General features: G+C 48.5%; 66 protein-coding genes and 4 non-coding genes across 70 annotated transcripts in view; 35 read left to right on the forward strand and 35 right to left on the reverse strand.

Moving 5' to 3' along the window:
• Positions 1 to 19,854: 19,854 nt before the first annotated feature.
• B0T23DRAFT_t348 lies at positions 19,855 to 19,950 on the reverse strand. Its single transcript has one exon. It is a non-coding gene; the product is annotated as a tRNA-Gln (tRNA).
• Positions 19,951 to 20,556: 606 nt separating this feature from the next.
• On the reverse strand, positions 20,557 to 23,468 carry B0T23DRAFT_324708 (protein transport protein sec-24; the record flags this gene model as incomplete). The annotated part of the gene is made up of 2 exons (XM_062835450.1): positions 20,557 to 22,782; positions 22,842 to 23,468. The coding sequence occupies 2 exons, from the start codon at positions 23,466 to 23,468 to the stop codon at positions 20,557 to 20,559; spliced, it is 2,853 nt and encodes a 950-aa protein (XP_062689058.1).
• Positions 23,469 to 25,403: 1,935 nt separating this feature from the next.
• Positions 25,404 to 25,814, forward strand: B0T23DRAFT_431909 (uncharacterized protein; the record flags this gene model as incomplete). The annotated part of the gene is made up of 2 exons (XM_062840345.1): positions 25,404 to 25,426; positions 25,523 to 25,814. 2 exons carry the CDS (start codon positions 25,404 to 25,406, stop codon positions 25,812 to 25,814), a joined length of 315 nt encoding a protein of 104 aa, XP_062689059.1.
• A 719-nt stretch (positions 25,815 to 26,533) lies between these two features.
• B0T23DRAFT_324681 (DUF1917-domain-containing protein) lies at positions 26,534 to 27,416 on the reverse strand (the record flags this gene model as incomplete). The annotated part of the gene is made up of 2 exons (XM_062835446.1): positions 26,534 to 27,312; positions 27,383 to 27,416. The coding sequence occupies 2 exons, from the start codon at positions 27,414 to 27,416 to the stop codon at positions 26,534 to 26,536; spliced, it is 813 nt and encodes a 270-aa protein (XP_062689060.1).
• Positions 27,417 to 27,795: 379 nt separating this feature from the next.
• B0T23DRAFT_387788 (uncharacterized protein) lies at positions 27,796 to 29,837 on the forward strand. The gene is made up of 2 exons (XM_062837704.1): positions 27,796 to 28,336; positions 28,398 to 29,837. Exons 1-2 carry the CDS (start codon positions 28,041 to 28,043, stop codon positions 29,422 to 29,424), a joined length of 1,323 nt encoding a protein of 440 aa, XP_062689061.1. The 5' UTR covers positions 27,796 to 28,040; the 3' UTR covers positions 29,425 to 29,837.
• A 949-nt stretch (positions 29,838 to 30,786) lies between these two features.
• Positions 30,787 to 35,562, forward strand: B0T23DRAFT_227214 (armadillo-type protein). Its single transcript, XM_062833816.1, has 10 exons — positions 30,787 to 31,837; positions 31,939 to 32,127; positions 32,202 to 32,667; positions 32,722 to 32,843; positions 32,902 to 32,973; positions 33,040 to 33,264; positions 33,335 to 33,438; positions 33,540 to 33,798; positions 33,859 to 34,606; positions 34,662 to 35,562. The coding sequence occupies exons 1-10, from the start codon at positions 30,986 to 30,988 to the stop codon at positions 35,453 to 35,455; spliced, it is 3,831 nt and encodes a 1,276-aa protein (XP_062689062.1). The 5' UTR covers positions 30,787 to 30,985; the 3' UTR covers positions 35,456 to 35,562.
• A 106-nt stretch (positions 35,563 to 35,668) lies between these two features.
• On the forward strand, positions 35,669 to 35,860 carry B0T23DRAFT_407451 (uncharacterized protein; the record flags this gene model as incomplete). The annotated part of the gene is made up of 1 exon (XM_062839189.1): positions 35,669 to 35,860. One exon carries the CDS (start codon positions 35,669 to 35,671, stop codon positions 35,858 to 35,860), a length of 192 nt encoding a protein of 63 aa, XP_062689063.1.
• A 1,725-nt stretch (positions 35,861 to 37,585) lies between these two features.
• B0T23DRAFT_324880 (uncharacterized protein) lies at positions 37,586 to 39,998 on the forward strand (the record flags this gene model as incomplete). The annotated part of the gene is made up of 5 exons (XM_062835465.1): positions 37,586 to 37,620; positions 37,743 to 38,354; positions 38,441 to 38,543; positions 38,683 to 39,531; positions 39,645 to 39,998. 5 exons carry the CDS (start codon positions 37,586 to 37,588, stop codon positions 39,996 to 39,998), a joined length of 1,953 nt encoding a protein of 650 aa, XP_062689064.1.
• A 322-nt stretch (positions 39,999 to 40,320) lies between these two features.
• On the forward strand, positions 40,321 to 42,494 carry B0T23DRAFT_387798 (uncharacterized protein). Its single transcript, XM_062837705.1, has 4 exons — positions 40,321 to 40,408; positions 40,538 to 40,677; positions 40,993 to 41,790; positions 41,942 to 42,494. Exons 2-4 carry the CDS (start codon positions 40,606 to 40,608, stop codon positions 42,140 to 42,142), a joined length of 1,071 nt encoding a protein of 356 aa, XP_062689065.1. The 5' UTR covers positions 40,321 to 40,408; positions 40,538 to 40,605; the 3' UTR covers positions 42,143 to 42,494.
• A 1,779-nt stretch (positions 42,495 to 44,273) lies between these two features.
• B0T23DRAFT_325137 (uncharacterized protein) lies at positions 44,274 to 44,803 on the reverse strand (the record flags this gene model as incomplete). Its single annotated transcript, XM_062835483.1, has 2 exons — positions 44,274 to 44,467; positions 44,740 to 44,803. The coding sequence occupies 2 exons, from the start codon at positions 44,801 to 44,803 to the stop codon at positions 44,274 to 44,276; spliced, it is 258 nt and encodes an 85-aa protein (XP_062689066.1).
• Positions 44,804 to 44,893: 90 nt separating this feature from the next.
• B0T23DRAFT_227317 (uncharacterized protein) lies at positions 44,894 to 46,835 on the forward strand. The gene has a single exon (XM_062833818.1). It carries the CDS (start codon positions 45,126 to 45,128, stop codon positions 46,827 to 46,829), a length of 1,704 nt encoding a protein of 567 aa, XP_062689067.1. The 5' UTR covers positions 44,894 to 45,125; the 3' UTR covers positions 46,830 to 46,835.
• Positions 46,836 to 48,037: 1,202 nt separating this feature from the next.
• Positions 48,038 to 52,969, reverse strand: B0T23DRAFT_407456 (uncharacterized protein; the record flags this gene model as incomplete). Its single annotated transcript, XM_062839190.1, has 4 exons — positions 48,038 to 49,191; positions 49,263 to 51,355; positions 51,416 to 52,234; positions 52,908 to 52,969. 4 exons carry the CDS (start codon positions 52,967 to 52,969, stop codon positions 48,038 to 48,040), a joined length of 4,128 nt encoding a protein of 1,375 aa, XP_062689068.1.
• A 244-nt stretch (positions 52,970 to 53,213) lies between these two features.
• On the forward strand, positions 53,214 to 55,365 carry B0T23DRAFT_227351 (cysteine proteinase). Its single transcript, XM_062833819.1, has 5 exons — positions 53,214 to 53,918; positions 53,981 to 54,080; positions 54,147 to 54,328; positions 54,394 to 54,593; positions 54,653 to 55,365. The coding sequence occupies exons 1-5, from the start codon at positions 53,443 to 53,445 to the stop codon at positions 55,261 to 55,263; spliced, it is 1,569 nt and encodes a 522-aa protein (XP_062689069.1). The 5' UTR covers positions 53,214 to 53,442; the 3' UTR covers positions 55,264 to 55,365.
• Positions 55,366 to 56,256: 891 nt separating this feature from the next.
• On the forward strand, positions 56,257 to 57,572 carry B0T23DRAFT_227382 (uncharacterized protein). Its single transcript, XM_062833821.1, has 4 exons — positions 56,257 to 56,439; positions 56,561 to 56,656; positions 56,875 to 57,068; positions 57,168 to 57,572. The coding sequence occupies exons 1-4, from the start codon at positions 56,349 to 56,351 to the stop codon at positions 57,534 to 57,536; spliced, it is 750 nt and encodes a 249-aa protein (XP_062689070.1). The 5' UTR covers positions 56,257 to 56,348; the 3' UTR covers positions 57,537 to 57,572.
• A 505-nt stretch (positions 57,573 to 58,077) lies between these two features.
• On the reverse strand, positions 58,078 to 61,142 carry B0T23DRAFT_227376 (threonyl-tRNA synthetase). The gene is made up of 3 exons (XM_062833820.1): positions 58,698 to 61,142; positions 58,564 to 58,623; positions 58,078 to 58,505 (listed from the first exon to the last, which is right to left on the reverse strand). Exons 1-3 carry the CDS (start codon positions 60,781 to 60,783, stop codon positions 58,285 to 58,287), a joined length of 2,367 nt encoding a protein of 788 aa, XP_062689071.1. The 5' UTR covers positions 60,784 to 61,142; the 3' UTR covers positions 58,078 to 58,284.
• Positions 61,143 to 61,796: 654 nt separating this feature from the next.
• B0T23DRAFT_227413 (uncharacterized protein) lies at positions 61,797 to 64,252 on the forward strand. Its single transcript, XM_062833822.1, has 4 exons — positions 61,797 to 62,423; positions 62,594 to 62,756; positions 62,819 to 63,963; positions 64,062 to 64,252. Exons 1-4 carry the CDS (start codon positions 61,999 to 62,001, stop codon positions 64,240 to 64,242), a joined length of 1,914 nt encoding a protein of 637 aa, XP_062689072.1. The 5' UTR covers positions 61,797 to 61,998; the 3' UTR covers positions 64,243 to 64,252.
• A 1,239-nt stretch (positions 64,253 to 65,491) lies between these two features.
• B0T23DRAFT_227451 (uncharacterized protein) lies at positions 65,492 to 67,883 on the reverse strand. The gene is made up of 4 exons (XM_062833823.1): positions 67,440 to 67,883; positions 66,657 to 67,357; positions 66,452 to 66,565; positions 65,492 to 66,383 (listed from the first exon to the last, which is right to left on the reverse strand). The coding sequence occupies exons 1-4, from the start codon at positions 67,699 to 67,701 to the stop codon at positions 65,640 to 65,642; spliced, it is 1,821 nt and encodes a 606-aa protein (XP_062689073.1). The 5' UTR covers positions 67,702 to 67,883; the 3' UTR covers positions 65,492 to 65,639.
• Positions 67,884 to 68,576: 693 nt separating this feature from the next.
• Positions 68,577 to 69,260, forward strand: B0T23DRAFT_407462 (uncharacterized protein; the record flags this gene model as incomplete). The annotated part of the gene is made up of 4 exons (XM_062839191.1): positions 68,577 to 68,661; positions 68,691 to 68,719; positions 68,825 to 68,910; positions 69,176 to 69,260. The coding sequence occupies 4 exons, from the start codon at positions 68,577 to 68,579 to the stop codon at positions 69,258 to 69,260; spliced, it is 285 nt and encodes a 94-aa protein (XP_062689074.1).
• Positions 69,261 to 71,874: 2,614 nt separating this feature from the next.
• Positions 71,875 to 72,777, reverse strand: B0T23DRAFT_431922 (beta-lactamase-like protein; the record flags this gene model as incomplete). Its single annotated transcript, XM_062840346.1, has 1 exon — positions 71,875 to 72,777. The coding sequence occupies one exon, from the start codon at positions 72,775 to 72,777 to the stop codon at positions 71,875 to 71,877; it is 903 nt and encodes a 300-aa protein (XP_062689075.1).
• Positions 72,778 to 74,551: 1,774 nt separating this feature from the next.
• On the forward strand, positions 74,552 to 76,530 carry B0T23DRAFT_324991 (uncharacterized protein; the record flags this gene model as incomplete). The annotated part of the gene is made up of 6 exons (XM_062835476.1): positions 74,552 to 74,627; positions 74,684 to 74,920; positions 74,987 to 75,100; positions 75,208 to 76,016; positions 76,112 to 76,342; positions 76,429 to 76,530. 6 exons carry the CDS (start codon positions 74,552 to 74,554, stop codon positions 76,528 to 76,530), a joined length of 1,569 nt encoding a protein of 522 aa, XP_062689076.1.
• A 289-nt stretch (positions 76,531 to 76,819) lies between these two features.
• On the reverse strand, positions 76,820 to 78,576 carry B0T23DRAFT_387821 (uncharacterized protein). The gene is made up of 2 exons (XM_062837706.1): positions 77,963 to 78,576; positions 76,820 to 77,878 (listed from the first exon to the last, which is right to left on the reverse strand). Exons 1-2 carry the CDS (start codon positions 78,228 to 78,230, stop codon positions 77,001 to 77,003), a joined length of 1,146 nt encoding a protein of 381 aa, XP_062689077.1. The 5' UTR covers positions 78,231 to 78,576; the 3' UTR covers positions 76,820 to 77,000.
• Positions 78,577 to 78,753: 177 nt separating this feature from the next.
• Positions 78,754 to 80,741, forward strand: B0T23DRAFT_345010 (NADH-ubiquinone oxidoreductase 40 kDa subunit, mitochondrial). The gene is made up of 8 exons (XM_062835950.1): positions 78,754 to 79,011; positions 79,078 to 79,154; positions 79,229 to 79,323; positions 79,414 to 79,505; positions 79,569 to 79,710; positions 79,776 to 79,934; positions 80,000 to 80,335; positions 80,393 to 80,741. Exons 1-8 carry the CDS (start codon positions 78,875 to 78,877, stop codon positions 80,480 to 80,482), a joined length of 1,128 nt encoding a protein of 375 aa, XP_062689078.1. The 5' UTR covers positions 78,754 to 78,874; the 3' UTR covers positions 80,483 to 80,741.
• Positions 80,742 to 80,747: 6 nt separating this feature from the next.
• Positions 80,748 to 82,129, forward strand: B0T23DRAFT_345012 (putative N6-adenine methyltransferase-domain-containing protein). Its single transcript, XM_062835951.1, has 3 exons — positions 80,748 to 80,963; positions 81,035 to 81,203; positions 81,301 to 82,129. The coding sequence occupies exons 1-3, from the start codon at positions 80,920 to 80,922 to the stop codon at positions 81,958 to 81,960; spliced, it is 873 nt and encodes a 290-aa protein (XP_062689079.1). The 5' UTR covers positions 80,748 to 80,919; the 3' UTR covers positions 81,961 to 82,129.
• Positions 82,130 to 82,134: 5 nt separating this feature from the next.
• On the reverse strand, positions 82,135 to 83,801 carry B0T23DRAFT_387825 (rhomboid protein 2). Its single transcript, XM_062837707.1, has 4 exons — positions 83,556 to 83,801; positions 83,165 to 83,302; positions 82,825 to 83,094; positions 82,135 to 82,736 (listed from the first exon to the last, which is right to left on the reverse strand). The coding sequence occupies exons 1-4, from the start codon at positions 83,764 to 83,766 to the stop codon at positions 82,525 to 82,527; spliced, it is 831 nt and encodes a 276-aa protein (XP_062689080.1). The 5' UTR covers positions 83,767 to 83,801; the 3' UTR covers positions 82,135 to 82,524.
• A 1,233-nt stretch (positions 83,802 to 85,034) lies between these two features.
• On the reverse strand, positions 85,035 to 85,133 carry B0T23DRAFT_t347. The gene has a single exon. It is a non-coding gene; the product is annotated as a tRNA-Ser (tRNA).
• Positions 85,134 to 85,529: 396 nt separating this feature from the next.
• B0T23DRAFT_227642 (ribosome-assembly protein 3-domain-containing protein) lies at positions 85,530 to 86,023 on the reverse strand. The gene has a single exon (XM_062833825.1). It carries the CDS (start codon positions 85,914 to 85,916, stop codon positions 85,686 to 85,688), a length of 231 nt encoding a protein of 76 aa, XP_062689081.1. The 5' UTR covers positions 85,917 to 86,023; the 3' UTR covers positions 85,530 to 85,685.
• A 735-nt stretch (positions 86,024 to 86,758) lies between these two features.
• On the forward strand, positions 86,759 to 88,089 carry B0T23DRAFT_324647 (polygalacturonase precursor; the record flags this gene model as incomplete). Its single annotated transcript, XM_062835442.1, has 3 exons — positions 86,759 to 87,436; positions 87,547 to 87,676; positions 87,722 to 88,089. 3 exons carry the CDS (start codon positions 86,759 to 86,761, stop codon positions 88,087 to 88,089), a joined length of 1,176 nt encoding a protein of 391 aa, XP_062689082.1.
• A 172-nt stretch (positions 88,090 to 88,261) lies between these two features.
• Positions 88,262 to 90,374, reverse strand: B0T23DRAFT_407471 (Gaa1-like protein; the record flags this gene model as incomplete). Its single annotated transcript, XM_062839192.1, has 4 exons — positions 88,262 to 88,771; positions 88,836 to 89,913; positions 90,048 to 90,297; positions 90,359 to 90,374. The coding sequence occupies 4 exons, from the start codon at positions 90,372 to 90,374 to the stop codon at positions 88,262 to 88,264; spliced, it is 1,854 nt and encodes a 617-aa protein (XP_062689083.1).
• Positions 90,375 to 90,690: 316 nt separating this feature from the next.
• On the reverse strand, positions 90,691 to 93,304 carry B0T23DRAFT_345023 (uncharacterized protein). The gene is made up of 3 exons (XM_062835952.1): positions 92,926 to 93,304; positions 92,812 to 92,859; positions 90,691 to 92,749 (listed from the first exon to the last, which is right to left on the reverse strand). Exons 1-3 carry the CDS (start codon positions 93,176 to 93,178, stop codon positions 90,957 to 90,959), a joined length of 2,094 nt encoding a protein of 697 aa, XP_062689084.1. The 5' UTR covers positions 93,179 to 93,304; the 3' UTR covers positions 90,691 to 90,956.
• Positions 93,305 to 93,797: 493 nt separating this feature from the next.
• B0T23DRAFT_227690 (uncharacterized protein) lies at positions 93,798 to 94,142 on the reverse strand. Its single transcript, XM_062833826.1, has one exon. It carries the CDS (start codon positions 94,050 to 94,052, stop codon positions 93,840 to 93,842), a length of 213 nt encoding a protein of 70 aa, XP_062689085.1. The 5' UTR covers positions 94,053 to 94,142; the 3' UTR covers positions 93,798 to 93,839.
• Positions 93,847 to 97,479, reverse strand: B0T23DRAFT_423021 (aconitase family-domain-containing protein). Its single transcript, XM_062839817.1, has 6 exons — positions 97,046 to 97,479; positions 96,236 to 96,947; positions 95,890 to 95,924; positions 95,816 to 95,832; positions 95,192 to 95,755; positions 93,847 to 95,132 (listed from the first exon to the last, which is right to left on the reverse strand). Exons 1-6 carry the CDS (start codon positions 97,148 to 97,150, stop codon positions 94,211 to 94,213), a joined length of 2,355 nt encoding a protein of 784 aa, XP_062689086.1. The 5' UTR covers positions 97,151 to 97,479; the 3' UTR covers positions 93,847 to 94,210.
• A 275-nt stretch (positions 97,480 to 97,754) lies between these two features.
• On the forward strand, positions 97,755 to 97,973 carry B0T23DRAFT_407476 (uncharacterized protein; the record flags this gene model as incomplete). The annotated part of the gene is made up of 1 exon (XM_062839193.1): positions 97,755 to 97,973. The coding sequence occupies one exon, from the start codon at positions 97,755 to 97,757 to the stop codon at positions 97,971 to 97,973; it is 219 nt and encodes a 72-aa protein (XP_062689087.1).
• A 2,034-nt stretch (positions 97,974 to 100,007) lies between these two features.
• On the forward strand, positions 100,008 to 100,532 carry B0T23DRAFT_398941 (uncharacterized protein; the record flags this gene model as incomplete). The annotated part of the gene is made up of 3 exons (XM_062838387.1): positions 100,008 to 100,057; positions 100,129 to 100,308; positions 100,418 to 100,532. The coding sequence occupies 3 exons, from the start codon at positions 100,008 to 100,010 to the stop codon at positions 100,530 to 100,532; spliced, it is 345 nt and encodes a 114-aa protein (XP_062689088.1).
• An 839-nt stretch (positions 100,533 to 101,371) lies between these two features.
• On the forward strand, positions 101,372 to 103,323 carry B0T23DRAFT_387840 (uncharacterized protein). The gene is made up of 5 exons (XM_062837708.1): positions 101,372 to 101,716; positions 101,778 to 101,877; positions 101,946 to 102,092; positions 102,153 to 103,220; positions 103,301 to 103,323. Exons 1-4 carry the CDS (start codon positions 101,698 to 101,700, stop codon positions 102,946 to 102,948), a joined length of 1,062 nt encoding a protein of 353 aa, XP_062689089.1. The 5' UTR covers positions 101,372 to 101,697; the 3' UTR covers positions 102,949 to 103,220; positions 103,301 to 103,323.
• Positions 103,324 to 110,148: 6,825 nt separating this feature from the next.
• Positions 110,149 to 111,435, forward strand: B0T23DRAFT_325281 (uncharacterized protein; the record flags this gene model as incomplete). The annotated part of the gene is made up of 4 exons (XM_062835494.1): positions 110,149 to 111,153; positions 111,187 to 111,196; positions 111,277 to 111,372; positions 111,404 to 111,435. 4 exons carry the CDS (start codon positions 110,149 to 110,151, stop codon positions 111,433 to 111,435), a joined length of 1,143 nt encoding a protein of 380 aa, XP_062689090.1.
• Positions 111,436 to 113,167: 1,732 nt separating this feature from the next.
• On the reverse strand, positions 113,168 to 114,763 carry B0T23DRAFT_431934 (Acetamidase/Formamidase; the record flags this gene model as incomplete). Its single annotated transcript, XM_062840347.1, has 4 exons — positions 113,168 to 113,514; positions 113,606 to 114,233; positions 114,317 to 114,592; positions 114,689 to 114,763. 4 exons carry the CDS (start codon positions 114,761 to 114,763, stop codon positions 113,168 to 113,170), a joined length of 1,326 nt encoding a protein of 441 aa, XP_062689091.1.
• Positions 114,764 to 115,589: 826 nt separating this feature from the next.
• Positions 115,590 to 117,366, reverse strand: B0T23DRAFT_227867 (uncharacterized protein). The gene is made up of 5 exons (XM_062833827.1): positions 117,025 to 117,366; positions 116,835 to 116,941; positions 116,588 to 116,760; positions 115,973 to 116,525; positions 115,590 to 115,918 (listed from the first exon to the last, which is right to left on the reverse strand). The coding sequence occupies exons 1-5, from the start codon at positions 117,155 to 117,157 to the stop codon at positions 115,724 to 115,726; spliced, it is 1,161 nt and encodes a 386-aa protein (XP_062689092.1). The 5' UTR covers positions 117,158 to 117,366; the 3' UTR covers positions 115,590 to 115,723.
• Positions 117,367 to 118,216: 850 nt separating this feature from the next.
• On the forward strand, positions 118,217 to 120,483 carry B0T23DRAFT_447622 (inheritance of peroxisomes protein 1-domain-containing protein; the record flags this gene model as incomplete). The annotated part of the gene is made up of 2 exons (XM_062841006.1): positions 118,217 to 118,487; positions 118,546 to 120,483. 2 exons carry the CDS (start codon positions 118,217 to 118,219, stop codon positions 120,363 to 120,365), a joined length of 2,091 nt encoding a protein of 696 aa, XP_062689093.1. The 3' UTR covers positions 120,366 to 120,483.
• Positions 120,484 to 121,184: 701 nt separating this feature from the next.
• Positions 121,185 to 122,953, reverse strand: B0T23DRAFT_325308 (uncharacterized protein; the record flags this gene model as incomplete). Its single annotated transcript, XM_062835499.1, has 3 exons — positions 121,185 to 121,926; positions 121,996 to 122,462; positions 122,534 to 122,953. 3 exons carry the CDS (start codon positions 122,951 to 122,953, stop codon positions 121,185 to 121,187), a joined length of 1,629 nt encoding a protein of 542 aa, XP_062689094.1.
• A 1,541-nt stretch (positions 122,954 to 124,494) lies between these two features.
• Positions 124,495 to 128,999, forward strand: B0T23DRAFT_387854 (armadillo-type protein). Its single transcript, XM_062837709.1, has 5 exons — positions 124,495 to 124,739; positions 124,852 to 125,177; positions 125,270 to 126,103; positions 126,175 to 128,237; positions 128,290 to 128,999. The coding sequence occupies exons 2-5, from the start codon at positions 124,995 to 124,997 to the stop codon at positions 128,498 to 128,500; spliced, it is 3,291 nt and encodes a 1,096-aa protein (XP_062689095.1). The 5' UTR covers positions 124,495 to 124,739; positions 124,852 to 124,994; the 3' UTR covers positions 128,501 to 128,999.
• A 5,076-nt stretch (positions 129,000 to 134,075) lies between these two features.
• B0T23DRAFT_324896 (white collar 1 protein) lies at positions 134,076 to 137,558 on the forward strand (the record flags this gene model as incomplete). Its single annotated transcript, XM_062835467.1, has 2 exons — positions 134,076 to 136,913; positions 136,980 to 137,558. The coding sequence occupies 2 exons, from the start codon at positions 134,076 to 134,078 to the stop codon at positions 137,556 to 137,558; spliced, it is 3,417 nt and encodes a 1,138-aa protein (XP_062689096.1).
• Positions 137,559 to 140,695: 3,137 nt separating this feature from the next.
• On the reverse strand, positions 140,696 to 143,324 carry B0T23DRAFT_228075 (uncharacterized protein). The gene has a single exon (XM_062833830.1). The coding sequence runs from the start codon at positions 143,156 to 143,158 to the stop codon at positions 140,981 to 140,983; it is 2,178 nt and encodes a 725-aa protein (XP_062689097.1). The 5' UTR covers positions 143,159 to 143,324; the 3' UTR covers positions 140,696 to 140,980.
• A 1,851-nt stretch (positions 143,325 to 145,175) lies between these two features.
• On the reverse strand, positions 145,176 to 149,771 carry B0T23DRAFT_407486 (uncharacterized protein; the record flags this gene model as incomplete). Its single annotated transcript, XM_062839194.1, has 5 exons — positions 145,176 to 146,834; positions 147,581 to 148,140; positions 148,222 to 149,065; positions 149,137 to 149,239; positions 149,323 to 149,771. The coding sequence occupies 5 exons, from the start codon at positions 149,769 to 149,771 to the stop codon at positions 145,176 to 145,178; spliced, it is 3,615 nt and encodes a 1,204-aa protein (XP_062689098.1).
• Positions 149,772 to 151,479: 1,708 nt separating this feature from the next.
• On the forward strand, positions 151,480 to 152,976 carry B0T23DRAFT_228133 (uncharacterized protein). The gene is made up of 3 exons (XM_062833832.1): positions 151,480 to 152,023; positions 152,127 to 152,162; positions 152,312 to 152,976. Exons 1-3 carry the CDS (start codon positions 151,675 to 151,677, stop codon positions 152,875 to 152,877), a joined length of 951 nt encoding a protein of 316 aa, XP_062689099.1. The 5' UTR covers positions 151,480 to 151,674; the 3' UTR covers positions 152,878 to 152,976.
• A 407-nt stretch (positions 152,977 to 153,383) lies between these two features.
• On the forward strand, positions 153,384 to 155,424 carry B0T23DRAFT_345062 (mitochondrial carrier domain-containing protein). Its single transcript, XM_062835953.1, has one exon. It carries the CDS (start codon positions 153,852 to 153,854, stop codon positions 155,082 to 155,084), a length of 1,233 nt encoding a protein of 410 aa, XP_062689100.1. The 5' UTR covers positions 153,384 to 153,851; the 3' UTR covers positions 155,085 to 155,424.
• Positions 155,425 to 155,542: 118 nt separating this feature from the next.
• Positions 155,543 to 159,357, reverse strand: B0T23DRAFT_228182 (uncharacterized protein). The gene is made up of 3 exons (XM_062833833.1): positions 158,882 to 159,357; positions 156,085 to 158,659; positions 155,543 to 156,013 (listed from the first exon to the last, which is right to left on the reverse strand). Exons 1-3 carry the CDS (start codon positions 159,031 to 159,033, stop codon positions 156,002 to 156,004), a joined length of 2,739 nt encoding a protein of 912 aa, XP_062689101.1. The 5' UTR covers positions 159,034 to 159,357; the 3' UTR covers positions 155,543 to 156,001.
• Positions 159,358 to 161,356: 1,999 nt separating this feature from the next.
• Positions 161,357 to 162,793, forward strand: B0T23DRAFT_365145 (SAC3/GANP/Nin1/mts3/eIF-3 p25 family-domain-containing protein; the record flags this gene model as incomplete). The annotated part of the gene is made up of 2 exons (XM_062836358.1): positions 161,357 to 162,367; positions 162,512 to 162,793. The coding sequence occupies exons 1-2, from the start codon at positions 161,780 to 161,782 to the stop codon at positions 162,791 to 162,793; spliced, it is 870 nt and encodes a 289-aa protein (XP_062689102.1). The 5' UTR covers positions 161,357 to 161,779.
• Positions 162,794 to 163,062: 269 nt separating this feature from the next.
• Positions 163,063 to 167,586, reverse strand: B0T23DRAFT_228242 (coatomer WD associated region-domain-containing protein). The gene is made up of 7 exons (XM_062833834.1): positions 167,398 to 167,586; positions 167,266 to 167,315; positions 167,023 to 167,149; positions 166,654 to 166,954; positions 166,335 to 166,573; positions 163,591 to 166,272; positions 163,063 to 163,517 (listed from the first exon to the last, which is right to left on the reverse strand). The coding sequence occupies exons 1-7, from the start codon at positions 167,425 to 167,427 to the stop codon at positions 163,275 to 163,277; spliced, it is 3,672 nt and encodes a 1,223-aa protein (XP_062689103.1). The 5' UTR covers positions 167,428 to 167,586; the 3' UTR covers positions 163,063 to 163,274.
• A 639-nt stretch (positions 167,587 to 168,225) lies between these two features.
• Positions 168,226 to 173,386, forward strand: B0T23DRAFT_365152 (UDP-glucose:glycoprotein glucosyltransferase-domain-containing protein). Its single transcript, XM_062836359.1, has 2 exons — positions 168,226 to 168,747; positions 168,807 to 173,386. Exons 1-2 carry the CDS (start codon positions 168,599 to 168,601, stop codon positions 173,161 to 173,163), a joined length of 4,506 nt encoding a protein of 1,501 aa, XP_062689104.1. The 5' UTR covers positions 168,226 to 168,598; the 3' UTR covers positions 173,164 to 173,386.
• A 153-nt stretch (positions 173,387 to 173,539) lies between these two features.
• Positions 173,540 to 176,465, reverse strand: B0T23DRAFT_387883 (P-loop containing nucleoside triphosphate hydrolase protein). Its single transcript, XM_062837710.1, has 2 exons — positions 176,239 to 176,465; positions 173,540 to 176,138 (listed from the first exon to the last, which is right to left on the reverse strand). Coding segments are annotated over exons 1-2 (2,508 nt in total). The 5' UTR covers positions 176,241 to 176,465; the 3' UTR covers positions 173,540 to 173,632.
• A 100-nt stretch (positions 176,466 to 176,565) lies between these two features.
• Positions 176,566 to 182,127, reverse strand: B0T23DRAFT_228289 (uncharacterized protein). Its single transcript, XM_062833835.1, has 2 exons — positions 179,296 to 182,127; positions 176,566 to 179,237 (listed from the first exon to the last, which is right to left on the reverse strand). Exons 1-2 carry the CDS (start codon positions 181,925 to 181,927, stop codon positions 177,058 to 177,060), a joined length of 4,812 nt encoding a protein of 1,603 aa, XP_062689106.1. The 5' UTR covers positions 181,928 to 182,127; the 3' UTR covers positions 176,566 to 177,057.
• Positions 182,128 to 184,121: 1,994 nt separating this feature from the next.
• Positions 184,122 to 184,651, forward strand: B0T23DRAFT_387887 (uncharacterized protein). Its single transcript, XM_062837711.1, has one exon. It carries the CDS (start codon positions 184,370 to 184,372, stop codon positions 184,634 to 184,636), a length of 267 nt encoding a protein of 88 aa, XP_062689107.1. The 5' UTR covers positions 184,122 to 184,369; the 3' UTR covers positions 184,637 to 184,651.
• A 1,104-nt stretch (positions 184,652 to 185,755) lies between these two features.
• B0T23DRAFT_t327 lies at positions 185,756 to 185,850 on the forward strand. The gene has a single exon. It is a non-coding gene; the product is annotated as a tRNA-Ser (tRNA).
• A 926-nt stretch (positions 185,851 to 186,776) lies between these two features.
• B0T23DRAFT_228306 (uncharacterized protein) lies at positions 186,777 to 189,007 on the reverse strand. Its single transcript, XM_062833836.1, has one exon. It carries the CDS (start codon positions 188,747 to 188,749, stop codon positions 186,848 to 186,850), a length of 1,902 nt encoding a protein of 633 aa, XP_062689108.1. The 5' UTR covers positions 188,750 to 189,007; the 3' UTR covers positions 186,777 to 186,847.
• A 1,459-nt stretch (positions 189,008 to 190,466) lies between these two features.
• Positions 190,467 to 191,696, reverse strand: B0T23DRAFT_407496 (uncharacterized protein; the record flags this gene model as incomplete). The annotated part of the gene is made up of 2 exons (XM_062839195.1): positions 190,467 to 191,595; positions 191,683 to 191,696. The coding sequence occupies 2 exons, from the start codon at positions 191,694 to 191,696 to the stop codon at positions 190,467 to 190,469; spliced, it is 1,143 nt and encodes a 380-aa protein (XP_062689109.1).
• A 1,159-nt stretch (positions 191,697 to 192,855) lies between these two features.
• On the reverse strand, positions 192,856 to 193,917 carry B0T23DRAFT_325347 (glycosyl hydrolase family 61-domain-containing protein; the record flags this gene model as incomplete). The annotated part of the gene is made up of 3 exons (XM_062835502.1): positions 192,856 to 193,319; positions 193,427 to 193,786; positions 193,863 to 193,917. The coding sequence occupies 3 exons, from the start codon at positions 193,915 to 193,917 to the stop codon at positions 192,856 to 192,858; spliced, it is 879 nt and encodes a 292-aa protein (XP_062689110.1).
• Positions 193,918 to 195,326: 1,409 nt separating this feature from the next.
• On the reverse strand, positions 195,327 to 198,037 carry B0T23DRAFT_228363 (glycoside hydrolase superfamily). Its single transcript, XM_062833837.1, has 7 exons — positions 197,686 to 198,037; positions 197,143 to 197,616; positions 196,961 to 197,077; positions 196,714 to 196,903; positions 196,215 to 196,655; positions 195,901 to 196,154; positions 195,327 to 195,783 (listed from the first exon to the last, which is right to left on the reverse strand). Exons 1-7 carry the CDS (start codon positions 197,836 to 197,838, stop codon positions 195,400 to 195,402), a joined length of 2,013 nt encoding a protein of 670 aa, XP_062689111.1. The 5' UTR covers positions 197,839 to 198,037; the 3' UTR covers positions 195,327 to 195,399.
• A 1,236-nt stretch (positions 198,038 to 199,273) lies between these two features.
• Positions 199,274 to 199,649, forward strand: B0T23DRAFT_431954 (uncharacterized protein; the record flags this gene model as incomplete). The annotated part of the gene is made up of 2 exons (XM_062840348.1): positions 199,274 to 199,321; positions 199,389 to 199,649. The coding sequence occupies 2 exons, from the start codon at positions 199,274 to 199,276 to the stop codon at positions 199,647 to 199,649; spliced, it is 309 nt and encodes a 102-aa protein (XP_062689112.1).
• Positions 199,650 to 201,718: 2,069 nt separating this feature from the next.
• On the forward strand, positions 201,719 to 203,594 carry B0T23DRAFT_387896 (uncharacterized protein). The gene has a single exon (XM_062837712.1). The coding sequence runs from the start codon at positions 201,798 to 201,800 to the stop codon at positions 203,175 to 203,177; it is 1,380 nt and encodes a 459-aa protein (XP_062689113.1). The 5' UTR covers positions 201,719 to 201,797; the 3' UTR covers positions 203,178 to 203,594.
• A 724-nt stretch (positions 203,595 to 204,318) lies between these two features.
• On the forward strand, positions 204,319 to 205,687 carry B0T23DRAFT_324376 (uncharacterized protein; the record flags this gene model as incomplete). The annotated part of the gene is made up of 5 exons (XM_062835418.1): positions 204,319 to 204,759; positions 204,787 to 204,801; positions 204,862 to 205,064; positions 205,160 to 205,563; positions 205,650 to 205,687. 5 exons carry the CDS (start codon positions 204,319 to 204,321, stop codon positions 205,685 to 205,687), a joined length of 1,101 nt encoding a protein of 366 aa, XP_062689114.1.
• Positions 205,688 to 205,894: 207 nt separating this feature from the next.
• Positions 205,895 to 207,024, reverse strand: B0T23DRAFT_387899 (uncharacterized protein). Its single transcript, XM_062837713.1, has one exon. The coding sequence runs from the start codon at positions 206,775 to 206,777 to the stop codon at positions 205,983 to 205,985; it is 795 nt and encodes a 264-aa protein (XP_062689115.1). The 5' UTR covers positions 206,778 to 207,024; the 3' UTR covers positions 205,895 to 205,982.
• An 824-nt stretch (positions 207,025 to 207,848) lies between these two features.
• B0T23DRAFT_447651 (uncharacterized protein) lies at positions 207,849 to 209,103 on the reverse strand. Its single transcript, XM_062841007.1, has one exon. It carries the CDS (start codon positions 208,950 to 208,952, stop codon positions 207,861 to 207,863), a length of 1,092 nt encoding a protein of 363 aa, XP_062689116.1. The 5' UTR covers positions 208,953 to 209,103; the 3' UTR covers positions 207,849 to 207,860.
• A 1,616-nt stretch (positions 209,104 to 210,719) lies between these two features.
• Positions 210,720 to 211,562, reverse strand: B0T23DRAFT_407504 (necrosis inducing protein-domain-containing protein; the record flags this gene model as incomplete). The annotated part of the gene is made up of 1 exon (XM_062839196.1): positions 210,720 to 211,562. The coding sequence occupies one exon, from the start codon at positions 211,560 to 211,562 to the stop codon at positions 210,720 to 210,722; it is 843 nt and encodes a 280-aa protein (XP_062689117.1).
• A 1,225-nt stretch (positions 211,563 to 212,787) lies between these two features.
• B0T23DRAFT_228423 (mitochondrial carrier domain-containing protein) lies at positions 212,788 to 214,652 on the forward strand. The gene is made up of 2 exons (XM_062833838.1): positions 212,788 to 212,803; positions 212,864 to 214,652. Exon 2 carries the CDS (start codon positions 213,065 to 213,067, stop codon positions 214,559 to 214,561), a length of 1,497 nt encoding a protein of 498 aa, XP_062689118.1. The 5' UTR covers positions 212,788 to 212,803; positions 212,864 to 213,064; the 3' UTR covers positions 214,562 to 214,652.
• A 623-nt stretch (positions 214,653 to 215,275) lies between these two features.
• Positions 215,276 to 215,368, reverse strand: B0T23DRAFT_t346. Its single transcript has one exon. It is a non-coding gene; the product is annotated as a tRNA-Asp (tRNA).
• A 12,313-nt stretch (positions 215,369 to 227,681) lies between these two features.
• On the forward strand, positions 227,682 to 230,152 carry B0T23DRAFT_415197 (uncharacterized protein; the record flags this gene model as incomplete). Its single annotated transcript, XM_062839582.1, has 3 exons — positions 227,682 to 227,781; positions 227,811 to 228,653; positions 228,717 to 230,152. 3 exons carry the CDS (start codon positions 227,682 to 227,684, stop codon positions 229,856 to 229,858), a joined length of 2,085 nt encoding a protein of 694 aa, XP_062689119.1. The 3' UTR covers positions 229,859 to 230,152.
• An 811-nt stretch (positions 230,153 to 230,963) lies between these two features.
• On the forward strand, positions 230,964 to 232,177 carry B0T23DRAFT_228447 (uncharacterized protein). Its single transcript, XM_062833840.1, has one exon. It carries the CDS (start codon positions 231,177 to 231,179, stop codon positions 232,023 to 232,025), a length of 849 nt encoding a protein of 282 aa, XP_062689120.1. The 5' UTR covers positions 230,964 to 231,176; the 3' UTR covers positions 232,026 to 232,177.
• On the reverse strand, positions 232,178 to 233,382 carry B0T23DRAFT_228446 (uncharacterized protein). The gene is made up of 2 exons (XM_062833839.1): positions 232,801 to 233,382; positions 232,178 to 232,714 (listed from the first exon to the last, which is right to left on the reverse strand). The coding sequence occupies exons 1-2, from the start codon at positions 233,016 to 233,018 to the stop codon at positions 232,330 to 232,332; spliced, it is 603 nt and encodes a 200-aa protein (XP_062689121.1). The 5' UTR covers positions 233,019 to 233,382; the 3' UTR covers positions 232,178 to 232,329.
• Positions 233,383 to 234,882: 1,500 nt separating this feature from the next.
• Positions 234,883 to 236,109, reverse strand: B0T23DRAFT_324299 (arginase; the record flags this gene model as incomplete). Its single annotated transcript, XM_062835414.1, has 3 exons — positions 234,883 to 235,195; positions 235,269 to 235,852; positions 235,930 to 236,109. The coding sequence occupies 3 exons, from the start codon at positions 236,107 to 236,109 to the stop codon at positions 234,883 to 234,885; spliced, it is 1,077 nt and encodes a 358-aa protein (XP_062689122.1).
• Positions 236,110 to 239,504: 3,395 nt separating this feature from the next.
• The window catches only part of B0T23DRAFT_228509 (uncharacterized protein), a 5,693-nt gene continuing 4,700 nt past the window's right edge, over positions 239,505 to 240,497 (forward strand). The window contains exon 1 of the mRNA XM_062833841.1: positions 239,505 to 240,497. This exon is cut by the window's right edge and continues 2,851 nt beyond it. Within this exon, the coding sequence (XP_062689123.1) occupies positions 239,677 to 240,497 (821 nt within the window). The 5' untranslated portion in view covers positions 239,505 to 239,676.

The raw sequence follows: 240,497 nt of genomic DNA on the forward strand, positions 1-240,497 counted from the left end.
AATAGTATATTTATTTTAAAGTTATTTGGTATTTATTTAAAGAGTAATTTTATATAGTTACGTATATATAATATTTTAGTTCGGTTCGGTATAATTTCTTTTTATAAAATTATTTTATAAATTATTAATTATTTTATTAATATTTCTATAGTATGTAATTTAATACTTAAATCCTATAGGGGGATTTTGAAGAGTCCCCCTATAGGATTTAAACATTTATATTTTTATTATTATCTTATATATTTATACAATTGTAGGTAAATTTTAAATTGGTTAGCTGTAATCCGAGTATAGTTATTATTTATAATAATTTTAATTTTATTAATTATATATAAAGTTTTGGAATTGGCCGGAAGGATGTGATATAGAACTTTACTATTTGTCTCTTTATTGGTAGTTCCGATATTAATAGGCCGTTTAAATTATTTTAGTAGTATTCTTATATTAAGTTCTAATTGGAATGGCTTTTTACGTATTTGAGTATAATATTATTATCCTTCAATAATATAGCCTATTATTTTATTAAAAGTCGATTAGCTTTTATAGTCGGGCGGAAATTATAATAGTCTATTCCTTACTTCCTAGTTGTTAAGCGATTGAAAATTATTGAAAATTATATTTTATAAACCTCTATTATTATAGAGGATGAAGGTAAAATTTCTAATATTTATTAATTTTACAATAAACTCTTCTTTAATATTTTCGGATTTAGTATAGATAATTTTAGGGATTAATTTATCCTTATTTATAGCGATTAGAAAATAATATTCTTTATTCGCTATATTATTTTCGATTAATTCGAAGTAGGTTATATATATAATTGTAAATAGTAGATCTTTATTGTATTTACGTTCTTTTATATCCTTATAAATTATATTAATATAGTATTTCGGGTTTTTTAGCCTCTTATAGTATAGGATATATAGGGCTTTAAAAGAGGTAAGAGGGTAAAATAGTACGATATTATATTCTATAACGGTCGGTTTTTATTAGAAGATATATTTGCCTCTAGGATTCTAGCCTTTCTTATTACTAAGTTCGTTAATTATAGTTTTATTTTAGAATTTAATTTTATTAAAGTATTTGTATATTAAGCTATATTGAATATTGGAGAAAAATTTATTAATCGGGAATTTCTTTCTATTTATAATAAAATTTTTTCTTTATTTATTTAGTTTGGGTATAAAATATTTTCGGGTATAATAAATATAAGCTATTATAATATTTGTTGTTACTTTTAAATTATTTATATTTTTCTTATATTCGATAAAACTATTTCCTTAGGAGATTATAGTATTTTCTAATAAATAATAAATTTTTTTCCTATCTTATTTTATAGCGGTAAATTAAGTAACTATAAGTTTGAAATACTCTATTTAATATAGTTACTTTACTTTAAAGTTACAGACGAACTATTTATTAATATTATTCTACATTCTAGTATAGTACAGTATTCTATAGCCGGTAGTTAGTAGAAGGCGATTAATATGGTTTTCAAGTATATTAATACTTCCTTTACCTTTAATATTAAGTAGAATAAGAATTCGATTTATAATATAAGGATTTTGTTCGTCCGCCTTTCTGTTATTAACCCTTATATTATAGTTATTTATAAAGTTATTAAAAATGATATACGAATATATTAGGTAGGTAAATATATAAAATTATTTACCGATAAAGATATTATTAATTATATTTATATAGTCTATTAGAATAGGTAAGTACATTAGGAATATACGACTTTTCGACCACCCGATTACTTGGAATTTAATATTCTTAATATTCTATAATTTAGTTTTATTATATTATTGGAATTAAAGTTTGATGTATTTAATGTAAAGGAGGTCCGATTATTGCGGGTAAATAAGTAAATTATAATTTAGGATTTCGAAAGGGGTATTTAATAAATGGAGAGGGATGTGGGAGAGATGGTTATTAGTAATAATAAGGGTGAATAGGTATATTTTAGCGATAGGGTTGAATTTAATAATAAAATAGTATAATATATTCTTAATAAAATATTAAATATTTGTATAAATTAGAGCCGAATTAATTTAGGGCGCTCTGTTTACTTATTAATTCCGTATAATTTTCGCGTTTTTATAGAATTAATTCTAAAATTATATAGTATAGTAAAATTTATATAGGGTTTAGTATAGGAGTATTAATATATTTATAGTTAGTAGAATATATTAATTTAATATATTTAAATCTAATAGGGGGAATTAATTAATTTTTCCCCCGTTGGATTTATATAAATAGTATATCCATATCCTATATTGGAGTTCTATTTATATTAATTTAATATACGTAAATTTAATAGGGGGTTAATTAGTTATTCCCCTATTGGATTTATATGGACCCTAATATAAATAAAGATATAGACCCCCTTTTTAATAAAGTTATAATATTAATAAATTTTAGAGTAGGTATGTTATTAGGAGGTAAATATTTTGCTACTAATAATATTAGTTGGATGTTGAGTAATTAAATGAAGTTTTAGGGTCTTCTAAATATTGATTTACTTTTAAAAATAAATTTTAAAAATAGAATTTCGAGGTATGGAAAGTTAGTTGGGATAGAGAAGCTTTTATTTAGGAGATTGGAGGTTATAGAATATATAGGCGTAAGGGAATAAAAATAGGTTGGAACGGATATTATAATATTAGTTCTTTTTGAGGGGTAGGGGTTGGATTAGATTAGTATTAGTAAAATTAGTATTGTTATTAATAGTTATATTAATTGATAAAAAGGTTATTATTATTTGAATTAGATTTTAAATTAAATAGAAGGAATTTCGAAGTGTAGGAAATTACTTAGGACGGAAATTTTTATTAAAAATATAAAACTTATTAGGGAGGGGGGTACGAGAGTAGAGGCGGATTAGAATAGATATTATAATATTAAGGTTTCCTTTTAAGGGGGGTTAAATTAATAGAGGCTAGTATTAGTTATATTAATTAATAAAGAGAGTAGAGGCGGGTTAGAACGAATATTATAATGTTAGGGCTTCCTTTTAAAGGGGGTTGGATTAGGTTAGTATTAGTAAAGTTATTAATAATTATATTAATTAATATAGAGAATAAAGGCGGGTTGGAATAGATATTGTAATATTAGGGCTTCCTTTTAAGGGGGGTTAAATTAGGCTAGTATTAGTAAAGTTATTAATAATTATATTAGTTAATATAGAGAGTAGAGGCGGGTTAGAACGGATATTGTAATATTAGGGCTTCCTTCTAAAGGGGGTTAGATTGGGCTAATATTAGTAAAGTTATTAATAGTTGCGCTAATTAATATAAAGAGTGAAGGTAGGTTGGGATAGATTTTAAATTAGATAGAAGGAGGTTTAAAGTATAGAAAGTTACTTGGGATAGAGAAGCCTCTACTAGAAATTATAAAATTTATAAGGGGAATAAGAGAATTGAAGCGGGTTAGGATAAATATTATAACGTTAGGGCTTTTAATATTAGTAGGTCGGCGCCCTAGCCCTATTAAATTTATAATTATCATCCAAATTTCCCAATTCCGGTAATAAAATTAATAGGAATTATAAGTATTTTTTTAATATAATTTACTATCTCCGTTTAAAGTTTTAAGGAATTTATAGGGGGGATAACCTATTATAATTAAATTTAAATAGTAGGTTATAATAGGTTATTTAAGTATAGGGAGATTGGATTAAATAGTAAAATATCTAGAATAACTTTATTTAACTACTATTCTTATAAATTGAAAATTAAAGGAAATGTTTCTATTTTTATAATATAATTTTCTATTTTTATTTAAAATTTAAAGGAATTAAGGAAGTATTTAAATAGGTTTCCTATAACTTCCTCCTTATAGGATTTAGGTATTGGGTTATATATTGTAGTGTTTTTGTGTTTTTTTCTATTATTCTCTTTTCGGTTTTAAACTTCTATTTAGGAGATTGGAGGTTATAGAATATATAAGTATAAGGGAATAGAAATAGGTTGGAACGGATATTATAATATTAGTTCTTTTTGAGGGGTGAGGAATTGGATTAGGTTGCCTTTAATATTAGTATTTTGGTTAGTATTATTATTAGTAGTTATACTAATTAATAAAGAGGCTATTATTTTTTAAGTTAAATTTTAAATTTAATAAGAGTTCGATTATTATATTAATAGCCCTCCTTCTGGTAGTAGATAATAAGTTGGTTTTTATATTGGAATTAGGCGTAGATTTTAAATTATTAAGATTAATAGTATTGGTAATAGAATTTCCTGCGGTATTTGTAGCCGGATTGTTATGCTTATAATGCGGTTTATTGGAGGACGAATTTGAGTTCGAATTCGAAGAATTTAAATTCGAATTTGAGTTTTAGAGTGGAGGTGGGTTAGGACGGATATTATAACGGATATTATAATACTAGGGTTACCTTTTAAAAAGTAAGGAATTGGATTAGGTTATCTTTAATATTAGTATTCTAATTAGTATTATTATTAGTAATTATATTAATTAATAAAGAGGTTATTATCCTTTGAATTAAATTCTAAATTCAATAAGAGTTTAATTATTATATTAGTAGCCCTCCTTTTGGTAGTAAATAGTAAATTAATTTTTATATTAGAATTAGGCATAGATTTTAAATTATTAAGATTAATAGTATTAGTAATAGAGTTTCCTATAGTACTTGTAGCCGGACCGCTATGTTTATGATGTGGTTTATTGGAGGACGAATTTAAATTCGAATTCGAAGAATTTGAATTCGAATTTGAATTTTAGAGTGGAGGCAGGTTGGGACGGATATTATAATAGATATTATAATGCTAGGGCTTCCTTCTGAGGGGGGTTGGATTAGGCTAGTATTAGTAAGGTTGTTAATAGTTATATTAATTAATATAAAGAGTGGAGGCGGGTTGGAATAGATTTTAAATTAAATAGAAGGAGGTTTAAAGCGTAGAAAATTATTTAGAATAGAAAAGCCTTTATTAGAAATTATAAAATTTATAGGGGGAATAAGAGAATTGAGGCGGGTTAGGATAGATATTATAATATTAGGGCCTTTAATATTAGTAGGTTAGCGCCCTAGTTTTATTAAGTTTATAATTATCGTCCGAGTTTTTTAATTTTAGTAATAAAATTGATAAGAATTGTAAGCGTTTTTTCAATATAATTTGCTATTTCCGTTTAAAATTTTAAGGAATTTATAGGGGGGATAATTTATTATAATTAAATTTAGATAATAGGTTATAATAGATTATTTAAATATAGGGAGATTAGATTAAATAGTAAAATGTCCGGAATAATTTTATTTAATTACTATTTTTATAAATTGAAAGTTGAAGGAAATATTTTTATTTTTACAATATAATTTTCTATTTTTATTTAAAGTTTAAGGGAATTAAGGAAGTATTTAAGTAGGTTTTTTATAGTTTCCCCCCTATAGGATTTAGGTGTTGGTTATTCTTTTTTCGGCCTTGTTAGGTTTAATAATTAGGTTTAATTGGCTAATAATATACTTACTAATATTAGTTGTATTGAGCTTACTATTGCGGTATCCTTCGTTTAATATTAATACCGGTTGTATTGAACTTTACCCTCCCTATAGGATTTAAACATTTATAGACTATACTTATTAGTAGGTTATTCTTTTTCTCTTTAGGGGGTAGGATATTTTTGAAAATTAGTTAGAAAAATATTATCCGGCTATTGAAACCTATTATTACAGATATAATAAGAGGGTAATACTAAGTATATAGTCCTAATATTAGTTATATTAAGCCTACTATTGTAGTATCCTTCGCCTAATATTAATATTAGTTATATTGAGCCTTACCCCCCCTATAGGATTTAAATATTTATAGATTATACTTATTAGCAGGTTGTTCTTTTTCTTTTTAGGGGGTAGGATATTTTTAAAAATTAGTTAGAAGAATATTATCCGGCTATTGAAACCTACTATTACGGATATAATGAGAGGGTAGTATTAGGTATATAACTTTAATACCGGTTGTATTAAACCTATTATTACATTAATTTTTTAATTGGACTACGGTCCTAAGAAGTATTTCTAAAATAATTCTTTAAAGTATTTATATTATCCCTAGTACTAAGAGTTGATAGCCTTAAGAGTTTGTTGTAAGAAGACGACCTTTTTTCTAAGGGAATTATATAATATTATATTTTGTAGTATTTTTTAATAATAGGGGAATTAACTTTCCCTTTATTAGAATTAAGTAAATAATTAATAAGGTAGTAATATAATTTATATTAATCTTTAATATTAAAAGGCACTCCTTTCTTCGTTAGAAGTACCACTTTTATTATTAATTTCTTTATACTGCCTCTTCATCTCTTTTATATTTACTAGTATCTCCCTTATTCCTATATATATAATTTATAAAATAAGTACTAGTTTGGCGATATTTACCTAATTCTTCTTTACCTTATTCTATATTTATTATAAAATATTCGCTAATTTATTATATTTATTTCGAATATTAATATAAATTTCTTTTATCGATATTTAAAGAGTCTTAATAGTATTTTTAATACTTTCTTCTATATTTGCCGTTCTACTTTAGATTGCTATTTCTATTTTAGCCTTTATACCTTAAATAATTTCTTTATAATTCTATTCGAGTAAATTAATTCGATTTAATATATTAGTAAAGTTGGTGGTTGTTTGTGTCGAGAGCCGGACGTATGTGTTGTAGAAGTCGCGGTTAATAATATTATTATATTTTAGTTATTATACTAAAGTTTCTTTAAATTAGTAATATCTTTCAAAAGTATTTAAAAGATATATTAGGGGTAGTATATACCGGAGGGTAATAGTATTACTTACGATTATATTAATTTGAGTAGAGTTGAGGGGAGTATTAATATAAAGTAATATTTAATTCTATTGCTAGTTTTTTTATTTGTTTTATATTACGATTTTAAGTACTGTAATTGATTTTTAACGAGGTTAATACAAAGTATAGAGGTAGGTTCTATACGAATTGGGTTATTACGCAATAGGAAAAATCTATACGTATGGTAATATAAAGGGTAGGTTGGGGTTTAATTATGTTTTGAGTTTTATTATCCTAATATATTATTAAGAATCCCCCGTTTATAATCCTAAAAGAGATTACTATTATTAATTTCGAATATATTTATACGGTAAGGCTACTTCGGATCCGAGTATAGCGTACGAAATATTATTAACCGATTAGTAAAGTACTAGAGAATATATTTAATAATATAGTTAGTCCGATACTCCCGAAATTTTATTAGAAGGTATAGTATTAACGCCGGTTTAGTATAGTATATATAATTCGTTGTAAATAAATTAAAAATATTCGATTGGAAATATAGTTATAATATATTATATTTAGTACTTTTAATATTATATTCGGGCGGAATAGTAAAAATAATTATTTAAATTAAAGGGTAGTAATATTCTAAAATAATAAATATAAATAGATTATTAATAAATTCTTAATAATCTAATTAATAGGGTTGAAAAATATAGTCCTTATATATTAATTAAATATATTTAAAGTGGAATTAGATACTATAGAAGGATGGGGGAATGTTATTAATTATTATAGTTATAAAGGGGAGGTCGTTGGAATTAATATTCGGAATATATAAATTCTCTTATAAATACCTATATTAGTATATAATAGTTTTAAAAGGATATAATAAGGAGATCTTCTTATTTAGCCCCCCTATAGATTAGTATATGCCGGATTGAATTACCGGCTTCCATTTTATTGTAATTCTATTTACAAAGCCTTTTCGGCCTCCTTCTATTTTTTTTAGGCCTTCTTCCTAAATTTCCTCCTTTTTAAAATACTATTATACCTTTCCTCTAAACAGGGCTTCTTCCGCATTAGCCTTAACATATAATTATTACCTTTACTATTATTATTATTAGGAATATCGCAATCGGTACCAATATAATTAGGCGAATTATATATAAGTATTAATTATTCGTTTTAAATAAATAGGGTTTATAGCGTTTAATCCGAAGTGGTTGGGGTATTTATTAGTTATATAATAGAGTTGGCCGGGGGTTAAATAGAAGTTAATTAAATTTAACCGTATAAATATAGTAATTTGGATTAATTTTACTATATAATAATCTATATTTTTATTAGTATTGGTCGTATTAGTATGTTCGGGGTAATTTCTTTTAAAATTCGGTCTATTTGTAATATTCAATTAATATATAATTATTCTATTAAGTCCGATTTATTTATAATAAGCTTATTTATTACTATTGTAGGGAGGACTGAGCTAAAAGGATATATAGGGAGAATTGGGCTTAATATTTAATATATTTATTTATAGTCTTTAGAAGAATTGTAATATTTATAGGAATTTATAATAATAATACTAGAAGTAAACTTTTAAAATAATTTTATTAATTTTAATTTAAGTCTTTATTTATTGAATTTTAATTTATTTACAATAAATTTACTATTACTATTGTAGAGAGGACTAAATTAAAAGGATATATAGGGAGAGTTGAGTTTGATGTTTAATATGTTTATTTGCAGTCCCTAGAAGAATTGGGAATAGGATAATAAAGGACTTTCCTACGATTTCGGTTAAGTATACGATTTTTCGGTAGTACAGTATTATAAATTGGATAGGTTGTAAATAAAAGAGGCGATATTAGATTAATATTAAGTATAATATAAATAGACGGGATTAATTTTATTTTTAGAAATTCTTTAAAAATTCGGTTAAAGTTAGGGATAGTCGACGTAATTAATATTTAATTAGAAGGGATTTAATTGGAAGGGATTTAATTTATTTTGTAATTAAGGATAATTATTGAAGCGGCTGTGGGTGGGTAGTACGTAGGTAAGTAATATATTCTAATATATAATACTAGTTATTACTTTTATATATTAATATTACAATTTAATATTATATATATGTAAACCCTTTTCAATTTACTAATTAGGAGGGAGCAGGATGTAAAGTTAGTATATAAATATAAATTATAGGTTAGGTCTATTTATTTTATACGCTATTAATTCGTTGAATAGAAAAGAGTAATAATTTCTAGGGATTAGGGCGATAGAGTATAGGTTATTAATATAAATTTTTATTAATTAAAATATTATTAACCTTAATATTATAATCCTATATCCGTTCGTCCGTTATTATTGTATAACTATTAGCTACTATTATAGTTTAATTATACTAAGCGAGATATAGTAGGAATCGGTTTACCGCCGGGTAGTTTTATATAATTAAGTAAATTAATAGGGTAATTATTATAGTAAGTCTATAAATACATTTAAAGTTTAGCTATTACTACTTCGCGTATTTAGATTCAATATTTAAAAATATAAATTAGAAAATACTAGAGTAAAAAAGTAAATGTAATTCGAGTTTTAATTTGAGGATAAAATTAATATTATATGTATAAATATAGGTGTTACTAAGGAGTAAACGAGTTTAATACCCTTTTTATACTATAGATTTATGTAGAATTAGTAATATTAAAAGGAAAATTAGTCCCGGGCTGGAAAATATCTAGTATAAATATTTTTAAATCTTTTCTTTAAAATAGTATTATAAATTTCTTTAATATTAATTCCTTCTATAGCCTTTAATATTCGATATTTATTTCGATTATACCTTTATAGTAATATTAGGTTTTAAACTAATAGTAATTCTTATTAAATCCGATAGGGGGTTGAATTATAGGCGAAGAACCTTATTTATTATATAACCCTTATATTCCCTAGGCTTATAATTAATTAAGTATATTTCCTACTACTAAATCCGATAAGGGGCGCCCCCTTATTAGATTTAAATAATATAATGTATATTTTACTATTTAGGAGGAGGGTTTAATAAATTATTAATAGCGCTAATTGCGATAGTAATATTAGGAGTGGTTGGAGTGGGGCTGTAATCCTCCGAATTACTTATTTCGGTATTATTATTATTTTTAGGATAATTAAATGGAGTTGGGTTATTATTAGACGGAGCTTTTATATTCTTAATATTACTTATTATTATATCCTTATTAAAATTGTTATTGGGGGGTAATAATTGAGGTTATTTACTATTAAAATAAATTTTAATATTTTTAATTTAGTTATTTAATTGTAGTTATCCGCTATTAGTCCGGGGTTATTTAGATAGTAAAGAAATATTATTAATTAGCAACTGTCAGGAGGCTAAGAGCTCGTGCACAGAGGCACCTCAGCGGCTGCTACTCCCCTTCGTCAACGGAAGCGTAGGATCATTTACAACAACGCCCATCTCGGGTCGGACCCGCGGGAAGGATAATCCGGCACCGCGCCGAGGCGCCAGACTAGTATGAGGCTCCATAATGCTCGTTAGCGGAGGAACAGAGTTTGCACAGGTATAAAAGAGGTTCAACGGAGCGTATCTCATTGTAGTCGGTAGCTATCAATACATCTTTGGATTGACCCCTAACTTGCCGTCCCCTATGTGCGGCTACGACCGTAGTCACCTCAACCTACCTTTCGCCTACGTTCCTGACAGCAACTTATACCGCTTTTTAAAGGGTATAAATAAAATATCTACTTTTATTATAGTTATTTGCCTCTAACTATTAATATAGGCGATAATTTCCAATTTGCCGACCTTATACTCCTTTTAATCTATTTTCTCTATAAATACCTTCTATTAGTTAATTTAAATTATTAATTCCGATTACGACAATTTAATTAACATTTAGGTTAAATTCTTTAAATAGTGTATAATTTAAGACTCCGATAGGGATGGCCTTATATTAGTAATGCGAAGGATTTTAATAATTATTATTTTCCTATTTATAATATTGTTGAGGTCTATAATTATAGGCTTAATAATAAGAAGAAGGTATATTAGGTTTTTATACTTAGGGTTATCTTTAAATTTATTTTAGTTTACTACGTAGTAGGTAATAATACGAAAATATATTACACTAATTTAGTAAGTACGGATTAATATAAATCCTGCGATTGTTTAAGGGGGTTCTACAATTTAAATAAATTAATTGAAATTATAGTTTAAGAGGATTTTTATAAATTTGTAAGTTATAATCGATTTAAATATTATCAATTTAATATTTTTTTGGAAGGTAAGGGAAGGTTATAATATGTGGACCTACTAGAGAAAAAGTTAGTATAGCGAATCTAAATCCTATAGGGGGGATAATTAATAATTAACCTTTTAAATAATTCTCTCTTCTTATTAATTAAAAATAGTCCTATTAATTTGTAAAAGGTATTATTTAATTATTTTAATTTACCTAATATAGTATAAGCGACTTATAAATTGTAAAATTGTGGCGATATTCTATATAAATCCTAAGCTAATCCTAATATAATATTGTACGTAGGCGTTGAGATTTACTATATTAATACTAGAATTTAAAATAAGAATGTTAATAATAATATATTAATTATTCTATTTTTTAATAATATTCGTTTGTTCCTAGGTATTTTAGTTTAATATAATTACTTTTATTGTAAAATTTATTTTATAGAAGATTGAGAAAAGTGTTTTGATGAAGTTAGCCGACGAATTCGAGATTAAATCCGATAAGGGTAATAGAATTTACCCCTATAAAAATTAGATATAAAATAAACGAAGTATATATTTATATTTGTATTTAAAGTTAATTAATAATAATAAGGATGCGTTCGTTCTAATAGTATGAGTTGAAATACTTTTTTAAAATCTATATTTAAAATAGTGATTTTCTATATATTTAAATGAATATTTATATATGGTTAATGGGCGGGAGGATGTTAGGATTGTAGTTAAGGGAGTTATATATATACGCTAATCCGCTATTGAAGTTTAATTTTATTAGGGTATTAATTTTATTAATACCGAGATTTATAGTGGTTTTGGCCGGTTTTTTGCCCTGTAACGCGGCGCTAAGGTCTTGTACGAATATTAATTCCCTATTAGATATTACTTTGATTTCCTTACGACCGATTATAGTATTGAATTAAAGTAGGTCCTAAATATATATATTTTAGGCGAAGAATTATAGGCTTCGTACTAAAACGGGGTTAAAGCCTTTTAGCCGGTCTTCCACGCTAAAAGTTATAGTAATTACCTCTTTTAATTGTTTTATAACTAATATTAAATATTTATTAATTAATATTTAAATTTAACTAGTAAACTGTTTATTATACGTTAGGTGTATTTAATATACTTTTATAGGTAGAATTCTTAAAGATAGGAAGACTACTTGCCTATTAGGTAATTAGAGAGGAGTATTTATACTTTTTAATAAAAAGAAGACCTGCGATTCTTTTATAATAGTATTTGTAATACTAGTAGTAATAGTACTTTTATTGGAAATAAACTATTAAAATTTGGGGTAGAGTACTTATTATTTATAGCCCTATTCGAATTAGATAGTATAGAGATCCTCTACAATTTATTTAAAGATATTAGCGTTGAAAATATAAGATTCGGGTTTATCCGCCTTATAAATATTAGCGGTCTCGAATTTCTTAAAATCGAAAAGTTTATTAATAATAATTGGTAATTGTATATTATCCTAAAGTATTGCAATAAAAACTTTTATATTAATAACGTTATTTAATAGTAGTATCGTAGAATAGAATATTATTAATTAGCGGGGGATTTTCCTAATTTACTGCTATACGGTAGTATTTATATTTTTTAGAAATTATGCTTTATTGGTAATAATATATTCGAAGTAGATGTTTTTGTATACGGATATACGTACTTCGTACTACTTGCTAATATAAATGGTAGATTTGGAGTTCTTCTAAGTCGACTTTAAATTACTATTGTAAATTAATATAGGAAAATAAGATAGTACTTATTTAAATCTTATAGGGGGATAACTACCCCTATAGGATTTAGAATAGATTTTGAATTTATTCTTTATATTTATTTAAATTATTTACTTCGCTACTATTTAATTTATTTAAACTTTTATTATTTAATTTATTATTATCGGAATTATATTCGTTATTATCGCCCGTAGTTACGGCCTTACCTTTACCTTTAGGTTTAGTCTTAGTTTTACCCTTACTTTTAATATTCGGTCTCTAAGTAATATAATCTTTAACTTTTAATTTATTTGGGAAATTACTAGTATTATATAATAGTTTATAGGTAGTAACCCAATAGCGGAAATAAGTGGACGTAGTTATTAGAATAATTATTTTAGCGGTATTGGATATGTTATAGTTTTAGATGTACTTGGTTATTAAATTATTAAAATGTTTTTAAATTAATGTCTGTTAATGCTTCGGATTTACTATAGGTATTTAATTGCGGGTACTAAATTATATATAGATATTTAAAGTATTATTAAATATTTTAGTTGTTTTAGTGAACGTTTGAGAAATTAGTATAATTAATATAAGAACTAGGGTTGGGTATATTTATATAGTTTTACTTTTAGCTTCTATACGCCGAAGTTTTGTAATATGTAATATTATTGTATTTAGGTAGGTTATAGTCTTGCCGGTTCCGACTTCGTTGGTTAATATTATATATTTAAGTGGGCTTTTTTTTAAGCGCCGAATTATATATATATTTAAAGAGATAAATTAGTAGTAAACAATTTAAATTCTATAGGGGAAGAGGCGGAATAGGCTGGCCCCCCCTATAGGATTTGGAGAAAGAATTTACAATTTATTAATTAATTAGTAGGGTAAAAGGGATTTCCTTTATTAAATTATAGAAGAATTATTTATATTATTAGTTAAAGACTAATTTGCCTATCCCTTTTTTTTAAAATATTAATATAAAATATTAAATTTATAATATTTAATATCTTTATAATTTTAAGGAGGGGTGGTAATAGTATCTATATTAATAGGTCTAATTCTACCCTATGATTTTATAGCGTAATAGAGAGCTATATAGTTTTGAAGTACCTCTTTAAGAGGATGTTTCTTTTGGATAATACTTATTATATTGTAGCGAGCCCGGAGATTCTTCTCAGCCAATTTTTTAGTTTTACTCTCTTAGGAATTTGCTGGAGGGTTGTTTGAAGGAGTTATTTTAGTACGTTTCTAGGCTTATATATATTTATTTATTATTATTTCAATAAGTTCTATATTAAACTATTCGTATATAACGAAGTTTTTAATGTATTGAATAGTCCCGAAAATCTTGTTTTATATAAATATATTTTTAAGAGGCGTTAGAATCTTCGGAATTTCGAACCGTCTGATTTTTATATTATAGAAGAGGGTAATAGTAGTTATTAGCGAATTACTATTTATTTTAGGGATATCCTACCCCTTAAAGTTTTTATTGAATTTAATAATTTTAATATTAAGGTCTTTGGTAATGTTTTTCTTTTTGTATAATTATTGGAAGGTAAATGAGTAAAATTGAAAGTAGGTTAAATTGGCTATATATTATTCTAAAGTAGGGGTGAATTGTAAGAGTCTAGTAATAGTAGTATTTAATTATTTACTAGAGTTATTGCTATTAATAATAAGAATATTATTAATATTGTATAGGATTTCTTTTATAATTTCGTAGATATTTTTTATTATGTTTTGTACTTAATTATTATTAATTTTAGTATTATTTTTTATTAAGTCCGTTGTATTTTATATATTAAGTATAAAAAGCGGGGCCGGTTTAGTATTATTAGGATTATTAGTACTATTAATAGTAGATTTATAGTTCTATTTGCAATATTTATAAAATTAAATAAAATATACTATAGCCTTAAATTAATCGTCGGTTAAATATTCTAATTAAATATCCTTAGCCAACGGGTTTATAGCCTTTACGAACCGTAGTACGCCGCCGCCTTTAATATTTAATTAAAACGTACGAAAGTATATAAATTAAGTAGTAAAGGTGGTCGCTTTAAAGTGTATTATATTGCACTTCTACGCTAATTTGTCCGCTTTCCCGGCGAAATCGCTATAGCGAATAGTTACGGTGTAAGAAGGAATATTCTTTATTTCCGCGAAGGTTTAAAGGATATATTTATATATTTTATTATCCGTTATATAGGAAATAATATTTCTCTATAATCTCTATAGGTTAATTATAAAGTTATTCTATAAATTCTTTTTAAACTCTTAAAATATTTTTAAATATTTTAATAGACTAAAAATTAAAGAGATTATAATATGGTTAGCGAATGTTTAAAGCGAATTTAAATCCTATGGGGGGTAATATAGTTTTATTCGAATCCTTTTATAGGATTTAAATAAGGATTGTATTTATAATTGTAATTTGAATATTGAATTAGGGCTTTAATATTTACGTACCCTAAGATACTAGTTATATAGTTTCCCGGGGGAAGAGTATTATAATTAATTTATTAAGTAATTATCTACCCTAGTAATACTATACTTTCACCTTTTTCCTCTATTTACGTCTTCCGATATATATTATTTATAAATAGCGTTTCGATTTTAATTCGCTTGAAAATATTATCGCTTTTAATTTATTATATTATATTAAGCCCCTCTATTAATTCCCGTACTTCTCGGATATTATATACCCTTATATGGGGGGGATAATAATATTTAAGTAAAATATTGTTAGTTTATTTTTTTTTGAGGGTTTTTAATTTTGTATTACCTTTTTTATTATTTGCGATTTTATATTATTTTAGTAGTGGATAGTATAATTATTGTAGGGTATTTATATTATATTTATTGAAATAAATATTATTTACTTTAGGATTCGGATTATATGCTAATTTTATAGTACTGGTCTTTTTTAATGTTATTTAAATAAATTAGAAGAATGTTTTTTATTAACCAATAAGGGGGTAGGAGATGTGTTTTACCTTAATTATAATTGGATTTAAATCCGATAGGGGGATAATAAATTATTTCTAATTAAAATTGGATTCGATTTCGGTAAGGATAATCCGGCGAATTGGATCTAAATCCGATAGGGGGGAGTTATAATAAATTGTAAAATTGGATATAAATTTTATAGGAATATAAGAATAATTTGTAAAATTAAATTTAAATTTAATAAGAGTAAAAGAAGGTGTGATTAATTTGTAAAAAGAAGGAAGGATAAATTTATTTTAGAAAAATAGGGGTTTTTATACTCTAAGAGTATATACTTTTAAATTTAGGGTAGGTTTTAAAATTTTTATTTAGGTTTAGAATAGGTTTTAAAATTCTTATTTAATTATATTATCCTTTATTTACCCTTATAGGATTTAGACGAGGGTATAATAAATTTTATTTAAATATTTATTAGGATTCTAAAATATTTAATATTTATAGTTACCTCTTCCTTTTTTATAATATAATACTAATTTTTATCCTTTTAGTAGGTAGGTTTATATTTATGTACGTACCCGCGGGAGGAGCCGTATATAGGGTTGGATTTATAGTATTCGAACTATTACCCGTGCCTCTAGCTATTTTTAAATGTTGTGTTTTTTCCAATTTGGTTAATCTCTTCTTTCCTACGTTCGCCTGATTGTAAGTAATCTATTCTGGATTAATAGTAAATACCTTTAATATAATAGGTGTAATATATATATATTTTATAATTAATATATTATTATAATCCCCTAACTATTTCTATACTTCGAATTTTAGAATAACGGTAAAGAGATTTTATAATATACAAATAGGTATTTATCTATTAAATTTATACGTAAGTACGTATATAAAATTTGAGGATATAAAAGTTTCTTTAGGTAAATTGAAGAGTTTGGAGATATTGGGATAGAGAGTTTTAATTATAATAGTTATAAAGCGGTCTAGTTGAGCTAAAATAAAGCTAGCTTTGGATAATTTTATTAGGTAATTGAAAATAGTTTTAAATTTCTTTCTTAGGATAGGTGGTAGGAGATTTAGGGGGGGGTGGTATTTATTATAGTATTGCGAAGGATAGATTGTAATAGGAGTAGTACTAAAGTATTAAACGTTGAAATTTATTATATAATTATACGATTCCCCTAATGTAGAGGTCGGGTACGGCCTAGGCTTTTATAATAGTTTTTTAATATATAGTTTGAAGTACGGTACGTTGATAAAATTGTATATCTCTTTATACTTCTTTGTGATTTTAATACGCGCTGCTTTTTCTATACTATTTTAAATATAAAGCTGTCGATAATTATTACCTATACCTAGGTCCTATAGGATTTGTTTAGTAATTATAGTATTTTTATCTTTTAATAATTTTTTATTGGATAAGCCTTTTTTATTTGAAGTATTGTTTCTATTTGAAGTAGAAATATCCCTATTTATTAAATTAGGTAATTAAATTAGTTCTTTAATTAAAGTAAAATTTAAAGTAGTATATTATAATATAGTACTAATAAATAGAAGAGGCGGTACGTATTAAACTTTAAGTACTAGAATAGTGGAATAGTAGTGTAACCCGTTGCCGCTAGAATATATATTAATCTCCTCCGTAATAGGTTCGTATAATTAATTAAAATAATTAAATTAATAATAAGGGATAAAATAAATCCCTATATTATACGTAGTAGGATTTGTACGGATAGCGCGTTTAAAGTATTGAATTAGGTTTATAATATTATTTAACTTTACTGTACTATATTGTACTACGTGCTATATATCTAGAATATTTATATTTATACCGAGCGAAATAGCAGTAAGTATTATCCAGTATATAGAATTAGACTATTTAAAATCCTTATATATAGATTTTTAATTTATAAAATAAGTATTAATATTATACCTACGGATTACCTTTATAGTATAAGAGGGTTTATAGTTAGAGGTTATAAAATATTATAAGAGATGCAATTGAGTAGAGAAAAGTAATAATTTACTATTAATATAAATAATAGTTTTTAGAATATAATAGATTTTAGGTTGGGGGTCGCTAAGTGTTATTATATTAAGGATGAATTTAAGCCGCTAATAGTTTTTAAACGCGTTTAGTAGAATTAGTTGGAATACTATTATAATATTAGATTGGTCGATAGAAGTATAAATAATAGAAAATTTATTTAAATTATAACCTTTTAGCCGGAAATCGCCGTATTTATATATATATAATTATACTTTATATATAAGGGTAGCTATATATTCGAACTAAGGAATATTGGATGGGATAGTAGTCCTAATAGTGTGAATATTTATAAATTGCGTCCGAAAGGTGTGTTATTAGAATATAATATATAATTCGTTTATAACAATAAATATAATATATTAGTTAAATAAAACTGTGCGTAATAATTCTATAAACTTTATATATATAGCTTGTTCTGGACTAAGGAGGATATACGTATAGTTTTTAAATTTTAAATTTAATTAGAAGCGAGGGTATTAATATATAATTAGTATATATCTATTTAAATCCAATAGGGGGAATTTTTAAAAAAACTTCCCCTATTAGATTTAAATTAAAAGTAAATAGGTTCTTATTTTTATAATTAATTAATCAATTAAAATAGGTCGGGTATTAGGAAATTTAGTAATAGTATCCCGCTATTCTTTATTAAATCGATTAAATAGTATAATTTAAATAGTAATTTAATTAATTAAAATAATAAATATTATTTAGAAGATAATATTCTTATTATATTCCGTACGAGTAATTAAGATTATATTACTATATTGGTAGATAATATAATAGATAGATTCAATTTGATTAGGTTTTGTACGGTATTAGTCCGAACTTGTAAGTAACCCCTAATTTAGTAAATAAGTAGTAATTATATTAATAAAATAGTATTATATACCTTTATTATTAATAGATACTATATAATACAATCCCTAGGCAATTTAATTTTAGAAAGCTAATTTAGGAGGTAGAGACGTATTAGGTTACCGAAAGCTAGTAATACAATAAAATAACTCTATTATTTCGTTAGTATTAGATTTATAACTTTTTATTATATATATGAAGTTTCGTATATATACGATGTAAGGTTGTGGAAAAATAGTATATAATCCTTCGGAATATAATTCTATATATAATAAAAGTTACCCCTATAGTATTAATAAATAATAAAGGTATTATAGAAATACAATTTAAAGTTTAAAGAAATTAATATACTATTCGTCCTATCTTTAAATAATTTATTTAGTCGAGATTGTAGTTTTTGTGGTAGTGTAATTATCGAGTGTTGGTGTTGAGATAGGATATTTCTTATATATATTGAATACTTTCGTCCAAGCTATATATAGATGTGATCCTAATATTATACTATTTGGCCCTGTGGGTCTAAAATGACTGCGCCACGGGGTGGCGGGGAAGTGGATGGGGGCTGACTAAGGTTGAACGTCTGTCATGAGAGACTAGCTCTCGGCGTGCCTGTGTCTCAGGTCCCAGCTGCCCCTCCATCATAGTGCAAGCAGGCGCCAGGGACCCGGACCTGGGGAGAGCTTTCCCCGCCGTTCGTTTCAAAAAAGAGGCCTGGGCGGTTACAGGCCCCAATCTTGAAGCCAAGCGAGTGCACCGGTTCGGGAATTCTGACCAAGTCGTTACCTAGTTAGTATTATGGTAGGTGCTAGATAGTGGTATTTAGAGATACATATCGTGGGACAAGACCAAATAAGACAGACAGACACCGAGGTAGCTGCATTCAATCTATCAGCTTTACAACCAGTGAAACAACTTAAGCATTATGGGGGAGGGAAAGAAGTGGGCGCAGGTTCAAGGCGACGGGACCTATGTAACGTAGTAAAACAATCATACTTACTCCATTGCCAGACATGCAGTTGCAACTTCAAGCCAGCAAAAGACAATGCTATTGGTGAGCGGAACTAGAAAAGAAGCATATAATAATCTATAAAAAGGGGAAGAAAGAGGAAAAAAAAAAAAAAAAAAATAAAAAAATACAAAAATAAAAAAAAAAAAAAAACCTTCGACAATGAACCAAGCCTCGACAGATCACAAAAATGTCACTGAGAGATTAGAAGAAAAACCTCCAAAAAGAGGTCGTACCCGGAATCGAACCGGGGTTGCCGGAATGTTCTGATGGGTTGAGACTCAACTCAGAATCCGGAGTGATAACCGCTACACTATACAACCATCTGATATGCATTAGCGCCTGGATGGGAATCCAAGTACTCCAAATCGTATGCGCAACAAGCTGTGGAGGAGGCACTAAGAGGCGTGTCAAGCCACTGGTGAATTGTCCATTTTTTTTTTTCCTTTTTGAAACAATGGATGACACAATGAGACTTTCGCTTGACATATGTAGTTTGCAAGCCTCAGCAAACCATCCTGGGATTCTCCCGTGTTTCAGATGGTCCAGACTAAGGGAAGGTTGCTCGTTCACTGGCCACGATGGGATTTATTCCGGATAGATTTTATAAAAAAAAAACCATTCTTAAAATATTACAGTGTCTTATGCGAGTCCGCTTCTGCGTCTCTCCGCCACTTGCACCCTTGTCTCTCTTTTCTTTACACCCGCTCAAGGCCTCAAGATAAGCATTGACTAACCGAATCCTGCCATCGCCATCCTTCACTTGTCGTCACACACAACTATCAAAGACCCATTTTCGCCCGCTAGGATGGTGTGAATGCGATTACTGCACAACCTGTTTGCAAGTCTGTTAGCGCCCCAGATCCGCTTTCCAACCATTGGCAGTGAAACAGACGAGCAGCAGCAACAAGAACAATGCCAACCAAGCTTTAGTTACTCACCTTCTCCCTCAGCATTCCCATCCACTGTTGGAAGCTCATCCCCTGATCCGCCCGGTCTTCCACCAAGAGAGTCTGAGCCCACAGCTTAAGGCTTGGTTCACCATCCTCCCTGACAATGTACAGATGGGGCAATGTGATGCTGCCAACGCCCTTGCTCTTGTGGTCTCTGCTCTTGGCAATCACGTTTCTCACACGCTCGTTAAAGTCATTGTCCAACTCAGGCAGAGTGCCCTTTCCAACAGCGACCTGAGTGCGTTCCTGCACCCCGAAAACATCGAGGATGAGCTGAGGCACAGCGTCACGACCAACCCAGAGGAATTGCGTTTGGCCGTCGTCGATAAGGTACAAGCCGAATGGAACGAACCGCTCCGAGGAGAGGTTCATGGGTGGTGGGAGAACAATCTGGCTCGTCTCCGGGTCAGGAATACCGGCATTGTCAGGCATGTCGTGCAGTGAGTATAGCCTGGGATAGATGTACTGCATAAGTAGTGGCAAAGGAAGGGTAGAGAGCTGGCAGAGGGCAGCAGAGCGAATATCCGAAGGAATAAGCGCCGACTTCCTCAAACCAACATGCTTGGTCAAGCCCAGGCAAAGGGCAGGGAGGCCACGGAGGTTGGACGGGAACTGAAGGCCGCCACCCATGCTGCCTCCGCCCAGCTCCTTCCTGAAGGTCTGCAGAAGTTCGGTGAGCTTCTGCTGAGGGAGATCCCTTGCCGCATCCAGGGAGTTTCCAAGGGCCTTTTCAACCGCCTTGTGGCTGAAGTAGGTAGCGATAGCGCACTGATCGGCCGAGGCGTACACATCGGCAAGATTGGTGGTAGTCGGCAAAGCCAGAGTCATGACGCGAATGCGACGTTCACCATTGCAGGTGGTATGTAGTACCGCTGTCTGCAAGCAAACGAAATTCTTGGTAAGGTTCTCATCAATAGCAACCTCGACGACATAGCACTGATCACGGGGGAAAGCCGGGAAAGCGCACAAGTCGGAACTTCTGTTAAAGAAGTTGCCGTAGAATGTGCTCATCCGCAGTCCAGTAGTAGCGCGAACACGGAGGACGGCCTCGAGGCCAATTTCAGACGACAGGTAGTCACTGAATTCGGACGCAAACTTGACGGCGTCTTCGGCCCTAGCGGCGTTCCATCCCGGGTAGAACCATGTTTGACCACCAGTGTACCGCGGGAGGTTGCTCAAAGAGGCCACATCCTGATACTGGGAAGAAAAGAGGAACATGTCGATAGACACTTGGTTCTTGGAGCATTCCACGGCAAAGCTCTTGTAAAACGAATTGGCGGTTTGCAGCAACCCGCTTTCCTTGGACGTGCCGAGAAGTTTCTTGTCTTCCCTCATCTCGAGCTTTCCGTAACCCACGTTAGGCAGAGATGAGCTCAGCACCACGATCTTGCCGCCGAGAGGGGCAATAAGCTTATGACCTGCCCTGAGAGCTGACCCCATGCAGTTTCCATTGCTCTGGTTGTTCGCAAACATCTCGGGCAGCTTGTTGAGGAAGCTTTCGATGTTTTGGCGGCACTCGGTGAGGGGGACCAGCAACTCGCCCGGAACAGGGAGGAATGGCTCATCCAGATCGCTGACCACAAGCATGCTCGTCTCGCCGTTTTCCTCCGTATCTCTCGGGACTGAGAAATAATGCAGGCTTGAGTCCACGGCGATGAATCCAAGACGGGTGCGGCGATCGGCATTCGGTATCCTGTCGAGGCTATCCAGAATTGTCCTTGCACTGGTGGCCAAGAGACCTGTGGAGACAGCCGCGTAGCTGACATCAAACAAGAAAAGATAGACCAGAGGCTGGGGAGGCCTGACCATATACTCCTGCGGCGCAACGAACTCAACCACCGCATGGTTAAGCTCATGTCTTTGCCATCTATCCACGCTCTTCTGGGCCGCCGCATCCCAATCAAAGGCCTGGGGAACATCGTTGGTTAGGTTGCACATGTTGCAGCGCCATCTGTGACCGTGGTCAAGGAAGGTCACGAATGGGTTGATGTAGGATCGACATCTTCGGCAGCGCGAGATCACTTGGTCTTGCACAACTGGAACCGGATCGTCCAAGTCATGAAGAGCTGCATATGGCTGAATAACGAGCGCAAAGGGCAACTTGCTTTTCTTGAGCAGCGAGTGGGTGGTGGGTACGGCATTTAAGGTCGATCGCACATACTTTGGCGCGCAGTTGGCATCTGGGGAAGGGGTAACGCTAGACTAGCAGCAAAAAGTAAGCAGTGTGCACCTAACACAAGTCGAGAAGCCAGAGAGCTTACATTAGGGGGAAGAATAATAGGGGGAGGCGGCAGCTCGAGTTCGGCAACATTAAAGGGCTGGTTGAGTAGATCGGTGGGATAAAGCTGGTTCACATGACCCCTCGTCTGGGCAGGAAGTTGCTGCGGCTGCTGCGGCTGTCCTCCGAAGCCCATAGACTGGATACCGGCGGTAATACCGGCAACACCTCCGGGGGCAGGCCCAACGGCGGCCGGAGGAACACCTTGGGAGTAGTAGGGATCAGGGGCCTGATAGCCTCCGACTCCGGGTACGGCAGGCTGAGGCGCGCCGTACGGTGTTGTCGGAGCGCCGTACGCCACTTGTTGGGCATCTTGCGCCGGATATCCACCAAATCCCGGTGCTGCTGGCTGAGGGATCCCGTATTGTGCTGCTGCTGGCTGTCCGCCTACTACGGCATTGCCTCCTGTGGCAACCTCGAAGGCCTGGGCGGCGTATGCTCTCTTCTTCTTCTTGCCATGCTCGGCGCCGTGCTGGGAGGCGGCCGCCGGCGGAGGAGAGGCCGGGCTACCATATGCTTGTTGGGCGGGATCGACAGGGTATTGGGGTTGCTCGCCGTACTGCTGAGGGGGATACTGGCCGTAGCCATCGTTGGGAGGAGGAGCCGCCATGGTGTTTGTCGCCCGCTGCTTGGGTCTCTGACGAGGCGGGAGAGATTAATGGCCGGGACCTGTTGGTGGATATATCGATGACGCTTCTGGCACGCGAGAGGAACGGCGAAAGGAGTCAGGGGACGAGTCGTGGGTGTTGCGTAGCGGCGGACGGTGGAGTTGTTGGTGATGGGGAGCTTTTGAGGCGCGCTTGGGAGTGGAAGTTGACAGCTCTCGACTTACGACAACAGCATCAGGCGCCGGGCGGCGAGGGGCTGCCTCTCCACCTATCAGACTTATCAATCAGGAGGACAGGAGCTAGGTACTAGTAGGAAGCCAGACTGGCCTTAGCTGCCTCGCTTTGGGCGGAGTAGTATAGGTACCAACGGGAGTGTCCACACAGGCTGGGGCTAGGCAGCCAGGGTGACGGTTCGTACCTATCAAGTATTGCCGCACCTTTGAAGAGTGACAGCGGGATTGAAGGTGTTGGACAATGCGCTGCTGTACGATAAACACATAGAGCTCGAGAGGTACACACCACTGCCCCATAGAACGGAATGAGGGTTACGGTAAGGTCAAGAAACTGTAACTTACATACTTTCATCTCCACTTGTGTGCAGCACGTGACGCTCAGGCCTCGACTGCGTACATAGGTAGTAGTAGTACACTTATACCGACCTAATCAAACTAGGTACCTCTGACAACTTCATACACCAATGCATTCCCTACACTCCAAGTTCCGATAGAGGCCATGATGTGTTTCACCTAGCGCCTTGGACAAGTACCAACCAAGAAGGTTCTCAAATTCGCACACTTTCATTTGTTGTTTGTTCCTGTATCTGTAGCTGGAAACAGACAAATTTCACCAACGCGAGGTTGAGCTTATGACGGACGGCTGGGGACCTCGAGGGAGCTTCAGCGGGACAGTGCGTGGGACCAAGACTTCAACCAAGTCGCACGTCCCCAAACATCACTGGTCACCCACTCAAGGCGCCCAGCAACGTGCCGAACATTTCTATAAGGATGGAGGAACCTAACGGGCGAGACGGGGACATACATAGTACGTATGAACATCGCAATCCAGTGAATCTCGGCATTACTGGCACAGTGGATATCCGGGAGAAGTATGTTCCTTCCTGACGATATATATGGTGATTGCATTCCGCATCCGATGTACTTAGGTTTTTACCGTTTGCACTGCCTACAAAGCCCCCTCCGTGCCACTAGGAGATGCCCGAACACTAAAACAAGCAGGACTCACTTCAAAGCCCAGTGCCCGGTCGGGTAAGTGTCCTTAGAGGTAGTTTGCTACTACCAAGGTTTGACCCCTGCAAGTGCAAATCCGGGGCCAGTCTTCGCAGTGGGCAATAGTTGTATGCGGAGATAATTCCGGCGGCCATGACGGATTATTTGCACTTTGGGGGGGTTTTACACTTGGGGGTGGTTACACTTTTCAGGGGCTGATACTATATCTATGATTCAGTAATTTGTGACCTGAACCCTTTCTGTGCTTGCTTCTCACTCACCACTTCGTCATCTTCATCCCACCTAGCTTTTGTGCCACGGATACCTCTTCACCGAGTACCACTGCTCTGATTCTGCCTATGTCAAAACATCACATCTTACTCGCAGCCTACCTACTATCAGCTTGGTAACTCTACTCGGATCATCAACATATCGAGATATCTTCCCTCCTTCCTTCGAGCGAGACCTCAGGATCTTGGGACCCAGCCACCACGGATAAGTCAGACGATTTTCCCAGTTGGCAACTACACACTCACACTACGTGCTCCACTACTCTGTGTTCGACGAGAAACACCCAAAAGCGAAGTATATGCAGTAGCGAACGGCACCCAGTTTGCCGGGATATTCCCTTCATTTGCCTTCGTAGAGCTTGACAACACTCGCCATAAATCAAACTCACGCCGCAACTTTGAAAATCGCAGGAGTCCGAAAATGGCACCTTCATCTGCCTGGAGGTATGACACCATATCTCACTTCGCGTTTGCGCGGGTTCCGCCATCAAGACAACGTCAAGCAATAAAACCAGACAACAAAGGCTAACAAAAACCCAGCCAGATCCTTCCCCTCATACTCACATTAGTCGTAGTGGCCGGCATCAGTTTCGTTGTCTATCAAGTTTACCTCTCAGCCCTCCAGTTCCGCGACTACACGGCCCAGCGCATGGAACGCAAGAACCTTGCTTTTTCCAAAGACGGCGGTCTGCGCCTAAATGTCAAGGACGTCAGCGACGAAACCTACCTGGATCAGACGCAAAGCTGGTTTGTAAAGGCGTGGGAGCTGGGCGTGGAGGAGGAGAACGCGAACAAAAAGAGAAAGAAGGGAACGTTCAGAAAGGCGGCTTAGAATGTCGCCGAGGGATGGGTAGCTGGGGTGTTTAGTGGGGTGGATGTGAAGATCAACGAGAAAGGAGACAAGAAAGAGATGTAATGGGCAAAGAGTGCCAGTATGTGAGAGAGCAGACAAGCAGTGCTATGATCAGGCTGGATGACTCGAAGAAGCATGCCACTGGTCCCGAGGGTAATTTGGTGCTTGTCGAATCTACGCTCGAGTCTGCTTCTGGATGGGCTATTATGTTACCTTGGTAGCTATTCTCAAGCACCTGAACGTGCAACAAACAAATGCATCATGCACTACCCATCAGATTGTCAGATATTCATGTCCACTGCCATCGAAGAGTTAGGCCCCTTGACACTGTTGTCTCTCTCAATAACGCTTGTTCAGCCTTGATACCTCCAGTTATCGTTGCCTCTCCAGTCATCAGTCCAACAGGTACTTCGAGAGCTACCTATTATACCGGCACATCCTGTTCTCTTTTCATAGCTTCTAGTAGCTCCCAGCACTCAGTCGAGGTGTACTGTGAGCACAACAGTTCTGTTAGTACTTCCGCTATAGCAACAAAGCACAACAAGATTAGACAGAATGCCCCGGAAGAAGGCATGTAACACTATTCCATAGATATCGAATACTCACCAGTGAAGTTTTCAGACCCCATTGATTATGGGCATAAAGATTCAGATGCGACAAGGCATCTACGTGGTGTGATTTTTCGGTCAGCCCCTCTCCTACGTAGTAGTCCGCAAATGATGTTGGGGATAAGATGTCATGTAGCGGAACGAACCAGACTTGTAATAATACTCTTTATTCGGATCGAGGGCCCCGAGCTTCTCAAGCTTCTCCAGCAGTCTCGCAGCCTCCGCCTTGTCTCGGAAGTCTCTGGAGTAGACCTTCACCAGCTCGCCTTCCAATTGTGGCCTACTTTTCATGCCACCGCGCCTCATGCACGCTTCCGACCCCAGCTCGTTTTTCACCGTGGCCGTGGCGATCTTCCTCCAGACCTCCTCCACCCGGTCAGGCGGTATGTATAGTAACCACTTACCGGCCCTTAGTTTGCAAGCGTCGGCCAGACGGGTTAGGTTCCTCATAACCTCCGCCCGCTCCGTTATTATGTTGCCCAGATCTCGCTTCCCATCGGCCTCGTTGCCGTAGCCGTAGAACTTGATGAAATCGGTAAACATCCTCAGTCGCTCCTCGCCGGCCTTGCTGTAGGTCTCCCAGGCCGGCCTCCAGCGTGGCGGCGCATAAGGGTTGGCGACCCGGATGAAGCCTTTCTCAACGTTTTTAGTGCGTGCTAGGAAACCTTCAACGGTCTCGCGAATCTGCCAGGAAACCAGACTACCGGTGTAAGGGTTGTAGAGGGAACGGCCCTGCGCATCCTTGCGGAATATGCAAGGTGGCTTGGTCTCTGCTCGTGCGATGGGGTGCCACTTCTCCCACCAGTCGTCTACGTCGTATGTTTCTAAACCAGTCACTGGCCGAGAGACTGTTTTGTTTTGATGTTTTTCTGTACTGGTGTTAGCAGACTCATGGATTCATGGTAATGCATTGACAGCAAGGAGGTGGGGGTCATTGACTTTCAATCGAGGACACTGCGTAACCGTTCCGCATGACTTTATCATATTTATCGCATCTGATTACTGTCTTGCTGGACGGTGACCTTTGTGACTGGTTAGGCCAAGCCGGCGAGTTGTGGAAGCCTCTTCTGAGGCGTTCGTGTGCCGTTGAGGTATGGGATGATGCACCAGCAAACAGACACCGAGCCGCACTAGAAGCGTGGCTCGGATTCGGAGATGGGCGGAGTAGGGAACGTATCATTTGGCTTGATTATATTGGTGTGTACAATTATAACACGACAACTTTTTCCATAAGCTGGATGTTGTCGGGAGCGGACAACAACAACAAGAATAGGATGATGGAAATGTGGGGGTGGTTGCTGCTGCAGTGCGAGTGTGGGTTTCTCAATCATTTTCAAACGACCCCCAAGATAGAAAAAGACGACAAAAACATGAGAAAAGAGCCGAACAATCCAAACAATTAGCACGCACTACCACAACAATCACGTCACGACCAACCGACCAATAGTCTCCTGCACAGAGACCATAGTCACAACTATTTTATTCTCATCATTTCCCCCCCTCATTATACGGCCGTAGCTTCTGCGACCATCTTCTTACGCGCCAAATCGTGCCTGCTGATTTGAAGTCGGCATGGCATTGTGGCTTCACTGAGAAAATGCGTGATCCCAGTGAAAAGTGGCCGGAGCCAGTCTCCTCCCTTCAGTCAATGCAGCTTGATCTTCCGCCCAGTTGCATCGAATTTTGCCCGTCTGCGCCGTCATACTTTCTGATCGGAACGTACAACCTGGAGGGATATGAAGGGCCCGCTGCTGCGCAAACTGCTGAAGCGAAGGAGATGGAGGCGCAGGACGAGAACATCGACAAAGACGAGGCTGCGGTGACAGGAGAGAAGGAGGGGCCACAAAACCGCAATGGCAGCATTCTCACATTTCAGCTCGTGGCTGACCAGCTGTAAGTCTAGCCACTGTCAAGCAAGCAAAGAGCACACCAACGGAAACTGACAAGCCGTCAGAGTCCACGTCCAGACGCTGATGCAGCCATCGGCCATCCTCGACCTTCATTTCAACCCAGCACTAGGCAAGCAAGACATGTGCGCCGCCGTCTCCAGCACGGCCACCCTGGCTCTGTTTCGGTTAAGTCCTGGGGAAACAGAACCCCTGAAGCATCTCAAGACCATGGACATGGCAAGTATGTGCAAAACGGCGGAGGACTGGCTATGTGACAAGGACGAGGTCATCTTCACCCACTTCAGCTGGCATCCTACGAAGCCGGATATGGTTGCCGTAACCACAACTGCCGGCTATGTACACCTAATCTACCTCGGGAGAGACCTTGATGGCAGCGACTGGGTGATGCACCCTGAGCCGATCCTCACTCACACCCTCGAGGCTTGGTATGTATCCATCTCCCCGTCTCTCAGCCCACCTGAAGGGGAAGAAAACGACTCGTTTCTGCTGTTATCAGGAGGTGACGACTCGGCGTTGCGCTACCAAGTATGCAAGCGCACTCGGAGCGCCCATGCAATGGAGGACGACGAATCGGAAAGCCCCTATACCATCGAGGCGCTCCGTCCGCCTGTCAACGTGCGAGGCCATGGTGCTGGAGTGACGGCGATACTGCCCCTGGGGCTGAAGGACGGCGAGTCTGAGCTCGTTGTCACGGGAAGCTACGATGATCACATCCGGCTCTTTTCTATCCCGGCCTACGGCTTTGGGCGGGCTGTCGAGCTAGCAGAACGTAACCTCGGAGGAGGCGTATGGAGGTTGAAGATTGTCAAGAAAGAGATGGGCCTCTTGGATGGGCAGGGCTGGCGCTTGACGATGCTCGTGTCGTGTATGCATGCGGGTACGCGGGTTGTCGAGCTTTCCAAGAGCGGCGCTGGGGAGTGTGAGTTCCTAGTGATTGGGAGGTTTGAGGAGCACAAGAGCATGAACTATGGCAGTGATTGTCAGCTGAGCGCGGAGGGAACCCTCGCGGTCGTGTCGACGAGTTTCTATGACAAGCTGCTGTGTCTTTGGAAGCTTGAGCTTGGGGCTTGAAGAACAAAGGCGAACAATGTGCCTAGACTATCCTGGCCAGGGAGAGGATACGACATGTCTACATAGATAGTGTCGACAGTAAAGTAAACCAGAAGGATTCGAAGGCCGAAAGCACGTCGGGGGGTTTCAGGGACATGTCCCGACCGCGGAAGAACGAAACAGCGTTCAAGTGTTCGTCGTGACGCAGCTATTTTCAAGCGAACAGTTCATTCCGTCAGTGGGGTGCATGCATAATTCTGTACAAGCACACTGTGAGGGACTAGAGGTACCTACTGTACGTGCCTCCCGATAACGAGCGATAAGCTGACCGCCTTCTTTTTTCCATCCCTCGTTGTTTATGGAAGCCAACCTGAGGTCCTGAGGTACCTACTGCGTACCTACCTACCTACCTACCTACCTACCCAGGTGCCCCTCCCGGTGAGGTGGGTGTGTTGTGGAGTTTTGGATCGATGAAGTTGCGGCGATGGATCCGCAGCCCGCTCCGATCCCAGCCTGAAGCGTGTCTGCCCACCTACCTACCCTAATGTACATCCATAGTACACTACACTAATTTCCAGAGGTATATGATGTACAACTGTACCTTACTTCAGTGGAGTTTGACTTGCACTAGTGTGGCTGGGGCAAGCACTAGTACTTGTGCTGTTACAGGTACCTATAGCGCCACCCCTAGGTACCTCCCGTCTAGACTACCTTGCGCGAAACGGCACTGCCTCTGCCAGTGTAAAATATAGGGGAGTTGTAGGGACCGGGCTCCTGGTCGCCTGTGTACATACCTAGTGGACCTACCTGTGGCCCCGGCGGTCAAGCCTCCGTGGATGGACGGACAACGTTCCATAACAGCAACCTAAGTCACGGTGGACTTCCAACCTAAGTGAACTAATTCCGTCATTTCCCCGGCCTGTGGAATTTCGTGCATGCTGCCCGGGCCCCAAAACATCCCCGCCAGGCTCACAACTCCAATTTCCCGTCACCACCTTGTGCCTCTTGGAGGTACTTACCTAACCTTCTCTTCCTGTATAGATCACCGGCGAGGCGAGACTCCTCGACGCGCCTTTGCTTACCTACCTTCTACCTGTCCTCCAATATCTTATTCCAGCCTCTAACGGTGGCTGGCTTGCTTCATTCGCTCACATATTACTCAAGGCACCAGGCTACCCACTAACGGTTGCGGTGTAGACTAGGTCATACCATCAGGCTCACCACTTAGCCCAGCTCTGCTTCCCTCCAGCTTGATCGTCTGTACCATCACGTCGGTTCCCGCCAAACATTATTACCTTGGGCGATCTCGCTGCGGTTGAGGTAAACACAACACACCCTACGGTGCATCTACACTGTACCTACATACGGTTCCCAGTCTAATCGAGCGTGACCCGGTACAGCAATCCCATGTCCACGATCGCCTCTTTTTGAGCACACATCTTTTACACCCTCTCGGTCTCGATTTCCGCCGCGGCCCGTATCGCTGCAAACAGGCTCCATCATCCCGACCTCTGCGTCCTCAAGATACATCTACTTCCACCCTCGAGTATTCCTCTAGCCACTGACTCTTCCTGTTCGCGACATGGACACCAACGGGGCCGCCGGTGCCGGCGCCGATCCTGTCATCGCGAGGATTCACGAAGCGCTCAACATTGTCCACAGCCCCTACTCTCCCAACCAGGCCCGACAGGAAGCTCAGGCATTTCTGGAAGAAGTCAAGACCCGCGGTGACGCGCCCTCGCACGGTTTCAGCCTTGCTTCCGGAGGCTCTCAAGAACCCGTCGTTCGCCACTACGGCCTGTCTCTTCTCGAATATGCGGTCAAGCACAAATGGTCCGAATATGACACCAACCAACGCGAGTTTCTCCGCGGTTGGATCTTGCAACTGGCACAGGGTGTCGCAAAATCAGATCCGCCCTTTCTCAGAACAAAGATGGCCCAGCTCTGGGTCGAGATAGCTAAGCGCTGCTGGGTTGCCGAGTGGATGGATATGGACGAGTTGCTGAACCGCCTATGGCAGGTTCCGGGCTCATCCGTGCACAAGGAGTTCGTGCTCCTGATTCTCGAAATCTTGTCCGAGGAGATTTTCAACGGAGAAGACGCCATCGTTGCTCATAGAGAGGGAGCGCTGAGCAAGGGGTGCGTTGAGATCTTCACCCCTTCTGCAGTGCTCAGCGAAGCCTTCCCAACCCGTCAACACGAACCCCAGGTGCGATTCGGTGACGACGGATGGATCAGTAGAGTAACAGAACTCGTCCGAGACTGTTTGAACGAGAACCTCGACAGTAATGAGGACGTCCGGGCCTGTGTCGTCAAAGCTTTGGCCGTTCTCAACTCCGTGATGCCTTGGGCAATACCAAAAGCCATTCATGCTACCGGTTGCCGTCCTGTTATATGCAATGGCCTTGCCAACTCAAACGTGACCGTGCAAAGGGTAATCTTGCCTTCCCTCTTTGTCCAACCACTTTTCCACTTGTGCGATTGCTCTTGATATCTGCTCGAGTTCCAGCTGTTGACTCTTATCTCTTGAAACAGGCTGCTTTGGAGGCGTTGCATTCTCTCTATTCCCGGTCAGCATTCAGCAGCGAAGAGTTCGTCGATCTGGTTGTTCCCATGTACAGCCCCGAGTCGGTCGACCTCTGCAGACGACTTTTTGAATGGTCGACAGTGGACGCTGAGGACATTGACGACGACAAGTACCAGTTTGCCAAGAAATTCTCCGAGGCAAGTTGCTACATTTACACCGCTGGGGAAACCCGCCCGCATTGTTCCCCTAGGTCTATTACTGACAATCACAGATGATCTCGTGTGTTGGAAACTACCTTGACCGGAAGTACGCTTCCATACCTCCCCAGGTTGACATTCAGGACTTCCTGAAGCTTCTAATAGCAGTGGTGCAGAGTCAGAGCCTCGTTGTCTCCATTCCCGTCCTTGTGACCTGGACGCGCCTTCTTAACCACCGCTCGCTAGGTCCCGCTATAGGGAAAACTGACATGGTTCTCCCCCTACTGGACGTCTGTAGCTCTCGACTGTTGCGCTATGAGAACCTTCCTGAAGATACGGAAGATCCTACGTTTGTTCTTCTCATGGAGGATACCGATACCATCCCGGAGAGACATGCTTTCCTGGGTAACTATAGGCGATACAGTTGTTCTATTATCGAAAGCATCATCCAGCTGAGGCTCACGGATGCTTTCCAGTACATCTTGAGCCAGGCAGAGAATGCTTTGCAAACATTATATGAGGGACAGCCACCCCTAAATCGTAAGTTGCTTAAGCCGTAAAACACACGGGACCGATGACTAACGCGGAACTTAGCGGCAACCTACCTCAAAAATTCCATGCCCGTTTTGAGAGTTGACGCCCATGCCACGGTCATTGAGGCAGCCCTCAAAGGCTACGTTAAGTGGAGGGCAAGACAAGGAGAACTCCCTGGAGGAGTAAGATCATCTTACTGCGCTGTACTACTCATGATGAATAGCTGACAAGTTGCACCAGGACCAGGAAATTTCGAGTATCGAAACACATCTTGAGCAGTGGTGTAGTAGGCTGCTGGAAATGAATATTGAGGTATGCCGTCATCTACGTGTTGGTTGAGTAGTTGGCAATGAAGACGAAAGACTGACAAACTTTTAGGACCCTCTGATCCGTAAACGTATCCTCCAGCTGCTTGTCGCCTTCTCCACTACGGCTCTTGACACCAAAGCCAACTTCATGCTGAGGGTGCTCGAGCATATTCTTATGACATGGCCTGCATTGCAGCCTGAGCACAAGACCTTCAATGATGCCATCAGGGATCTCCAAACTGAAAGCATGGTTGAATTGCAAAGGCTCGCCTCCAAGATGCCTGATCATTTACTGGTAAGTGGTGCTAGCCTGTCATATGTCATGTTCATTAGCCTCCCACTTAACTTACCATGTGTTTGTCTAGGACGTCTACGACCAACTTGAGGTTAAGGTCAAGGAGATGATCGCCTCTGGAACTCTCGATGAGAAGCGCCAGATTGCGTATCGCAGTTTCCTCTTTATCATCATGTAAGACTCCTCGATTAGCCCCCCATGAACTTCCGAGGATGGCTTGCCACCCAAAGCTACAGTTCACCATGTTCAAACCTTACTAAGTGGAGAACCCATAGCCACCGAGCAACTCGCATAGACCAAGAAACGCGGATCAGACGTCTTGCTGAGTTCGTCGAGCCGGTCAAAAACCAGTGGAAGGAAGCCCCGTTGCGACAATCACTCAGCTCATTCGAGGGATTCTGCCAGCTCATCGGTCTAGACAAGGCGCAAAACTACATTGCACAGCGCCATGTTCACCAAGTTGGTGATTGGGGTGCGGTGGAACTTGATGCCGAAGGGTTGGCGCTTCAAGCCGAACTTGAACAGAGACAAACGGTATGTTATCCTGGGAACCATTGCTTCCTACTTGCTTTGTAGTTGCTGACATACCTTCAGTTCCTTCCGTTACGTTCAACTAAGTCATTTTTGACCTACTCTGTCGAGAAACTGGAGAAAAATTCTCCTGCTTACCAAGCATCCTGCGCCCTGTGGCAGGACGGGTTCCCGACCATTTTACCAGAACTGCTCAAGTTTTTGAGCTACGCACATGCGTGCCATGATCCGAAAAACTGGTCTTTGCTCCCAGAAGAGATGCGTCCTGTTGTCAGCCGTCTCCTAACTGACCGCTTTTGGCAAGCCGGTATTTCGGAAGGCAGCAAAGACGACTTCTATGCGCGAGTCCTAGACAAGAAGAACACGCTAGAAGGGCTTGCCTCCACCATTCGTGGAACTGTGCGCTTTGTCCGCGAGGCATGCTACGCCGTTATCTACTGCATGAGCCGACTTGATGTGCAGTTTTATGGGTTCACGGAACTTCCTGGACCTTTGGCAAACGCCTTGTTCGCCGATTCGTTCAGCCTCTCATCTCATCAGCTTATTAATCTGCTGAACTTGGTCAGGTATCTCGTTGATCACTGTCCTGTGGAGCTAAGGGATCATTTCCTACCTCCCATCCTGGCCGCGTGCTTCCAGCAGATGGATGCCAAGATCAGCAGCGAATGGGAGAAGCTGGGCCAAAAGCAAACCGTGCAGGTCGCAGATAATGAGGAACTAACGGAGGAGATGAAGGCGGAAAGCATACTCAGGCAACTGACATATACCGCAGCCATCATGGTGGCTGAATTCCTTGACCCGGCAAGGACCGGTAAGTTTTCATATCACCACTGGTACGTCCTTGACGTTTTACTGACCCTACTTAGGACCACCTAGCAACCTTCCGGCCTCTCCCAACGGCACCACTCCGGAATCTCGGTATCCATCACTTCGGAGATTCTGTCTCATGCAAACGTCAATCGCCGGCCCTCTCCTACTATTCCTTTGCCACGCGATTCACATGCGTGATACCAGGTGCTGTGGCGTCGTCCTGCGCGTTTTCCGATCTATCGTACCGGAGTTCCAGATCCAGACGGGTCAGCCTAGAGAGCAAAAGGAACCCCCTTATCCATTGCTACCTGATGAGAACTACCCTATTCCCGATGCTACCAAAGCGGAAATTCACCAGTTCCTCGGCACCGACGTGATGCGAGCCGCGATCTCCTCGATGAACGATCCTTATTTCGTTGACACCCAGAAGGACCTTGCGACACTGATCGCAACGATCCTTTCTCACTATTGCGTCGGCGATGATTTCTCGGGAGGTAACTCCGCGCCCCGCCAAATTCTCTGCTCACTGCCCGGGATTAAGGAACAGGAAGTGGATAGGACGCTTACTTTCCTGCGACGCCCCGGGACACATTCGCGCCAACAACGCGCTGTTGTGCTCGATTTATTGAGAAATGTCAAGAGTGTGAGCATTAGTGAATTGGGCAAGCTCAAGGACCCTAGAGAAGATCTTGTCAAGAAGGCTCCTAAGAGGAGCAAGATGGCCCAGAAATTCATGACACCTCAGCAGGGCGTCGATACTACCGTGACTGGTACTGAACAAGGAACTGGCAAGAGGCAAGCGACTCCTGATCTAGAAGGAGTCGCCGGTATGTTCGACGAAGGTCACTGAGCGATGTTTAGACCTGCAAGAGTACAGAGTGTCAGCGGCTTGTTACATTTGCTCCTATCGACTTCGGGCTTTCAGCGCTACACAGTTGTATTCAGGCGGCAATGGCACACAAAAGCTCTAGGATTAGGATCTCCTATATGCTCCCCTGGGGGCTCTGGGAGGTTCTTGGCTGCTTCGCCATAACTTTGAACCTTCATACGCACCGTGAGATCGATGGATCCTACCGTGTGGCGCATGAAGTCGCCACGATGCGAGTCGGACGTAACACATTCGCCTGCCGATGCCGCTGTTCTCTGCTTTGAACTCGATAATACTTCACTCCCTTATCTGGGGGTAATGACAGTCGCGAACTCGAAACCTCGGCTCAGGCTTGATCTAGGAGTTTGCATGTATAGCGAAAATTAAAGCTTGGGAAGAGAATGGGTTGAAGGGCAGTTTGATGAAAGCTAACAGCGGAGACCAGGAGAGCTACGGCGATAGCACGGTTGATGATTGGCATGGCCGACTGCCGTTCCCTTGATGTAAACTTCCAGTCGGGATTTGACCCTTAGACGTCGGCGTAGCTGAAAAAAATTTAGGTATATAGAGAAACAAAAGCGACCGTGGGTTCGGGAAACGAGCCTCCGTTGGTTGACTTTAGAATGTAGTGGATTGATGTTAGTTTTAGGGTGCCCGTTCAACTTAGCTCGATGGAAACCTGACCCCTTGATGTCCAACACAATGTCATGGAATCAGTGTTGCCGGTCTTTTGGCACACAACTTCCTTTACAGGTATCACGCAGGAACATGTCGGAATACTTCCGACATTCCGGGGAACGGTACACTACAATGCTGGGTTGTTTGTTAGTTTGGTTGTTGTGATGGGGCAAAACAAGCCAATCTAGAGACCTCAACGGGTTTTGGGAAGAGAACAACTCGTTCCCATTCTATGTTTCGACAATGATTAGGGCTCTCAACGTTACAGAAGCACCTCTCCGTCCCCATCAGAACGTCAAGATACTAATTTACAGCACCTATCCGCGAGAATTTCGGCCGCTTACCAAGTCTGATGAGCGCTGGTTTTTGGTGTACCAAACTAACAAATACATAAACCAGGGCTTGGATTGTACTACACTATACTACGTTTACTAATGGAACAAATAGGGGCGACCTGCAGCGTGATTCCAAACGGGCAAGACTGGGCTAGACCATGGAGATCGTGCTACCAACCCCTGAAGAGCTAATGCCAACCAGCTAACCTATCACCCGCACAACCCTTGTCGGAACAATGACGGTGAGATGATGGTCTTGGTAGTCTGAGAGTTTACGCCTGTGATACCACCCAGGCATCAAACTACGCTCAAACGAGACTGTTTACGCAGTTTCAACAAATCTCAGTTCTTGATAAGGTAAGAGTAAACGGTTTCTTCAGCATCCAGGTGGCATCGAGCGCCGTTGTGTTGCGGACCAACCCGGTTCTGAGGGTCGAGCCAGACTTGGCGTTGTGGCGTGGAATTTACGAATGACACTCAACCCTGAAGTACACTAGAAGGGGGAATTAGACCTTTCCGATCAACATCTTTTGAATACGTAAACGGCACGATACTATTTTCCACCCCTCGGATATTTGTCTGTCCATGTTGTGCATGCTCAAACTGTCGCCATATCTATCTCCGTCTCCCTTTGAAAGTAAAGGCGGCTAATACACACCTAGAGCAGATAAGGTGGCAGTAACGTTGAAGTTACCTCTATAGTTATCCCTTGTCCTTGTCATCTCTCCTGGCGTTCATCACTGTCTCATGTAGTGAGTCAGATTACCTACTACTAGCCCCTCAGAGATACAAAAGACAGCCTTGCTGGAAATCTTGAGGTCTCGAAGAGCGTAATTCTCACTTACGTTATCTGTTTTAAGGGCCAAAGGATCATCGACCACCTTGACCTTGCAACAATCACCAACCATAGCGAGTGTCGTCATTCTATCAAACGCTTACCCACCACCTGATCCGGCACCCAGCCGCACTATATTCGGACTGTTGCCCACACGAAGCAGCGCCCTATTGCTCCTTCCGGCTCTCCATCCTCCAGGCCTCATTAGCGAAGAGCCTGCTCCCACGAATCTTGTGACCATGGTATATCTTGGAAAGCCCTCCAATGGTTGTCAAGTGTGTCGCACACGAAGAATCAAGGTAAGCCGGGATGTATGCGATGAACCTGACTACAGCAATAGCTGACCCCGCGGCACAATCACTTGCTGTTCGTGCGTTATCCAGTGCGATGAAACCAAACCAACATGTAATCAGTGTCTCAGAGCAAGGAAACAATGTCCCGGGTACAAGGATGACTTCGACCTAGTCTTCCGTAATGTCACCAAAGCAACAGAACGAAGGGTCCAGAGAGCCAACAAGAAGGGAAAGCAAAAGATGTCAGCAGGGAGTGGTGGCTCCAGCTCAGGATCAGGCGCCCCAAGGTCATATTCAAGTCCAGGAGCATCATCGTCATCATCTAGCGTCGACGGGAAGCGGCACTTTTCTCTCACATCTACGGCGCGGAAGGCAGTCAGGTCACCTTTCGAGCTTGCGGTCATACCGGCCATTCAAATCCCCACCGAGACGCAGGCATCATGTCACTTTGTATCCAACTTTGTGCTCATTCCCCGCCAGGGAACGACGAGAGGGTTCATGGACTATCTGATCCCACTCATGAAAACCGAGACGATGTCATCGGCACCCCATCTCCAGTTTGCTTTTAATGCTTGTGCACTGGCTTCGCTGGGAAACAGAGTCAAGAGCGACGGGATCGACTTTGTTGCGAGCGCACATGGAGAGTATGCAAAGGCCTTGAGAGCCACTCAGGCCGCATTGGTGGATCGAGTCAAGTGCACATCTGATTCGGTATTGGCGACGGTGTTACTTTTGGGCATGTACGAGAACATTACGGCAAAGAAAATGGGCGAGTTTGCGTGGGGTTCTCATATTGAAGGGGCCATTCAACTTGTCAAGGCCCGAGGAAAGAAACAGCTCGCGACTCAGACCGGGTTACAGCTGTTCATCGCCGTGCGAACACAGCAGGCAAGGACAACAAGTTTGCAGACGGATCATCACATAAGAGTGTACTAACGACGTCTACAGATCATCCACGCTTTGACTTCCGGTTGCCCCCCGATAATGGGCGTCGACTGGTGGCTTGACAACGCAGTCAACGACTCCTACGCCGCCCACTGCTGCCGTCTTAACCTCCAAACCAGTGAGCTCCGCGCCGAAGTAACTCGCATGATGACGCACGGGATTGCCGCGAGCGCCGCCGGTACCTCCCCTTCCTCTCCCTCCTCTCCTCGCTCATCCTCAGCACAATCCTCACCTTCTTCCACCTACGAACAACGAACCGCCCAAATACTCTCCTTAATGCGGCGCTCCCAAGACCTCGACCGCGCCATCGTCGACTGGATGGCCTGCCTTCCGCCGCACTGGCACTACCGCACCCTGTGCTGGCAAAACTACGTCGCCAACACCGACTACGCCCACGCCGAGGTATTCCCGGGCCGCGTGGACGTGTACAATGACGTTTGGATCGCCTCGGTATGGAATATGGCGCGCGTCACGCGGCTGATTCTCGCTAGCATCACGGTTCGCTGCGCGGCATGGGCGTGTAGTCCCGTTGACTACCGGACCACCCCTGAGTACGCGCATAGTGCCAGGGTGTGTGCTGAGGTTATTGGCGATGTGCTAGCGAGCGTGCCGTATCATTTAGGATGGCATTATCGGACGAAGAAGAGGAGGCACCAGGGTCAGGGGCAGGGTCAGGATCGTAGTAATTGGAATCGAAATTGGAATGATCATGATCATGATGATGATGAGGAGGAGGGGGAGGAGGAGGAGGATGGCGAGGTCGATGCACAAAAAGAGGAACAGTTGTCTGGATTTGGATGTGGCGAGGACGAGGATGGGATAAAAGGACTGTCTGGGTACTTTTTAACGTGGCCGTTGGCATGTGTCATGGGGCAGGATTATTTGACGGAGGATCAGAGGACGTGGGTGAGGGGGAGACTGAGGTACATCGGTCAGGAGCTGGGGATCCGGTATGCGAATATTCTGGCGCAGGTGAGTTTGGAATCTTGGGTTCTTGGTTTATTTGATGCCGTCATCCCCGCTTGCTTTTTCTACGCCCATGAAAAACCCGACATTCGTACTGATCCGCTCTCACCCCATCCCAGCTACAAGTACGCATCCCGTCAATGCTCATCCGCCGCGATGGTCTTATGGCCCAACCATACCCCAATGTACAAGATTTTCAATCTATTATCTCCTTGGCGAGGAATTCACCACCGATCCAGCCTGGATACTCGCTCAATCCGATACAGGAAAGAGAGAGGATGCAAATGGAGTTTATGGAATTGAAGAAGAAAGAACTGCTGGCAAAAGCGACCGGTGTAGCAGGGAAGGAGGGACGATACGATGAGACCACGAATAAGTCTGAGCGAATAGGGAACAATGACGCCAACAGCGAGGAGAGACGTGAAGAGGAGGAGAAGGTCATGGTTGTTGCAAGAAAGTGGCTTACTGTTTGAATGAGAGGACTTGGACGGATTTTCCCGGGAATTTGGGGCCTGTGATGTCGAGGCGATGGTTTTACATGCGCCCCGGGAGAGTCCACGGATATAGATCCAATATAATGGAATAACCACAAACCCCTACCACATAAGGAATCTCGCATAGCCAGATGTTTTGCACATCTCTGATATCGAAGACTGGACTTCTTGCGAGTGTTGAGTGATGTGCGAGGACAAAACAAAAGGGGCTGTTTAAGGACCCACGTGACCTGACAGGGATGTATGTACGGGTAAAAAAACGTCCTTACAAAATATTCTTTTCACTTTCATTCAATCGTAATTTTGATGTGAACACGCGCCGCGACGTACCTCTTCCACATGCGACCACCGATCGCCCGTGTCATTTAGTGTTATACTCATAATAACAGGTATTTCCATCAGAATATTCTCATGTATCTCCAGTGCTTGTCAAAAATGCCATTGCAGTCCTCGTCAGCGTACAAAGCAGATACATCCCACTCTCTCTTGTATATCAAAGACTAATGTCCACCGTGGAGAGAGCGCTAGTTCCAGATCTATCGAACTCACCATCAAAATCCCACCAGAGGAGAATTCTGAAGTCAACATGGGAGGTGACAAGGGCAAGAGAAAGAACGCCCCCGGCGGTGATGGAAGCCAGAAACAGAAGAAGAAGAAGGTATTCGCTCCTGGATGATCCGCTGGCCATGAATCTATTTGGAAAGCTTGGATGAGAAAGTATGCTCTTCAAGCTGTTTCCGGGTTGGTTGAACATGCATCAAAAATATTGCACAGTTAAATATCCTCAGACTCTCATGCGGTTGAGGTGCTTTGACAAGTTGTCTCATGGGTGCTTCCGCCCATTCAACTTGGTTATTGGAGTTGTCAGGGACGTGATCAAAGGCCTGGGCAACTTATCACGTCTGCAATTCTCCCCCCTCCTCCTTTTCCTGCACAAGTCGGCTGCATGGTGACTAACACCCAAATCGAACAGACTGGCGGCGCCGGCAAATGGACAACACCTAACCAAGCGAATAAGCTCGCTCTCGAGCGCAATTCCATCCCTCAGATCGGCGACCGCGGCATCTGGGTGACCTGCGCACGCCACCAGGAGAACAAGGCTGCACGGGAAGTCATCAACCTCTTTGAAGAGTACATTGAAACCATGTACGGCATCAAGCCTGCCAGCAAAGAAGCCAAAGTGGGAGATGACGACGATGCGGACCTAGATATTGAGGCCGCCATTGCCAAGGAACTCGGCGCAATGAAGGAGAACAAGACGGCCGAAGTCCAAAAGCAAGAGGAAGACAGGGCCCTGCTCAAGGCCATGAAGCTCAACATTGACTGTCTCCTGTTTGTGCGTACAAAGGACCCCATCGAGCCGGTCGAGTTCGTCAAGAGGATCGTCGTCGACACCAAGGAGTGCACCGACATTAGGAAGATCAAGTGCCGCTATCTGAACCGGTTGACGCCCATGAGCGTCATGGGCAAGGCGACGGAGCAGGGCCTGGCCGAAACGGCTAGGCAGGTCTTGGAGGAGCACTTTGACTTGAGCGGGAAAAAGAGCGAGAAGACAGAAGGAGATGGTGCGGAGGCAGAGACAAACAAGGAGGGTGACAACAAGAAGAGGGAGTACAAGCCCTACACCTACGCCATCCGGCCCACCATTCGTAACCACAGTAACCTGAAGCGCGACGTGGTCATCAACACCATTGCCGGTCTTATCAACGATGAGCGTCACAGGGTTGATTTGACCAACCCGGACAAGGTCATTTTGGTGGACATCTTTCAGGTAAGACAGCCTATAGTCTTGGGGGATTCCCTCCCCTTGACCCACAAACACCTCGCGCGCACTGCTTCACTTCACTCTCGAAGTACTGTACCTTTAAATGGTGGAGAATCCGCTTGCTAATACTGACTTTTTTTTTACGGGGCAACCACAGACGGTCTGTGGGCTGAGTGTTGTGGATGGTGATTGGGATGAGCTGAAGAAGTACAACATGACGGAGCTATACAACCAAGCTGCTGGCATCACGACGGTTGGGCAAAAGAAGAAGAAACAGCAGCAGGATCAGAAGCAAGATGAGAAGACGTCCGAGCCTGTCAAGGACGAGGAGACCAAAGACACCAAGGAGCAGGAATAGGAGCCTGCTTAGTTCTACCGCTGCTTGAGACTTGAGGATTCGGAAGAGAGGGGCCAGTGATGGAGGCATGGACCGGCCCCGGAGACATTTCGGTGGTGGTGGTGGTGGCGGCGGCAGGCAGCAGGAGCGGGGCGGGGACTGGTTTCGTAGGCATGTACCTACCTACTTGCCGTATAAGTAGCGGTCCTTGTTTTTCTGGCGAGATGCATGAGTACTACACTAGTGAAATGCAGCATGGGAGAGGGATGTCTACAATAGGTATGCTTTGCCCGGGAAGGTGAAAACAAGCGAGAGTTGTAGCGATCAAGGTGAAAACCGCGGCCTCTTATCCAGCGCGTCGGTCTGGCTGGTTTTTTTTTTTTTCTTTTTTTTTCTAACCTGAGTGTGAGGTGTGCGACCAAGTATACATGTAGTGCACGGTGCAGTGACATGACCGTGTCTTACAGTAGCATCCGATTAACTTGAAAGGGTGTGCCTAGTAGGTATAGTATGAAAGGCTTGTGTATCGGCAGTTGGACCTTGGAATGGGTTTGGAGCGAGATCTGGGGCCGGATGAAGTCAAATCCCTGCCTGTCAATTCTACGGTCATGTCCACGGGCTGCCATGGAATCAAGCTGTGTACACTACACACAGGGCAACACTTTCCCCGGGGCCCGGCACCTGCATGATAAGTCGATGTCTGGAGGTGTCTGTACAAAGTACTGTGTGTATGCCATCACCAAGTGAGGCTACACTGCAGGATGCCATGATCTTCAGCGCTTGTAGTTGTGTCCGTTGGCAAGTTACAGTGAAATGCAGGCAGGGCCTGGGGTTTGACGGACGCTAAGCCCTATTCCAGATAAAATTGACGAGTGGCCGCAACGCAATGCTTTGTGCGTTACCTACCTACGGGCATTGGGCCTGCCTCCAGCTCATCGCATTTCGTTTCGTTTTCTGACGGCAAACGTGCCCTGGACATGTTGGGGTTCATGTCCGATATCGTTACGATGGATAGTATCTCCAACAAGCTGACATCAAGACATGCTACTGGTACTGTCTGCGACCCAAAGGCGTGGCGGGCTGACTGGAGGCAGCATCATGGGTCGGTGCCCTGGCATGCAATATCCCCCAGATCACACAACCACTTTAGGAAGGTGCTTTTGCTCGTAGCATGAGTCTGATGAGCGAGAGTAGGTAGAGAAAGCCTCCCGCCCGCGCTTGGTGTAACGTGCTTTCGTCCATCCGCCCTTCCCAATCCGGCGTGTTTCGCTTGCTGCTGGCCAATCAGCAATTGCCCGGCTCGTTTCTCGTTCTCCTGTCCGTCCTATCCCCGCCCCCCACTGGGCTAGATATCGACTCACCACTCAGTCACCTCACCGGTCGCTGAATTCTTTGTTCTCCCCCACCACGTTTTTGTCCCGGCCCGACCCTGTGGTTTCGCTTGCTACTCACTCCCTTGGCATCCTCTTAGCCACATGTATCGTGCCGGATCGTCCAGTTGACGACGTCTCATAGCGAGGTGGCGTCGACAACGAATCCGCCGCCTCTCCTGCCCAGCCATCAAGGAATCCCCAAGGGCTTTCAAGGTCGAGGTATACATATTAGCAAGTAGCTGGCCATGGGTTGGGCTTCTAGGGCGTCGTTCAACTTGTCAGCCGCACCCGAGCGGATATGAGTGGACTTTCACCGTCCTCATCTCATCGTGTTATATACGTACCCACGCCATGGTGGTCTAGGCACTCCGGCACTCCGGGTTTTCTTATAACCATTTCCCGTCGATCTTGTGCGCCGAAACTCTTCGCTCTCGCTACTCTCAACGCCTCATTCGTCACTTCAACACTAGTGCTCCACCAGAACTGTGCTTGGCGATGCTCCGTCTATCAAACACCACCTTCCGGCACTCCTCTAAAGTGCTCACTGGCGTTGTGATCGCCCCCCCACCAGTTTACCTAGACTACTTATCACGGCCACCAAACTTTCAAGTTCAAGAGGCCCGGTATGGTCCGTAGAGGTATCCTCAAAGCACGCTCGTATTCATACTGTACAACACATAGACTTACACCACAAGACAGATATGCGGAATGGGATTTCCATCCTCTCTACACACTATGTCTGATACCAGGTATAGGGTCCAGCGAATAATGGACCTCTGCTAGTCAGTCCGGCAGTCCATTCTGGGTCCTTCCTCGTCCGGGCCGCATCCCCTATTCGGAACGGCCTGGTACCTGTAGGACTTCTCCAACCCATCCTGATCCTGGCCTGCTACCGAGCTGACGGGCATATGGGGTACATATGGGTCTTGTCCGTAAAGAGCATGTGTAAACGGATTCTGTCTCAGCTTCACGCCTACCTTTATCTAAGTGGGCAGCTAAAAGCCCACAGAAGCCTGTTTCCTTCCTTCATCCTCCAAGTTCCTATCCTCGCGGTGGTCAATCATACCAAAAGGCAAAGGAGAAGAAAAAGGAAAAAAAGGAAAAAAAAGAGAGATGGCACGCTGACAAGATACTCGTGCCAGAGCACCTGTAACCCAATGGTCTGAAACGGAAAAAAAAAAAGGCTGAACAGACGACGGTTGAACTCCTCTCCCATCTTTAGCAGCATCGGGTATCATCACATACCGTCTCGATCTACAATACCAATTGCCGGCCAGTTGCTGAGTTTTAGTACACAGAGATCCAACATGCTTGGCTAGCTCTGTCGATGCCCATCATCGAACGGAAATTTCCGCCCCCTTTCCCAATTAAAACAAGCCTCAAAGTACCACAGTACCCTCCAGTCTCTATGTACATCTCCACACATCACAGGTAGGGTACAAGTACTCAGGCTCCAAGTAGTCACCCAGCTGCTAGGGTCCTAAAGGGATCCTTTTGGCCGCAATGTTCTTGGATCAAGAGAGATATGACACTGTCTTTTGAAAGTCGTCCCCTCCGTCGACCTTCCAAATCATATCTTTCCTATTCACAACCTCTTACTCCTAGGACATATCCTTCCCTACAGTCTTGCTATGTGTCGACAACCGTCGAAACAATCGGTACAGGCTGCCCTCAGCGCGACCATACCCAGTCACGTAAAGGTCGATGGCTTGCGACCCATCGCTTCCCTTCGACCACAAAGGATATTCGAAGTCAGTCTTTCTGACGGCAAAACACTCCTCCTTTCACTCCCGCCACAAGTACTCTTCAGACGCCTGAGGCACGAACAATTCATAATAGGATTCGAAGCGGCAACAGTTCAATGGATCAGGGATGCTCTTGCCAGAAACCATTTGACTAGCTTTACAAGCCCAACACTTCGGAGATTCCTCCCGACCCTCGTGCATACTTCAAGTCACGGTCCGGTCGAGCTAGGGTCAGCCTACAACGTCTTCGAGAATAATCAACATGGCATTCCTGTTGCCTTGTTGCCTTCTCCCCCCAGCCACTTGGAGCGTAAACGTTTGGATAAGCATCTCGGCCAACTTTACCGATCCCTCTCGTCAATGACCTCACCGTCGGGCAGGTTCGGCCCCGTGGCGGTCGTCGTCCCTAAAATGCCAGGAATAGAGCTTTCGGACAAGGTGGCCAGGCTTGGAGAAGGCGGCTTGGTGGCAGCCGACGGAGCAAGGAATTGGTCAACTGCCTTTCAGTCGTTATTGGAGGGTGTTCTAAGAGACGGCGAAGACATGGCGGTCACAATGGCTTACTCGCAGATACGAAGACATTTCAGGCGGTTTGAGCACTTGCTCAACGAGGTCAAGACGCCGAGATTAGTGGTTATTGACGTGGCTGATGACACAAACACCTTGGTCACCGTGGAGAGCACGACAAGTACAAACGGCTATAACAACTACACGACAGCACCACAACCAGCATCATCCGCGTCAGACAACTACATCGGTACAGAACGACGACTAACGCTTACCGGCCTTCAAGATTGGAGTAACTGCGTCTTTGGCGATCCACTATTAGCTACCATCTTCAGCGACGGCGTCTCGGAATCCTTCATGGAAGGTTTCGAAACCGGTCCTGCCTCTACCCATGCGAACCATCTCGGGTGCAGCAGTAGAAACACAGGTGCCAGCACCCACAGCACCAGCACAGGAGTCATGTCCATCACAGCCATCACCGAACAAACCACCACTACTCGTGCACCTGCACCAACAATATCCAGCCTTCCGCCACCAACAGATGCCAGCAGCAACAGCGACAACGATATAATCTCCTCGCTGATCGAAGACCTCCCCAATGCCGGCATTCGCCTCCTCCTATACCAAGTCTACCACGCAGCGCTCTGCATTGTCAAAGAGTTCTATCGACCTCGATCGTCACCTTCCCCCTCTACTACTACCTGCTCCTCTCCTCCTTCTCCTTCATCCTTCTCCAGCTCTCCAAGTACCAACAGAGAGCTCGAAGCTCGGAGAAAACTCACCGAGGCGCTGAATAGGTTGGAGAGTGCTGTTGTGCCGGTGGTTACACCGATCTCGATCTTGTCTGTACCTGTACCATCTTCCCTCAAGAAGCAAACCCTCCTCGCAAGCAATAGCTGCTCCTCACCGGTAGCCGGTGCTAGGTCGTTATTATTTGGCGTGCAGGAGAGTACTATTGGTAGTAGCAGTAGCAGTAGGAGTAGGGATGATGTGCTGGCGAACAAGAAGCTGCATCATCGACCGAGTGAAGATCTGAGCCCTGCGAAGAGGGCGAAGAGTGCTAGTGATGGGAAGAGGGGGTAGTGACTGGGCTAATCAGGACTTCCGGAATGAAATAAGCTGGGGAGAGGGCGAAGAAGGCACAGACTCCCGGGGATGAATGAATGGATGGATACCAGGAGGAGAAGGAATACGGGACAAAGTTTGAATGGGATAGGCTGGCTTAACTTGCCGCACCGTCCCTGATGTCCTCATGGCTCATGCACCCTATTTTGACTTCGCGCACCCTTTTTTCCCCACATGCCAACCGATGACAGCTGACATGTAAAACTCCCTGCTTTGTATAATAAAGCCCACTTTTAGAATGTCATATAACATCCAATCGTGTGTCAATGAAACTTGACGCTTTCAATATGCGCCGCACAGTTAAGGCTACATTTCTACACAGAAACATCGCTATACAACCACTTTTACACCCCCCATATCGATTATATTTATTTAGACAACCAATAGCGAAGCGCTTATACTTTACAATTAACTATATTCGATTACTTTTATACCCTAATAACTAAGCGCAGTATAATAGCCTGAAACATTGAGAATACAGTAAGTTATACGTAAAAACGACTTGTAATTATAACAGCTGAAAAGGGTGCATGAGGACATTAGGGACGGTGCGGCAAGTCAAGCTCTTTGAAATACTGCAACACTCTTGTTCGTTTTCAAGGAACGGACGCACGGAAACAGAAACCCTGATTCAGCATGATTTCAAGTCCTTTCATTGATCCTTTTCTTTGCCGCCCGCCCTTTCTTCTGCCTTCCTATCATATCCTATTCCGTTCATTTTCGTGAGCTGTGGTAATTGTTCGTTCCCCATAAAGACAGAAAACGCCATGCTATGTTCTTAGTCTACAGAAAAACACATAAGTGGATGTAGAGTAGTGGTAGTGATTCGTTACAAAAAAAAAAAAGAGAAAAACGAAAACACGAAAACCAGACCTCCATCCCTAGAACCCGATCTCTCTCATCTTCTTTTCCATTGTTAATTTTTTTGATTTGTTTCCTTCGGCTGTTCAACAGCCCACTTCATGCCATGCGCGGCCATGGCCAGCCGACCAGAGCATACCGTGCCACCCAGCATGTGTTCACTCTTCATTTCGGTTGTTTCTCTGAGACTCCCTGCATGATTCTCTTTCCTCCGCCTTCCTCCCTTCATGTCCGACCCCTTTTCGCTTCTTGCCATCTTCCATTCCTTACTCCTTCTTGTCTTCTGATTTTCACAAAGAAGGTGATCATTGGTACTTCAGCAACCGCCCATCCTTACCCTCCACATATTCCACCCCAAGCATCTGCGTCGAAAACGCGCAGAACCGATCCTTGATAGCCACGACCTCGTATGCACCTTCCTGGCTGGCCTTGATGACCTTGCTATACTCTTCGCTGATATCGTGCTTGGTCTCCAACACCGTCGCACGCTCACCCTTCTTCTTGGGGTTGGTGCTGCGAGTATACGTGAACTCGAACGGAGGGGTTCCGTAGAACTCGAAAAGAATCTCGACCTCGCCACCCTCGTGGATGTCCGTCTGCACCTGCTTACCCTTGGAAATACGGGCCGCGGGGAGAGGGTGAATGGTCTTGGAGATGTTGACAGGAGCGCGGCACTCGGATGCCCTGTCACTAACCGAGGTAATCGTGAACTCACCGGGGTGCTCGGCGATACGGCGGAAAGTCGTGGTGGGAGATTTGGCCCTCGACTCCTCCCCGTTGAAGGTATACCAAACCTCGAAGGGAGCGGCACCAGCGAGGGAGTACCCGAGACGTTCGCCGACGCAGTAGTCGGTGCGAGTCTCGAGAGGATAAATGGTGGGCGCCTCAAAGAGCTGGATTTGGACCGAGTGGGCCTTGCCATCGGGAGTATCCCTGTGGGCAGATGTGTAATCGGAAATCGAGTGGCAGCCGCTGCCGTCGCGAACGCTGCGAATGCGAATCGTTTGGGTTCCAAGGCGCAGCTGGTGACGCGGGATCTGGATCTCGTACGAGTTGGAGTTGATTGCAGGCGTACGGTACACTTCCGGAATCGGGCTGCTTTGATGTCTGATTTCGAACTCGAGGTTGAAAGGAGGGATGCCGTTGAGAGTGATGGGAATCGACTCGGATTCGCCTTGGTCCGTCTTGCAGTACTTGAAGGTTTGACCGGGCTTGGCGAAGGCGGCAGTGGGTTTTTGATTGACCTTCTGCTTAACAGTTACGGGCTTGAAAGTCCGGTCATTAGTGTAGAGGTTATCCGAAAGTGAGTTGAACGTGTACGTGTACTGGCCCGCCCTGGAGGTGTCTGCAGGGACGGAAGCTTTGCCGAGGGCAGCTTCAAAATCTTTCCTACTGATAGAGGCTGGCCCAGACGCAGGTTGATGGCGAATCTGGTATTCGACATGGAAGGGAGGCGTTCCTATGTAGACATTAGCAGGCTGTGGGGAAACCAAGGAATGTGCCTGATGGGGCGGCTGATAGTAGATCTACCTTTGAGTGCAACTTGAAATCCAGATACGTCACCCTCACAGACATCGCTCACAACAAAGCTGTTGGTGCCATCTGGCTGAACGTGCGCAGACTGTACAACGGCGAGCTCTGGACGAGGGAACCAGTCGACTTCAAAAGACGATGCCTTCGGATCAACAATGCCGTGGCATTGTCGATCCCAGACATCTGTGATCTGGAAGATACCCTTGGTGCGAACATCAAGGAAATCATTGTCGTGCTTGATCGTCTTTTCCAGGACCCGGGGGGCGTTTCTCGAGGTGTCATTGACATTGCTGTAGAAAACCTTCCATGGGCCCTCTCCAGTGAGGCGAAGCGGCAGCTTGACCGTCGAGCCCTCAACTGCCATCGTCCTGCGTTTGGCATCGATAAGACCAAACGCTGCTCTTGGGTTCTGGCGGCGCACTGAGATCTTGACCTCATCCTGCACAAAGTTACGGCACGCTCTCTTGTCTTGGACGCTCGTCAACGCCAGAGTATACTCGCCGCCCTTAGCAAGGGAGCCCGTCTTGATCTGATACTTGTTCGTCTGGATATCCTTGACCTTGTACTGCTTTCTCTTACCGTCATGGATAATCTCCCATTCTAGCGTAAATGGTGCGTCGCCCTGAAGCAGCACATCCACCGAGACATCGTCGTTAAGACAAGCGGCCATGTTACCAGTGCTGTGAATGATGCTGGCAGAAGCTGCTGGCTTGACATCTTGTTCGAGGATATACTCGGGCCCGCTGAGCTTTTGAGGTTCGTAGATGGAGTCGCCGATATGTGTGAACACGTACTTGTGATGTCCGGCAATTCTAGGGATGAATTCTTGCTGGAAACGTAGGCCATTAACCTTGATACGCTCCACCGAACGCTGCCCATTGGAAATGACCTCGTATCTGACGTTGAAGGGTGGAGTACCAATGAGGTCCATGTCGACGCGCAACCCAATGGAATTTCCAGCGCAAGTATCTGGAATCTCCTCTGAGCGCAGCGTGAGCTTGGGCTCGAGAGGGTTCAGCAGCAAGCAAGAAGACGGCTCCTGCACCTCTCCCTCGCATTGTCCGGCAACAACCGACTTGAGTGTATACAAACCAGGGGCAGCGATTCTCGGCCGGTCCCTGGCATTCTTGGCGTCGTAGGTGCCGACAGAAACAACATCCCCATGGTCACCGCTCTTGGTGAGGGTGTCAATCGGCGAGAACAGCCAGCTGATGGTGTACGTAGTGTCATCAGGCACGGGGCCAGGAAGTTCATATCTGATTGGAAGATCTTTGGAACCGCCCCTGGCAACCTTGAGAGGATTTCTAACGTCGCACCCTTCAAGACGCGCACGCGGTCGCTCCTTGACGAAGAGGTTCTGCACCAGATGCTTTGGCCTTGTCTTGGGATCCAAGTCGTCAGCATGGCCGGTGTACCTAGCAACGTTTCCGAACGCATCATGAACCTCATCGACGGAATACTGCCAGACTCCGCCAGCGTTCATGGATTCATTGAGGTTGACGGGGACCCGTTGAGCTCGAGCCCAGGAGACGTCATCATCCTCAATGAGTCTCGCAAGACTACGCGAAGCACCGAGGAGCGGAGAAGAGAAGCCCTCTGGCTGCAAGCTCTGGATGTTGAAGCTGTGGTCCTTGCCGTTGATGGTGCGGCTATAGATGACTTTTAGTGGCGGCGTGCCATCAACCAAGAGGCTGAGATCAGACAAATCGCCGACACAGCGGTTTGGCGAGGAGACTACCTCGACGCTAGCGCGAGGGCAAGGAACCACAAAGGTGAGGGCAGTCCTTCGATGAACTTCAAGCTTATACTCGTCAAGCGCCTTGCCCAATCGATAGGCACCAGGCTTCTTGACGGGAAAGTTGTACTTGACAGTGAAGATCTCGTCATCTGCGTTCCTCTTGACCTCATTCTTGATTTCCTTGAGCTGGCCTCTTGTCAACTTGATGACTTCGTGTTCGTTGGTCTCGAGGTCGGTGCGGATGATCTCGACATCGATGGGAGTCGTCGCATTGAAGAACAGAGGGATCGAGGCAATCTTGGTGTCCCCTCCGATGCAGTACGGGGTGTTTTCGGGGTTGAGCACCACAGAGCTGGTAAATGGTCAGCTTTGCCGGGCTTGTTCACTAGTGCTCCTACTTGGCATGACTTACCCTTCTGGGAGAATGTTGATAATCTGCCTACCCATGAGGAGGGAGTGGTTGTAGAGGATGCTGGACACCTTGACTTGATGTTCGGTAATGGCAAGCTCCCGGTCGTAGAAGACCTTGACAAATCCGAACAGCCATGTCTGCCACGGGAGGCCGATGTTGAACATGAGCATCCAGTCAACCAAGGCGTGGGCAACAAAGGCGAAGACGACGAAGGACTGGGAGAGTTCGAGCCAGGGTATCCTAAGCTCTGGCAGGCCAAAGAGATAGATGAGGTCTAGGGCGATCCACTTGAGGAACAGCCAGAAAGACTCGGTATTTTCTTCCACCACTTGGGTCCAGTCGTACAGCTTCCACGCAAAAAGAGCCGCGTAGACGGCAACGGCGTAGAGGCGTTGTGTGGGCGCATCGATAACGTGAAGCGGGATCACAGGCCCTGGGCCTGTTGGTGCTGGTGCATTTCTCGGGGGGGCGACGGGGAGGGCATTGGGCGTTGCCGTCCGGGCGCGATTCGCGGGAGCAGCTTCGGGTCGTCGTGGTCCGGCCATGGGAAAGCCGCCTATAGAGTCCTTGCCTGCCATGGCATGCCGAGTCTGTGAAGGCTTGACGGCTTGGTAGTGGCCACGGGGCGCAACAATGTGCACGTTGTGGTTGTCGTCGTGATCGTCGTAGCTATCGTCGTTGTCGTTGTTATCGGTCGCCGAAGGACGGGAGGAAATGGTGCACGAGGAGAGAGAGGCGTGATTAATCAGTCGTTGGCAGTAGTGGTGATATGGAGAGCCGACATCAAAACAGGCATTCTCAGTCTTCCTCTTGTTCTTCCTGTTTGCGGGCAGGCAGAGACAGGCCTAAAATTTCCCAACACTCTGAAAACTAGTAACAAGTCACGTCAAAGACGCGGTTGTGGTCTCTTTGAGGGTTTGCAGTCGCTGCCCGCACTGCAAGTGCTGCTTGGCTGGCCTCACTGCTAGCGTGTGCCAATGGCTGTTTGGACGATTGTGATTGGAGAAATGGAGGACCCAACATGGGAACCTTCCCCATCTTTCTGTTGGTCAGTGCTTTCTGAAGCTTACCTGGTCCCCTGCCTTCAGCTGTCTCAAGCAGTCAGATAGTGCAGACAGTACGTACATAGTAGGTACCTACCTACCTACCTAGGTACTAGGTTGAGCGAAAGTGGAGGGGGGAGTAAACAAAAGAGCCGGTCGAACAACGTGTAGCTCACGGGGCAAAGATAGGCAGCACTTTATCATAAGATTGTCGTAGCCATCTTTAAGGATCCGAAACGCCTTCAGACTTGAACCTGATGCTCAAATTGCTCCCGTGAAACCCGGTGTGCATAAATGCTAGGTCGATGACACTTGCAGGAGTGGTGGTCCGCCAGCAGGTAGTGTACCTCCCGTCTACTACCTACCTCTACATAGTACATACTGAACACTACACAGTATCCGGCCGGATGTAGTGTAGCAGCTGCCCAATTGTCTGCGACGGCACTTACACACATAACACCGACCTCTTCAAGGTCGTCTTTCTTCGTTTCTTTCCTTGCAACCTCACCATCTTGTCGCTACTGATCGCATGAGATCATCACTACATCCACTGCTCGTTAGTCTGTCGGTTGGGGCTCGACCCAAGAGCCAATTCACCAAACCTTCATCGGACTGAATGCAAGCGAGTTCTTGGTGCAGTCACTTACAACATCCCCGGCGCACTTGCCTCCATCAACTGCCGCTCAAATCTGATAATTAACCTTATTCATCCATCGACTTTGAGACCGAACAAAACAGCCTCCATACCAGACTTCCCTGTGATGTTCGTGGCATGTCATAACCCGAGTCTCACGGTCACAAGTCACAAGGCAAGATCCCGCGCTACACCATCTCCAAACGGCGGCTGTCCCTGAGACCAGAGCTGGAAAAGACGAGCAGCCTGCCCTTCACCCTCTTGAACCTTTTCAGCATTTATCGCTCAGCTTGATTGGGTCACAGCTTGTCGAGTTCATCAAGTTTATTTCACCATACTTTCCTCGAGATATGGATCCAAATAGTGAGCCGGCGGCAACCCGTCGCTCAGGGCGTGCCCGCAAGCCAAACACAAGATATGCGGAACTCAGCTCTGACGACGAACTCAACTCGCCTGCCGGTGTGAAGGCCAGCCGGAAGAGGGTGTCACTCGACTCGAAGGCCTCAGCAAAGCTGGAAGAGTCAGCCGATCCCGAGCGATCATCGATGCTCAAGGAGTCGCCCGCTTCAGAGGAGCCAACGACAGCTGTTCGACCCCGACGAAGTGCCAAGCGCAAGGCAGCCCCTGAAGTCTTTGACGTGCCCATGGACGTGCTGCAGGCTTCGCTAGGACCGTGGCATGAAAATGAGCTAACAGAATGGCCAAGCTGGACGGACGTAGAGTCTGACCCAGTCTTCTTCAACCGTATTCTCAGACTGCTCGGCATACGGGAGGCAAAAGTGAGGGAGGTGTTGTCTGTTGACGAGGAATCGCTCCTCCTTCTCCCGTGAGTTGATGGCGCTTCCCATGTTGCATCAAGGGGTATCAACTGGTGCTGACTGCGCGTAGGGAACCTCTGTATGGCCTAGTGTTCCTATTCCAGGTCATGGAAGAGGAGGAGGAGGATCTGGAACCAGATGAGGAGTTTGGGTTATGGTTCGCCAACCAGGCAAGTCATTAGTTTTTCCTTTGGCGCCTCCCTCTGTTATCGACTGTGGCTAACCTTGGTTGGTAGACGACCAACAACGCGTGTGCGACAGTCGCTTTATTCAACATCATCATGAACGCCCAAGACCTTCCACTGGACATAAATCTGTCCAAATTCAAGGAGGAATCTGGACCGCTATCTCCGCCATTGCGTGGTCACCTGCTCAGTAGCAGTTCGTGGATCAGGGTAGCTCATAATCATTTTGCAAGGCACGTACAGCATTCCGCTTCCCAGAAGGGCTGACCATAATCGGCTTGAGCTGACGTTTCAACAGGCGCCTGGACCTTCTCAATGCAGCCTTGGCCCTCGAGAACAAGGTTGAGGAAAGCAAAAAAAAGCGGGCTAGAACCACAGCGCGCCGCAAGAAGGAGCAGGAGATGGAGGATGCCTACCACTTTGTTGCATATGTGCCAAACCACCGGGACCGTAGCGTGTGGGAACTCGATGGGCTGAAGTTTAACCCCCGCTACGTCGGTATGTCTCCCCTACTCGACGAAAGAATTTATTCACGACATGACTGACAAACAATGTAGGCAAATTTGAGAAAGGGGCGCACTGGACGAGTGTAGCGCAACCTGTCATCCAAGAAAAGATGATGGAGTATGAGGCTGATCAGTTGGCGTTTAGCCTCCTCGCTCTTTGCGGAGACCGTCGGGCCGCACTGCGGCGTCAACTCGCTGTCAACATCCATTGTACGGAATTGCTCAATGATGCATTCCGAAGCGAATCGGCCTGGTTCGAGGAAGGCAATGGCTCGTCTTCGTTCAAGGACCATATCAGCAACTTTCACGATCAGAGTAAGCTGGACGAGTTCCAGCTCAGTACAGACGAAGCTCAACTCATGATCAAAAATTCAGCAGAAGCCCGTCGGTTGCAAGATAATATACAAAGCGGTGGGATGGAGATGGCTGAAGCGCTGCTTCTTAGAACAGAGCTCCGCCAGAAGCAGGAGCAAATTCGGGCGGAGTACTACACAGAAGTTGCGTCTGGGCCGGAGGGTGACGAGGACGGCGAAGCTCAGAATGAAGACCCTGGCCGAAGAAAAGACCACACGCCAGCAATTCATGAATGGGTGACGAAGCTTGCCGAGCGTGGTGTGCTGAGGGAGCTACACGAACAGGTGGAATCGCGAAACGGTTCATAGACATACATCCCTCCGAGGACTGGCCGTCAACTGGGAGGGGTACTTGGGGTTGTTTCTGCAGTAAAAAGTCATTTCCCAGGGATACGTAGAGCGGCGAACTGTTTTGATGTCAGGGGGAAAGGACTTTGTCACGGCTCAAAGGTCGGAATGTGGGTTTCGATTTTGGACAAAGCCGGGTAATTAAGCAGCCCAATCACACAAAGGTTAATTGATAAAAGTGAAACAAGGACAAAAGACGTGCTGGGAGGTCATGACGCGCAGGACTCGTGCCATCTGGTCTCGAAGCCTTGCTTAAGTTGTTGGTTAACAAGTCTGTATCACACGTTTGTTTGTGACGTAATCTTGGACCATGTCCCCGCGGCCGGGACGAGAAGGGCAGGCGGTCAAGTAAAGGTAGCGAGTCGTGCCGGCAGAGAAGTGGCCGCCAAACAGCCCAAGGACGATTTGAGAAGGCGGTCTCGAGTCGGTCGACGCCCCGGCTCCCGCCAAGGCCAGATTTCGCTGCGCAGAATGACGGCATGACCCCTGCCACAACAGCAGGACCCTGTCATTCCCTTCATCCAGACCTTCAGAGAAGCATTGACCTGGACTGCCCGTAGGGGGGAACCTCGAAACCAGAAAGGCACCGTGACCAACATTTGGATACCTACCACCACCTTGTTGTTGTCCTGCCGTGATCGAGGTGGTCACGTAGAGGCATTCAAACTCGTTCCAGCCCCTCACCAACAAATATTTTTTCCCCATCTTCTCCATCTTGAGAGAAAAAGGCCGTAAAAGTCACCTTCTTCAAGTAGTCTTTTGGTGAGCATCTCCTGCCGCAATCCCTTTGGTATCCCATCTTCACATGCATGCAGAGGCGACTGAATAGCAGGCTGCACCTTCTCTCAGAGCACCAGCTGATCAACTTTTTTTTTCTTCTTATTTACAGGACCCTCCTTGCATCCGGCGACTTCCCCCCCTCAAGAACCAACCGAATGAAATAAAAAGACACGACAAGCGCCAGACGAGACAACACCCATCTGATCTCTCCCATTCACGAGATTCCAACTAAGTGAATTTTCCACTCCATCTTTACGACCGCAACCATGTCGAAACGGCCGAGCTATGCGTCGGTCGCCAATGGCGCCGCAGCCCAAGACGACTCCACCTCCGCCGCTGCTGCCGAGTTCGATCGCTGTATGTTTTCCTTCCCTATGCGAACCTGTTCGATATCATCTACCATCCGCTGTTTGAAAGGAGCAAGCCCTTGAGCGCTTAACGTAGACAACTGTTGCTAACATGGCGCGTCAATCGGTAGCTCACGACAAGCAAAAAATTCTCTTCTCTACAGATGCGGGGCACTTCTCTCTCATTCGCGCGATGCACCTCGCGGATCTCATTACTGAGTTGAATGGTTAGTTTCTGTTTCCTTGTATTCTCTCGCGCATTCTGTCTGGTTAGCATAGCTTGTGACGCTGGGTTTTGGGGCCATAAGCGTCAAAGCAGCAAGATCGGACCGTCACAGCCTCCGCGATTTTCCCCAAGTATAATATCGACGCACAACTTCTGCGCGAGTTGGCATATCATAGAAGACGTGGTCACAGAATGCTAACGCCTCTGCAACTCTCCTAGGCCTTTGCGGTATCCTCTCCCTCTTCTCTTCTTTGCGGTACTGCCTCGGCGACCCCGCCGACAAGACCAACCTCTACTATGCGCTTGCCTTCCTCCCCTTTGGCTTGTTTTTCGACTTCATGGATGGCAAGGTCGCGCGTTGGAGGAACAAGAGCAGCATGATGGGCCAAGAGCTGGACTCGCTGGCTGATCTGGTACGTGTACACCATTATTGCCCACGCTTTCCCAATTCCTCGACCCCGACCCTCTCCGGGACATCAAGCATTCTAACTCACAACCCATCCAACCAACAGATCTCCTTTGGCGTCGCACCCGCTGTCGTCGCCTTCGCCATCGGTATCCGTACCCCCCTCGACCATCTCTGCCTTGGCTTCTTCATCCTCTGTGGCCTCACCCGCCTCGCCCGCTTTAACGTGACCGCGACCGCCATCCCGAAGGACGCCAACGGCAAGGCTGCCTACTTTGAGGGCACGCCAATCCCCACGACGCTCGGTCTGGACGCCATCATGGCCTACTGGGTGTCACAAGGCTGGATTCATGATTCACTTCCGTTGGGTACCATGTTCCAGGGCACCGCGCTCGAATTCCACCCCATTGTCCTCATCTTTATGCTCCACGGCTGCTTGATGACAAGCAAGACCATTCATATTCCCAAGCCTTGAAAGCATAAAGACGGACTAGGGTCTACGAATTTGTGACGAAAGGAACGAGGGACGGGAATGATTAAGTTGGTTTATGGAAAGGAAAAGGCCTGGATTTCAATAAGGAAGAGGCCCGCTACGAGTTGGACGTCGGTGAAGAGAAAGGGAATATTGAGAGACAGAAAGATCTTGGGCAGGAAAGCAAAAGACGGGGAATTCTTTAACAGGTGGAAAGCGGAGACAAAAAGAAAACTTGAAAAGTGAAAGAAGAAGAAGAATGAACTAGCCGTGGGTCTGGGGGGTTTCTGAGAATTGTTGAAATGACTATCATGCCTGCTCTTTTTTTTCCCTGCCATTTTCCTTTCTGGTCACTATCGGGTTGGGTGCATTGTCTAGTACGAGTGTGTACACGCTTTTCTATTTTAGAATACAAATACCCTCTCCCTTTTTCCCACCTTCACCTTCTTGTCCGTACCCCGTCTACGCGGAATCATTTCTTCTGAAATGCAGTGCTGAGGTCTATGCAGAAGCACCAGTGCGCCCGAGCGGCAGACCACCAAACCATTTCCAAAGAATATCAAAGGCTCCTTAGTATAAGATTTAACAGAAATATTCGCCTCTTTCTCTACCGTTCTGTAACAAGCATATTCTAGATGACTATAACCCATACTCCTGCCTACGCCGCCCCCTTGCTGCCAACATGAACTTTTAAACTTAACTTTGTTTTTATTTCTTTTGCTTCATGTACTCCCTAACTTGAGCTGGAGCTTTAAGCCTTGACCTCCTCCTTGGTAGCCTCCTCCTTCTTGGGGTTATGGGCAGGGAAAGGGTTGTACATGCCGCGATCGGCCTTGAGCGCGCGAAGCTTCTCGACGGCCTCCTCGAGAGAGTAGGGCACATCACGGGCCTGGGTGGAGGTGTCGTCACGGTAACGGATGTTGACCTTGCGGTTGGTCTTCTCGTCGTCGCCAACGACAAAAATGAAGTTGTCTGTGTTGCGTCATTAGAAGGTGCAATTTTGATAAAGGGGAACAGGCTTGTGACTTACACTGAGCAAGCTGGGCAGAACGAATCTTCTTCTGGAGGGTGTTGCCACTGCTATCGACATCTGTTGTTGTGGTTTTTGTGTCAGTATTTGATCTTTGTTTGCCTAACAACGGGGGTGAGTCAGGGAAAACATACCGACGTGGATCTTCTCCTTCTTGAGGGTCAAGGCAACCTCCTTGGCGTAATCAAGGAAGCCCATGCCAACGGGGATGACCATGACCTGGCGGGGCGACATCCAGAAGGGCCACTTGCCAGCGAAGTGCTCGGCAAGAATGGCAGTGAAGCGCTCGATGGAACCAGCCATGGCACGGTGGATCATGACGGGGCGGGCGCAGCCGGCGGTAAGGGGCTTCTTGACAAGAAGAGCCTTCTTCTTCTTCTCCTCGCCCTCCTTAGGGGCCTCCTCCTCCTCCTTGGGAGCTTCAGGCTTGGCAGCCTTGGAGGCGGCCTTGTCCTCATCCTGCTTGACCTGGGCATCAGCGGTCATGTACTCGAGAGAGAAGTTGATGGGCTGCTGGAAGTCGAGCTGGATGGTGGCGCACTGCCAGGGGCGGTTGAGGCAGTCCAGAACAGCAATGTCGATCTTGGGGCCGTAGAAGGCACCATCGCCCTCGTTCAGCTCCCAGGAGCCTCCAGTAGCAGTGACGAACTCATCGAGAGCCTCCTTGAGGCGAGCCTCGGCGCGGTCCCAGGTCTCAATTTCACCCATGTACTTCTCAGGGCGGGTAGAGAGCTTCAGCTTGAAGGTGAGGCCAAGCATGCCGTAGAAGGACTTCATGAAGTCGAAGAGGTCGGCAACCTCGGCCTTGATCTGATCCTCACGGCAGAAGATATGAGCGTCATCCTGCTGGAATCTGCGCACACGGGTAAGGCCAGAGAGAGCACCACTGGCCTCGTTTCTGTGGAGCACGCCGAAATCAGCAAGCCTGAGGGGAAGCTCCTTGTGGCTGCGGTCACGGTGACGGAACATCATGGCGTGAGCAGGGCAGTTCATGGGCTTCAGACCGAACTGCTCCTTGTCAACGTCGAGAATAAACATGTCATCCTTGTAGTGAGCCAAGTGGCCGGACTGCTCCCAAAGAGCGACGTTGAACATGTTGGGAGTCATGACCTCGTCGTAACCGCGCTTCCAGTACTCCTCCTTGATGTATTCCATGATGGCGTTGTTGATGCGCATACCGTGGGGCAGCCACATGGCGGAGCCGGGCGAGCACTCCTCGAAGTAGAAGAGCTCCTGCTGCTTGCCAATGAGGCGGTGATCGCGCTTGGCAGCCTCCTCAAGGAACTTCTTGTGAGCGGCCATCTGCTTCTTGTCGGGGAACGAGACACCATAGATACGCTGGAGGGAGTCGTTGTTGGCGTCACCAAGGAAGTAGGAAGAGGAGTTCTTCATGATGGCGAAAGCCTCGATCCTGCTGGTGTCGGGGACGTGAGGACCACGGCAGAGATCGATAAGGGGCCCGTTACGGTAGACAGTGGTTCTGGTGCCGTCAGGGATCTTGTCCTTGATGATGTGCTGCTTGTATGGGTTGTAGGCGAACATCTTGAGCAGATCCTCCTTGCTCATCTCCAATCTCTGGAAAGGCTGTTTCTCCTTGACGATCTTGGTGACGATGTTCTCGAGGGGTGCCCAGTCGCTAGACTGGACAGCGGCACCGCCGGGAAGAGCCATTTCGTAGTAGAAGCCGTTGTCAACGGGGGGGCCGATGCACAGGGAGCAGCCGAATCTGCGCTCGCAGGCCTCGCCGAGGATATGGGCACTCGAGTGCCAGAAAACGAACTTGCCCTGGTCATCGTTGAAGTCGAGGAGTTCCAGTTTGCAGCTCTTCTCGAGAGGACGCTCCAGATCCCATAGTGTCTCTCCGTCGATTCTGGCGACAACGGTGCGCTTGAAGAGGCTGTTGGAAATGCCCTTTGCGATCTCGGCGGGGGTGGTCTCGTAGGCCTTGCCGGTCTTGGTGGTGCCGTCGGGCATGGTGATGAGGATGTCATCGCGGGGGCGCTTGGCCAGCTCCTCCTGCTGCTCCTTGTAAAGCTTGTCGAACAGGTCGAGACGCTCCTGGATAAAGGCAGGAGGAGGGTTCATCTCAAGAGGGCCGGCATCGCCGCCAGCGGCGGGGGCACCCTTTTCCTTCTTCTGCTTCTTCTCCTTCTGGGGCTTGTCGCCGCCAATGGCGACCTTCTTGAGGGTCTCGGTGACTTTTTCGGTAACCTGCTCCATGTTGAAATGTGTCGACAGAACGTCGGGGGGGTGTTCGGTTGCGACTGAAGGGTTCCTAAAGATAACAATTTCGCGGATTGTGTCAGAGGCCCGGGCTGTGACTCACTTTGGACGTGTATGGTCGCAATAGCCCGAAGAGGGACGGAATGTTGGAAAGGAAGGGGGGGTGAGACTCACTCTGACACGACACGATAGCAGCACAGAAGGGGACGTACGTCTGGACCGACGGGGAACGGAACGAACGAAGGCGGCGCAAAGACACCGACCGCAAGGGGAAATTTTGGGACACTTTTACCCCGCGGTCCAGATCAGTTAAGGGCAAAAGTGGGGTGCGTTAAAGCGTACAAGCACGAGGTGGAAGCCGCATACATATCAGACCCGGAAGAGCAGCAGTCATGACACGGACAGGGCGGCACCTATTTGGCAACCTACCTCAAGGGCGGCCGCCCGGACAGGCACTCAACAAGACGGAGCAGCCCAGACAGCAGCGAGACACTCTAATTTTTTGAACATTGAACGAACACCTGCGGGTCATACGTACAACCAAGCATCAAGTGCGCGTAAAGTCAGTACGTAGAGGTACTTAGACTGTAAATACACTACGTAAGGTACTACTGCATAGTGCATACACAGTAAGAGGAAACGCTCGGGCCATCTCTTCCAAGCCGTTCCAGTGTGCCGTCCCAACTTGAACTTTTGGCACCTTACCATACGGGCCGCAAGTCATAGGTGCCTGCCTGACCTCGCGATAATAAAAGCCAAATTTATTAGATAAGGTGCCGTCATTCAAATTCCAGGTACCGAGACGCATCCCATTCTAAGTTTTGCCTTTACCACTAATGTGACGCCGGAGCAGAAGTGACGGGAAGGATGACATATTGATTGTTCGACCTCATCCCGGCACGCGGAGCAAGAAAAAGAAGAAGAAGAAAAAGGTTACCGTCTGCCTCTCTGGCTTCCACTTTGCTTCTGCACTCCCGTCCCTCTTCCCTGTGCCGATCTGCCCCAGTACAAGCACATCGCTGGATTTCCGCTCGACAGTCTCCTCGACTCTCGACCCCAAATCCCAGAACTGAGCTCTTTCTCCATACCTCTGACATCTTGAACAAATCAGCTCCCGACAACTCAGCGTCCAGGATCCGGACCAGCAGTTGCGAGACGCGCACATATATAGGCAACCAACACACCTTGGGTGTGCACTTGGAGAGCCGCGCCATGACGTCCTCCTCCTCACTGGACCGTTTTCCCGATGAGCTCATCCGCCACATCCTTCTATATGTCTCGCCCGAGGACAATGTCCTGAACATTCAGCCAGTCTCGCGGCGTTTCTACCACATTGCCAACGAACCGCTGTTGTGGCGGTATCTTTGCCGAAACTCGTTTACTTTCTGGAAGCCTGAACACTACTTCTTCGCGAAACTGTCGGACCCGAGACCAACTACTATCGAGTGGAAGAAGCTATGGCTTCGAAGGAAAAGGCAGAACCACTTGATTAAACGCCTCCTGGACGAGATCCTCACAACGAGATACCACCAGCTGAGGAATCTCCAGCGCATCTGTCAGTTCGGTTACGACGCCAAGGACTTTCTTTTGGAGCAATGTCACGTCGATGAATCCCACGATGACGTTCTGGCCAGAAGGTATGAGGCAGCTCTCTTATGGCAATGCAGCTTGGTGTTTCAAGTACACTGCACGCAAGGGTCTTGTGTATCAGTCGATCCCCCTCTGATGGTGGCATCTCATTCCTGCTCGGCCCAAGTGGGATTTGTCTAGATCCAAAGACCGTTCGGTTACTGAAATGTTCATCCAGGTACTATGCGAATTCAGCATTGGACAGCATCCACAGAGGCATCGCTGTAGAGGTATGGTCCAAGTGCTATGAAACGGGGACCGATCCGTACTCGGGGCTCGATCGTGCTCTCGGCGCATTCGACCTGTTCGTTCTACACGACCAGCCCCAAGACCTTGAATACGTATGTTGCACGCCATCTCTCGCGGCGGATGCATGTTAGCTCACACTTTTTCCCCCCCACAGATACTAAGCACACTAGACACGCTCGCTCAGAGGTTTATGTTGGAGCACCCAGAACATAAGATCATGTCGACAAGGCAGAAGGCTCTAGCCTTGAATCGCTGGCTGAGGGCCCAGAATCTCATGGGGATGGAGAACGAGACCGTCAACTACCACAATCTGAGGAACTGCCTTCTAGGGCACGCCCTGTCTGACGACGAGCATCCGTCACTTCCCATAATCTCGAGCGCCATATTTGCTTCGGTTGCCGAACGCCTCGGCATGTCAAGCGCATGTTGTGCATTCCCGAGCCATGTCCACGCGTCTGTAAAGGCTCCTCCAGGTATGACCTTGGATGGTGATGTGGAAGAGGATCCCAAAGCCGAACCGGAGACTATGTATCTGAACCCTTACAAGTGGGATGGGGAGGTCACACTTGATGAGCTACGGAGGGCACTGGTCGAGTTGGGCTGGACTCAAGGGTCAGAGGTGTTTCTGAGGGCGTCGCCTGTGCCAATCATCGTCCTCCGAACAGCGGCCAATATCAAAGCCGCTACGAGTCGAATCCAAAATCTCGCCGACCGATCAGGGGAGCCCATCGAGGTCGAAGCGAAGCGGTTGCGGGCGGGTCATCCAGACATCAACGTGGAGGCGGCCAAGTACGCCTCGATGTGGGCCGAACTGATGGTCAAGCCGGTTTCCAGTGTTCACTGGGACCATAACCTTGAGACCTTTCTGCACTCATTTGCCATGTCGTGGGGCGAAGACGCCTGGATCGTTCGCAAATATCTTCTTCCGATGTACGAACAATTCGTCGCATCGCAACCGCACGTGCGCAACCGGGCTGGATGGGAAAATGTCCGCGAGATTCTCAACATGCTAGACAACCTCGACAGGAGGGAGGCGGTCGTCACCCGTCGCTACACGCAGGAGATGCAGGAGCGCGTGCGCTACAGGATCGGCCAGGTCTTCCGTCACAAGAGATACGGATGGATCGGAATCATCAACGGCTGGGCAGCTGGGTCTGCAGGCCTTCCGGTTCCGCATTACCTCGATGGCTACGAGGATGAAGTCCAGTCTCCAACGACTTCTCCCAGATCTTCAGGGGACAGGCTGCACTCAGAAGGCCAGCTAAGGCCTCAGTTGGCTAGAGTGTTTTATACATGCATGTACGTGTGGCCATGTCGTTCCCTTGATGTTCTTCCCTCTTTCTTGTTTGATAGCTTGTCTTATTATCAACTTCCACTAACACTTGGAGTCACAACAGGAGTTCTAAGAGACCTAGGATTGACCGCTTGCGGGTGGCTCAAAATAGCATCGAGATTATCACCGATCCTAACCTCATTCCCGAATCGCTCAAGTTCCTGGCGGGCAAGTATTTCAAGCGGTTTGACAGAAAAACCTGCACTTTCGTATCGAACATCAAGGAATCGTACCCCGACGACTAGATCTCTCTGGGTCAATCTGTTCAGTGATCTTTGGATCCTGCAGAGGAGATGATGGGAAAAGATGTCGAGGGATGCAAAAGGGGGGCCGCGGAAGATGCGTGTATCATGTTGTACAATAAGAGAGATGTTGGGGCCGCAGGGTTGTTGAAATATATGTATACCTTGTACAACAACAAAGCAACTATCACAATGACATTGAAGAATTGACGGGAACTGCCAGACTAGTTGGTCAGATGGTGTGAGAAATGGTCTAAACACGGCTCACACCAACATAGAAACTGTCAATGCATGAACCGCACTTTTGGTAAGCACCTCGGCACTGGATTTCCGACCTGGGGAAACTGTCAAATATGATCTCCGAAGTGGGCAGTATCTCTTTCGAACTTGGTGAAATTTTCCGAGTAATGAAGGTCTTGTTTGGTAGCGGTCGAAATAAGATTCATCAGACCAACAAGATCAGCTGCTGACTAAGAGGAAATCCCGACTATGGCCAGTGTCCCTTTGTTTGTATGTTCGGTTTTTTTTGTTTACATCATCTACTAGAATAGTCAAGAGGGACACAGTATGGATCAATGATGACCTGGGAATTGAAGTACATATACATATTATCATTTCATGCTTTATCTTTACGTCTACTTGCACCATGTACTTTTCCTTCCATCTCTCGGGACTGCCCTTCCCAGCATCGTATGGATATTACCACTCTACATCCAATCCATCCATCCATTGCTGAGGGCTTCACCCCAATTATTTTTGCCTTGTTTCCCTTGTCATTAATCGCATTACCATAATGTCGTCTCTCAGTCCATCCCGTCTCATCCATCCCATCCATGCCAATCCCGATTCTGGGCCCTCATCTATCGTTGATGTTGTCTCGCCGTGTTGTAGTTGCAATGTAATCCTCCCTTGAGCGAGTGTCGTAAATGATCGTATGTGTGTTGCCGCGTATCGATGTGTATGTGTATGTCGCACAAAAAGAAGGAAATTGGGTATAAAAGGGGGGTGGGTATCTGTCTTTGGAAATGCAGAAGAAAAAACAAAAACACCGATCTGATGCGGACCCGTTGGTATATAAAATTCAAAACACCACCTGGGTATCATGCACCATCCTCATCAATCTCCACAACTGTCTTGTTCTGGTCAACGTCCTCGTTAACCAATCCACTCGGCGCTGCTTTTCTCGAAATAAACTCGTCAAGAAGCAAACGCGCCGCATCTGGCAAAACCAAGCCATGTAGGGCACTTAGATGGGAAGAACCAAAAAAGTCCCCATGGTCTGGTTGATTCACCCTACTTGCAAGGTTGTATATCGCACCGCATTGAAGTAGAGTGCGCGAGCGATGTTCTCGGAAAAGGAGAATTTTGTGTCGCATGAAACGAGCTTGGACAAGCCCCTTTCAACGATACCGCCCCGCCTCTTGGCGAACCGCCCATCCCTTGAGCGCAATACACAGAATGACCCACGCCATCAGCAGCCCAACCAGGCCCATGGTGACGGTGTACGTGAACATGGCATCAAGCTGGTAATGGATCATGCCGCTGACGGTGTCGCCCGCGCTAGCCATAAAGATGATGCCGCCGCTGATCAACCCAAAGGCCGTGAGGAGCTCCGTCGGCGGGCGCGAAGGGTACACGGACCGGGGCGGCTTCAGGTAGGTGATTACATACGTAAAACCGCGCGCGAAGGAGGCGCCGGTAAGCAGATTGCCCCACTGCTTGTGCACCATGCTGGAGATCATGCTGTCTTGGGTGTGCGAGGACATCATGATGCCGAGGAGGAGGATGACTAAGGCAGGGATGGGGTTCATGCTGAAGGAGTAGGTTTCAGGCTCGCGTCTCTCGGAGTCTTCGACTTCCGCGTCATGGAAGTGATGCTGCTGGCGGGGTTCCTCGGTGACGGTGGTGTTGAGCAGGTCGCGGATGCGAACAGATTCGATGAGCATGCCGCACAGGCCACCTCCAATGAAGAGAATGGTGATGGAGAAGTGCTCAAGATCCTGAGCCGACCATGCGCCGCCCCAGTTGCCGAGATGCTCCAGGAAGACGTTGGTGGCGCCGTAGGTGAAGATCAAGGCACTTTCGACAAACTCGGCAGAGGGTCGCCATTTCTGGCCTGCCTGCTTGGGGCGCACGTTCCAAGCCTTGGGGTATCGTTAGCAAATTCCAACTGTTGCAGATATTGTAGAATCAACAGGGGATAAATACGTACCCAACCAACTTCACCGAAGCAGCCGGCCCAACGGCCAAGGGTGAAAATACCCAGCCAGAAGAAGATGCCGCCCTTAATCCAGTGAGCGAGACCAGAGAAGATACCGGAGCCCTCCTGCAACCAGAACATATTAGCCTCTAATCCCAGAGCACCTTGCTGCAGCACCTTTATGAAACCGACCGAGGGAAAGGGGGTGAAGACTCACAAAAAAACGACCATAAGTCACGATACCGGTGCACAACGCAACGAAACCCAGGGGCAAAATAGCCCGGTCAACCACATTGTACGCTAGGATCAAAACCTTCCAGAATTTCCCAGAAATCTTATCGGCAATCTTTTTAATGGTAGAGACGGCCTTGCCGGAAGCAGGAAGGATGGGTCCAAGAGGCTCGCTGCCGCTGTGGGAGTTGACATCGTACGAGTCATCGCCGTCATCATATTCCTTGGTATGCAGGTTGACATCTTGGAGAGCGAGGGGCTGTCGAGAAACGTCACCGGAGCTAGACGAAAGGGAGGGACTCCGCGGGGCATCGCTGGAAAGCTCGGTTCCCTGGCCGCTGTCGTTGGAGAATCGGTAAGCGTCATTATTGGCGGGCTTGATGTGGCTGTTGTGCTCTTCCATGGCCTGGGTCGAGACGGGCATGAAGCCCTGGCGCTCCCTGCTGTTGCCGTCGGATTGCTGCTTCTTGAAGACGCCTGCAACACTCGCCAAAAGGCCAATGGCGAACTGGGCCCCTACGAGCCAGGTGACAACCCATCCGAGCTTGTGGTGGGCATTGTTAGGATACAGATCCGGTGTGCTGGCATTGTAGACGATTCCAACGAGCATGCCGCCTGCATTGGTCACGAGAAAAGCGAATTGCGCCAAAAGCCTATACCGCGAACGGGCAATAGAGAGCATGACACCTATGGGTCGCTTCGGTCAGCATTCTGGAGCTCTCCTTTCCTTGTAGCACGCCCAGATGCCGGAGGGCGGTGTAATCCTTACCAACTGGGAGCATGAAAACCCAGGCAAGAACCATCAGGGCGATGTGTGCGTAGATGGCGGTCTTGTGATCGGGATGCGCAAAGTATGTGAGAGGGTACTCTTCCTCGGGCCGGGGCTTGTCGGCATCAGTCATTTCCATGCCCCCGTGACCGCTATGGCCGCCGTCATCGCCGCCGTGCGCAAGGACAGTCGGAACGAGCAGTCCCAGAACCGCGGCGCCAGTTAGCGCTGCAAGCAGCGGCCTTGTAGTAACGGACTTCATCTGGTCCAAATCCGTCTAGTTTTCAGTCGTTATGATGAATGAGGTCAGAGTGCAGAAACTTGGGACTAGTTTTTAAGATGGGATGAAGATGAGCACATTCAACTGAGCGAGGCTGGCGAGGTGGTGACGGAGAAGGTTAAGGATGAGCAGATCGGAAGCTGTCGGTCTTCCCAATCTACCGTGGTGAATGTGATCGAGGGACAATGTAGACAAAGGCGAGTCGAGTAGTGGCTATCAAAACACGGACAGCAAACAGGGGGGTCTCTGGGTTTTTATCGACATATCAGGATCGGAAGTAAAAGAGACGGGCTAGAAAAAAAAAACATAACATGATGGTGACGAGAATGATATATCTTGCTCGCTCCATGGACGCACCCCGTAGAAGAGCAGGGAAGCTTGTGCATGGTCAAGGGTATGTGGTAGGGGATCACAGTCGGGAACCTGAAGGGAGGATACCTAGCAAAGCTCGGCCTCCATCATGGAACAAGTCTGTGTATAGAATCTTCACCGGTCCCCACTGATTGGTAATGTGGCCGGCCCAGGGCAACGACAAGACCATCCGGTGCCATCCAAGACCTTCTTCCATTTTTTTCAACACCACGGACGGCACGGCGTCGAGTCAGACCAGCCGACCCCCGGAACCGTGACCAGCTCGTCTCCATTGTTGCTGCCCGGTTGCCGTTGTGGGAGGTTTAGTGATACACTAATGCTGTGCCAATGGTACCTGACGGTTCATGGTACGTGATGTCGTTCCTGATACATGAGAAGGTCCCGATCGATGTTCGGGATCATGAGGTGTTCGCGACTCCGAGCCATCCGAAGCTTCAAAAGCTGGGGCTTTGCGTACCATATTGTAAGGCATGTACGGTAATAAAATGTTGGTCGCTCCTTGCAGTCTCACTGCAGCGAGAAACGTCACAAGCACAAGCCCGACCGACGTCGCTCCTTCCCGCCCTGGCAGTGGACATGTACCTGGACAGTCACGGCAGACTGTGTGGAACACGTACGGAGCTCTCACGTACATAGGTACATACTACTTACAGTACTTCGACGCCGGCATGCACTTGCGCTCGCACCATCACTCGAAACAAACATCATACAAGCTGTGGCCACAGGACGGGAGTCCAGTGCAATCAGAACGCGGTTGCAACTGTCATGGCCGTTTTGCAACCCTACGCTTCGTCTGGGATTCATCGACCAGGGCACGTAGTGTATTGCCTGGCGCTGCAAGCGTTTCACCAACAGACCATCGGACAGCACCGAAATGGATTGATCTTTGCGGGTGGTCAGCAAGCGGAAATGGGATGCCGTCTGAGGTAAGAGGCATCTACACATCATGATTCATCTAGTGTAGTGTTCAAAATACCTACAGCAGTACACAGAATCGGGAAGAAGCGTCCAACAGAGGAACTGCAAAAGGAAGTTCAAGGGCCGTCATCATCGCGAGGTTGCATGGAAAGCGGGGCACGCCAAGCAGTGACAAAAAAGCCTCCAAGTCCCGTGGCCGCGCGTGGACACTGCAGCCACTGAGCGCCATGCTATTACCTCTGGGCATGTAACTCACATTACCCACCGGGCGTCTCTTACATAAGTATCAAAAAGACGCACGCCATTGATTTGTTTTTCCTCCCCTCGGTGTTGCCCTTTCAGGGTCTAGATGCTTATATTGTCGGATCTCTCGGACTCTTGAGTCCCCCGACGCTGATGTCGATCGAGATCTTTCACATCTCGCAGCCCTATAAGTCGCGGTCTGGGTACGTACTCTACTGTATAACAAGTACCTTTGAAATGGACCTTTTCACAGCACAGACAGAATAGGCCCAAGTTCCTTCTCATCGACCATCCCCTCCCCAGGAGTTCGAACGTCTCCAGTTCGTTTCACGAGAAGTGAAACATTTCTCCTCCCCCGCATCTGATTCGAACTTTTTTTTCCCCCTTCACTTCTAGTGTGCACTCTTGTTGTGGCCCGGAGCTATGTCTGTCCTTAAGTCCGTGCGGTACCGCAGCTATCACGAAACCCTTCTCAGAATGATTCACACTGACATCGGCTTTTGGGATTTTTTGGCCAACGAAACCTCTACCGGATCTCACCAACCCTGTCATTATCCTGCACGGCACTGCACTGTGATAACTCCACCCACCTGCTGCCCACTCGGCAAGGCTACCCAACATCGCTTAAAATTCCCAGCCTGCTGTTTTTTTTTGTGTCCTTCTTTTTCTTGTTTTATTCCCGGTTGGCTCGTTCATAAATCCTTTTCGAGATCGTACGAAGATGGCCTCTCATGATCCAAACAAAACCGTTATCGTCTGATTGCCAGTATCTACCCCGCATACGCATCGGTTCTTTCCGGCCAGCAAGGGACCGGAGCTGCCTCTCTGGCAGTTATGCGCATCTTCGGTGATGTATTACACTACAGATGACATGAGCCGTCGGCAACGTCAAGCGCTTATCTCATCCCATGGTCCCTGTCAACAACAAGACGCGAACATGCTTCCCTCCCCGTGAAGTGTGTATGTATGCCGCTTACATATCGGAGTTTGGGAGCGATTACTTCCGCTGGATAACAGAAATGATGTATCAGTGACATTGGTCAGTCTCATGATTGGTGTGGTCCCTGGATCGACAGTACCTATCAACGTGTAAAATTCAGCCACATGGGCACTGTCCCCTAGCGTCCTTGCAATGGTTTGTAAGTGTATCGCACGAGATCCAACTAGAATCCACATGTGTGGGCGGACGTCTTGGAAATCCAGGAAAACGACGAAGCAGAAAACCTTTTTTTTTTTTCCTTTTTTTTTTTTTCTCTCCGTCCCGCGATGTGGGGACGCCCGAGATTATGCCATGGCTCGCGCTGAAGAGTCGTACATAACTCCCAAAAGACATTACGGCTTCGCGAGAGCGATTACTCAGTTACTGAGACCGCGTTGATCAACAAATGAATCGATTGGTCATAGACTCGCGAATCAATCACATGCTGACAGATATGTTTACGGGCTTCGGCACATCGCAGAACAATAAAAATATTTGTATTGTAGGTTCCATATCACCACAAACATAAAACATGGGATGGCAAAAAGTTTCTGTTTCGAACGCATAAACAAAACGGGAGTATTCGGAATCCACTAACGGCCGGGCCGGAGCGGTCCTCTCATGCTCGGGTTGGGATAACTCGGGTGGCACGACGGGGGATCCATACTGGAGTGCAAAGAGACGGGAACCCACCCTTGCAGAAACTCGGTGAGACCGCATCGCCGGGATCCATAGAATGCCGATGAGCCAGCCCTGTCTCCCATCCTCTGTGGCAGACAGACCGACGTCCCGATTCCGAGAGCCGAGCCGAACCACAACACCGTGCGCCGGCTGACACCGACCTGAACGGCCGAGCTTCAACACTAGGTATGAGATCGAGCGGGACGAGATATGTGTTTTGGCACTGAAAGCTGTCCCACACGGGCGGTCGTCGGTTGTCATCTGAGGCTCTGCTCCTGCAATGAAAGCGAGCTACCCTAAAGCGGCATGCATTCAGCTCCGTCATTGACTGACGTCACGGGCATGCTAGGGCTGAATGATGGTGGTTTCGGTTGTCACTGTAGTGCACATACTATGTATAGTTCAACTGCACGCCCACTCGTTCTCCATCCGTACCAACCTAAGGGCCAGAAACGTGCATTGCACACGAACCGCGTAAATAGTCGTTTCCTGTGCTCCAGGCGCTCCCGCTAGGGACGGGGTAACAATGTCGAGAAACCTAGTACATACTACTATGTACGCTGGACCGTCCCCGGGCCGTTTCGCTTACTAGGGTTGACTGGGTGCTGGCTACACAAGGATCCGGACGAAAACGGGAACCTCGTCAGGCCAACTTGGTGTCATGAACTGGCGCGCCAGTCATAAATCCATTGCACCGCGCATCCTGTCAAGGCTATGGGCGATCATTGTGTACAGTGCCCAACAAAAAGATTCGAGTGCAATGCACATCGCACTCGCGGCTCTGGGGAGAGGGCGAAGCGACAAGCGACAAACGGCACCAGTTCCGAACCCTGAATGAATGGGTTCTACTCCACCCATCACCATCATCATCACTATGTACCCTCATACATACATCATGCGCAATTCAGCCCAAAAACCGGCTGGCTGGTTTTTCCCACGTTGTGACCCTGAGCGCCATCTTCTCACAGGGCCGATCGATCAGTCAGCCGCCATCGATCACCACCATCTGCCGTCGTCACCTTCCCCTCTTTCCTCAATTTATAAAGGATCTGCGTCACCCCTCCAGCGGCCGGTATATGCAGAGTTTCCGGCACGCCCTGGTAGATAACCTTAACCAATTCCATCGGCGTCCATCCATCTTCACTGTCCCTCTTTAACGTTGCAATGACTTGGTCCTCCCTCTGCTGCCGATGCCTAATATATTCTCCAATCTTGCCTGGCCCGTCCTCCACCACCGGTCCGTGGCCCGGATACCCCTTCCCTTTAAACAGCCCTCGCATTTGCTCCAGACTGTTCAGGTACACTCCCAGATCCTCGTACACGGCCGTCCCGTGGCCTAGCACATTGTCCCCCGTGAAGAGCGCGTCCTCCTCGGCCAAGTGGAGAACCATGTGGTCGACCGTGTGGCCTGGGGTGTGCACCGCTTTAAGCGTGGCGCCCTCCACGCTGAACTCTTGTCCGTCTTCGATGGGGAGAAGTGGGGTGCCAATTTGCTCGAGCGAGACTGGGCTGCCGTGGTAGCCTGGTAGGTAGGTGGGTTGGTTCTTGTAGACGTTGATCTTGCTGTTCCAGTCGAGCAGGTGCCGGATCCCGCCGGTGTGGTCGTGGTGCCAGTGAGTGATGATGGCGGCTGATATGTGAGCTTTCTCCTCGGTGAGGGTCCGTTGTAGGGCGGAGATCCAGGAGCGCTCGCCGGCGCCTGAGTCGACAAGGAGACGCTGGGGGCCGGTGCCGACTAGATAGGTGTTAGTTCCCTGGAGGGTGAATTTGCCGGGGTTGCCGCCGAGGATGCGGATGACAGTTGGGCTGAGGCGGGTGACTTCGGGGAGAGGAGTAATTGGCGGTTGGACTGCAGATGAAGACATTGTGATACTGCGGTTATGGTTGTTATCTGTTTTCAGATGTTGATATGGGATCTTGAAAAGGCGAGATAGCCGTGTATTAAAGGATGATAAAGTTCGATACAATGATGGCCTGGTTGAGAGTCCCAGGAGCGGGATGACAGGTGAGGACATCCAGGACCAGGAGTAGTACGGGCAAAAAATGAACGATACACAGGAAGTAGTGGTAATTCCGAATGAGAACCATACTTGGTGTGAAACACGGGGGGATATTGCGTCCTGTACCGCGTATAGAGAGAAAGAGAGCTACTATGTACATAGTGTACTAGGTAACAGACTGCGGGGTACTGCCGAGCCGAGGCGTCGGCAATGATACCATCGCACATAATCAATGTCCGGCTACCACCCGCGCAAGCTCCGAAGATCACCTGGCGAATCGGCCATATGAGCCGGACTCGGGGTGGATGGTTTGTTGGCCGGGCTCGCCAAGTTCAAGTCCGTTGTGAGAACGTGTTGTAAGTTGTGGCCTGAAGAATCCCTTTTCTGTTGATACCAAGTCTCCCAGGAACGTAACCCGCTTGATGGTGTTTGCGTGCTTGTCCGAATCGCTCCAATTTCTTGACATACTTAGCTATAACTGATGTGTTTAGAGACTGTATCAACGGCTTGTTGTCTGCGTAGATTTGTCATAACGGGAGCATTTGGCATACAGCCACATCATCGGTCACAATCGATACAGACGATAGAGGATACCTCTAGATGTGCTGCCAACCCTTTGGACCGTGATCTGAACCAGAGGCCAGAACAGGTTACCATGAAGCACAGAAGAGAGCCAAATCAGCCTCCAGAAAGTTCTGATTTTCTGAAGTCTAGCTTCTCAAATGACGATGGCTCACGCTGGAGGTTGCCTAGTCGTTGGGAGAATTGATTGTGAAGTGAAATGCAGGCATGGCAGACACCTCGGTTGAGATCCTCATGACTCCGTCTCAGGTACCTCGCTGCCTCCCGTCCCGCTGCACGCTCTGGTATGAGTGCTACGGGCCAATCAGACACAACGAAGAGTTACATACCTAGGTACATACTTATATGTGTCTAGTGCGTTGAAAAGGTTCCACCCGTTGGTTCTGTCCCCTTTCTCGTTATCGATAAGCCTTGCGTAGGTAGTAGCGTTCGATAAGCCGTTCAAGTCGCTGCCGTGCAAGTGCAGTTGGCGTCCATTGATTGATTGCCCATGTTGATGCCGCGGAAATCGGATGGAGATTCCAACCCCGAACAACTTCAAACCCATCTTGCTTCGAAAGAACCAACACAACCAGAGAAGATCCCTATTGCTACTTTACCGGCTTTGTACACATTGCTTTTATAGACGGTAAGACAAAAATCACCAGCAAATGTTGCCAATAGAAAAAGCGCGACCGTTAATTGACGTGCATCGCTGCTAACAAGTCCTCTTATTCCAGGTACTTGGACCGAACCGCCGGGAACTGTGCTCTTTCCCCATCGGAACGCGATTTGCCGGCCTCGCCACGACCCTTACAAGCCATCTCGACTGGTGAAAAGCTAGGCTCAATAAAGCCAATTCTGCAGCTAGATTCACCCATTTTTTTTTTCGAATCTTATGAGCCGAAAGTCCAGGAACATCATCCCCAGCGTCTGAAGCAACACTCGTCCTCGTTGCTAACCCGGTCACGGACCGCTCCAACCACTGCGAATTCGAACACAGCTCCTCCCCTTCAGAATTACTAGCACACACGGGCTTCACATTTGGGGCTTTCGACGAGCGAACAATCACATCACCATGTCGGCCAACGCTGCGTCCTCCAAGGACCACAAGGTCAAGGAACCCCAGCCCGGCCAGCCAATGTATGGATGTGGTAAGATAGCCCATTCTTGTCCCTGCTACACGGCCTTATTTTCTAACCTCTTCTAGAGCATGTCGGCCGTCTCTTTAACCAAGATCAAGCGACGATCAACATGTCCATACAACATTACAAGACCATTCTGCGAGCCATCTTCGACATCAACCCTATCCTGTCACACACGGCCAAGGGCGTAGATGGCCAGGTTGTGACATCCATTACCCCAACCTACCTTTGTCTGCAATGCCCCTCGACTCTCACCGATGATGACCTTACAAAACACGGCAACAAAAAATCACATCGCTTCTGTACGTTCGCTGCCTCTGCCAGAAGGAGCCAAATCATGGGGCAAGGAAACTGACAGTTATAATCAGATGTTGAGTCGAGGAGCGGAGCGCTGTATTGCCAAATGTGTGATGATATCGTTTGGGACCCTACCTTTGAGGATTTGAGGTTAAAGAAGCTCGGCACAGGGTCGTTTTTCGGTAGTATGTTCTTCTGTCCTTTTCTCCGTCTAACCCATGTGGGCTTATGCCCGGTACCTTCTCCTATGTCGATGAGCCCTGGCCGTTACTAATCTGTATCTCTATCACAGGCCGAAAGCGTAAACATGAGGAACTCTTCGCCCCTGATCCCGTAAAAGACGCTCCCCAGTATATATCGACCAACACCACCCTTGCCACCTGCAAGGCCAACGGTCTCCGTGGCATTTATAATGCCGGAGCAACTTGCTATCAAAACGTTGTCCTCCAATCATTCCTCCACAATCCAATACTACGCAACTTCTACCTGAGTGATGGGCATCAGTCAGGCAGTTGCGACACACCCCATTGCCTCAGTTGTGCCATGGACGATATGTTCCAGGAATTTTATGCCAGCGAAACGACGAACGGTTATACCGCCGCAAATATCTTGTCCGGATTCTGGATCAGCGAGAACAAGGCGTTTGAGAACTTGGTAGCCAACAAGGAGCAAGATGCTCATGAGTTTTTCCAGTTCATGGCTGAGGAATTACACGAGAGAAATGGCGACGGCAAGAGACCGGAAATTGGCAGTGAGCATACCTGCAACTGCATCATCCACCAAACATACTACGGAAAGTTACAGACGTCCACAACGTGCCAAAACTGTGGGGGCGTCACCAATCAAGCCCAGAGCTTTTTGGATCTCAGTGTTCCCTTGGAAAATTTGACGCAAAAAAGGGGCAAAAAGAACTTGAGTAATGGCGACGGGGTTGCATCGACAAGAACGCAAAACAGCGTGACTCTCCAGGAATGCTTGGACGAAGAATACATCAAATCCGACAAGTGCGAGTATCGGTGTCAGAACTGCAGTTCAGTACAGCAAGCAAGAAGACAGACCAGTATCAAGAAATTACCCAACGTTCTTTCCATCCAGCTCAAGGTCAGATTACCAGGAGTCCTTCCTCATGCACATTCCTTACTAGCCGTTACCGCTGGCTTCGCTCGGAGACAACAGAAGCTGACAGTTGCCAACAGAGGTTCGAGTTCAAACAAGGGCGTAACGATCGTGCCCAGAAGATCGAGACACCTGTCCAGTTTCCTCTACAACTCAACATGCTGCCTTATACGACACGCGCACGAACACAGGATCTCAAAGATAACTACGAGCTACAGCGGTCCTGCACTTATGATCTTCTTTGCGTTGTTGTGCACGTTGGCGACATGGATACCGGACACTACATTTCTTATTGCCGGGTTGGCGACCAGGTGAGTCTGACTAGTGAACCATGACAGACATCTAGTTCCTGAAGGATTAGACTTGTTGACCCGCTGCCTTTGGCACATTTATTTAGTGGTTCGCATTTAACGATCACAAAGTTGAACTGGCCCAGAAGTCTGATGTGCTGAACGCAAAGGCCTATCTTCTCTTTTACATTGTTCGGTCCCTGTCTTGAGCTCGGATAAACGGTGTACGAGTAGGGGCAAGTAAGCAGCAAATATTTCGCTTGTGTATGATGTTGTTTCCAGTAAACACGTGCCAGATGGCTCATTTACGTTTTGTACAATACTTGATCTTTTTGCGGCGTTCAAGGAAGCATATTCTGCCGGCGTATTTTGGATTTGTCTTTGTTCATGGAGCGTACATGGAGAGGATTCACATAGACATAACTCAGGTCAAAGCATGGGCCTGGATATTTAGAGAATGGAGGACGTACGCCGTGGGCATTGTCATGCGTTAAGGGTATTCATATGTATCATGTAAAGTCGGTCTGCCTCATGTAGCGGAATAACATCATGCCTTTAGCTGGCCTTGTTCCCTGATCTAAGCATTAGGTTTACTCTTGTATCTCCAGGTTTGATGCCATCCGTTTGAACGCCCGAATTGTTCCCATCTCCTCACACCGTCCGTAGATTCGTCCAGCCTTTAAGCCCAAACATCCTGGCCCACACCCTCGATCCAGTTACCAAGCTTGTCAACACTGGAATCCCACTCTTGCAGCCGTTGCCTCATGCTCTTGATCTGCTGCATGTCCAACACCTTGGGCTGCACCCAGTTGATGTGGGCCACCTCGTCAACCTGGTCGATCGTGCCCCGCAGCAGATCCAAGCTCAGCGCCTTCATGATCAGGTGCTCGATCTCGTCGGGGTGTACCTTGGTCTCGTTCGCGATGGTGGAGAAAGACATGGCGCGGTCATGGGGCGGGCGGCGAAACACGGCCTCGGTCAGCGCCGCCAGATAGATCTTCTCGCGCAGCTGGCGCGTGTGCTGCGCCAGCAGCGGGTCCGAGCTGATGTGGCTGGCCAGTAGGTCGTATGCGGCGAGGTCGCCGCGGTTGAAGGCAAAGAGGAGCTGGTGCAGCCACTTGTGCCGGTCGTCGATGGTGAGGGCGTCGAGGATGGGGTGCAGCAGAAGCTCGCCAAAGTTGTAAATGCTCGAGCTGACGAGGGCCGCGATGGCCAGGTTGTAGGCGCGCTGGCGCTGCTCCTCGAGTGAAAGTGACTTGACGTCGATGCAGGCGAGGTACAGCAGCGCGTTCTTGTAGTAGGAGCCCCAGTCGGACTTGGCTTGGAAATATTTGGCGTTGGTGTCGTAGAAGGCGGCGTGCACGACCGACTCCACCGAGTCGAAGTTGTCGAGGATTCGCTCGGCCGTGTCCAGGTCCTTGCGCGCGCCGTCAAGGTCGGAGAGGTCGAGCTTCACGCGGGCAACGGCGATCGTGGCGAATACATAGGCGTCTTGAGAGTCTTCGTGGTCGACCTTCTTGACGACGGCTTCCAAAAAGGAGAGGCGCTCTTGGTTGTCTAGGGTTTGCGCACCCAGGCATGGTTAGTGCTAGCTGCCAGATGCATGTTGGGAAGCAGAGGAAATGAAGACCGTCTGCGCACCTCTACATTGTGTGGCGGCCTTGAGAGCAAGATCAACGAGCTTGAGCTGGTTGATCTTGTCGGCGAACTTGAGAATGAAGACCTTGTAGAACTGTAGCCTCTGCGGGGCACTGCCGGGGTGGTTGAAGAACTCAAGCAGCAGGTTGGTGAGCTGATGCCACAGCTTGCGCTCCCATAGTGTCTCGAACTCAAGGACGAGGGGTTGGAGTTCTTCGGGCGCCTGGTCGCGCTGCTCGGCGAGGAAGTCGGAGATGGTGTCGACGTTCATGGCTGTGCTGTTGTGTCTAGGTGGGTGTGTGTGTCTGAGTCTGCTATCGATCCTTGCTGTCCAGTCCTTGGGGAGGTAGGCAGGTTCTCGAGGATCCGATTTCTTTGGTGGAAACGTCGGTGAGTCTGCTGCGGATGGAAACCAGAGTATCGTGGGACGTTGCTCGTTGTAGAAAATCCCGGCGGGACAATGCAGTGGTACGTCTACAATGGAGGATGAAAGTGTTGTTTGAGGTTGTCTTGGTTGACGTCTTGCAGTGAAGCCTTGACGCGGCGTTAGGCGTGCAGCCAGCTACGGTCGGTCATTGTGGATGCTCTCTCAGCACTGTGGAGGCCCCCACAGTCACTGCCAAGTGGAAGCTGGGTGAAGCTAAGGTACAGGCGGGAGCCCAAAAGGTACATGCCCAACTGGTAGAGGTACGTACTGCCGTTGAGTATAAGTGAGGAAGCTTGGCACACGTGATTCCCGTCAGCTACATTGAAGGGGGGGTGCTGACGGCAGGCGGGCAGCAGGCGGGCAGCGAGAGCCGGCTTCGACGTCCCGGATTCGATATTGAAGACGGCAGCTTGAAGCTCCGGATAGCCTCTGATTCCATCGCCAATTGAACGGGATCCGGCCAGCCCTGCCACCCCACAACTCACAAGATGGCTCCCCTGATGGCCGCGATGCGGTCGACTCCCAGAATCATCGTTTCCAGTGCCTTTGGCTTTCAGCGACGGGCTATCTCCGACGTGACCATCACCCGCACCGGCAAGCCCATTATCCGTAACCAGGGTGGCCGGTAATTGTTGCTATATCTCTGTTTGGGCAGAATGGACGATTGCTAATACGTCGTCTACCTCCACAGCTCCTCCCTCGGTGGACATACTGCGACAGTCTTCGGTGCGACCGGCCAGCTCGGCCGCTACATCGTCAACAGGCTAGGTGCGATCTGACGACTTCGTGGCGTAGGCCTCTACTATAGAGATCACCATGGCTTATATCAAGAACGTTTGCAGCGAGACAAGGATGCACTGTCGTCATTCCCTTCCGCGACGAGTACAACAAGCGCCATCTGAAAGTTACGGGTGATTTGGGCAAGGTGGTCATGATAGTGAGCTTTTCCCCACAACAAGTCATGTCCACACAGTCGAGGCCCACGTACGCGCAAGGATCCAGCTACTAAGCATAACCACCACTCCAGGAGTTCGACTTGCGCAACACCCAATCCATCGAGGAGAGCGTCAGACACTCGGATGTCGTCTACAACCTGATCGGTCGCGACTACCCGACCAAGTGAGTCTGGATTTACTGGGAAAAGTTGTGGTGGAGATGCACGAGTATTGACCTGGGTCCCAGGAACTTCTCGTTCGAGGACGTTCATATCGAGGGTGCTGAGCGCATCGCCGAAGCTGTCGCCAAATACGATGTCGACCGCTTCATCCACGTATCGTCTTACAATGCAGACCCCAACTCGGAGTGCGAGTTCTTCGCCACCAAGGTACGATTACAAGACAGCCTCTTCCTGCGAGTTGCATCGTTATGGGTTTCTAATTGGATCTGTAGGCGCGTGGTGAGCAAGTAGTCAGGAGCATTTTCCCCGAAACCACCATTGTCCGGCCAGCTCCCATGTTTGGCTTCGAGGACAGGTTGCTTCACAAGCTTGCCAGCGTCAAGAATATCCTGACATCCAACGGGATGCAAGAGAAGTACAACCCTGTTCACGTACGTCTTCTCCCCCCCGATATAACCCTTTGCGCGCGGATGGTAGCATCTAACAGCCGTTTTAGGTGATTGATGTTGGCCAGGCTCTTGAGCAGATGCTCTGGGACGACAACACTGCTTCGGAAACTTTTGAGCTCTACGGTCCCAAGACCTACACTACCGCTGAGATCTCCGAGATGGTTGACCGCGAAATCTACAAGAGGCGGCGCCACGTGAATGTGCCCAAGAAGATCCTCAAGCCGATCGCCGGTGTCCTGAACAAGGCCCTTTGGTGGCCCATCATGTCTGCCGATGAGATTGAGCGTGAGTTCCACGACCAGGTCATCGATCCGGAGGCCAAGACCTTCAAGGACCTCGGCATCGAGCCTGCAGATATCGCCAACTTCACCTACCATTACTTGGTAAGTTGCCCACATCACAATTCGAGTGCAAAAGAATGATGACTGATTCCCATGCAGCAAAGTTATCGCAGCAATGCCTACTACGACCTTCCGCCAGCGACCGAAAAGGAGAGGAGGGAGGACAGGGAGTACATTCACATGCTGTGAGTATCTTTGGGGTTGCACAGGGATGCATGTAGATTGTAGAAATCCACCGTAGAGCATTTGGTGAGTCGACGGAACACAGAACGTCCAGACTGGATGCTGTGGTGAGAATTAGAGCAATCAAAAGATTTGCGCAAGCGTCTGAACGATCTGGGGTGAGATTGAAGCCTTCAACTCGACGGGGTTGTGTTTACTGGCATGATGCGACCAAAAAGGGGAACGGATAAGGGAAATGGCATCAATGCATCCACAAATTTTTTCCGATGCTGCACACTCCCGTTAAACTTTGACTGTTAGTGCCAAGAGCACACCATTCCCCAACACTTACAACCGAACAGTCACTCACTGCCCACTTATACAACCGATTATAATCGATTCGCTCCCACTTGTACCCGAACCATATCGAATCGAGCCATACTGTGATTAGCTTGGGGTCCAAAATGGCGTGCATCATCGACAAATTCTCTGATGATGAGAGTGACCTGTGAGTAATGCCTCACTACCAGTAACTTGTTTTAATGAAATCGTGATCCACAGGGTACTGACTATCTGAAGCGAACTCTCTACCTCAACCCTCGATGCCCTCAAATCTTTTTACGCCGAGCGCGATGCCCGTGCCGAGCAGTTTGCTAAGCTCCAGGCCGAGGCTGAGGAGAGGCATGCTTTGAACGTCAAGCTGTCTATGGATGCTTTCACCGAGGATTGGAATGAGAGCCAGTTCTGGGTGAGTGATACCATTTTCGTCAATTTTTTTATATATGGCTTATAAGGAGACCTTCAACCCCCACGATGACGAACCAACTGACATGAAAAATCAACAGTACTCCGATGAAACAGCTACCTTTCTCGCCAAACAACTCCTCGCCGGCGCCACTCCAACCACCTCCATCGCCGTCGTCTCTGCCCCCTCCGTCTTCGTTCAGCTCAAGAACCTTTTGAACAGCGACGCCTACAAAGACAAGCCCAAGCCCAAACTCACCTTGCTCGAGCACGACAACCGCTTCGCCGTTTTCGCTGACGAATTCATCTTTTACGATTTCGCCCAGCCGCTCAAGCTTCCGAGCCACCTCAAGGGCGCCTTTGACCGCGTCATTGTTGATCCTCCCTTTTTGAGCGAGGATTGCCAAATCAAAGCTGCCTTGACGGTAAGGTGGATGCTCAAATCTCCCCAAGGTAACGAGGAGGAGGAGGAGGAGGAGGAGGGGAGGGAGAAGGGTGAAAAGCCCAAGATCATTGCTTGCACGGGCGAGCGCATGGAGACGCTGGTTACGGAGAAGCTGTATAAGAGCTACGGCCTGAGGACTACTACGTTTGAGCCTAAGCATGCGAGGGGGTTGAGCAATGAGTTTTATTGCTATGCTAATTTTGAGGTGAAGCCGGAGGAGGGGGCCGGGGCTGAGACGCCAGAGGGGAAGGGTTGGACGTTGAGGGAGTTGGGGTGGAAGGAAAAGGAGGGTGCTGCTACTGCTGCTGCTGCTTGAGGCTGTGGGCTAGGCTAGGCTAATCATTGGGGGGGGGAAGGAGGTTGAAATTGGGGATAGGAAGGAATTTTTGGTCCATTAATTGGGACTGCGCTACTACCGTACAGGGGAATAAGTATACTCATGAATAGAAAGTTTTTGTTGTAAGCGTGAAAAGGGTGGGAAAAGCAAAGTGACAACATATTATTACATCTGGATAACTCGCGACCTTTGCCATAATGACTCGAGCTTTTATGACGCTATGAGACTTTGAAGACCACGAGACCCCGTACTCATCAATCATGGACGTGTTCGAGCTGAATGATTGGCACTCATCATGAATAAGACTCTAGTTGCAGACTTCAAATCCCAAGAGGAAATTCGATTCATATCCAGAGAACGCCATGCAACTACCATCTCCATTTTCCCCCGGCCCTATATTTAGTCGTACAGCATCATACATTAACAGTAAAGATCCTTTCTATATCCATTATTCATGACACGCATGCCTCGTATGTACCATTTCATACTTCTATGCTCTTCTGCTCATGCACGTAATGTACGCCATATTCGGGAACCCGTCTTTTAAGGTCCCAATCGCTGGCCACCAGAGACCCCAGAAAACGGAATGCCAGCCTCGGCTGACGAGGCAGAGGAAGGGAGGACACCGAATCTGCCAAAAGTCTTTTGATCCACGCTGACGTAGTGAGGCAGTCTACCCAAGAGGTTGAGCTTTCCTTCGATGAACCGCAACGCCCACTCAGGAGGGGCGAGGAACTTGAGGTATCCTAGGCCGACTGTTTATCATCCATGTTAGCAGATATAGCTTTTTTTTCCCCTCGACATGAACGTAGGTAGGGGAGCAGTTGGGATTGAAACACTTACACCCGTAACCGACAAGCAGACCGGCCAAGTGCCCGAGGAAGCTCGAGCTCGGCAGCAACGCAGCAGTAACCACCACCAACAACAGAGGAGTGATCCACGTAGGAATGTTGTAGGTGCTGATGGTGAAGTAGGGATTGGTCTTGTAGGTGCGAATAGCTTCCATGCCCAGCAGCAGGAACACCCACATGCTGGCTCCCATGACTGGCGTGTTGGCGTGAAGGATGAACCTTTCGATGAAGACGTAGATGAGGCCCGGTATCGTTGCGAATGCTAGAGGAGAACAAACGTGTGAGTTGTGGCCCTGGGTAATTTCAAGGAGATGAGAGGGGAGTTGTCTTACGGCCAAAGAAGAGCGCCACAGAGGTCAGAGTACCATGTTCATGCTCGAACCGCTCGAGAAGAGGTGTAAAGGCGACAATGTTGAGTATTGTGTGGAAGATGTTCAGGTGGATGAAGGGGAATGTGTTGATGCGATATACTGTTGCCAAGAGTGTTAGCAGGTGCAGGTCTCATGTCACAGGCCAGCGTTGAGGCATGGTCCATTTCAGAATGTGAAGCCTCCTGCCATCCCGCAGGACTGCTGTTCGGTATCTGGGGTATCCGCTACCAGCGCGTGCTTTGCATCCAATTGAGGATTCCCTCTTATCCCATTCCCTTCAGCGAGGTCCTCCACTTTGGCCACTCCCTGGCATGACCATACCGAAGAAGAACAAAAACTGAATAGAACCTACATGTCGCAATACCAATCTCGTCCGGTATCAACGCGCCCCACGTCTTGACGTCCCAGTTCCATGACTTGCCAACCAACGTCAGAACCCATGTCAGGACAATGATTAGCACCGTGGCTCTTGTGAAAAGTGGCAGCTTAAGGAGATATGCACGCGTGCGCTGGGTATTGAACGTCACGGCAGCCCCGGAGGCGGGCAGTGTTTGGGCTGCCATTATGCAAATTCGTGTGTGTGTGTGTGTGTGTGTGTGTGTGAGGTCGTGATTCGGGTGGTAGATTGGTCCGCGGTCGGTCTACGTTCAGGAAGAACCCAGATAAGATGCGCCGTCGATGGAGGAGAGGGTATCTCCACGTCCAAGATTAGACTTGCGAGCGCCCGTTGTATGCGAAATCGATCGTCTCTGAATGGCATACAGCGTCTCGAGGACTCGGGCCGTTGATGGAGAATGGACAATTGGCGTTGTTGTCCTGTCGAACGAGGAAGGCGGAGGGGGGGGTCGTGGGCGTAGCAGGTATGTATGACCGCCTTGTCGCAAGCACCGACGTTTAGTGCTTCCTTATCGTTCTTATTGTGCTGCAAGGTACACAACCTAGGTAGATGATGATCCAACGTTTTCAGAGGAAAGAAAGAGAAAAAAAAAAAAAAAATCGGCCCCTCGTCGAATGTCGGTCAGGAGTAAGGTCCGACCCCAAGCTTGTGTAGTCTCGTTGGATAAGGCTAACAGGCGGGCTCTCGGGGTTCCGTCGCGGCCGTGGGGAGCGTTGGTCAGCCCTGGCCCCCTCCGTGTCGGATAAGTCGCTGGTCGGAAGTGGAGTGGAGGGGTCCAACCGGGCAGTTCTTCACCGTCCATGATGTTATGCAGTGATCCAGTCCAAACTATTGCCTTGTAATGTATTGATTGAACTTGAGACATCAATGACCTGCCCGGCTAACAGTGTTGACTTCTTGTACACAGACTGGAAGCAATACTGGGTGTATCTGAAGCACCGTACTTCGGCAGAGCTTCTTCAACCCGAACCACCCGTACGGGAGGGACATGGAGAGGGTAAGCATATCACAAGTACATAGGTAGGTACCTCTCTCTACATACATTGAACAATGTAGTGAGTCGAGGCGAAGTGTCATATAGCATTCCCCTCTCTTCCGTCGTGCCTTCTGGTTTTGAAGCACGTTATCACCGCGCAAACTGCAGTGTTTTTTTTTTTTTTTTTTTTTTTTTTTTTTTTTTTTTTTTTTTTTTTTGCAGGTTGGTGTCTCTACGTGTGGAAGGTGCACCACATTGCATCCCCGCTTCACATCGACGGACTTTTTGGGTCTTTATCTTTGGAAAACCAACGGGCTTTTTTTTATATGTCCAGGGTCTAGCTAGCAATCAAGGCCCAAAAAAGAAATTGAAAACGGGATCTATTTCACACATATCAGTAAAACTACGTGTTGAAGCTAACAGAAGGGGAAAAAATGGTTCAAAAAACCAAAAATTATCGACAACAGTAGGGTTCGAACCTACGCGGGCGAACCCAACAGATAGCTGAATAAAGGCGGTATTCAAGTCTGTCGCCTTAACCACTCGGCCATGTTGTCATGGTTATAATTACTTGCAGCTGCAATTATAACGCTAGAAACAGTCAGGCACCGGAATGCGCGTTTCAGTATGAACGGCCTCTGTTGGATAGAACTTGTACAACAGCCACATTTAAACCGGTTGACTTCATTTATCAGGTTATCATTCTTGTGCAGCATATCATTCTTCCCTGGTCGCATGTTCTATGCTTTTACGGGTATTCCATGCCCATCTTCCGCGGCCTTGAGGTTTGCGCCTGACTCTGCTCTCCAACTATGGTCGTAGAACCGACTGCGGGTGATCGTGTGGGTGAACAGCTCCTGCTTCAACCAATCAGTCTCTCCCCAGTTGTGTCATGTCGATAGACAGGTTGACGTGGAAAGGATTCGCATGGCCCTCTCAAAGATTACGTCCGCCGAAGCCTTTGGACCGATGGACTGCTCTGCTCGATGCCCGCTATCGAGAGACGACCTCCCATCTTCGGATCTTGCTGCGATCACGCAAAATGTAACCTCCGACTTCTCTGAGCCTCCGTGATCCTTCCCCTTCAAAACTTGCGTCGCTCGTCCTCATCACTTCCTCTCTGCCCCAGACTCGACTATCCTCCTCTGCTCTTCGGGAGAGAAAAGCGCAGTACCCTGCTGTAGCGCGTTTACGAGCAAGTGGATCGCATCGTTTTTAAAGTCGTCAGCCGTGCGCACCTTGTCCAAATCTTCGGCAAACTCCTTGGTTGCTCGCTGGAGGTAGTAGGAAGTGAACTCGGCGGAGACCTCTTGCTGACTCATTTGCTTGCTGTCAGACATGTTGAAGGGATTTTTTGTAAGGATGATTGGTTGGTTGGTGGTTGTGGAAGTGGAAATGAGAGGACGAAAACTCTGGACGTTTAAAATAGGCCAAGCTCAAGATGTTGTTTCAAAGCTCTGAAGTCTGTTGCGAAAGCGCTTGGTAATTTCGTGCTGATGTTATTAAAGGAGAAAAATTCGGTGGGTATTGCCCGGTGAACCCAAGGTGAAGTTTCACCGTGCAACTGCCCCACTTTTGACTTCAAGCCTCTCGACGACAAGACGGGATTGACAACTCAACACCAGAATCAAACAAGATGACAGGGCAAAGATTTGGAGGTCGGACATCGCAGGAGAAGGGTCAAGAACACAGCAGCCAATTTTCCGCAAGCACAACATGCGGGTCTTCCCCCAGGACAACCCCTTGCCTTCATTCTCCTCCTCCTTTACTCCCCCCCACCTCGGGGGCACCGACCATGGATGACGACGCCTTGAGTCCATAACCAGTCCTCGAATTTGTCCGCTCGGTCAAATGTACGCCGAACGCAAATAAATCCATAGTAAAGAAAAGTGCCGTTTCTCCTGCAACTTCCTAAGTGGGTGGCACTCGTCTCTTTACCTTAATAATCGACAGCGTAGTATTCTCGTATGTTCATCCTCGTTACGAACACCGCTACGTTTCAAACCCCCGGTCTTGGAAATGTGATGATCTTGCAGCTTTTCCCACACAGCTGATTTTATATAAATATGGTCTTGCCTAATGTTTGGTTTCTTCATGTTCTGGGAGCATTCATCTCATTGTTCTTGTTGTGCCTATACCGATAAAGGGGTACCATAGTCAAATCTACCAGCTTCCAACAACCATGAGAATCACCGCCTCTCTTTTGCCAGCCTTCCTCGGAAGTGCGATGGCAGCCTCGATCCCATCAACATCGGGCAGCCACATAGCGTCCTCGTCCTGCACCTTCAGCGGCTCAACTGGCTTCGACCTCCTCTCCAAAGGACACAGCTCCTGCAAAGAGATCGTCATCTCCGACCTCCAAGTACCCGCGGGCAAGACTCTCAACCTAGACAAGCTCAATCCAGGAACGACAGTCACCTTTGCCGGCAAAACCACGTTCCCTTACCTTTCCTCCGGCTGGGAGGGCCCCCTCCTCTCCATCTCCTCCTCCTCCAAGCTGACCATCCGCGGCCTCTCTTCCTCTGTGTTGTACGGCAGCGGCGAAAAGTACTGGGACGGTTTGGGACAAAAGGGACCCATCAAGAAACCCAAGTTCTTCCAGGTGCACAATCTTGAGGATTCCGTGATCGAGGGTGTCACGATCCTCAATGCACCAGTGCAGGTGATGAGTATCAACGGATGCAAGAACTTGACGGTGACAGGATTCACACTTGACAACAAGGCGGGTGATGGAGACTGGAAGGCCGGTAAAGGAGGAAGAAACACGGATGCCTTTGATATTGGGTCATCCAGTAACGTGGTGATTGACGGCGCGAAGGTGTATAACCAGGATGATTGTGTGGCTATTAATTCGGGCACGGTAAGCTTTTTTTTTTTTTTTTTTTTTTTTTTTTTTTTTTTTTTTTTTTTTTTTTTTTTTTTTTTCTTTCTGGGGTACCTTCGGCTAACCAACGTTTTTGCTTCAATCAGGATATCACTTTCCGCAATGGTCTTTGCTCGGGTGGCCATGGTCTGTCTATTGGTTCCGTGGGCGGTAGAAGCGATAACACCGTCAAGAATGTCCTGTTTGAGAACTCAGTGATTGCGAACTCAGAGAACGGTAAGCACCCTTTTTCTCCTTAGCTTCCCCGTCGCTTGGCAACAGGAAGCATAGATTCTAACGCTGCGATTTGCGATACCTCAGGCGCCCGAATCAAGACCAATTACGGAACCACGGGTCTCGTCTCCAACATCACTTACCGCAATGTCAAGCTCCAAAACATCACCAAATACGGCATCATGGTTGACCAGTCCTACGGTTCTTCCTCTAAGAACGCGTCGCCAACTAATGGTGTGCCTATCACCGGGTTTACACTTTCCAACGTGACGGGAAATGTTCTGTCCTCTGGCACTAACATCTTTATCAACTGCGGCGATGGATCTTGTAAGCAATTTGGATGGAACCAAGTTGATATCAAGGGTGGGAAGAAGAGCTCCAAGTGCTTGAGAGTTCCGTCGGGCGCGTGGTGTTAGATAGATAGACGTATGGGTCATGGATATGTCCCGAGACTTTGAGCAACCATATTTAGTTTCTTGTCCCAAGAGCCATGAAAAAGACCAAAACATGAAGTGAATATGTACCACGCGATGCCGTCTAAAAGAAACTCCCACACGAACCCCGAATATAACGTATAGAACATACCTCTCAAGCCTTCTTCACCTTCTTATCACCAGCACCAGGCCGTCCCAAGACGGATACAACTCCAACAATCCAAGCAGGCCACCACACACACCATACCACAACAGGCGTATATGTCCCCGTGACATTCCAAGCAAACGCCGCTTGCCTCAGCACCTCTCCCAACCCACATCCCACCTTTTCGTCCAAACCCGGAAGCATGCTGGCGACCAACACCACCGTAGTCGGAGACAAGACATACAAAACGACCATAGACAGCCATTTAAGGGTGGAAGAGTTGGGGCAAGGGCGGACAAAGGTCAGCGGAGCGCTGAAGAGGCCTACGAAAAAGGCGAGAGAAAAGTTGAGGGTCGCAAGCGAGGAAAGGAACATGCCGAGAAGGAGGAGAGAAAAGGAGCGGATGAGGTGATATTGTTGGGCTGTGGTTGAGGTTGTCGAGGTATGTAGAAGGTTGGAGAGGAGGAATGGGAGGATCGAGGAAAGGACGCTGAAGAGGACGAAGGCTGGAATCAAGGCCTGCGGTTTTTGTTAGCACGCAATCAAGGAGCAAGGAATCGTGGAAAGGGGGTAAAACACTTACACTCTCTGAGAGGTGGTTGAACAGATAGAGAGGTACCACGCCCAAAAACTGGCAAACGGCCACGAGAACCAGAGGAAGAAAAAGATCCCTCTCCGATGCGACGTGCGGGTTAGGCGAAACGATTTTCTCAGCTTCCTCAGCCGTCTTAGTCTTCTCCGTGATGATTTCTTGCACATCGGGCTGTCCGCTCTTCACCCAAAGAGCAATCGCCATAATTGTAAAGTTGGCTGCCACCAACATGGCGCTGGGCAAGTACGTGCCAATACTCACGAACCGCTCTCTTTGCATGAGCAAGTAGAAGAAAAAGCTCTGGTGCAGGTGTTCCAGCAGGTTATTCAGACTCCTAAAAGTGCCCTCAATGACCCTTCCGATGGCCATCTCATCCTGCCAACCCTCACCAAATGGTTGCAATGTCACCGCGTCCACATGGTACGGGATAAAACTGCTGTGCGGGCCGCTCGCCAGCCCCAGTCCCTGCTTGAGCATACCACGCAGCATGGTCTGTAGCCGGTCGTGGTAGCTATTGCTGTGCTTCCACATTTCCTGGATCGCAACGCCCATGCCCATCTGGCCGCCAGCAACATGGTTAACCGAGTTGATCAGGTCCAGGTTGGGAAGCTGGCCGTTAACTCCATCGTACACAATATGCACGCTCTGGAAGCGGGTCTCGCGGGTGTAGTCCAGGGCAATGGCGCCCTGCAATGCACCACTCTTGAGAGGCAGACTGGCGACGCGCGACGAGTCGTGGGCGTCATGGTACGCGTCGACCCAGGCCTGGGGACCCGCGATACTGTCGGGAGTGAAGAGGAAGATGATGTCCTTGGACCAGAGCGACCAGCGCTTGAAGTAGCGGGCGAGGGTGAGGACGAGGGGCACGCCGCTGCGGTTTAACTCCCCCTTGACATTTTTCCAGGCAGCGACGAGGACAATGGCTTCGGTGGCGTCGCCGCGTGGGGCTTGGAGGATCGCGTAGATGTTCTGGCCGGAATGTGTGTTGCCGGCGGAACTGTAGGTGAAGTTTTGGCGGCCAACTTTCAGACCGAGACCTTTCGCGATGGATTCGAGTTTGTCGTTGACCCTGAATGCAGTAAATCTAGGTCAGCATGTTTCACAAAGTCCCCATTCCCTCCTCCTCAAAAGAAAAACGAAAAAATAATTTGGGGGAAAAAAAAAATACAACACCAACCAACTGAGGGTGGATGAGGGACGTACTCGATGTTCCCCTTGCCAGCCAGCTCGTCAGTCTCGTGCTTGTACGCGCGGAAGACATTCTGATCGCTGCCACCAAAGTACGTGTGGACTTGGCCCGGCAATAGGGCGTTTTCGGATATGTATGTTCTTCGGGAATAGTCGTCGAGTGGAAGAAGGAATAGCCAGACGACGCCAACGACGATGCACAGCAGAGAAAGGTAGGGCGGGAGCTTGAGCAACCGCGGGTCGCGCCGCAGGCTCAATGCGCTAGCTGCAATTGAAGGTCAGTCAATTGTCCCAAAGTTCGACAGACGATGGCAAAGCGCAGGTACCTAATAGACGTGGCATCTTGAAGCTTGCCTATCCACAACTCCAGCCGGAAAGGAAGGCGTTGTGACAGGAAGCAGGCCGAGGAAGTTGACGGTGCCGGTGATGTCGATGAAGCTCCCCGTGTCACTTAATCAGGGGTTGCCATCGAGGTACCCAGTGGAGAGGTTTTACAGTACTTACAGTTCTTACCTCTGGTTACATTAACTGCTCCAGTGTACGCATATCGTGCAAAAGGGGTTCAGATAGCAGCGAATGGTATGCAGCTACCTAGTATGGTCCCGCTCATGGCGAAATACGGTAATTTACACAGCGTCACAGACCATGAGCCACAAGCCGAGGATATGATTTTTACAATACCTACGCTAGTTGTATTCGCTCAACAAACATCTCTCTATCTCTCACTCTGTGAAGTGATGAGACCTTCATGAAGGTGTTGACCATTACCATAAGTCGCTGAAAAGCACCATCCGAGAACCGACGCTTTGTAACATACAATATTTGTGCAAATGCGTTACATATCCGATTCACTCATGTCAGACAAAGGACCCAAGTGTCGTGTTAACATCAAGGCCCAAGCAAATTGTACCGCGGCGGGTACCCCTAGTAATAGGAGTTGATATCCGGTCCTCCGGATCCATATCCTATTCCTCCACTCCCGCCACCTGTTGGCCTTCCGCCTTGGTGTGATTGATTCTGATATCCTTGTTGCTGCTGCCAACCGCCACCACCGCCGCCGCCGCCACCATACTGCTGCTGTTGCTGATACGGCGGCTGGTACTGGCTATTGTTGTTACTAGTGTTGTTGCTGTTGTTGTAGAATCCTCCACCGCCCTGCTGCTGCATCGCTGCCGGTGCTGTAGGCGGCTGGAATGTGTTATTTCTCCCTGGCGGTTGTTGGTGAGAAGAATTTGCTTCGTCTTCGTAAGAGACGCCAGAGTTGTCTTTCGTCCCTAGATCATCGAGCGACTTGTAGTGATGACCGCCACCGCCGCCACTATTACCACCGCCGCGACCGCCACGACCCTTAGCACCTGGACCACCTCCTCTTCCGCCCCTAAAATTACGTTGGCCCTGACCACCTCCGCCGCGGTTGAACCTACCACCGCTACCGCCTTGGTTGCCTCCGCCACGGAAGCCTCCTTGGTGGTGGGCGTTTCGACCTCCCTGTCCATATGTGCCACTCTGGCCCGAGAATGCACCGGGAGCGCTTGGCCGCGCCCGGAAGTCATCTTCATGGCTTGTATGATGCCTCTTCTTTCCCCTACTTTCATATGAGCTCCCATGAGAATCCTCAGGCTCTATGCGGAGCAAGATCTTTTCATCAACAGTCGTCTCGAACCTGAACACCTTGTCCGCTGGTAGTTTCTGCCAGTTCTGGATCCTGTTGGCGTCTTGGAGACGGGCACGATCACGGATAGCCAACACGACATGCGGTGACGGGTTGTCCGTATAGAAGTCCGCAGTAGGGAGCACTGGCTTAACAGATGCCGCCCAGACTTTGTTATCGAGGCACGCCGTTCCCGTCACCTCCCAGGTCATCTTGGCACGCAAACCACCCACCTTGTCCAGGATGTCCTGCGAGCATGGTCCCGCACAGATCAAGATGTAGTTACCGTGTATCTTGAGCTCAGTATCGGATAAATTTGTCGGCAATTGCGCGAGGCTGAGTAGGCGTTTTGTGTCAGCGCTTCCAATCATGTAGCCCGTATAGAAAACCTTCTTCTTGATCATGAGGCGGTCGTTCCGGTGACCACGCCGCGGCCTCCCCAAAGCGGAGTTGTGCTCGTTGATGAGTTGCTGAACTTCAGCAATTTCAACCACGGGATCCAAAAAGGTAGATATATCGGCGACCTGGACAACCTCTCCGGTAATGGGCCCCCGAGTTGGCGTGGCAGTCTGCTTTCTGTTGTAGTCCGCTAAGAAATTGCGGAAGGCTTGTGTATGCTTGGCGCGGTCCTCATAAATCCGTATCTCCTCGGCATGCTTGTATGTCTCCATCAGTGCCTCCAAGAACGCCTGCTTGAAATTCATCGTACTGGAAAAGCGCTGGTTGTCGGGCCCGATGGCGGGCTTGAGTGCAATGATATCGAACACGAGCCCTTTGCTTTCCACCATGCGTCGAACCAGATTGCTGAACCCAGCCTCGGCGCGCCCTGTCAGCAGAACGCAAAGAGCATCCTTCTGCTTCATGGTAAGCTCAACGAGCTCGACAATCTTTTCGTTCCACCACCCATCCCAGGCGCGGGGCTCCTCTATTGCGAGACCTTCCCCTGTCGCGGCAAGAATGCGAGAGTCGTGCCACCATCCGCCGTTGACAAAAGCATCAGGGTTCGATAATGTACCGATTGTAGGACCTATCCAGAGCTTGGGGTTCGGAAGAGGGGTCGAAAACACTGGTTGAGAGAGCCGGGTTAACCAAACCGCTGTGACTGTAGCTGGGGGGTATTCTCCTTACATGTATTGTCAAAGTCATAGACGTGGATAGCCTTGATGGTATCAGGTTCTGTCGAAGACCGAACATGGTTAACGATTGCAGTTCACCCAAACAGATGATGTAATCGCAACTTACTTGGAGGCTCCTTGGGCAAGATGGACCATCTGCCCATGGCCGTGTGAGTGTGGACGGCATTCACGCTTTGGGCCGCCGCAGCACCACCATTGGCTTTGGCGCCGCCAGCTTTACCATGCGAGTGATGGGATGCCTTTGGTCCTTTGGGGATACCGCTAGGCAACGCTTGACTTTGGGCAGAGCCATTCAGCACTGAAAATGCCGACGAAGCCATCATGGCTTTGGGTGCAACTGGGGGGAGAGGTTGTGACATGCGCAAAAGCTGGCGAGAATCCAACACCGAGATGAATGATTGCAGTCTCAAGAGAGAACTTGAATGGAATTTTTTGTTGCAGTAGGTATAGCATCTGTTTGCTGTTGCTGAAACCACAACTCTGACGCGCCGCATTTTTGGGAACTGCCCTGCGACGGGTCGCACATCAGCCACCCGATAAGATAAGCAGCATCGGTACGTGGGGTACCGTAAAGTACCTCTAGCGCATAATCGCATATCATAGGTTGCCCAGCAAACGCCATGGTTGCTGTGTACGACACTTTACAATACAGGGGTTTGGGTTAACTCAAATGCCCACAAGGCAACTGAAAGCTAGTAAAGAAAGACACATGTGAGGTCCCGAGACAACGCTTTCTGAAAGCCTTCCATCGTAATCTTGATTATTCACTGGCTCTTTAGATAAAGGTGCAGAAATCGGTGCTGCTACCTCTGCTTCCCCTACGACAAGGCCATGTTCGATCCCTTCCTATCCTGCCTACCTGACAATATTGGTGACTTGGGCTGCACTTGCGCCCGATGATTATGCAGTATATATCTTGTTGCGGATCTACGGCTAAACAGTGAACGGGGTAACTCCCTTGTGAGATATCCAAGTACACTGCATAGTTCTTGATCAAGATCGCAATGTGTTGAGCGCAGTTCATGCGTTTTGGGTCTTAATCAAGTTGCGTTGCATTGAGGTTTGAGATGGGCTACCCGTGCCCGTGTCCGAAGTTGAAGCTTGACCAAGACTATGTGCACATGTATAGAGAACAACTTCATAGAGCATCGTGCACGCGGGACAGGAACCATGGCAAGCTTTGGGGAATTTCACAGAAATCAATTGAAACGCAAGGGCCATGACTGTATACATACAAACAAGAAAAAGCGCGATGTCTGCGTATTACGCCGATCCGAGTTGAAAAATCCCTGAAAGTCGCCCGTCCATCCCGACTTTCCCTTATAGAGTCCCGTCCTTACTCGTCCCTCTTGTCATTCTCATTTTTATTATTTTTATGCATATTTTACTGCTTAGTTCTTGGCGTTCTTGGCCATGGTGTTGAGGGCAGAGCCGTTCTTGAACCACTCAATCTGGGCGTCGTTGAAGGTGTGGTTGAGCTTGATGTCGAAGTCCTTGCCGTTCTTGGGGTGGACACGCATGGTGATGGGCTTGCCAACGGCGAGCTCAGTGCAGAGGATGTCAACCTTGTCCTCGGGGCTGATCTTGTCGTAGTCGGCGGGGTCGGCGAAGGTGAGGGGAAGCATACCCTGCTTCTTCAGGTTGGTCTCGTGGATACGAGCGAAGGAGCGGGTGATGATGGCGAGACCGCCAAGGTGACGGGGCTCGAGAGCAGCGTGCTCACGGGAAGAGCCCTCACCGTAGTTCCAGTCACCGATGACAACCCAGGGGATACCCTTGGCCTTGTAGTCACGGGCAACAGCGGGGACGGCATCCCACTCACCAGTGGTGAAGTTCTGGACCTTGTTGGCCTCACCGTTGGCGGCGTTGATGGCACCGATCAACATATTGTTGGAGATGTTGTCAAGGTGACCACGGTACTTGAGCCAAGGACCGGCCATGGAGATGTGGTCAGTGGTGGTCTTGCCCTGGGCCTTGATGAGGATGGGCATGTCGGTGGCGTCCTTGCCGTTCCAGGCGTTGAAGGGGGAGAGGACCTGAAGACGGTCAGAGGTGGGGGAGACCTGAACCTGGACAGTGGCGCGGTCGGCAGGAGGGGCCTGGTAGGTGTTCTGGCCGGGGTCGTAGCCACGGTCGGGGAGGCCAGCACCAGTGGGGGCCTGGAGCTTGAACTCCTTGCCGTCCTTGTCCTTGAGGCTATCGGTCAAGGGGTTGAAGTAGAGAGAGCCGGCGATGGACATGGCGACGACAAGGTCGGGGGAGGTAACGAAGGAGTGGGTGGCGGGGTTGCCATCGTTACGGCCAGTGAAGTTACTATGAATTGCAATTAGCATTCGTCGTCGTCACAATAAAGGAAGCAGGGAGTTTCTTACCGGTTGTAGGAGCTGAGAATGGAGTTGGGGGTGCCCTTGGGGGTGTCGCGGCGATCCCACTGACCAATGCAAGGACCGCAGGCGTTGGCGAGGACGGTGCCGCCGAACTCCTCAAAGGTCTGGAGCTGGCCGTCGCGGGCAATGGTGGCGCGAATCTGCTCAGAGCCGGGGGTGACGACGAAAGCAGCCTTGGCCTTGAGGCCGTGGTCGAGGGCATCGCGGGCGATGGAGGCAGCGCGGGTCATATCCTCGTAAGAGGAGTTGGTGCAAGAGCCGATAAGACCGACCTTGAGCTCCTCGGGCCAGTTGTTCTCCTTGGCGGCCTGGGCGAACTTGGAGATGGGGGTGGCAAGATCGGGAGTGAAGGGACCGTTGATGTGAGGCTCGAGCTCGTTCAGGTTGATCTCGATGTGCTGGTCGTACTCCGCACCCTCATCGGCCTGGAGCTCCTTCTGGTAAGTCTTGGCGAACTCGGCGATGTCGGAACGCTTGGTGGCGACCAGGTAGTCGAACATGGCCTTGTCGTAGGGGAAGACGGAGGTAGTGGCACCAATCTCAGCACCCCTATTGAAGAGTTAGTAAACATCCAAAGTTCATCAACAGAAGGGTCGGGAAGGACTATACATGTTGCCGCAAGTAGCCTAGCAATAGGTGTTAGCAAAGATCAATACAGAAGCATTTTGGCGGAGTTAGCTTACCTTGCCAGTGGCGGACATGGAAGACGCTCCTTCGCCTGCGTAGTTGTTAGCATCGTCATGTTGAGTGGTGATGAAGGTTTGGTGTTTTGGGGCCGATGGTTGCTGTTGGCAGCTCGCCCCACGAAAAAGGGGTAGGTTATACTGCCAAGCCCCGTGACTTCCCAACCAATAACATCGATACAAAGTCAAAATGCATTTGACAGACCAGTTAATGCAATGCGAGAAAATCGCAATGCCACTGAGTAATCTGCAAAAGCATTGAAGGATTTGATAGAGGCCATTGGCGGAAAGTTCAGGGCATTGATAGGATCCCCAAAATGCATTCAATTGGACAAGTGAAACATACCATAGTACTCGACGATAGAGCCAGTGCCACCCTTGACAGTGAGGATACCAGCGAGCTTGAGAATGACGTCCTTGGGGGTAGTCCAGCCGTTAAGAGCACCAGTGAGCTTGACACCAATGACCTTGGGGGCCTTGAGCTCCCAGGGGAGGTTGGCCATGACATCGACGGCATCGGCACCACCGACACCAATGGCGGCCATACCGAGACCGGCGGCGTTGGGAGTGTGGGAGTCAGTGCCGATGAGGAGACCACCGGGGAAAGCGTAGTTCTCGAGGATGATCTGGTGGATGATACCAGAGCCGGGCTTCCAGAAACCAATGTTGTACTTGGCGCAGGCGGAGGCAAGGAAGTCATAGACCTCCTTGTTGATGTTGATGGCGCGCTCGAGATCCTTCTCACCACCAACCTGGGCCTCAATCAAGTGGTCGCAGTGGACGGTGGTGGGGTTGGCAACCGATGGCATGCCAGCGGACATGAATTGGAGGATGGCCATCTGGGCGGTGGCATCCTGGCAGGCAACGCGGTCGGGGCGGAGGCGGAGGTAAGAAACACCGCGCTCAATGTCCTGCTCATGGGGGTTGTCCAAGTGAGAGTAGAGGATCTTCTCAGCGTAGGTGAGGGGGCGGTTGAGACGGCTGCGGACAACGGCGAGGTTCTCGGACATCTTCTTGTAGTTGATGAAGTTACCCTCCTCAAGAAGGTTCTGCTTAACCTGTTTCCCACAAACATGCCCGGTCAGCGCCCTGTTGCGCTCGTTGCGACTGTATTATTCGCTCTGTGCGCTCTATGCGGCGCTGGGGGGGGACTCACCTTGCGGTCGAGGGGGTTCTCGGTGGCGGTAGCCATGCACCGGCGGCCGAGGCCAGCGGCGGCACGGCTCCGGGCAACGCCCAAGAGCTGACGGGAGGCCAACATATTGACTTTCAGCTCAAAGAGCAGGGGATGAATAACAACAGGAGCGGAGAGTTGCGCAAAAGGACAAATTAAGAGAAGAAGAAAAAAAGAATGGAAAGACGGGCTCCCCAAACTAGAACGGGCTTTTTCTTCAGCAGAGGGATGGACGTCTGCAAAGAGGGAAAAAGAGGGAAAAAAATACGGCCGGGTGGAGAGGTTTTGTAGATAACAAGAAACTGGCTCAAGCGGTCCACGGGAGCGGGCGGGATTTTAGGTCGGAATGCCAACCACAGACTGGCAGCGAGCGACATGGACCGAGCGGGCGCGGGCTGCTGCTTGCTGTGTCAACCACCGGGGGGTAAATGCGACTCCCTGCCTTCGAACCTACTTGCTGCCCACCCGCTGGAGCTCCCCTCCCACCGTCATAGCCGAACAAGTACCTGGCTCGCCCGAATGGATCGCGCGGCCGGCCAATCAGCAGGCGGCTGATTCTAACTCTTGACCACTTTTGCAGTGTGGGGGAGCCAGAGATGACATCGGGTGCAAGGCAGTGAAAGGCGACGCTAGCCTGTTTCAATTTGACTTTGACGTTGATGCCGAGAACCATGCTGGCCCATCAAAGGCCATGCGCCCGCAGCGTCCGTCGTTCCTCGGGTTTCACGATCCAGCTTCCGGGAATCCGCTGCAAATCCGCCGCCTACCGCCGACCGTCACCGCATCTACGTCCGACCTCGCGGCCCAGAGGCACTTCCAGCGACTCCAGCAACCTCAGGGGGTCGACTGTCACGACCGTTGGGCCGGGATGCTTTCACGGGGCGCCTTCAGCCTTTCGACGCATAGGTAACCCTGGACTGTGCATCCCTCACGGCGACTACACTTCTTCGATACGTATGTACACATGTCTTTGTAAACGGTAATCGACACCGTAAACGGGCACCCCGGACCCCTCAGGGCCCAACGATGTGCCCCAGCGAACAAAGTTAAAAATACCCATGTAGTGTACATGTCAAGGAGAAGAAGCCTCGCGTGGGTTGACCGTCGAAGCCGAGGCAGCTATGGTTTGCTGCTGATCGATACTGAATTATTTCCTGGGCATCCGGACCTCAGGATCTCTGTGTCCCAGAATCCACGTCTTCACCGGTCCGTCCGGGGATTAAACTAGATTGCGAATCCCGAATCTTCAACCTCACCGTCTCGTGGCCAAGGAGGAGAGGACGTTCGCCTGGCCAGTAATAACGGATGGTAAACTAATGTAGAGAGGTACAGTAGCCTCCTGTGTATGTACCTGACCTGCTGTCGTGCGTGCCACCCCAGACGGGACTGCCGCTCGGCTCGGATGGCATGTGCTTGCTGGCTTTACACTGCAGCCACAGGCAGCCATGTCAACCGCCGAGCTGCTGCTGTCAATGATAAAACTCCATCTCCCGCCGGTCCTCTGTTCGCATACATGTATGCTTCCATGGTATTACTTCCCTTTCCTTTCATCATACACAGCCGATGGTGTCAGGCAATGTGAAGCCAATCTCCTCATTGCTATTTCCATCGCACGGTGATGGATCTCTTATCCAGCAAATGCCTCATTCGCCAATGCCGGTTCGCTCAGGGTCACCGTGTTATAATTGCTGTCCCCGCCTCGATCATCCTGACGTGGGGCAGACGGGATGGAACGTCCTCGAACGCTTGAACAACAAATGTGGACTGCAAGGCTGGTTCCAACCAGTGACGCAAATCCTAACAGAACACACGGCCACCCGATCTTCCACGGCCTGTGATTGGCTCGCCATCAAAGGTCAACGAGTCAAGACCCGAGAGCTCTCCCTCAAAGAAAGGCCATCTCAAAAGGAAAAGGGGGGGAGAGAGGGGGACGCAACATGGCCCGCGAACCGGAGGGTCAGTTACGAGGTGTGGACGAGAAGACGCAACCTTGGACCTTCATCCCCAAGCCTCAAAGGCTCAACGCGTCGGCTCTGCGATTTCCATCATCTGTTAGTTGTCCAAGTACCAGCTTCAAAAACCATCTTTGGGCGCCAGGGACCAGCTGAAAATAATAAAAATTCTGCAAATCTGGAGACAGTCCTTAGGGTGGGGTCCCCGGCTCGTTGGCCGGCTCGGCGAAGGTAGTGGGAAATGGAGAAAATCCAGAACCCTTGCCAGCTCGCTGGTTCCTCTCGGCCGCGAAAGGAGATTCGAGGGCGATAAGGCTTGTTAGCTCCGTTCGCTCGGTTCGCTGCGTTCGCTCCGGCGCTGCGGCGGCGCCCCTCCTTCTTCTCCCTGGTTCGTAGAACGGACGGCGCTCCGAGAAAGAGTGAGGACCAGCGCAACACCACCGGAAGAAGTCGTCGAGAGATGGGGATTTCGAGAAAAAGTAGTTGGGTGTCAGCGCCGTGCCGTTTCCGTTCTTCGGCGCGCCGGTGGGCTTTTCACGGCATTTCAAGGTTGGTACGTAGTCCAGACCGGATCTCCGTGGATTTCCACATCGAGCCGATCTGGGTTTCACATGATGGATATTGTCAGTGAAGCATCTAGTGTAAGCAGCCCGCGCCAGGTGTCGGAAAGCTGACAGCTGGCCTTTACAGCTGCCAAGCCATGAAATTGTCAAGTTCCAATTCAGTGGGCGGCAAAGGCAGGCCGCCGTCGTTCGCAGGTGTTGTGCTGCTGAGTTTTTTCTCCACTTTTTTGTCAATTGTGCTTCGTTGCTGGACCCCTTCTGTATGAGAGCCTCTCTCATGTCTATGTATCGCCGCCGTCGTCGAGACCTTCACTGCGACGACGACAACAACCACCACGCCGTCACAGTAATCGCACTTGGAATTTAGACTTCCAACTCCATCCTGACACATTTAAAGTCGGGTACAACCGAGGTCACTCACCGTTCAAAATGGGCATCTTTGCTAAGCGCACAAAGTGCAAGACCAGGCGTCGTCTGAGGTGAGTGACTGACTTCATTGTTTACACACATCTTTGCGTCGATTGGATGACTGACGTCGTGCAAAAAACAGAGATGTCGATCAGGTCCAGAAGGATTTGATCAATGCCAGACACTTGGAGCTTTACAAGGAGACCAAGGCCGTGGAGGACCTGCCTGGTCTGGGCAGACACTACTGCGTCGAATGCGCCAAGTGGTTCGATATGGAATCGACTCTTGTCAAGCACACCAAGGGCAAGCCTCACAAGAGGAGGTCAGTTCTCTTGTTTTTTTTTTTTTTTTTTTTTTTTTTTTTTTTTTTTTTTTTTTCTGATGTGAGCCATTGAACGGTCTGAAAACTGACGTGGCTGGACTAAAAACAGGTTGAAGGAGCTCAAGGAGGGTCCCTACACCCACAAGGAGGCCGATGCTGCCGTGGGCCTTTGGACAGACAATGGTCGTCCACGGAACACGACCACTGAGATTGATATGATGTGAAAGCGGCTACTTCTTCCAACATTGCATGCAGGCCAGTCTCAACTCATGGACGCTAAGGCGGTTTTCACATTGCGTTGCTATTTCTTACTTACTGCCCGATTTATTCCCCATGGTCGAAGAATGGGCAAAGGCGTTTGTTTGTTACCACGAGGGCTATATGGGCGGCGTTTCATCAAGTAGGGCTTTGTGGTTTAGATGATTTTATTCCCATTTCACAGGCAGGGCTGTTGTAGAATCTGGGTAGTGAAGACTTTTGTCGTTTGGAGGACGGTATAACTCGAGGACTGTTTTCAGAATCTTGCGCCGTCTACCTAGCCTGGCTGGCAACTCAGGAGGCCAACGACGGTCTCCATTGAGCCGGTTCTCGGTCAGGCATCTGACATGAAGGAAACGTTTCAGTGATATTGCTCGTTGTGCCCATCACATTGCCGAGCCTAGAGGCATGCCTGCAAAGATTGAAGGCGATTTTTTTCTTATCCTCCGTCATCACATTCAAAACAACTTAAGACCGCTTTTCGCTTCATCTAACAAGTGACCATGCGCTTCGATTTATCCAGGTTGTATGCTAGCTGGCCCATAGAATTTCCATAATGGCTAGTAAGAAAAACCGTTGTCGAACGAACAGCGCATCCTCGCATTCAACCACTACTTAACCAATTGCTTACAACGTCAACCGGGATTGAACAAATTACGAACAAAAATTGACGGGGTTCTGCGAACGAAAAAGGCGGAAAGGGCATGTAAGTAAGCACGGAACTACTACACTAGTTATATTCAACTGCCTTGTACAGCCACAGTAATCCACAATCTGCGGAGGGAAATCTCACCCCTGGCTTGCAAGGTGATCACCTCATTCGTCCAACATGAAGAACCAATGCGATGTATATGATGACTACCTACGGTAAGGCTGTGCTGATGGCTGAATTTGGGCGCAAAGCGACGAAAGCGACGAAAGCGACTAAATCGACTAAACCGACCAGGGGGTTAGTTGAGAATGAGGTCGAGATATGTGCAGTTTGAGATGCGAAACCCACGGCGAAAACCCATAAAAAGGCTGCAAAGTCTTTGCATTGCTCTTGATATGGATGTCATTTTACAATAACCCCAGTGAACATTCGAAGAAATACTTGCCACGTTCGGACTTTGCTTGGAAACTCTCCTCACTATGTCGGACGGAAGATACGGTTTGTTACCAAATGTTCCATGTACCATGCTAAGAGCGCAGCTGACAGGATCTCTTTCAAGTTGACGGCAGTATCTATTTCTATGCCCCCAATAAGGGCGCTCCAGTATTCTTTGCCGTTGCCTTCGCGGCATCTGGCATCTGTCATATCTATCAGTGCTTGTAAGCCTTTATGTTCTGATACCACACAGTTCGGGAGAAAAACAAGGTGCTTACTTTGATCACGCTAGTCACTACAAAAGCTGGAGATTAACCACCTTCTACGTCACATGCGCTGTCCTCTTCACTGCCGGCTTCATTGTTAGAGAACTTGGTGCATTTGATTATGGTGATCTGGTCAAGTTCATCGTCACCACCTGTCTGGTATACGCAGCGCCGTGAGTATCGACGATCAACGCGAGAGTTGCTGTCAAGACAAATTGCTAACCTCTTATCAGACCCAGCGCCGAATTGGCCAATTATAACATCCTCGGAAGGATTCTGTACTACGTCCCCTACCACTCACCGATCCATCCTGGCCGCGTTATCACTACCTTCGCCTTCATCTCCACCGTTGTCGAGGCACTCAACGGCAACGGTGCATCGTTAAGCGCCAACCAGTCTCTTCCGCGCTGGAAACAAGAGCTTGGTCGGAACCTCCTCAAAGCCGCGCTCCTTATCCAGCTCGTCGTTATCGCTTTCTTCCTTCTCCTAGCCGGTACATTCCACAGGCGGTGCCGTCGAGGCGGCATTAGGAGCGCCAAGCTCGAGAACGTTCTTTACACGCTCTACGCATCAACAAGCCTCCTAACCATCCGGACCGTCTACCGGGTGGTCGAGTACTGGAGCGTGGCGGACCTTCATTACGACGACAAATCTCTGGACCCGATGTCGCTCAGCCCCATCATCCGTTACGAGTGGTTCTTTTACGTGTTTGAGGCGAGTCTGATGCTTGTGAACCATGTGCTGATGAACGTCAGGCATCCGAGGAGGTACCTGCCGAAAAGCACAAAGACGTATTTGTCGGTAAGAGACGGCAAGACCGAGGTCACTGGGCCGGGATACAAGGACTCGAGACCGTTCTTGTTGACGCTAGTTGATCCGTTCAATCTGGGAGGGCTGATCAGGGGAAAAGGGGATGGTAACGTAAAGTTTTGGGAGGAGGAGGATGGCGGGCACGAAGCTGACAAGCTGGAAAGCCAAAAGGTCAAGGCTAAGGATTATGTCAATGAGGATGTTGAAGCGGCGAGATGAGCATGTCAGTCGGTCGAGTCCGAGATTTCTGGGATGGAAGCTTTGTGGAAGCCATTGTCGTTTTTTTTTTTTCCTTTTTTTGTCTCTAGATAGATTTCTCTACCCAATCCTAGCACGAAATAATCAGCAACCGCACATAGCCATGCCGCGAACGCCACACCTCCGCCCAGCTCAACGGTGCCAATGTTTACTCATCATTCCTGGCGCTAAGCATTCACGTGGGATCTAAATGAATAGTTTGCTTTCTCCGGCCGTTCGTCGCGACCAGTATGCCTTTATCGGGACATTTCGCATCGGCCATGTGTTAAAAGAAAACCGGAGGAATACCTGAAGACATCGAGTGAATCACTTACAAGGCTCACGCGTTGCCGAGATGATCAACTGTATGTGATCATTGTTCGCCGAAGAGTAACCGAGTTACGAAACATTTCTCAGACAGAGCTCAGATTCCCTTTCCAGTCTGGGGTGAAATGCGAAGTGTAAGGTAATTGAAATGAGCAATGCCGACTGTGACGTGAAATCAAGAACCAACTGCAGCATAGCATGGTGAGGAACATATATGTAGGGGTATACGATTAGGATATCAGGGACAATGCATACTAGCCAAGCCTTCCATCTAAGGCATGAAATATAGGTACCTAGATGGAGGTAAGAAGAAGTGTCGATCCGGAGGGTTGCCGGCCATTCGAGACAAACTGTGGAGCAAAGCCGGAGAGAACGGGGGAGCGTCGGAGGTGTTGGGGGCCGGTCGTCCGGGACGGGGGGAAGCGATCCCCACCCCACAATTACAAGCTGAATGCGAGCATTGATTGTTCCCACACTCAATCGCCTGTGCAGTCTTGGCAAGAGGTATGTGTGCGCGCACACACACACACCGCATTTAACAAATCTAGCCATTTAACATCGCTTTACACGACTCAACTCAATCGTTTAACATCGAAATCTAGCCAAAACTAGTGCAAAAAGTCAATATTTTAATACTCTACATCGTATAATTATCTATTTTAATATTTACATTATCTTTTAAACCGTTATCGATATAGTATACTACCCTAATACCCGCCAAAAGGTATTAATAATAATAATATTAGTAAATAACGAGCATTCCAATAATATCGCTAAAACTATTAATATAAATATAAAGAGTACATAAAAATATAAATATATTCTATCGGATACTAATAAAGTATTTTTACTATCGCAAACTTCCTAAAATACTAGAAAGCTTCCTATATAGGTATTTAAAGTAAAGCGTATACTATATTACTCCCTATACTTTATTAATTATAATTAATATTATATAGGAAATTATAAACCTCCTTGTATTAAAATCTGATTTATACCTCAACGAAATTTATACCTTTCTAGCCAACGAATATAACATACATATTTCAACTAAAACCGTATAGCGGTACTTTCGATAGGAAAAGTAGAAGAAGAAGCGATTCTATATAAAAATATTATAATAATCCCCTATACTAATAACCGAATAAATATTAAAAATCTCTTTATTTATTATAGAAATATTCGTATTTTATAACGAGTCTAGTATAGACTAAAGGGATAGTACTCGTCGTACTAGCTAGGTACCCTGCAGCGCTATCGCGATAGTATTAAGCAAATTCGTATACGGTACGCAATATTACTTCCTCCTAGCTATTATAGTAAATAAACTATTTAATATATTAATATTTAAAAATATAACGGATTTGGCCGGAGTTTAAAACTAAATAGTAAAATACTTATTCCCTAAAATAAATCCATTTCCTAATTGTAATAATATTTTAATAATAAATAATACTAATTAGCACCCCTATACCGAATTCCAATATACGTACAATTAAAAGGGGGTTCTATTATAGTATCTACCGCTGTACTTTCCCGAATTTAACTCTATTGAAATATATTTTAGTAACTTTAAACGGTAATTCAAAAGGGTATATTGTAATAAAAGCGGTAATAAAATATTAAACAACAATTTTATTACGTTTTTTAAGCGACTAATATAAGATATAGGGTATAAAGTACAATAGATCCGTAGCTATTTCAAAAACGTAAAATTAGTAATAGATCGATTTAATAATATTAATAAAGAATATAGCGAATTGTATACTAACGAACTAGTTGAATATAAAAAGACGGGTACTATATTTAAGTAGTAATAGAAAATATAAAAGGGAGAAATAGATTTATATATATTTATTTATTGTTTTATCACACTAACTAGTTATACTAGTCTACCCAATGGGTATGCGGTACTGCTTCGTTTGTAGTCTAAGGGAAAAACCGTGTTGTTGAAATCCGGATGAAAACCCTCAGCTTCTCTATATTTAACTCTAACCCTAACCCGAACCCTTCGTTCTACTTTACTATAGGGGGCCCGGGGAGCCGTAGTTGCTTCTTTCGTCTTATCTTCTCTCGGTATACTATCTCTTTAGTCCCGGTGGACTTCGTTACTTCTAATTGGTCCTTTAGACCCTACTCCCTACCCAACGCTTCGGCAACGTTTTTTATTCCGGAAATAGGTATTCTTCTTTTATCCTATCTTTAGGGTAGGGGTAGGGAAGTGGGGTCTTACTTTCGTAATCGGAATCTTCGATTTTTTGTCGGAATTGGTAAAATAATATAATTAGTTAATTGTCGTATTACCGGACGGGTTCTATCCAAGCGGAACCGTGGCTCTGGAATGGATTTTGGAGGTAGGGTTCTAATTCCTAAACCCTATTGGCGGAGCGGGGGAGGCCGGCGCGTCTTCGATTGGGATGAGATTTTTAACACGTGCCCAGTTACGTGCACCTAGGGTTTTGGACCAGGGTGGGCCCCCACATTTGATTTCGCTGTAAATGCTCTTCTTCTAAGAGCGCTCAGTGGAGCGACAGCGGGGAAGATCTTTCATCCGATCCGGCCGAAAAACCGGATGAAAGAGGGGGAGGGAGCGGGATTCGAAGATTTATATATATTAAATTAAATTATATATTAAAAATACTAAAAATATTAGAAATACTAGAAGTGCTAAAAGTACCAAAAATCGTATTTATCTATATAATAATACTAAAATACTAAAAACCCCCCTCTTTTGCTATAAATCAATTCGTAATATTATTATTACTTACTAGGACCGCTAGTAATAGTATTGCCCGCTATAGAAGCGAGAGTTCTAATAACGCTATACTCGAATATAATATTAAATTGCAAATCTAGAGTATATACTAGTTAATTAAATTATAGTAATAGGGGTTAGAGGGTATACTTACTATAGTTTAACTATATTACTAGTACCGCGTACTCAATTTTAAGGAAATTTTTAATACCGTCCCTAAATATTGTATAGAGGTCGTAATTAAACCCTAGTCTCGTAAATTACTCTACTGGCTACTCTCTAAATATAAATATATTGGGTAATGCTTCTTTATTCCGGAATTTATTCCTTAAAGTAATTAAAATTCTATATATTAATACTATTTTAATTAATAATCTAATATAATAACATTTATAGAATACCTTAAAAAATTCAATAATAATCTCTTTAATTGGTTAACTAAGTAGGGCGGAGGGTAGTAGTAATGAACGAAGACTGAAAATCGAAGGTATAGGCGGACGTAGTATAGAGAATTCTCTAATTTCTACTAGGGAATTTCTAATCTCTTTACCCTTATCTTCCTTGCCTGCTATTAATGGTAATACAATTAATAATAGTACCGGTAGCTAAATAAAAACCGTAATCGCTATAAAAATAGAAGGAAGATTAATGTTAGCGTTAGTGCACTTAGTAATAAAAGTTTCGTAGTCGGTCGGGTACTTATAAAATATAATAATAAAATACTTTAACGGCGTATACGAATTGATAATTACTATTTTACTTAATAGGGGGAAAACGCCTACTATATTATAATTATAACCGCTAGTAATTACCGAATTAGTAATAAAACCGCCGGCGGTATAAAATAGCTAAATTTAAGAATATTAAAAGTAGGAAGGAAAGTATTAATATAATAATAGGTATAGTAAGTATAGGGGAGGAGGGTATAATTAGTATAAACTTTTAAAATCGTCCCTCCTTAACGTAGTTTACAATAAACTATTTATAATCTCTATATTAATATTACTATTATTGCTATTAATATTATTAATAATATTAATATTAATTAGTAGACTATTACTTCCTCCCCTATATTTACTATTACTATCGCTAATGCTAAAAGCGGTTACTATCTTATTATTTAATATATTTCGTATTAATTCAAATAGCGGGTTAACTACTGTAACCTTCCCCAACGATATAGTACGTACCTACTTACCTATATTTTTAATATTAAAATTATAATAGGTTATATTCTTATTTATAATGTAGTATATTTAATATTTAATAGTTTTATTATAATTCTTATACTTATAGTTAAGATTGTACGCCTATACTTATACTAACTCCTAATATATAATACTGTGTAGCTTTACCCCCGTATATTCCTCTCGCTACTAATCCTCCTCTAAATTCTTTTCAACTTCTACTAATATAATATTTATTGTAATATATTTAAACTTCTTAATACCGGTTAAAATCCGTAACCCTTGTAATAATAATATATCGACCGTTTATAGAATTAAAGTAACGAAAGAATTAATTAAATTACGAAAGGGGGTAGGAGTAGAGGGTATATTACTATAGGAAGATAAGGTAATAGGGATTTCACTAGCGGGCGGGTCGGTTAACCGAAACTTAAATAATATAGTAAAATAATAATATTAGCTAATATAATAGAGGTACGACTTTATAAGAATCTTATATTTAATATTATTATACTTATTATAAAAATCCTTCCTAAGAACAATCTTATTATATATAATAACCCGGGCGCGACGGTTATTATAAGTAGTAGTAATATATATAACATTATATAAAGAAACTAACTACTTTATCCCTATAGCTATATTATCGTTAATAATATCTTCTATATAACCTCGCTATATATATAGAATTTTACTAAATAATATTGTCCTAAACCGCCACTTACAAAATTCGCTATTATCTTACTCAACTTTAACCTTTTTAAATAAATTACGTTCTTCGATAGCGGATAATTTAGTACGGCTAGTAATAATATATAAACTGACTATATTAAATTAAACTTGTATTAAGTTGGGGTATTTAAAACGTAGCGGTAGTAGTACTATAATAACCGGCTTACAAACGGCGTAGGGCTAAACCGGTAGTGCTGAAGCAATTAGTTTAATTAGGGAAACTACCTTATTGTTATTATTGCCTAATAAATAAAATAAAATATTAAGAACCTACTTCTTAGGAATAAAATGGACGGAGAACTATTATTCGACTTTATTATCGTTGTTAATATCCTCTTTACTATTAAAAATTTTAACGGATATTGTAAGTTTAAGGAGGAATAACGGTGGTTCTAGGACTAGGATTAGGATTAATTCTAGCGTAATAACCTTCCCCTTCTTAATAGTAATTTTAACGGCGGTCTTCTTAGTAACGGTCTTAATAATAATTTTAATGATAATTTTAATAGGAATAACCTTCTTTTTAGGTAGAATAATCTTAGGAATAACTTTAATAAATTATTTAGTTTTACGGCTCTTCTTTCTAGGGCGGAAGGAGGCGCGTTATAGAATTATTAAGCTAGGATCTTCCTAATTTTAATCTTTATTGAAATAGACTATTAATGCGCTATTTTAAATATAGAATCGCTTTACGCCGGCGGATTTTAAATTAAGGATTATTTTAGGAGGTATTATTGCGATGGGTTTAATTAATTACTAGTGTTGTGATTACTTTGCACGTTGAAATGGCTTTAAATTGATGTAGAAATTATTGTAAAATAATGAATTTTAACGAAGTTGTACAATACAGAAGTGCGGTGTGTGTGTGTGTGTGTGCGCGCACACACACCTCTTACCAAGACTGCACAGGCGATTGAGTGTGGGAATGGACATTCGGTAGTGGCCGATATGTACATACCACGTTCATCTCTCGACGACCATGTTTTTGTAGCATTACAGATTCTCGTGAAACCTGGCCACTTGGGTATGTATTGCAAACATCGGGTCGATGTCCATAACTTGTCGGCTAGGGATGATCTTTCTGTTTTGATATGGTGGGGGGTTAATCAAGGATGGAAGAAACCAGGTAGCGAACCCGACACTACTGTGTACACACTACCTTTCTCGTGCCTCCTGTCCCAACTTAAATACAACAATTTGCCCCGCATTCGGTAACGACCTGAACCCGCCCGAGACGCAGCCAGATCGTACTCGCAAATAGGAAGAAGTTTAGAGATGAGTGGAAGAGGGCGGGGTCATCATTCCTTCCGCCGCTATCTAAAGCAAGCCACTATCTCGGACCAGCAAAAAGCAATCACAAAGCAAGAGCTGTGCTTGTCACGGGTGGCCATTTCGCAGTCGTCTGATAACTAAGCACTAGTACTTACCTACTTAGGTTTCCTCATAGGTAGCCACAGTTCACCAGGCCGAGGAGCTTCAGTTGGCTGTCTCCCGCGAAACCAGGCAGCGCGTTCTATCTATCACCAGGACGGCACAGTTTCTCGGAGAGCACACGGCGACACCGCAACAAAGAAGCTTTCGACATCCAAGTCTTGATCCAGGAACAGCAAGAAAAGAAAGAAAAAAAAGTGCAACAATTGCCCGATATTGGACCCGTCCGCTCGGACGCGGCAACAAACAGTGTTCGGTCATCCGGGAATTGTCCGACATCGACATCACTAGTCTAGGCTGCCGCTTTTTCTAGCTCCGTTCCATCTTACGGGATCTGGGCGGTGCATGCAACTAGATCTGGATTACACTACTCCCCACAGCCATACCTTGATGATACAGATGGATGGACTTTTGTCCCTGGCTCATTGACAAATCCTTGCCCTGACCGCCGCCTGCCCGTTATCCCCGGAGCACTTCTTGACCATCACAGGAGACTGCACCAACCCAACAGAAACCTTCTTTGTTGTATTTGTGAGTCGCGGGCGGCTTAGCTGACCTGCCGCTGGCTTTAGCTTTGCTCCTCCTCCCATTCTTTAAACTCACCCACCCCCTTACCCCCGCTTCAACGACGCTTGCTGAGGCTTTAATCACTCCCTTACACATATTCTGATATCCTCCTCGTATTTTGAATTCATCGTCAATCACATTGCTTCACCAGCTGGTACAGTTCGCCGAGGTCTGGACAAGATCATGGATCGACCTTCATCACCATCATACCGCGAACGTCGAGGACCGCATATCTATGTTCATCTGGAGGTTGGCATCTCGTGGACTTCAAAGAAACAACACAAGCACCATGAAGTGACATATGGATCAAGAGGATCAAAGGCAGCGCGCGAGAAAGAGCAATGTCCGGGTCCCAAGCTTCCCCGTCAAATGTCCGCCCCTGATCCCACCTACCTAGCCGCCGTCCATGATTTCGAGCAAAGGCAATCGAGGACCCGAGAAAGCCGGAAAGCTGCTCGTCCACTTTCACAGATCGACCCTATTGCTTCGATACCGGGCACTTGTCTTGGCCCCCATCACCAAATGCAGGAGTACTATCAAGTACCCGGATATTATGGTCCAGCTCAACCATCAACGCCACCCCGGCAGCAGCAACGACGGTCCCGGTCCGGGTCGAGACCTGTTGGTGAGAGGGGTCAATCGGCACCACCACCTACCGGTGATAACCCCTGGGGTGTAGGATTGGCGGGGGAAGAAGCGGCGGGACCATCGAATTCAATATCAGAGCTGTCCCCACGTCCTCCGTCGGATGTTTGGAAAGCCCTGCCAGCGGCCCCAAATCGGTTTCGTCTCGGAGAGGCCGGTATGCCATGGTCTTCACCAACGGTTTTTGAAACAGGGGCGGGTTCACAGAGTGATGATGTCTCCGACCACCCATCGGGCCATCACCGTCAGCACAGCATACCTAGTTTCCATCCGGATAATGAAGCGTCCATCTACGAAGCTAGCCCTGTCACAGGCATCTCTGTTTTCTCGCCTGGACCAAGCAAATTACAAGATTGCGAAGATCCCGAGCCGGGCAGTGTACGACATCTAGAGGAATTATCAGCAGCAATGGTGACGGTGGACAACGGCTTTGAAAACCAGTGGTGGAATCAAGGGCAACGTCGAAGCATGATCTTACCAGCTCCAACCGAAGAACCGCCATCCCTCGACAAAAGGATCTCCGCAAGATCACTCGGCTGGGCGGTAGCGAACAGCAACAATACGCCATTGCGGGAGGAGATACCCAGTACGATACCCAGCATCGCTGCATGCGAGATTGTTTCGCCTCTTTCCGAGTACTCGACACTAGCCTTCAATTCACCACAGTCTCACCATTCGCTTCACCGTTCGATGTCGACAAGGTCGGAGGAGTTATGGTTGACTACCAGGGATTTGTGTGGATGATATTTGGTGTTCCTACGTGTCTTGCTGAAGGGCCCGTTGACGACCAGAGCAATGCAGGAACATAGCCTTTTTACGGAGTAAATGCTTAGGACACACTCAAGTAATCCAAATGGAGATATGCTTGGGCCTTGGAGCATGTGTAGTGGGGGAAAAAATATGACTGTAATCACAGATGGGTATTCATGGTTAGGCGTTTTGGCATACCTTTTTCTTGCTGTCCCTTACACCTTTATTGGTATTTTCTTTCCGGACACCTTTTCACACGGTCGTCAACGCAAGGGACCGTGTAAAGCCGAAGCTGTACTGGGAAATAGTAGCTAGATCCGGAAGAGTGCAATATCATGTTCTTTTCTGCGCTCAATCAAGAAAAAATGATGCGTTCTTCTCCTTCATCTTGCTCGTCTTCTGCCTTTCTTTCTTTTCCTTTTCTTCAAGTTTTTTCCCTAAATTTCTTTTATCATCACCTCAATATATTCTTATCCATCACATCTCATACTCGCAAGAGGGAGGGGAGAAGGTCCCGGGTTTGTTCGTTGTTACCATGTCATTTCACTGCCACCCCCCTCTCCCGATCCACATTTTAGTCTGCATGAAGCCTAAATATCGACGCCCAACACAGAAAGAAAATCAAGAAAAGAAAGAAGGGGATGGCAGCACATCTTAGGAAACATAACAACTGTCATGTCATCCTGAGCCTATCATTGACTGTTTTTCTCCGAGGGCAGCTTGACTGTCATGAATTGAGGTATGGTTCTTTGGGAGGAAACCAAGCCAAGCTGCGGCGCACACGGCCTTCCATGGTGGGCCATCGGGCGTTTGGTAGCCAGCATGATGTTCATTGTTTCATAACTTGTACTACGCAACAATGGGTGAAAGGAGCCGGACCTGGGCCGAATGGCGTATCAAAGGGTAGAGAATTGTGCTGCCTAACCCCATTCGCCTCCACCAGTCCAGTCAAGTGTTCATTGGTGTCCAGCGGTGGTGCTCCCGATTTTTTTTTGAGACACAGGCGAAAGGCCTAACTTGAAGCTGCACCTCCTCGCCGTCGGGTAGCTTGATAGGTATGTCTTGCATTGAAAGGCAATAAAGATGCGAGAGACTAGTATCAGTACAAATAGTATCTCTGATGTCCTCGTCTGAAAATTCGTGTCTCCCCTGCGTAGATAGGCACGTGGACTGCCGTGCCGGCAGGGCTGAGGAGAACATACTGATGTCAACAGTAGTTTCCTTCAGTCACAGTCACAGTCGGCAGGATGATTTAAATTGACTTTTGGGAGATGGCAAGGTCAAGAAATGGAAAATGTCGTCGAGTAGGAGGAAAGGAGGCATGAATGTTGAACATGGACAACTCCAGGCTTCCGCATTCTCAAAACATCCATCTGATCCCTCCCTGCAGTAGTCAATCAATCCCCACTTTCTTCTGTCAAATGTCCACACGAATGGATTCCCTTCGGGCGCTAGCGAAGATCGTGGAGACAGGAACTACGGTACATAGGTAGGTAATAAATGTACCTTTTTCTTGCGTTTCATCTGCCTCCTTCCACCACGGTTTCTGGCCGTTATCTTTTTTTTTTTTTTTTTTCGCTCGCTTCGCACTTTCACAAAGATCTGGTGGTGACTTTGTTCCGTTTCATTCATCATGTGTGTGTACTTACACCCAAATCTACGGTCCGTCTTTCAGAAGCCGTGGAACAGGAAATAGTCGTTTGGAAAATGCGCTCCAACAAAAATTCACCAACTCATTTTCATCAACTAGCTATGCTTACCTATCCTACAGCCAAAACTTCTCTCACACCACCCCCTACCTCCTCCTCTACTCCTTATAAGTCAACCCACCACCAAAGCTAATTTGACTGTTCTTTCCTCCGTTCGTGACCTTCCCTTCAGTAACGCCCGTCTCGAACGCACATCTACCTAGATCTCTCTTGGTCTCTCCGGCCTTGAGCGCCGCGGCGGGGGAGATGTCAAAGTCAAAGATATCCATTGGCAGACCGAGCGTTGTGCAGGCATTGGGCACATCCACGATGCCGGCCACGTGGCCCTGGATGGGCGCGCACGAGAGCAGCAGGTAGATCTGGTAATCGGAGTAGCCAAAGCGGCGGAGGTACTCGATGCAGCGCAGGACGGTTTGGCGGTAGGCGACTGTTACGTCCATGTAATCTGTCGGAAGCATGCGTAGTCAGCACCGAAGTTTGATGACGGTAATGGGTGGGACTGGGATAGTTGAAGGGGGGGAGAGACAAAAACGTACGCTGCTTCCCATGCTCATCAACCGAGAACCCCTCAAAGTAGATATACCTGCCTGGTCCAAAGCTAGGCTCGACCGGACCCGGGATGTAAATGGGGCTCTTGAGCCCCATACCCTCCACCCCGTTCCTGATCACCTTGAAGTTAATAGTGATCACGCCGGCCATCTCAATAGCGCCACAAAACGAAATCTCGCCATCGCCCTGCGAGAAGTGCAAATCACCCACACTGAACTTGGCCCCGGGCACATGGACGGGGAGGTACACCTTGGATCCCCTGCTCAAGTTCTTGATGTCGCAGTTCCCTCCATGCTCCGGCCTTCCGGGGACCGTTCTCGCACCCTCCTTGGCCACTTTTTCAGCAATTTCCTTGTTAGCCGCGCCGGCGTGCGTGTTGATGGGCTGCGGCAGATGAGCCACGTCGCGATCGGCGAGCTTGTTGGCAGCCACCAGCTCGCCCTCACGCTTGTTCCACGTGGCCAACACCTCGGCCGAGGGAGCGCAACCGATGATGCCCGGGTGGATCAAGCCGGCGAACTTGACGCCGGGGATGTGGCGCGAGGTGGCGTAGATGCCCTCAAAGTCCCAGATGGCTTTGGCCGCTGAGGGGTAGATTTCGTCTAGGAAGCCGCCCTGTGCCACTCTCTCAGTCAGCAACAGTTTTACTTCCACCAACACCAAGAGGGGAAGGAAAAAAGAGAGAAAGAGGAACATACCCCATTCGTCTTATCAAAGATACCCGTAAAGCCCCATGGCCGGTCTTGGAACGGCTGCACATCCATGATCTCTACCAGCAACAAGTCGCCCGGCTGGGCGCCCTCGACCTCAAAGGGGCCAGACAAGTAGTGGATCTTGGTCAGATCGACGTTCTTCATGTCGTCTGCCGAATCATTGTTGCCGATTTGTCCGCCTGTCCAGTCGACGCACTCGATCTTCACGGTTTCGCCGTCCTTGATGGAGCCGGCGAACGGGATGTCTGGGTGCCATCTGTTCTGTTTAAGGGTGGGAAGAGGGTAGAACGGTTTTGTCAGTTTTGGAATCTTGACTTGTCTGACAAGGTTTGGATAGAAAGAGACGGAATCACTAACATGAAGTTGAGGCTGTTCGGAGGCGGGCTTGTCAAAGTCGACTTTGCAGACGGTTCGGATCTCGGTTTTGCCCATATTGTCTGTCTGTTTCCTTGTTGTTTCTGACTGAAAAATGGTAGGTACAGTGGAGAGTGACGAGTCAGTATCTGGCATAAAGTGCTCGCAGGGAACCCGATGTTGAAGATGAGATTTAAGGGCAGAATTTTAAGCAGGTAACAAAAGGTAAGCTCATATCTCGTAGAGAGGATGTCGTATTTATATGTACAATCTTATTCCTCTTCTCTAGCATAATCACCTACCCATGTATCATCGTCAATGGCTACAAAGGTCATAGACGATTTCCCTGCTAAACCCCCGCATCTTGTTGGCGATATCGGTGCGGTACTTGGCTTCCAGATATCTCAGCAGTTTCGATAGTTCCTCTTGGAAACGCTGATCAACAGGACTAGTATGCTCGCAATTACCAAATCTTTAAGGGCGATTGGTGTCACCAATATTGTTGGATCGAGCCAAAGGAGAATCCATTGGAGATAAGTAAATGTCGATGACCTTATCATATCCCGAATGACACCCGCGTTGTTCCCGACCTTGAAGAGTGCCCCGCTCGCCCCTCAATCCAAGCCGAGCTACTCCCGTCCTGTCCCGGCACTTACTATGGACGGCAATTTGCGATAAGATAGGGAAGAGGCATCCCGATAGAGACATTTGGACTTTCAAATATTGCGCGAGTCGTAATAGTCTTGGCCTATCTATGGATCCATGAACATGTGAGTGTATGCTTTTTGTCATAGAATCCCTTATATAGGCCTACATGGAATGTGTAGTTTACTCTTGCTTACATCGTTACTTGACGAAATTCAACTACATGCAGTTTCCAGATGACAAGAAGGGACAATAGTCTATGTAATGATACAATTCAAGTTATGCTTGGGCAGGCTGTGATGTATAGGATCTGGAGTCGCTTTTGTAGTTTCATATGCCAACTTACACCAGTGATGTTAGGTGTGGGTCCTGGCAAAGTCGCCAAGATACAAATCAGAGTTCCGTCTTAGGGTTCGGGTCATGGATCGAATACGGAGGCGGTTTGTCATGGATGCTGTCCATGTTTGCCAACGACAAGTTGAGGAACTTCTGCTTGTTCCTCCATTCGAGTTGGCTCTCGGCGAACCCGCTGGACTCTGACGGCGGCGGAGGCGGGTCGGATACCTTGGTGATCAGATAGGCCGCGCTCTGTATCATCGAATTAGCACTACACATGACTAGGCTTGAGGTGGGATAACTCACAGCTTCAGCAACGCCATAAATCAAGACTCCAAGAAGAGGAACACGGAGTAAGATGTAGAATCCAATACCGAACCCAAACAGGAGACCTTCACGGCTGCGGAACCACTTTCTCTTTTGCTCACTAGTGAACCGGATTCTGGCAAAATACGGCTCCAACAGCTCCCTCACAAGACTCCTTGAGGAAAAGTAGCTCTGCAGGAAGATAACGAGGTACCTCCTCGGCAGGAGGATGCCGGTGCCGAAGATGACGGAGGCAGGGCCAAGACCTACTGCCCTGTTGAATGTCCAAAAACTGGCTGCCGGAAGGACGAAGCGGCCAACATAAGGCAGGTATGAGGCCGCAAAGACGGCGAGCGAAATGGCGCCTTTCCTGGCGAACCGGTAAATAAACATGGAGATATTCTCAGCGGTGCTTGTCGAGTTCGTGGTGCCGTCTCTGACCGAGTACTGGCGCAGGTTCGGGTAGTACATGGGTCGGAGCTTGCTAGGATCCTCGTCGTGCTTATGCTTGTTGACATAGGTTGTGTCTACCCATCGGATTGAGTCCATGAATCTATGGAGCAGCTGGTTAACAGACTCTCCTGAGAAGTGGAAGTACGCCATATGGGAACATACAGATCATCCAACGTGGGAGTGACATATCGCATCAAACTCATAAAAAACAGGGGGGCTTGGAGAACATGTTCCTCAACAAAGCCAAGCCCGCCCACCAATTTGTCGTCCCAGGTAGCATTGCGTAGATCGATCCCAAAGGACAGGAACCAGAGTAGGACCCTGATGCCGATGATCTAAGAAAAGAAGTGTCAGAATAAGCAAGCATACGCAAGCTACCCATATGGGCGGGGAGAGAGGAACTCCATACAGGTATGGATATGAGCAAGCGGATGAGAATGCCAGCAGCTACAGCAATGGCGGCCTGTTTGTAGTGTCGTGAGGTGAAGATGCCGGGATTCTGCAGCGCCCGTTGGGCTATGTAGGCGCAAGATGTCAGTACCTAGGTAGGCAATGTGGGCAGACCCGGGAGACAGGCGCACCACGGGATTAAAACATACCACCAACAAGCGTCAGCTGGGCACCTCTGATAATGGCATTGAGGTCGAAGTGGGAGATGTCGAACTTTCGTTTTACTTGTTCGGCTACAACGTCGAAGGACTGCCGCCTTTCGAGCCTGTCGGCGGTGGCCATGGCGATCGATGGACTATCGGGTGTAGATAGATGGATGTGTCCCGTTCGTGTGGACGATGACCGAAGTCGTTTGGAGTATTTAGATCGGATGAAAATGATTGCGACAAACGCCGGGTGGAGGGGAGGACCTGGGACTGCGCGACGGGAAGAGCTGACACCTCGAGCCCCGGTCTTTGCACATGCCAAAATATGATGTCAACAGCCCACCGTGCCCGCTTTGTGGACCGTGCTCGGAGGCTCCGGCGACGTCGCGCTAAGCCAAAAAAAGACGTTATCCGCACGGCATACACTGTTCCCCCTGGCTTTGTTAAGCACAAACAGATGGCTATCTACACTACTTACCTAACAACCGCCGTGGAATCTGGTAGTAATGACTACTATGGTACTCATAAACCTCATCAAGCGCGATAAACGCCAACGATCGGATGACCCGACCGGACGGGACACGAAGCGCATTGCTAGGTACCTACTGTACTGCTTTGACATTATGAACGGATGAGAAACAGCCCGAGAATCGGCTTTTGTCTGTTACTCAGCGGGTCCCTCCAATTATTTAACCCAATTCCCCCTTGCGTTAGCGTCCGGCCTGCCGACCTATGCCCGCTGCGTCTTCCCTACGTGGATACTACTACTAGACTAGTGTCTAGGTGCAAACACTGTCACCGTCCAATTTATCGAAATAATTCTTTCCCACGATTTCCGCCCCTAGAATCTCCTTTGTCAAGACTCCCATCTTGCTCTCTTCAACCAGTTGTTGTTGATGTCGTTGCTTTCCGAAACCTACCTGCAAGCCATTACCACCCAGCGACGACGCTGAGCGCTTCGCGTTGACCCAGCGTAGCACTGTGACGTCGGCTGGCCAGACATCGAGAACTAAATCGTGCCATTTTGTGACAGCCTCAGCGACTCGCTCTGACCGGAAACACCACCCACGCGCCGACGACCAGTACCGTATAATACTGTCCGATTTCCCTCCGACCGCAGCTTCTCCATGTGCTGAGTCTAGCCGTCTTTCCTCTGCGTCACGATGCTCTCCGCGACATCATAAAGCTGCGAACAATGGAGTTCTCGAATCCCTTCGCCGATACGGCTCCGCGCCGCAACTTTACGGCTCCTATAGGCTCTCAGATCCAAAGACCGTCTACATCAGCAGGAGAAACAAGTCATGCCCTAGTCGATACGCTCTACAGTCACCCTTCCGTCAAAATCATATCCTTTACTGCTGGGAACCGGCCCCCGACCCTCGGTCCCACTCCTCCTAATACCCCTACCAGCGTCGAGCCGGGCTCTCTGCCGTGGTCTTCCCATCTGGAGAGGACCATTGCAGTCGGTATGTCCGTAAACTGGAGCGTGTGTGGTTTCGGAAGTCTGACAATATCACATTACAGGACACTTCAGAATATACCGTGCCCCTGGCTCGATAACCTTCCTCAACTGCGGTTCTGCCCTACAACCGATATTTCCAAAAAGCCAGGCTTGGTGTGTTGATGAGGACTCGAGCAAATTCATCCTACAAATTCGGAGGCCCCAGTACTGGCGCATCGAGGTACCTGTTGACGACCCGGAGGATGTACGACGCGCGCAGCTTCTGCGTGAGGTTTTCGACCAAATCCTACAATTCGAAAAGACTGAATGCCCTTTTCAGCGATCCTTTACCGTCGAGCTACCCGAACGTCCGCAGACGCCGGTTATTAAGAAACCGTGGACTCCTGCTAGGAGATCTAGTGAATCCATCATTCCCACCCCGGTCAGCGCGATCACGATACCCGCCCAGATTGCCCGTGTACACCGAGGTCCGCCTAAAGATGACACTATCAGAGTGCGCAAGAGAAGAGCGACTGGTACCACAAGCCAGTCAACCTTACCCACCAGCGATGATCTGTTTAGAATACAGGAGCATAACATCGTTTCGGTACCCGACATTACACTCTCAAGTCAGCCGGAGGAGGAACCACAGCAGCCAGAGTCGTTGTCTTTGCGGAATTTCACAAGGACCCCTCTTATACCAAGCGGCCAGCAAACTAGTCATTCTGTTGCCGCACCCCCGCAGCTAACGTTGGTCACTGCACCGCACTCTACTGAGCCATCCATATATCAACTGGACGGCCATGCGCCAGAAGTACCCGGATCACTGTCTTCGGTAACCTCCCGCGACTCTTTTCACAGTGTACGATCATGCAACTCTCATATTTTTCCCCCTTCCCCACCCTTGTCCAAGCCGACGTCTCCTTCAGGCTCTTCCTGTCTACCTGGAAAGAGAGACGAACCAGCGGAAGACTCATCAACCCTTACGTTAGATAGGGCAAATCGATCTAACATTTCCCAGACATCGGATACCAGCCCGGTAGCAATTGATCGAAGCGCCACCTCCAGCTCGACATTTCACGGCACAGCTCCCTCGTCTACCCATGACATCGACTCTCCATGTAGCCCAACAACAACAGGACTGATATTAGTTACTCCGTCGCCCAACGCATCACCGACTTCCCGTTCCCGATCTCCCTCCGTCAGCAGTCGTCGCTCTCTCATCCGCGGCCGCCCAACAACAAGCAGCAGCATATCCCCAAGTAGGAGAGCGCTTTCACCTCTACCACGCGCTGCAGATTTGTTTGCCCCTCGTCGAAGGGCGCCCTCTACCAGCAAACTCGAAGTGGTGCGCAAGCTACCCATGACGGTCATCAATAAGTCCTTCGAAATCTTGATGGCGCCTCCCACACACTTGATGAGCCTCATGCTCACCGTTGCGGCGCGCATCACCGCTGGACAAAAGAGCGGCGCGGTCTTGGGATCCGGCGAGGGAGGCGAGAGGATACCCGTGCAGTGGGATCTTTCGGACGAGACGGAGGACAACAGCAGTTTCCCCCAACGGAAACCGTCAGCAGCAACAACGCTGTTTTCATCAGTGAGAAGGTGGAGTGTCTCTCATGTGAGTAATGATGACGACCACCTGCCCCCGCATATGCGCGGGCGGGAAAGGGGGATGAGCTTGAAGATGGCGGGGAGCTTCCCGGAGTCGGATGAGGAGGGCGAGCACGACGATGGCGAAGGCGGCAGCACTTCGGATTTCACACATGGTCCTCATGCGCCCACAGCTCGACGAAATGGTGCCCTCAAAGCCGACGATGGGTCGAGGCTCGATGGTGCCTGGATTGGAGTACCAGAAGACGATCCCCAGTTCGATTGGAATCAGAGCATGGGAGTGGATTAAATGGTGTGCTTACGTGGAGGTTCGGCATCTTGCGACTGCTTTGAATATGATGGAGCTATATCTAGCAACCAAACCCCCCTCAGCCCACAACACAAATGTGGAAAGGGTTGTTGTACCTGTACCAGTACTGCTTTGTTCCTATAATTCGGTGTTTTAATGGAGAGGGAAAGGGAGGGGGGCGTTTTCAGGGAACCTGGGTATGCATGGCATAGATAGATACCCTGTTTCGATGTCCCTTTATGGTAATAGGTGGTGGATAACAAGGCTCAGGCGCTCTAAAAGCGGGGAGAGGGGAATCAAAGGTCGAGGCCGAGACCAAGGGAGAGGTAGAGCAGCAGTGTGTTTGGATACCCGGACGTAGGTGAAGCGAAAGGTATCACCGTCTAGGAGCAAAGAGGGAGCAGCCCTGCCATAAGCTGAGGTTAATGGCGTGCTAGTCTGTGACATGCAAGTCATGGAAAACCATACTACTAGCTAGAAAGAAACCAGCGCGATACTGGCACCACTGCATAGTCGAAAAGTATTATATTTCGGTTTAGTTTGCAGCTTTGAAAGGCTGGCACATATGGAACCCCGTATAGAGAATGGACACAGCAACCATCCCAATCTAGCTAGCCACCCACAACGAATGCCTTACCAAGTAGATATAGGGAAGGCAGTAGAATGCATCCCCTTTTGTTTCAAGCCATAGCTGTTCCGTTTTATGCATATCGGGGCTGTCTTGATCGGACTGCACCCTCCTGCTACCTACAAAAGTAATTATCGAAACTACCTTAAGCTGTCCATGTGTTTAACTTTGATTTCTACTTATACAGGACATCACCTTCGAAAATCAACGCTTCCTCTTCCATTATCTCTCCCAGTATCCAGCGTAGGTCGGACTGAACAGCTCGAGCTCCGTCTTCTCCTAGCCCTTTGCTCACTAGGATCCAACGGCCTCAGGCCACTTGTCTTTGCAAACAAGTTTAGGATGTCCGTCAACGACACCACGCCTGTCAAGCGCCCTGACAGTCCAGCACCCGGCAGCGCCGAAGCCGGAACCGAGGTGAATGGTCCCTGTGCTGACGGCGACTGGGGCGTCGACGTTGTGATGGCACCTGGTGGAGGAACGACAACAGCTGCCGATCCAGGGGCAGGACTGCCCGCTCTGCCGGGCGAAGCAACCGGAGGTGATAACGTCGAAAGGGGAGGCAAGTTGGAAGCCTGCAGTAAAGGTGTAGCCGGGGCGCTAGGCGACGGCGAAGCGGACTCGACTACCCACATACGATGAGACTGCGTTGCGACCAGCTTGGCGACCGTGTGAGCTAGGGTAGAATACGGATTGACGTAGAAAACTGGGAAGGAGTCACGGCCATGCTCGACACCACGTTCGGAGAGAATGACGCTGACGAAGTGCATGCATGAAGCCTTGAGCAGGGGCAGACTGTTGGCGTTGGTTAGGAGGCGCACGTCAACGGTGGAGATGTTTCCCACAACGTTGTGGCCGTTATCCACAACCGCGACGGATGTCAGGCCCTCGGAGCTCATGAGAAAGAGAGCATCGGCAAGAGGAGCGTCAGCGCTAGGAGATGTTAGCCAAGCAACTTCATGGCACTGGGCAACTTAGGTACACAAAGCGGAGGTGGCTTACTTGATGGCAATGATTTGCTGCGTCCCGATTTGAAGATCACGCAGTGGGATCGTGTAGAGACGATCAATCAAGGGGAAATTGACGGCCTCGTACCAGAAGAACTCGAGTAGGCGCAACTGGCTCAAAATACCCACCACTTCTGAATCTTTATTAGTGACCAGAACGCGGTGAATGCCACCTCCAAACACTTCAATGGCTTTATCGAGAGTGGAATCGGCTGGGAGCTTCACTAGTTCCTCGTGGCGAAAGATGGGTTGGAGGGTACGTAGCGGGATCTCCTCCTGAGACTGCGCTTTGACCGAAATATCTGTATATAGAGCAACCTGTTCTTCTTCAGGCTTTGCGAGGCCTACCACGGCCAAAAGGTAGGCATTGAGATCGCTGTGGTCAAAGGTAGAAACGGCTTCCTTCGAAGACGAGTCCTGGCGGACAAGAACCACATTGTTCGGACTACTTTGAAACAGGGTCTGGACAGTAAGTAACGATATCAGCAAGGTTCAAACCAACAACGAAGATTGGCACAGAGGTACTGTCGCACCTTGGTGGCCTCTTGGATGCTAGTGTCCAGTTCCGCCCATTTGACTTCATCCGGCTGCAATAACTCGCCAATGGCAATGTCCCGCCAGTCACGGCCGACATAGCGAGGGTTTTGATGGCGGTTTGGCGGTGGGTGGTTCATCAGGTCTTGAATTGCTTGCTGTGTGAAGGAGGGGTGTCTCTGAGTACGTGGCGAGGGGGGCGGATGACGTTGGTTCTCGGCGAAGCTCTGGCGATGCGAATGCGACGAAACATTGCTCGTTGTTTTGGACAAGGGGTTGCCGCCTTGAGAGCTGGAGCGTTCTGGAGGAGACGGGAGCGAGGCGCCGGACAGTGCAGTGTCAGAGACCTGGAAGCCCGGGTTGGCGCTGGCCAACGTGCCAGGAGAGGGCGATTTTGGGATTTCTGATGAGGACTCCATCGAGGTTTCCGAGATGTGGTGGTACTAGTGTTATTGTTGATGTTGTTGTTGCTGGATTTCTCGGGTAATAATGCACGCAACTTGAAGCACTCGCGTCGGACACGGCGATGATGCGGATAAGACCGAAGAAAGAACCAAGAGAGCTTAGGGTAGTTCACTTGGAGATGGTTCACAACAGATCGATGCGCGGAGAGAAGCTACTACTGGTACTGTATCTTTGCCAAAAGTTCAAGGTGACCGCTGCCGTCGTAGTCGGTTCCGCTGTTCGGAAGGTACAAGTATGCTTCGTATGTATGTAGAGGTAGGTGCGTTTCACTTGAGCTTGTCCGCAATCTCGGAGTCGTTGCCGCCGCCGTCTTTGCGCAACCGAGTATGTGGTAGGTAATGGTGGAAGTGTATCTGAAATTCGGAAATATCTGGCAGGAGAGTGTAGTAGTATGGCGGGAATCAAACACTCAGTGATACCTAGGTAGGTAAAGTCGAGATCAAAACGAGAAAGATTCAGATCGGCTTGTTGCGACTGCCAACGAAACTGACGAAGCAAGAAGCATTGACCAGTCGAGAGCAACAGGAACCTATGGAAACGTCCGCCTGATTCTCAAGTCCAGAAACGGGAGAGCAATGACGATGGTCCAGCCGCGGCACGTACCTACCTACCTATCCTGAGCATACCTTAACGTGATGGTGCGGGGTTGCCCCTGTCTAGCCTATGCGCGGGAAGCACTAGCCTCCTCGCATTACTGAATGTCAGGCTACTCTCACACTGAGGCGTGCGAATAGTCTGTAGTGTCCGGCGGTAAGGTCACCTGCAGGGCAGGACAGGGCTGAGGCTGTCACCTGTTGACCGTTGCTGCGCGGCACCCAGAGGCGATCTAGGTAAGTAGAGGTAGGCTGAGGTGCAAACTGAAGGCAGCCTGGCGCAATTCTTGTCGATGAAGGTCCATCCATATCCAGCGGGGCAACTGCCCGGGGTTAGATCAGGCCTATCCACCATTTTCTGTCACCTACATTTCATCTAGGCCATCACCACCGAGTCCTGCTTCCCTTCCATGTTGTTGATCATGATCATCACAGACGCCCTACCCACCCGGCAGTGGAAGCCTGGGCACACAAGTTGTGGAAGCTGGGGCCGCCCTGGAGCTTTCTATCGGTTGGAGGAAGGAAAGGCCTGAGCCGGTGGCCATCTCAAGATGCCACTGCCCCACTCCGTAGTTTTAGCGGACCTCTGCCGCTTGATAGTTATTTACTAAGTGATCACATAGCAAATGGTGCTGTGCTCTAACGGGATGTTAGCGACGCGGCGGCGGGAACCTGGGCGCTTATGGGGTACCTTACCTAGGTACCTACCTCTAGGTGACGGGAAGTAGAGGTAGAATGTCTGCCTGCCCTATGCTATGCCGAGAGGCACCTACTTTTGTACGCTACAGTGCCGTGTGCCCCTCGGCCCCCTCCATTGATGAGCTCGGGTTGACCCAGACCCAATCAAAAAAAAATATTGTCCATTCGGTTTTCATACGGTCCATGCGCCCCCCCCCCCCCCCCCTCCCACCACTCACTCCCCTCGACCCTTTCGAGCCAGTCTAGAGCCATCAAACACCAATTCTCGACAATCCAAATCCACCTTTGACTGGAGCAAAGTCGAGTTTCGGACGCGTCCTTTATCGCGACTTGAATTCATTCAAGTCTCGGTTTTATTAACGGTCACCGTCGACGCCTGTTGTCAATCCATCATCAACTTGGCACTCGAGTTGCTTCTACATCTGCACCGTTGCCGTGTCCACCTCAAGTCCGTCCTCCCTGGTCCGCCTTTTTCCCGGTCCTCATCCGTATCAGACTTTAGCGAGAGTTCTGATGTTGTTGTTGGGCCAACATCGTTAACCACGTTCCACCTCTTCCAGAGCCCACCGACCGACGATAACCCAGGGTTACACATTGTGTGTAAGGAGTGCAGTGTGCTTTGCGGTTCACTCTTCTGCTCCCCGACCCCACGGCACCAAATAGACACAACTAGCACTCTACTTCGCATCATACATCATTCATCATGTCGGTCCTTCCCGCCGATGTCACGGCCGAGCTGAGCCAGCTGCTCCAGGCTCTTCAGTCGGCCGACAACAACATTCGCTCTCAGGCTGAGGAGCACTTGCAAAACAACTGGACCAGTTCCCGGCCTGGCCTCCTCTTGATGGGCTTGGCTGAGCAGATTGCTGGATCAAGCGACGCTTCGGTATGGCTTCTTCACAACTCTCTTTTGCTCGGCCGGTCGCCTCAGCGTGTCACTGCTCACATATAACTCACTCGTTTTTTTTAACCTTGCAGGTCCGTTCTTTCGCCGCCGTCATTTTCCGCCGGATAACACTCAAGACTCGCAAAGCCACGCCGACCTCTGAGGCTGCTACCGATATGTTCCTTTCCCTTGACAACAACGAGGCCGTCGCTGTCCGTAACAAGATTCTCGAGGCCATCCTTGCCGAGACAGACAGAAACGTTCGCAACAAGATTGGTGATGCGGTTGCCGAGGTTGCTAGGCAATATTACGACAATGACCAAAATTGGCCAGAACTACTTCAGACTCTCTTCAACCTCAGCCAAGCGCCCGATGCTGGCAAGCGCGAGACGGCCTTCCGTATTTTCCACGCTACCCCTAGCATCATTGAGAAACAACATCAGGATGCCGTGGCCATGGCATTTGCCAAAGCCTTCACGGACGAGTCAGTTGCCGTCAGGCTTGCTGCTATGGAGGCTTTTGCGGCCTTTTTCCGCAGCCTAGGAAAGAAGAATCAGGCCAAGTACTTCGAGCTCCTTCCTCAGCTCCTCAACATTCTTCCTCCTATCAAGGACTCGCAAGATTCGGACGACCTTAGCCAGGCCCTCATCGCTCTCATCGACTTGGCCGAAAGTTCCCCCAAGATGTTCAAGACCGTCTTCTCGACTCTTGTTGGATTCAGCATTTCAGTCATTCAAGACAAGGAGCTCACAGACCTCTGCCGACAAAATGCGCTGGAACTTATGGCCACCTTTGCCGATTACGCTCCGTCCATGTGCAAGAAGGATGCTTCTTATACCAAGGATATGATCACACAGTGCCTTAGCTTGATGACGGATCTTGGTGAGGATGACGATGATGCGGCCGAATGGCTTAGCTGCGACGATGTAAGTTGTTGGGTCACTTGTAACTTCTGTGGGGCCCATACATTGGCTATGTGCTAATGGCGTTTATGCAGCTCGACACCGACGAGAGTGACTCCAACCATGTCGCAGGTGAGCAGTGTCTCGATCGTCTGGCTAATAAGCTCGGAGGTGCCGCTATTCTCAGCCCCATCTTCGGCTGGTTGCCTAGCATGATGAACTCCCCGGCTTGGAGAGACCGTCACGCTGCTTTGATGGCTCTATCCGCCATTTCAGAAGGCTGCCGCGAGGAGATGATTGGTGAACTGAAGCAGGTCCTTGACTTGGTTGTCCCGGCTCTGAAGGACCCCCATCCTCGTGTCCGTTGGGCTGGCTGCAACGCCCTCGGCCAGATGAGCACCGACTTTGCTCCTACTATGCAGAAGCAGTACTACGACATCGTGCTGTCGGCCATTGTGCCCGTCCTTAACGCACCTGAGGCACGGGTCAAGTCACATGCTGCTGCGGCGCTTGTTAACTTTTGTGAGGAGGCTGACAAGAGCGTCCTTGAGCCTTACCTTGACAACCTTTTGTCGCACTTGTTTCAGCTTCTTCAGAATGAAAAGCGTTACGTCCAAGAGCAGGCTTTGTCCACCATCGCCACCATTGCTGACGCCGCAGAGCAGGCATTTGCCAAGTACTATGATACTCTCATGCCCCTGTTGATGGGAGTGTTGCAGCGCGAGAATGAGAAGGAGGTCCGCCTCCTCCGGGCAAAGGCGATGGAGTGCGCCACCCTGATCGCCCTTGCGGTTGGAAAGGAGCGTCTCGGCGCGGATGCTATGGCGCTCGTGCAACTGTTGGCCAGCATCCAGCAAAACATCACCGACCCCGACGATCCTCAGGCCCAGTACCTCATGCACTGCTGGGGAAGAATGTGCCGTGTGCTGGGTAGGGATTTCCTTCCCTACCTGCCCGAGGTTATGCCGCCACTCCTCGAGCTCGCTAGCGCCAAGGCCGATATCCAGCTTCTGGAAGACGACGAGCAGATTGAGCAGCTACAGACCGAGGAAGGGTGGGAGCTTGTCCCGCTCCGTGGTAAGACTATTGGTATCCGTACCAGCACCATGGATGATAAGAACATGGCCATCGAGCTGCTCGTGGTGTACGCTCAGGTTCTTGAGGGTGACTTTGCGCCTTATGTCGCAGACATCATGGAGAAGATTGCTCTTCCTGGTCTGGCCTTCTTCTTCCACGATCCTGTCAGGTACATGTCTGCGAAGCTAGTTCCGCAATTGCTCATTTCGTACAAGAAGCAGTACGGTCCCGGCTCCAACGAGCTCAAGGGCTTGTGGACCAGCACCGTCGTTCAGCTCCTCGACGTCCTTAGCGCCGAGCCTGCCATTGATACGCTCGCGGAGATGTATCAATGCTTCTATGAGTCCATCGAGGTTATCGGCACTGCCTGCCTTGATGAGACGCACATGGGCCGCTTCATCGACGGTGTCCACTCCACTCTTGAGGATTACAAGGATCGGGCAGCCGCTCGTGAGGAGGAGCAAGGAGGTGAAGATGGCGAGGACGAGTCGGAAGAGATGCAGATGGCCATTGAGGACGATCAGACTCTCCTTTCGGACATGAACAAGGCGTTCCATGCTGTTTTCAAGTATCACGGCGCAAGCTTCTTGAGCGCATGGAGCCGCCTGCTTCCCACCTACAGCAGCTTCCTGAGCTCGAATGATACCACGCAGCGACAGTGGGGATTGTGCATTATGGATGATGTTCTAGAATACTGTGGTGCTGAGAGCATTCACTACGCCCAGTATATCTCGGAGCCTCTGCTCCTCGGCTGCCAGGATGCCTCTCCCGCTATTCGTCAAGCGGCTGCGTATGGCATTGGTGTGGCTGCCCACCATGGCGGCCAGGCCTGGGCGCCGTTGGTGGGTCAAGCCGTCGAAGTTCTCTTCAAGGCTACGCAGATCCCAGATGCGCGCAACGAGGACAATGTGTATGCTACGGAGAATGCCTGCGCTGCCATCGCCAAGATCCTGCATTTCAACTCTTCTCAAGTCGCCAACCCCGACCAGGTTGCGACACAGTGGTTTGAGACTCTGCCGGTCTTGAACGACGAGGAGGCGGCGCCCTATGCCTATGCTTTCATGACCCAGCTAATTGAAAAGTAAGTCTCTTGTCCTGACATGGCGAACTGGAAACGACTGACCCGCAAATAGGCAACATCCTGTCGTTATTTCGCAACCCGCTAAAGCTTTCTACTACGTCGCACAGGCGCTTGAGGTGGACGTTTTGAGCGGACAGACTCTCGCGCGCGTGATTGCCGCTGTCAAGAACCTGTTGCAAGCAACCGGTACTTCGCCCGACCCCGTACTGCAGCAATTTGGCCCCGAATCTCAGCAGTTGATTCGGGAGCGGTTTAGCAGTTGAAAAGTGTCGGAGGTAGTGGCTAGAGATGACATCGCTGATGGACGTAGGAGAAGGAAAAGCAAAACGTCGACTTAAGAAGGTGATGATCTACTTGGAAATCAGGATATAGATGGCATGGAACCAGAGGGAATTGACAGGAACTGGTAGGGAAATCATGGTAAGAGCGTGGGGAAATACTTGAGCACGCAATCAGGCTGTTGATGGCCTTGGTCATGTAGGGAAGAGGGCGAGAGGAGTCGAAGCGGAAATCTGAATTTGATGGAGATACCATGCACACCATAACGTTCCTCCGGCGCACGTAACCCATATCTTACACGTATAAAAACACATAAGCACTTGTAAATGACTAGGATATGTAACATGGATCGGTCCAATCTTGCCTTTTAGTTTGGGTGGGATACAGGGGAGATCGGAGGGTTGGATCTCTGCTACGTGAGCACATGTGTTGCGTCTGTGGTTGGGAAAGCTCTACAGGTACTCGAGGGTCCTTGAATAGAATACAATGGAGTTGATAGACCACCAGCATCGATCTGATACGGGCGGGTATCTGCAGTATGGCATTGTACATGGTACCCTCAATACATACCCAGATAGATGGAGGCTGATCAGGGGTCTTTTCTTGAGGGGTCCAAAGCAGCCACACCAATCTACAAACCTTGGGTCCGGGTCCCCGTTCTGAACGGGAATGGGTGCATACGTACACTACAACTTTCAAATGTGTGCCATGATTGCCATACCATCATTCATCTAACACTATACGTTTGTGTGTGTATATGTCTGTATTACGCTGCCGGCAAGGTTACTCGAGGTTTATTGCCATCCGATAGGTACTCCAAAAACATCTTGCCCTAGTACTGTAGGTATAATGCGCAAGTGTCCATCAGGGGGGGGTGTGAGGCTATTATACCTTTACCTAGTCTATTTGAGGAATAATCAAAGGTGCGACAATCGACGTCATTTGGTGGAGCAACTTGTTTATCATTGTTTGGTTTACCGATTGGTTAGGTAAGTGGTCCCTCGTCGTGGACTTTGTGGGTTCGCAATGTGCTTTTTTTTTTCTTTTTTTTCTTTTTTTTCTTTTTTTTTTTTTGGGTTCTGACAGTACTTACACTAAAAAGTAGTGTAGTGTAGGTAGTCTTTGGCAGCAATTCCGTGAGCGGAGGACGGGAGGGTGGGAGTGGGAGTCACGGGAGGAAGGAGTGTTGATGAGTAATAGCGAGAAGAAGGACGGGAACTGGACGAACCGGCGGCGGCCCGTCTCAGGTGTGCTACGAGTTTTTGTGGGGAGGCAAATGATAGGTTGAAGGCGGGCAGGGCAAAAAAAAGAAAAGAAAGAGGGTCGACGTAAAAAGGGTCAGTCAAGTCAGTCAAGACGGTCAATATGCTGGTTCGAAAAGGAGTCAATCAGGGGGGGGGGTGGGCTTTGAATGAATGTCTGTCCTGCTTTGTGTGCTGGTTTTCAATCACAAGGATAAGAGAGAGAGAGAGAGAGAGAGATCGACGGTGTACACGTGTGTAGTGTTTCTTTTTCTGTTCATCCCTTTTTCTTTGCCTGGATTTGCATTGCAAATTCGAAGAACAGAGAGTGGTTGTGAGCAGATGGGGGAAATCGATCGCTGATATGCGAATCGGGAGAAAATCCCATGTTTTGTAATGCTTTGGGCCATCGCCCATTGCTTGGGCCGGGGGAGGGAAGGGAGCATTGGGAGATCATCGGGGGGATTTCGGTGTGTTAGTGTAGACTAAGTACCTTTGACTCGCTCGTCCAGGGCTGGCCCAGCTTTTCGACTCTTGGGTGCTGGCTAGGTTAGAAAGGAACAAGCTGGATGGTTGAATCCGTCCATGCTGACTGATGAATAGTCGATCTTGCGAGTGGCGGGTATCAAAAAATGTTTCATGCATAGAGTGTTCTCGAATTTATAACATGAAGATACATGGCGGGTTTGGTGGGAAATATGTTGATGCAAGAGGAGCAAAACGCGCTGCGAAATCGAGGGCCGTTTTTGCCGAACCGAGACAAGCTCTCAGCTTTGGGCTAGTCAACGACGGTGTGCGCAAAGTGTGTCTCGTCACACACGATTGTTGTAAGTCTATTCCGCGCCATGCTTGTTTGATATTCCGTCCAGAGCGAGTCGGGCTGGTGTTTCCATTTCGAGACTGGGGAAGGCGCTGAATATATTTCAAACAATAGGTTTTCATGCGAACGCATGTCTTGCTACGTAGGTACGGTGGCAGTTTGGGGGTTGGTTTGCTAACTGTTCTCCATACTTAGTCATAGTGCGAAGATGCTGTGAAAACTAAAAAGGAAGCAAAGCCAGTGGACGAAGGAAAGGATATTTTCGTATATGTAAGCACACGAAAGAGAGCATAGGGCGATCGCGATTTCCATGCTAGGGTTCTGTCGATCGGCTGTGAGGGTGGGGAGGGGTTGACAAATAGTGTGCGTGAAAAGAATCGGGACCCCTTCGTTCGAAAGTCGGGCACACCTAACTGAACCTCACGTCGTTCAAAAACGACACTCCTCTTTTCGGAGGAGCCTCACGTTCTCGACTTTCCCGCGCACACACGCGCCCTCCCGTCCGTTATCAGGATGCGACTAGGTAGTCAAGCCAGTCCGAAAAGGTTCGGGGTGCAGCGTAATTGCTGGAAAATTCTACATAGCTGAGTGGCTCGGCTGGCGCTTCCTTGCCAGGCAGGGCAGGGCAATGCCAGGGTACAGTAGCAGGGTCTGTGCTAGCATCATGTTCACTCCACACCAAGGGAGCATCATTGCTGTGGAGTCAACCTCATGGTTAATGTCCGATAATCCGGGTGTGTCGTGGACAAAGGGTCATGGGAAGGGGGAAAATGCGCTTTCGTATTTTTTTTCTACATCTTTCATGTCCTCTTTCGGTGTGTCTTGTGCTGAGGTCATCATGTCGGAATCTGCCAAGAGACGCCGTCTTGGGGGGGAAGTTGAGGGATTGGCATAGTGACGGACTGACGTCGGCTTTGAATGCTGCCAAGTCTTTAGGTTACACAGTACATAAGGTGCAGCATGTGGCGCCATGTACCGAATTGTAGTGTATATGATGGGGCGAGGGTTTTATGTACCGTTTTCTTGGATGGGGTTTCAACTTTCTCAGGGTCCTATTCCCAAAGCGGATGGGATTTGGGGGAGGCTGTGAAGAAGGTCACGACATGTTTGCACATGATATCATTCTGACCCAACAAATTGGCGACGACGTGGACGGGGCGCGCCGAGCGGCCATGAGTCCGTAACCCCGAAATGACGGGCCGGGGTCATGGGCGACGGTTACCGAAAACAGGGCAGGGCAGGGCAGCACACATTGCAATGCCCTCATTTTGGGCCCAAAAAAGGGCGCATTTTCTCCCATTTTGCGGCGCTGGAGATGGGGCATGGGGTGGGTGGATTAGCTAACATTGGACACCCCTCTCGAGGGCCAATGGGCACAAGGAAAACCCGGGGGCCGCGGGGCCGGCGGGGGGAAGCGGTGCGGGATTGGCAGGCCCCTGTGATGTTCTCGACCGCGAGATGGTGTGAGTGGCTGCCAAGACTTGTTCAGAAAAGAGGGGCGCGCAAATATGTAGCTAGTGTAGTGTAGTGTAGGTCCCGTCTGCCATTCCACTTCGTCTGGGTGTCTGTGAGCTTCCTGAGCCTTCCTTCAGTTCCCTTTGCCGTTCGTCGGCTGGGCCGCCAAGAGGGGAACGGCGAGTACAAAGGGGCCCCGCCCTATCAGGTCTCTCTCTCCCTGAGGAAGGGCCAGTGGCTACAACCTATCAAGTGTGGATTCGCGTGTGAATGAAGCTGCAGTGAATCTGCACCGTAGGACCAACGGGTTCACTCTCATTCATAGAGTTCAAAGGCACTGACTGACTGCACTTTTGTGGTGCATGTAAGACGTGGATGCGGCCACCTGCCCATTGCATCATGGTCCAGTCCTGCGTCCAATTGTTTTCCCAAAAGCATTCGTCCTTGTGATACCCGACCCATTCCTTGGGCAACAACCTCATACTACCCTCTTTTTTCCTTTTTTTTCCTTTTTTTCCTTTTTTTCCTTTTTTTTCTTTTTTTTTTCTTTTTTGGACTTGACAGACGACCCGGGGGCTTCCCTCACGCGCTTCCCTCCAGCTTGGGCAAAGAAAGAAAGGCCTCTCTTTTTTCGCCTCTTCTCACCTTTCACAGCCCTCGGGACACACGCCGTTCGATAGACGCAACGTCACTCGTCGACCGTCCCGTCTCTGGACCACCAATCAAGACCGAGTCCTGCCAAACCCACGGCCAGAGGGGCTCCCATCGTCTTTGCTGTTAGGGCAGAGCCGGATTCCGATTCCCATCCCGTATGTTGGATCTCTCTTTTTTCTCCACGTTCCGTTGCGAAGCTGCCAGCCAAGAACCACGCACCACATCGATGCCATCCATCCCGGAAATACCCACTACATACTGCTATACACCTTGACACTACACTACACTCACTACCACATCACATCTACCTTATCCTGGTGGCCATCCAGCTAGATTGATAGTACATGCTCTCTTCACCTATTCCCGGCCCTTGTTCGTTACGCTTAGTCCATATACACTACACTGCCGGGCTTCTTGCAAGCCACCTCGGCCACCCTCCTCCTCAGCCTCCCGAGTCTAATTACACTCGTCTCCTTCCACTTATTGGTGCAGCATAGCGTCTCCATTCGTCTTTTCCCCCTCGCTCAGGGTCCTCCCCCAGTACGTCCGCATTCCACGTGCGTCCCCTCTGCACTCTGCAGCTTGCGCTTGCTTCCGTGATCCGGCGGCGTCTGGTCATCTCCGAGTCGTCCCCCCTCCATCGCGTACCTAGAAAGAAGCTGAGGTGATCCCCTGTGTCGCCCAAGCGGGCTTCTTCCATGTTCGGGTCCAAGGCAAGAAGGCTACGGACGAGCGCACTGTACGCGTAACACTCGATCGCCCGGCTCCGCTCCGTCTACCCAAATCACCACACACACTGCACCGCGTGCCCGCATGCCGGTTTCCTGGACATTCCCAGTCCCCCCCTGCGCTGCTTCGTCCTTGCTTACCCCGAGTCACACTTCACCTTCCCTGCCAAGAAGGCCCTGACTTTCTTTCTCTTTCATACAGCTAACCGCTGCCTGGTCACCTAGATAACTGGCGCTGCCTTGAACACGCACACGGACACAGAGATACTTTATTCTTTTTTTCCGACAGCCAAACAAACTTCAAACCCCATGCTCGGGTCCGCCGCCACACTACATCTCCGCACGTTCTGTCCCACCTCCCGTTCCGTCTGCGTCTCCACGTCTGAGCTTCCTTCCCCGTCTGCTTGAGTGACAGCTTCGTACCGACAAGCAGGTACCAGTATCAGACGGCTTATTGATCGATGCAGCAACGACACCCACGGTCCCTCAATGTGATCACCCGACCCGGCCCTTCCTGGCGCACCACCTTTTAGCACACCTATTCTACGACCAAATCCTAAGAGAGAGAGAGAGAGAGAGAGAGAGAGAGAGCTTCATAGCTAAGAGCTTGTTTCTATTGTCAACCCAGTACGAATCGCTTGGGGCGACCGATGCAGCCACCATGAACAACAACAACTACTACGGTTCCCCGCTGTCTCCTGAGGAGCTTCAGCATCAAATGCACCAGCACCACCAGCAGCAACAGCAACAACAACAGCAGCAGCAGCAACAAAATACCAATCAACATCGCAATGCCGGCATGATGAATACGCCTCCAACTACAAATCAAGGAAACAACACGATTCACGCTTCAGATGTAACCATGTCAGGAGGAAGCGACTCTCTTGACGAAATCATCCAGCAGAACCTCGACGAAATGCATCGAAGGCGGAGTGTCCCCCAGCCCTATGGGGGCCAGAATAGGAGGTTGTCCATGTTTGATTACGCGAACCCCAACGATGGTTTCTCAGACTATCAACTCGATAATATGTCAGGAAATTATGGGGACATGACTGGCGGCATGGGCATGTCAGGCCACTCGGGCCCGTATGCAGGGCAGAACATCATGGCTATGTCGGACCACAGCGGTGGATACTCGCACATGTCGCCCAATGTTATGAGCAACATGATGACTTATTCCAACCTCAACATGTACCACTCTCCCCCGATCGAGAACCCCTATTCTTCGGCCGGACTCGACACTATTCGCACCGACTTTTCCATGGACATGAACATGGATAGTGGCTCCGTCAGCGCAGCCAGCGTTCATCCCACCCCTGGGCTTAATAAGCAGGACGACGAGATGATGACCATGGAGCAGGGCTTTGGTGGAGGTGACGATGCCAACGCCTCTCACCAGGCCCAACAAAACATGGGCGGTTTGACTCCGGCCATGACTCCGGCCATGACCCCTGCAATGACCCCGGGTGTCAGCAACTTCGCACAAGGCATGGCTACACCAGTCTCACAGGATGCGGCAAGCACGCCCGCGACAACCTTCCAGTCTCCGTCCTTATCCGCAACAACACAGACAATACGAATTGGGCCGCCGCCACCGCCGAGCGTCACCAATGCCCCCACCCCAGCGCCATCTACCTCAACCCCGTCAGGTGGAGGAGCGTCCCAGACAAAGAGCATTTACTCCAAAAGCGGTTTCGACATGCTGAGGGCGTTGTGGTATGTGGCGTCGAGGAAGGACCCAAAGCTCAAGCTCGGTGCCGTGGACATGTCTTGTGCGTTTGTCGTCTGTGATGTAACACTCAACGATTGCCCCATCATTTACGTGTCCGATAACTTCCAGAACCTTACGGGCTATAGTCGCCATGAGATTGTCGGGAGGAACTGCCGCTTCTTGCAGGCCCCCGACGGTAATGTGGAGGCTGGCACCAAGCGCGAATTTGTCGAAAACAACGCCGTATATACGCTCAAGAAGACCATCGCGGAGGGCCAGGAGATTCAGCAGAGTCTGATCAATTATCGGAAGGGCGGCAAGCCTTTCCTCAATTTGTTGACCATGATTCCCATTCCCTGGGATACCGAAGAAATCCGTTATTTCATTGGATTTCAGATCGATCTCGTGGAATGCCCTGATGCCATAATCGGCCAGGAAGGAAATGGGCCCATGCAGGTCAACTATACCCACAGCGATATCGGGCAGTACATCTGGACGCCACCTACCCAGAAGCAACTGGAGCCTGCCGACGGCCAGACTCTGGGCGTTGATGATGTTTCGACACTTTTGCAGCAATGTAATTCGAAGGGTGTTGCATCCGACTGGCACAAACAATCCTGGGATAAGATGCTTTTGGAGAATGCAGACGATGTTGTCCATGTGTTGTCGCTCAAGGGTCTCTTCTTATACCTATCTCCGGCCTGTAAGAAAGTGTTGGAGTACGATGCCAGCGACCTCGTTGGGACCTCGCTGTCCTCGATTTGCCACCCGTCCGACATCGTGCCGGTGACGAGGGAGTTGAAAGAGGCCCAGCAACACACTCCAGTCAATATAGTCTTCAGAATTCGGAGAAAGAACAGTGGTTATACCTGGTTTGAAAGTCACGGAACATTGTTCAACGAACAGGGTAAGGGTCGCAAGTGTATCATTCTTGTGGGGAGAAAACGCCCCGTTTTTGCTCTACACAGAAAGGACCTCGAACTCAACGGCGGTATTGGTGACAGCGAAATTTGGACCAAGGTCTCGACATCAGGCATGTTTCTGTTCGTTTCATCGAATGTCCGGTCGCTCCTGGATTTGCTCCCGGAGAACCTCCAAGGTACCAGCATGCAAGATCTCATGCGCAAGGAATCCAGAGCCGAGTTTGGGAGGACGATAGAGAAAGCTAGAAAGGGCAAGATCGCGAGCTGCAAGCACGAGGTGCAAAACAAGCGTGGCCAGGTGCTCCAGGCCTATACAACATTCTACCCCGGAGATGGTGGTGAGGGTCAAAGGCCAACGTTCTTGTTGGCGCAAACAAAGCTGTTGAAGGCGTCATCAAGGACACTAGCTCCCGCGACCGTAACGGTCAAGAATATGTCTCCGGGCGGTGTCCCTTTGTCGCCAATGCAAGGGATCCAGACCGACAGTGATAGTAACACTCTCATGGGCGGGATGTCGAAGTCGGGAAGCAGCGATAGTACGGGGGCCATGGTCTCAGCTCGTAGCAGTGCAGCACCCGGCCAGGATGCGGCTTTGGACGCCGATAACATATTTGACGAACTCAAGACAACGCGTTGCACCAGCTGGCAGTACGAGCTAAGGCAAATGGAGAAGGTGAATCGCATGTTGGCCGAAGAGCTGGCGCAGCTTTTGTCTAACAAGAAAAAACGGAAACGAAGAAAGGGAGGAGGTAACATGGTGAGGGACTGTGCAAATTGCCATACGAGGAACACGCCCGAATGGCGGCGTGGGCCAAGCGGGAATCGAGATCTATGCAACAGTTGTGGGTTGAGATGGGCAAAGCAGGTAAGCTATCAATTTTCTTCTTTGGATTTGTTTGCCCCCAAGTTACTAATGTGGAAAAATGGATAGACTGGGCGCGTATCGCCGCGCACCTCATCCCGAGGTGGGAATGGTGATTCGATGAGCAAGAAGAGCAATTCACCTAGTCACTCGTCGCCCCTTCATCGAGAAGTCGGCAACGATTCACCGTCTACTACCACCGCTACCAAGAACTCACCCTCTCTTCGAGGAAGTAGCACCACTGCACCCGGTACGATCACAACGGACAGCGGACCAGCAGTCGCATCGAGCGCTAGCGGAACTGGTAGTACGACTATAGCTACTTCAGCCAATTCTGCTGCATCAACCGTCAACGCCCTGGGCCCTCCTGCGACAGGTCCCAGTGGCGGCTCACCGGCTCAACATCTTCCGCCTCACCTCCAGGGAACACACCTTAACGCCCAGGCCATGCAGCGTGTACAGCAGCACAAGCAGCATCAGCAGCATCAACAGCAGCATCAACAGCATCAACAGCTTCAGCAGCATCAGTTCAACCCTCCACAAAGCCAGCCACTCCTGGAAGGCGGAAGCGGTTTCCGTGGAAGCGGAATGGAGATGACCTCAATTAGAGAAGAGATGGGCGAACATCAACAGGGCTTAAGTGTATAGGAACCACTCGGCCCATTGACTACATCGTCGACCTCTTATGACTCATCGGTCTCAAATCTGTCGTTGCCTGCAGTGGAAGTCGGTGGCCATACTGACCCCCAGCAACCTCAACTACAAGATCAAGGCCGCTGTCAGACTCAAAGGCAGGGACAACAACAACAACAACAACAACAACAACCACAACAACAACAACAACCAAAAGAACATAGTACGAGTCTACCGTCCCAGAGGCAACGGTCACACAAGGAGCTTCGTGAGTTCCATGAGTTGCATGACTCGCGGGAATGGCAGCAACAACACCAACAGCAGCAGCTTTACGCCTCACAACAACGACGATATCATGTAGAGATGCAAAAGAGGTTGCAAGACCGGCAGCAAATGCAAATACCGCAGCCGCAGCAGGAGCGGCTGTAAGAGTAACCACGCATATCATCACCGACCGAAGGGCCGAAAGACGATATTGAGTACACCAATAACCTCGGCGGCCCATCTCATGCCCATTGTCTCTACTCGCAGCTACTATACGTTACCTGGGCTTCAATACAATAGAGAACATGTGTAGAATATGAGAGGAAGACGGGCAACCAACATTCCCGGAACGGACGATGGGAAAATGCTCGAGGCCCACGCGGTCGTCAGAGAGAAAAAGGAGCAATCTTACTAGAGATTTGCAAACTTCGGATCATACCAGACCTGTATACATACATGCACACATACACGTATACGTATGTCATGATAGTTTTCTCTTCTTTTCTTTGTATGTGGAGGGTCATTCAACAGAAGAAGGCCTGCATAGTGTAGACTTTTACATCAAAGTGGCACGAGCTAGGGATGGAGTATTTTCAACAACAAGGGTAGGAAAAAGGAAAGGAAGGACAAGGATTGGTGAATGGGCATGGACAGGTTGATTTGAGTAAGAATGGTTGGTTGGTTGGTTGGTTGACAGGAGCCGGAGCGTTTAAGAAATCGGCTGCTTGCTGGCTTGACACATTGTGTTTTTCTTTTCTTTTTTGGATGTGCTTTTATATACATATATATCATCATAGTTGGTTTTGATTAGGTCGTTTATGTGCTGCATTCAAGTATGCATTCTTGAGCTCCAATCTGATGTAGTTCTCTCATGATGGTCGTTATCTTGATCTTTGACTGCACTGGTGGCATACGTTCCAGATGGAGGATATGTTGAACCAAGTGGGCATGGCATTGGGAGGAAGGCAGTTTGTCCCTTTGCTATCTTTCTGTTTGAGCAGACAGACCATGCATGGTAGGACAGGCCGCAATCGTAATTATCACCGACTAGTCGTTGTCTGGAAACGAAGGAAAAAAAAAAACTAAAAAAAAAAAAAAAAAAAAAAAAAAAAAAAAAAAAAAAAAAAAAACTCTTTCTGTTCGGTTTCAAGTGTGGATGAGTGTATTTACTTTGAGCGAGATAATCATCTCATCACAAGCTAAGTTGTTGTCTGTACGCTTTGTTTCACTTTCGCGAGTACCTACCTCCTTTACCAGACTCACAACATTGCTTTTTATGCTCTGACATTGCAAACCTTGACAACCCCAGTCACTACGACGACCATAACGGCGAAACGACGCTCTTCCCATTGTTATAGGCACCTAACTACTACTAACAGTGTTTGTTAACCTGCATAATAATTTGTTGCATTTCGAAATAATTGAGCGGGGGGTATTATCCATCCATCCATCCATCCATCCATCCATCCAGCAGTTTTTCCATTTCTCTTTTCTGCTTCTTGCACATTGCGCTAAATATTCCCTAACTCCCCAACTTATTCCCTTGTTTGAAGGGGGAAAAAAAGAAGAGATAATAATGCCAAACCATATCTGCCAACACCAACAAACACCACCACCACCACCATAGCCAGTGAAACTCCATCTACCTATCTATCGATCTATCTCGCATATCCACCCCTCCCACATAGAAGAAAGTCGACAGTGATGATAGAGAGATCTCCAGCCAAATAAATGGTTTATGTGTAGTTGGACAGAGTTGTGGCCGCGCTACGGTCCGTGATGAAAAAAGAAAAAAAGAAGAACAAAACCGATGGACAAAGCGTATCATAATGTATGAGAATAATAATGGGTATGCAAGGAGTTACCAATATGCAGAGTAGGATAGAGAAAACGCCCACTTTGTCCCCCTCCCCCCCATCCAGAGAGAACGCCCAACCCAACCAATGCCAAAGCTTGCTTCCCAACTCCTTTGTATCCATGATGTGATGTGATGTGTGACCCGGAATCGGAAAGAAAAAAATGGGAAAAACGTGACGAGATTAAAGAACAGATCCCACACCCACAAGTCCCAGCATAGCACGCCGTGTGGTAGCTGTGCTGTATATGTAGATTCAAATTCCACGCCTCCCCCTTTCATGAATACCCTCTTACCAGATCCAGTCCATCAGATGGCTCAAACCATCCCAAGAATAGACAGCCCGCGCCATTCGTAAGTTTATGTCATGATTGTATGAATCATTATCGTCGCTGCTGCTGAAAAAAATAGAGAGAAAAGGATGTCCAGAGCTAGCGCTGCAGCCTGAGCAACCATGTTTTACTGATGCCATTTACCACATGCACGCAGGTTTCATTTGCGAAGCAAACAATAGATGGTCAGAAGAAAACCGGAGTAGATGGGAAGAGGAGAGCCTGGTGGAAGAGTGAATGCCCGTGGATGATGAACAGTATGGGCTCGTTTGTTGTTGTCGGTAATGAATGTGAAATTTGCCGCATGGGGAAATGAAGAGCATGGCTCGTAACTCGCTGTCTAAGCAGCACATAAAACGAGCCTGTCTTTTCAGAAGGAGTGTAATGTGGATCGAAGAGGATGCGTCCATACCCATGCCGGTGTGTTGGCCCAGTCAAGTCAAATATGACTCTTTGCGCTTCTCGTTCCAGAGAAGCTTTCGATTCCGATGCAGCTGCTCAGAGGCAGCATTGATGTAGAATGCGATCTGCGAAATCGCTTCCTGTTGTGTCTGGTGTTTGTTGGTATGAGTTGTTCGAACGGTATCAAATGAAAGAGTATGAGAAGAAACAATGCTGAGGTCACACCATCCGCCATTATACCATTTACATGGTAAACAACATGGTGGTGGAGTGAACAAAATGCAGCTGTATGGGAAAAAATAAGCCGAAAACGTAGTGTCTCAGTGACCGCTGGTAAATGCGCCGAATGAGAACCGGAGACGATGCCGCGATGATATAAAACGAAGGATGAAAAGGAAGATGAGAAGTGAGTCTGATAGCTCAACAACTCGAGCAGTGACGAGATCTTGTAGCAGATGCAATTACAAGTGAAATGCAAGTATGCAGATCCGGTGTCGAAAAACCGGTAGCGACAAGCGTTCAACGCTTGCTTGTCATTGTTGACAAGAATTCCCAAAAGCTCAGTCAAATCTCCATGGACTCCTTTACTGCGACTTTGCCCACAACGACTCAACGGTAAGGTCCAAAAGCTCTTCACAGAAGTCGTCAAGCTCGATGATCCTAAATCGAGAACCCCATCTGGAGGTGAACTCCGGGTCCCGCCAATCTTTCGCAATGTTGTTTTTCCAGCCGTAAAGCTCGATCTTCCAGCCACGAGCTAGTGCCCGCTCGGTGTTCTTCTTGAAACCGTCCGAATACTCGGCGCACGCAGCATCACCTGTAGCGAGAACCATGGTACCGGGATTCGGAACGTCCAGAGCGCTCTGTAGAATCTTGAGGTGGAGTAGTTCATCAACGCACTGTTCACTGCGCGTTTCAGGGCCCTCTCCTGAACCTTCAGAGCGGCGACCATATTTCTTGGATTTCTTGCTCAGATCCAGAGAAGACGGCTTCGTAACACGTGAGAGAATGCACATCTCGTATTTGAGCTCCGCGGCTTCCGTCATGTAGTCTGGACGCCTGTAGCTGTGATTACTCACAGAACCTGCAACGACCCTCTTCTCAACCTTTCGGCCACGAGTGAGGATGGTATCAAAGTTCTTGAACGAGAATGGCACCTTAAGCCGCTTCTGTGGCGAAAAGCCACGGCTCTTCTTCATGGTGTCGTAGAAGCCAATGACGATGTTGGACAGATCGACAAAAATATGGACGGACTTGGATCGGACTGCGTTTGTTCCAGACGCATGTTCCTTTTGGACCTCCTTATCTTTGGCCCTCAGACCCAAGAGCTTGTCGAACAGAAGACGAGCCTTGTCTTCCTTGGTTGTCCAGTAAGCCGGATGAATGTCAACAGTGCCGAGGAGAGGATGTTTCACCTCGTAACACGTGATGCTACTGTACGGCTGAGACTTGGCCACCTGGCAGTGATTCTGTGGGCGTTGAGCTATGGTATCAACCGCTGCCTCAGCTGACCCCTTGGGTTGTCTGATTGCGGTCCTCGGACTATCGGTGCGATTTTCTTCGAGCTTGGCAACGCTGGGAGTGGAAAGCGACGTCCATGGGAAGGTGTAGTTGGCCGTCACGTGGCCATTACCGACAGGCCCATAATAGACATTGTTCGCGTAAATGATTGGATAAGGGTTGGCAAGCGGTGTCAGGTTACCAGGACCATACAAGGGCTGCGTTCCGCTGAAGGGCCCGTTGAAATTTACGTAAGTAAATCCAGCCGTGTTTCCCATGACTGGTAGAGGTGCAGACTCGGGTGTGTTGACCGCAGCCAGCGCGATGGGTGATGCAGTGTTCCCGCCGATATCCATAGCTTTGGGTTCAGATCTCGGCTGCGGTCTCTTCAATATGGTTATTGCGGGTTTCGGGAGAAGCGTGGGTGAAGGGGTCGAGTGGGAGGATCGCGGGCTCCCTGATAGAAAAGAGCGGGCGGAGCGGGCGGAAGTGTCACTGCCATGTGTAGGGCTCGTCGTAGGAGTGGGAAATCCTTGGTCTTTGACAGTTGCTGTCGCTCGTGGATCGATCTTGAGATCCTTCTTGCGCGAGTTCGTGCTCGCAGAAGCGTGGTTGAGTTTCTTGATCGCCTGAATCATGGCAGCCTCAATCTCATCGGCACTCATCGGGCATCTCGCAGTTTTCTCAGACTGCTTGGTGACCCTGGAAGATGGAGCGCTCCCACGCTGATCGGCCCGTTTTTGTTCCTTCCACTTCCGTTTAAGATCATGGCCAACTCTCTCAATGTAATCGTTAGCGGCCTGCTGGGCGTATGCGTCCGCGATCTTGGTGTCGCAACCGGCGCTTGAAGCCTTGTTACGGACAGCCCAGTATCTGCGGGCGGCTTCGGGTTCAGAGTCATCCACAAGCTTGCTCATTTCATTCTGCATGCGTACGAGCTTGGCGTAGTTAGGGTGGGACATCATGGCCACTACTTCAGGATCGGCCGTCTTCTGGAAATCGTCCCGGTTGGTAGGCTCCAAAACCGTCGAGTAGGGGATAGCCTCGAGTTTGGCAGTCATGTCGGGCTGCTCGCAGATGCGGAACTCGCACTTGGTCTTGGAGAACAAAGTTTCTTGATCGGCTAGCGAGAGTCGAGCGACGGGAACTGCGTGAGAAGAAATACGCTGAGTATATGATTCTCCCCATTTGCCGATCAGAGAAAGATCGGAGCCGAGCCGTCGGCCCTCAGGCTCATTGCGGCCAAAGAACGAAGTCGCCATGATTGGCTGAGATGCAGTTGGGCTGATGTGGCGCGGTGAAAGCCGAATTATTGTTGAAATGCTGGAAGATATGGTAAGGATAGCCTTTGGTGGACTGACGACGCGAGCACATCCAAGGAGGAAACTGAATGGTGAGGTCGAATGGATGGGGCCAGATGACCCGGCTTCTTGTCGGGGGGGTTAACCGGCGGATTGGTGGACAACTAGACGAATCACTGTGGGCTCTGTTCTAAAGCAGAGAAAGGTGATCGAGGGTAGGAGAAGGATGCTGAAGAACAAAAGGCATTGTAAAGGCACCGCCCATGCTATCAGAAAAAGAGAGTGCGTGCGACCTAGGTGTCTACCTCATGAACACCAGCAATGCAGCGCATAAGAAACAAGGAGGAAAGCAGTCGGTAGTGAGGCTGGAAGTCTGTATTTGTATAGTTGTGGGTCCCAGACTTGGATGATTCCAAAAGAGTCGACGCGCGCGCGACTGGAAAAGGGGAGATGAAGTTGAGAAAAGACGACAACAGGAAGGCGAGAGCGGCTGCGGTGGTGGGCGCGGGCGCAGGCTCGATTGACGGTACGTAATGCAAGATGGGAAAGACACCAGTGAGGCAAGCCGCGGCGTGCGTGGCGTAGCGTGCGTGAGTGAGTGAGTGACAAAAGGACGAATGCTTGCTTAGTTGCAGTGCTTGACTTGCTTGCCGAAGATATCTGAGATTGTGTGAGTTTTCAGTCACCAGAAATTCGATGGGGATTGGGAAGTTCGCTTCAGGAAGACTGACTCGGTTGAAGACTCGATCTCCAAGTATCCCGGGGCGGCAAAGATGGTGCAGTGAGGAGGGGAATGGAAGAGGGGGGGCAAATTATCGGTGGTGACTCTTGAGTTAGGTCCCGTCGGTGGCAGTGAATGAGTGGGTGGGCCCCCAACAGCAAGAGGCCCAGCCGGCCGGGGATCGGGCCAGACGGAAGCTGGCTCCGGCACCAGCTGGCAGACGTGTGAGCTGTTGGCCGTTTGCTTCCAAAGCGGACCGTCGAGGTTGACGACGAGAGTGTCTGGCCGACTGATTGGAAGATAGTTCTCTCGATCCATTGCACCCTTTTTCAAGCCCAAGCTCGCTGCAGGCCGCAGAGCCTCAAAAGCCCCTGTAGTGTAGACACTCGCACGTTGACAGGTATATGCTTACGCAGTACAAGTACCGCGTCCATTGCACTATAGATCGCTGTCTAGTGTAGGCTGTCTCACAAGCTACCCTGTCACAAGCATACACAGTAAGATCGCGCCAACGATACTGGGCATGACTGGATTCAGATCGCTGAGACTGGATACCTACATACCGGGAGTGCATACTACCGTAACCCATCTGCATCCGTTATCGAGCCCCTTTCATGTGATTCACGACGCTTTTTGTTTCGCTGCTTGGATTGATTTATCCTTATCAGCTTGATCAAGGTTCGAAAGGACCTACCTATGCTGCCTTGTTAACCGTTGGAGACACGGCAAACATCAACATCCTCATTGACGCAGGGGAGAATACCTATGCTTTTTGGTGATACTCCATAGTGAAAAACTTTTTTCAAAAAGCCCATCACCCGGCACAACTTTGCCCCTTTTGAGCGAAAACACCGTGTGATGTGTCAACCTTCGGCACTTGAAGATAGAAAGCCGACAAAAATCCATCAGCTAGTTTGGAAAACTAGTTTGGAAATTGGAATTAACGATATACTCCCAAGCATATTCAGCAGCTCTAACCAGGCAACTCCCTCTGCCAAACATCCGAGTTCCGTATATTCTTTTTGATTCCCAACAGAAAACAACATGCAGAACAGTGGCTAAAAACAAAACCATGTGATGGCCAAGGTATCGCCTACTGAGTAATACTGACAGAGGAGACTTCAGGGCTAACCCAAGTAAACGGCGCCGTCCCAACCAAAAACCCATCCATCTTGAACGCTCCCAGTAGGGCAAACCTACTCCGTTCCTTTGCTACAAGTGACCTCAACCTCAACTTGGCTTGGGATCCAAAGGTTTCTAAGCCTTCAACCCCGTCGCCTTGACGCTCGTCAAACCCTTTGCATCGGCCAGAAAAGCCTCCTCCAACTGTTTCCTTTCCTCCTCCGTAACCAAGCCCTTCTTGATCTGATCCTCAAGCCACCACCTTAAACTCTTCTTCCTAATCTCCGCCTCCGTTAGCCCCTTGTTCTCCTCCTTACTTTGCCTCATCATCTCTTCCCACTCCTCCCTGCCCCCTAGCAATTCCTCCAAATGCTTCGTCCCCTTCTGCATCTGCTCGCACCACTGAAGGATGCCCTCCTCCAGCAGACTCAGTGCCTTTTTGTGCTCATCCCCCTCGCCAATCGCCTTTGCCTCGGCGGTTTTGGCAGCTTTGCGCTTGTTTGCCTCTTCCTGCAGCGCCTCATCCCGTTCCTTCCTCTTGCGCCTCCGCTCCTCCTTGAGAGCTTTGATGCTCTCCCAGTGAACACTGTGACCCAATCCAGCGTACTGCTCCGCCACGCCACCATTGCGAACAGAAGCCCGATTAAGGGGTGGCGCGGTGAAAAAGAGGACACGTCCTTGGTCGTCCGTCTGAAACTGCTTCTTCACCTCCTCCGGGATCTCACTGTCGATGTTCTCGGCAAGGGTGTAGACCTCGGGGGCACGCGGCGCGTTGTACGCATTACCAGCGGCCGGACCTGGGGCGAGCTGCTGTGGCATGGTTGGCGGGTGCTGCTGCATGGGAGTTCCCATCGGAGGTGGCTGGTGGTGCCTGTTGGGCGTGGGGAAGTTGGGCGCTATTGGCGACGGCTGCGGATGAGAATGGGAGTGATGCGCTACCGGCAGGCCTATGGGGACACCAGGGTGGTGCGGTGGGCCGACTCCAAAGGGCTGTTGTTGTGGTGGTGGTGGTGGTGGTGGCGGCGGGTGCGCGTGCACCGGCCTGGAATGTGGGTGATGGGGGTCGTACTGGGGCCCGGGAGGCGGCGCCGGAGCGAGCTGGCTTTGTGTGGTCGGGGGGCCGTGGTGAATGTATTGAATTTGCTGGTAGGGCTGGTGAAGTTGTTGTTGTTGGAGTTGTTGTTGCTGCTGCGGCGGCGGCGGCGGCTGGTGTGGAGGCTGAGGAATTGGGACGTGTTGTGGCCCGGGACCGTGGTACGGAGGAGGTTGTTGGTGCGAGTAAGAAGGAGGCTGCTGGTGTGGGTAATGATGGGGGCTTGGCTGCATCGGGGGCATCCCGGGTTGATGGGGCTGCACGTGCATGGGCATGCCGGGCATTGGCTGGTGCTGGTGCTGGGGTCCTAGTGGCTGCTGATGGAGACCCTGATGGGGATGTGGTTGCAGCTGCGGTTGATACTGATGGATCGGCGGCGGCGGCGGGTGCGACTGCGGATGACCGTGAATCTGGACGATGTGAGGAGCGATGCCGTGACCCTGGGGTGGCTGCTGCTGCTGTTGCCGTGGTGCGAAATGCTGCACGTAATGTTGACCTCCAAACGCGACGTGTCCACCAGGTCCAGGCACGGGAGCGACAGAGGGATGGAATGTTGGTGTTCCTGGAACACCACCAGAGAAGGACTGACGGTGCGATGATCCGGAGCCAGGGCCAGGACCAATAGCCAGCGGCACAGGCGCGATGAATATTGGGTGAGCTTCTGGCGGAGGCGACTCCTTGTTCGAGAGATCTGTCGTCAGCTTACTACTTCACACGCTTCTTTTCCAACGCTTTCTTACTAGCCTGTCCCACACTGGAGGTAGAGGAACAGGGAGGTGTGACAAGCTTTTGTCTAATGCAAAGAAGGTTTGACGGAAGCGCGCAGGGAGACTTGTGTGTGTCGAGAATCGATGGCACGGCAAGAGGCAATGGGAACGAGAAAAAATTGCCAAGGATGAGTGAAAGAAACCTGAAAGAGGGTAACCCAGTTCAAGGGATAGTAGAGGAAGCGGCAGGAGGGGAGAAAAGTAAGACCCAAAAGGTTCAGAACAACCAATGTTGAAAGAGGAAGAAAAAAAAAAAAAAAAAAAAAAAAAAAAAAAAAAAAAAAAAAAAAAAAAGAAAAAAAAAAAAGAAAACAGTACAAGGGAGGCACTGACAGGTTGACTCTGGCACTAGCCTCGGTCTCAAACGGAAACGAAACGAGGGATGACCCGGGCGTGGGAGAGCGGGATAGGTCGAGTCGTGAAGAGTGAGGTTGCGAACGAGGAGTGAAATCAAACACAAAGGACGGGATGACAGAACCAGGAAGAAGCACCGAGGAAAAGGTGAATGGGATGGATGAATGTGGGGTTGGGAAAATTCTCAAAAGCACGCATTGTGAGCCACTTTGTTTGCTCTCTGCTCCTCTCTGGAGGGAGCGGCTCCCATGGGCCCTGGCAACCTCACAACCTCGCAACAGAAAACAGTTCAGAGAATGACGCTCAAGGAAATCAGCTTCGCTTACATTGGGCTCACGAGGGCGACGATGGACCGCCCCAATGAGGGGAGGCGCATTCGGGCTCCTCCACGTCGGTTTCGGCAAGTCGTCCGTCTCTTTGGCGTCGGCTTGCAGCAGATGCTTGATGGGACTGGGGATCTTCCTCATGGTGCGCGGCACGGGCCAGAGATCCATCTCATAGTCCTGGTCGCGAACCTCTTCGGGCAGACAGCTGGACCACGTCTTGACCTTGTTGAACTTGCATTTCTCTTCGTTGTACCGCGCCTCGCAGACGTACACCATTTTGTTATATGGCAATCCGCGAGGGCGGCCCTTGGGGTAGCGGGTAATGAACATCACGAAGCATCGGTCCTCAACTTCTTCGATCCGGTGGTCGCGATACTGGCCTGTCTTGACCACCTCGTTCTCGTAAAAGAACTTGTCATACCGATGGACCGTCTGTTCTGGGCGATAGAACCAGCAGGCGTTCACCCACTTCTGGCCAGACTTGTCCGACCACATGCGGTAGATCTGCGCGACTATGGGCTTGGAAAGATCGTTAGGGTTACGGATGTGAACCCAATCACCTATAGTCACAGTCAGTCATCTGAACTCAACATGGTTGGCGTTGGCGCTTTTCCTTGGGGCCCGGATGCATAAACACATACCCACTCGCCACAGCTCGCCTCCGTGCTCAATGCTGTCCAAGGGCAGCTTTCCATCTGCGTCGCGAAAGTCATCGTCGGGCTTGGCCTTTTCCTGCTCCGCGAGGGCGCGCGCCTCTTTTTGTAGTTCAACCGCATCTTCATACTCTTCACTCCCCTGTTCGTGGAAGAGCTTCGCATTCTCAAACATGAGTTCCAGGTCCTGGAGGACTTGGTCGAGATTTTGGTACTTTTTACGCTTGTGCTTCCTGATGATCATATCCAACGCAATCGGGTTGCGCACGGCGGCGTAATAACCCGGGCTTTCTGACTTGTCAGGGAGCCTCTGAAAGTGATTGATGCGCACATGGCCATTTTCGTTTTTGAATTTCCGCAGCCCCTTGAGTAGGGCCTGTATCCTGGCCTCTTGCGGCGTGAGGACCTTGAGGGATCTCGTGTGCTTCTTTTGGGCCTCATCATCGTCGTCATCTTGTTTCCTTCTTCGAGACCGGCCACCGCGTCTCCGTCCACGCCGGCGCCGCCCATCCGAGTCGACAGCATCTGAGTCATCCGATTCTGATTCTTCCTCCTCCTCCTCCTCCTCTTCCTCATCCTCTTCCTCTTCGGGGGTTGGCGAATCTTCAAACTCGGGTAACGGACCGTAGTCGGGGATCTCGGCGTCTTTCTCGGTAATGTCCCCCTTCTGGACGAGTTCGGCAAGCTTTTCTTTGAAAACCTCGAGCAACCGACCGGCGTCGGAGAAGATGGGGGCGGAGGGTCTATTGTATACTTGTGCGTTGTGGCATATGCGCGTCACGTCTTGAACGAATTCGTTGAAGCTTGTGTAGCTCTTTTTGCCCAGCTTGCCCTGCAGTGTTGCGAAGAAACATGGTCAGCTCGGGCTTCATGAGTGCAGGGCAGCAAAACATGTCAACCTACCCTGATGGTACTGAAGGCCATGGGGGTCTTGATAACCTCAAAGTAATCGGGAAGACTCCGCTTGTTGACTAACCTCTGGAAGCCAGAGGCAATCTCGTAGTCCCTACAGACAAGATGGTTAGCGTGCCGGCAGGTTCGCGAGGCACAGCATGAGTACCTGAGCGCAGGGGGCAGAGGGTGACTGACTCTCCATCCACCTTGATGGTGTACCGACACAGGTACTCGGACGTGTCTCTGATTAGCTGTAAGAGATCCTTGGCAGAATCACTCTCTTCTTCGTCTTCTTCGTCTTGGTCTTGGTCCTCGTCCTCGTCGTCTTCTCGGTCGTCGGCCATGTCCGCATCTTGGTCTTTGTCGGTGGGTTTGCGTGGCTCGTCGTCTTTCGCATCGACATCCTCCATGTCTACATCATCATCGACGTCGCCCTTGGCCTCGATGGACTCGCGTACCTCGATCGCGTCACGGGCCGGGGCAGCAGCCATAATATTGCTGTTGGCGTTGCTGGACTGTCGTCGCGTGGTTCTGGGGGTGGTTCTGCGGGCGGTTGTCCTGGTCGGGGCAGCAGCTGAAGACGTGGTGTTCCTCTTGGCGGGGGAGGAGTCGCCTCTGCTGGGGCGCTCGCGCAAAGTGGGCATCGCGGCTACGCAAGCTAGTGTAGGTACGCAAGCTACGGGGATGTGGTAACGGGAGGGCAGATTGTAGTGTAGAGAGCTGGGACGGTAGCGCAAGGGTGGACTCCTAGACTCCTCTCCCCGGTCGGTTTGTCTGTGTTTCTCCAAGGTGTTTCCGCCAGACAAACCAAACACGCAGCGGCAGCGGCAGCAGGTGCTCTCCCTCACACATACACGGTTCTCCACGCGCAGTCCAGAACACAGACACAGACACAGGCTCAGACGCCCGCTGGAGCCAAGCCACACCCTATGTCTAAGGTAGCAGTAGTAGTAGATCAAGTAGTTGGTTGGCGTGTTGGCTCTGTTGTTCTTGGTGGGTGTTGATTGGGGTACCGTTGCCGGGGCCGCGAGTCAGTCTGTGTGCGTCGATGGCAGAAAGAGGACGACGATCTCCGAAAAGATGCCCACCAAGGATACCTCGTGTAGAAAGTAGTGTAGTGTAGTGTAGTGATGGCTAGCTCTTCCTGGGGAAACACGCGAAACCAAGACGAGGGTCCAATTGGTGTCGATTGCTGCATTGGCAGTGACTGGTTGGGTCGCCGCCTCCAGCACTTCAGTTCCCTTGGGAGTCCACCTTAACCGCACCTTAACGTCTTAAACGTGCTATTAGACGCGCCCAACCCCCGTTAGTTGCTTAGGTAGGTAGGTTGACAGTAACGGGTTCAGTTGATCGCCTGCCACGAATGCATGACCCCTGACCATCTGTTGCATATGTACTTAGCTAAGGTTCCATGCTGTGTGGGTTGGACCGTGCGTGATTGCCGGAAGGGCCGATCCACTGCGGCCCCGAGCCCCGCGACGGGCGGGGAGGAGGGGGTGAGCCCCGGTGGGCAGCTGCTTAGCGCCTTGCTCAACGCTCGGGCGGGGCTTAAAGGCCTGGACTGCCTGTTACATTACATTACATCGATCTTGTTGAGGACTCAGCTTTACTGCATACAGGTAGGGGTAACTAGAGGTATACTACCTCTACGTACCTGTGTCATCTGTTGTACATTCCAGAGTGTCTTGACGCAACATGGCAGTCCGAAAAAAGAGGAACCGGGGTGTTTCTGCTGTGCCATACAGGTCAAAGTGTCACGTACCTCTACGGGCATGGGCGCTAATAATGTCGCCAACCCACAGTGACGTTTCACGCCCCGTTCGTTGTGGGAATTCCCCCCCCCCCCCCCCCCCCCCGGTCAGCTTGAACGGTTCCCGCATTGTACATCTAGGTAACCCCCTTGTTGATACACTACTAGTACCGTAAGCTGTAAGAATGACACCTCATCAGCAACATCAATCTTGTCACCTGGACTCTTTAGACTAACTGTTGGATGAACCAGCCAGGGCAGTTTGAGTTTGCAGCTTGCTCTCGTCCCATCTTGGTTGACATCGTGACATACTTCGATCTAGCCGCGCTTGCATGAACTGTTCCGCTTGTGTGTACCTTGACCCCTGGTTTGTCCACCTCCTCCACTTGACTATTAAAAGACCCATAATCTTTCTCTTGGAAAGGTACACCTTGAGTCTTGGGAAACCGTAGTCACAAGGAAGAGCTTACCATCCATCCTGACTTGCGCAGACAGAGCACCACACCGCCGGTACAGCCCTCCTTCCGTTCACTTCGGCGCATAGAGGTACCATATCATCCGCACCAGGACAGAAATCTGAAGCTCTTATATACCCACCAAATGCACTCTGCACTTGCGTCCCCCTAGTTGGCCAGCTTTGAATATAACTCTCGACTTTCACCCAAACCTAGATAAATCATCCACCATATCATTCAATCTCACGGCGAAGCTCTATCCAGGACATCGACCGTATCACCTATCCTCGAAGTATACTGTTGTCAACACTAGCACACCATCACCAACGCTAAGCGAGACCAATGCCGCAAATTCAATTACGCCTCAGGACCCCCAGCGGCCAAACCCGCCTCGAAGTCGACGACGAGTCCATCTTGGAAGACCTGGTGGTACAGATAAGGACGGCCACCAAGATCGACAAGTTCTCGTTGAAATATGGCTACCCCCTAAAAGATCTCGATATCAGCGATGAAGCACAGAAAGTCGTCCCTCTCAAGGACCTCAAGCTGCGCGGAGAGACAATTGTCGTGGCTCCTCTGGAAAGCGCTGCTTCATTACCTGCGGCAGAGCCAGAAAAGCCCAAGTTTACACCAAAGGGCATCGAGCCGGACGAGACGTCCATTGAGTGGCCTGAAAGAGGCGGATATCTTGGTGAGCGCTCACTCTACAAGCAAATTTTGGTTACCATATATGATTGTTCGTATGACATGCGATGAGTGTATTCTGACTGAGAAACCTGTCCTGCACAACACAGTCCTCCGCGTAATGCCCGATGACAACAGCTGCATGTGTAAGTTTCACCACCCTTCACACCCATTCATAACCCATCTCACAACCGCCCGTCCGCCCCCTTGCGCACGCACTCACTCACTCACTCTCTCATCCCATTCATCCCACTCATTCACTCGCTCACTTTCTCACCTCTGACAACAATAACAGTCACAGCAGTAGGCGGCGCCCTCTCCATCGCCAACCCGTCCGCCGTCCTTCGTTGCCAAGTATCCGACTACATCCTCTCCCACCCCACCGAGTACACGGCCGCGATCCTTGGCTCCCCGCCTTCGGTCTACGCCTCCCGCATGCTGCAGTCAGACGTCTGGGGCGGCGCCATTGAGCTGTCCATCCTCTCGGACATTTACAACATTGAAATCTCGTCTATCGACGTCAAGTCCCTCCGAGTTGACCGGTTCGGCGAGGGCAAGAGCCTGAGAATCCTGATTCTCTACTCGGGCATCCACTACGACCGCATCGCCTTTGCCATGGATCTGAGTTATCCCGTCGAGGTGGACGTGACGAAGTGGAGCACGGAGGACGAGGAGGTGTTGGATAAGGCGAGAAAGTTGGCGGAGCAGCTGCAGCGGATGCATTATTATACGGACACGACGGATTTTGTGATCAAGTGTGAGATGGATGGGTGTGGATGGATTGGACAGGGGACGAAGGATGCGGCGAAGCATGAGAGGGAGACGGGGCATGGGAGGTTTGGGGAGATGGAGATTAAGTGAGGATGAGCAGGGAGGAAGGAAAAAAGATAGAAGCGAAAATGGACAAAGGACGGGGCAAGAAAGGTGAAGGGGATGATGGGAGGGGGGCGATGTGAACAACGCGGGAACTCGCCTGGTTAGGCGGTCGGAAGCCGAATGTTGAGTGTCTCCAAGGGGTTCATATATACAATCGCACTTGTACCTGCGTCTCGTACATAATGATATGCCGATTAACATTTTCAATTATTGCATGTATGTTCCTGGTGGTATACATAGTACTCCCCATCCTCCATCTACGCGGCGCCATGCCATGTCCGTTGGTGCACGTCCTGCCGCCCGGTTCGGATCCCGCACCAACGTCACACAGAGTGGAGACCCGAGAATCCGGGGAAACGGCGGGGGTGCCTACGGTCGGTGTGCGCCGCCGGGGGACCCACTATTCGATGCTACGTACTGTGTCGAATCCTTCCATCTCCGGGCGTGAAAATGGTCACAAAGAAAAAAAAGAATCCTAGACTCTCATATTTTTTATCTCAAGTCGTGTTCAGTCGGTCCAGCGAAGTTTAATTTGTGGAGACCAGGTCAAAGGAACGCAGCTGTTACATACCTACCTTATCAACCGGACCGGACAGGAGGCCGAGCCCAGAATTCGTCACGGGTACCTCGGCATCTCTCCAGCTAGGTATCTCTACTAGGGTAGGACCTGTTTGGCCTAACACCAACGGGAGTGCCTACGACATTCCATGTCACCAACTTCACGCTCAAACATCTGGATGTTGGATTTGGTTCCTGGTGTTGAAATCAAGCTCTGACGAGCGACAGCCAATCGGATCACCACCGTCCCAGACAGACAGCCAGAAACCAAAGCCCCGAGCGCGGAACTGAAGCTGAAGCGCTGCAGGCCAGGTGTCCCGCGCAGTGAGCCCAGTGTTTCAGGACACACGATTGGCTAGACCTCGGCCCTACGGCGGCAGTGGTATGGTACACAGCGCACCATGTCCGCCGACTTCTGGGCCGGATACGTCTCCGGCGCCATAGGCATCGTCATCGGCAACCCGCTTGACATTCTCAAGGTCCGCCTCCAAGCCGGCGGCTCTTCCTCGTCGTCTTCCCCCTCTTCTTCCCTACCCACCCCAATCCCAAACTCAACCCCGTCACCACCACCCACCTCAGGCACACCAACAACAACCTCGTGGATCCGGCCCTTCCTCAGGGGCACTGCTGCCCCGGTCCTCGGCTACGGCGCCCTCAACGCGCTCTTATTCGTCTCCTACAACAGAACCGAATCAGCCATCAACCACTTTGTTTTCGGAATCGACCCCTCTCTGCCTTTACAAACGGGGGTCAACCTCTGGAGTACCTGGATCGCGGGCGCCGTAGGCGGGTTGGCTACGTGGGTGGTGAGCACGCCTACCGAGTTGATCAAGTGTCGGGTTCAACTTGCAGAGGAGCAGCAGGGGCAAAGATCGAGGGGGACCCAAGGTAGTAGTAGTAGGGGGGGAATAGGAATAGTAGGAACTGAGAAAGGGTCATCGTCATGGCAAGTAACCAAACACGTCCTTCGCACCCAAGGAATCAAAGGCCTTTACTTTGGCGGGGCGGTGACGGCGCTGAGGGATAGTATCGGGTACGGTTTCTATTTTTGGAGTTATGAGTTGAGTTCGAGATGGATGGTGGCTGCTGCTTCTTCTTCTTCTTCTTCTTCTTCTTCTTCTTCTTCTTCTTCTTCTTCTTCTTCTTCTTCTTCTTCCTCTTCCTCTTCTTCTCAGGCCGGAGGTATCTTGACCTCCGAAGCAGCCCGCGTCCTTCTCTGCGGTGGACTGGCGGGAATCATCACTTGGGCGAGCATTTTCCCCCTGGACGTGATCAAGACACGGGTTCAGACCCAGGGGATCCTTCCACTTCCAGCTTCGGGTTCGGGTGTTATCGAAACCCAAGGGGAGCAAACTGCACTCTTGGACAGAACGGCGAGCCGGCGGAAGCAAAGGCCATTGGGAGCTTGGGAAATCGCCAAGCTGACCTACAGAGAGGGCGGGGTCAAGCCGTTCTTTAGGGGGTTGGCGGTCTGTAGTGTCAGGGCTTTCATCGTCAATGCTGTGCAGTGGGCAATGTATGAGTGGATCATGACGGAACTTGGGCAGGGCAGGAGGGCGAAGGCATCGGGCACCGGTGGTGTCGAACCGGGAACTTTGGGAAGCGGCGAGCTTGCTGGGATGGGTGCTGCTTGAGGTGCAGTGGACTGCAATTCTTTGCTAGCAACGACGTACAATACACGCTGCCTTCATTTAGCGGAAAGAGATCAGGGTCAATGCTGTGTAATGACCAACTGGATATTCTTTTTCTTCTTTTCTTTTGATGGAAATACACCTAAGGCCATCACGTCAACAATGGCCCCATCACCTCTGTTAGTGGCCGTCATAAATCAGATGGAAAGGGAATGTCGATTCCCCTTCAGCCAAGCAGCCGTAACGTTCCTACCAAGCATGTACAGTCAAACAGTAGGACATCAGGCAAAATATCTGACGGGATCAAAGATTGTACAGAACTGAAAAGAACTCGATTCTCCAGGATAACAGATTGACTAAAACCGTTTATTTGGGGGCGGCTGCGTTATATTCACCTCTCCGTACCAGGGCAGTCCTGAACTCCTTCTGCGTCAGCCATCGTCGTGATCGCTTCCTTCTACCGCACATGGCGTGCATTCGACTATATAGACCAGTGCCTTCTCCAATTTAGGTCGTGCAGGTAAGCATGATGCAGGCCTTTAGCAACCAGTCCCGACAGTAGAACGCCCACACATCGTTACCATCTTGCACAGGTCGTGTTACTTAATTGTACTTGTTTTTCCTCATTGCAAGTCGCTATCGTATCTCTCCCACTGTGCCCGGAATAAAGAGGACTACAACTCATTTCTAAGCGAGCGGGAGTTCACGCGAACATAGTTGCGGCAGCTCCTGCCCCCCATCTAACAGTCTCGCTGAGCTGACCAAAGTAAACCAGCAAACAGGTCACCTATTTAAACATACACGCACAACTCCGCCAACTCCCTGCAAACTCAACGCAATGATCCTGGAGCTACAGGCTGGGTATCAGATCCTACCAGCATTATCGACGCGAAGGTAGGAGAAGCGCGCACACCGCGACCTTACATCACAACCTATTTGTAACCCTTATTAGAATCCGTTCAAAAGAAAAGAGGAAAGCAAAAGTCAGGAGAAGTGCACTTACGCAGTCGCTGTCGTTTTTCCCCTGCGGGATGCCCATCTCCTCAAAAGTAGCCGGTCCGTTTCCGACAGTCTTGCCATCGGGATGCTCAATGTTGGATTTCCCACCAGCGCCCCCGTGCCCCGGCAGCCTTGTCGTACTGGCTGCACTCGGCGTCGGACTCGCGGAAGGCCCAGGGCTATGGGTAGGTTTACTATGTGGGTGAGGCGGTTGGTGTTGCTGTACTGGCGGTGCGCTTGCTATCCTTCCGATTCCAGCTCCAGATGGACCTTGGCCTCCATTCGAACCCGGTCTGCCTCCCGTAGCTAGACTGTCCAATCTATCTGGCCTTGGCATGGGACCACCGTTCCCGGGAGTCGGAGTGCCGGTCGGGAACCGCCCAGGCATAGGAGGAGCACCCTGCCCATGACCGTAAGCATCGCTGTTTGGTCTGCTGCTGTTTGTCCTAGAGCCATAGCCTGGTTGCGCGCCACCACTCATCACGGGCGGAAGGCCTGGACTCTGTTGAGGACTATGCATGGCACCTCCAACCTGCTGAGCCGGAGGATAATTGCCAGCATTCGGATTGGGCTTCTGCAGTCTTTGTCTCATGGGATCGCCAATGGGTGCAGCGGAGGGCGGAATGCCGGGACCAGCACCTCCACTCATCCGCTGTGGCGAGGGTCCGGGACCGACATCATGCGGAGGACGATAGCTGTTTTGTCTGTAATCAGGTCGAGGGCCGGAGCCAGGGCCAGGGCCAGGACCGGGACTGGGCTGTCTATATCCAGGTGAGACTTGTGGTTCCCAAGCACCAACTGCCCCGGGAGGAACTCGGCCTCGGGGCCCGGGGCCTTGTGGTGCAGAAGAACCGTTGGCTGAGTTAGGCCGGATCCCGAAAGCGCTCATTGGCCGGTCGGCATGTGGACCACCCGAGCTTGATGACGGGCGGATTCCCGGGTTGAAATGAGGTGCTAGGGGTTTCGCAGACAGATAGTTCTGCTGCATGTGTGGTGGAGGAGACGGGTGACGCATATCGTCTTCCGGATACGGTGCGGTGTTAGTACGCGCTCTGAGCGGCGGAGGCCTAGTGTCCTCGGGATACGGTGCCGTGGACTTGGACCGCAAGGTCAGGTTCAGGTTCAGGTTCGGGTTCGAATCAAAATTGACCGTAAAGGCAGGCGGTCTATTCGCGTTTCGTGTAGGATCCGGAAAGTCAATCTGATCATGGCCGATTGCCGATCCCTGAGACGCTTTGACAGGAACTGGAGGCACGTTGTCGCCGGGATCACCCTCACTCAGGGTAGGCAACACTTCCGTGGGTCTTGAGAACCGCTCAGGGCGCTTGCCGCGCTGCGAGCCGTGCTGAGACTTGATACGCGTAAGTGTGGTTGTTTCGTGGTCCTGCTTCGTCAGCGTCTTGGACTGGCTCAGTGAATCCAATCTGGTCATGGCATCCTTGTTTCCATGCTCCGCCGCCTTTTCGTACCACTTTCGTGCCTCGATGACATTCTTTTGTACATGAATACCTATTTCATGATAGTATCCCATGGCAAACTCGCCTGTCGCTAAGCCGGCGTTGGCTGCATCCAGAGCGTACTTATACGCGAGTGCCTCATTTTTGGAAAAGGCACCCTCGAAGCCGAACAAAAACCACCTGCTAACACCCAACGCAGCTTCGCTTTGTCCCTGGCGGGCAGCAAGGCCGTAGTAGTGAAGGGAGTAGGTTGGATTGAAGTCGCACCCGAGCTGACTGAGTTCATACGCCTGACCCATCTTTAGCTGTGCCTTGGGAAAGCCGAGGTATGCCGCCTTCTCGATATACTGGCGAGCGACGACCAAATCAAACGGGAGAATGTCTTCGGGAATGGTAATGTCGGGAAGCTCTCGGGAAAGAAGCAAGCCGTACACATAAGCGCCCTGCGGAGAGTCCTCATCGGCCGTGTCGGCTGCAAGCTGGATCATGTCGAGGCCCTGCAGAATATCCTTGTGGAAGCCGTGCTGGCCCATGAGGTGTATCATGCCTAATCGGTAGTTGGAGGCGGTATCCTTCATCCTCACGCCGGCCTCGTAGTGCTTGATGGCGTTGGGGATGTCGTTGGAGTTTTCGTAGAGCATGCCCATGCGGTATTCGGCCCTCCCGTATCCGTTCTCTGCCGCCCTCTTGTAGTGGGCGTAGGCTTCCCGCTTGTTCTCGCGATATCCAAACTTGCCGAACTCCAGCCATTTTCCCTTCATAAAGTTCGCCTCGGGATGATCTTGGCTTGCCAGGTACTCGATGATGTTGAGAGCGTCGACGCGCAATTCGTGCTCTGTCGTAGGCGTCGATGGCCGTTCCCTTCCCTTCCCGTCACGCCTCCAGTCTCTGGCGGCGGCCTCCTGGGCTATGTCGACCCAAATCAACGAGTCGCGCGCCCATGTCACCTGCATCGAGACATTGTTGGAGTGAAGGACCAGGGTGCGGGCCTGGTAGAGGATCTCTTCCTTCTCCTCGTCGCTCGGAGGGATGTTCTCGCCCTTGACCTTGGGGAAAGGGGAGAACGAGGGTGCGTCCATGGCTGTTGACCGGGCGCCGGAGCGTTGTTGGAAAGGCTTGAACCTGTTTGTTGCCCACCAAGGTTGGGCAAGCCGTCAGCAGCAGGTCACCTTGCATTTATAGATTGCGGTATACAGCGCATCGACATGTGCCATACGCGCATAAACGCCCCACCCGAACGGAGGGATCCTGGAACTCCCCCTCTGCTGGAAGCCAGCGTACCGGTATGGACCCCCTCCCCTGGACAGGTCGGTCGGTGTGATTCAGGGTCGGGTATAGACTTACGTCTTTTCGTCTTGTCGTTGGTCCCTGTTCTTCGCACTACCGGTGGTGCCGTTGTTCTTTTGAGGATCGACTTCACGAGCTTCGAGTTCCATGCGTTGGATGTCCTTTTGCATGTTCTGAGGCACCTCTGGCATTACCCTGTAGAAACACATCGCAACATGTCCGTTAGCCTCTCAGCGCTCGCCGTTCAGCGGCTCAGCCCTCCACTCAGCCCTTTTCCACCTGCTGGCGGAGCCTTGTAGCAGATTCGTCATTTCGCAAGCCATGCAACTCCGGTCCAATATTACTATGTAGATCGGACCCGACGGCGCAAAATGTAGTTGATAATTTGCGCTCAAATTGACGAGGCACTTGTAGGGCGGGCAAGAAAGTGGCTTACCGTTGCGGGGCTGGTGCGACAACTTCGGGCATGAAGTAGTCATCATAGCCTCCAGGGACAAACGTTGCGCCCAAGGTAGGCATTTCGGGGGAGTCTTTTTCTGTAAATAGGGCCAGGGGCAACAGTGGTGACAATGGCTCCAATGGCTTGGCCGCGACTGTATAAGTTCCCGAAAACGTAGGTATTCGTCAGCACATCCGCCCACTATGTCCAGAATGTCCGGTCTGACAACTTTAACAGTAAATCCCGTCCAAAAGCATACAGTAGTAGTAGTGTGAGCAGCGGCTCCCCCACTTCCGGTGTCGTGGTAGAAATGTAAGGTATGTAGAGGTATGTAGCGTAGTGGGTTCAAGCTTTGTCGTTATGACGGCCGCAAAGAGAGAAAGGGAGAGAGGGGTTGCGGGGACGTTTGCAGGGGAACTTTAGCAAGTCAGGAGGGGCGCCAAGTTGAAGCTTCGGTGTACTATATGGTAGTCTTCCACTACTTGTACAGGTAGACGTGGGATGCTGCGATTGTATTGGTCTCGTCCGGTGTCTTTGATGATGTCGATGGTTGCGATGACTGAAAAAGTCAAAGAAAAGAGAAGCTTGGTATGTCGAGAACGGAGGAGAATGCTTCCTATACGAAAGCAAGCAAGTCTCAAGAAAAAAGGTCTCTTGTCTCGAAGGGAGCGCCCGTGATCTCTCGACAGCTCGGCACAGCCAGGCAGGGCGACCCGCATAATAAAATGGAATGGCACGGAGCAAGGTGAGGTAGGGTACCCATAACTTCAACAAAGCAAGGGTGAAGGTCTCGAAGAGCTTGCTTGGCTTACGCCCCTTGGGACAGGCAATATGCAGTTCCAGAGTGCTCTATGGGTGATGGTGTGTGTAGCGAGTGTATGTTGCGGATGCCAAATCCGGGTCTCGCACGGGATGCGACCAACGTCCAATTTCATGGCCCAGCGGACCAGCCCAAATCCAGCGGCAACAGTGTGGCTTGGTGCCTGACTCTATTTTTGAATCGCCTCCTAGAGTGTATCGAGAGTGAAGATGGTAGTGTTGGTTGCGGATTTTGAACACCTTCATATCTCCCACTGCCTCGCCTGGTTTGCTCGCAACTGGAGAAGAGCCTCAACTCAACTCTGGAGCGAGGTGTATAAGCAGTGTACTGTGCCATGTACATACGGCGATAGAGTGACTCTGCCCTGCTGTGCCTCTGTCGATGGCAACTTGGCGGCCGCTGGGAGTTTGTGCTCGACGCTCTCGGCCCCTGACTGGTCAAGTGCGTCGAATATTCGGTGCATGTGAGACCTCCACATTCCCATAGTTACAAGTAGGTAGTACCCAGTGCCAGTCCGAACACCCACGCTTGTTGTCCGCCCTCATAGACATGACGGATGCAAACACTATAAGAATAGCGCTCCAAGGCGAGTATCTACATACCTTTTGAGCGCGAGGCTTTGACGTTAGCCTCCTGGAGGGTTAAAGTCTGTTTTGTCCGGGACGTCATCGTGATCGTGGACCTCTGCGTTTGAAGCGCCACTGTCGACGGTAGGTAGGTAGTTCTGACAGGAAGCAAGATCTAGGTTGTAGTAGAGTGGAAGCAACAAAGAAGAGAAAACCTGTAAGGAGGAGCGAGTAAAGATATCGAGGTTGTGGATCTAGGTCTCGAAGTAGGAGGTCGTGTCCAGGGATGACATTCTGGAACATTACTAGTCGAGGGGAGTTCACATCATGTTTTAGATCGTGCAAGTTGAACAAACCAAGTCAAGTTCACCGGAAGAAATTTCCAGCTCTCTTCATCCTTTTCGGGCAAGTGCGCATCTCGTCAACCGCATCAGTCAGCATCGATTCCCTTGGATTACATGCCACAAGCCCTGTGAGCGGAACTGGAGGCGTAACACGACCCCGTTGAGTGAGACTCGTTCGTGCCTTCTGCGCAAAAGAGTGTACAAGTACACTAGTGTAAAATGGCCATCAAGGTACAGGAACTACCTAAGTAAAAAGCCGCTATCACAACACGCTATCGATAAGCTATTCCACCGAGAAGGAACAAACCCGTGCACGAGCCAGCTGCTCCAATCACCTGCAGCTGGCGGGGTCGTGGAGCTCGACCCAGCACTCAGTGGGCGCATGCCAAGCAAGCTGGCTACAGTACAGCTCCCACTTACCAAAACGTCACCCCGTCAGCCTGCCGCCGTGACGTCCCCGGGCAAGACAGCAGCATCCAACCGTCAGCCTCGACACCAAACTACGTACCTACATCCACTGCCTCGTTTCCCAATACAAGCCAAGATCACTGTACCAACAAACTCGACGACAAACCAGACAACATCGCCGGTCTACCTAGTACCACAACAATATCAACTCGGAATCAGAATACGCATACGCGACGCATTTACCCAACCGTCACATCCATTTGCCGCCCGCGATAGCTTCAAAAACCACCTCGAAGCTAGAACATCAAACGAACCTCGACTTGCCGCACCCTCAGATCACCACCACATCACCACAGCCAGACACCACCACCACCCAACATGGCAGAACGACAACTCACCCAAATCCTCACCCAACTCCAGACCTCGGCCTCCTCCCTCTCCTACACCGACTCCTCCGCCCTCCTCTCCAAAGCCAAGCTCTTGCTTCTCCAACTCAACGCGCTGACCCCGACCGCGCCCGGCTCCGCCTCCAACCCCTCCCTCTTCTCTCTCGCCCGCCAAGTCTACGAGCAAGGTGCCCTGGCCTCGATCCGCGCCAAGAACCCCGACGCCTTTTTGCGCTACGTCAGCCAGCTCCAAGGGTTCTACGAGCTCGAGAGTACTGTCGGTACCGGTGCCGCTGGTGGCAGGATTGCCGGTGCGGACGCAAACAGGGAGGAGAAGAACAAGGTCACGGGCTTGTATTTGCTGCTGCTGTTGACGCAGGGACAGTATGCCGAGTTCCATAGCGAGCTGGAGGCGCTGAGCACGAGGCTGGGTGGCGCCACGCGCGAGCTGGAGGCGGATAGATATCTCGGGTATCCCATCAAGCTGGAGCGGTGGCTGATGGAGGGGAGCTATGATCGTGTATGGAAGGCAATGAAGAAGGGGGAGGTTCCTTGTGAGGAGTATGGAGTTTTTTCCGAGGTTCGTGGGTTTTCTTTTCTTGCGTCTTGCTTTCTTTACCTTTTCCTCCTAGGTCCTTCTCTCTCGCTCCACCCCCAGCAACGATATCATTCTTGATCATTTAGACCACATTAATCACTAACCACCACACCCTACTGCCAACAGATCCTCACTTTCCAAATCCGCTCCGAAATCGCCTCCTCCTCCGAGCGCGCCTACCCCTCGCTTCCCATCTCCTCCACCAAGTCGCTCCTCTTCCTCGAGTCCGAGGGCGAAGTGGTCGAGTTCGCCCGCTCCCGCGGCTGGGTACTCAAGGACGGCCACATCTACTTCCCGTCTGCTGAGCCGACGACGGAGGAGGCCGGTGCCGAGCAGGAGAAGCCCTTCAGCCGGTTGATCATTGAGAATACGCTGGGCTATGCTAGGGAGTTGGAGACGATCGTCTAAACAGTAGAAAAACAACAAAGTGGCTGGCCGGTGTGGCATGGGTTGGGTTGGGTTGGTTTACGCAAGCGTTTTTAAACGATGGTCCTTAGAGGTTTAGCTACATAGGCAGAACAGAGGCCACGTACAGATACACTACTTACCGTTGTGTTCCGTGTGTCGCCTATATGTATACACAAACGTGATGAACAATATCACGGCTTGCGTCTGGCATAGTATTATCTAATCGACAGTTCAGGTGACAACGACTTTTATGTTCGGGTTATAGCACACGAACTTACTTGGTGGCAGGCAGTAATTGTTATGCAACAGGCGCGTCCAAAATGGTTTTGTCTTTCCTTTTCTCTTCTCCCCTGTTCTTCCTGCAGAAGAAAGCAAGAAACGCGATCATTATACCTACTTTAACTGTACTTTAACTACTACTTTACTTGTCATCAAAACCCCCTTCATCGTGCAGCACCCACCGCATACACACCCACCCCTTTTAAGCAAACAGCTTCAGGCCACTACCGTGCTTTCCGACCTCGCAAACCTCGCAGACTGTGCACACCGTGCCCTTGTACTTGGTGTGGTACTTGGCTCCGTCAAATGCGCACTCCTCGTAAGGGGTACCGCTGTAGATGGGCGTGAAGCTGGCAGCGCAGATCTCAAACTCGGCAAACTGATCGAACTCGATCTCCACGGCGTCGTGAGGGTTGCGCTCGCATTGCGCCTTGGTTCTCTTGGCCTGTTATTTTTCAAACATGTCAGTGTCTCTACCCAAAAAACAAAAGGGTAAGGTTATGTAGGTGATCACATACGCTCTCAGTGATCTTGGTGGCTCCTCCGTTGGCCAATATCCTGTTGGCGAAGCTAAGGGCGGAGCTGTAGTTCTTGCTCCGCACAGCCAGGTTCATTGCGTTAAGCAAGGCAAGCTGGCGATGGGGAACCTCGATCTTGGGAATGGTGAAGTAGGCCGACAGTTCCAAGCTCCGCTTCTGGAGCGAGGGATCGCTGTTGACCTGGTCCGGAGAACCGAGTTGCCTGCGGGCCAACTCGATGGACATGGCAACCGAGTACTCGCAGGCTGAAGCGATGAGCTTCTTGGCCTCAGCCACCTCCCCATCACTGCCTACAGCGTTGACAAGGACGGAATGCAGAATGCCCTTGAAGATCTTGACACCATCCTCGAGCTTGTTCGCCCTCATCGCGTCATAACCGCGCTGCAGGTCATTAGAAGCAAGGTACTCGAGGTCCCTAGGGATGATAGGGAGAACCTTCCTGGGATCCGTCTCCTCGGGATTCCTGCGGACGTAGTTGACGAGAGGGTCCAGGCTAGCCGCGGCAGGGAGATAAGTCTTGGATGCCTGGTAAACCTCCAAGAAGCGAGGCTTGAGCGGAGCAAAGTTGACAGCGCCAACCTGGCGGTTGAGCAGCTGCATTGCCGACTCAAAAGAACCACCAGCGACGTGATCAACTGCAAGCGGTGAGTTCCGGGACCACAGATCTGCTTCACTGCTTGCAGCACCGCCGGCATCCGCGCTCTCCACGTTGACGAAGCCCTCCTCGACTTCAGGAACAATGTCATCACCCATGTCCCAGCCCGCAGCATCTTCGTCCTCATCGCCTTCAGCAAGAGCACCGGCCTTCTTGGTCGCAGGCTCATCGGCACCACCCTCTTCAAGACCTAAACCGTTGGGAGCGGCAGAGGGCTGGTCTTCCAGAGACAAGCCCTCAACCTCGCCAAGCAGGGCCTTTTCGAAGAAGGACTGCGAGGCCGCCTTTGTTGGCCAATTAGCCTTGTATGTGGGAACCACGGGCTTGGGCGGAGTAAGGGGTTCACCCAGGGTGGGCATCGAGAGCTGGTCTTCTGTAAGGCCAGTAGCCTCGAAAATTTCCTGGCACTCGTCCTCAAGCCCGTGAGACTTGGCAGTCATGTAGGCCAGGGGGTACAAATCGATTTCCTTGAACATCTGGATTCGGTCCTGGACCTCTCCCAGATAAAGGGCGTTCTGGAATCTCGAAGTGAAGTCACCACGGTGCTCAGCAATCTTGGCCATCCTCGAGAGCTTGTCATGGTCGCCGGTGGTGAGGTAGAGGAACGAAAGCTTGTCAAAGTGTTTGAGCTTCTGGTAGCACATCTCCACGATCTGGTGGTTACCATGGGCGAGGGCCTCCTGGCTAAGTCTCGTCCAGAGCTTGGGCTTGTCCAGTTGCTTGGCCATCTCAACGGCGACCTCGAGATTACCGCACTCAATGGCAAGCTCGAACCTGGTAGTAGGATCCTGGACGAACTGGAGCGCAATCTCAGGATAGCCCTTCTTCTGAAGGTAGGCAATGATTGACTGGCCAACCAAGCTCGAGTTCTGGATAATGTGTAGCATTTCCTCGTAGTTACGCTTGACTAGCGCAAGCTTGAAGCGGTACTCGGTGGGGTCAATCTGCAAAATCTTGGGCTTCGCAGCACGATCAAGGCAGTACACGTTTCTACCCTTGACACGGGTGAGGTAAACAGTCTGGTCGAGGGTACAAACGATGCCGTTATCGCCATTAAGAAGCGTGTACTTGACGTGGTTGAGAGTCGAGTAGAGCAGAACACCGGCGTCATCCCACGCAGCACTCTTGAGACGGATAGTCTCATGTAGAGTGCTAACCTGCTCCAGGGTCTTGGTCACAATTGTCACATTGTGCTTGCTGAGCAGAGCGGCGTAAAGACCATCGTTAGACCAGACAACGTATTTGACGCCAGTTACAGCCAGCTCGGCAGTGCTCTTTCTCTGCTGGATATCGTAGAGGTGAACAGCGGTCGGAGTAATGATGAGGAGGTTGCCGGTGCCGCCAAAGTAGATGTCGGTAGTGCCAACAGGGGGCTTGAACGATCGCGTGGTGTTGTTGGTCAAGTCCTTGATATCGACGGTCTGGGTGGCAGTGTTGAGAACAGCGAAACGGTTGCGAGCCACAAACACAGCGGAGTTGCCCTGGCCCCGCTTGGATTCTGTGGGTTCGATAGCTCCAGAACCATCGCGAGGAAGGGTGATGAGCTCGTACGATCCACCATCCGCCGGGGAAGTGACCAAGATTGACCTCTCCGCGGGGTTGTAGGAGAGCGTTCTTGGGGGCACCCAAGGGCTTCCGAGCTTCTTGAGCGACAAAAGCGTGGGCGATTCGACATTCTTCTGGAAGTCGTACATCTTGACGTGCTTCTCCTTGGTAATGTAAAAGATGTTGTTCTGATAAACGGCAGAAGCGGGCCTCTCGCGCTCGAGCTTGAACACCATAACACCATTGTCGTGACCAGCAGCGAACAAGTTGATTTCCGGATGAGCAGCGATGACCCAGATCCTATCGTTCTCCCGCTTAAAGGTGTTGACTACGGTACGCTTGTTAAGATCCCATACGCGAATCGTCTTGTCCTCGCCGGCCGAAAGGATGAGGTCCTGGTGGGGGTGGAAAAGACAGCCGCTGGCGTTCTGGAAATGGCCGCGGCAGGTATCGACTTCCCACTATGGATGGTTGGTTCAGTCAGCAAGTTGTCATCAGATGCACAAATCCTCACAACACGTACAGCCTTGGTCTCGCTCATGCGCCACAGCTTGATAAGGCGGTCGTCACCGGCGGACACAATCAAGGGCATAGTGGGGTGGAAGGCAACCCAGTTCACACCGCGGTCGTGGCCCTCGAGAACGAACTTGACAACGGCGTCGGTATTGCCGAACATGTCGGTCTGGTTGGCATTGGCGCGAGCAACTTGGTCCTCGAAGGACATGGACGTAGGCGCGGAGTGCTTCTTGCGCAGGCCCGAGACTGTGACAAGACAAAATGGTCAGCCATCCTTGTATTCCGCAGATATCCATGCCATCTTTCCCGGCCAAGGCACCACGTACTATCCCAAACGCGAACAGTCTGGTCGAGGGAGGCGGAAACGATGAGGTCCTCCTTGGGATGGAACTGGGCGCACATGACGTAGTGGTTGTGGCCCGTCATGGTGCAAAGCAGGGAGCGGTTCTGCCAGTTCCATATCCGAATCGTCTGGTCGTCACTAGCACTAACAATCCAAGGAAGCTCGTGGTGGAAGAAGACGGTGCGGATGTAGTCCAAGTGGCCGTTGAGTGTAAAGAGGCAGCGCCGAGTCTGGAGAGACCAGACCTTGATCTTGTAGTCGTCACCGCCAGATACGAAGAGGGGCTGTAACGGATGTGTAAGCTAGTTGTCGATAACTCGGGTTCGGCGCATCGAGGGAACAGGGAGCTCACCTGTGTCTTGTGGAAATCAACGCCGCGGACGGGGCCATCGTGCTCTTCGAATCGGTCAATCAGGGTACCCATGCGGTAGTCCCATAGCTGAATGGTGGAGGAGTGGAGGGAGACGAGAATCCATGGTCTGGAGGCAAGGCCATGTTAGTTTCGCGTTTGGTTTTCTTGACAAGCGTAGACATCAAGACCCAAGGGTTAAGTGACGGGGGAGCTTCTGCTCTTTCGGGGGACGGAGAGGCTGACCGTTTAGGGTGGAAGGCGATGCCCTTTGCTCGCGACGACTTGGACTCGAACTGCGCACAGGGGTAAGGTAAGATGTTAGACACGCTCGAGCTGGGGAGAAGGCGCATGGAGAGTGGACGACAAACAACGTACTTTGGTGAGCATTCCCGAGGAGGCCTGCATCTTGCCAGTGGCTTTAAGGGGAGCACAGCCTAAGCTCCCGGCATCAACGTGGGAAAGGTGGATTAAGTATTTAAGTGGGAGACGGGGGGAATTAGGACGCGATCAGCCGAGACACCGTGAAGTCGCAAAATACTATGGCAGATGGGAATTGCCGTTCGGGGGGTGGGAGGAGGAGGAGGGGTGGCGGCGGCGGCGTGGTGGTGGTGGTTTGGGCGTGGGAGGGATGGGGAATGAACGGAGCCAAAGTGGAAAGGAAGTGTCGAGGTAGGCTGAGTGAGCAGTGTAGGTAGGTCCAGTCGTTCGAAAGGTCCGCGATGGATGCCACTCACAATCAGGAACGGAGCTGAGGTGCTGGAGTGGACGGTCTCGGGCGGCGGCTTCAATTCCACACTTCCTGTTACTAGGATACTACCTTACCTGTGTGTTTGGTAGGGAAGCGTGGCATCTCCATCGCACCTCACCTCCCGGGCCATTCAGTGCTGGCGGGCGCTGCAGCTGCCACTCGCACAGCACCTGTCTGTCCACTGCAGCTGAGTTAGTTGGGGCCTTGCAGACACGACTGGCGTGGCCTCAGCGGCAGAACTCATCGATTCGTGCACCGCCACGCCATAAACACACAGAGGATCCGCAATTCAGGGGCTACGGCATGCGTAAGCCTCATTTAAGGGGCCGCAAGTCAAGGGTCGCACCAGCCACAACCTCCCATGTGAGACGGATGAACCCTGGCGGCCACCTGTACACAGCTTCCCTCAGTCAGACGCTAGACCGAACTGGGCGAGCTCTGTTGCTTCACTACAACTGAACAGCCGGGGCGAGGTGTTCACACGGCAGGAACCTCAGCGCCAACTTGTTTGTGAAGCTATCCCCAATTTTACCACTCCATGTGTATCTGGTAACTGTGCCAGATTGCTGAGGTTGTTATTTTGTTTGAACCCTTTTGAGTAAACCGGTGACCTCTTACATTGTCCCGTTTTGTTTACAAAACACCATCACCACCAACACCACATTCGAGCTGGGCCGTTTGACGTTGGTGGCATCCAACGTGGCACCTTTTCTCATCCCACTCATGATTGAGCTTTGAAACAGGCAGCCGTCTCATCGAGCAATCTTCTACCTGCGCATTACCTCCCTGCGTCACCATAAATAAACCTGCTTCCTGGTCCGGACAACCATGATCCGCCTCTCCCAGCTGCCGTGGGGTCTCGCGGCAGCCCTTGTCACGGCGACATGGCTTCCCTCACACCACGTTGCAGCTTCTCCCTCTGTAGACGTCGCACTCAAGGCCGCGTTTCCTTCACCTCCGTATCTGGTAGAGCTCCTGTAAGTTCCCTGACCATCCCACTTCACCCGCACCGGACCATTCTCACATCCGAATCCAGCGAAACCGCGGCTTCCGAGAATGCTACTGCCTACTTCCCACTGCTGGACCGCATTGCCAAGGGAGACTTTGCCCAGGCCAAGTCCGACAAAGAGCTCTATGAAAAGTTCCTCCAGGTTCTTCAAGAAGATGGGCATGTGAACCCTGAGGCGCTGGCGACCTTCAAGCTGGCTCTTTCGTTGCGGTCCGCTGCGCCCCGTGTCGAGGCTCATTATCAGTACTATACCACCGCTGTTGAGCCATATGTAGTGGCCGACGAGGACGGATGTGATCTGTGGTTTCTATACAACGGGAAGCAATACTGCAAAGCCAGCCTCCAAGCTTCATCGGGCCATGTCAACAGCAACTCCCGAGAGCGTACCTTGCCTTTTGACAGACAGTTCGGTAGTGGCCATCAGGAAATCGTGCTCTATGCCGACATCACCTCCCCTGCCTTTGGGAAATATCACGAGCCCGCCATGGAACTTGCTCGGAAAGGAGAGGCTTCGTATCGGCTGCGTTACAAGAGAAGCCTTGGACAATCAGATGATGCGCTCGCGGTCAACGGTTTTGGCGTTGAGCTTACGCTGAAAAGGACAGACTACATCGTCATTGATGACAGGGATACTGGTGGTGACAAGGCCACCGGAGATGACTCCCAAAAGACCATTAGATCTGATTCCGAGCTTGTCCTGGACGAGGATGAAGAGGTCGCAGACATCAAGCCCCTTGAAAAGTCCGAGCTTTCGCCCCTTGCTGTCAAGGCGGCATCCTTCGTTATGCAGAGCGAAGCGCCGTTTGATACCCTGCTTAAACTTACACAGGACTTCCCCAAGTACTCGACCAAGCTTGGAAAGCACAACGTGTCCAAGGAGTTTTTGGCCGAACATGAGTACAACAGGCAACTGCTGGTGCCACCAGGTGCCAACGTTCTGTGGATGAACGGTGTTCAGATGGTAGACAGACAGGTCCAGCCCTTTGGGCTTGTAGACATGCTTCGCCGGGAACGCAAACTCATCAACGGTGCCCTGGACTTGGGCCTGACTGGCCAGCAAGCCGTTTCCCTTTTGGGTCATGACGAGGTTGCCGCCGCAAAGGCCACCGAGGAAGAGCCTCGTAGGTTCGACTGGCGGGATGAGCCCGAGGGTGGTCAGGTCATTATCTGGCTGAACAACATTGAAAAGGACAAACGGTACGCCGAGTATTCTCCGTCGGTCTGGGCTTTGATTCAGCACTTTGGACAAGGATTGCCTCAAGTTCGCAAGAACCTTTTCAACCTTGTTGTTCCTGTAGACTTCTCCAGGGCCGAGGATGTCACCCTAGTCACCAGACAGCTCCTTGCTTTCATGAAGCGAGGCATTCCCGTCCGGTTTGGCCTTGTCCCCCTAACTCCCACAGGCGAGGCCGTAGAACAGGCAAAGGTCCTGTACCATCTTCTCAACACGTATGGTTTGGCTGCCATGTCTACCTACCTGGAAAAGTCTCTTGAAGCCTCCAGCACCGATAAGCCCAACGAGGATATCTTCAATCTGGCCATCAAGGACCGTGAGATTCGACCAGACCATGAGGCGCTACCTTTCAAGGACATTTTTGCCTCCGAGGAGTTGGAAAAGCAGGTCCACCGCGCGAAGCACTGGTGTGAACGCCTCAGGGCTGATACCGACATTCCTCCTGCCTTCATAAACGGCTTCGCCATCCCCCGTGAAGAAGACTGGCTACGGAACATGAACCATAAGCTTATGGTGGACCTCCAGATGTTGCAACAGGCGGTTTATTATAACAAGGTCAATGATCACACCAATGTCCCGGGCTTCTTCCTAGAGAACGCCATTGCCCGGCGCAATACGTTCATATACCCCGAAGATGCCAACGCCGTCAAGGTCCTGAATGTCAACAAGGTGTATAGCGAGCATCAACGTCTGTTCAGCAAGGTGCCTGTGGTTGAAGCGGATGACACTGCCCTCAAGGAAGACTGGGCAGTATTTACAGTTGTCACAGACCTCAATAGCGTGGAGGGCCAGAAACTCCTTTACTTTGCGCTGCGTTTCCGTCAGGAACATCAAGGAGTTCGCCTCGATATCGTTCATAACCCCGCTGACCTGACCAACTCGCCTTCTATCATGAACCAGCGCGTCAAGGCCAAGGAGAGCAGTCTGCTGGAGGTTACCCGCCTTGTTGACCTTGAAACTATCCTCGAGGAGGGCAAGCCTGAGGCGGATGCGGATTTTGATGCCGACCTTGCTAGCTTCCTCTCTAGCTTTAACTTGAAGTCTGGAGACAATATGCTCATCCTTAATGGCCGCATCGTTGGTCCTATCGCGTCGGCAAATGACTTCGTTAAGGAGGATTTTGCTGAGTTCCTCCGAACGGAACGTATGAACCGCATCCTTCCGGTTTACAAGGCAATCGAGGATCTTGGACTGACTGATAAGGTCTCTGGACCTTTGGCTGCTGCCAAGCTGACCTCAGTCACTGCTCTCTCGGGCATCTCAGATACTCCTCAGGGTATCTTTGACTCTGCCCCGCCCATCAGAACAACGGCTTATAACAGATTAAACACCACATATACCTCCTTCCATGTCGGTAACCCCGAGACCGCCACGATCTTCTTTGTTGCGGTCATCAACCCTGCCAGTGAGATGGGTCAGAAGTGGGCTCCCATCCTCAAGGTCCTTTCCGAACTTGAGGGTGTTCATCTGCAAGTATTTGTCAATCCACAGACTGAACTATCGGAGCTCCCCGTCAAGAGGTTCTACCGTTACGTCCTGGAATCTGCTCCCAGCTTCGATGAAAGCGGCAAGGTAAAAGCCTTGTCGGCGACCTTCAACGGAGTGCCACCAGAGACCCTCCTCGTTGCCGGCATGGATGTCCCGCCTGCTTGGCTCGTCGCGTCCAAAGTATCCGTCGACGATCTCGACAATCTTCGTCTCAAGGACATCAAGGCCAAGAGAAACACAGAGCACGTAGAAGCCATCTACGAGCTGGAAAACATTCTAATCGAGGGTCACTCCCGGGAATTCCCGTCCGGCTCACCTCCGCGCGGCGTGCAGCTCGTCCTAGCAACCGAGAAACACCCCCACTTCGCCGACACCATCATCATGGCCAATCTCGGCTACTTCCAATTCAAGGCCAACCCAGGCATGTACAACATCCACCTCATGGAGGGCCGTAGCTCCGACATCTTCACCCTCGACAGCGTCGGCGCCCAAGGCTGGTCCCCCGTCCCCGGCGACGAAACGACCGAGGTCGCCTTGCTGTCTTTCCAGGGCGCCACGCTCTACCCCCGCCTAACGCGCAAGCCAGGCATGGAGCGCGAAGACGTTCTTCAGGACGAGACCACGCCCCATGACGAATCCCTTGTCTCCAAGGGTCTCAAATTCGCCGAGGGCCTCTTCGGAGCCAAGAAGCCCGCCGAAAAGTCCATATCCGAGACCGAACACGCAGAAATCAACATCTTCTCCGTCGCCTCCGGCCATCTGTACGAGCGCATGCTCTCCATCATGATCCTTTCCGTCATGGAGCACACAGACCACACGGTCAAATTCTGGTTCATCGAGCAATTCCTGTCCCCCTCATTCAAATCCTTCCTCCCCCACCTGGCTGCCGAATATGGGTTCAAATACGAAATGGTCGCCTACAAATGGCCGCACTGGCTACGGCACCAATCGGAAAAACAGCGCGAAATCTGGGGTTACAAGATTCTGTTTCTGGACGTCCTCTTCCCCTTGAGCTTGGACAAGGTTATTTTCGTGGATGCAGACCAGATCGTCCGCACGGACATGTACGACCTCGTCAGCCTCGACCTGGAGGGGGCACCGTACGGGTTCACGCCCATGTGCGACTCGAGAACGGAAATGGAAGGCTTCCGCTTCTGGAAGACCGGGTACTGGGCCAACTACTTGCGGGGCCAGCCGTACCACATCTCGGCGCTGTACGTGGTTGATCTGCGCCGCTTCAGGGAGCTGGCCGCTGGCGATCGATTGAGGCAGCAGTATCATACGCTGAGCGCGGACCCGAATAGTCTGGCCAACCTGGACCAGGATCTGCCGAATCATATGCAGTTCCAGATCCCGATCAAGAGCCTGCCGCAGGAGTGGTTGTGGTGCGAGACGTGGTGTTCTGATGAGACGCTGACGAAGGCGAGAACGATTGATCTGTGTAATAATCCAATGACGAAGGAGCCCAAGTTGGAGAGGGCGAGGAGACAGGTGCCTGAGTGGACGGTTTATGACGAGGAGGTTGCGGCGTTGGTTAAGAGGGTCAGGGAGCAGGAAGACAAGAAGGCTGGGGAAGTTTTGGAGGGGAAGAAGGTTGAGGAGCAAGTGATTGTGGAGGAAAAACATGAGGAGGAGAAGGAGCATGTCATTGATGAGTTGTAGATCTGCAAAGCGAGGTGTCATGGCATGGGTGGGTGTTAGTTAGTCCTGTTAATGTAACGTGCGCCTATAGTACATCTGACAGATGATATACAAACCACTTCTCTGGCCCTTCTTATAACCAGCTGAAGGGCATGAATATCAGATACTGCGCTATATAGACAACAAACCGCCACTGGAGTCTTTACCAACCCCAGCAGCTGATCGAAGGATGAATGCTACTGATAGTTTACGTAGTGTGATGATTGTTACGATGTCTAACGATTTGTGTATTTGAAAATCCTCCCATAACACACCCGAAACACCCAAACACCGTACGCTACATGATACTTGTTTCTCAGCTAAATCTCACCATCCGACGACACCCAAAACTCCATCAGGCTGCGTTGATTGCACGCACCCTCTTACCCAGCATCCCCGCCCTCCTCAATTAGAGAGAAAGAAAAAAAAAAAGAAAGGAAACACCATCCGCTCAATGAGAAATATACTGAAACACAGCACTAACATCCCTCTCCCCAACCTCCTGCCTCAACAAATGATCATGAATGCTCTTCATCCCTCCACTACCACCATTCGGGTCGCCGCCCTTTCCACTCTTACCCGCCACGTCCCCGCCCTCCCAATGATTAACAAAGTGATTCCAAGTACTAGTATCGCCATACAACATGGCCTGCGCCTTCATATACTGCCTACCATCCGGTTTACACCGCTTACACTTGAACGTGTCATGGGTATCGCTCTTGGTCCCGGGTCTGTAAGTGAACAGCTCGCGCAGCGAGTCCAGAGAAAAGTGTCTCTCCACATCTTCGGCGCTGTCGACGACGCACGACGACAGGGATTGCTTGTGGCTCTGTCGCTGGAAGATTTTCTCTTCAATGGTACCCGTAGCGATGAAGCGGTAGACAAAACAGTCCTTCTTCTGGCCGTCGCGCCACACACGCGCCAGCGCCTGCTGATCGGCTGCTGGATTCCAGTCCGGGTCGAAGAGGACGAGTCGGTTGGCACCGATCAGGTTGAGGCCGCACCCACCGGCTTTGGAAGAGAGCAAAAAGACAAACTCGTCGCCTTCCGGGTCGTTGAACTTGTCAACAAGTTTTTGGCGTTTGTTGACGTTCATGGTGCCGTCTAGTCGGAGGCAGCCGTATTGCCGGTTGCGGCAGAGACGCTCAAAGAGGTCAAGCGTTTGGGTGTAGTTGCTGATGAGGACAATCTTGTCGTTAGTGTCGGCGCGGATGCGGGCGAGCATGCGGTCGAGCACTTGCATCTTTCCGGAGTACCAAGGCTTGACGTCGCGGTCGCGGCCGCGCGCTTCCTTTGGAACGTAGTCTTCTGGCCAGTACTGCTCGCAGCCGGGCAGATCGGCCGACAGGTCGAGCAGGTCTGGGTGGTTGCAAAGCTTCTTGAGGATGTTGATGGCCTTGAGAGGTTGAGAGCCCTTGCCGCGCAGGAGAGCTTGGATGTCGGGGGAGGCGACAAAGTAATTGTACAAGTCGAGCTGGAAAGGAGCGAGGTTGCAGAAGACAACGTGCTCGTACTTCACGGGGAGGTACTTGGAGAGAATATCGTTGGTACGGCGAATGATGAACTTGTTGACGATGGCAAGGAGTTCAACCAGGCACTCGTCACCACGCTTCCGCTCAGCTTCTGAGGCGTCAGCATCGCGGCCGCGTAGAATCGGAATTTCGAAACGTTTGCGGAACTCGAGACGAGTACCGAGGAGATCTGGGTTGGCGAAGCTGATCAGAGCAAAGTACTCTGACAAGTCGTTCTGAATGGGTGTACCAGACAAGATGACCCTCCTCGAAACATTCAGGCTGTTCAAGGCACTGAACGTCTGACTGTCTCCGTTCTTCAGGCGATGACCCTCGTCGCAGAGCATCAACCCAATGGGAGTCCCCTTAAGCTCGTCCACATTAAGCCTTAGCGTCTCGTACGAGACAATAATCACCGGTCTCGTCACAGACCGTCCACTGGCAATCGCCCACTGCCGCAGCTGCCTCGTCAACTCCTCCTTTGAGGCCTTTCCATCAATGGCAAAGGGCGTGATAGCATCCGCGCCCAACCATTTGACCAACTCATTCGCCCAATTCCTGACCAAACTTGATGGACACGCCACAATCGCCTTTTGGATCGTCGACTTTCCAGCATCCGGCGACTGCTTCAACAGCGTCCACAGTAGCGTGATGCACTGCAACGTCTTTCCTAAGCCCATCTCGTCCGCCATGATGCAACCATTCGCCTTCTCATCGATCATGCCCGTCACGCACCGGTACATGAACCGGACACCCTCGATCTGATGCGGCCGCAGCACCTTAGCCAGCCTGGGATCAATCACCACCGGGACACGAGGGTGCTCACCCTCGACTTTCTTCTTGATGCCCAGAATCTCCGCCAGACTCTTGTGCACCAGCGGCGCATCAACCTTGACCTCTGGTTCTTCCTTCTTTTCTTCAATGGCCTTTGGCGCCGTATCCTTGGGCTTATCATCCACTGTCGGATCATACAGCACAATAGCAAACTCGTCGCACGGGTCATGCAGCGGCTTAGCTACAAAGACGGCGCCCTGTCTCAGGCCGAGCGTGGGTGGGGGGCGGTTTGGGTTGTACGCGGTCGTGTTCTTGTTGATGAGCGGCACGGAGAACGCCTTGCGAAATACCTGTGATTTGTCTTTGACTGCGAACACGGGGAACTTGTTGGCGTCGCGGTTGGCGAGGGCGAGCCGGTCGGCGTTGGTGTAGGGCTTGTCGGCGCCATCCTCGTCGTCTTCGCCACCAGCACCTTTATAATCGATTTTTCTGCGCTTTCGTGCCGGCCGGTCGACGGCTACGGTGCGCGTCGCGGAGCCGGGGCATTTGAACGGCTTGGTGAGTTTATCGAGGGATTGAGGTGTGGGGAACTTGCTGCGTTGAGTGAGAGCGAGACTGTTGGTGCTGTTGTCCTTGGAGGCGGCCTTGGGTGTTGAGACCATGGATGCTGTCCTATCGAGATCCAGGGGTGTTAGTAGCCGGGTGCTGAGAGTGGTGATGTTGGTGATCAATGGTAATAGGAATACATGGGGAGGTTACGGTGTCTGCTTACATCTTCGCTGTAGAGGTAAGGAACGGGCTTTGTTGCAACGGCCTCGTTAGCGCCTAGCAACAACACTTGGCCTGTTTTTTTGTGTCTTTTTTTATTCCAGGCCCGTCACTCAAAAGATCAATGACCGAAAAATCCGGAAGGCAAATGAGGGGGGAAGAATCAAAAAAAACCACCGCAAAAAGACTAAGAAGCGGGCTACAGGCAGGAAGATGGCGATTGGCGCCTGCTTACCTTAACAATGTTGACTAAACACAGACGCGAAGATCGGAAGGATGAGGGGCGAATCGCGCCTTCCTCACACGGTGTCACATGATCTTGCCAAGATTTCCCTATTAGGTGACTAGACTAGACTGCTAATTACAGTGTGTGGCCAATCCTAACCCTTGATCATTCGTCTCCACTTTTGCATCATTCACAGCTTCGTCTGATTGGTCATTGTTTGTTACACCTACCAATGCCGTCGTCGTCGTTCTATGTTGAGGGCATTCACACATGCTCCTCAGTGAGACCTATGGTCCAGACCGACAAGTGCCAGGAAGGTATTAAATATGTATTCTCAAGTCGTAAGCACCCCAGAAAGTAACGATAGACAGAATTTGTCATGCATGCATGCTCGCTTGCTCTATGCCATGGTATAACGTAAAGGAAGTGGGTGTGTGTGTGTGTGTTTGTGGTGTTTAGCGATAAAAGATCCCAGTCCCCATAAAGTCACGCTTGTCATCTTCGTCAAAATCTGCCTTAAACGCCTTTGTCCCCTCTTTCTCTTTCTTTCCCAAGCTCTTCGCGACATACCATATCGTCCATCCATTATTTTGTCCCTTAGCCCTTGACCTCCCTTTCCAGCGACGCATCCATGACCTCACCAGGTGAAGGTTCGCCTTCTCCATCACTGTCAACCACATCCTCACCCCTTGCCGCGCGTCTCGCATTCTCCCTTTCACGGTAAATCTCCGACCTCCTGATATCTGCCTCGCGCAGGCTGTCTACATACGTCCTGTACTTCACAATTTCGTTGAGGAGATGCTGGCTCTTCTTCTCCCAGTTGGTCATCGCCTTGGCCGCGTTCACTGATCGAGGCGAGAATGCCAGAAGCATAGGACTCCTGAGCGAATTATGCTTTTGGAAATCTTCTTCAAGACTCCTGACGTAGGCGATGAGATGCCCAAACTGTTCACGCTCCGAAAGGGTGCTGGGCCGAAGGGACTGCGAGGGCGGTGTCCACTCGGCAATGTGAATCTTATCACCTGGTAGCTTCGAGGACGATGATGCGTGGTTGGGACGGGGGAGTGCGCCGGGGCCGCTGAATGTGACACCGAGGGCGCCGCTGCTGGCCGAGCTTCCCGGCCGACCAAAGTCGAAAGAAGAGCTTCTAACACTGCGTCGACTATGGAGCGAGGCACGGCTGCCAGAGATCGTGCTGGAAACCGCCATCGCTGCCATTGCCGATGCCGCGTTTGCTGCGCTGCCAGGGCGTGAATGGCCCTTGTAGTTGCTGCTGACGCTGTTGCTAGCAGGACGCCCGGTAGTTCCGCCGCCGCCACCTGTGTTGTTCAGGTCGCCATTACTTTGGATGCCAGAAACCCGGGTCGAGTTGATCACCGCATCACTCCAGCCGTATTCGATATTGGAGACACCGCCTATCATGGGATGGGTGCTTGACCGCGCGCTCCAATAGTTGGCTGTAGTCACAAATTCCCTGCAGATCTCGGCCGTTCCGACCTGGAACAAATGGAGTGCCCCGTTAGGTAACGACAAACACCAGACGTGCGGACGGGCTCGCGAATAGCCTGGTGGCGGCATAATCGTCGCCAGTGTCTGGCGCAGCGAAAACGTGCCCACTTTTACCGCATTGTCCTGCCAGTTGCCACCACCAACAACTCCTCCCTTTGGTGCGTTACTGCGCATTCCCCTTTTCCTGCTCGTCGATTTGTTTGGAGAGAAGGAGAACAAGCTTAGCTGTCCCTTCTGGATAACTGCAAAGACCTCGTTCCATGTGCGTTCTTTGGACCGTTTATCGACGGTTTCCATATGATGTTTGTGCGTAACAATACCCTCCTTGACCCATGGAGGACCGGCTAATTCCAGGGACTCATCTTCCAGCAGCTCCCCGGCGTTGAAATCCTCCGTCTTGCTAATCGCGAGATCAAGTGTGTTGTCTTCGCGTATGATGGCCTGACTAAGCGCATTTGCAAACCCAATCGATTGCTGATAGTCGCCACGGAAGGAGGATCCAAAAGAGTCCATGGACATTGTCGTATGGGTCCTACCCAGCGACGCTTTGCTCCAGGTCGCCGAGGATTCGGTGGGGCTCCAAAGTGAGTTTCCGTCGTCAAAGCTAGTCCGGCTCGAATTAAAGCTAGTTCCAAAGCCTCTTGGTCGCGACCGACTCTTTGAGTTCCATCTGGATGAATTCGCCTTGGGCCCTTCGGGAATCCTACCCCGAGTGGAAGCCATACCCTCCGATGGCGCTTTACTCAGTACACTAGGGCTCCGCTTGAGCACACCCATAACCGACAAGCTGCCTTGGGCGGTTGTTGAGAGACCCGTCGTATTGGTGGCACCGCCAAATAACGGCAGGCTTTCGTCGCGGATGGATGAGTAAATGTCTTTGAGGACTGCTTCGACTTGCGATTCCCATCCTTTCAGGGGCCCATCAAAGGGCGCTCTTACGAGAGGCCCGCAACTGTCAGCGGTAGACGAATCTGTTATTGTACCAAAGCCAGACGTCGGCCGTGCTGGCGGCTTGAAAGAATGTCTGAAACTGTGTTTGTTATCTTCACTAGAGTTGCGACGGTTGCCCTCAACGCCAAGACTAGCACCTTTGCCAGGTAGAATACTGGGACGTTCAAATGCTTCCGGATTTGAATCCTCGAGTGCCTGTCGGATCGTGGTCATGGTGTTCTTGATGAACTGGCTCTTGGTCATCTTGTGTTCAATATCAGCCATATGCAAGTCCGTATTGAGGAGCATGATGGAGTAGCAAATGGTGTGAATGATGTCTGTAACGTAGATTGTCAGCGCAAGAAACACTTCGATTGCATTCCAAGAAGGACTTACCCATTGATTTGAACCCATGATTGGGATTGCATTCACACCATCGGTTGGAGAAAGCGACCAGAATCCGATCAACCTGCTGGGTTTCCGCCCTCAGAAGGAGGCGGTTGCAAAGCTGTCGCAAACTAGCACAAACACTCATGTTCTCAAATTCATAGTTTTCCATGTACGCCCGGAGCGTGCGTTGCCGGACAGGACCCTCCTCACCCATCCATGCGGCCGCCTTGTCTCTGGCAATGAAGTCCTCATTACCTTCGTAAATTTTGAGCGCCTTCTGCCGGTCATCGTCGGTGGGGTCGCCGACCACGAATTGTTCGGGCTCGTCGAGTTCTGATTTGCTGGCCGGCTTGATTGATTCGGCAGTCTTCAAGCCACCTGCGCCCAAGCCCAGCGAATTAGGCTCGGTGTTATCTACCCGTAAACTAGGCAAGCTGGGTTTCTTGCTCGCCTTGGAGGACATCTTGGAGTTCTGACGAGCAGGAGCCTTCAAGTCCTCCTTTGACTTGCCAAGGCTAGGGTAGCTCTTCGACTTGGACACCGTCGGCGAAGAGGATCGTCTTTTCTTTTCCTTTGCTTGACCCGGCCTCAGGCTTAGTTTACGAGACTCGGTGCGAGAAACTGTCTTTGATTCGGGACTGTATTCGCTCTCGCTATCATCGCGCAAGAATGATCTCGGGGGTGAAGTCATGGTTCGATCGAGCGCTGGCCTGCCTGGCATTTCTATTCGAGGCTGTCTGGCTTCAACCGAGTCGCTAGAAGAGTTAGGGTCGATGGCGCGTATCACGGCTTTTGGACTCGGTTCGTAGTCGGGAGAGAATCCTCTTTGATAACTATCCTTGTTCCGTCTGATCTCGGGAGAATCCTCCAAAGATCTGTATGGCGCGCCCGAGTCAGAAGCCTCTGTCGACGGTAGAGGGGCATCGGCAAATGATTCAATAATAGGACTATCCTGCAAGAACGGGTCCATAGCCCGCCTTGAGCTGCCGCCCATGGGACTCGGCTCCGGCCTAGCCATCAGGGTGTCTCGGTTGCCCAGAGTCATTCTGGCTGGCGACTTGTTCGGTAAATGAGGGATCGGCGGTAGTTCCAGTTCCGTGATGGACTGCTTCCGCCTCTTGAAAAAGGACGAAGTCTTCTTTTGCAGCGTATGTGTGACGGTCTGGGGTGGCTCGCGAACAGGTGGGAGGGTTGGCGACTTGAGCGAATTCACCTTACTGCTCGAGCCGTCGTTGGCTGTCGATGAGAGGTATGGGAACGTGGGCGGAGTTTGAGAGTTGGCCTTGGACGAGCCAAACAATTTGCGGAAAAAGCCAGATTTCTCCTTTGGTTGTTGGATGGCTTGGTGTATGGCGCTTATCGGGTTCTCAAGCATAGTATCCTTGGTCTTCTCGTAGCCGACATGGGGAGCAGGCGCTGCGTCCACGTCAAAAGGAGGAATAGAAACCGGAGGAACAGAGGGAACATCGCGCTGGGCATTGTATTTCACTTCGGACTGGCGCACCGTCGATGCGCTCTTTGAAGATCTCATGCTGCGTGGGCGATCAATACCCGGGGCTTTGGGCGTTAATTTGGAGTTGCTCTTTGTGTCTAGAGGCGCAAGAACGGGCAATGACGGGACGGTAGTCAGCCTTCGTGGGCCGGCGGGGACGTGAGGGGTAGGCGCGGCATCGTAGTCGTGCTCGTGGCCGTTGTCAAAAAGGGATTTTGAAAACTCAATGTGCCACGGAGGCTGTTGTTGACTGGTGGAGGGCCTGGCGTCGCCGCAATCAAAGCTGGATGATCTGCCAATGCCTCGGGCCCAGCGCTGGCTGCCAAGGACCTGCGCATAGCCTGGGTCTATGCTGTTAGTGCTGCTGCCTTTGCTGCCCTTGCCGCCTCTCGAATGTATCGCCCGTGGCGTGCCACCCAGCTCGCGCATGCTGTTGATGCGACCCAGGCCTGATTGGTAGCCCGAACTGCTGTTACTCCGGCGCCTGCGCGACGACCTATCCTCTGCCTCGTAATCCGAGCTGTAAGTGTACGCATGTCCACGACCTGCCCTTGAGTTGAACGACATTGTGCGACCGGTGTCGTTTCCGTACGAGTAGATGTTGGAATCGTCAAAGGCGTTCCGTGACCCGCCGAACGAGGTGCCCATCTGCTCCAATGACAGCTTGTCGAGTCCCAGGAGCATGTTTGTGACCAGGGAATCGCGGGTAAACTGGCGGGGCGAGAGCGAAAGGTCGTGCGAGTCGCGATGGGGCGGGCGCGTCGATTCGGGGGAGGGTTCGGAGGGGCGTTCGGAGGGATCGGACTCCTTCGACATGTTCGTGTCGACGGGTCTGAGGCTTTGAAGAAAGGACTCGATATCGGCGGCGTTCCGCACAGGGTCCCTCAGCGAGCGGGCACCAGAGGGAGACCTTCCACTTTTGCGCTTGGGGGGCGTGGACGGGTGGAGGAAGGGGTGCTGCGCGGGCGTGGTTTGCAGAAAGTCGTCGCTGCTGTGCCTCCTGTGATGGCTCGTGTGATGGCCGAGATGGGAAAGGGGAGTCGGAGTATCTCTGGTGTTGATCCTCAAGTCTAACCTTGGGTCAGGGTGCTGGTTGTGGTTCCGCCTCGCATTCGCACTTGGGCGCGCCGTATCTGGAGAATGCATTGTGGTGTACAGCAGCCGGAGCCACTCTGGTCTAGTTCGAGGCAAGCAAGACCCAAGACACACGTTTACTCAGAAGGTAAAAAAAAGTAAAGAGACCGGGATGGATTAGGTTGGGATAAGCAGTGACAGGCTACCGAGGCCATCCACACTGGAGCGAAACTGGAGAGACTGGAACGCGCCCAAGCCAATCCCCGTTGCGCGCAATCAAACGGGCTGATTATTGGCGCGGTGCAAGGGGCATCCACGGACGACGATCGAGGAACGACACAGGAACCCGCTGCGCAGAACCCAATGTGGATGGATCGGATGTAGAGGTAGGTACCGGGCAGTATAGTGGGCGTGTAAAGAGTAGCCCCCCCAAGGGACTGGACAATTGGTGGGATGTCGTGGAGGGTATGTGGTTAGGTCAAGTCGGTTCGTTGTTGCTGAGTATACCTCCCGTCTACATGTAGTTGGTGTACCCGGGCGACTTGCCTAAAGTTAGGTAACCCGGTTCGTTGTCTGTCAATTCTTGACAAACTATGGTCGGACGGATTTGAAATTAAACTTGGGTTGAAAAGGTCACGTCAGGCTGATCCTCTAGGTAATCCATGACACCTTACTAGCACGGCGCTGAAAGTGGGGTATCGCTGGCATGGAAACTTCAGATTTCCTTCCCCGGACTCAGAACTGGAGTCTCCTTGAAAAGTAGAAGCCTTGTGCCTCCCATTACTTCTAAAGCTGCAGCGACGAGGAGAGCGAGAGACCGAGTGAACTGAGCCAACCGCACTCGAACTCCGACTTGACGGAGGTTGACTAAGGTACCTACTAAGGTAAGTATGAAACAAGAGGAAAAAAAACTTGGTCTCAAGGGGACGGAATGGAATGCAGTGCCTGACCGGGACGGAGCGTTCGACGGGACCCAAGATCCTGTGCGGGAGTGCGGGGATTCGCTCCGCACGGTCAAGGTACCACTGATTCAGGTACCAGCCCAGAACCACGGGCAACGAACCAGGGACTTTCCTGGGCCTTGAGTCCATTCCGCGCGCCTCCCTGGCACAAATGCTTCCATGATGCCTTGCTCAGACCAACACATACAACGGAAATAAGTCTGTCTCCAACCAATCTCCGCCGCAAGTCTTTTGTTCTACAGTTTACAACTGCTTCAAAGCCTGGACTCAACTCAAGTCTTGACAGGAAATCTGGAGAAGATCAGATGAACGAAGCAGTGACATGCCCCCTCGTCCCCTCGATGCAGAGGCCCCTTTTTTCGGATATGTACTAAATGCAAGTCACAATGCCGGCATGGCCTCTTGGACGCTCGTTGGCTCACACAAACTGCGCTTTCCCCTTTTGTGCTGCCAAATGAAACTTTAGTGCCCACTAGGTAGAGGTACCCATCAGATTGATGCCGTCCGTGCACATGACCAAAGGGCCAGTGAGTGTTGTCGAATCCATCAGACTGATTCCATGATATTTTCCTTCACGGCAGTTATCTGACTTTGTGAGCGTCTCTCCAAGAACCTCCTCTCCTCAGCCTCCATCGACCCGGACCCTGAATGCTTTTTGGTCTCCGTCATAACTTCAACTCCCCTTGTCCGATCTTCCTGATCCAAGCACGTATCTGAAACGGGCCTGGACTCGAAGAGAGAGGATCGATATCAACCGCGTTCCTGGTTTGGGTTTCGCCAAGCCCCAACCGTTGCAACCTGGGGGCCCACCGAAATTTACCACCACGCTCGGACGAGTCGAGGTTTTGAGCCCCGTCTCTACCCCTGGAACTATTTACTACTGCGTACACTAAGGGGTCTTCTCAGGGGTTGCAATATCCGATAGACCCTTTTGGAAAATCTGCCTCTCTCTCTTTTTCCTATATCCGTTTGTTAGGTAGGTTTCCGAGCTGTCCAACAAGGCAATTGCCTTTTTGACGGGACAGGATAGACCGAGAGAAATAGCTGTTGTACAACCATCCGGAGGGTAATTAAAATAGCATGTCATGGCAATCTCCTGATGTGGTTCAAACTCCATAATAAGTATCAACCAAACTTGCAGCTACTACCTTTAGCTAGGTAGGCAGACCTAAACAACAAAGCGCTGGAGAAAAACACGGGACCGACCACCATGCCGAGTGAGTCCACTGATGTGCCCTTGTTGTTGTGGGTGACCTCCACCTTTAACAAGTCATCCACCATGCACACACCTGGCACCATCAGGAGGACGCTTGACAACCACGTTTTCACTCTGTCTAGGATCATCAGATCGTCGCCATATTTAGCCCCAGCAATGATGGTGGTTCCCAATATCTATCTCCAGGCGACTAAACGACTCGCCGACCGAAATGCCTAGCATGCAATTTTCTATCGAAGCCACTTGACACATTCCGTCCAGTTGCCAAGTCAAGAGACTGATCAGCCTATGCATATCACATGCCGTTCAGGCCTATATGATGGCGGGCGATGAGAAATGAGCCCCGCAATTTCAACAGCAATCGTCTCTTGTGGTTCGTCAGTGTCCTGTTCCCCCTTGTGGACTTTTTGTTTCTTTTTCTTTGTTCTCTCCGTTGCTGCAATATCTCGACGACATGTCAAACTCCCAATTAACCCTGTGCACTCCCGTCTTTTGTGGCTTTGGAGTTCCACATGGACCCAAGTTCTTGAGGCTGAACATGAACATCTGAATCTCCTTGGGCCAAGGGTAGGTGGTCTGTATGGAAAAAGGAGGTCTTGGTAATGCTTGAAGGTACTACCTGCTACCCTATTCGACTCTTCTCGTGTCTCGTCTTTTTCTCTTGACTTTTCAAGGCCGCTAGAGGGTAGGGACAATCAAAACGCTGTTTTGCATACCTAATATTTCTGGTGAGCATACATATTGCAGTATAAATACTCTGTCTGGCATATCTCACGGTGTTTACCTATAGTATTGATTACTCGTCAGGTCTTCAAAATCGACCGTCTGACTAGTGGGCGAGCAGCTGGTTTCCCAAAACGAACGGTCCGGGTCTTTGCGGTAGTTTATCATTGGTACTACCCAATGAACTATATGCCTGCCGCAAGCAATCAATGCAGATGCGGATTCCATATCAATCATCCACAACACCCTGCAGCGTAAAGCTCAGCAGCACTACTATCTTTAGTCGGTACATAGGCGGAGGAAGGAATGCACCAAATCACAACCACTGGTCACTTTGGCGGAGTGGTTAATGCAGTGGCTGCTACTTGCAAGAAGGCTTGGGTGATTCCATTATTTTCAACCAGTCGCAATGTGTAGATCTCTGTATTGATATCCACTACATCATCTACACTGTCCTGAAGCATCCGGCTTTGTACATACAACTACAGCCTGCAAGCTACCGTATAATTTCGAGGAATTCGGATTCCAGGTAAGGCACATACGCCTGGTGCCCATCTGGAAAAGGGTGCCAGATTCTGCCCGCTGCACTCTCAAAATGCCGCTTCATGTCATGCAGATACTACGCAAAAGGGTGAGGGAGTCAATGGTCCCGAGTGGAGGTCTATATAGGTACGCAGCTAACGACGATGATACAGGGCAAAAGAACAATAGGGAGGGAATAGTAGAGAGGACAGGGACTGGGCTTCAAAAGGATCGAGCGAGCGACTAGAGGGTGGGGTAACCCAGAATCATTTTCCAATGCAGCGAGTACAGAGAGCATGAAATGCACATATATGCTAAATAAGCCATCTTCTTTCTTGCTGGGCACCAGGTGTATATGCCTGACCTGGAATCTGAGTTGCCCGAGATCATAGTGCGGGATACCCATTGGGGGTTAGGGTTTTTTTTTCTGGGTATATAGTTTTGGTTTTTGACCCATTAATTCAACAACAACGACTAGTCGCTTTGGCGGAGTGGTTAACGCGCTGCCCTGCTATTACCTAATATGCTAGGCAGTTCTTTCGAGAGCGCATGTTCGAATCATGCAGGCGACGTTTGATTTTTTTAGTTTTTTTTGCTTGTTCTTGACGTCTAAATGATCCCTTTTTGTTGTTTTTGATGCTTTCCTTTTTATATCGGTTGAATTGGAGTTGGAATGGTCATGATACGCTTGTTGTGAGGTGTGGTGGTGGTTTTGCACTCGGTTCAGTTTGCAGAAATGTACAAGTGCATTCGCTTCGCTCCTTCCACAAGGTGACAGTTACTTTTTTGGGGCGGCAGGGACAGAACACCCAAGTAGAAGGCCTTTGGTTCCTCCTGCTAGTTTCTCTGATATCGAGTCCGTGACTCCCTTACGACAAGTGACGGGCCTCGTTCCTTCCACCTGTGGCAGTCGTCACCCACCTGCCTCTACACTCATCCAACTGTCTGTTTTATTTTACTTTTTCCTCTGCCAGGCGGAAGGACATTCCCTTTTTTCTTTTTTGAAAACCTCCAAGGCACTTGATTTTCTTTCTCTTTTTACAGTCATCCTCGCCATGTCGTCGAGCTCTTCATTCGTCGCAGATGCAAACACGGGCCTGGTCACGGTTGGAAATCACAATATCTATAGTCGCTGAATGTCTGCACTACAAAAACTTTCTGAATCAATCAAAACTCCATGCCTCGGCCGAGATTCACTGCCCGGCATCCAATCGTTGTTGAAGCTGATGATGCCAAAGAAAAGCTCCCGGCTTTACCGCGCTGATGGAGTTATAAATATCTTCCACACGCCTCATATGCCTGACCCCAACGGAGCATGGAAATCCCGGGTTTCATACATGCTTAGCAATCTTCGAGCCAGTCAGTGGCTCCTATCGCGGTTCAGCGTTGAACATGGTTTGGGACGAACACCAACGAAATACAGCTGAGAATGAGTCTCGTTTCATCAGACACCAAACTGGCGAAAAGATCTCCCTGGTTGAATAACTGGACGCGGTATTGTAAGCGATCCCGAACGTGCCACCCTGCTACAGCCTTGAACGGCAGTGCCTCTATTCGAGACAACGCTGCTCATTCCTCGCCATCCTCATCCTCCTCTGGCTCCCCCTCCTCTGGCTCCCCCTCATCAAGATCCAACTCCTGCTCTTCCAGCCAAAAGTCTTCATCCTCTTCTCCACCCCCAAATTGGGTCTTCGTCATGCTCTCCGTCTTCATTTTCTTATTCTTCTCGAACCCCTTTCTCTTCTCCATCAACCCGTCGAGCCGTTCAACTATTCTCTTCTCAGCTTCCTTAAAGATCTCCTGAAAAAGCTTCCCTGCTTGCTCGTTGATGAGCATCCTAACGAACGGGACGGTGATTTCGGTTATTTTGAGCATGTTTTCGAGATCGTGTTCTAGATGGGGAGCTTTGGGTACGCGTGCAGGCCCGTTGCTGCTCGAGCTGGTAACTCGGAGAGTCTCGCCGTGAGCGACGCTATCGCTCAAGACTTCGACAAGCTGCTTGAAGCAGCCGCCTTCTCCTCTCTCGACGTGACGTTCGCATGTTACCGGGAAGAAGCCATGTTCTTTGCCAGCGCCAGGGCTAGGCTCCGAACCCGAACTTGGGTTGCGAAAGCTACCAGAAAAGTTGCGTTTTATGCCCCTATTCTCAGCCACCGGAGCAGCACCCGCAGAAGCAGCAGCAGGTCCCACATCAGCACCAGAGTCAGCAGAACCGGCAGTAGCAGTAGCAGGAGCAGGAGCAGCAACAGCAACAGCAACATCAGCAGCTTGTGCCGCCGCCGCGCGCTCACACGTTTCTTGATAAAGGTACGCAACCAGCTCCAAGCCTGTCCACAACCGGTCAGGCGGCATGGCCGGCTGGTGAACGTGAGCGGCATGAGTTTGCGTTCGGGGGTGGAAGTAGCCATCGTAGACGTCAGTAGGTTCGGGAGTCTCGTCCTCCTCGGATGGAGAGTTTAAGGAAGAGTCGTTGTTGATGATACTCCCACCATTCCCACCATTCCCGCTAAACCACACCCTCCTCCTCTTCCGAGTCTCCATGCCCTCCGCCCAAACACCAGCACGATTTCCCTTCGCTCCAAACTTCATCAACAGCTTGACAGCAGCCACAGGACAGGTCTTCCAGGTCCATACAATAGGGCTAATTGAACCTGGGTCTGCAGACATGTGGTCTGGGCGATGGTCAAGAGCTTCACCGGTATAACGACTGGTCTTGGGATTAAAGGCCGTCCAGAGCACGGATTCAAGAACGGGCGTGAGGCTGGGAATTAGATCCTTGTTGCCGTGCCAGAGAAGTTCTTCGGCAAAGGTCAAGTCGTGGGTGAGAAGGGCTTCCTCGAGGGCGGAGGTGAGGAGGGGACGGATGAGCCGGAGGGAGGGGAGGTACTCATCACGGAAGGAGATGATGGTTTTGGAGGGAGATGGTGCTCTTGTGCGAACTGGGAGAACTGTTTGGTTGATGGTGCCGGCTTTATCAGTGTCATTTTGTGGGTCGTTGACCCTTTTGGGAACGACCTCCCTGGCAGGAACCTCGCCGGTGATGGCCTTTTTGTTCGGCGTCACCTCTTTCTTTTTGGGAGTCACCGTGAGACGCGTGATCAGATGCCGATAGCGGTTAAGAAACGGCTTGATGACTCTTATGTTGCGGGTTTGGAGGCCATATTTCAGGGTGATAAGGCGGCCAGAGCGAAGATCCCGGTGGACCAGCGTGTAGTACAGCTCACCGCGGAGTTTTTGGCACGTGGCTGACAAGTTGACAATATCTCTGCGGTCGGGGAGAAAGTCGCAGATGCACATGAGGAGTTCGACGGGTAGTCGAGGTGCAACGATGGAGCTGCTGCGCGTAGTAGTGTTTTCGGCGCTGTTATCGACGCTGTTATCGACGCTGTTGTCGACGCTGTTGTCGATGGCGTAGCTGGGCACAGGAGTGCCATCGCTGCTATCGACAAACACAGGTTCAGAGAGGGACATTATGATATAGCCGATTATCGGACGATAGGTCAAAGAAGCGAGCGACAAGATTGCCCGAGGGCACCGGACGAAGTAATGCTTGAGGTGAAGGGATAGAGTCGTATCGAGTCTTTGGATGGCTGCGCCTTTGATCAAGAGAAGACGACGGAAGAAGCCTTGATATGGTAAGGTCTGTCGTCTTGTGAAAGGTATAGGCCAAAGGGTGCTTGTGATGGACTTGACAGCGTCCGAAGTCGGCTGACGTTTTATTTCAGGTTGCCGGTTGGCCGAAGGTTCAGATCAGCTTACCACGAGTGAATGGTAAAGGGCAAGATGCAGGAGTTAATTTGTTGGGACGACGTCGAATTGCGTGGGAGGCAGCTGGTGGCAGAGGTGATTGACAGCTGATATATCAACCTTGAGCTGAAAAACGAACCTGATACTTGAAGGTTTTCGATATGTTCCGGTCCTGGTGAAGAGCTCTTCGATCTGATCTCGGTGGATGGTGTCGAGAGGAGGCAAGGTGTAGAAGGTTAATATGGAGAACCCTAAAAAGGCCACATATATTTCGAGGGAAGGGCACTGCCGCAACGCCGGCCGACTACGAAGTGGAGGTGAGATGTCCGGTATATGTCCTCCTGCACTCTCCTGCGGTCTGCGAGATCAAGGTTCTGCGACGCCAAGTTACATATGTGCAAGTGAAGTGGCTGACCTTGATCCTTCACTTCGCCACTGAACCCGAGGAAGCATGTTTCGCAGAACCTGATGGCCGCCGACCTTAAATAGACTCAGCGAAGCGGGATTGCCTGGTATCCACAACCATAACTATAGGGTGCTGCTGTAGCTGTTTTATACCATCGTGGTTGCTTGTGTCAAAAGGTTCAATCCGAGATGGCTGTTCCGTACGAGATGGATCTTCAGTTGCAGAAGTTCTAAATGATGCCATGAACCTGTCAGTATCTTCGTTTCTTCGAATATCAGGCGCTGAAGTACCTTCCAAGGCGATGAAAGTGCTCAGTCGACTAATCTGTTCATTTGGAAAAGGTTCATCAGCAACAACGCCGAATAGTAGTGAACGAAACGCCGCTGTTCTCACGATGGTGTCGATGACAAGGCTGCTATGACGTCGTGTTACCCAGAAGGAAAGGGGACGGACGTACAGATATCGGATATATATACTTGAGCCGCACAGCTTTGGGATTGGTTGAGTTTGTTCCGAGGATGTGGTACCCGCTATCGCCATGAGACAGACACCCACGCGATATTGTACAGTACAAGTCACTCGTCGCGGTAGTAGTGAGTGGTTGGATACCTTGGGCGCGCGTGTGGCTGGCTCATGGGTGCCTACCTAGGTAGATAGGTAGGTATTGATGGACTCGTCGGGCAGTCTTGATTGCTTCCCCAATCTCCCACCATGTCTAGGTACCTAGGATAGTTACACCCATCTCAGCAAGCGATGACTTGACAAAGTTGGAAGAGGTAAAACAAAAAAGAAAATGTCATGCTATACGGTACCTGTGTCCATTCCACAATGACCGGTAGGTATTCATGCCCCAAAAATGGTAACCCGAAGCCATCCATCCGATCCGATCCAAAGTGACAACCCAGGAACTTTATTTTACAAAAGTAGACCAACTCACCCTAACCGACCAAGAACGCCTAACCAATCCGTCCGTCACGCTCCTTCCAGTGTTCAAAATGCATACAATCCAGATCTGTGTAGCCTGGTTTGCTTGTATCACGGACTTTCCTCCTTGATAACAGTCAATCTGCCGCTGCCCAGCCTGCGTTGTGGCGCCCGTGTAACCCGATAATTGCCCAGTCTCGCTGTCAAAAACCTATTCTGTTGTGGCTCGCTCTTCAAGTTATTTGCTCTTTGTGCTCTTCCTGGTCCGCTGCGCTTGATAACCTTGCTGCGTCTCCGGGGTCTCGCCCCGCGTCCCGCCCGCCTGTTGGCGCTCATTTTTTCAACTTTGTCCTTTTCCATCATGGTTCTCAGAATGTCTCTTCCCAAGTCCCTTGCCTTGTCGTCATTCATGTCGAGTCCGTATAAGGTTAGGAATTTCCACTCCGTTTTCCAGTTTCTCTTGAGGAATTGCTTCTCCTCCTGAGTATATCGCCCGTCGCCCGGGTGTTGCTTGCGTCTCATACCAGAGCCAGGATCGACAGTGTTGTTGTTGTTGTTGCTGCTGCCGTTATCGTTGCCCGAAACAAAGTTCGGATCGGCCTCATCATCATTGCCGGTGTCGAGCGTCGCGCTGCTGGCATCATCTTCGCTGTCTTTATCCACATCTCTATCCGCGAGCAAGTTTTGCATCTCCCGCTTCAGACTCCATTTGTCCAGTTCATCAGCGGCCCATTGCGCAAAGATGCTGAAGGGTAAACTTTCGGGCCACGCTTTAAGAACCGACTCCCGTGTTATCGGTCCGATCGGCGGCCCGCTCAGTTTCAGCGTGAACAATACGTGGTCTGGATCAAAGTAGGCAACCATTTTTCCCGTGTGGTCTTTGATGCAGCCTTTCATCAGTTCCTTTTGCTGCGTCTGCCCCGTGTGGTGGCCTTCTACCTCTTCACCGTCCATGACTGAGTAGCTCCTACTTTCGCCCCGGGCTGGAAAGATGTACACGGAGCACGACTGTCCATCGATGTTTGGGATCTTGGCGAGGATATTGCAGGTCGCGTCGGGCACGTGTAGGACTGTTCTGAGAGGGAGGATGCTCTGATTTCGCCGGCCGGTGCGCGCTGGGTGGCGTTTGACGTTGAGGTTGACGGTACCGATGCCGCGGACGGCGAGGTTTTGACCGCTGATGCAGACGGTAGATTTGAAGGGGGTGTAGGTGGTGAACCATTCGCGGTCTTTGGCTACGCTGTTGGGCGAAAAGAGAAAAGGTTAGTCGCGTGCGGTGGAATCGGGTCAGAGAGGACTGAGGTCCAGGAGGGCCAATGGCACATACCTCACGTTGGACATGGTCGACCACACCCAGTCTGGACAGAGCATAGGTATGGAGGGGTGTGTACGTGCGCCGAGGTTCGTAGGACCTTCATCTTTTTGGGCGCGTCGATTTCTGATCTTCTTTTGCCTCTGATTTCGAGGTTTCCTTGAACTTTGCTTCCGTACGGCGAAGTTCGGCATACCCGCGGCAGTCATAGGGGAACCAGAGTGGTGGAACGAGACTGGCTCGCCCGTAGGTTTTGAGATATCGTGGCCCATGGTGTGCGCGGGGCGATCTGGGATGGATTTCGAAAACCGGGTGGAAGGTATCGTCTGATAGCAGGGGGTCTATCACATCAGGTCGATGAGAAATGCTATAGTGAAGACAGAGAAGAGAATAGGCTCCGTAGTCTAGGAGCTCTTGGATCTTTGGTGCAAATATCAACAAAAGCTTCATCATTCCGTTTCTCAGCTAACAATGATCGATGTGTTTCCTTACTGTTTGCGCCTAGCGCCATCCACAGCGGGGTCTTAGCGTTGTCTAGTGGAAAGACCCTTGTGGGGTAGGTACCTGCAAACACACTGAATATTTCCCCTTTAGGGGAGCACGGCCCGGGCCGGGCCACCTACCTCAGCCTCTTGTCATCCATCGGGCACTTCCTCAACCAACAGCGGCACCTCTCCTAGACCATTGTGCTGAATCTTGATGGGAGAAGCTTCAATCCTCAACCCATCATTCATCACTTCAACAACCCAATCCTATCATTTCCCAGGCTCTGGTCATTACCTAGGTGGGAGTTGAAAAGAGCGGCAACATGATGCAGACAAGGCTTCAAAAGACGAAATGGCCGGATGACGAAAGCGGCGGAAGTCTTGTGAAAGATGCATCATGTATACAACAGATTACAATGAGACATGACAAGCATAGTGAATATCGGAGTCTGGGGGTTGCAAAAAGAAGTCGACCCAAAATTTGACTCTATATGCTATGTTTCGCTATGTATACAGACAGAGCAACAATGGCTCCCAATGCAAGGTCGATCAATAAAAAAAAATATCTACCAGAGAAATGAAAAGAACCTCCCCATCACTGATCAACAGCTCTCCCCGTCCTTCAACAAAAACACCATCGCCCACCACATCTTCAAACAAGCGAGGCAACTCAACCTCTCTCACTCTCTTCTCCGCCTTTTACTTAGTGCTTACGAGCGGCGCGCTTGCAGCCCTTCTTGGGAGCAGAGCTGGCCTTGCCCACAGCAGCAGCGCTGGTCGCGCTCACAGCAGGGACCGTCGCACTAGGGGCAGAGGCCGGAACACTAGGGGCGGAGGACGCAGCAGGAGCAGGAGCAGCCGGGCTCTGGGCACCACCATCGCAAGTGGCAACAGCGGGACCGGGGTTGGTATAGCTGGTAGGAGCAGGGTAGTAGAGGTTGAACAAGAGGCCGGGGTCGGTGGCCTTGTACGCGCCGGGGAAGGAAACCAGCTTGCCGCTGGTGTTGATGGTGCCGGTGCCGCCCGTCACGTTGAGCTGCGCGCACGCAATGTACAGCTGCGCGCCACCGACGGAGCCGGCGCTGTGCAGACCAATGTGCTCCACACGGAGGAGGTACTCGCCGGACTCAAGGCAGGAGGGGAGCTTGACGGAGACCTCGGTGGCGCCTGTGGGAGAAGGAGGAGGTTCCGGTTAGCATCATGGATACATATGTAGGTCAGGGGCCGTTCGGGATGGGATGAGGGAGGGAGAGATGAAAAAAGTCAAGACATACCAGCACTAGGCCACGTGAGCTGGCCGGTTCCCAGTCCCGACGGTCCATCCTGGTAAATCTTGAACCAAACGGCGCCCTTGCCGTCAAAAGTGGCAGCCGTCTTGCCCTCGGGGACCTTGGCCATATAGAAGTGCAAGGGACCGGGATGGCCGATGTTGTCGCCGACGACAAACGTGTAGTTGGATCCGGCCGCGACGGACAAAGTCTTGGGGGCGCCAGTGCCGGGGTTGAGCTCGTAGCAGGTCATGGATTCCGAGGTGACGTCGGCAACGGGGCCGCGGCTGTAATGGTTCTCGGTCATGCGGATGTGTTCATATTCTCCGGAGACGGCGCCAGTGGAGTAGCCCTTGGGGAAAGTGTCTGGCAGGAGGTGTTAGTCAAGAAAAGGTTGACAACCTGGATATCAAGTTCCAGTGGTAGGCAGAAGGGAACTCACAGTGAGCCTGGGCTCCGGCCGCAGCCAGGAAAGCGAGAGCGCTGCTGAACTTCATGGTGGATAGTAAAGACTGTGGTGGAACGAGAGTAAAGATTGTGAAGGAGAGTAGAAGAAGGAACGACTGATGCTGATGATAGTAATAGCACCATAAAGAAGAGCGGGAAGATGTGATTTTATATTCCTTAGACATTGTCTACTTCTTTCACCTCTCGCACCATCAACCATCCCCCTAAAGACCCGTACTCGTTAAGACCGCTTACAGATTACGAGTCCTGCAATCTCAGAGTCGAAGACTCCTCCCGACTCCCGGTGGTGTTTATCCATGAAATGCTACCTTAGCCTTCCATCCGGCGGCAGAAAGTCCATGTCTTTTTGCGAGATCGTACCCGACGTATTTGTTTCCATCGTGGCATACGCATGGGGCGTGTCGATAATCCTTGGGGGATGGGTGGGGGGACATGGTCCGATCGGTGTTCTCCTCTGCCAGGAGGGAAATTCAAGGGTAGCGGTCCGGACCATGGCCATGGAAGCGAAGCCTGTTCGACAGGGGTAAGGTAACACTCGGCGGAAGCATGTGAGAAACACCAGCGAACTTCCATGAAAGGGGGTGAACGTTCATGGCGCTTGACAATGGCAAGTCGGCAATTGATATTCTTCCCACAACCCTAGGGAACTTTCAACATCTTCGTCAGGAGAAGCCATGACCGGAAAGGTGGCGTCGCAAGACACCCGTAGACCTTGCCTTGCGAGGTGTTGCAATACCGAGCCGGGATTGTTGAATATGCGCGATGTGGTTCACTACAGCTAGCTTTGTTGCCAGAAGCTAGGGAAGAGGAAGCATTCAACCGAGATTGTAGTTGTCGATGCGGCTCGATGTTCCGAGCAGTGGTGTTGTCGAGATCCAAGCTAGGCGTCTCCTTGGCCAGGGATACAGTATCATCAAACCCCTGATAGTGCAAACCCCCAAATTACAAATACTAACCCATAGTGCGCCCCCTCTTTTGGTGCACTTGCGCTCTTTGGTGGCTAGAATGTGCTTTGTGGTCTGTGCACCAGATCCCCTAGTTGCAAACACCCACAAAGTGCAAACAAATGCAGTATCCATCGAAGAGGATGAAACATGTTTGGTAGCGTAGTATTTGGAACGCGGGTAAGCATTTGTGAAACGAAACTTCGGAACACTCGACTCCATCATGTCCATTTCGGGCATCGTTCGTCCCCTGATCCCCTCCGTTGCCCTTGACTCTTGGCAGGAACAAACCTATCGTACGGGGATGCCGTTATGCGGATGGACGCGGGCGGTAAAAAGAAAAGAATGCAGAAGTCGACCACGTTGGAATCCATGTGCCGAACTAGGACATGAAGATGTACCTTTGCGATTGACTGCATGAGGCTCTCAAAGGAGTCTGTCACGGGCCGAAGCGCCTACCATACTGGGGTTTCTGAGCAGCGCTTGTGTAAAAGTACCTACGTCGGTATCTACATTCGCGTCGGTAAACGAACTGATCTAGGTATGCCACTGCACTCTCTACCTGTCTCAATCACTATCCGTCTCCAGAACAGCAACACTCAGTTGTGGGAGAGTGAAAGAAAAGGTCCCTCCCTCCTTCGCCTTCAACTTGGTCTTGGTCTCCTCCACCACGTTGTTATGCTTCCACGGATCGTTGTACTCGTACGGATTGGTCGGACCCGTCAGGACCGTCAATGTAGCGGTCGCTGTTTTCTTATGCGGCTGCTTTACTTTTCCACCAAGTCCCGCGAACTGGACAGAGACTGCAACTGGCTCGGTAGAGTTGTAGACAGCGGCCTTGAACACGCTGCTTCCCCTTTCCGTCTCTCCAGCGACGTAGTAGAGCGGTCCGATGCCACCGGTCGCGGCGGTGACGGAAAGCGTCTTGGTTATGGCAGTGGTGCCCAGCAGCTGATATGAAGATCATTGTCAGTCATCTATCTGTATGGGAGCGAACCCCCCCCCCCCCCCCCAAAAAAAAAAAAAAAAAAAAAAAAAAAAAAAAAACAAAAGAGTTGATGGACATACCTTCCAAACATGGTAGCTGGTTGACAGCGTGGTCAAGGATGGGTCAGCAGCATGCTGAATCTGTGTCATGGCCCACTGCCAGCGGTTGAGGTTGCGAAGACCCGGGGCGTAAGTGGCGCCGATGACTTTATCACCATTGCGCTCCAGTCCGAGCAAAAAGATGGCTTCGCCGACACTGCCTCCCCACCAAGGGAAAGGCATAAGGTTACCTTCCCAGCCGATACCGCCGTTGGGGTGTGTTGATGCTGCCTCGCCTGGATAAAAAGTCAGTATCACGTCTAATGTCCTAGGGTTCCAACATGTAGTGGACATACCAATCAAGGTCAAGTTATCCCTCGTCAGACTATCAAACTTGTTGAAACTCAACACCATGTTATCTGGTGTCAAGTACGGGTGATAATCTCCACCAGCCGGCTTGGGAATAGTCATGCCATCGAAGACTGACGGCGAGGCGATGAGCTGGATCTCTGGGTACTTTTCCTGGAATGCCTTGAAAAAAGCAGGGAACCGATATTTCTTGTAATTCTCGAAGCCTGTAGAGCCGCCGCCCAGCCAATCCTCGTTACCAATCTCCACGTATCGGATCTTCCAGGGACGCGTGTGGCCGAGAATGGAGGCGCGAATGCCACCCCAATGTGTGGAAGCGTCGCCGGTGAGGAATTCGAGCTCATCGAGTGCGCTTTGGACGGCCTCGTCAATGCGAGATTCAGGGAGCTCGCCCCCGTCGAGAGCAAGGCCACTCCAAACGGCGAGAACTGGACTAGATTGTTAGGGATTTGCAGTGCTTGAGAATGGAGGAGGGTAAAAACTGACTTGGCTCCAAGTTGAGGTCCTCGCACCATTGCATGTATTCAACCAAACCCAGTCCAGCACTCAGAGGGTATCCCCAGACGCCAGCTCGGCCGGGACGGTTCTTGAGATCCCCGATCGTTTCGTTCCACTTCCACCAAGTTGGGAGGGTGTTGCCCTCGAGCATGTTACCGCCAGGGAAGCGAAGGAATTTCTGTCTTCGATGTTAGATCCTCTTCGAGGTAGAAGTGGGTATTGAACAACACCTTACCGGCTTGAGTGCGGCCAAAGCCTCCATGATATCGACCCTCAGCCCATTTGGCCTGTTATTGTATGTCGGCGGGAACAGACTGATGAGGTTAAAGTCTAGTGAACCACCACGGACGCCCTGCATTGTGTTTATCAGCGTCTTCTGGTCCCCTATATAACGATCATGATGTCGCGGTAGCTTACTGCAGCGTCAAAAGTAATTGCAAACGTGTTGTTGCTGTTTGGTGCCGCCTTTTCAGGAACCAAGTTGAAGTCGAATTTTACCCAATCATTGCCAGCCTTCTTGACAGGTACGTTCGTGGTTCCAAACACTTCGCCAGTCAAAGCACTTTGGAGCGAAGCTGTAAAGAATTTTCCCTGGTAAGCGCCCTTGACGTAGAACGACCCAGTGTACTTTTGGACTTTGACATCCATTCCCCAGTACCCGGCATTGGCAAAGCCAACTGTCTTGTTCGAAGATGATGGAACCGCTACGTTCATGGAGTAAGGAAGAGCCGCAGAGAGCGGCTGAGAAAGCTTCTTCAGGCTGAGTTTGGCACCGTTGACGGCCGACCAGCCGTCGAGAGTGACTGGGTAACGGGACTCATCGCCGGACTGAAAAGCGCGGTTACGGATGAGCTCGGCGTAGATGCCGCCATCGCCGGAGTTATTGATGTCCTGTAGTGTTTGTGAGCGAGACTATCTTTACACCCGCTTGGTCAAGAGGCAAATGAGGGCAAAAAGTACCTCGTGCATGAGTCCATACATAATCGGCGAGGAAACATTTCCGCCATCGGGCCGGACAATGAGATCAACGCGCTTGTCGGCAGAACATGGTTGTAGGGAAGTGAAAGTCAGGAGAACTGCCCACAGGCTAGGGTTTAGGTGAAAATGCACCATGCTGACGACGGCTCGAGAAACACGACAGCTTCCGACAACATTGGTCTTTCATCTAGGCTCGTCCGTGATGTATATACTCGAAGGCATCGGGTCAGAGCTGGTCTCATTCTTGAACTGCCGGTACCGCACGTCTGGGCATATCCATTTCTGATCATCCTGTGGTCCAGACGATGGCCTTGGCCGCGTCCGTATTGCGGTGCTATGACGAACGCGCCGCAACAGTCACATGCACCAGTTGAACAGAACATGGCAACAAGATGCTCGATGATGATGTTGGAGATGGTCGCTTATGGCTCTTCCCCGCCCTTCCCCGGGTTCTTGGGCTCTCCAACTTCCTGTAAAGTACAAGCGCGAGGAGACTATTCGTGGATAAAGGCCGGTTGTACGTAAAACTGATCACTACCTCGTCGATTCAAGGTTGCAATGGGCACGGTCCGCAGGTACCGCTACCGGATAATATACACTACTTAGCCGAGAGCGACACGCGGTGATGGGTTGCGGTGTCAATATGCGCCCCAATGGGAGCTGTGGACGCTCAACTAACATACTCGGAAACGACAAAGTTCTGTCATTCGCGGTCTGCAATATAGGACAGATGAACGGATAAGGTTTTGGGCCGTGGCTGGATATGGAGTGGTCGTCAGAATGAACAGAGTCAACAGGACAGATGGAATACGGGGATTCAGGTAGGTATATCTGTTCCCGCCTACCCGGTCTTTTCGACCACTTCTCCTGCGAAGACATAGCCTGCTCTTTGCCAACAGCCAGGCCCATCCATTTCCCGCGATGAAGGAAAGCCATCCAGATGTTTTTGACAACTGGTAAGCTTTCGATTCTCATCGCATTAATCGACGGCTACTTTGAATTGGAAAAAGACTCCACAGCAAAAAAATGATGTAACAAAATTACGCTTGCCATGTGCTTTTCACTGGCAGCACGTCCTGGATCAAGTGCCATTCACCATCGGAATACTGAGTAGGGACAGGGAGGTCAAAGTGCGAGTGATGAAGTGTCCAGGGCAGCAATGTGAGGTGTGTCTCTTGAGAGATAAGGGTGCCTGTAGAGGTACCTAGTGTACTCTAGAGTTGCCCAACACCAACAAGCGGCAGGGAGGCTAAAAAGACAGTGTGATCAGCTCAAGTCCCTACCCGAGACCCCGCATTCAAACAGTGGGCCTGAGTAGATCTGCAGATCTGACAGTCCGCTGCAGGTGGCGTCCCCGTCCATCCGTAGAGGTGCCTGTACTGACCTCTAAACGCCAGTGAACTTCGGCTCGAAACTTCGACGGCTTTCCCGTTCACTTCAAAATCGCAGCTGGACACTCTTCACCATCCGCACCACCACACGCCGCTGCTGTCTGAGGGAAGGAAGAGGACATCTGGATGTGATTACTATCCGTTAGCTCCTAATACGACATTTGAACGAGTCCATCAATATGAGTTTGATCGCCAAAATCGTCACCATGATGTGGTTCAAGGTCGAGGTTTGTTTTCCACCTGTCGCCATTCCATCGTCGGAATACTAAAACATGCTCTCTATCACTGCTTTAGGACGCCCTCGTCGCTCGAATTCTTCAAATGCCCCAGTTCCACCATGGCGTCCGCAAGATCCACCGCACCGTCGAAGAGTTCCGTCACGGTCGTGATCCCAACGAACCACTGCGCGAAGGCGAGGCTACCGAGGATCCCAATCTACAGAAGCCACAAGTTCAGAGCTTCGTCAAATTCTTTATCGAAGAAATGCGCAACCAGGCGCGGGGAACGCCAACCGACATCGATAACCAGCCTTTACCTCCCAAGAAGCGACCGTGATCCTGTCTGTCGTACCAGACCCCTGCGAACCTGACGCCTCCCATTCATCCGGTCGGCACATACTATCATGATGTTTGAGATACTGATGGACCGAGAGAGAGTTGGGATCATGGTTCAGGATTTAGAAAGACGGACAAAACATACGCAACAGGCGAGAATGATGGACCTCGAAAGATCCACTTGGGCCCGATGCTACCTACATCATCCACGGCCGACTACACCTACGAAAGGCGGCTCCAACGCAACCGCAATATGCAAGCCGCGACGGAGAGGAGTGGTTTATGATATACGCCCTTGGCATATTTGATTGAGATGGTGATGCAATCCATGGGATGCGAGTTGCGATGAAGCACACTGCTGCGGCACTAGTTTGGGTAATTTCGCCACATCGGACTATGGTTCATGAATACGATACACAAAACCGACAACATTATACACCCCATTTTTGTCCGGGTGTTGGAGCATTGGCGTGGTTTCACGGAGTTGCCTTGCGGCACGCCTGGTTAGGTTTATAACACCGTCAGTTTGGTGGAAGAAACAGCGGTCATGCCGTTGTCCAAAAATCTACAAGTCATCAAGATCAATGTCTCGGACTGTCTTCGTAGTTCTTCAGATGCGCACATTGGCCACTCGAAGTAGATCCGCATGCTCAACGCCACGAGCTTTTCTCAACACGAATAGATTTCATGGTACACCACCTAACCAGGGAAAAGAGACGATCCATCGGCTTGACGATCTCTGAGCAACCGTCACTCCAATGGCATCAAGGACCTTGTGTCAGAGCCGAGTTGTCACCTGCTTCGTTCTTTAGAACCCATGAGTTCATTGTCTCGTCACATTCTCATTGCTTTCTATGAATTAGCTCAACACTTCACTCTCATGGAGCTAAACAGTTGCTCAGAAGTTTCAATGGTACCTGTTGCCAACAAGTTCAATGGAAATTAGGTAGGACCGTCGAGTTGTTGACTTCAAAGAAGACACAGACACACATTTGCCTTTGCTCGAGTGTATTAATCCAGCTTACCCTCTACTCGTCATCTTCCCCTTTCGAGAGACCTTTCGACACTGAATGTCGCGCCAAAGAATAATGGAGAATCAGAATTTCTCAACAGGCAGGCTACGAAACACATGACGCTTCGCAGGCCCTAGACCGACATCGGATGAAAATATAAACGAGGCGACAAGCAGCACCTAATGGCGCGACCCTTCACTCTTTCCGATTGCAAAATCACGCTGGCCGGACAACGCGAATCTCGATTATAAAAACAATATGAGTCGGCGGTTTTCCCCCACCAAGGTTCTCTTCTCCTACGACCACAACACCACCATGCTCTCGGAGTATATCAAGTCAAAGCAAGGTATCTCTGTCTCATTTCTCGTCATATCCTCAACCTACTAGACTAGTGTCTATAGGCCTACCCACATCAAGCATCAACTTCACCAGTTGAACTTGTCGCTTTTGACCTCAACGTCAACAGAGCAACTTCGCCTTTCAAGAGCACAAAAACACGTGCGAAGTGCAGTCATCACGAACCCCGGCCCCTTTCAGTTTTTGCGCTCCTTGATCGCGCTGTGCTACGACGGCTCACGTCGCGACATCAGCTTTTGCTTCCATCTACACAGAACAGACCAAGGTTCTGCTTCCCTTTTCTCCCGGAGCACATAGCCTTGCCTTCCATCCGATCAGCGATGGGGTTCCAGAAGCGAATGGATTCCTACAGACCAAGGGAACGCCAGAACAGCAGCAGCCGTGACTCGTCTCGCCCTGCAGGTGGTGGATCTCGATCCAGAACTCGACGCAGATCTAACTCTCAGCAAGCATCCCCTCCCAGAGGTCCTGCAGCGAGTCGCTCATGGAATCACAGTGGACGAAACTTTTCTGCTCCTGATTGGACTTACCACCAGCATGATGCGTCTCGATATAGAGATCAACGTGGTAAAGAAGCATCTTCCGAAGCATTAGGAGAAATCACCAATCGGTCTGCCCTTCCAAGCCCCAGGGCCAGGCCTGGTCGGAGTAGGTCACCCCATGATGATGACGATGAAGATTCACTTTTTGTCAGCGATGGTCCAGGTCCTGAGTTCTTCGAGGACTACGCTGAACCCGAGCCGGAACCTCTTCCTCACCCAGTGCCGACAATACGACAAATGGAAAATCAGGATGGACAGTCAGAGTTTCCGGACGCCTTTCACAGACGTCCAAAACCAATCTCAGCCTCACGTATAGCTTCTGGCATGTACTTCCAAGCTAGAGGAAAGCCAATTTTACCGCCCTTGATGGCCAAACCCAATTCTTCCCAGACCGGGGAAAACGTCCTCAAGCCTCGATACATATCGACCACCAATATTCCAATTGAGGCATCAACCACCCAACCAAAGGCTGCTTCAAAGAAGCCCGTTAGCGATCCGTCGAAGCCTAACACTTCATCAAAACCGATTTCCCCGAAGACTGCTGCTTCTATGAAGGAGGCTGCTCTAGCGAAGGCTGCTACTCTCTCTAAGGCTGCTGCTCCATTGACGTCTGGCACTGGCATGCCTTCCAAGCCTCCTGTTCCCCTCAATACAGACAATAAATCTAGCAGTTCCGCCCATCAAGTCACCAGTACCTTGACCACTAAGAAGGAGCCAAGTCTTTTTTCTCCATTTTCCTTCCCGAGCAAAAGGAAAACCTCAGGAGGCGACAAATCCGTATATCAGGAGCCACAGCAGAGCGTTCATCGCCCTACTCTACCCTCGACATTTGATTCACTGCTTTCCAACAAATCCAGGCCCGAGAACAAACGTGACCCCAAGTCCGACCCAGCATCAACTCGCTCTATCCAGAAACGCAAAGTAGGCGACCTGTTTTCCGCCGCCGATCTCAAGATCATCTGGAAGCAGTGCTTCGAGCAGCGTCAACCCCCCGACCAATCTCGCCTCGGTCACTTCGCACTTCCTATTCCCTCAGACTCACTTCATCTCGTTTCTCCCGCGCAGCTGGAGCGAGCCAAGCGATACTTCGTTCCTGACATTGTCCGATTTGAGGTAACGCCGCTACAGCTCGGAAAGAAGAACTCACGATCAACTCAAGTCACTGCGAGACTGCCTCACTTAGATCCTACTCAAATCGTGGGCCACGAGACTAGTACTCCCGCCTATCACAAGCTGCAGCTTCGACCTTCTACATCCCAAACGGACGGTCTCGCCTGGCCTGTCTTAAGAGCCATGCAAGTCGGCTGGGAGTTGACCGCGCGATGGTACAAGGAAGTCATTGTGGACGGGGGATGGGTTAGTCTGGGTCGTCTTGACCGCGAGGACACCGTCATGTCGGATGCCATGGACATCGATGGCGAGAACGAGAATGACAAGGTCATCACCTCTCGGAACAGCAAAAACCCTATCGGTACAGGGCTCGGTGACTTTGTCGCTAATGAGCTGAAGAAAAATGTGGTGAAGACCAAGCTCAGCCGCGACGAACCTGAGGGGTCTTTGAATGTTGACCGCGAGATTGGACGCTGGCTTGATCACGTTTGGAGGGAGCAGAATTAAGCACTGGACAAAGAGGGACATACGTCTATCTGAGGCCTTGTCGCGGCTCTCATTGGGGTCATTGCTGCGAGGTGCAGTTCTTTCACATATCACCGGCCCAGTGAGTGGGTGCATACTAAATGCAACATCGATGGTACTGCGCTTCCAAGCAATACCACTTACAACTTCCGAGTAAATCTCTGTTGCTTTTTGTTGCTCTCAGCAGCTTCCGTTTGTTTAGTTTTACGAAGTGGTCAGTCAGTATCACTCCCATCCGTACCAGGTTCCGGACAAGGTTTGCATTGTTGTTGGTTTCAGGTTCACTTTGCTACCTCTATTATACGGAGCAAGTGACCGACTATGTTGGAGATACCCCGTGTACAAAACAAGAGCAAACAGGTCGAGCGCTCGTTTCTTACAGACAAGGTTTCAGAGGGCAGGGTTTTCTTTAGTACCCTCCCTTTAGGATCTGTAGCTTTAAGAGCCTCATTTAGTGATGAATTTTCTCTCTTTTACATGAGGTTGCCTGGTGACGTTCTCGAGTTGGGAATGGACCGCCTGATGTCTGTCTCGTTTCCCTGTTATCATCCTATCAGGAATTTGCCGCCAACAACCCCAACCTCTACGGGTGTATTTTATCTGGGAGAAGCGATCTACCGATAGATTGGGCCTTGTCGTCCACTTCATTCCCAAATTATCCAGGCCACACATTTGGTTCCACAACGGCACCTACATCTGTTCCCCGGATTTGGCATGTCCGCCAAATGCTACTCAACGTCTCCCATAGGCTGCACAAGTCGACCAAACGTCAAAGGGTGACATGTTAATATCGAACAATATATCAAATGGAGCCTCGATGACAATCGGCATTTCTAGTTTGTGGAATATGAACGGCAGTTGTGCAAGCCACGGCAGGGTAAACCGTGGACGGGCCATCATGGCTTCTAGGTCTAGATGCCGTGCAACATCCAAGACTTATAAACCCAACCTCATGGTTCCAGGTGACGGTGACTCTATCTTCTCAACCGTTGCCCCTATTTTGTTGAACTCAACGGACATCCGAGTTTCTCATCCTCCTTGGCTTTTAGGCCACCTTCGAACAGCCACTCCACCAAGAAGCAACCCCCCTAGCTCTTCACAGATCATCGACCTTTTCTCCACAATGTTCTGGTCCGCCCTCTTCGCTCTCATCGCGGGCACCGAAGCTTTGCCCCAATTTGGCGGCGGCGGCGGTAACCGCGTCACCATGTTACGATTCGGCTGTGCCCAGGTAGTCATTGACCGGGTCGATCCGCTCGTCAACCCGGGCCAGATCCCCTCTCCCCATGTGCACCAGATCGTGGGCGGGAACGGCTTCAACGTGTCGATGCCTCACACGGACATTTCCGAGCTTGCCAGCTGCACCACTTGCCAGTTCTCCGAGGACTTCTCCAACTACTGGACAGCGAACCTGTATTTCAAGGCTCGCAACGGGACCTACAAGCGGGTGCCGCAGGGCGGTGCGGCGTTGCAGTTCAACGACCAGTTCAGCACGCAGATCAATGGCGGGGTGTTGGTTTATTATGTCTCGGCTGATCCGGGAAAGATCACGGCGTTTAAGCCTGTGAGTGTGATGACCTCCCGTTTTTAGTCGTTGTATCCGGCAGTACCTAGGTAGGTAAATATGACTAATTCGGCCGGCCGGCTGATGTTCACGACGAAACAGGGATTCCGTATGCTCGTCGGCGACCCGAACATGCGGTCGAGACCTGACACCAAGTTGAAGAGACAAAACTGCTACCGTTGCTACACCGGCCCCAACTTTGGCGGCGACGTCGGCGCTCCGTGCCAGGATGACCGAGTGGACTCGGAGGCTCTTCCCAGCAAGCCCTGCCCGGGCGGGATCCGATCCAACATCCACTTCCCAACGTGAGTTTTTTTTTTCCCCGACATGAACTTCCCTTGCATTCATTAGATAGATACTTACCTACAAGATACTGACACCCATGCCCCCCCAAAAACAGCTGCTGGGACGGTAAAAACCTCGACTCCCCTAATCACCGAGACCACGTAGCTTACCCAACCTCTGGGCCCGCCACTTTCTTATCACTGGGCGGCTCCTGCCCGTCCACGCACCCGGTGCGGATTCCCCAGCTCATGTATGAGGTTGTGTGGGACACGGCCAAGTTCAACAACAAGGCCGAGTGGCCGGCCGACGGGTCGCAGCCGTTTGTGCTCAGCACGGGCGACGCGACGGGGCTAGGCCAGCACGCCGATTACGTGTTTGGCTGGAAGGGCGATTCCCTGCAAAAGGCCATGGATACGGCCGGGTGCATGGGCGCTAGGTGTGCTTCCCTCAAGACGCAGAAGATTGAGGATGCGAGGAAGTGCGCGGTCAAGCAGTTGGCTAAGGAGGAATATGATGGCTGTGAGTACCTACTTTTCGCCGTGAACTTTGTGTGAACTTGAATGGGTTGGACTGTGGTTGCTAACGTGTCTTGCTTTTTGATATAGGGCTTACAAAGCTTCCTGGTATGGATATGCCGATGTAAAGAATGCGCTGCTTGTACGTGGTGTTGGTTAGACTTTGGATCTTTGAGTTGGATGCGCTTGTGGTAGAAACTATATGTTGTGACTGTTTTTGTTAAAGTCAGATTTGCAAGTATATGTATGATGACATTGTAACCGGGCGTTGCTGGCCACGGTGTACTCCTCAGTAGCCCATAGCAAGTAACAATACTGCATCAACCCCCCCCCCCCCCCGTTTTTTTCCTTGACCCTGTTCATAGGAACCATCAGGCAGTCCGTTCCACCCTTATGATCCATCTCGCAAGTCTCCTCGTCTGGTCAGGATGCTTCAGCAATAGCCTGTCTCGCCTCGCCTAGTCTCGGCAAGATGTGTTCCTCATTAGCCAAGTGGCAGACAAGGTCGAACATTTCACACCAGATGCCATCGTCTTCGGTCTTGAGTCGATGAAGGTCGTCCTTGTCAAACCGCTTAAAGACCTCCATGAAACAGTCTTCCAAGTCTTTCCACATTTCCCTTTTTGATTTGATTGCTTGTTTGTATGGATTTTCATGTGTGAGTAAGCAGTGCAGGATCTTGTACTGGACGTCCAGAACTAGGAACTTTTCGTCGTAGTGTGTGTGGGGTGGGCGTGATGGAACACAAGCTATAAACGCGTCCAACAATCCAGCGGCCTCGTCCATGGCATCAAGTACACATTCCTGGACGTACTGGACACACTCATCAAAACTATGGCGTTGTCTCCATGTGGGATGGGGGCCGTAGTTCAGTACGACTCGCGACTCTCTCAACATACTGGGGTAGCCAGAGTTGGGGTCCTCGTTCAACCAGGTCTTGACGACGTCGTGAGAAACACAGCCTGTGACGACTCCAAGGCCAGCGTCGCCGTTAATACGCACTCGAAACTTGCAAGCAGGACCGCATTCACCTTTGATATAGCAAAAGGTGAACGGAATGTTCTGATGCTTGCTCATGATTTTGCGCTGCTGGTCCGAAATGGTAGCGTTATACGCCCTCGCTATGAACATGTCAATGGACTGATGTTCGTCTGTTCCAAGTGTCGTCAAGAGCTGGCCGAGGTTGGCGTTGTTGTCTTTGAGAAACTGCCGCATCATGAGGACTTTGTGACCGGTGAAGCTTGGGTAGTGCTCTGGAGCTTTATCCGGGGAGGCATTCTGATGACTGGGGTATCATCCATGCGTCCCATTCTCTGTGTGTATTCCAGTTCTGTCCACTCTTCGTTGTTGGTGGAAGCGGAGCTGGAGACCACTCGGACTTGGTCTCCCGAAGCGGATGCCATTATGCTGTGTCTGTTGCTTCCGGATGGAGTGCGAAGGGTGGTTGAGAAACTGGAGTAAGAGGATGTACGAAGATGAGGAACCAAATGGTGTACCGTGGGCTGAGACGATCCATTTATCCAAGGTAAGCACAGACCAAGTGTCCATGGATTTGGGACCATTCTTATCGTAAACGAAAGCCAATGGTAAATTAGGACCACAATGTTCATGGCCAATTAAGAGACTCATCATTATCTGATTCTGAGATTGATCTTACGTGAACACCAGCAACGAAAGTCCTGTAATAAAGTAGATGTATGTACCTCATGTTGACGCAGTCCGGGCCGCATACTGCAGAAGTGATGGTGCTGATACATATGGCCGGTGGTGGGGGATCAAGGAATGGATAAACCCCAAGGGTGATTGTGAAGGAAAAAAGTTGGAGAGCTTCAAAGATCTGGACAAATGCTGGATTCCAGAGAGGAAAAGAAACGGCCTCAAGCTAAAGGCAAGCAAAGGCCCAGATCCTGAACATGTCTTTCTCTGTTCTTGCCTAACCAAGGAACCATCTTTCGGCTGGCGGTGAACTCCTTCCTTCAGTCAAAGGGTCCTTCTTTGGCTGGTGGTGGCTTCTTTCCAATACCGAGGGCTCCTTCCATGTAGATACTGATTCCTTCCTTCGTAACCGGACTTTGCTGTTTGCATGATGGGACATGCAAGGAAGGTGGGGGTGGCCGTAATGAAGCAATTCATGAAAGAGAAGTTGATTAAGTAGATTTGGCATCACTAAGTAATGAATACATCGATGCTGATAGTTCACTGCCCTCCCACCAATGGCACCGGGTACCAAATTGTGTTTCTTCCTCCCACAATCACTCTTCCTTTCCATCGTGGATCTCAAGATATCTAGCCCATTACCGCCTACCAGTACGCCAGCTCTCCATCAGCAGCTCCATTGCCATCAATTACAAACGCGACATCGTCCTCGGACTTCCCACAGAATTCATCCGCCGTATAAAGCACGACACCCGCATGAAGCAGCTTCGACAAGGGCTCCTGTTCCTGAACCAGGTCCTTCAGTTCAAAGAACTTGTCGCGCCACACTCCGCCGTCTTCCGTAGCAAGCCGATAGAGATCGTCCCTGCTGCAGCTTCCAAATACCTGCAGAAAGCAGTTCTCCAGATCCCTCCACAGCTTCCTGTTGGTCTTGATGTACCGCTTAACGGGTGTTTCCGCCTCGGTAAGCAGGCAGTGGAAGATCTTGTACATGGTGTCCATGGCGAGAAACTTGGCTTCGTACGAGGGCAATCCGTTCTCGTTGTTGGATGGGTCCACGGTTGAGGCAACCGAACGGAGAATGTCGTGTACCCTAACAGCGGCAACCTTGGGCACGCCAACCTCTGTCTGCCCTGGCAACCACGGTGTGTTGAGATCGCAACCTGCGTTCAGGTCCTGCCGGGCTTGGGCTAGCAATGCTCGGTAACCGGCTTCGTCGGTGTCGGCGTTGCCCTCTGGAACGGTACATCCCAAAGCATGCGCGGGAACTGGGCCGACGAGATCGCAGAACATGTCCGGGTCCCAGGTCTCGTCGAACTTGCGTGTACACCAGCACTCGGCGTCGGCAAAGGTGAAAGGCTTTTGTTGATGACGGCGCAAGTTCATAATTTCGCGCTGCTGGTGCTCGATGGTAGCGTTATAGGCCTTGGCGACGAAGAGGTTCATGGACTCTTGCTCTCCGTTCGTCCCGAGTGTCTTCCAAAGCTCGGAAAGACTGGCGTGGTTGTCTTCGAGGAATCGGTACATCTTGAGGACTTGGTTGTCGGTGAACTTTGTGTTTTTCTCGAGGTTGAGGCGACGAGGAACTTTGATGATGGTGCATCCATCGACGCTTTCCAGCTCGTGGGTATGAAACAGATCGGTTTCTTCAATATCCTTGTTGTTGGCGGCGAGCACATCCTGGGGTTTGTAGATTGAAGAGAATGCCATGGTCTCGTAAACGGAATAGAATGCCATGGTGAGTGATGTCTGCGATGCTGGTCGCTGAGTGTCTAAGTGGAAAGATATGGGAAAAGAGTTTGAAAAACAAGTGCTTGTTGTTTTGAATGATTGTTGTCATGTCAAATCCCCTCGAAATTGTTCAGAGTTGTCGCCTATTTGTATCCGGAATCTCTTCTACGGAGCTGAAGACAAAGGGGCGGATGACACTTCCCATCGTGGAATTAGAATTGTAGCCTCCCGTCACCATGGTTCGTTATCCCAATACAGTTCCGCTCCTACAGCGGCTAGAGTAGCGGCGTCAGCACCAACAGTGATTCTGCAATAAATTTTTCTCCAAAGGGGCGCAGGACTGTTCCCACCTTGCAGTTAGGGTCGTCTTCCCGAAGACTCCTGGAGCCTCTGCGCAAGTTCAATTGCCCATGGTGACGTGTATGTGATGGGAAAAGGCCGTAATTAAATGACCTTGGTAATCGTTCTTGGACTGTGAAAGGGGTGGCAGTGAAATGTGATGCCAAAATAGAAATAGCCAAAGGGCAGATCTCAGGAAAATGGGGTGTCGTATGCAGTAGTGCAAGCTGCTATAACCGCGACAGCTGAGATGTGCCTCTCTCGGTAGAAGTGTTTGCAGATGGAAAGAAATCCGTGAGTCGACTAATGTCGAGTTAACCCAAACTGGCTGTCTGGGATCTGCGTCTGCTGTCATTTGGAAGTGCATCAAGGACAGGATACCTACGCAGGTATCGTCAACACGCATGATGCATCCTACCTTTACGAGGTTACGCCAACAGAAGTTAGATTGGTATCAGGCGAGCGCAAAAGACGAAAACTCGGTGACTCCTCAATGACTTGGACATTACGTATAGTGCAGTTTTCTTTATACCCACCAAATCACCCAGACTTCGAATTCCTTTGCAACTTCTGGCTCCTCCATCACCTCTTGACATCCATCCTCACATTTACCAACGCTTCCCGTTCCTCGTCCCTCTGATTCAGTCCTGAACCATCAAGCCCATCTCCCACTCCCACTACCACTTCCACCACATACACTCCTCGGCAGCATGCCCAACGGGTTCTGAATTCAGAACCGGCTGTTCCCTCCCATTCAGCCAACTATAAGCTATATACGAGCAATCCGGAAATACCTCGACTCCCGCGAGAGATGAACGAGAATTCTTCTTATTTCTGGAAACATCTGTGTAATCAGCCGTGTTGGCTAAGCGTGCAAAGGAAAAGGATCGCCATTTTTTTCTTCACACGGGAAGTAATCCGCTCAGCTACCCCTGCACCAGCGCGTAGTCTTTTTGCGGTTGTATTCCAAAGAGTTGTAACGTCTTTGCACAGTTTGTCTCGTGGTATGCCGCCATGTTAGCTCTTTTTGCATCTCGTTGCTGGAAAATGTAGCCCTAGGGAGTGTCCAGTTGCAGTCTCGCTTTTTCCATTGTTGGCTGACATGTGTTATACAGTTCCCTTACAACCTACCATGTGGGGAACTACCATCGCTCATACTTTGAAGTTTCTGTCCGTCACCTGTTGTCAGGAGTAAGGGAACCTAAGGTATGAGATGGAAACAAGTACCGGTTGTTCGGAGGAGGATATGGCGGGGGACAACATAAAGCACTATGTACAAGAATGTAGACTCAAAGACTCATTCCTTGTCAGGTGACACACGTTCTGGATCGACCAGAAGTATCCAATATTGACTTCCATCCAATACCATGATGACATGCCACGCAAAGGAAACCAAAACCATCATCCAATGATTCACAATTCCCAGCCGATCCCCTAAGGGTACCCTGGCGAACCCAAGGCATCTACATATGCATCGAAAGTGATAGCAGCCGGCTTCGCACTCATGATATTCCCCGGAAACGCCGAGTCTTTGAGCGCAATATTCGCCTTCCCAAAATCGTGCGCATACAGCAAGTCCCTAATCCCCGCCGGAAACCCATTATACGAAACCAATGGGCCCCTGAACCAGACACCCTTGGCATTCTCAATGGCATCATCCGCCGCGTCCGCGAACCGGAAGCAGTGCGTGTTCGCCCCATCCTTGTGGTAGACTATTTTGGGATGCTCCCCATCCCACCTGACATCAGCGGCGGCCTTGATCTGGTAGCCGCCGTGCCGAGAGGCGGCGACGTACTGGGCTTTGTTGTTTGCGTCCACCCAGACGGCGATGTGCTCCCAGTCGTGGGTATGGCCCGCATCGAGCAGGTAGGGGATGGCTACGTCCTTCTCGAAGTAGTAGTCATAGAGATAAATGCACCAGCCATTGGCATTGCAGCGCTGTCGCGAGTAGACGTTGTTGTTGTCCAGGTCGGACAGGTCACGGCAGTCGGAGGAGGGAGAGACGAAGTTGTGAGGGAGGCCTTGGGCGATGGTGCCGTCGGCGCCAATGGCTGGGACGTTGTAGCAGCCGTCGGTGTCAAAGTCGAGAGAGGGCTGCCACCGGAGGTCGTTGGCGGTGGCGGCTTGGGGCAAGGCGGTGGGTGGGTTGACGGCTACTCCCCAGAGGTGAACATCATCCAGTGTGGAAGAGGAGGGGGAAGGGGGAGTAAAGGTGGTGTTCCTGGGCACGGTGAGTGCCGAAGCGCAGGCCGCAAAGAAGAGGGTACGGAATGCCATGTTGACGACTTGGTCTGGCGGCTTCTGAGGCGGTAAACGAGGGATGCCCGGCCGAATGCTCTTCACTTGAAGTCCGATCGAACGAGACCTCCGATCCATCTTATATGGACATCCATCGACGGCACTTGCGGTGCGATAACCGGACAGCTTTCAGGTCAAGGGTTCGACAACCTTCCTATTCGGGATCAAGGATACCCATCCGACTGCAACCACAAGGATACGATGAAGCATCGGGCGTTGGCTTGCGCAGAGTATGTACCGCCGTTTCTCACTCGATATGGTCCTCATCAACTCACTAGCAGATTGGTCGAAGCCAGATATACCACCCGGCGCTATTCTTGGTTGAGTGAAACCATATCGAGTGAACATATGCGGTTTCATACTGGCATGGGAGCAGATCAGTCATGTTGTCATCGAGTCGTGAACATTGTCTCTGGAAAGGGGTGTTGCGAAAAGAGAAATTTCGTCTCAGGTTCTCGGCTGTTGTTCATGATGGTGTTGGCACGTTTTCCCCGATGTTGGATGAGGTGAATTTCCACATGTTGACTTGACGTTCGAATCACGGGCAGAATTGGCGAAAATACAGCAGATCAAGGGGGGTGTTGCTGCAGACTCGAAAGGTCAAATGGGCGACTGAGAATGAAGCTGCAGGTGATGCTGGACCAGATTCAGGGGCAGGGTTCCCCGCCCAATGAGCGGCCGTGACGACGATGCCATGGCCTGGCCGCCGTCAGCCATTGGAGGACAAAACCACCATGTTCTTGCCGAGAAGGCCACTCGCCAGTACCCGATGCGACGTTTTGAACGTGGGAGGTAACCTTCCGGCAGGTCAGTTCATGATCGGAAGTATATGACAGCTGGAAGCAATCAAGGACGGATGACTTTTTTTTTTCAGTATCAGACAGATTATCAGGCGGCAACTGTCACGAAATGGATCGCTGAGGACGGTAGTGGAGGTGAGCCTAGGAGAGTGACATCCATATTGTATTAGAAAGTAAGAAAAAACTGTCATGGGCTTTCTTAAGCAAGGGCGGACAGAAAGAAGCAAGCAGCAGATCAAAGGAAAAAATCACGTCCGTTCTAGTGAAAGAGTGAGTGATGAAAGCAATGCTCGAAGTTGACATTCACATCATGAGGTGTCGTTCACACGGACCCATAATCTGTCAGCTGCCAGTCAGGAACAGCGACTTTGCCAACTGCAATGCTTTGGGGAGCAGCTGATTCTACCCAACCCCGCATATGTAAGTACACTACTGTAGTGTTAAGTAACAGTGTTGCCTGCCGCTGACTCTCGTCGGTAGAATGTTCAGACGGGACGAATGCCCAAGCTCCACCAAGCTGATGGATGCCAAGACGAAAGGCATCCGGATTCTGGAGTTTGGATCGATGAATGGGAATTCTAGAAATCACCATTCGATCCATCTTGTGTTGACCTGTGATGGTCATTTCACTTACCTTACTTCACCCAGTACAGTCAACCGTCTCAACGATGCGCCCGAACCATGACACCACGCAGCTCCCATGGCCTCGGTAACGACAGCAACTTGAACAACAACATTTACACCCGAGATGCCCTGGGCGGCATTGGCAATCACCCCGGCGGCATCAACACCGGCATCCTTCCTGTCATCCCCTCCGATGGCCAGCTCCCGGACAAGGCCCCCTCCAGTAATGCCGCCACGGGCGCGTCCGCTGCCGGCGTCAGGGCCTTGGCTTCCCAGGTGTTGACCTTCTACTTCCGCGCACCCGCAAAGGCCTTCTTCCGAACCAGAGTCGACTACCTCGCCTATGCGCGCGCCCTACAGGAGCAGCAGGCTATGCTACTCAGTCAGCTCCATGTCCCCTCTCAGGTCCTCACCACGGCCGCGCGAGCTGGCGCCCCGACTGCTGTCCGCCAGATATGGGAATGGGTTAGGGTGCGCGCCAGGGCAACAACGCCGGGTGTGATTGCCTCCGCTGTGAAGCACTACGGCTGGCGCGTCGTCCCGGACCAGGTTCTCCCTCCCTTGATCGCCAATGTGACTGTTGGAGCTGTCCTGTATACCAGCTACCTCCACATTCTCGGCCATCTTCATCCGGAAAGCAGACTCGCCAGCAAACGTGTGTATCCGCCTCCCTCGCCTCTCGAGACCTTCACTGCTGGCTTCCTGGCCGGCACTTTGCAGAGTGTGATAGCTGCCCCTCTGGACGCCGTCCAGGCAAGATACGACATTGGCCAATACGCCGGCACATCGACCACGCCCGCGAGCGGCAATGCCAGTGCTGTCCGACCAAAGAGCATGTGGGTCTTTAGCTTTGAAAAGATCAAGGAGATCGGTGTGCGCGGAATCTTTGCCGGCTGGACCCTCTCCTTCCTCAAAGACAGTCTAGGAAGCGCCATCTTCTTTAGCACCTTTGAGTATCTCAAAGCCCAGGGCTACTACAACTTTGTGTCCTGGTATTACGGCTCCCTGAACAAGGAATCCATCATTCTCCTCTCCGAGAAGCAACCATCCTCAGAATCAGGTAGAGAAGACAGCGACGACCCCCGCATGCCTGCCATCATCCGCCCGCACTACGCAATCGAACCGGCCTTCCTCTTACTAGCAGGCATGGGCGCCTCAATCCTGCAGCAGTTTATACTGCACCCGCTTACCATCATCCAAGCCGAACACTGGGAAAGGCTGGAAAAGATTGATGCGCAAGCGCGCAAGCTGAAGGAGATAGACAAAGAGAGGCTACTGCCTCCCGCCGAGGAACGGGCGCGCTTCCGATGGCGCATGATGAAGACGTACTACAATGCCTACCAAGAGACGTGGGCGTCCTGTGCTGCCGACGCCAAAGGAGCCGGCATGAACATGCGAAACTGGTTGTACAGAGGTTTCTGGTGGAACACGATCCGCCAGGTGCCCAGCACGAGCGCGGGCCTGATTATCTTCGAGCTGGTCAGGAGAAAGTACGGGTTTGGAGGTGAGCAGGTCAGAATCAATCGGGATGGCTATGATATCCTCCTCAAATAGAGGTGTGGCACGTGGGAATATAGACTTGGATCTTCAACAGATTTCCACTTATAAGTGAGTACTGGTCTTATGTACACGGACTTTGGACTGGCATGGGTGGGCGTTATTTTGTGGGCTCGTTTCTGGTGTTTTGCTGTTGGCAGGCAGTGCATGGTTAGGTACTAGACATCGTTGCCATTTAATGGTTGTGAATTGTTTTCTCTTCTATGATCGGCTCAGACATCATGTGGAGGTGGATTGGTGTAGTGCTGCTGGTGATGGAGGGAGGTTGTTTGAGACGGTGGGAGGCGATACCCTGGAAAGGAAGTTTGATGGGCGGCAGTCATTGTTAAGTGGAGGGGGCTGTAAGAGGCCCGAGTGAGACGGTGATTAGAGCTCAACTTGAACAGTCAAGTCTAGAAAGCGATAATGATGAATGTCTAATAGAGCCCAGGAGTAGAACAAGGAAAATAGGATCTCAGCCCATGCTGTCAGTCACAACATTCTTGGAGCTAGTGGTTAGTTGAGATCGGTGCAGATTGGCTTGATGATTCAAGTCCAGAATAGTTGGAAAGGCATGAACTGGCTTAAAATTGCCATTAACAGTAAAACTAGGAACATAAGAAAAGTGGGAAAAGAGACCAAGAAAAATTCCCGAGATGCCCTCTTGCAATGCAAATGAGGCAGAGGTGAGTGAATTCAATTGCGAGAAACCAAAAATGAGAAAAAGAAGGTCTCTCCCGCCGGGAATTGAACCCGGGTCTCGAGCGAATCGAACTGATGTTCAAGCTTGACAAGCTCACATACTGACCACTATACTACGGAAGACTCACAGATGTTGACATCTGTCGTAGCTGATTGACGGAAACGAGTATGCATTGGGCCTCCTATATATCGCACCATACTTCTAGTCCGCAGTGAGCTTTAACACTACAGTACCGGCCCCGATACGTGTTTTGTCTTTTTTCATAGAGCTGATTTGCTGCTGTATTAATTATGTATATTGATTGGGGTAAACAGAACACTACAATATTTAATGTAGAATTTCACCATGGCCGACAGACAGTGACCGAGTACGCAGCTTCCAAAAATGTCAACAACACATGGTACATGGCATGAGGTTCGAAACATGGGACAGGCTTGTAGACACCAAGAACCTCAAATCTGGAAATGTCGATAGTTTGGCTCGGCTAGGTAGTTCCAATAGTGCGAGCATGGCTGACATTTAACATGCAATCGTGGCGAACAGCCCGTGTTTTTGTTTGTTTGTGGTGTCGCTGCCACGCTGGAGTTGTACGATGCACTGCACTGCAATGCCGACACCCTGCAGCAACCCGAGATAAGCCTAGCAGCTGACAGACAGTAAATGTGCTTCCATACACTCATAAGCATATCTGACTCGCGAATTCAGATACAGTCGACTCGCTCTCATGAGATGAGCGTCGAGTCTGAGGGAGATTGCGATTTGCCCCGTCATCGATCGTTGCCCGAATTGTCGGGTGAGGGGGTCCCGTCCCGTCTTCTGTTCCTGAGTATGTGGCCGTGTTGCTGCGGCCGCTGTGTACGGTGGCCCAAGTGTGACCTGGGTCGTTTATCCAAAAGTTGAAAGAAAAAGGGTCCGTGCCAGCTGCAAGCAATAGGTTCGCGCCTGGGCGCGTTAATATAGATTCAATTTAGCAATTAAATATAATTTAAATACATCTCACCTTCCTTAAACCCCACTTTCTCGTATATCCTTATACAGTAAAATACTCTTAATACTTTAACCCTAATAATAATACATTAAAAGATAATATCTATAAATAATAATAATTAATCGGTAAGCGTATTCCGTACGTATATATAATATATATTATTCCTATATTAATATAATATATAGTAACTATATCTAACGATAAATACCCCGATAATACCGATCTAATAGTATAATTGCGCCCCTTCAAGTACTATTAAATATCGTTAGCTAAAGGTATATCGGCAATATATAAAATAAAAATAGGGGATTAAAAGTAAAACGATATCGACGCTATTCATTTTACTATTAAGAAACTTCTTAATTGCAATATCAATAAAATTTATAAAATCTTATTTAAATATAAAGTAAGAAATATCTATTGGTATTAATTAATTTTAATCGGAGGTAGTTGATCCTAATTAAAGAATATAGACTATTACCCGTAATTTTAATTTTAAAGTCTTTTAGACTAAAATTGGCGAAGTTATATCGGAATTGAAGTGGGACTGCCGTAAATATTTCGTAAGTTTAGCCCGCCACCTCTTTTTGGGCTATACTAACCTTTGCGCCTATAATAAATATATTAAAATTAATAATTATAGCCCCTTTGAGAAATATATTGTTACTAGTACTAAATTTTTTAAGCGCGTTTGTACTAATTGTTTTTATAAGGGTGAGGGTATTAATTATAATATCCGTAAGGGTATATTATATTTCTTTTTTATTCTATATGTAATAGTAGTTAATTTTTGATATTTATAGAATACGAGAAGGAGTAAGAAAAAAAGAATAATTATATTGTTCCGTTTTCAATTTAAATTATTCGTAATTGTAAGGTCCGCGATTTGGAGAAGGTTTTAGCTTAAGTTCGTACTAAGATTGCTATTCGTAAGAGCGAGATATAATAGATATTAAAAATATCTATTAGTACCTACTTTATATATTATAAACTTTAACGTTTATAAACGTTTTAAATAAAATTTATACTTTTTCAAAAGAAAGTATAATATTTAAAACGTTTATATATTATATTATATAAAAATATATACTCTTCCTTTCTTTTTTTCTTATATTAAAATAAAATATAATATATTTTATTAAATTTTAAAAAAGGGATATATATATATAAATATATTTTCTTTTATTATAAATATAATTTTATTTTAAGAAATCGTATTTTAATTTTTTTTAAAATTTATAATAATGTAAAATATTATAATTATTTTAAAACGTTTTAGAAATATTATACATTATAAAATTTAAATTTATTTATTATATTTATTTAAAATTAATAATTCCTTTATAAACAAATAATAGAATAAATAATTTTTAATATAGTACCTTTTATATATATATTTGATTATAAAATAAGAGTAAAGAATTAGAATATTATAATTAAAAGAAAAGAAAAATTTAATAAATATAATTAAAATATATATTATATATTAAGAATATAATAAAATAATAATGGTAATATTAAATAAAAATTATATATACAAGTTATAGGATTAGAACTTTAAAGTTTCTTGAAAAGTAATATAAAATATAAATTTAGAATTCTTATATTTAATATAAATATTCTTTAATATTTATTTTATATTAAAATAATTTTTTAATATTTAAGAAAACTAATATAGTATATAAGAGTTTAGAAGAATAATAATAAGTTTTTTAATAAAATAAGTATTTTATTTTCTAATTATTTTAAATTTAAATATAATATAAATTAAAATTATTTAAAGCCTATAAGTAAAATACTATTATTTATTAAATTAAAATTATATTTCAAGTAAATAAACTTTTATTATTAAATAAAAAGAGGGGTTTTTATTTTAATATATATTATATTTTTAAAAGTCTTAAATATAAAAATATATATTTCTTATTAAAAACCTATTATATATTTTTAATTACTTTTAATAATATTTATATTTATAAAATTTTTTATTATAAAAGTATATATAAAGAAATTTATATAAAATATATTAAAGTATAAAATAAATATATTTTATAGAATTTAATAATATTAAAAGAAATAATAAAATTTAAAAATTTTTTTTTTTTTTATAAATTTACTAATTTAATACTATATTTAAATATATATATATATATATAATATAAAAATATATAATATGGAAATGAATATATTTCTTTTTAATATTTATATTATTTTAAAAAACTAGAAAGAATATATAATTAAAGTTAAAAGTCTTTTATATAATAAAAGATAAATATAATTTTATATATTATTTTTATAATTAAATTACTATTTATACTATATTAAAATTATAATAATAGTATATAAAGTAAATCTTATATTTAAATACTATTTATTAAATTATTTTAAAATTAATAGAAATTTTAATAATATTAAAAAGAAATTTTCTAAAATTAATTAAATTAAATAAAATTAGGAATTAAATATATATATAAGCAAATTATTTATTAAATATATATACTATATAATATATAATAAAAAATTAAATTTAAAAATATAATATATTATTATTATTAATTATATGCCTATTAATATATAAAGTATATATATTGTTCTATTTTTCGATAGTTTAGAGGCCTCGAACCTCAGAGCCGCTATACCTCCGATATTTAAGGCTGCGATTAATTGTTTCCGATTGATATTAACTCTTTCCGATTCCCTTCTATTAAATTCGATTTTGAGATACTGTTGATACAGCACATCTCCCATCATTCGTCACCAAACACCGCATCTTTTTATATTTACTCTTTATTATTAACTATAAACTATATTTTCTATTATATATTTTGAACGGTGCCTAGAAACCGGCATCCGCTATAAAGAATATTTAGCTAACTACCCGAAATAGATTGAGTATATCGAGTGTAGGTAATGTCTCGCTGTGAAGCTTGTTAATATACCCGAAACTGTATATATTATTAAAGGGGATATTCCGATTATTAGCTTAGTTTAATTACTAATATTAATTCCCCTGAAGCCCCTCATTATCTTTTATACAGTTTGTACTTATAAAAAGGGGTTTATTATTTATATTATTTATATCCCTACGGGTATAAAAGATAATATTCTAAATAAAGTAATAGATATTATTAAAGTTTAGAATTAATGTACTAAAAATATAATAGATAGAAAATTATTTAAAAATATTCGTTTTATTAATTTTAATTAATAGATATAGTATTATAAATATTCGAAAAGTAATTTAGGTTCTAAAATTAATAATAAACCTCTATATTACTTTATTTATACCAACCTAAAATATTAGATTTTAAACGAAAGGCCCTTCCTAAACTACCTAATATTTATTTAATATTTCGGTAAAAAATATCTATTCGTTAAAAAGGTATTTGAGGAAATTAAAATTGAATTATTCGAATTTATAGGAATTAATTAATTTAATATTGGAGGTAAGGTTAAATTTATAGATTTATATATAGAATTTTCTAAAACTATCGATTTTGAAGGATTTTAATAGAAAATTGAATTTGAGAAACCGAAGAAAGATCTACCCTTAATAATTATATTTATATAGATTATTCTAAAGGTTAGAATTATTAATAAGGATATTGAAATATTAAAGTAAGTATAAAAGCGGGTTATATTACTAAGCGACGGGAATTCTACTACCCCGTCCCTAATTATAAAAAGATCCTTTATAAAGAAGACGGTTATTAAGGAAGAATTTAGGTTAAAGAAGGAATATAATAATAGGAAAATATAAGTAGTAAAGAAAAATGATAGGGTACTGAAGGATATACCTATTATTAAATAAGAGTTAGGGATTGAAGTAGAACTACGTATAAAGCGGGCGCCTAAAATTAAAAAGGAGTATTATATTAAGCTAAGGGTAGGTACTAACGGGGAAATAAGCGTATAGAAAGGGGTTATTCTAAAAGAGAATATAAGGGTTAAATAATTTCTTTCCTCTTCTTAGTAACTAGCTAATACGTAAGAGGAGAATAATACGGAGGAAATATAATAAAATAGAAATGATAGTATTAATACAATACCCGGGGGAGAAGTATTATTTAATAAAGAAGTATAGGGTTCGGCGAATATAAATTTAAATAAAGGAGAGGTAGTAGATTTAACTAATATTGAGGAAATCCCGGCGCACTTCGCAATTAAATAAAAAGGGTTACGAATAATTACTTCCGATAGAAATAGTATAACCTCCCCTTTAATAGTCCCTCCTCCTATTCTATTAATTTAAAATTATAAATAGTAATTATATATAATAATTATTTTATATTATTTTATATAATAAATCGTACTTATAAGCTAAGAATTTAATATATTTACTTTTATAGTCTAAATTCTAGGTATTGTAGTATATATTGTAATGTGAGTTTTCTAAATACTATAATAATTATAATCTTTTTATAACTTACTCTCCTTTATTTTTATTTTTTTCCTTAATACTTTATATTGTATATTAATTTTTAAACGTATTAATTAATATTTTATTTCTAAAAGTATGTAAAATATTTAGTTAAATTATGTATTTCCTTCTAATTTGCAACTTTGCCCAATAATATATATAAAGAACTATCAACCTATACTATCTATAATTAATTACCTTTAATTATTTCCTTATATATATTAATATTCGTTATTGTTTTTAATATCCTCTATACTATTCTCTAAAATATCTATTATCCTATCGATATTACTACCTATTTATTTTACTATTTTTTTAACCTCTTCGAAAGTATTTATTAGTATTACTATTAATTAGAGTTTGGGGTTTTAATATGTGAGTATATAATTTTTCAATTTATTTCGAAAGTATTTATATTCTTAGTAGAAAGGCTAATTGTAGGTATTCTTAGTATAAAGAATAAAGTCTTTTATTAAGGAAATATAAAATTCTATTATTATTTACGGTAAGTAACGGTCGAATTCGAAATTATCTCTATATACAATTTCCCTCAATTATATATATTAGTTCTAATCTATTTAATAATAATAATTAAGAGCTTCCTTTTTATTATAATTGTAGAATAAAGTAATTAGTTAATTGGAAATAACGTAATGGTAGTTATATTGAAGATGTATCTTATATTGGTTCTAGTATTCAATTTAGTCGGCGAATTCTATTCGAATTCGAAGTATAAAGGTAAAAAGTAAAATAATTTAGTCCTCTATTCTTATTTCTAACCACGCGTTTGTATATTCGAATTTATAAAAATAGTCCTATTTGCGTTAGATTAATACTAGTTAATTATATTCGGAACTAATTTACTATTTAAAAAAACCCTCGACTATTACGTAATTACCTCTACTAATTTTCAATTTATTAATTATTGGTATTGTTTCTTTAGAGGAAAATATCCTATATTTTAAATAGTTAATTAAATTTAAAAATTAGTAATACTTAGTTTTTTTAGATTATATAATATTAAATAGGAAGATTACCCTCTCCTTTACCTTCCTTAATAATAATAATAGAATTGGGATTTAGCCTATAAGGTTTTAAAATCCGTTACATCTTACTTCCTAGGGCAATAAAGTAAATGCTTCTAGTAATTATATTAATTTTACTACTATAATCGCCTTATATAAGTATAAAAATAAACCTATACTTTCTAATAACTTCTATTTACTAGTAAAATACTGACTTTACTATTATTATAAATATACTGGTATAAAACTATAAAATATATTGTAAATATATATCTATCTTAATATAAATTTTAATACTAAATTGCCGTAGTTTTAAATATATATTAATATACTATATATAGTTAGGACCCGGTACGGTCTACCCCCTTCGGTATTATTAGAAGAATTCTAACTTCTTTTTAATTACTTTTAAGAATTATTTTTTAAAGTAAATAAAGAATAATTTTCTAAATAAGTAAAATTCGAAGAATTTAGTGAAATAGAATTATAATTCCTATTTATTAAATTTCCAAATAAAGTATACTTTATTAAATTCTCTAATACTTTCTAAGATAGTATGTACTTTAATAAACTTCTCTTCTAATATATCGGGCGTATATTTCTTTAAAATTCGAAAATATTAATACAGTTGTGCTATATTTATTTTTAAGATTGTAAAACCGTAGTCTTCTAGTAAAATATAGAATTTTATATCTATTACCGATCGTTCTTAGGTAATAGTCCTAATTTTATTATAAAATTTATTACTAATAATTATTGTTAATCCGCGGTTGGAGGTTATATTGAGTATTTTAAGGAATTTATTTAATATTGTCCGACCAATTTGGAGTCCGAATGTTTGCTTTAGGCTTTCGAGTATCTATTTGCGGTTAAATTTGTTGTTATAAACCTACCGAAGGAAATTAGTATAGGGCTTAAGATTAATTGCCTTACGACCTATAGCGATAAACGGGTGTTTATATATCTTTGGCGAGATAATTTATTAGGAAAAGATTGGAGTATAAAGGAGTAGAATACTATATTAGAGAGTTGATATTTAAGGTATAGATTTGGTAGAAATGTTTATAGTCTTTTAATTTTAATTGTAATTAATAGTAATTATTTAAAAATAAAGGTAGTTAATTGCACCTCGTATAGTTTTATTTCGTTAAAGAAATCTAATTTTCTTAATTGAATTTTATAATATGTAGGCTCCCTAATTTATTAAAAGAACATAGGATTTAATAGTATATTATAAATAATTTTATTAATTTCATTTTTTAATATAAAAAATATTATTATTTAAAATATTATAGAAAATTATATAATATATATATATATATATATTTAATATTTATATTTATATTATATTATATTAATATATAATAATATATAATAATTATTTATATATTAGAGTTTTAATTTAGTTTATTTAATCTTCTTTATATAAATAATTAAAATTAAAATTCTAATATATATATTACTATCTTTTTTAAAGAATTTATTACTAATATATAAATTTTAAAATAAATTATAAGTAGAAAAATAATTTAATTAAAATAAAAGATATAAAAAGGTTAATAGTATTAGATTTTTTTTTATTCTTTACTTTAAATTGTTAAATTAATATTATATTTATAGTTTTGTTTATAAGAAATAATAATTGAAATTTAATATCTTAAATTAATAATAGAAATTTTTTTAAAGTTTTTAAATTACTCTACCTATTTATATTATAGCTTTAATTAAGTATAATATTCTAATTTAATTAAGCTATTATAATAGTTTTTATATTATATTTAATTTAAATATTGAAAGTATAATATTCAAACTACCCTATAATTTATACTTTAATTCTATATATTATATATCTATTATATATAATTATATATTTAAAAGCCTTTTTTCTTCTTATAAAATTTTCTATTTTTTATTTTATTTATTATTATAAATAAAAGTAATTCCTTATATTAGCTAATTATATTTTATTTTTATATTTCTTAAATTATAAAAGTTTAAAGAAAGTATATTATTAGACTTATTTATATATTATATAATATTATATATATATAACGGATTTGCGGGTCTATATTATACTATATTAGTATAAAAGGTTATTATATAAATATTATTTATTATATATATATACTCTATATTTTTAGTTGAATTTATTTAATTTTATTTAAATAAATAAAATGTAGTTGAGATTCTACTATATATAACCCTAACCCTCGTAGAGGGTGTGGGGGTAACCGGTACGGCCCGGGGTAATTTAAATTAGCGTTGTAGTTACTATAGTGGTTTAACTAGGGTAAATAAGGACTTTTATTAATAAAGGAACCTTTTGTTCTTTTAATTTTAAAAAACCCTTAACTTTTAAAATAGATTTCTTAATTGTTTTGAACCGTACGGTACTAAATAAACTATTTTTAAATTCTTTAAAAAATAAAAAATCTAATTAAATAAACGGATTATTTATTAAATAACTAGAAGGACTAGAAAGTATATAAGAAGGAAGGTTTCTTTCGAGGAATAGAATTTTTATAACTATCTTATTACTAAGCAATACTACTACTATTCTTCTACCTACGCACACAAACCCAATACCATTCTATTCGTCTTTAAACGCTCTATATACTTATGATAACTATGTATTTAATTTCGTATAAAGCTACTATCTTTTTCCACCCGGAAAGATTAGATTATTTTTTCTTCTTTATTTTTCTTTAAGAAAAAGAATCCTAGATTCTCGATACCCTCTTCTAAGCTACCCTCTACGAATTTGAGCTTATATATATAATAATTATTTTATTTCTTAAAAAAGAAATTTTATTTATTTTAATATTAAAAAAGGATTTTTATTTAAAAAAAAGATTCTTTATTATTTTATATTTATATATTTTTAAAAAAAACTATTTCTACGTTTCTTAAAAAATATGAAGTTTAAACAGTAGAATAAATAATTTTTTATAAATTGTATAATATTATAAAATTAAAATATATATTATATAAGTTAAATTATTAAAAAAATAAAAGAATATTCTATATATTAAATAGAATATTAGAAATATATTTATAGTATAACTATTATAATTAAGTATTCTATATAATTATATTTAAAGAATTAATAGAAAGGAAAATTTCTATTATAATAAAGTATTTTTTTGAATTTATTTATATATTTAATAATACTACTATTATTCTTCTATATATATATATATATATATATATATATATCTATATACTAAGTAGTATATTCTTTCTATTAATATTTTAAACTTTTACATTTATTAAATATTTAACTTTTTATATATTTTTTACCCTCTTTTATTTAAAATATTTAAAATAATTTTACTACTTTACTTTTTTTAATAAAAAGAAGTTTATATTTTTAATACCCTTTTTTAAATAACTTATTTTAATTTTTTTTTATTAAATTAATATATAATTAAATATATAATATAAATATATTATAATAAAGACTTTAAATTATTAATATAATTTGTAATTCAAAAAGAATTTATATAAAATCATATATTATTTTTCTAATTTTTTCTTTTAAATTTTATTTCTTATTTTAAAAATAAAAAACTATATTTTATATATTTATATTAGTATATTAAGTATTTAAATCTTTGCTATTATATATATTGTAAATATATATTAATTTTTAAAATGTGAAATATCTATCTAGTAGACAGATCTATTATATATTATACCTACTATATTTATATATTTGCAAAAATAGTTGTTTACTATTAACTAATGTTAGTTGATCCTAATTAATACGAACTAGAATCTATTCAAAAAAAAAATAGTTTATTTTATTTATATTAGAATATATATATATTATTACTCATTATATATTATATACGAAAAGAATATATAAGAGTAAAAGTAAAGTCCAATAAAAATTGAAATATTATATAGCACAAGTAGAAGAAAAAAATATATATAGCGTACCCTTAAATATCTCTCTTATACTTAAGGGGTAAAGTTTTAGCAGCCTTACGTTTCTTCTTATCCTTTACTAAAATTTCCTCTATTTCTTCTAGTTCATTAAGAATTATTTCCTTTATTATCTCATCCTTATTCTTCTTTATTTAGAATACCCAAACATCCTCGGCCAATTCCTTCTTCTTCTTTTCCTCCTTCTCTTATATTTTAAATAAATATCTACTAATTAAACTAGTATAATAATAATAAGTATAAACACTACTAAAGAAGTACTTCTCCGGCACAATATAATACTTTGTGGGGCGTAGGATTATAGGGTGTACATACCGAATATACTCTTTATTTTTAATATCCGGCGCTTCGTTTATAAAAAGGTAAAATATAATAATAATAATATTACCCAGAATCTCAATCTTCGGAATAATAACCTCCTAAACTCTATTCTTTATAATTTTATTAACCTCCTATAAATATATTAAAATTTAATTAATTCTAATTAAAATTAATTATTTTTAATTATATTTAAATAATTTTAATTTACATTATTCTCTATTAAAATTTTAAAAATAAAACTTATCTTATATTATTCTAATTTTTTAAATAAGTATATTATTTATTATATAAATATTATATTATTATCTTACTTATTAGTAAGCGTAGGGAGGAAATTTCTATCGAATTCCTAGGGAGGAAGTATTTTTAATATAATTAGTAGGGATAATACTAATAGTAGGTAAATGTAATTAGAATTTTGCAAAGACGTAAGAAGGATAGTGGTAAAGTAGCGGCGGGGAATAATTAAGAATAATTAATATTGGTTGCGCAATATAAATATAAAAGGGTGTAGAAAGGTAGTAATTTATTTAGTGGGGAGGAGTGTGCGTGTGAATGTGCGTGGGGTGTCAGTAATTTGCCCTTCACCTGGCTATAGCTGGAAGCTTGGACTAATTTTGTAAACGACCTAGGTCACACTTGGGCCACCGTAGCTGTGGCCTTTTTCAGTTGTCCAGCCTGAATGCCCCTTGTGCTGGGAAGTACGCATCCAGGACGGCAGCTACGTGCGCACGGCTAGCACCGAGGCCGCTTCGGGTGCCACATTCTTGGCCAATGCTTCTTTCTGATTGGTTGGCTTAGTTGCCCCTAGTGTAGCTGATCTTGACGAACTATCGACTCCACCACTGGGTGCCATTTCCCCTGACATACCTTCTGCAGCGCGAAGGCATGGTTGCCTGGACTGAGACAGACCAGCTCTCCAGGGCCCCTGCTACCTCAACGGCTATAGTACTTACCACGCGCAACTAACCCACCCAGAATCTGCAACGCTTCACGGTTGCTTCATCCCATGATCCAATCTTCTCGAACCCTTCCTTCTTCAGCTTCCACCCGACTTTCTGGTCTACACTAGTGTACTTTCCATAGCTAGACACTAAGTCGAGTCGGTGGTGGCAACTTTTCTGTGCTCTTGATCCTTGTGTTTACATCCCTTCAGTCTTCTCTCCTTACATAGCCTATTTGCTCGGCACTCGATACTACACCAACCGTGCCTTGCTTGTCGATTCTCCTGCCGATCACGCCGACTCTAATTCCACGTACAGCGGGCCTCGTTTCAGGAAAAAGCGTCCTGCCAGTCACTCCCTTTCCCCGACGTTGATCCAACTGGCCACCCTTACCTGACCCATCCCACATCGTGAGAAGACCCGGCCGTTCAGGTACTTCGGCTCCCAGCACTCGGCAGGCTATATTTCTTGGCCTACGAAGCTTCGCTTGACATTTTGTCCCGATTCTCGTCCTACCAGCGCAACGCATCCTGTCTCTCCCCCCGCCACGGGACCGAAGAGAGCCACGCCAGCGTCGATACCCGTCTTGCTGTGCGACACACCCAGCAAGCGGCGAATACTTGTTTGACATCTCGACCTCGCTTGCCCAGCTTGTGTCATCCCATGTCCTCCCTCTCGACCTAGAATCTCGACAAACCCGCCGAACACTGCGTCCCGACCGAGCATTACAATCGCGCCATCAAGGTAGATGGGGGCTTCTAAACGCTTCTCCATCTCCTCTTCGCCATAATGATACCACGACCAACATTTTTGTTGCGGTACATCCTACCCGCCATCGCCATTATACTATGTCTCTTGTACCTTAGCAGTACCGACAACGTACTGCCTAGTGTTGACGTCGCCGCCCCCCAAGGCAAGGCACAATAACCGGAGAAAAGCCCGTGGGAGTACCCCAAGGGAATGGCAACACTGAAGAGCTCATCATCGATCACACATCACCGCCCCCCGCTGATAAGCCTCCCTCCAACGAGCCTCCCGTTCATAACACTCCTGCCAACAACTCTCCTGCCGACGCGACCCCCACCACCACCTCCGGCACCCCGCCTGCCACCTCCAACACCGCACCTGCATCTTCTGACGAGGGTTCTTTGAAATGGAAGCCTGCCGACTTCGCTACCGGTGACCACCCCATCGACGCTCGCGTCCGAGCTGCCGAGAAGGAGTTCAGTGACAGACTAGCAAAGCAGACACACACGCTCGCTGACGCTGCTGCCGCTTACCGTGAACGTCGCGGCCGCCACCCCCCACCCGGCTTCGACAAATGGTACGAATTCGCCAAGGAAAAAGATGCTATTATTGTCGAAGACTTTTGGGATCAGATCTACCACGATTTGGAGCCTTTCTGGGCGCTCAAGCCAGCCCGTATCCGTCATGATGCCTATGACTTTGAGATGCGCATTTCCGTCCGTGACGGCCAGGCCTCGAGTGGGAGCGACTGGTTCTGGACAAAGATTTGGCTGGATTTGATCAAAACCATCCAACACTTGGTTCCTGATCTGGACATTGCCCTCAATGCCATGGATGAACCCCGCATGGTGGTGCCCTGGGAAAAGATTGATGAGTTCATGACAGCGGCGCACAAGACAAGGACCATGAAAGATGCCGCGATTATGGTCGAGAAGTACCCAAAGTTGCCCAATCTTGAGATAAACCCTGCTGAGGACGAAGTTACGCCCAAGAAGGTTTGGGAAGACAAAACCGGTATGTCCGCCACAGGCTCACACATCAGACACTGGATGGACCAATCTAACACAAAGATGACAGGTATCCCAAGTTATTGGACCATCGCTCGTCGCGGCTGCCCCCCCGACAGTTTAGCCCGTACCTCCAGTCTCATGACCGATTTTGACCGCCGCCCGACCATCAATAACAACTTTGCCATTCCGCATACCGAGAAGGGATATGTCTCGAACTACACGTTGAGCACCCTAGTCTGTCACCAGCCTGATCTTCAGGGACTCAATGGTATCTTTGTCGAGCCTCTTTCTATTTCTGCTACCGATACGCTGTTCCCCATGTTCGGCGGCTCCAAGCTGGCCGTCAATAATGAGATTCTCCTCCCTGCACCCATGTACTGGAATGAAGAGGAGCGTTTCATGGGCGAAGAGGGTGCTGACGTGCCCTGGGCTGAGAAGAAGGATGCCGTAGTCTGGCGTGGTGTCGCCACGGGAGGAAAGAACCGCGAGACCAACTGGCGCGCCTTCCAGCGCCACCGCTTCGTGGCCATGAACAACGCCACTAAGCTCGAGCGCGCAATCTCATGGACTGAGCTCCCAGAGAACTTCGACTTGCCCCCGTCCGAATATGGCCTCAAGGCCCAACAGGATGGCAAGCTGGGCGATTGGGTCAAGGGATGGTCTAACGTTAGTTTCGTTGACCTCTTCTGCACCCCCGCGCCTGAAAAGGGCCTCGGATGCAACTACACCGACCCGCACTACACTGTCACGCCGGGCATGAAGATGGCGGCCCAGTTTTACTACAAGTACCTTCCCGACATTGACGGCAACTCCTTCTCGGGCAGATACCTTGGCTTCCTGAGGTCAACATCTCTACCCATCAAGGCCACTGTCTGGAGGGAGTGGCACGACAGTCGTTTGACTGCCTGGAAGCACTTTGTCCCCATGGATAACCGGTATAGCGACTGGTTTGGCATCATGGAGTATTTTGTTGGTTATGGTGACAAGGTCAAGGGCCATGACCAGGTTGCCGAGGCCATTGCTATGGCTGGAAAGGAGTGGGCCGACAAGGCGCTCCGGAAGGAGGACATGCAAGTTTATGTCCTTAGATTGCTGCTCGAGTACGCCCGTTTATCAGCCGATGATAGAGAAATCATGGGTTGGGTCGGTGACCTGATGGGTAGCAGCGGCGCCAAGACTGCTGGTGCCGCCAGTTCGAAGCAACAATAGGAGGCAGCTGAGGTTGATATGGATGCTCGAGTTGGAATTTAGCTGTTACTTCCTTTTATCAGCCTTTCTTTTGGAATATGCCTCCTACAGCCCAGATACTTGGGCCCTTTTGCGGAAGAGAGATGGAGCGCCTCTGTATACTATAATGAGTCATGTGGTCGTCATGTTGAAGTTCACTTCCCAAGGTAGTTAGATTTGTTCGTGGGCAAAAAAATGTTTTAGTAGGTCAATCAAGCAGATCAGGGTCTTCGGTCGATTATATGCTGTCATCAGTGTTTGGGTACATGTCGAACCAGCAATTCGCGCGGACGTCGAAACGATCTCTGCCCCTGACCAATTCTAAGCAGCCGTGGCATTTATATGTGGCGGGCCGAATGTGTTTTTCACATTTCCCCAAACATGTCGGTTCCGAATAGACCACCGAAAGATCGCCGAACGTCTTGAGGTCACCGAAAAACCGAACGACAATGTTCACCGACCGAGTGTTTGTAAGCGGGATGATTAGTCAGCCCAGTCGACGTTGGACCTATTGCTGTGTTATACGATGAAGCGTGGGGAGTTAATGCCGCGCTGATGAACGAAAGGAGTGGAGATACCGAGGTTCCCGATTCAAGAAGCTGAAGAGGCAAAGGGCTGCGGTATGATGTTGTTCCCGCTGGTGAACATTGTCACGAACTTGCAACACGATTTGAACCCTTGTTGGCGACTTAATATGCAATATACTCCCTATGTCCGTTAACACCGTCCATTCAGCTTCAATTCAACCCCAACCCTCTCGAGAGCATTGGCCCTTCAACTCCCCCAAGACGCCGAGCTGAACAAAGTTGACTTGCCGTCTGACAACCACATCCGTATAAGCAAGTAGGCTAGCTGTATCGTGGAGGTTGAAAGAAGCGGAATTGCAAGATATAAGGTTCCAGTCATCGAAATCCTTTGGTGCGAAGCTGAAAACTAAGCTACGAAAGTCTGGTGGGCCTAACAATTGATTTCCACTTGCGGGCGGAAAAGTGAAGTTCTGGGCCCTGCGTTATGATTTGGGGTACAGTATAGTGCATGCGGGGTTTGTATGGGTCCCGCCTGCGGGGAGCACTAACACCGAGACATCCTAACCGGGACTTCCGTTTTGGGGGGTGTCCTGGTATATGTATACTAAGTATTATACAGACCTGGTATATATTGAAGCTGGTCCCCATCACAATACATCTTCGTCTTATATCCTCGACTCGACAATCTTTCATTCTCCTTCCGTTTTGATATATTCCCAGATAATTCTTATCAACCCTTTATAAGATATATAATCACATAGTCATCCATCACAATGGCAGCCCCCTCCGCTTCCGGCCTTAAATACGCTTCCAAGCTCGCCAACCAGCGCGTCCTCATCCTCGGCGGCACCTCTGGCATTGGCTTCGCCGTTTCCGAGGCCTCTCTCGAGGCCGGTCTGCTCGTGACCGTCTCCTCTTCCTCCTCCTCCAAGCTCTCCACAGCCCTGGACCGTCTCCGCTCCTCCCCCGCCTACGTGCCCTCCTCCACCTCTGTAGCTGAGGGCGGCGTCCCCCGCCTCACCGGCTTCACCTGCGACCTCTCGAACCCTTCCACCGTCGAGGCCAACCTCACGCAACTGCTCGACCAAGCCACCTTGGAAGGCCGACACAAGTTTGACCATGTCGTCTTCACCGCGGGCGACGCGCTGGCCTTGACGCCCATCGGGCAGATCACCCCCGAGGGTTACGCGAGGGCCTCCGCCGTGCGCTTCACGGCTCCTTTGATCCTGTCCAAGCTTTTGTCTACGGAAAAGTACTTCAACCACTCGGTCTACAGCAGCATCACCTTCACTAGCGGCACCAACTCGGAGAAACCCGCCCCTGGATGGAGCGTGGTAGCGGGCGTGTGCGGCGCGATCGAGGGACTGGCGAGAGGCCTGGCGGTGGACTTGAAGCCTACGAGGGTCAATCTGGTCAGCCCCGGCGCGGTGAAGACGGAGTTGTTCAGTGCGTTTGGCGAAGGGGAGCAGTTGGAGCAGCTGCTGGATGGGTTCAAGAAGCAGACGCTGACGGGAACGGTGGGCACGCCCGAGGACGTGGCGGAGGCGTATATTTATCTCATGAGGGACCGCTATGTGACGGGGAGGTGCTTGGGCACGGATGGAGGGAGGCTTTTGGCTTGAGTTGGAAGGAGTTGAGAAGGGTTTAGCGATGGAGGAGAACGGGGGCTCGTCTTAAGCTTTCGTTTTGTATCTCTGGTGCATTACACTAGAATTTTCGTATTTTCCCGTCGTAATCATTTCCATCATGTCCGTATCTGAATCCAAACCTCGTATTCGTCATCATCCCACCTCCAATTCTTACCTTACCTATGTATCGAGCGCCCGAGAAACACAAACGTGTGCAATAAACCACCATAGCTCGCTCGCGTCATAACAAAAACATCCCAGACCTCCTTTTCACCCACCTGGCTTACCTCCCTCCCCCTTACCTTCTATCATCAGCAAAAACCTGATAAGCAATGACCATAATCCACACCAAAAACACCGTCCCGACCAGTGCAAACGAGAAAACCGCATACCAACTCTGGCAAATACTCCTCTGCTCCAGCCAGGCGAGTGTGACGAGAGTCTGGCCCGTCGGTTGCGGGTCGGCGCCAAAGACAAACGAATTGCAATTCGAATTGACGCTGCCGTTGGGACCCCAGAGCTGCACGCTAATGACGATCAATCCCACCAGCCAGAGGACGAACAGGATAAAGCCGCCGATCATGACGATGGACGGAAGCAAGCGGCGCTGGAAGATGAGGGCGAGGAGAAAAGCGATAAAGAGGATCGTGAGAGACGAGACGGTGATGAAGTAGGGGAAGTACCTGGTTACCTATGTTAGTGGTGGTTTGGGATGGGCATGTCAAATGAAGAGAGGGAGGGAGGGAGGAAAGCTTGACAGCAAACGTACCATGGTACAGGTAGCAGGAGGATGTTTTGCACATCAATAAACGTCGCAAATACGCCGATAATGGTGCAAGCCGCAATAAGCATGATGAGCATCCACACGTTGAGCTGGATGGCTGGCCAGTGGTACTTGTGTACTCGCTCGACGCCGACGCCGCCGTCGCCGCCAATGCCGCGGGAGCGGTCGTAGACGAGTGAATCGCTCGTTACTGTTGATGCCATGGTTGGCGAAAGGCTGGGCTCGCTGATGATTTTTTTTTTAGAATGACGGCCTTGGAGTTGAATGACAATTGAGTCTGGGGACCGACGACTGATAGAGGGAATTGGATGGGTTGTCGACTGAATGTGAAGATGCTGGTTCCCCCCGAGCTTTCTCCCTCAACAATGCTGGCAACCTTGGACGTCAAGATCTTTTTTCTTGAACCCTTTCCGTGGTCGCCAGCCCGGAACCCCTCGACACTAGACAGTAACCCACACAACCGCCGCGGTGTGTTGCACGTCCTGAGGATGATTCTCCAACTTCCAAACGGACTCCCTTCCCAAGACACTCTGACTTCTCGTTGCACAGCACCACCTGCCAGACTTCAGCTTCCAGCTCTTCTGTAGAGATCTTTCCGCAAGGGGCCAGCCAGGCGTTTGTGGTCAATGTCTAGACCCGGAAGCGCACAACCAATTCTCACGTCGTATCAATGCACTTTTCACTTTGTCGATGTGTGGACGCGCGACAGCTTTGCTTTAAGATGCCTGCCTCTGTAGCGTAATTCCGTGAAATCGAGGCTGTTGTTAGCCCTCAACTATAGTTGAGAACTGGGCTTGGCAGACGATGACAAGAACCGGATTGTAAGGGTTATCAATTAGTCGTCTGTCGTTGAAGTAACCGATTATGGTCTCTGGTATAAAGAATTAGATATCGATCAACTAGAACACAGCTATTGTTGAAGTTGTCGACGATGGTGTTGCTGTTGTTGTCCTGTGAGTCTGGGACCTTGCAGCCTGCCTGGTACGACAGTGGGGTAGAAATTGAAACTTGCTACGGCCGGTTTCCCGTGGCTGGGAGATTTTAGCGAGCCGAACGACAACTAAATTGAACGGGCTGGGAGGTGATGGAAACGGACGGGCATCATTGTTGGCCTGCATCCATGACACATAGTATTCCAGATATACATGATATATGCAGCTATGAAACCTTCCACCGACCTCAGTCCCCAGTTTCGTCTGTCTGTCCAAGCTCGAAAGTGAGTTGTCAAGGACTCCATCGTTCGGAACAGCGGCAGGGCAGCGCAGTGACAGCGGACGGGAACGGTGATCTCGGCGCTTAAAAGACGGAGGCTTGGCTTGGCTCCCGTCTCCGTCTGGAGGGGCAGCGTTATCGATAATGAAGGATGAGACGCGCCATTGCAGCGAGGAACTGAAGATAACCCCCCGCCTCAGTGTTGTTACCTTTTCGCACACTCGTCGGTGGATGTTCAGACATGTTATTCGGCGCAGGAGCCCGGACACTGCAGTGACGGCGCCGTTGACAAGCTGCTAAACATGCCGTAGTGCGGTGCCGGACCGAAGAGTCCGATGTCGGCCATCTGCGAGTTAATGTCTGTGCAACAGAACTGAATTGGGGGTGTGGGATGCGACTAAAGAAACTGCAATAGCTTTGGTCAAAAACAGGCAACGACAGAGATGGAGCCAGCAAAGTAGAAGCGCAAATAAAAGTTCTTTTGCGTTTCAAAAGGGATCGATGTATGCTCTCCATGATCAGAGGCATCATATCCCGGGCTGACCTCCAAAGACTGGCCAGGCCCGCAAGAAAGCCGTCTATGTACAGGCTAGCTCTTGAGAAAGAAAGAAAAAAAGACAAAAATATTCCCCCAATGGTATCCTAAAACACCTGACGTCCCATCCCATATCTATAGGAGACATCATTATGCTGCCGTTATTTGTCCTGTTATGTCGTATATGTGAAAATAAAAAAAAACGCCGCGTTGCGGCGGCCTCCTGGTGTTGGGCCCTTCGTCTGCCCCCCTTCTCTTCTTCACCCACTAAATATTGCCTTTACTGCCGCCATTGACTACCCTTTGGATAGGTGTCACACTCATAGAAGGCTTTCGCCGAGAGCGCACCTGACCAAGGAGCAACCAGCGCGAACAGTCTCGTGTGCGCCAACGTCGTTGGGAGCCGCCAAGGTAGGGTTGACCTCGACAAGATCGACAGCGACAAGGCTTCCCGTTTCGTGCACGCACTCGCAGATGAAGTCGCCCTCGCGGAGAGTGAGACCGCCGCGGACCGGGGTTCCCGTGGAGGGAGCCCACATGGGATCGAGCGCATCGACGTCGAACGAAAGGTGGATGGGGGTGTCGTTGCCGATGTGGCCGAGGGCCATCTCCATGACGCGACCGATGCCGTGCCTGATACGGAAGGGGTAATGATTAGCAAGATGCTCCGGGCATACTCATGTCATTCGCCGGGGAGTTGGCTTACTTGTCAATGTCGTGCATGCTGAACGCCTTGATTCCGTTCTCCCTGAGGATGCGCTTCTCACCCGGGTCGACATCGCGGAGGCCAATGTAGACCAGCTTCTTGACACTGAGGAGGTGGTCGGGCTTCAACCAGCCAAAGAACTCCTCCTTGTCCTCGCTCGCCAAGCCAGTGAGGAAGCTGACGGGCATGCCGTGGATGTTGCCGCTGCCGCTGGTCTCGGGGGTGTTGATGTCGGCGTGGGCATCGACCCAGATCACGGCAATCTCGCGTCCCAGGCGCTCCTTGATGGCCTTGGCCGAGCCGGCAATGGTGCCAATGGCAATGCTGTGGTCACCACCGAGAGTGAGAACCAGGCGACCCTCCTTGGCGTGCGAGTGGACCTGCTCGGCAATGCGCTTGGTCACGTTGGAGACGGCGCGCGGGTTCTTCATGTTGCGGTGAGGCGGGTCCTCCTTGGGAACGAGGTCAGTGTAGAGGTGCACCTCATCATCGCCGTGCAGCTTGTAGCCGAGCTCTTCGCGGAGCTGGGTGAGAAGGCCGGACTCGATGAGGGCGGAGGGGGCGGCGTCGACACCAGGCTTGCACTGGAATTTGGGTCATGTCAATGGATGCCAAACGCGTCAGAAAAAAAAAAAAAAAAAAAAAAAAGAGCATCACATACCTGGCCGCCGGAGAAGCCTACGGCAACAATGCCGAGGTCCCTGGGCTGGGAGAGAAACTTGGACTCGATTGGGGAAGACATGCCGAAAGTGTTGCCTGGTTTTTGGATCATTGGTGCCTTTGCGGACGAGGGAGCAGCTATATAAGCCGCTGCGTGGTTATCGACGAGGGAGGGAGACATTAGCAAAGAAGGAATGGTGCCGAGAGGTAGGGTAGCAGTGGGGGTAGACGAGGGCTAGAGCTAGTGATGCAACCAAAGAGATCTCACAAGACCAAGATCGGAAGAAGGCTAGTGTAGTGTAGTGTAGTGTAGTGTAGTGTAGTACGTAGTAGGTGTTACAAAGAGAATGAGAAGTTGTTGAGTGAGGAGAGAAGAAAGAAGAGAAATAGAAAAAGAAAAGAGAAATAGTTTTTCTCTGAAACCCACGCCATGACATATTCACCTACCTTCCCGACCTCTCCATCCCAGCAAGGAAGTTTCGACATGCCTAGATTCCCACCGCTCATGCCCCGGTACTGGTCTCGGCGTGAACGGATCCGAATCACGGACCACGGATCACTTTATCCTCATCCCGCCCCGAGGAGGGATGGAGTCCGTTCCCAAGGCTCCAACAAGTCTGAAATGACGGCTATTGCCGGTACTATCCGACAATACCCTGGCATTTTTGCATCTTGTCTCACCGAGCCGAAGAGCAGATCTGGGCATCTGGCAGTGGAAGAAGGTGAGGGTAGGATTCAGTATTACGTACGGTGATCTTGGCCATGTGTCAAGGCCGCCAATAAGAGGGCCCTGAGGGCGCCTCCTTGCTTGAGGGCCGACGAGGGGTTGATCAGAGAGTGGAGGGGCATCCTGTTTGACAGCAAAGAAATTCGAAGCAAAGCTTGTCAGCCGAGTCAGCTTTGTGGCAGCGATCGCGAGGGATCAGCCCGGCCAAGCAGAGGAGGTGGTTGGAGACGTAGAGTCTGTGGAGGAGCCTTCCCGCCAGTGGCATCGAGGGTCAAGGCCCATCGTCTCATGGCTGCCACAGGCCCGAGTGGAGGTTATCTGAAGTTCCAGAAAACTTCCATTCTCCATTTTTGTCAATTTCTGACTCAAAGCGGCGGGCCAGATAACTCGACTATGCGCCATGATAAATCGCCATTGTGGATAGATTGTAACCAATAAGGGCCATGACGCCTTCGGCGGCTCAACCACAAGCGTTCGCCTTCTCCTTCTCTCGCAATATAGAACGTCCTCCAACTACCCCTCGAGAAAGAAGAGAGGGAGAGAGAAGGAAACGAAGGCAGATACAGACCACTCGGGGCCAAAGCAGGAGATAGATTGTCTAGAAAGGTTAATTTTCGAGAGCCAAGAGAATTATGGTAAGAGACGGGAGGTATAGTTGGGCCCCTACACAGCCAACTTGGCGTGGCACACAGTCGATTTATCCAACCCGCATGGCAGAACACGAACAGTCCAATTGACCGCCCGGGCCATACCCCGGTCTGTTAGACGATGGTTTCGGGCACAAAAAAAACCTCTACCCAGGATGCAGGCATTTGCCATGACGCCTCCGACGACAGGACCGGAAGTCGGCATGCTCAAGTTACTGCTCAGGTTCTGTTGAGGGGTTTCTGTTAGTGCGAGATCGGTGTTTGCTGTGTTGGATGCGCTCGTGCGGTAGCGATCAAGCTCACGCTACGCCTGTCTCACAGCGATGTACCTCTATGTACTTCCCTCGGTATCCTTGTCGCTTGTCGCTGTCTTGGGGGAAACGTTTACAAGTCGCGTCACACGAGATGGAAGACAGATGTCCGTTTCTTTTCCCACCGTAGTTATCAGATGATCAGATAAAAATTGCTTATGGAGATGGCCGAGAGTAAGATCCCGGGATGTCGAGCAACCTCTGGCTTCCCATGATGCTCCGGATGTTCTGCTGTAGTAGATATGCGGGATATAATTCCATCAAAGAGGTGACGGGGTGAACGAGGAAGCGTCGTCACTGCTCGTCCTTTAACGGCAGTTCCTCCGATGCTTGCTGTCGGTCCCATTTCCACGCCGCCAGAATCGGTCCAACGTCGGCAACACAAATTCATTGCAAGTCGAAGGAAAAGAACGTCCTTCATTCTGTCATGATCTTGGAATATTGCGGGCTAGAAGAGGATTTTGTTTGTCCAGAAGTGCCATACGAGCAGTACAGCTGTTCCTTTGAAAGCTCTGGGAACTCAAATGACTCTCTCGCATCTTTCCGTGCGTCTTCTTTTCTTTCTTTTCTTTACAGAAAGGGGCAATGTAGATTACGGTGCTTACTACAGTCCTCATGTCTGTTTTGTTGCGCTTCGATTGCTTTTCTTCGAGCTCAAGGGCTGGACAATCGAAGATGATTGACCATGTCATGGTCAGCTGGAGATGGTCTGTTAAACTTCAGAGTGATCTGATCTGGGTGCACAGCCCGAACAAAGAGAAGGCGGAATGTCAGGCACGCCTGCCATTCATTACCCGACACGAAATCAACCGAATCCAGAATGATGCTCAAATTTCAAAATCAAAGATTGAAACAAAACATGGCCCATGGTTGACCACATCCGAATTCAGTAGACTGGAAACACCATGACGGGACAGGATGCTATCAAAACCGTGTTGCTTGGTAACCAAACATGGATGTCCCCAACGGTAGTACCCGTCGTAGCACTCGTAGCAGCTACATGTGTTGAAGGGAAAAACACTTGTGGTACCGCAGTGCTTTGAAGCGCACAATGCGAGGTTCATCTAACAATATACCGAACTCTATAGCCCTGAGTTTGGCGTATTCAGCAATATGGGATGGTACGCTTTGTTTTTGGTTTAGACATTCTTTTGTTAGTGTGACTCTGTGACCCGTGAGTCCAGTTCAGGTTGGGGTGGGTGGAGTGCACGGTCCAACCACGCGACCGGACCGCGTGAATCCTCCGCCCACCCAATTCGTTGGTTGCATGAGGACAACTCCGTCATACTGGACTCCAGACCATCATCTCCCGCTGTGAGCTACTGGTTGCACGGACGGTCACAAGTGGTGTACCTCTCCATCAACAAAATAATGAATCTTCCTTGTTGTTGTTCACATATCCTACCTTGACTGATCTTACTTACCTCGAGGTCCCCCTACAGCTGGCAGCTACAGTACAGTCCCCGTTTAATCTACTGCAACCCCTTACGAACCCCGGCCTGGCCATGGTAGGTACCTCCCGTCTACACTACTAGCGGGAGGTCATAACGTCGACAGCCTGGTAAAAAGGTACTTCCTGCCAGGCAATCTATTAGACCATTTCCAGGTACATGGACCTGCAGTCCAACCTCTCCACTCAACAAACGCCTACTATCCCCCAAAAAAGACCACACTACAGATTGCGGATAGTGATACGGGATCTGGACTTTCTGGAACATCTCTCTCCAATTTACCTCTTACACTAGTGTACTTGCTACGACTTATGACATCTCGACTTAACTCGACACCTTAACTTTTACTAATTCTAACCTCATAATCGCGGATGTAGTCCGCTAATACCTCGACTTCCGGACGACGCGACCATCAGCACGGCGACGACTCCCAGGACGACAGCACGGCGATTGACGCAGATACGGGATAAGGGCCCGAGGAGCCCCTTAAAACAACCGCAGCGCAATTGCGCTTAGTCCAACGCGATCCAGCACCGTCACCCTACCTCTAGGGCTGGCTGAAACCCAGGCCGGGAGCATACGGGGAGGTAGCTGAGGACTGAGGTGATAACCATGGAGGAAGAAGTCCCGGAGCGAGGAGGCCGTCGGTCGCGGCCATCCACAGCGACAAATCCCGATAGCAATGCCGACCCTCAACCTTCGACGCGAACGAATGGCGGCAACAACAACAACAACAACCGCCCTTATCCCTCGCCCGCAACCTCAACTACGAGTCCGGGTACATCGCTAAGACCCGATGACATACGGCCCCTGCACGCCGCCAACTCTGCTTCCTCCCTTTTAGCAGTTCCCGAAACCAGCTATCTGGAAGGGCCGAGCATTGAGTTGAGGCAGTCTGATTCGCAAGCCGAAATTGCCGTCCATCAACACCTAAACGAGATCGAATCCAGCTTTTCCGCCCCTATTTCACCCTTTCCGACTTCAGACAGAGGCATCGACGATACCTATGACCTCTTCGACTCCGCGTCCAGAGAAGCTGCACCTGCCGGGCCGACAGCGACCGCTGCACCTGCGACGCCTCCTCCACCCCCACCAGCGCATGCCGACGCACGATTACAAACAGAGAGAGACACCCAAGAATCAACCGAAAATGACTCGGACGACGACACACAACATTTCCCCCAAAGCCGCTCCAAGATGCGTGTAGCCACAGTCGAGGATGCCGACAAGACCACCATACAGAGGTCCCACAACGAAGAGGAAGACGGCGGAAGTGGGGAGGAGAGCCAGAGCAGAGAGGACGAGCTGAACAAAGCCCACGAGCAGCAAGCCGCGGACACATCAATGACAAGTCACACAACTTCGTCTCTAGAAGCCTTCTCTCCATCTCCCCCAACTGCTGCGGCTGCCGCGACGACAACATCTCGCGTCGT

This window comes from Neurospora hispaniola (genome assembly GCF_033458365.1).
Source record: "Neurospora hispaniola strain FGSC 10403 chromosome Unknown B0T23scaffold_8, whole genome shotgun sequence".
Lineage (NCBI taxonomy): Eukaryota > Fungi > Ascomycota > Sordariomycetes > Sordariales > Sordariaceae > Neurospora > Neurospora hispaniola.

Excerpts from the sequence above, each read along its gene's own strand:
- B0T23DRAFT_345062 (XM_062835953.1), top strand. The coding sequence starts at position 153,852 with ATGTCCGCCGACTTCTGGGCCGGATACGTCTCCGGCGCCATAGGCATC.
- B0T23DRAFT_387899 (XM_062837713.1), bottom strand. The coding sequence starts at position 206,777 with ATGATGCGGCAGTTTCTCAAAGACAACAACGCCAACCTCGGCCAGCTC.
- B0T23DRAFT_228133 (XM_062833832.1), top strand. The coding sequence starts at position 151,675 with ATGCCGCAAATTCAATTACGCCTCAGGACCCCCAGCGGCCAAACCCGC. Across the intron at positions 152,024-152,126 it reads TGAAAGAGGCGGATATCTTG|TCCTCCGCGTAATGCCCGAT; the intron begins GTGAGCGCTCAC and ends TGCACAACACAG. Across the intron at positions 152,163-152,311 it reads CGATGACAACAGCTGCATGT|TCACAGCAGTAGGCGGCGCC; the intron begins GTAAGTTTCACC and ends CAACAATAACAG.
- B0T23DRAFT_387896 (XM_062837712.1), top strand. The coding sequence starts at position 201,798 with ATGGAAAATCAGGATGGACAGTCAGAGTTTCCGGACGCCTTTCACAGA.
- B0T23DRAFT_227642 (XM_062833825.1), bottom strand. The coding sequence starts at position 85,916 with ATGTCTGACAGCAAGCAAATGAGTCAGCAAGAGGTCTCCGCCGAGTTC.
- B0T23DRAFT_387788 (XM_062837704.1), top strand. The coding sequence starts at position 28,041 with ATGCGTGATCCCAGTGAAAAGTGGCCGGAGCCAGTCTCCTCCCTTCAG. Across the intron at positions 28,337-28,397 it reads CAGCTCGTGGCTGACCAGCT|AGTCCACGTCCAGACGCTGA; the intron begins GTAAGTCTAGCC and ends ACAAGCCGTCAG.
- B0T23DRAFT_228242 (XM_062833834.1), bottom strand. The coding sequence starts at position 167,427 with ATGCAGGCCTCCTCGGGAATGCTCACCAAA. Across the intron at positions 167,316-167,397 it reads CCTCGGGAATGCTCACCAAA|TTCGAGTCCAAGTCGTCGCG; the intron begins GTACGTTGTTTG and ends CCCTGTGCGCAG. Across the intron at positions 166,273-166,334 it reads GCATGAGCGAGACCAAGGCT|TGGGAAGTCGATACCTGCCG; the intron begins GTACGTGTTGTG and ends AACCATCCATAG.
- B0T23DRAFT_227317 (XM_062833818.1), top strand. The coding sequence starts at position 45,126 with ATGTGTCGACAACCGTCGAAACAATCGGTACAGGCTGCCCTCAGCGCG.
- B0T23DRAFT_228446 (XM_062833839.1), bottom strand. The coding sequence starts at position 233,018 with ATGGCATCAACAGTAACGAGCGATTCACTCGTCTACGACCGCTCCCGC. Across the intron at positions 232,715-232,800 it reads CTCCTGCTACCTGTACCATG|GTACTTCCCCTACTTCATCA; the intron begins GTACGTTTGCTG and ends ATAGGTAACCAG.
- B0T23DRAFT_227382 (XM_062833821.1), top strand. The coding sequence starts at position 56,349 with ATGTCGAAACGGCCGAGCTATGCGTCGGTCGCCAATGGCGCCGCAGCC. Across the intron at positions 56,657-56,874 it reads TCTCATTACTGAGTTGAATG|GCCTTTGCGGTATCCTCTCC; the intron begins GTTAGTTTCTGT and ends CAACTCTCCTAG. Across the intron at positions 57,069-57,167 it reads TGGACTCGCTGGCTGATCTG|ATCTCCTTTGGCGTCGCACC; the intron begins GTACGTGTACAC and ends TCCAACCAACAG.
- B0T23DRAFT_387887 (XM_062837711.1), top strand. The coding sequence starts at position 184,370 with ATGAGCCCCGCAATTTCAACAGCAATCGTCTCTTGTGGTTCGTCAGTG.
- B0T23DRAFT_228306 (XM_062833836.1), bottom strand. The coding sequence starts at position 188,749 with ATGTCCCTCTCTGAACCTGTGTTTGTCGATAGCAGCGATGGCACTCCT.
- B0T23DRAFT_423021 (XM_062839817.1), bottom strand. The coding sequence starts at position 97,150 with ATGTTGGCCTCCCGTCAGCTCTTGGGCGTTGCCCGGAGCCGTGCCGCC. Across the intron at positions 95,925-96,235 it reads CTCTATCGTCGAGTACTATG|GCGAAGGAGCGTCTTCCATG; the intron begins GTATGTTTCACT and ends ACAACTACGCAG. Across the intron at positions 95,133-95,191 it reads ATTCTCAGCTCCTACAACCG|TAACTTCACTGGCCGTAACG; the intron begins GTAAGAAACTCC and ends TGCAATTCATAG.
- B0T23DRAFT_447651 (XM_062841007.1), bottom strand. The coding sequence starts at position 208,952 with ATGGCATTCTATTCCGTTTACGAGACCATGGCATTCTCTTCAATCTAC.
- B0T23DRAFT_228182 (XM_062833833.1), bottom strand. The coding sequence starts at position 159,033 with ATGTGTTTCTACAGGGTAATGCCAGAGGTGCCTCAGAACATGCAAAAG. Across the intron at positions 158,660-158,881 it reads CAACGACAAGACGAAAAGAC|GTTCAAGCCTTTCCAACAAC; the intron begins GTAAGTCTATAC and ends GGCAACAAACAG.
- B0T23DRAFT_228423 (XM_062833838.1), top strand. The coding sequence starts at position 213,065 with ATGACACCACGCAGCTCCCATGGCCTCGGTAACGACAGCAACTTGAAC.
- B0T23DRAFT_387825 (XM_062837707.1), bottom strand. The coding sequence starts at position 83,766 with ATGGCAGCCCAAACACTGCCCGCCTCCGGGGCTGCCGTGACGTTCAAT. Across the intron at positions 83,095-83,164 it reads TGTGGCGCTCTTCTTTGGCC|CATTCGCAACGATACCGGGC; the intron begins GTAAGACAACTC and ends GTTCTCCTCTAG. Across the intron at positions 82,737-82,824 it reads TCTGCTTGTCGGTTACGGGT|TCGGCCTAGGATACCTCAAG; the intron begins GTAAGTGTTTCA and ends GATGATAAACAG.
- B0T23DRAFT_228447 (XM_062833840.1), top strand. The coding sequence starts at position 231,177 with ATGGCAGCCCCCTCCGCTTCCGGCCTTAAATACGCTTCCAAGCTCGCC.
- B0T23DRAFT_228075 (XM_062833830.1), bottom strand. The coding sequence starts at position 143,158 with ATGGCGACTTCGTTCTTTGGCCGCAATGAGCCTGAGGGCCGACGGCTC.
- B0T23DRAFT_227867 (XM_062833827.1), bottom strand. The coding sequence starts at position 117,157 with ATGGCCACCGCCGACAGGCTCGAAAGGCGGCAGTCCTTCGACGTTGTA. Across the intron at positions 116,761-116,834 it reads GCTTGCTCATATCCATACCT|ATCATCGGCATCAGGGTCCT; the intron begins GTATGGAGTTCC and ends TTCTTTTCTTAG. Across the intron at positions 116,526-116,587 it reads ACTCCCACGTTGGATGATCT|ATTCATGGACTCAATCCGAT; the intron begins GTATGTTCCCAT and ends GCTGCTCCATAG.
- B0T23DRAFT_227214 (XM_062833816.1), top strand. The coding sequence starts at position 30,986 with ATGGACACCAACGGGGCCGCCGGTGCCGGCGCCGATCCTGTCATCGCG. Across the intron at positions 32,844-32,901 it reads AAGGAGAACTCCCTGGAGGA|GACCAGGAAATTTCGAGTAT; the intron begins GTAAGATCATCT and ends AAGTTGCACCAG. Across the intron at positions 33,439-33,539 it reads AGTTTCCTCTTTATCATCAT|CCACCGAGCAACTCGCATAG; the intron begins GTAAGACTCCTC and ends GAGAACCCATAG.
- B0T23DRAFT_227690 (XM_062833826.1), bottom strand. The coding sequence starts at position 94,052 with ATGTATACAGTCATGGCCCTTGCGTTTCAATTGATTTCTGTGAAATTC.
- B0T23DRAFT_227351 (XM_062833819.1), top strand. The coding sequence starts at position 53,443 with ATGGATCCAAATAGTGAGCCGGCGGCAACCCGTCGCTCAGGGCGTGCC. Across the intron at positions 53,919-53,980 it reads GAATCGCTCCTCCTTCTCCC|GGAACCTCTGTATGGCCTAG; the intron begins GTGAGTTGATGG and ends GACTGCGCGTAG. Across the intron at positions 54,081-54,146 it reads GGTTATGGTTCGCCAACCAG|ACGACCAACAACGCGTGTGC; the intron begins GCAAGTCATTAG and ends CTTGGTTGGTAG.
- B0T23DRAFT_227376 (XM_062833820.1), bottom strand. The coding sequence starts at position 60,783 with ATGGAGCAGGTTACCGAAAAAGTCACCGAGACCCTCAAGAAGGTCGCC. Across the intron at positions 58,624-58,697 it reads GAAGGAGAAGATCCACGTCG|ATGTCGATAGCAGTGGCAAC; the intron begins GTATGTTTTCCC and ends CCACAACAACAG. Across the intron at positions 58,506-58,563 it reads TTCTGCCCAGCTTGCTCAGT|ACAACTTCATTTTTGTCGTT; the intron begins GTAAGTCACAAG and ends GACGCAACACAG.
- B0T23DRAFT_345023 (XM_062835952.1), bottom strand. The coding sequence starts at position 93,178 with ATGTCACAACCTCTCCCCCCAGTTGCACCCAAAGCCATGATGGCTTCG. Across the intron at positions 92,860-92,925 it reads CTTGCCCAAGGAGCCTCCAA|AACCTGATACCATCAAGGCT; the intron begins GTAAGTTGCGAT and ends GGTCTTCGACAG. Across the intron at positions 92,750-92,811 it reads CTATGACTTTGACAATACAT|TGTTTTCGACCCCTCTTCCG; the intron begins GTAAGGAGAATA and ends TCTCTCAACCAG.
- B0T23DRAFT_387854 (XM_062837709.1), top strand. The coding sequence starts at position 124,995 with ATGTCGGTCCTTCCCGCCGATGTCACGGCCGAGCTGAGCCAGCTGCTC. Across the intron at positions 125,178-125,269 it reads CTGGATCAAGCGACGCTTCG|GTCCGTTCTTTCGCCGCCGT; the intron begins GTATGGCTTCTT and ends TTAACCTTGCAG. Across the intron at positions 128,238-128,289 it reads ATGACCCAGCTAATTGAAAA|GCAACATCCTGTCGTTATTT; the intron begins GTAAGTCTCTTG and ends ACCCGCAAATAG.
- B0T23DRAFT_228363 (XM_062833837.1), bottom strand. The coding sequence starts at position 197,838 with ATGGTGCATTTTCACCTAAACCCTAGCCTGTGGGCAGTTCTCCTGACT. Across the intron at positions 197,617-197,685 it reads TGTATGGACTCATGCACGAG|GACATCAATAACTCCGGCGA; the intron begins GTACTTTTTGCC and ends CAAACACTACAG. Across the intron at positions 196,656-196,713 it reads GGACCTCAACTTGGAGCCAA|TTCTCGCCGTTTGGAGTGGC; the intron begins GTCAGTTTTTAC and ends AATCTAGTCCAG.
- B0T23DRAFT_227413 (XM_062833822.1), top strand. The coding sequence starts at position 61,999 with ATGACGTCCTCCTCCTCACTGGACCGTTTTCCCGATGAGCTCATCCGC. Across the intron at positions 62,424-62,593 it reads GATGACGTTCTGGCCAGAAG|GTACTATGCGAATTCAGCAT; the intron begins GTATGAGGCAGC and ends ATGTTCATCCAG. Across the intron at positions 62,757-62,818 it reads AGCCCCAAGACCTTGAATAC|ATACTAAGCACACTAGACAC; the intron begins GTATGTTGCACG and ends TCCCCCCCACAG.
- B0T23DRAFT_227451 (XM_062833823.1), bottom strand. The coding sequence starts at position 67,701 with ATGAAGTCCGTTACTACAAGGCCGCTGCTTGCAGCGCTAACTGGCGCC. Across the intron at positions 67,358-67,439 it reads GGTTTTCATGCTCCCAGTTG|GTGTCATGCTCTCTATTGCC; the intron begins GTAAGGATTACA and ends AGCGACCCATAG. Across the intron at positions 66,566-66,656 it reads TGACTTATGGTCGTTTTTTT|GAGGGCTCCGGTATCTTCTC; the intron begins GTGAGTCTTCAC and ends TTCTGGTTGCAG.
- B0T23DRAFT_345012 (XM_062835951.1), top strand. The coding sequence starts at position 80,920 with ATGGCGTGCATCATCGACAAATTCTCTGATGATGAGAGTGACCT. Across the intron at positions 80,964-81,034 it reads TCTGATGATGAGAGTGACCT|CGAACTCTCTACCTCAACCC; the intron begins GTGAGTAATGCC and ends GACTATCTGAAG. Across the intron at positions 81,204-81,300 it reads GGAATGAGAGCCAGTTCTGG|TACTCCGATGAAACAGCTAC; the intron begins GTGAGTGATACC and ends AAAAATCAACAG.
- B0T23DRAFT_387840 (XM_062837708.1), top strand. Across the intron at positions 101,878-101,945 it reads TGTCATATCTATCAGTGCTT|TCACTACAAAAGCTGGAGAT; the intron begins GTAAGCCTTTAT and ends TGATCACGCTAG. Across the intron at positions 102,093-102,152 it reads TGTCTGGTATACGCAGCGCC|ACCCAGCGCCGAATTGGCCA; the intron begins GTGAGTATCGAC and ends ACCTCTTATCAG.
- B0T23DRAFT_387821 (XM_062837706.1), bottom strand. The coding sequence starts at position 78,230 with ATGAACGTCGACACCATCTCCGACTTCCTCGCCGAGCAGCGCGACCAG. Across the intron at positions 77,879-77,962 it reads GGCCGCCACACAATGTAGAG|ACAACCAAGAGCGCCTCTCC; the intron begins GTGCGCAGACGG and ends CGCAAACCCTAG.
- B0T23DRAFT_228289 (XM_062833835.1), bottom strand. The coding sequence starts at position 181,927 with ATGCATTCTCCAGATACGGCGCGCCCAAGTGCGAATGCGAGGCGGAAC. Across the intron at positions 179,238-179,295 it reads TCATGGGTTCAAATCAATGG|ACATCATTCACACCATTTGC; the intron begins GTAAGTCCTTCT and ends TCTACGTTACAG.
- B0T23DRAFT_345010 (XM_062835950.1), top strand. The coding sequence starts at position 78,875 with ATGGCTCCCCTGATGGCCGCGATGCGGTCGACTCCCAGAATCATCGTT. Across the intron at positions 79,324-79,413 it reads TGGGCAAGGTGGTCATGATA|GAGTTCGACTTGCGCAACAC; the intron begins GTGAGCTTTTCC and ends CCACCACTCCAG. Across the intron at positions 79,711-79,775 it reads GCGAGTTCTTCGCCACCAAG|GCGCGTGGTGAGCAAGTAGT; the intron begins GTACGATTACAA and ends TTGGATCTGTAG.
- B0T23DRAFT_387798 (XM_062837705.1), top strand. The coding sequence starts at position 40,606 with ATGGGAGGTGACAAGGGCAAGAGAAAGAACGCCCCCGGCGGTGATGGA. Across the intron at positions 40,678-40,992 it reads AGAAACAGAAGAAGAAGAAG|ACTGGCGGCGCCGGCAAATG; the intron begins GTATTCGCTCCT and ends CAAATCGAACAG. Across the intron at positions 41,791-41,941 it reads TTTTGGTGGACATCTTTCAG|ACGGTCTGTGGGCTGAGTGT; the intron begins GTAAGACAGCCT and ends GGGCAACCACAG.
- B0T23DRAFT_365152 (XM_062836359.1), top strand. The coding sequence starts at position 168,599 with ATGATCCGCCTCTCCCAGCTGCCGTGGGGTCTCGCGGCAGCCCTTGTC. Across the intron at positions 168,748-168,806 it reads CCGTATCTGGTAGAGCTCCT|CGAAACCGCGGCTTCCGAGA; the intron begins GTAAGTTCCCTG and ends ATCCGAATCCAG.